This window comes from Giraffa tippelskirchi, chromosome 11 (genome assembly GCF_054371585.1).
Source record: "Giraffa tippelskirchi isolate mGirTip1 chromosome 11, T2T-mGirTip1v1.2.pri, whole genome shotgun sequence".
Lineage (NCBI taxonomy): Eukaryota > Metazoa > Chordata > Mammalia > Artiodactyla > Giraffidae > Giraffa > Giraffa tippelskirchi.
The window spans coordinates 135,674,296-135,962,653 of NC_137285.1; the positions used below are offsets into that span (position 1 = coordinate 135,674,296).

Here is a 288,358-nt window from a genome sequence, read left to right on the forward strand (position 1 = left end):
TCCCCTACTTATAATAAAATTGCCTTGTGTATTTCCTCCAGATACATTTAGGACCACATCAGATAATGTTATAATTTTTGCTTCCACCAGCAAGCACAATTTTAAACACGGAAGGGCAGAAGGACTGTTGTATTTAGCCCCCAGTTTTGCTCTCCCTATGTTCTTTCTTCCTTCCTATTGTCTCAGGATTCCTTCTTCTGTCATTTTCTTTCTGTTTAGAGAACTTCTTCCAGCCATTAGCTTTGGATAGGTCTGCCAGTGACAGATTCTCTCCATGTCCTTTTCATCTGAGAATGTCTTGATTTCTCATTCACTCATGAAGGATATTTCTGCTGGATTCCGACTGGACAGATCTTTCCTTTCCACACTTGAATAATATGGTGCCACTCCCTTCTGGTGTCTACAGTTTCTGATGAGAAATCCACTGTGATATAAATTGTTTTTCCTTTTACTGGCAGGATGTTGTTTCTTTTAGCTGCTTTAAATATTTTTAAATTTGCCTTTAGTTTTCAGAAGTTGGACTATGATGTGCCTGGAATGTCATTTTTGGGGTTTATTCTGGTTGGGGCTTGCTGCTCAGCTTCTTGAATCTGAGGTTTATGTCTTTTGCCAAATTTGGGAGACTTTCAGCCATTATCTCTTTGAACGCTTTTCCATTCCTGCCCTTTTCTCCTCTGCTTCTGGGACTCTGAAGACAGGAATGTTAGATTTTTGTTCCACGGGCCCCTGGGGCTCTATTTATTTTCTCATTCTCATCTATTTCTTTCTCTTTTTCATGCTGGGTTATTGCTATCATTCTATCTTCAAGTTTACTGGTTCTTTTCTTTATGCCCTCCATTCCACTGTTGAGCTTATCCACTGAGCTTTTAACTTCAGTTACTATATTTTTCAGTTCTGAAATTCCACTTGGTTCTTTTTAGTATCTTCTATTTATTTGCTGAAACTTTACAATTCTTTGATGAAACTTCCTTTTTCCCAGTTATTTCAGGCATGTCCACAATTTTACGTTGAATTGTGTGTATGATATCTGCTTGAAGACCCTTGTCAGCTAATTCTAATGTCTCTTATCATTTTGGTGCTGGCCTTTATTGATTGTACATTCAAGTTGAAATTTTCTTGGTTCTTAGGATGAAGAGTTATAGTCTTTTGAAACTGGTCATTTTTGTTATAATGTTATGATACTCTGGATCCTATTCACATCTTCTGTTATACTGACATTTTTGGACTCTTCTCTGTTAGAAGAAGGGGGAGGCGCTGCCCTGCTCCTGCCAGTGGGGAGTAGAAATGCAAGCCCCCGCTTGGCCTCTGTTGACAGCTGAGTGGGGTAGGGATTTCTCATTACTAGGGTGGAGGTGGGAGTTCTGGTTCCCCACTGGGCCTTTTCTGATACCACCCTGGCTGGGAGGGGTAGGAATGCCTTGTTACTTCTTACCACCCATCCTCCACTGATGTCACAGTGAAGGGAGGTGACCTGATTATCTCTGGGTAGTGACAAAGTCCTGACTCTTCCCTAGGCTTCCAATACCACCCCGGTGGGGAGGTGACAGGGTGGGTTGATAATTGTAGGTGGAGGTGGAGGTTCATGCTCACCGTGATGGCTCCACTGACACCTACCTAGTGAGTCAGGTGCTTTTTACCATTTGGTAGGATGAAGACTTCAAATCCTTACTTGGACTTCTCTGACACCACGTGGGCAGAAGTGTTGGGGACCCTCATTACAGCCCGGTGAAGGTGTAGGTGTAGGTTCCTCATTTTTGCCTTTGCTGGCCTGGGTATGAGTAGGCACCATTTTTCTTTTTTCTTTTTGGTTATGTTTGGCTGGAATAGAGCAGTTAGTGTCTAAAAGTTTTCTCTCTTGCCATCCTTTCCTGGTTCTTGGCTACAAAGAAGAGGTTTTCATTATGGCTTATTTATGTCCCTGCTTATTTACATTTCTTGGTTACAGGTCTCTTCAGCTCCCATTCTTGGATATATGAGACAAAAAGAAAACTCAGAAAACTTACCACCATGTCATTCCTTAGTTCCCAGACTGTCTGCCTTCCTTTCCCCAACTTTCAGAATTTTCTTATGATTCTTATATACATGATGTCTATGAGTTTTATTTGTACTTAGTGGGAGGAATAAGAATAAGTGCTTCAACTCTACTTTCCTAAAAGTGGAAGTCCCACTATCGTTTCACAAACCCTCTTTTTGCTGACATTGGCTCCAGTGGTCTCCGTTGTTTGCAGTGAAGAGCCAGACTGGTGCCTTTTGAGAAGGGCAGGACCACAGAAGAGCTGTCCTCCGAAGGGAGCACTCTGAACTTGTCAACAATTTTTCAGAACTGGCAACTCTTTGTTTTGCCCGCAAGTAATTTTCCCTGTTTCCTTTAAACACACAGCTTATCTTCTGAATACAACCATTTTTCCCCATTATTTTCTTTTATTAAGTAATACTTGTTCTTCATAGAAAATAAAGATAAGTAAAACAGAGAGCATCTTCAACCGGAATATATATAATATATTAAAAATGAGATTATGCTGTCAATTTTGATGGTAATCTGTTTTTTTCACTTAACCAGGTATCTCAATATCTTTCTACTCCAAAACATATAGCCTAGATCATCGTTCTTTGCATCCACGGTGTCACTAAAAGCCAGACATGACTTAGCAATTGAACAACAACATCAGTTTTTCGTGGTTACATAATATTTCTTTGTAAGAACATAGTTGTTTACATATCTATTGCCTATTGTTGAACATGTAGATGATTTCCAATTTCTTTTCAGTGTAAACAGTTCTACATGGAACATCTTTGTAGATAATCATTGTGTACTTGCCTAGTTACCTTAAGATAACCCCTGAGAAATCAAATTACTGAGCTGTAAGGGACACATTTTTTTTCTTAAAGGAACTTTTGATAAATATCTTTACATTGCCTTCCCATCCTGCTTGTTGTCCTGGTTCCATTGCTTGGCTCTCATTCTGGTCTAGAATTTTCTCATTCATAGAGCACCAGTGCTGTCCTAGCTTGAGCTCCCTGCCGACCCCCCACCTAGCTTGTGGCAGGATAACATCTGACACGTTAATGCATGTGTTGTGCATACTTCCATACTCAACTTGTTCACATCCTGAAGGCTGTTTCACATTCAAGCCAAGGTGGAACTTCCAAACTAAGGTGGTGCGTACTTAGTTTTAAGTCCATGTGCTGAGGGTTCAGATGGAAGATTTCGGAAGTGGATGTAATCAGTCGGTTCCTTCCCTCACCACTGACCTCTGATATTTGGAGAAGAGAGGTAGAAGTGAAGTCAGAGGGTTGGACGTGAGTGTGAGTGGCCCCCCCGTGCCTCTCTCCACTCTGAGAGATGAGTCTTGGCCAGGGGACATAAGAGGATCTGCCTTGAAGTGAAGATGGCCTGTATCCACTTCTCAATGAGCAGTCTAAGGAGTCTTCAAGCTTCAGATAAGTTTTCTGTTCATCACAAAAAGACGGCCATAGAATAGAAATGGTGGTATATCTAGTGGAGAGAAAAAAGTGTAGACATAACCTTCTGATTTTCACAAAGCCTTGGAGTTCTGAGGGTTGGGCATCTGAATGTCTCAATGGCATCAGATTGGTGTATAGAGGAGGAGGAGAAAGAGGAGGAGGAAAGAGAGGTGGGAAGGGAGGGAAGGGAAGGATATGGAGGGAAGGGGAGGAGAAAGAAAGAAAGGGGAGAGGAAGACAGAGAAAATAAGAAATGAGAGTTGGGAGGCCTATAAGAGCTCCTTGCCTGAATATGTGTGGACCCCAGGGCTGAGGATGGAGGCTGATCTGATACTTCAGATATCTGATGAGGAGACAGTTGCATCTCAGAGAATTTGCAAGCCTTGGGTATAAGGACCAGATGACATGAGTTATATTTGAAACCAGAAGCCAGCATGAGACCAAGCAGAAGCAGACTTAACTAAGCAGAGGTAACTTCCTTCTTACACTGTACACTGGGTGACATTCCTATCACACACACACACCCACACTCTGAGCTGCAAGTGTGGTTAAAAACACTGATTTTGACTTAGTTTACTTTAAAGTAACTAGACTAATAATTTTACATTGATCAGAATAAGGATCCCAGGCAGAAAGCACATTCAATTAGAGAAAAAGGGGGAAGAAAGAAATTTCTGCAGTTTCGAGTTCATGTTGACTGAAAATTTCTTGTCAACTATACATACTTCCTAAACTACCATGACATAATAAAATATGTTTTCCAGATCTGAGCCTTTGCATATCTCCAAAAGTGAATCTTGATGTAAGTAAAAGAGGAGAGTGAAAAAGCTGGCTTAAAACTCAACATTCAAAAAATGAAGATCATGGCATCCGGTCCCATCACTTCATGGCAAATAGATGGGGAAACAATGGAAACAGTGACAGACTATTTTCTTAGGCTCCAAAATCACTGCAGATGGTGACTGTAGCCATGAAATTAAAAGACGCTTGCTCTGTGGAAGAAAAGCTATGACCAACCTAGACAGCATATTAAAAAGCAGAGACATTACTTTGCTGACAAAAGTCTAGTCAAAACTATGGTTTTTCCAGTCGTCATGTATGGATATGAGAGTTGTACCATAAAGAAAGCTGAGCATCAAAGAACAGATGCTTTTGAACTATGGTGTTGGAGAAGACTCTTGAGAGTCCCTTGGACTGCAAGGAGATCAAGCCAGTCCATCCTAAAGGAAATCAGTCCTGAATATTCATTGGAAGGACTGATGCTAAAGCTGAAACTCCAATGCTTTGGCCATCTGATGCGAAAAACTGACTCATTGGAAAAGAACCTGATGCTGGGAAAGATTGAGGGCAAGAGGAGAAGGGAATGACAGAGGATGAGATGGTTGGATGGCATCACCAACTCCATGGACTTGAGTTTGAGCATGCTCTGGGTTGGTATGAACAGGGAAGCCTGGCAGGCTCTAGTCCGTGGGGTTGCAGAGTCAGACATGACTGAGCGACTAAACTGAACTGACTGATATCTCCAAAAAAAAAAATCTCCTTTTATTTATTTCTATGTTACATATACACAATGATTATCAAGCTTTTTAAGGTACCATTTTTTTAACATGAAAAGTTTCAAGGATGGCCAATATCATATAAAGTAAGTATCAGTTGGTGGAATGGGGAGGATGCTTTCCATTAACTCTCTGCAGTTAGTGAAAGGCCTCAATGGAATCCTGAGGCATCAACAGATCCAGGATTGCCATGTATAGTTGTGTAGTGTGTACACTGCACAAAAGTGTTGGCCAAGGCTCTTGGGAGCTGACATTCATCCCAAGTTCCACTTATCATGGGATCTGGTATAGGGCTCCTTAGCTGACTGTGTGATGACAGGACCATATAACCCAAGAAATGATGGGGTCTTCCTTACTTGTTTCCTTCTCCAAAGACAAGTATTTACCTCTGGGAAATGCTGTAGGTGTGGTCCTACTTTGAGGGCCACATGGGGTTACTGTTTGGGGAGCCTTAGGAATGTGCTATCATGAGATGTCAATGAAATGGCTGTTCTGTCAATGGCTTCAGCAAAAACTAAAATGCATCCTCATTCTGCCCTTGTGCTGAATCAGCCTGAGAGTCATGACTGCTTCCTGGGCTGCAACATGGCCACCCCAAACAATAACAATAAGAACAACACTAATGATAGTAAGCACTGTCATCACCTTGTTTGGTCCAGGCAGAGACCCTTTGATCTGGAGATCTCCAAACATGTTGCCAACATGATCCAGCAGCTAGTGTCATTATCTCCCTTTTACAGAGAGAAAATGAGGCACAAGATGTTTAAGCTTAGAGGCCCAAGGTCACATGGGGCGTCGTTACTGGAGACATGTGAGGAAATCTGGTTGTTAGGTCTGAAATAAAATCTGTAGGCACTTAACAAGCTTTTGGTTGGCAATGGCTGCTCTTTATGAGGACTGTATATCTTTATAAATCCTGCCATAAAAGCAAATACCACTCATTAGATTTCATTTCCAACATGTCTTTCACAATCTTAAATGCTCTCAGCATGTGGCAGAACTTCCTCTGCTCCAAGCAGCTGTCAGTTGCACACCTGTCCTCTAGAACACTCAGGTGGGTCCCCAGTGGTTCAGAACTCAGAGGTGGCCTGATGTGATGGAAGGAACTATGGTCAGAGTCTCAGAAGACCTCAGATTTTTTTCAGCTTTATTGAGGTATAACTGACAAATAAAATTGTATGTATTTAAAGTGTACGATGCGATGATTTGACATATGTATGTATAGTTTGTGAAAGAGTTATCATCTATCATCTCATACGGTAATTTTTTCTGTGGTGATCTACAAGATCTTAAGACCTACTTTCTTAGCAGCTTATCATAATATTGTTAGGTAATACATCCATCATCTCATATGGTAATTTTTTTGTGGTGAGCTACAAGATCTTAAGATCTATTTTCTTAGCGACTTCAAATACACAGCACAGTCTTACTAACTATAGTTACCCTGCTATAGTTATTAGAGTCATAGTATATTAGATCCCCAGGGCTTATTCATTGTATAACTGAAGGCTTGTAACCTCCAACCAACCTCTTCCCATCCCTGCCACATCCCCCTGCAACCAGGCCCCTGGTAACCATCATTTTTCTAAGTTTCTATGTCTGACTTCTTTTTTTTTAAAGTGAGATCATACATTATTTTTCTCTGTATGACTAATCTCACTTAACATAATGTTCTCTAGGTAAATCCATGTTGTTGCAAATGGGTAGGATTTCCTTCTTTCTCATGGTTGAATAATATTCCATTGTATATGCATATTATATTTTTTTAATCCATTCATCCATTGATTAAACACTTAACATTGTTTCCTTATCTTGGCTATTGTGAGTAATGCTACAATGAATAGGGGAGTGCAGATATTTTTTGAGATTCTGATTTCATTTCCTTTATATATATCCCCAGAAGTAGGAATGCTGGATCATATGATAGTTCTATTTTTAATTTTTTGAGGAATCTTTATATTTTTTTCATAATTGCTATAGCAGTTAACATCTTCAACCACAGTGCACAAGGGTTTCCTTTTCCTCACATCCTTTCCAACACATCTTTTGTCTTCTTGATAAAAGCCATTCTAACTGTTGTGAGGTGATATATATCTTTGTGGTTTTGATTTGCATTATCCTGATAATTAGCAATGTCATGCACTGGTTTATATACCTGTTGGCCACGTCTTCTTTGGAAAAATGTCTATTCAGGCCCTTTGTGCATTTTTTTTTGTTTACTTATCTATTTTTTAACTTTACAATATTGTATTTGTTTTGCAATACATTGACATGAATCCACCATGGGTGTACATGTGTTCCCCTTCCAGAACCTCCCTCCCACTTCCCTCCCCATCCCATCCCTCCGGGTCATCCCAGTGCACCCGCCCCGAGTACCCTGTATCATGCATTGAACCTGGGCTGGCGATTTGTTTCACATATGATAATTTACATGCTTCAATGCCATTTTCCCATATCATCCCGCCCTCGCCCTCTTCCATAGAGTCCATAATACTGTTCTATACATCTGTGTCTCTTTTGCTGTCTCACATACAGGGTTATCTTTGTGCATTTTTAAAATCAGTGTATCTGTGTATATGTGTGTGTGTGTGTATGTGTGTGTACATATGTATGTGATTTGTTGTTTTGTTCTGTTCCTTTTCCCCCTATTAAGTGATAGGAGTTTCTTATATATTTTGGATATCAACCCTATTAGATATATGATTTGCAAGTATTTCCTCCAATTCCATATGTTGCCATTTCACTTTGCTGATTGTTTCCTTTACTATGCAGAAGCTTTTTACTTTGCTGTAGTCTCACTTGTTTGTTTTTGCTTTTGTTGCCTGAACATTTGGTATCCTATCCAGGAAATCATTGCCAATGCCAATGTTGAGGAGTTTTCCTCTATGAGCTCATCTAGGGGTTTTATGGTTTCAGGTCTTACATTCAAGCTTTTAATCTATTTTGAATTAATTTTTGTGAGTGGTATATAATAGGAGTTTATTTGCATTCTTCTTCATGTGGATATATAGTTTTCTCAATACCATTTCCTGAAGAGTCCATCCTATTCCAACTGTGTGTTTTTGGTGCCCTGGTCAAAGATTAGTTGACTATATATGTGTGGGTATATATTTGGACTCTCTGTTGTGTTCTGCTGGTGTATGTATCTGTTTTTATGCCAGTACCATACTGTTTTGATTACTGCAGCTTATAATTTGAAATCAGAAAGTGTGATGCTTTAGGCTTTGTTTTTTCTCAAGATTACATTGGCTCTTTGGGGTCTTTGGTAGTTCTATGAAAATTTTAGAATTGTTCCTTCTCTTTCTGTGGAAAATATCAATGGAATTTTCATAAGGATTGCATTGACTCTGTATATTGCTTTGGGTAGTAGGGACATATCAACACCATCAATCCTTCCAATCCATGAACATAAAAGATATTTCCACTTACTTCTGTCTTTCTCAGTTTCTTTTATCAGTGTCTTGCCGTTTCTAGTGTACAGGTGTTTTACCTCCTTGGTTAAATTTATTCCTATTCCTTGGTTAAATTTGTTGTTTAGGAAAAGGAGTACATCAAGGCTGTATATTGTCACTCTGCTTGTTTAACTTATATGCAGAGTACATCATGAGAAACGCTGGGCTGGAGGAAGCACGAGCTGGAATCAAGATTGCCGGGAGAAATATCAATAACCTCAGATATGCAGATGACACCACCCTTATGGCAGAAAGTGAAGAATTAAAGAGCCTCTTGATGAAAGTGAAAGAGGAGAGTGAAAAAGTTGGCTTAAAGGTCAACATCCAGAAAACTAAGATTATGGCATCCAGTCCCATCACTTCATGGCAAATAGATGGGGAAACAGTGGCTGATTTTATTTTTTGGGCTCCAAAATCACTGCAGATGGTGATTGCAGCCATGAAATTAAAAGACGCTTACTCCTTGGAAGGAAAGTTATGACCAACGTAGACAGCATATTAAAAAGCAGAGACATTACTTTGCCAACAAAGGTCTGTCTAGTCAAAGCTATGGTTTTTCCAGTAGTCATGTATGGATGTGAGAGTTGGACTCTAGAGAAAGCTGAGCGCCAAAGAATTGATGCTTTTGAACTGTGGTGTTGGAGAAGACTCTTGAGAGTCCCTTGGACTGCAAGGAGATCCAACCAGACCATCCTAAAGGAGAACAGTCCTGGATGTGCATTGGAAGGACTGATGCTGAAGCTGAAACTTTAGTATTTTGGTCACCTGATGCGAAGAGCTGACTCATTTGAAAAGACCCTGAGGCTGGGAAAGATTGACGGCAGGAGGAGAAGGGGACAACAGAGGATGAGATGGTTGGATGGCATCACTGACTCAATGGACATGAGTTTGGGTAGGCTCCGGGAGTTGGTGATGGACAGGGAGGCCTGGTGTGCTGCGGTTCATGGGGTTGCAAAGAGTCGGATGCGACTGAGTGACTGAACTGAACTGTGTTATTGTGAATGGGATTATTTCCTTAATTTCTCTTTCTGGTAGTTCATTTTTGGTGTACAGAAATGCAATTGACTTTGTAAAATTGCTTTTTTTGGGATAGATGTGCCATGTAGCTTGTAGAATCTCCATTCCCTGACCAGGAACTGAATCGGGATTATGGCAGTGGAAGTGCCAAATCCTAACCACTAGACCACCAGGCAACTTCCTGTATATTGCTTTTGTATACTTCAATTTTACTGAATTTATTAATTCTAACAGGTTTTTTTTTTTTGGTGGAGTCATTAGGGTTTTCTTTTTAAAATTTGTTTTTTAATTGAAGGATAATTGCTTTACAGAATTTTGTTTTCTGTCAAACCTCAACATGAATCAGCCATAGGTATACATATATTGTATGTATAAGATCATGCCATCTGCAAACAGAGAAAATTTTGCTTCTTCCTTTCTGATTTGGATACATTTTATTCTTTTTTTTGCCTCATTGCTCTGGTTAGGACTTCCAGGGCTATGTTGAATGGAAGTGGCAAGAGTGGTCATCTGTAATTTGTTCTGGATCTTAGGGGAAAAACTTTCATCTTTTCACTGTTTAGTATGATGTTAACTGTGGGCTTGCTACATATGGCCTTTATTATGTTGAGGTATATTTCTTCTTTATCTAATTTGTTAGGAATTTTTTTAGTCATGAGATTTTGAATTTGTCAAATGCTTTTCCTGTGTCTATTGACATGATTGTATTATTTTATTCTTCATTCTGTTAGTGTGAGGTATCATATTTACTGATTTGCATTTGTTGAATCATTCTTGCATCCCAGGTATAAATCCAACTTGATTATAGTGCTGTTTGATTTCTGTGTGCTGGTATTTTGTTGATAATTTTTGCATTTATATTCATAGTGATATTAGACTCTTAATTTTCATTTCTTACAAAGTCTGTGTCTGGTTTTGGCATCAGGGCAATCTGGTCTTGTAAAACAAATCAAAAAATGAAAGTGTTTCCTCCTCTTTAGTTTTCTGGAATGGTTTGAGAAGGACTACTACTAATTCTTTAAATGTTTGATAGAATTCACCAGTAAATTCATCAGGTTCTGGCTTTCATTTGATGGGACTTTTTGATAACTAATATAATCTTCTTACTCACTATTGGTTAACTCAGATTTTCTATATATCATTCAGTTTTGGTAGATTGTATCCTTTGCATTTTCAATTACAATGTGAAGGATTTGCATTAAATCATTTGCTGAAATATTTTTAAAATGAAGTCATGGTTTTGTGAAAACTCATCCTACCACAAACTCCAAACTTCTGAGATCTTGGAGAATCTACTTTTCCCTGGTCTAAGCCTTTGGGATGCTCTACATCATTTTCCTTGCTGCTCTGTTATCTTTTTTTTTTGATGGGATTCAAGCTGTTTAAAGTAACATAAATTCAGTCAGAGTTCAGTGAAGGAAATAGACTGAGAATTTTAAGCAGAAATGGATTCAATTCAGGGGATTAAGAGCTTATAGAACTGTTGTAAAGGCTAGAGGAGTGGAAGTCTGGTGGGTACCACTACATTATTTCAAAGTCATCCTGCAATAGCTATGATCCAGAGTTTAGAAAGCTGATGCCCCAGCTACTTTTACCACAAGTGGTTCTGGCATCCATGCGGCTGGTGATTGGACACTGGAATGAGGAAGCCAGTGGCTGAAATGCCTCTAATCACTCATGTTTCAGTCATATTGCTGCTTCACATAAAGGCATTATTGGGGGAATCTAATTTGCTTCTAGAACCATATCTTCAAGAGTTTCTGGGAAATGCTGATTTCTCTTTTCCAGCTCCTGAGTTACAGGGAGTGGGGAGTTAGCGGCAACAATTCTATTCAGCAAAAACAGTGTTCAAATGTCATTTTACTTGGTGTATTAGTCAAAATAGGCTTTGCTGTGCTGCAATAATAAATAATGCTAAGTTTTTTAAAGAAATATTTTAATTTTATTCTATTTGTTAATACAAAAAATATTTTGTATTGGAGTATAGCTAGCTGAGTGCTGTGGTTAACTCTTAACATTCTGATGGCTTAATATATTAAACATTAATTTCTAGTTTGCATTCCCACCAACAGTGTAAGAGGGTTCCCTTTTCTCCACACCCTCTCCAGCATTTATTGCTTGTAGACTTTTGGATAGCAGCCATTCTGACTGGTGTGAAATGGTACCTCATTGTGGTTTTGATTTGCATTTCTCTAATAATGAGTGATGTTGAGCATCTTTTCATGTGTTTGTTAGCCATCTGTATGTCTTCTTTGGAGAAATGTCTGTTTAGTTCTTTGGCCCATTTTTTGATTGGGTCATTTATTTTTCTGGAATTCAGCTGCAAGAGTTGCTTGTATATTTTTGAGATTAATTGTTTGTCTGTTGCTTCGTTTGCTATTATTTTCTCCCATTGTGAAGGCTGTCTTTTCACCTTGCTTATAGTTTCCTTTGTTGTGCAAAAGCTTTTAATTTTAATTAGGTCCTATTTGTTTATTTTTGCTTTTATTTCCAATATTCTGGGAGGTGGGTCATGGAGGATCCTGCTTTGATTTATGTCAGAGAGTGTTTTGCCTATGTTTTCCTCTAGGAGTTTTATTACACTGTTGGTGGGAATGCAAGCTAGTACAGCCACTATGGAGAACAGTGTGGAGATTCCTTAAAAAACTGGGAATAGAACTGCCGTATGACCCAACAATCCCACTGCTGGGCATACACACCGAGGAAACCAGAATTGAAAGAGACGCGTGTACCCCAATGTTCATCACAGCACTGTTTACAATAGCCAGGACATGGAAGCAACCTAGATGTCCATCAGCAGACGAATGGATAAGGAAGCTGTGGTACATATACACAATGGAATATTACTCAGCCATTAAAAAAAATACATTTGAATCGGTTCTATTGAGATGGATGAAACTGGAGCCCATTATACAGAGTGAAGTAAGCCAGAAAGAAAAACACCAATGCAGTATACTAATGCATATATATGGAATTTGAAAGATGGTAATGATAACCCTATATGCAAGACAGAATAAGAGACACAAATGCATAGAACAGTCTTATGGACTCTGAGGGAGAAGGTGAGGGTGGGACGTTCTGGGACAATAGCTTTGAAACATGTATGTTGTCATGTGTGGGGCAGAACACCATTCCATGTTCGATGCATGGGGCGGATGCTTGGGGCTGGGGCGGTGGGATGACCCAGAGGGATGGGATGGGGAGGGGGGTGGAGGGGGGTTCAGGATGGGGGGCACGTGTGGACCCATGGCTGGTTCATGTCAATGTGGGGCAAAAACCGCTACAATATTGTAAAGTGGTTGGCCCCCAACTAAAATAAATAAAAATAAATAAATAAACATTAATTTCTCACTCACTAAGTATCTGATGCAGGCTGGTTAGTCCTCCTCTTTCTTCTAGATATACTACCTAGAACAAATGACCTTTAAGACATTGAGACAGGAGAGAAATGGAGGCCACATATCATCCACTATCAGCTTCAGCTCAGGAGTGGCACATGTCAATTAGGCCCATGATCAGTGGCCAGAGCTAGTCCCGTGGCCCCAGCCTAGCTGCAAAGTAGGCTAAGGAATATACAGTAGGAGGACATGGAAATTTAATGAATGCTTGCTATCATTAGGGTGGTAAAAAAAGGAAGTGCTTGACTTCAAAATCAGGGTGAGCCTGCCTTTCAATATTCCTTTTCCTCTTTGAAAGGGCTTAAAGACAAAGATTCCAGGGCTCCTCAAATACCAAGATAAATACATTGCATATGAAAGGATTTGGAACTATACTCTAGTTATCTGTGTGACATTCTTGGGGAATCAGATGATTTCCTTCTCCATGAGTATCTCTCTCACTGACCTAACCTGGCACCTAAAATTTCCACCATTAATATTATTTTTCATGTGCTACCTCAAGAATATGCATGTTTTAAATAAGTTAAGGCAATAAATAATCTTGGACACTAGAGTTCTTTCAGGGAGCAGGGTTCAAGGTGTGGGAGAATTGGACTGATGCCATGCACAGGGGAAAGAGAGAGGAAAACTGGTATCAGTGAATCCCACAGATCAGCAAGAGGGTCTTGGGGATATAGGGCAGGGGGCTGGGAGGAAGTGGACTGGGCTCCCCAAGGAAGGATAGAAGGGGGTTTTTGGCAGATTATTCATATCACACCTTTTCCAAGGGCCTGGCCTGTTTTGGCCTTCAGGGTGGTCACATCTTTATCCAGCTGCATCCAATAAGGTCACAAAAATGTCTTTGGACCAAACCAATTTTTGCAAGGTAAACTCAGAAGGATTTGTCCAGCTAGACTGTAGTGAAGACAAGTGAGGCTGCAATGGGGTGTTTGACTCCAAATCTAGAGCTGCTGGGCGTGGCATCCCAAGATTGACTTTAAATCTAAATTCTCTTAACTTATTTAAAAGTCCAGTCTTGTGGACTTTCAAAATGCACCTAAAAAAAAAAAAAGCAACTATATGGTCTTCGGCTAGTTATGTTTTTTGCACCTCTGCTGGCAGGATTAAATGAGGAATGCATGTTAGGCATATAGCAGAGAACCAGTGGGTGCTATTCCCCCTCGTGGGTCACGTTGGTCTCTCTATCTGTAAAATAAAGTGTGTATACAGGACCTCTCCTGGAGCTCTAGGTCTCCACAGTCATGTCAAGGATCTGAGGAGGTGAGGAGAAGGCTGAGTTGGGGGAAATCTTCTGGACTTTCTAGCCTCATTTTATTTGTTTATTAAAAATTTTTTTTTGATGTGGACCATTTTTAAAGTCTGTATTGATTTGTTGCACTATTGCTTCTGTTTTACGTTTTAGTTTTGCCCTGAGACATGTGGGATCCTAGCTTCCTGATTGAACCTGTATCCCCTGCATTGGAAGGCAAAAAGTCTTAACCACTGAACCACCAGGAAAGTTCGTCCACTCTCATTTTAAGCTAGAGGCATTCAAGGTAAGATTTAGTTTGGAAAAAATGTATTCTACTGGTAAACTGAACTCTGAAACTCTGTGGACTGGGGGATTCCTGCAATCTCTTCCTTCTAACATGTTATAATCCCGAGAGTAATGTTTCTGAAAATACCTAAAAAATGACAACACACTTTACTAATGTAATGCTGTATGATTATCAGTCTCTCTTTTCAATTTGATCTTAGTTTGGATTTTGGCTAGAATAGATTGCAGTATCAGCTTCCATAACCCCTGTCAGTTCAGTTCAGTCGCTCAGTCAGGTCCGACACTGCGACCCCATGGACTGCAACACACCAGGCTTCCCTGTCCATTACCAACTACCAGAGCTTACTCAAACTCATGTCCATTGAGTTGGTGATGCCATCCAACCATCTCATCCTCTGTTGTCCCCTACTCCTCCTGCATTCAATGTTTCCCAGCATCAGGGTCTTTTCAGATGAGTCAGCTCTTCCCATCAGATGGCCAAAGTATTGGAGTTTCAGCTTTAGCATCAGCCCTTCCAATGAATATTCAGGACTGGTTGGATCTCCTTGCAGTCCAAGGGACTCTCAAGAATCTTCTCCAATACCACAGTTCAAAAGCATCAATTCTTCTACACTCAGCTTTATAGTCCAACTCTCACACCCATACGTGACTACTGGAAAAACCATAGCTTTGACTAGATGGACCTTTGTTGGCAGAGTAATGTCTCTGCTTTTTAATATGCTGTCTAGGTTGGTCATAGCTTTTCTTCCAAGGAGCAAGTGTCCTTTAACTTCATGGCTTCAGTCACCATCTGCAGTGATTTTGGAGCCCCCCAAAATAAAGTCTGCCACTGTTCCATTGTTTTCCCATCTATTTGCCACGAAGTGATAGGACCAGATGCCATGATCTTAGTTTTCTGAATGTTGAGTTTTAAGCCAACTTTTTCACTCTCCTCTTTCACTTTCATCAAGAGGCTCTTTAGTTCTTCTTCACTTTCTGCCATAAGGGTGGTGTCATATGCATATCTCAGGTTATTGTTATTTCTCCCAGCAATCTTGATTCCAGCTTGTGCTTTACCCAGCCCAGCATTTCGCATGATGTACTCTGTATATAAGTTAAATAAACAGAGTGACAATATACAGCCTTGACACACTCTTTCCCCGATTTGGAACCAGTCTGTTGTTCCATGTCCAGTTCTAACTGTTGCTTCCTGACCTGCATACAGATTTCTCAAGAGGCAGGTCAGGTGGTCTGGTATTCCCATCTCTTTAAGAATTTTCCATAGTTTGTTGTGATCCACACAGTCAAAGTCTTTGGCATAGTCAATAAAGGAGAATTAGATGTTTTCCTGGAACTCCCTTGCTTTTATGATGATCCAATGGATGTTGGCAATCTGATCTCTGGTTCCTCTGCATTTTCTAAATCCAGCTTGAACATCTGGAAGTTCATGGTTCATGTACTGTTGAAACCTTGCTTGGAGGATTTTGAGCATTACTTTGCTAGTAAGTGAGATGAATGCAATTGTGTGGTAGTTTGAACATTCTTTGGCATTGCTTTTCTTTGGGATTGGAATGAAAACTGACCTTTTCCAGTCCTGTGGCCACTGCTGAGTTTTCCAAATTTTCTGGCATATTGAGTGCAGCACTTTCATAGCATCATCTTTGAGGATTTGAAATAGCTCAACTGGAATTCCATCACCTCCACTAGTTTTGTTCATAGTGATGCTTCCTAAGGCCCACTTGACTTCACATTCCAGGATGTCTGGCTCTAGGTGAGTGATCACACCATTGTGGTTATCTGGGTCATGAAGATCTTTTTTGTATAGTTCTTCTGTGTATTCTTGCCACCTTTTCTTAATATCTTCTGCTTCTGTTAGGTCCATACCATTTCTGTCCTTTATTGAGCCCATCTTTGCATGAAATATTCCCTTGGTATCTCTAATTTTCTTGAAGAGATCTCTAATCTTTCCCATTCTATTATTTTCCTTTATTTCTTTGCATTGATCACTGAGGAAGGCTTTCTTATCTCTCCTTGCTATTCTTTGGAACTCTGCATTCAAATGGATATATCTTTCCTTTTCTCCTTTGCCTTTAGCTTCTCTTCTTTTCTCAGCTATTTGTAAGGCCTCCTCAGACAACCATTTTGCCTTTTTGCATTTCTTTTTCTTGAAGATGGTCTTGAGTCATTTGAAGTGAGATTATTCAAGATAAAGTGAGATGCTCCTATTTTTTCTTTTCTTAAGAAGGAGTGTATTTTTCCCCTTCAACTTAATGTATTTATTGTTACTGCTATGATGTGTATGATTAATATATTGGATGCTCCCTCTCTGTTTCTGTCTCTTTCTTTCATCTCAAAAAGTTGGATGGCATCACGGATTAAATGGACATGAGTTTGAGTAAACTCCGAGTTAGTGATAGACAGGGAGGCCTGGAGTGTTGCAGACCATGGGGTTGCAAAGAGTTGGACACAACTGAGCAACTGAACTGAACTCATATCTCTGCAAGATTTAGAAATGCTTTACTATTTATACAAAGTTTCAAACCATGAAACAAATATCAAATATTGCTAATGGTAACCGAATTGAGCTTCCCGGGTAGCTCAAACAGTAAAGAATCTGTCTGCTATGCAGGAGACCTGGGTTTGATCCCTGGTTTGGGAAGATCCCCTGGAGAAGGGCATGGCAACACACTCCAGTATTCTTGCCTGGAGAATTCCATGGACAGAGGAGCCTGGCAGGCTATAGTCCATGGGGTTGCAAAGAGTCAGACACGACTGAGTGACTAGCGCACACACACACACACACACACACATACCTGAATTATGGTAAAAGTATAGAACAGGGATAGAAATGATGAATTCCTAATTCAGGAAAATGCTGAAAACAATTCAACATCTAGAAGCCAGTCATGGCATGGAGTGAGTAGTTAATAAACACTGCTGGATAAATGAATGACTCATTCTCTCTGGGAAGGGTGAGGAGGTAAAGGATTAGGGATATGTACAGAGACTTCAATTTTAACATTTTATGTCTTAGCCTGAGTGTTTGCTACCCAAGCATTTGTAATATTAAACTACTTATCTCTTTTGGCAATATTTCACAGTTTAAAAAACTAAATCAAAGTTTTGATGTCTGCATTCAAGGATCTCATAGGCTAGAGTTAGAATTGTTGCAACTAGCTGACATTCATCATCCCAGCCCCAGCACTTTTTGTCTGTGTGTCTTGGGCAAATTATTCACCTTCTCTGAGACACTGTACTCATCATAAAATAGGGATAGAAGAGTTTCCACCTCGCAGAGCCCTTAAGACGAAAGGTGCAATCAATACCTAGTACTGAGTACCTGGAATATAGTAAGTGCTCAGAGCTATGTCCACATACAGCATCTCAGGTCTGCCCAGCAACCCTATGAAGATTTGGAGACAGACTCAGGTAAGAACTGGAAAATGATGTTGCTGGGGTTTGAACCCAAACGCCACCCTTCATATTAACCAGTCTGAGTGCTAAAGGAGTTGTAAAGTGGAATTTACCTGTCGCCTCTATTTCCCTGTCTTTTCCTGTCCCTATGTCCTCTGGACATATAGCACAAATGGGACTCTACAGTATTGGTCACCACACTGTAAGCTCCTTGAGTTAGCATAGTTGCCCCAACTCTGTCCTGTGGCCAGTCCGTGTGCCTTGAAGCTTTCTGTTGTCAGAAGGGAGCCCTGCTCTCCTCCCAGACCCTGCCACCAAAGCCTGCCTGCCATTCCCAGGATGCCCCTGGGCCCCAGAGGCATAGAACAACCTCCTGTGTCTTAAGCTTGGCAGCCATCTTGGCTGGTGTTAAAGAGTAATTAAGTCATCCACGGAACTCAGTGGTGGAGGCTGAGGTTGTGGTTTGGAGCAGGCTGGGTCAATGCCAAGGCTACTTTGGCTTCATATAATTCACATCCCTCACATTCCTTTCTACAAGGATAGGGGCAGGGAGAGGTGAACTAATCCTGGTACGAGAAGGCTTGGCCTGGAGCTTGTTTCCTCCTTTTACTAGCTGTGGAAATTTGGACAAGTAACAACCTCCCTGCGCTGATATTTCCTCATCTTAAAATGGTGATAGTAATCTTTTCTTACCTCAGGGTTTTTGAGCAGTGCAAATGATATAATGAATTGAAAACCTCTAATATGCTCTGCTAGGATGAGTCCAGATAGTATTCTACAGTGGGACGAAGAAATGGGAAAAGGAGGCTACTGAGGGCTAGACTTTGCTAACAGCCCCCTGGACACCAGCTCCTCTGTTGGCTCAAAGCCATTTCTCAGAGCAAACCAGACAGATTGTCTTGAACCCTCCACTTGGTCAATATCCTCACCTCTCCCCTGAAGGAGAAAATGGCAACCCATTCCAGTATTCTTGCTCGAAAAATCCCATGAACGGAGGAGCCTGTCGGGCTACAGTTCAAACAGTTGCAAAGAGTCAGACGCGACTAAGGACACATGAAAAACACCTTTCCCTGAATTTCAGTTTTGGAACTGGATTGTAATGAATAAGGGAAAGGGGTAGTCAGGTGATGTTATGAACTGGTGTTTTAAGAAAATCCAGGGTTCTCTTGGGAGAAACATCATAATCAAGAGGGATGGACGCAGACATGGAAGTGATGTGATTTTTGGTAAGTGGCTTAACCTCTCTGAATCTGATTTCCTCAGCTAAAAACCAAGGAGCATCATACTTTACTTGTAGGACAGTTATAAGGATCAATTGAGAGGATGTATGGAGATGCAAAATGGCAACCCCCTCCAGTATTTTTGCCTGGAGAATCCCATGGACAGAGGAACCTGGTGGGCTACAGTCCACAGGGTCACAAAGAGTCGGACATGACTGAGCAGCTGAGCATGTGTACACACACACACACACTTGGAGATGAAAATTGGGCCTGGTAGGTATTAAACACTCAATAATGGGAGCTGCTAATAGCTAGCAGTCACTGAACAGTGGGTTGCCTTCTGTGAAAACAGACCCACTATGCTCTTTGAAGCCATCTCTTTCCATTTATTTCTTTCCACGTCTTCTCTGGATGTTCATTTGGCCCAGATTTCTCCTGTGCACAAATATTAAGAGTGAGGGCCCCAATCATGGAATTTGCATGAGGATGGCCTTGAGGGGCTGCTATAAGGGGCTGGTGACTCTCAATGGTCTCTTCATCAGTGCTCACTCATGAGGGCTGGGGGTAGTGAGTGTGTTTGAGAACATCTGATGCCTGGAAGTGCAGAGATCTGCACACAGAATGTTCATGCATTCAAGTTGGTATTAATATTCTAGACACAGAAGTAGGGACTGCAGGTAAGACAGTGAACGTGGCTTGGCTCCCTCCTCATTGAGCTTTCAGTCTTTTAAGTGGAACAGACATGTAAATTCAGTTGGGTGAGGACTCTGATTGGGTCATAGAGCTCACAGTCTTGTAGGGGAAACAATTAAGTCAATTCAATAGTCTAATAGCTCTGATTCAGTAGGTGGGCTGCCCACATATGTGGACTAGTAGGAAGTCTACTGATCCTTGGCATCAGGAATCTTAGGGTTTTGGCCCAGGCTCTGCCACTGATGTACCCTTGGGCAGATCCCTTCCAACTTTTGGAAATGAGATGAACTTTATGGGCCCCTACAGCACTTACAAAACCTTTTTTTTTTTTGGTCATGTGGAGATTTTAGAACTGGGGAACAACCAACATTTCTGGTTTCAAGTATGAATTGGACAATTTCAATAAAGAAAGAGGTTAAAGAGGACAAACCTACATCTGTGTAATGTTTTGTTTTTCTTTGAGAAATGTAACATCTTTGATTGACGACTCCTTGGCTCAGCCAACATGGAGACTTTTAGGAAAAATTACCACTAACCAAAAAAGTGATGAAAATGACTGTGAGAAACCAAAAGGAAAAGAAATCTTTCTTAAAATCCCTGCCCCAGATGGAGGAAGTGTTACTGCTGATGGAGAAAGTGAATCTGGGCATCCAGTGTGAGCCCAGGGGTCTTGGGAATGGACTGGCTGAGCAGTAGGTTGGTTTTTTATCTTAATCTACATGTCTACATGCCTTCTCCAAAAGGGGAGCTTCTTCTCTTGGGCATGTCATCTTTCAGCAAGTACTGGTGAAGAAACTGCATCTGGATTCCCATGTGGTCCTTTCAGCAATCCTGGTGGATGGGAAGTAAAGGGATGATGGCCAGTAAGAGATGGCAGTGCACCCAGGGACCAACAAAAGCCAGCAATCTTTTCCACTCTTGGGTAGATGATCCCCGTGGGCACTGCAACCACGTAAGAGGGGCTGCCTCATGGGATCTATGACCGTAGCTTGAGGGTTCAGCTATTGCCACAACCCTGGCCAGCAGGGAGGGAGTGGGAGAAATTAATCGCTTGTGTCCCTCTCCTCATGCTTCCCAATCTCCTCTGGCACCTCCCATTGGCCAACTAACTTGAAGGCAGAGGGCAAAGGAAGGTGGCAATGCAGTCCTTGGAACTCAGCCTCTTGAGGCCCAGCAGGGCCTGGTCTACAGGAGAGAATTCACAGAGCTGAGAAGGACAACAGAATCAATACCAAGCAAGCGGCTCTTCCAACTCTCACAGTCTTGGGACCAAGAAACCAGGTCCCCATTGAGCAGTTCACCTACTCAAGGGACATGAGTTTGAGTAAACTCCGGGAGTTGGTGATGGACAGGGATGCCTGGCATGCTGCAGTCCATGGGGTCGCAGAGAGTCGGACACAACTGAGCCACTGAACTGAACTGAACAAACACCTATACTCAACCCCCTCTCTCTCCCACAATAGCAGTGAAATATCCATGGACCAGATGGGTTGGTGGGGCAGAGGAAGGCCCTCGTTCTAATAAGGAGTAGAGGGGAAACCTGATTTCTTTGACCTGTCTTTCTCAGAAGATGAGGGGCAGGCATGGACCAACCCTCTCTTCCCAAGGCAAATATATCTTTCCATTCATGGTAAGGATAGGACAGACCCACATGTGTTGAATACTAGTTACATGTAGGGATACAGAGTTAGTCCCTTGTGTATGTTGTCTCTTTGAATCCTTTGGTGAGCAGCTCATGAAAATCAACAGCTCCAGGGCTAGCTGACTTGGTGGAGCAGGCAGGCCTGCTCCAGGACACCTGGTGATGAGAACAAAGTTTGACTGCAAAACCTTCCCTCTTCTCTGATTCCTATAAGACCCATCCCAACCCCATGGGCCCAGCACCTCCATATCTCTCCTATCAGGAGGATATTAGTCCTGATAGGAGCATGATGAAGTTATTCACTCCAGCTGTTAGGAACTTAATGTGTTACCTCTCCCAGGAGAATTTGTGTTTTCCAGCACAGGCAGACAGTGGGTGTGCTCAACCCAAAGGAGTGAATCATTAATGGTGGAATTCCAGTCATCCAGGGAGGTCATATTTCTGGGGTGGATTCCTTCCTGACATTGTTCATATTATACAAAGGTGGCAGCCACCTATTGTCCCTTGAAAAAAGATTATCCCTGTGGGTGTGGTGATAGTGATATGGAGAGGCACATCTAGGGTGAAGCCAGAGTCATCTGACTTACAAAACCAAAATGGCCCTTTGAATGAGAGGCACTTAAACATCCATCACCCCCACCCCCACCCCTCCACCACCACTAAGATTAGGGGAGAATGCATACCCTCCTCTCTAAAACTGGGTTCCCTTCACCTGGAACATGGCGCTGGTGTTGTGCAATGTCCCTCTTGGCAGAGATGTTTGGGCCCCTTGTTTTCAGCTCTGTGCTGTTTCCAAGAAGGAGTCGTGGCCTTTGAGCAGCACTGGCTACTGAATAGTGGTCCTGATGCCAAATGAAAGAGCCAAGAAGAGCCATAGGAGAGGAAAGTCCTGACTTTTACCCGAAGGTGAGATAGCAATCCTCGTGGCAGCCAGATGGCAGGTCTGGTGTCCTGCAGTGGTTTAGGGGTCAGGCTTGGGCCAGTGCTGGGCTGGGAGTAGGAAGAGGACAGACCAGGCCAAGCAGGAGAGCAGGGAAAAGTCTCCAGCAACCATGTGGAAGGATGTAAGAAAAGCAACTTTCATCAGGAGCTGAGGGCTTGATGGAGAATGGCCCTCCACATTTATACCCAGCACCCCATGAATTTGTAAAAGCCAGGCCTGGAGGCTTTTACTTTTTTTTTTATACTCAGTAACATCATCAAGAACAGTAATCACTACTTCCATTTACTGAGCATCTATTCCAAAACCAGGCTCTTCACATAAATCATTTATTGGAGTCCTTTGTTGTTCAGTTGCTCAGTCATGTCCGACTCTTTGAGACCGCATGGACTACAGAACACCAGGCTTCCCTGTTCTTCACAATCTCCCAGAGTTTGCTCAATCTCATGTCCACTGAATCAGTGATGGAGTCCTTACAAAGGTCTTATTCATACACTTACCAAGTTCCTACTTTAAGTCAGGCGCTATTCTGGGCACTTACGGCAGATTAAGGGATAGGACAGATTTGACCCCTGTCTCCGCTGCAGGGCTGCTACATGCAGTTAACCAAGCACAACTCCAGGGGGTGCCATATGCATAGGCCACTTTGCAAACAGAGTGCCCTGGCATTGAGCATCCTGGCAGTCTTGTCATTAGTGGAGTTAATAGAATACCATCCTTCTATTACAGTTTGAGACACAGAGGGGTTAAGTAACTTGGTGAGTTTTTCAGCCAAAAATGACTGAGCTATGATTTATACTAGAGTTGACCTGACCTAAAGTCCTTGCGATTCACCCATGCTGAGTATGTGCCAGGGGGTATAGGGATAAAGGGGTAACCAGGCTGGGAAGGGCAGAGCTGGGTTTGATGGCCCAGTAGAGGAAACATGTCCTGACTGGGTGGACTAGGATCGGCTCAGGGGTTACAGAGCGTCCCTAGGTGAGGCTGACTTAGCTATAAGGCTTGCTAAGATCAGCTACCTTCACGGAACTGTTGAGGGGAACAGCCTTTTATCCTCACCAGCTGGGGACTTAGAAAGGTCTAACCCTGGGTGGACCACACAGCCCGAAAAACCCAGAGTCAACTATTGGTTCACCCATTTATTTATCACTTACTAGATGTCTTAGCTTATCTTGGAGAGCAGAGAGGTAGGTCCAGGGACCTAGAGGTTTGTAAGGGCAGCCTCTAAACTCCTTTGGTTCAGAATGGGAGGTGTAAAGTACCATCCAGGACCCTTGACTCAGTTTCCTGAGTAAAGTGAGCATGCATGGCAAGACCAGAGATGGTGCTCTCCCTCCATGAGTTCACTGTGCTACCTGGATCTAGTTTTCATAGCTATGAGCTTGAGTCTCACCTGGGACCTGACTTGGTGCTACCCTAGACATGAAAAGGAGAAAATCTTGTCTAAATTCTTCTGCCTTTTGTCCAATATTTCACCCTGATGAAGGAAGAAAAATGGCCTCTGGCTGCATCTCCCTTCTTCCATTCCCAGTGGCTTCTGAGACCTGAACTGGGCTGCCAGAGACCCAGTGCCAGCTGCTCTGAAATAACAATCCTTGGCACTTTGAGGAAGAAGAGAGGTTTTGAGGGGTATCTCTCTATGTGGGATGAAGTCAACTGAAACATAAGTGGAAAACCTTTGGATGGCTGTTATCTATGTTTTGGCTACAGAGTTTATTCTTATTCCATTCTTTGAGTCTCCTCTGTCTTTCCATCTTTATAGACACCAGGAACCCAGGTCCAGTGGAGGGGAGAAAAAGGACTATTTACATGAATTAGCTGTAACTTCTAGGAGGAAGGCAATAAACCCAGAAAAAAAGACTGCTTGTGAGAGTTGGACTGTAAAGAAAGCTGAGCACTGAAGAATTGATGCTTCTAACTGTGGTGTTGGAGAAGGCTCTTGAGAGTTCTTTGGACTGCAAGGAGATCCAACCAATCCATCCTAAAGAAAATCAGTCCTAAATATTCATTGGAAGGACTGATGTTGAAGCTGAAACTCCAATACTTTGGCCACCTGATGTGAAGAACTGACTCATTTGAAAAGACCCTGATGAAGGGAAAGATTGAAGGTGGGAGGAGAAGGGGAGGACAGAGGATGAGATGGTTGGATGGCATCACTGACTCAATGGACATGAGTTTGAGTAAACTCCTGGGGTTGGTGATGGACAGGGAGGCCTGGTGTGCTGCAGTCCATGGGGTCGCAAAGAGTTGGACACAACTGAGTGACTGAACTGAACTGAACTGACTTCTATGTAGCTTCCCAGGTGATGCTAGTGGTAAAGAACCCTCCTGCCAATGCAGAATACATAAGAGATGCGGGTTTGATCCCTGGGTTGGGAAGATCCCTTAGAGGAGGGCACGGCAACCCACTCCAGTATTTTTTCCTGGAGAATCCCATGGACAGAGGAGCCTGATGGGCTACAGTCCATAGGGTTGCAAAGAATCAGACACGACTGACTTCTCTCTGGGTCCAGTGTGATGCTTCTACTTAGGCTTCTCTGGATTATGGGATTCTCCACTCAGTGCCTCCAGATTTTGTGAGAGAGATCTTTGTGTTTTTGGTTGTAACAGAGGAAAAAAGTCAGAGTTAGGGCTGGTAGGATCAGGCAGTGGAAACATGAATTCCTCCTTTCTTCAGATTGAGGGATTTCCTTCTATTGGAGCCATCATCACCGACAGGAGTAAGCAGAATTCTTCCTCCCGCCTCCTCCTGCTGACGTGGTCCCAATTCCCTCTCATCAGCTGCTTTGAAGGACATTTTGATTTCTTTTGAAATGTGAGTCCTTTAAACTGTTTGCCATGAGCTCCCTGAAGAAAATGGAGAGTCTGACATATTAGTGAAAGAACAGAAAGTTATCTGGGTGCTTGGAGACTGGGAGAAGGGAAATGTCAGAGGGAAGCTTGGTTTGTTAAAAGCAAATTTCATCTTCCTCTTGATTTTGCCAGGGGCTGGTGTTGCCTGGGCAGCTTCTTTTTTTTTTCAGAAAAGTAATTTTCACAAGAGTTGGGGCTACAGCTGGCAGATGCCTGGCACAGTCACTGACGTTTCCTCCTCCCTACACCTTAGCACAGACACCACTTTACCTGTTCACTGGGACAGGAGCCCCAGATCCTTCTTGGTGCCGTGTTCTGTGCAGCCTCTGTCAATCAAAGCTGACATTTGAGATGCAGCCCACTCCCTATGCCTGTTTAAAACTTCGGCTATGGATTCTTGATCGTGTCTTGTCTTCCAGGCATCCTCTTACATTGTTGTGACTTCCACAGCACTTGGAGATTCAGAGGACAATTTGGTGTTGATTCACAGAATACCCTCTGGATCAATGGTGTTCAGTGTACGCTAAACTTGACTGACTCACTGGTATCTGTTTGTCTCCTCCACCAACCAAGCTGGTTCTCTAGGCTCGGCAGGAGTTCTGGCTGAGACCTCTCATTGCCCCATATTCTCTCTATTACTAATGAGGCGTTGTTCCTTAATTACTGGTTGCTGGATACCAGAATTGGCTTTCCTTTGTTTCAGTGGATTTAGCAAAGGGCTCATGAATATTTCTTGTGCTTGACATGAACTGCCAGAATTTTCATTTCCAGGATTGCAAAGGTCATGGAGCTGGCTATAAGGGGAAATTAAAGTTAGCTGTGAACTGGAGTGAATGGGAATCAGAGTGAAGTGAGACTAAGTAAAGAGATGCCTAGAACATAGAATGAAATTCACCTTCTTCGTTGAAGCTTTCAGACCCTTTGGTGTAAGTCCACTGGATAGTCTATTACCTTTTTTTTTAAAACGAAAAACAACCAGAATGTGGGAGAAATAGCTGCTCCAGGTAACTCAATATTCTAATTGATGAAAATGATTGAAATTATAATATTAAATCGCTAATAGACCTTGTTGTAAAAAACGGTTCCAACATAGATGAGTCTAAATTTCCTACCTCAGGGTGTCCCTCCTCCTGAGCATAACTAAGTCCTTAATGATTCAGTTTTAAGGCCTCAGGGTCCTAATCCTGAGAAGCAGAGGGTGGAGGAAGTTTACTGAAATTTGTTAGCTAGCTATGGGATCCATCAAGAGGTTGTCTGTTTTGGATTAAATCCAAGAGTTTTTTTTTTTTTTTTTTCCAAACCAATTGTTTTTTTCTCATGAAAGCTGAAAAGTTAAGGTAGGTGGAGGCTAGCTGGAATTCCAAAACAATGGATGGGTTTTTTTCTCTATGGCTTAGAGGAGCTTAGGTCTGAGGACAAAACGAGTGCCTAGACCTAGTGACCATGTGTTGGTCACATTCACTGTCAATGGCTTGAGGTTGCAAAGGTCATTACCATCAAAACCATTTTCGCCAACACACTCGGTGATCTGAGAAGTTACCCACCTTGACGAGCCTCAGTTTCCTCCTCTGTAAAATGAGCACATTAAACCTGAGGAAAGTGTATTATTATTACTGCCTTGAAAAGCTCTGTAGAAAGATGTTAGGTACATCTTTTTTAAAATAAGATATATTGGATTTTTCCATGGTCAGCTAGATATATTCCTCATATGCATTTAAAGAATAGAAAAAACTCTAAATGAGGGGAAAAAAACCATGCAAAGTTCTCCCACTCAAATACAGCTTCTCTTAATTTTTTGCTTCCTTCTAGGCATATTTTGTGTCTTTAAAAATTGTGGTAAAATACGCATGTAAAATTTACCTTTCTAATCATTTTTAAGTGTACAGTTCAGTGGCGTTAAGTATATTCACCTTATTATGCAACTACCACCACCATCCATCTTCAGAACTTTTCTTTAACCCAAGTTGAAACTTTGTACCCCCTAACCCCCAACTCCCTATTATCCCCTTCCTCAGCCCCTGATAACCACTAGTTCTATATCTATGAATTAGACTATTCCAGGTGCCTCATATAAGTGGGATCGTTTCTAGTCATTTTTGTGAATAAATCTTCTTAAAAATAAATAGATTGACCCCGATGAGTATGGAATTCAGCATCCTGATTTCTTAACGCTTGTACCTTGTAGGCATCCTTTCATATTGCTCCATTCTCTATATGAACATATTTTAATGGCTGAATATTATCCAATTGAGTGGATGTAATGTCTATTATTATCCCTCCATAGTTTCCAGTCATTTGTTGTCTTAAAGAATGCTATGCAGAACTTTTATCATATTGAGGATAGCTTCCTTTGTGCAGATCTGAGAAATTAATGACTGGGTTAAGAGAAACGAGAACAGTTTTAGGTTCATGATATCTATTACCAAATGGCCAGGAAATCTTTTCAGATGGTGCCATTCAGACCCAAGGCAGGCTTTCTCAGGGACTGTGAGGTCCTGTTTTCTAAGGATGTTGACCATTTGTAGGGTCCGTTCAAGCATTAACTGTCTGGGAGGGTGGGATGGGCAAGGGTGCTTGCAAAATTCCTTGATGGGAGGTGCTTCGGGATGTTGATCTCTTCAGAAGGGGCGAAAGGTGTTCCCTGAAGCAGCATGTGCAGAACAAGCCCTGTTTTCTCTTTGGATTGTGTATTTACTCCTGGGCAACCTGAAGGTTTGCTGATAGAGATTATGAAGAGTCTAAAGCTCCCCTCCACTCCATATCATCCCTAGCTTCTTCACCTGGGCGGAGGTGACACTAGTGACATTTTCATCCTCTCCCATCTCTGAATTTTTGTGACTCTGGGGCTCAGCCACTGTACAGTCCACCGTTTGGGCCCAACAACCTCACCTTTCTCACGTCATCCTGGCTCCTCCATAGCCTCTTTGGTTCTGTCTCAAATGTCCTGGGGAGGTGGACCGGATGGGTCCACCTTTTCTCTCTTCCCAGGAAAGCCTGTGTCACAACAAGCATGTCTGTGCTTCTCCCCCCCAGCTTTCTCGGTAGCACAATCTGATGACAGGGCCCCAGATGCCCTCAGAGGCTCTCCAATAAGACGTCACAGCCGCGAGAGATCCCAATCAGGCCGTTCTCTCCCTGCAGCACTATGTGCTTTGGCTACCGGGCCAGAAAGCCAAGCCTATTTTTACCTATCACTCTGATACTATCTTGGGGTGTAATTGGAATGAGCCCTCCGTGTGGAAACTCTTACTCAGAACACGAAGGATCGAAGAGGGCTTGGAGTCTGAACTCTGGAAGGACTCTTGCCTGAGGCCTCTTGGCAGGGATGGCTCTGGTTTCTTGGAGCCGTGGTGAGGCCAACAGGTGGGTGTTCCCTTCTGGAGTGACTTCCCGCTCTTTCAGTAGCTATGGGCCGCAGGGAACACTGCCATTTCCTGCCTTCTCTGCGTTATTTGATGACCATGTAGGTGAGCTGCTCTGTGGCTTAATACCAATGGCAGAGTGGTCACCATTTGTTGGTTCTTCTTGTCCCTCTGGGAACTGCAGCTTGCATCTCACTGTATGTCCCTTGATATGTCACCTGGGATCCTTCAAACTGTTTGCTGTGCCTCTGAGTGATGATTTCCAGATTCCAACCAGATTCTGAGTCAACTGTCTGTGTGTGAAATGTCCTAACATTGTTACCCACACCAACAGCGTCAGCTGATAAGTGTTTTGCAAGGACTCATTTTTTTTTTCAAACTTCAATCTTTTTATTTTGTATTGGGGTATAGCAGATTAACAATATTGTGGTAGTTTCAGGTGAACAGTGAAGGGACTCAGCCATATGTATGTGGACTGTGTTAGTTGCTCAGTTGTGTCTGACTCTTTGTGACCCCATGGACTGTAGCCCCCAGGCTTCTCTGTCCATGGAATTCATATACGTGTATCCATTTTCCCCCAAACTCCCCTCCCATCCAGGCTGGCACATAACATTGGGTAGAGTTCCATGTGCTATACAATATGTGCTTGTTGGTTATCCATTTTGAATGTAGCAGTGTGTATATGACCTTCCCAAACTCCCTAACTATCCCGTACTCCTGGCAATCGTAAATTCATTATACTAAGTCTGTGAGTCTCTTTCTGTTTCCAAGGACTCTTTTCAATGATAATGAAGTTTGTTTCTTTTCTGACTTTTTCTCCACACAGCTAATGAATGATTTTTTTTTTTAGCCACTTTTCCCCCTCTTACTTGTATCCTCCTGTGAGGTTGATTCTAGCACAATAGCAAACAGTGAATGCACATTTACTAGAAAAAAATCATGATTTCATGAAGACATGAAAGGAGGGCATAAAATAATTTCTGTGAAATCCAACACTTGATCATTCTTCTCCTTTCTCAACTGAGATGTTGACTCTGCCAGTGGTCAATAGAAAAAAATCAAGTTGTAACTCTTTTTAAAGTGGGCTTTCCTGATAGCACAGTTGGTAAAGAATCTACCTGCTATGCAGGAGACCTGGGTTTGATCCCTGGGTGGGGAAGATTCCCCTGGAGAAGGGAAAGGCTACTCACTCCAGTATTCTGGCCTGGAGAATTTCATGGACTGTATAGAGATGTTAAATCTGACAGTGCTCAATAGAAAAAAATCAAATTGTAACTTAAAAAAAACATTTAAACTATTTATTATGAAACTAAAACATACACAGAAGTTGGCGGATCTCATACACCCTAGATATCTATCTCCAAGTTTCAATAGTGATCAGCTCTTGGCCAATTCTGTCTCTTCTGATTCCCATTCACCCCCTGACTCCAGATTATTTTGAAGCATGTGTCATTTTACGTCCAAGAATTGTACTATCTATCTCTGAAAGATAAACATTCCTTTTAAAAGTATACATCTACTTTTTAAGTGAAGAAAAATTTGGGACATTTTCAAAAAAGACTTAGAAAGGTGTGAAATGACATCTGTAATTAAAATATTTATTAGACAACTAATCCTATATCTCTTTAATTAAAGCATTTATTAGACAACTAATCCATGTTTATTGTTTCTAAAACAGGTACATTAGTAATAGAAACTCAGTTTGTACGATAAACAAAGAGGAGCCATTAAAGAGGATATGTCCTCATTTTTAGTCACTTGTTGAAATCAAACTTAATTCTGCAGGATACAATTATTATCATCATTCAGAATTGTACACACTGGATACATTTCCTCAGAGGTACGCTCAGGTCCAGTTGATGTAATTTTCTATTTACCTAGCTATGTAATTAGCCCATGATAGTTTTGTTCAAATGGGTGATCTCTAAGCTTTTTTGACTACATACTTCTATCAGTAAAAAATTCAGCATGTATCCAGAGATGAATTATTTATTTATAAACTGTACAGATACTCTATTATGGTGGTAAATTAAGTATGTTATGGAACACATATAAAATAGAAACTAAATGATGAAATGACAACTAAAATTGAATAGCAGTTCTAATGTTTTTCTGCCACTCTAAGTGAGTCTTTTTTGTATGTTCCCCAATTTGAAGACCACCGGGAAGGCTGTAGGAGGCAATATACAGCATAGGGTGGTAAAGCTGGAAACCCTGGGTTCAAATTCAGGGCCAAATTCAGTGGCTCCACCACTCCTTAGACATGGGATCTTGGACACATCACTTAACCTCTCTAAATCTATCTTCTCAGTAGGATGAGGCATTAATACCTCATAGGGTTTTGTAAGGTTTAATCCTTACACAGTGTCTGCTACATGGAAAACATCAGATTCATTTTAGCTAATAGTAACAATAGTGATAATGCAGTCCTAGAGAACTGGCCTGGGTCTAGTTTTTTCTTGCTCTTTTTACAGAGTACCACAGCACGATGCGTATAACTACATTTTTTATCCAAGGGTTCTGGTGCTGATGATGGTGCCGATGGGGATGCTGTGATAATCCTGACATGGATGATCATGTCGGGTGTGATCAGCACAGTGTACAGGCCGTCACTCATTCAGTTATTATTTATTGATTGATTTTTGGCTGTGCTGGGTTTTCGTTGTTCACATTTTTCTATAGTTGTGTCGAGTGGGGGCTACTCTTTAGTTGCGGCACGCTCATTGTGACAGCTTCTCTTGTTGTGGAGTGCAGGCTCTAGGGCGTGTGGGCTTCAGTAATTGCGGTATGTAAACTTAGTAGTTGTGGCCCATGGGCTTAATTGCTCCACAGCATGTGGGATTTTCCCAGAGTTGGGGATCGAACTCATGTCTCCTGCATTGGCAGGTGAGTTCTTTACCACTAAGCCACCAGAAAAGCCCCATTCATTGTTTATTTGTATTAATGATGATGGTGATGACGGGATAATGGTGATGGGATGATGATGGTTACAGGGATAGTCACATTGGGGGTGATGAATTGGACCAGAGAGGAAGCATTTTTTTGCAATTTCTTCTGGAATAACATCATCAATACTTGCATTTGTCTTTCCTAAGAACTCTTCCTTTATCCACCTGACAAATATGCTGACTAACTTGTTTTGCTGTGTCTCCCTTCCCCGCCTCTCTGCCTTGTTGATGTTTTGCTGCTATGTCCTACTCTTGTGTACCTGTCGATGTTTCTGTCAAGCCTTGCTGTGCTTGCCTGCACAGGAGATGGACCAGAGCTCTGCCATACCTCCTCCAGTGGCTACTTGGTACTCATCTCAAGGAATCTGCCTCTCAACCTGTGAAGAGGGTGATTGGAGAACTAGAAATCTCCAGTGTGGCCCTTTCTGGACTTGAGTAAGCTGTGTCCATGACTTTCCTGTCCTGAGAGAGGGCAGATGTGATAGGAAGCAAACTCGTGTACTGGTGCAAATCTAGGTCTAATGCCCTCATCTGGTCAGGCAGGGGTGCGGGGAATCCGCTTGCTCAGGGAATCTGCCTCCAGCCCTGCGGCCTCTGTTTCTCATGTGATCTGAGAAGTCTCCCAGGAAGGGCTGAAATCCTCCCTGGCACAGAATCCTGAGAAAGCTGGCAGAGGAAATCAGAACAAAGGAAGGTCAGTGTTGCCCAGTGGTGCCAAAGTATAAGGCCAAGTTGAAATAAGAATTTGCCTTGAACTCTTTTTTCTGGGTGCTTGTGGTTTTTTTTTTTTCATTACCTGATCAACTGGGCATTAGGGAAGTATGCCCCACTTTTTCCAGGAGTGGTTCTGACTTTATATTTTTAAGAAATTCAAGAGTCTGAGGTTGACACTTCAATGTAAGCACACTGAATGCTGTTGTTCTAGATATTGACTTGGGAATTAATCTCTTTGGCAAATTACATTATAGTAGCAACTCGTAACCTTTTATTTTAATTTTCTTTCTCTATAGGCTATTTTATATCCACCTAAGATATGCTGAAAATGAGCCATGACACCTAAGAATATACATTTATCACTTTGCATTAATTCTCCAACTGGGGTGTTGCCCATGTTTTAGAATTACCTGGCTCCAGTTCTAGGAAATGGAGTATATGATTCTGTAGAATGAGAGTATATGTTCTTATGTGATCCCCTGGAGAAAGAGACGGCAACCCACGCCAGTATTCTTGCCTGGGAAATCCCATGGACAGAGGAGACTGGCGGGCTACAGTCGATGGAATCTCAAAAGAGTCGGATATGACTTAGTGACTAAACAACAAACAAAATGTTAACTCTCTATGCATTCTTGTATGCAGAAATATTATTCTATGGATCTGAAATACTCTATCAGTCTTATATTTACTTCTAAAAATTCTTGGAGTTAAGACACCCTGATCTAATCATCAAACAGCCATGCAACCCCAAACAATTTGGGACTGCCTTCCCAAACACCTTTTTGGGAATTTCCTCAGTTGGCTGAGAGATCCTAGGGCAGGGAAGAGGAAAGCATTTCTACCTGTGGCTCTGATGGGATGGACTACAACCTTTTGATGGTCGTTCTAACAAAGACTGGTCACAGAGCTTAGTTTTTAAACAAGAGGTGAAAATGAAAGCCAAGCTTATGTCTGGTTGATAGAATGGAACTTGCATCATGCTTAGGAGCATTCTTTTGTCTAAACACAGCACCGCTCACACTTATCATCTACCTTTCCCAATTCTCATCCCCCTCTGATGGGAAATAAATAAAATAGTAGAAATATATCCATCAATTGTTGAATATGTACAATGGGATATTATTAAAAGGAATATAAAAAAGACAAAAGGAATGAAGGAATAAAAAGGAATATAATGCTCTTATAAGCTACAACATGGAGCCTTGAAAATGTTATGCTAAGTGAAAAAGACCAGTCACAAAATACCACATACTGTTTGATTCTGTTTGTTTAAAAAAATTCCGAACAAGTGAATCCATAGAGATAGAAAGCAGGTTGGTCATGGCTAGGAGGAAGGAGGAGTAGGGAGTGACTACTTAATGGGCACAAGCTTTCCTCTAGGGGTGATGAAATGTTTTGGAACTAGAGAGAGCTGATGGCTGCACACCAGTGTGAATGTACTAGTTGCCATCAGACTGTACACTTTACAGCGGTTTAAGTGAATTTTTTATTATATGAATTTTACTTCAACTTAAAAAGAACATAAAACAAAGAGAAAGGGGGAAGAGGAGATATCATTGGGGAAGATGATTCAACAAATTTTAGAATATGGAAAACCTTTGGAGAAATGGAAATTGACTTACCAGAGCAGAGGAAGCAAAAATCTAAGTGGTTTCAAGGGGATGAGGAATGCAGGTGGGGTAACCCATGGAGAAAGAAGCTACTTTACTGGTCAGACACCATAGAGAGGCTGAGGCTTAGAGATAACAGGTGCTATGATAAGTAGCAATAAATAAATAACTTCTGGTTGAAAATCAGAATATAGAGAATGTGGATGTCAAGGTCTTTTTTTCTCCCCATGCCAAATAGTCAGGAGACTTTACAGCCTGTCCCCTTGCTCTGCACTGGGAGAACTAGAGATGGTGGAGTTCAGGGTGAAATCCCATCCTGAAAATGAGGAAGAAAGGTAAGACTATTCCCCAGATCTTGGCTTCTTCTAGGATGCTCACAGCCAGGCTTAGATCAGCAGCTGCAGCCTGCCCCCAGGTAGAAGACTGGGAGATTTCTTTCCAGAGAAACTGAGTCATCCAAGAGAACACCCAGATCCTTATTTTTGAGAGCGCCCCCAGTAAAAGAGCAGCTCACTATTGAATCAGTTTTCAGGGTGGCCACCAGTTAGGCCTGACCTTTAATACAGAACTTCTAATCAATTGTCACAGTAACTTGGTCTTAATTATGGTGTGAGAGGATTACTTTTGATGGAACTTTCAACATCAGTGACAGAATAAAATAACTGAAAAGGAAAAAGAACCTGATAATGTAAAGAGCAGAGAAATGCCAAGGAAAAGAAAATAAGTTTTAAAATAAAAGCCTTCGTATAATCATTGTCCTTTGGAAAGATATATTGGGTTGGCCAAAAAGTTCATTCGGGGTTTTCTGTACCATCATACAGATGAAATTTTGGCCAACCCAAATATCTCCGAAAGAAGTACAAGTTGCCATGGAAACATTAATCAGAGAAGAGGAAAGAATTCCTAGAAATCTAAAACATAAATTACAAAATAAAAACAAAAACTTAAACAGAAGGTTAGAAGATCATGTTTAAGCAATAAAACTTTAGATTTCAAAAACAACAATGGAGAATCAACCCAGGAGGTTGTGAATGACAAAAAGAAGTTTTAGAAGGAGAATAGAGAAAAAGAAAGGAGAAACATTTTAAGAAAAGAGTCTAGAACAAAAGGCTGTGGGATTCCAGATTGAAAAGACTCACCCTATGCCCAGGAAAATGGATAAAAATTTTGGAAAAAAACCACATTGAAACCCATTCTTAGGAAATTTTAGGACAAGAGGGTCCTAAAGACTTCCAGAGTTAGAAATAGATCACATACAATAAACTTAGAATGGCATCAGCTTTCTCTATAGAAATATCTGATACTGGGAGGGAGCAATTCCTTAAATTTCTAAGAGAAAAATTATTTTTACCTGGAATTCTATATCCAGTTCAACCAACAGCCTGATGTGAGGGAAGAATTAGAATACTATCAGACAAATAATGATGAAAATTTTGCCTCCTATGTACACAGTCTCACAAAGTGTTAGAAAACATACTCCATCAGAACAAGGACATGAATCAAAAAAGAGGAAGAAATGGGTTCTGAGAAACAGGACTTCCCTGTATTCACAGCACACCGTACAGGGAACAGCCAAAGGGTCCTGATTACATGTGAAGCTGGCAAGGATGGACAGCTCCAGAAGGACAGCACCAGGGGAGGGAACAAAAGGAATATCTGATCAGCTTAAGCATTCAGAACTAGTATTTAAAATGTGTGTAACAAATATGTTGGAACATTTGTGAAAAAGAATGAAAAGTACAAAGAAAATCAAGCAAATGAAAAGTAAAGAAGGCAATGCTTAATTCTTGGAAAATAACAACAAAAAACCTTTCAAGAGAGGAAATGCAATCCTGATGTATACTTGACTAATGGGTGAAAAATAAATACATGTATAGTCATTAAAATGCAGATGATGGTTGTTGGTTTAACCTGAAGTTTGGAGGAAGGGGCAGGGACAATAAGGTATAAGAGAGCTAACTGTTTATTGACCATTATTTTAAAATTGACATGTCAAAGAATACCGGCACAAGAACATTATTTAGGAAAATGGACACAAATATCAAAAGAAAAACTAATAAAGGCAAAAGTGTCTGCTTCTGGGAATAGGACTTGGGAGATGAACAGGAAGGAGCTTGCTGTTTTTTGTTGTTGCGGTTGCTGTTTTTATAAGCCTGTTATGTTAGTACCATTAACTAAAATGCTGAAAATAAAAAATAATTATTAGTTAAAAATATTTGCCAATGTGGAGTGTATCAATGGCATGCATGACAAGACCAATCAGTTGTGGGGACTTCCCTATATTCATACCACAAATAGTGCAGATAATTAAAATTGTTGGCATTTATTGGACATTTACAACATCAGTCACTCAGCATCATCTCAATTAATCTACACAACATCCCTGTAATGGAGGCTCTTTTACTCTCCTCTTTATGGATAAGTTAACCCAGAGAAGGCAGTCCTTGCCCAGGGTCCTGCAGCCAGCAGCTCGTAGGTGTGGAACTAGAATTCAGCCTGGGTCTGGGAGACTTGGCAGCTCACTGATTTAACTTTTCAGGTTTATAACCTTTCCTCGGCATCTTCATTAGGTATTCTTAGTACCTAATTCTCCATGCCCTGTACCAGGTGCTGTAAAGGAGAATTACACGGGCACCAAGTCTCTGTGACTCCTATTGGCAACATGTCAAATGAAGGAACCACACACACACACATTACCCACTGACTCAGTGCTGGGATGGTGAGGGGTGGCATGGAGAGGACTCTAGGCCCTGTAATTTGGGGGACCTGAATGCTAGAAGGATGCCAGGTTGGGATGTTGGTAGACGGAAATGTGGGAGAAAGGAAGAGGCTCTTCTGGACCAAACATACCCTCATGCACTAACCCATCACCATGTGGAAATTCATCACCAAAAGGCAATCTCCTTTCCCTTCTACAGATTCTCTCCAGGCCATGCTTTCCAATTCCTCTTCCTGTTCAAGTCTGATGTTCTGTTTTAGGTTTTGGAAAGTTGATTTTAATCATGAGATTGGGACTAACATATATGCACTACTATATATAAAATAGATAACTAATAAGAACCTGCTGTATAGCATGGGGAACTCTACTCAATGCTCTGTAATGGACTGTCTAGGAAAAGAGTCTAAAAAGGAGTGGATATATGTCTATGTGTAACTGATCCACTTTGCTGTACAGCAGAAACTAAGACAACATTGTAAATCAACTCTACTCCAATAAAAAATTTTTTAAAGTTGATTTTATTTTCCTGCAATATAAAATGCAAAGATGGACAAGTTTTTTTTTTTTTTTTTCCAGTTGGGAAAGACAGAAAAATAGAAATAAATCCATCAAGCACTGTTTTCCACATTGCCTCCTTTTTTCCACAGTTGAGCTACATTATGTGTTAGGAGCACATATTTGCTAGTCCTCATGCACCGCCCTCACCCTGGAGTTCACAATTACCTCATTTTTCCTTTGATTGTCTTTCTAACCACCAACTTTCCCCCCAGTTCTTTTCTCCTATTCGTCTGTCAACAAGATCCTCCCACCAGAGAGTCTGTCAGCTCTACATTTTCCTCTGCAGACCCTTCTCGCAGTCCCCTCCACCCAGCTCCAGAGTCCATTCCTGCTGGCTCTCCCAGCCTCCCCTCCTTCCATCTTCCCGATATACCAATGTTCCATTTCCAGTGTAGGATCACCTGTGTCCTGAACTTCCTGTCTTTCTGTTTCTTGGGTTTACTCATTTGCTTTGTTTGAACTCACAACCTATGAATTTCCCAAGAAAGAGTGAAAGACACATTTTTTGAGTCCTGGGCTGAATTTTAACAAATTAACCTTTTTTTTTCTTTTAGTATTTGTTGCTATTGTTTAATTGCTAAGTCATGTCCGACTCTTTGTGACCCCACGGACTGTCGCCCACCAGGCTCCTCTGTCCGTGGAATTCTCTAGGCAAGATTACTGGAGTGGGTTGCCAAGTCCTGGGCTGAATTTTGAAGTCACCAGCCTGGAAGCATCCTCGTGCCTCTATGCGTACACCAGGATTCTCCTTGCACTTCCCAACCATTAAACAGCCCCCTTTCTGTCTATCTCCTAGCTCTTGGTGAGCCCGTCACCTAGGACAATATTACAAGTGTCCTTGTCTGGCATGGAGCCACGGGCCATGCCCAGCAAGTGCCAATCAACAACACTTGTCTTAATAACAGCTTAGCCTCAATAACCAAGGTTTAAGTTGTATTAATCACCTAATAAAGAAATCTTCACAAGTGCTAATTACTAGCCTAGTCTGCTTCCTGGGCCCACTTAAAGAAGTGCTATTTTAGAAGCTGTAGTGCTTATAGTCACTCAACAAACATTTATTAAGTGTCTATTATATACAGGACACCTTGGGAGAGCTTTATCATGAATTATCTAACTTCATACACGTGACAGTCCTATGAAATGGGCATTATTGCCATTTGTAAATGAGGAAACAATTTCAAAGAATAAAGCTCCTCCAGCTGTTCATTCAAGACGTCTACTGAGAACCCACTGTTGGCTAGCTGATGAGGATAGTGGGGAGTGGTGATGGGGCAGGACACACCCACATGTCCCTGACTGCTTCAAGCTTCTAGTCTGTCTGAGGAAGACAGACAACAAACATATACTTTTACAAGTAGTTCATTCAATGCGTTTGAGATAAGGGCCGTGAAGAAGACACGTGAGATGGTGTGTCCGGAGAACCAGAGCTGGTTTTCCGGAGGCAGTGCATGAGTTTTATAAGCTGGTAAGAGTGAACTGGATGAAATGAGGTGTGAGAATGGGAGACGGGGAGGGAAGAGCCCAGGCAAGACTTGGAGACTAGAATGGGCTTGAGTAAGTAAAGAGCAGGGGCTTCCCTGGTAGCTCAGCTGGTAAAGAATCCGCCTGCAACGCAGGAGATCCTGGTTCGATTCCAGGGTCGAGAAGATCCACTGGAGAAGGGATAGGCTACTGAGAGGCCAGTGTGCCCAGAGCAAAGAATGGAATGGTGTGAATGGTGTGGCCAAAAGCACTCTGGGGACCAGTGCAGGGAACAGATGGTGAAGGGTGCGTGTGTTCTGAAAAGGAATCTACACATTATCTTTGAGGACACAGGCAGACAATGAAGAGCCATGGAATGAGTTGAGATTTGTTGTGTCAAAACCCCTTCTGGTTATTGTGAGAATACTGCACTGGAGGGGATGGGAGTGGACTTGGGGAGAGCCAAGAGAAGGCTGAACCAGACATCACAGCCTAGGGGATGGTTGCTTGTATTAACCGTCCTGGTGGAGAGGTGGAGGTATTTGGGAAGAAGTTTTTCCAGGGTCACACAGAGCAGAGCCAGGCTCTGAATCCAGCTCTTCTGTGGACAAGGCCCGTGTTCTTTCTGATGCATGAAAGCTATTTTTCCCTCTGTACAAATGTGAGCTGGGACCCCGCATCCTCTCTGTCCCAGTGCAGTGGTTGAGGATGCTAAGTTATCACCAGCAGTTACAAGGAGTCCCTGTCTCCATCATGCAGTGTTAGAGCTCCTACACTATGCTGTGCAATCTGTCATTTGGGGGATAAGAGGAAAACATAGTCACTGCCTTTAAGAGCACACACATTCTGAGACAGGCCATAGGAATGTAGACAGAGTCCCCAAACAAAATTATAAGGCAGTTATAGAAGCTCTAGAATCTCCACAGTTCTTAGGGTCATAATTCCAGAGCTACATCTCCTGACTGTTTGACTACACTATACTCAGAAATAGCTTTAATGATCCTGGAACTGGGATGTACTCTTTCTAAATAGACTTACCACTTCTCTTAGACTGGCCTGATCCTCTGTCCTGGCCAGAAATTGTCTTCCTCAGGAACAACAGTAATACATTTGAAATTATTTTATTTTTTTTGAAGTCCAAGTATTCTCTTAAATAATTGATCTGCATGGATTGATTGGTCAATGTTTTAAAACTATCTCAAGAGTGAACACCTTTGTCATAGGGCCAGAAGCTATGCAGCCCAAGAACATGACCATAAGACCTAACTTTCCTATAATATTCTTAGTTTTCATGTGTAACAGACATTTTCAGAACACGTATTCAATTTTGGTTGGAAAATAAGATTTTCCCAGGAGTGTGTAGGAACTTGAGAATGTATGTTTCCATTGGAATGTTTGGGGTTCAACTAAGAGAGTACAGGACCCTACAGAGCTCATGGCTTCTAGATTAGCCAGTTCCTTATGGATGCCTTGGGCAGATGGGCTGTGTACCTCAGGGACCTTCTCTGAGCTGCCATATGGTACATGACTTACTCTCAAAAGTTGTAAAACTGTATGTTACGAGGCCCAGGTTTTAACAAAATAGTTTAAAGTACAGGAAGAACTGGTGTTCAGTGGTGTGTTGATAAATGCTTATTGACGTAAAAAATGAGCAAACACAATTTACAAACTGCAAATGATATAATACTCTTTATTGTAAATTTCTTATGAGTGTGTGTTAGTTACTTAGTTGGGTCCAACTCTTTTGTGACCCCATCAACTGTAGCCTGCCAGGCTCCTCTGTCCTTGGGATTTTCCAGGCAAGATTACTGGAGCGGGTTGCCATTCCCTTCTCCAGGGGATCTTCCTGACCCAGGGATTGAACCTGGGTCTTCTGCATGACAGGCAGATTCTTTGCCATCTGAGCCACCAGGGAAGCCAAATTTCTTACAGCCAATGAATTTCCCTAAAATGCCTTTGTTGATTTTTTCCTCTGGGCTCTTGTACCCAGAATGTAGCTGATCTATTGTTTCAGTTGATGAACAAGTGTGGTTCCTACATTAATGTGTGTTGATTTTTCCTTTATGTAACAAGTAAATAGAAAGGGAAACAGCATGGCTGTTATGTTGGGCCATCAATCATTAGTCAATGACATAGGTAAACTTTACTGAATTGGATGACAGTTTTTAAACATTGCAAGAATATTTCCTCAATTTTTTGTTATTCATAATGTATTGGTTATGGACACAATTAAAAATTTAATCTGCATGCTTAACATTTCTCTATCCATTTTTTATGGGTATACTATTGTATTAACATTTAAATTTTGCCAGGAGTTCAAGGATATGCTAGCCTTGGTTCAGATTTTTTTGAAACAAAGATAAAATGTGCAAACAGATTTAAGGGAGCAGTGTATTGAACGCTACACAATGTATTAATCAAGTAGACAAGCTAGGGTTGGTATAAGTATGCACTTAGTACATGTTTAGGGACAAGTTCTGGAAGTGGAAGAAAAACCTGCCTTTCAGGACTGAAGAGAGGTCCTTGATTACTGACAGAATCTCCCCTTGACTGCAGACTTGAGACAAACCAAGAGAGTCTGTCAGTGCACAAAACCCACTGAATTCAGGACAAACTGTAACAGGAGAGACTGTGCTCTGCTGTGCTTAGTCTCTCAGTCCTGAACTCTTTGTGACCCCATCATCTGTAGCCCACCAAGGCTCCTCTGTCCATTGGGATTCCCCAGGCAAGAATACTGGAATGGGTTGCCATGCCCTCCTCCAGGGGACCTTTCCAACCCAGGGATCAAACCCAGGTCTCCCGCATTGCAGGTGGATTCTTTGCCATCTGAGCCACCAGGGAAGCCCAACAGGATAGATTGGCCAGAACTGATTCAGATTGTGGGGGGCAGTCTGAAGTGAGCATGGAGGGGGTGGCTGGAGACTGGGAAATACTGCAGCTGAAGTCGACAGAATCTGTAAACATGAGCAGCCATCTTCTAAAAATCGCTGATTTCCAAACAAGTTCTTTAGATTCTTTCCCCAACCAAGGTCTCCATCCCTTTTTAAAAAGTGTTTAAAAAATCTTTTTACTTTATAAATAACAGACAATTGACCATATCATGGTAGTTTCAAGAGGACAGCAAAGGGACTCAGCCATACATATACATTTTCCCCCAAACTCCTCTCCCATCCAGGTTGCCACATAACACTGAGCAGAGTTCCCTGTGCTGTATAGTGGGACCTTATTTGTTATCCATTTCAAATACAATGGTGTGTACCTGTTGATCCCAAACTACCTAACTATCCTTTTCCCCCATTCTTCTCCTCTGTGAATATGTTTCTGCTTTGTAAGTTCATTTGTATCATTTCTTTTTAGATTCTGCATATAAGGGATGTCATACAGTATTTCTCCTCTGTTTGGCTTGGTTCACTCAGCATGACAATCTCTAGGTTCATCCATGTTGTTTCAAAAGGCATTATTTCACTCTTTTTAGTGGCTGAGTAATATTCCATTGCATTTTCTTGATCAGGGATCAGTAAACCATGGTCTGTGGGCCACATCTGGCCCGGTAACCTAATTTTTAATTGAAATTTATCTATTTATGGTTGCCTCGGGTCTTTTTTGCAGTATATGGGCTCTTTGTTGCTGTGTGTGGGCTTTCTCTAGCTGCGGTGAGCAGGGGGTACTCTTCGCTGTGGTCAGGCTCTGGACTGATGGTGTTAATGAATGAACCAGACAGAGGGAAAAGGCATTTGTGTTTCTACCTCTATTTACTTAGTATTTTGTATGTTCTAGATTTTGTCTAGGCACTGGGCTACATGCTTCATGGGATAAAATGAAGCCCCTGTTCCTATTTCCCTACATTTCTAGCAGATGGTGGCAGCAAGGGAGCGGTGGTTGGAGGGCAGGTTAGAGAGAAAACTAGATTATGTAGCAACCACAAGAGAAAGGTGGAAATACCTTGGAAGGTTTAGAGCAATGTTAGTTCTGATGCACATTTTAAAAGGACAACTCTAGTTGCTGTGTAGGGAGACCAGGTACAAAGCCATTGCAATAATCCAGGTGAAGGTGGCTGCATAGCAGTGAAGGTGGTGAGAAGTAGCAGATTTTCGATGTTCTGTGAAGACAGATGAGCCATGGGTTCTGAGAGGAAGAGGGGAATCCAGGGAAGACTCCAGAGGTTTCAGATTGAGAGACTGAGAAACATGGGATTTCCATTTGCTGCAATGGAAAAGATTGTGAAAGGAGAGTGGAGGGGTTGAAGGCAACTGAAAGTTTGGATGGGGACCTGCTGGTTTTGATCCCTTAGACGTTGCAGTGTTGAGTAGACAGCTGCATACCTGAGTCTGGAATATAGCGGGAGAGGCTGGGCTTATGGGTATAAATTTAGAGATTATCAGTGTATAGGTGGCGTTTAAAGGCATGTGATGAGATTATCCCACTTAGAGAGGGAGACTAGACACAGGACACAAGTGCTTTGAGGACTGGGCTTTGGGTCCCAACGTTTAGAGAAGGCAACACAGTCGAGGAGAGACTGTATTTATAAGGCATAAAGAACCCTCAATGTCAGGGACTTACAACAGGGTTACTTGAAATGGTTTAGGTGGCGAATGGGCAAAAAGCCTTCCTGACAGTCCCATGGACCCCAGTTGGCAGCCTAAGGGATGGTGAGTGGTTCTGCTATGTCACTCATTCAGAGGAGAGACTGTGACATTTGGCAAAATTTCTCAAAGTTCTTTTAAATGTTTGTTTATTTGGCTACACTGGGTCCTAGTTGTGGCACACAGGATCTTTTATTGTGGCATGTGAACTCTTAGTTGCGGCATGTGGGATCTAGTTGCATGACCAGGGATCGAACCCTGTATTGGGACTATGAAATCTTAGCCACCAGACCTCCAGGGAAGTCCCTCAAAGTCAGTTTTAAATGAAAACATAGGTCCTAGGATTTTGCAGTGTGCTCCACAGTCAAGTAAATAACAATAGGATGTGGTGGTAGCCATACGAAGACTGGGTGCCCCTGCAGTGGTCAGGCCAGACGAATGCTGTCTTGACACTTGCCAAGTGGAGGAGCCATGGACAGCAGTGTTGGAAGGACGTGTACCTCTCCTGCCCCACTGTAGGTTAAATATTGTTTCCTCCTTTCTTTCAAGTCCTAGTGCTGCCATTGGTAGCTGTGTGGCCACTGGAAAATCACTTAACTTCTCTGAACCTCTATTTTCTCCTCAGGAATGACTAATCATGCCAACCATAGGGTGCTTGTGAAGATTCAGTTCAGTTCAGTTGCTCACTTGTGTCTGACTCTTTGTGCCCCCATGGACGCCAGGCCTCCCTGTCCATCACCAACTCCCAGAGTCCACCCAAACTCATATCCATTGAGCTGGTGATGCCATCCAACCATCTCATCCTCTGTTGTTCCCTTCTCCTCCCGCCTTCGATCTTTCCCAGCATCAGGGTCTTTTCAAATGAGTCAGCTCTTCGCATGAGGTGGCCAAAGTATTGGAGTTTCAGCTTCAACATCAGTCCTTCCAATGAACACCCAGGACTGATCTTCTTTAGGATGGACTGGTTGGATCTCCTTGCAGTCCAAGGGACTCTCAAGAGTCTTCTCCAACACCACAGTTCAAAAGCGACAATTCTTTGGTGCTCAGCTTTCTTTATAGTCCAACTCTCACATCCATACGTGACTACTGGAAAAACCATAGCCTTGACTAGACAGACCTTTGTTGGCAAAATAATGTCTCTGCTTTTTAATATGCTGTCTAGGTTGGTCATAACTTTCCTTCCAAGGAGTAAGCGTCTTTTAATTTCATGGCTGCAATCACCATCTGCAGTGATTTTGGAGCCTCCCAAAATAAAATCAGCCACTGTTTCCACTGTTACCCCATCTATTTGCCATGAAGTGATGGCTCTGGATGCCATGATCTTAGTTTTCTGAATGTTGAGCTTTAAGTCAACTTTTTCACTCTCCTCTTTCACTTTCATCAAGAGGCTCTTTAGTTCTTCTTCACTTTCTGCCATAACGGTGGTGTCATCTCCGTATCTGAGGTTATTGATATTTCTTCTGGCAATCTTGATTCTAGTTTGTGCTTCCTCCAGCCCAGTGTTTCTCATGATGTACTCTGCATATAAGTTAAATAAGCAGGGTGACAATATATAGCCTTGATGGACTTCTTTCCCGATTTGGAACCAGTCTGTTGTTCCATGTCCAGTTCTAACTGTTGCTTCCTGACCTGCATACAGATTTCTCAAGAGGCAGATCAGGTGGTCTGGTATGCCCATCTCTTTCAGAATTTTTCACAATTTATTGTGATCCACACAGTCAAAGGCTTTGGCATAGTCAATAAAGCGGAAATAGATGGGTTTTTTTGGAACTCTCTTGCTTTTTTGGTATCCAACGGATGTTGGCAATTTGATCTCTGTTTCCTCTGCCTTTTCTAAATCCAACTTGAACATCTGGAAGTTCACAGTTCACGTATTGTTGAAGACTGGCTTGGAGAATTTTGAGCATTACTTTACTAGAGTGTGAAATGAGTGCAACTGTGCGGTAGTTTGAACATTCTTTGGCAATGACTTTCTTTGGGATTGGAATGAAAACTTTTTGTGAATATTAAATCATTTAAACAGATTGAATGATGTGTATGTGCCCGTAGTGAACTGCAAGGTGATGGGGAAATATAAGAGAAGGAAATAGTTGTGCCTATAATGTTGTTGTTGTTATGCTCAGTCCCTAAGTTGTGTCCAACTCTTTTGTGACCCTATGGACTGTAACCCGCCAGGTTCCTCTGTCCATGGGATTTCCCAGGCAAGAATACTGGGGTGAGTTGCCGTTTCCTACTCCAGGGGATCTTCCCGACCCAGGGATCAAATCCCCATCTCCTGCATTGGCAGATGAATTTCTTTAACCGCTGAGTCACCAGGGAAGCCTCTTACCTATAGTAAGATGGTTCAACTTGCACAATGATGGGTTTTCACACTTTGTATAAATAATGAGGTTTTCTATACTCACCTCACTGAACATACTGTCTTCAGGAAGCAAATATTCCAAGCAGACATGAAAACATCCCCCACTGTTATGGCTTATATTTGTTCCTGGCCCACTTAAGAGAATGAGCTGATTAATCTAGCCCCATTACAATCAATAACTTCTGTGTCAGAAACATAAAGCTGAGTTCTCAGATCCCAAACTTCCCTGTGATGCCTGAGCTGCCTTCTCTTCATACCAGGTGCAACTCCTCTGGTTTTCCTCTTCTGCCTCCATAAAGTTGATAAGAAGTAAGAGGGGACATGAAGGATGGATAAGGAAGCTGTGGTACATATACACAAAGGAATATTACTCAGCCATTAAAAAAAAAAAGTACATTTGAATCGGTTCTATTGAGATGGATGAAACTGGAGCCCATAATACAGAGTGAAGTAAGCCAGAAAGAAAAACACCAATACAGTATACTAATGCATATATATGGAATTTGAAAGATGGTAACGATAACCCTATATGCGAGACAGAATAAGAGACACAGATGCATAGAACAGTCTTGTGGACTCTGAGGGAGAAGGTGAGGGTGGGACGTTCTGGGAGAATAGCATTGAAACATGTATATTATCATATGTGAAACAGAACACCATTCCATGTTCGATGCATGAGACAAATGCTCGGGGCCGGGGCAATGGGATGACCCAGAGGGATGGGATGGGGAGGGAGGTGGGAGGGGGGTCCAGGAAGGGGAACACATGTAAACCCATGGCTGATTCATGTCAATGTATGGCAAAAACTATTACAATATTGTAAAGTAATTAGCCCCCAACTAAAATAAACAAATTTATTAAAAAAAGAAAGAAAGAAAGAAAATGATCCTGACTGTGTTAGTCTCAGTTGGCAAGTCGTTTTGGGTGGGCTACAGTCCATGGGATCGCAAAGAGTCGGATACAATTGGGTGACTAACAGGACACGTGGGGTAAATTGTGGCTTCCCAGGGGGCGCTAGTGGAATCTGCCTGTAATGGAGGAGACGTAAGAGACCTGGGTTTGATCCCTGGGTTGGAAAGATCCCCTGGGGGAGAGCACGGCAACCCACTCCAGTATTCTTGCCTGGAGAGTCCCCATGGACAGAGGAGTCTGGTGGGCTACAGTCCATGGGGTCACAAAGAGTCGGACATGACTAAGCACAGCATACAGCAGCTGATCTGTCTTTGTCTGGTTATTTTAATATCATTCCACCAGGTGGCGATGTTTCCTTAATCCCAGAGCAAATTTTCACTCTGGAGAAGAAGCCAAGTTACAATATGTTGATAGCTTTTTCTGCCCTGAACATATAAAAAAAGAATGATTCTCTAAAGCTGTGGAGGAAAGAAGGACATTTTCTTCTGAACACCTTAGGCAGTTTATGCTGGAAACAGACAAGCCCTTTGTTCAGAGATTTCTCCTCTTTGCAAGTTCTGGGAACTCTGGTTGGAATTTTGTCTTCTGAGGATGCATATGGTGGGAACTGGGAGATGTTGGAATTGGGTGGCTCCTAGGGAGGCTTTATTTTTGAAAGTCGTTCAGTCGTGTCTGATTCTTTGTGACCCCATAGGCTATACAGTCCATGGAATTCTCCAGGCCAGAATACTGGAGTGGGTACCTTTCCCTTCTCCGGGGGATCTTCCCAATCCAGGGGTCGAATGCAGGTCTCCAGGCTTAGTGGGGAGTGAAGCTACACCCTAGCAGTGGGCTGGGCTTGTGTGAGCCCTTCTCCCAGAGAAGAGCATCAGATGCCAAGTTTTCCTGTGCCATGAGGGACTAGAAGTTGCCAAGTGCACCCACCGGCAGCTAGGATGATCTTTGCAGAATCAGGCTGCTTTATTTAGGAATGTCAGAGATGCAAGACAGCAGCATACAGTCCAGACCCCTTCTCGTGCCATTAGGGAAACAGGCCTCAAGTTCTCCTGGTCTACCTGCTTGCCAAATTACTTTTTATTTTAACCTTTCAAATAGACTTTTCAAATGTCCCTTCTTGTACACTTAGCTAAAATTGCTGTTTAAGTCTGCTGTCCTCCCACCTGCCAAGCCCCTGCACTTCTGCATGCCAGGCACACAGCATTAACAAGATTCCAGCCACAGACTGACTTGTTCAAAGACATCAAAGAGCAGACTGACTGATCCAGGAGGGGAGATAAGTCGTTTAAGATCGTTATTTATGGACCTGAAAAACAAATCTCATAGTAGGACTTTGGGTTTTTTTGTGTTTTTTTTTTTTTGCATTTAACAGTAATAAAATAATAATGAGCAATTATTTGTTCATTCCTTCCTATGTACCAGGCTCTGTGTTAAGCACTTGACGTCATTATATTGTATAGTGATCCCCTTAACAAAACTGTGGGGTAGTTATTACTATCTACTTGTTATAGAGGCTCAGAGGAGAAGTTGAGTAACAGCCCCAGGTTAGACACCTGGAAGGAGCAAACCAACGTTCCCACTCTGCTTGTCTCCTGGGTTTGATCTCTAAGCCTCCATGTTTTGCTTCATGATATTGTCTTTTATAGGATCTGATACAGAAACTATTGGAGTTTCTTACGTGAGCACCAGTCAGTATCTCATCATTCTCCTGTTGTGACATGGAGGTTCAGTGATAGTGAGCCGGCTCAGGGCTTAGGGACTTGGTGATGAAACATCACGCCTCTGGGACCCTCAGAATGTGGATGCCTGGGTTGATGAGGGATGCTCCTGAAGATAGTTGTTGGCACCAAAATCCAAGAAATAACTAGAATCTGTGTGTTTGGAAGTTTTTCCCACTATATGCAAAGGCAAGGCTAGCTGGCAGTCCTGGGGCCTGAGGAATCAACATAATGATGAAGGCCACTGAGGGCCTCCTCTGTGCATGCTCTGATCCAAGCGTGTTGCACGCGTGATCTCATTTGGGTCTCTTGACAGCCTGTTGACACCAAGACTGCTCTGTCCCCACCTCCCAGGGGACAATGTCTCAAATACAGGATGCTGTCCTAAAGAAACTGATGCCAGATACAAAAGGCCTTCAGAAGTCAAGGTTCCTCTTTTCCCTCAAAGAGTGTGAAACTAAAATATCTTATTAAAATGTAGATGAATAACAGTGCCCAGAGCTAGAGTTACTGTCAGAAAAAGAGTTTGATGGATGTGGATTCCTGGCTCAATACCACCGCCTTGGAACTATGGGACCGTGGGCAAATTACCTAACCTCTTCTGAGGCTCAACTTCCTCATCTTCACAAAGAAGATAATGTACTATTCATCCCAATTGTTGTTGTTGTTTAGTCGCTATGTGACCCCATGGCCTGTAGCCCTCCAGGCTCCTCTGTCCATGGTATTTCCTAGGCAAGAAGAATACTCGAGTGGGTAGCAGTTTCCTTCTCCAGGGGATCTTCCAGACCCAGGGATTAAACCTATGTCTCCTGCATTGGCAGGCTGATCCTTTACTGCTGAGTCACCAGGTAAGCCCTATATGTCTCAGGGTTGCCATGAATTTTAAATGAGATGATGTATGTAAAGTATGTGGCATAGTTTCTGCAGCACAGTAGGTGTTCCATAAATACCAGTGATGCTGATAAAGGTGGTTGCTATTAATGCCCTTCCAACGAGCTGCTGCCCTTATTCCAGAAACTTCTTCATGAGCATTGTGAGGCACTTTAGAATCTCTGAACCCAGGTAAAGCCCATTTATCCCGAGGGCCCTGCCATTTCCGCATGTCGGTGGCTCTTTGTCTCTGAAATGACCTTCATCCTCCACATCCCCATTTTGTGTTTTGCCAGGCTGCGGAATTTAGGAAGTGAAATCCCAGGGCTTCAGGGGCTGTGGTCTGTGATGAATTTACTGCCCATGCCCAATAAATGTTCAATGAATAAATGAGAGCCAATAAAACTATAAAAAGCAAGAGTAAAAATAAGTATCCTTACCTATGTTTTAGATCTTAAAAGGCCTTTGTGTCCAGGCTGGTCAGAGTCAAACGTATGTCTAATAAAGATTTTACAAAGAGCCTGGAGTGGCATGACTGAAAGAAGAGAGAGGTTCCAGTGCCTGGCACTGGGAGGCCAGATGGGCAACCACCTGGGGTGAGGCCAGAGATTTTGCATCCTCAGGGCTGATAAAGTCCATGAAAGATGCTCAGGTCAAAACATATTTCCTATCAGAGAAAGGAAAACAGAAATGGAAGCATAAGAAAGAAGAAGGCTTCTCAAGGGAGCTCCCTTCAGGAATAGAGATTGTGAATCTGCAACGGAAAGGCTTTTAAACAGTGATAACAGAATACTGAGTAGAATTCCCTGTGCTCTACAGTAGGTCCTTATTGGTTGTTTTATATGTAGTGTATATATATATATGGGTTTCCCAGGAGGCTCAGTGGTAAAGAATCTGTCTGCCAGTGGAGAGACACAGGAGACCCAGGTTTGATCTTTGGGTCAGGAAGATCCCCTGGAGAAAGAAATGAAAACCCACTCCTTGGAAATCCCATGGACAGAGGAACCTGGCAGGCTATTGTCCTTGGGGTCTCAGAAGAATCGGACATGACTTAGTGACTAAGGAACAACAACAGCAAAGTGTTAAACTCCTAATTTATCCTTCCCACCCACATTCTCCTTTGGTAACCATAAATGGGAAAAGAATCTGAAAAAGAATAGATACATGTATATGTATAACCTAATCACTTTGCTATACACCTGAATCGAACAGAACATTGTATATCAACTATACTCCAATATAAAATAAAAACATAAACTAAAAAAATGTGATATCAGGTGCCTTGATAATGTTCTAGTAGCTAAACAGAGCCATAAGAAAGGCCACAGTGACCCACCTGCACCCACCTGCCACGTTGCCTGATATGCCACCATTAGGATTTCTTCCCTTTTGGTTAACAAACAAGTAAGGGTAAGGTCTGGAAAGTTTTTATTTTATATCCTCAAATTTTGGATTGCCTCTTCTTGATTTTAAACATATGCAAAAACCTAATAACTTCTTATGGGTTTTTTACTCTTTTATTACAGAAGAGATTTATATTCATCATAGGATATTTGAAAAAAAGAGGCAAGGAAAACCGGAAAACAAATTCAGCCCATAATGTAGTCATGCTATTATTAGCATTTAGGCATTCCCTTTGGTTATTTGCTTTTTAAACAAAACTTTTTTTTTCTTGTGAAATTGAATAGAACACAATTTAACTATCTTTTCATTCATAATTGGTTGTTTCGTACTTAGAAAATCTATTCTTGAGTTATGAAAAAATCCACCCATATTTTCTTCTAAAAGCTTTATACAGTATAGCCTTTCAAAAAAGTTTGGGAATTCACCTGAAATTGATTTCTGTGTATAGTGTGAGGTAAGGACAAGTTCTCTTTTTTCCCCAAATGGATATCCAGTTGTTCCAAGGACATTCTTTCTTTCAGTTCAGTTCAGTCGCTCAGTCGTGTCCGACTCTTTGCGACCCCATGAATTGCAGCATGCCAGGCCTCTCTGTCCATCACCAACTCCCGGAGTCTACCCAAACCCATGTCCATCGAGTCGATGATGCCATCCAACCATCTCATCCTCTGTCGTCCCCTTCTCCTCCCGCCCCCAATCCTACCCAGCATTAGGGTCTTTTCCAATGAGTCAACCCTTCGCATGAGGTGGCCAAAGTATTGGAGTTTCAGCTTCAACATCAGACCTTCCAATGAACACCCAGGATTGATCTCTTTTAGGATGGATTGATTGGATCTCCTTGCAGTCCAAGGGACTCTCAAGAGTCTTCTCCAACACCACAGTTCAAAAGCGTCAATTCTTTGGCACTCAGCGTTCTTCACCGTCCAACTCTCACATCCATACATGACCACTGGAAAAACCATAGCCTTGACTAGACGGACTTTTGTTGGCAAAGTAATGTCTCTGCTTTTAAATATGCTATCTAGGTTGGCCATAACCTTCCTTCCAAGGAGTAAGCGTCTTTTAATTTCATGGCTGCAATCACCATCAGCAGTGATTTTGGAGCCCAAAAAAATCAAGTTTGACACTGTTTCCCCATCTATTTCCCATGAAGTGATGGGACCAGATGCCATGATCTTAGTTTTCTGAACGTTGAGCTTTAAGCCAACTTTTTCACTCTCCTCTTTCACCTTCATCAAGAGGCTCTTTATTTCCTCTTCACTTTCTGCCATAAGGGTGGTGTCATCCTCATATCTGAGGTTATTGATATTTCTCCCGGCAATCTTGATTCCAGCTTGTGTTTCTTCCAGCCCAGCGTTTCTCATGATGTACTCTGCATATAAGTTAAATAAGCAGGGTGACAATATACAGCCTTGACGTACTCCTTTTCCTATTTGGAACCAGTCTGTTGTTCCATGTCCAGTTCTAACTGTTGCTTCCTGACCTGCATACAGGTTTCTCAAGAGACAGGTCAGATGGTCTGGTATTCCCATGTCTTTCAGAATTTTCCACAGTTTATTGTGATCCACACAGTCAAAGGCTTTGGCATAGTCAATAAAGCAGAAATAGATGTTTTTCTGGAACTCTCTTGCTTTTTCGATGATCCAGCGGATATTGGCAATTTGATCTCTGGTTCCTCTGCCTTTTCTAAAACCAGCTTGAACATCTGGAAGTTCATGGTTCACATATTGCTGAAGCCTGGCTTGGAGAATTTTGAGCATTACGTTACTAGCATGTGAGATGAGTGCAATTGTGCGGTAGTTTGAGCATTCTTTGGCATTGCCTTTCTTTGGCAACTTCTTTCTTTACTACTCTGCAATTTCACTTTATGTTGAAAAATCACTTGTCTACATGTAGATAGTTTCTGGGTGCTCTTGTGTTCCACTGGTCTGTCTGTATGTTGGATGAGATAAGAAGGGCTGTGCTCTGTTTTGGCAACAGACAAGCCCAACATCTCATGGCTTAACATACTGAAGTTATGACTCCTTCACTAGCAGGTCACAGGTGATGCAGGAGGTGCATCAGGGCAGCCATCTGCATGACGTGAAGTGGCTGCTTCACTGAGAGCACTCTCCACCCAGAGAAGAGACACTGAGGTTTCCTGTTGAGTTTTTCACTGACTCAGCATGAAAACATCATCCATCATTCACTTCCTCTTGCAGCTCATTTGCCAGAACCAGAGAGTTTTACCTGTAAGGGGCCCTGAAGTGCTGTCTGCAAGGTGCCTGGAAAGGGGGAACACCTAGATATTAAAAAAACACTAGTGGTGTCTTCCTCCCTCCATATCGTAGAATGAAAATGACAGTCTGAATTACTCCGCTGTGGCAGTAAGACTCAATACCTGGTGGAGCAAGTCCTTCAACCCTGGGCTTCCTCTTCCAGGAGGTCTTGACTAGTCTTGGACTTTGGCAATTCCATATAAGTTTAGGAAGTATTTGTTAAGCTCTTTAAAATCCTGTTGGGATTTTTTATTGAAGCCATAGGTCAATATAGGAAGAACTGACATTTAAAATTTTGATTGTTCCAATTCAGTAACAAAATTTCTCTCCTTTAACCCAGGTCTTCTTTAACTTCTCTCAATAATGGACATTTTGCACAGAGGTCTTGCACATGCTTTGTTAGATTTTTGATATTCTTTTAATGCTAACATAAATGTTATATTTAAAAATTTTTCCAATTTACAAAAAATTGTGGTCAGTGAATAGAAATTTAATTCATTTTTCTGGGTTGACTTTATATCCAGTGACCTTAAGGAACAAAATTTCTTAAAGTCTAAAACTGATGTGCAGATTTCCATGAATTTTCAATATAGGTGATAATATAATCCACAAATAATAACAATTTTATTTCTTCTTTATGTCTTTTATTTCTTTTTCTTGCTTTGCTGGGTAAGACTCCAGGAAATGTCATGATAATAAGCATCCTTGCTTCTTCACAACCTTCAGAAGATTATTTTCCAAGTTTCATTGCTTTTTCATTTTTAAATATATTAGTTGATATAGTTTTCATATCAAAGAGTTTTGTAGATACTCTTTACCAGATTAGTTCAGTGGCCCCCTTTTTCTAGTTTCTAAGATTTTTAATAATGAATGGATGCTCAATTTTAGTGAATGCCTTTATCTGCATATATTGAGATGACTATATGATTCCCCTCTCCCTTTTTTTTAAACTGAAGTATAGTTGATTTACAATATTGTGTTAGCTTCAGGTGTACAGAAAAGTGATTCAGTTATATATATTTCAGATTATATTTCATTATAGATTATTCCAAGATACTGAATATAGTTCCCTATGTCATACTGTAAATCCTTGTTGCTTATGTATTTCATGTTTAGTAGTTTGTATTTGTTAATCTTGTACTCTTAACTTGTCTCTCCTTCCCTCCCTTCCCACTTTGGTGACCATAAGTTTCTTTTCTATGTCTGAGTCTGTTTCTGTTTTGTATATTGATTCATTTGTATTATTTTTTTTAGAGTCCACATATAAATGATAGCATAAAGTATTTGTCTTTCTCTGTCTGACTTACTTCGCTAAGTGTAATATTCTCTAGGTCCATCCATGTTGCTGCAAATGCAATATTTCATTCCTTTTTTATGGCTAAGTAGAATTCCATTGTATATACATACCACATCTTCTGCTGACCAGAACTTGGGTTGTTCCCATTCCTCTTTCATCTGTTAAGGTGGCAAATTATATTGGTTTTCTGATACTAAAGCAACATTTACTCTAGCACCCAAGAATAAGCAAAAGGTGGGCAGGATTTGTTTCCTTTTTACATATACATTGCTGGCTTCAGCTTGTTAATATTTCGTTTAGGATTTTTTCGCATGCTCATGAGTAAAACCGGCCAGTAATTTTCTTTCTCATACTATTCTTATTGTTGTTGTTTTTTTTTAATCAAGATTAACCTCACGAAGTAAAATGGAGAGTGTTCTCACTATTTTTTATTTTCTGGAAGAGTTTGTATATAATTTGCACTAGACCTTCTTTAAATAGTTCATCAAGTTTGCTTGAAACCAGCAGAGACATTTTATTCATAAGTTTATCTTTAATTAAAAACCAATCATTTTAATAGTTCTACAATTATTCAGATTTTTAAATTTCTTCTTTCATTAGTTTTGGTAAGTAGTGTTTTCCTAGGATTTTGTCTAGCTCATTTCAAATTTATTCACATAGAGTTGTTCATTATCTCCTCTTAATGTCTTGCTAATGTCTCCAGCATAGATAATGGTGCTCTCTTTTTCAACACTGATGCTATTGATTTGTGCCTTTTCCCTTTTTTGTCTTGATCTGTCCCAGCAAAATTTTATCAATTTTATCGGTCATTTCAAAGAACCAACTTTTGACCTTTTTCTTTCAATTTATTCTAATTTTTCCATTTCATTAATTTTTACTCTTTTTTCCCCTTCCTTCCATATTTTTAGGCCATTATTCTGCTATTCTTTTTCTAACTTCTCCTAATATTCCTAAAAACGTTTTCTGCTCACTATATTCTTCTCATGTTTGTACTTTCTATCATTTTGTCTCTTTCTGCTTCCTTCTGGGTAATTTCTTCTGATCTACCTTTCAGTTCACTAATTCTCTCTATATCTACCTGTATTGAATTTGCTATTAATCCCATCTGTTGAGTTTTTTTTTATTTTGGTTATTGAGTTTTTAAATATTAGCATTCTGAGATTTCTATTTGATTCTTTTCTCAAATTTATAGTGATTTTATTCTAGTTAATGCCGAAATGTCTTAGGTTCATTTTTTATCTCTTTGGGAACAGTGAACACCATTGTTTTATGTCTTTATGTAACTGTCTTTTCTTTCATTAATTGCTCCAAGTTTCTGGTGGTGAGAGAGACTATGGGAGACAAAGACTCTCCCTTTCAGGCTCCTATACTTCTTACCACACTTCTTTTATGACAGCTATTATTTCCTTTTCTCATTATTTAGATATTTTATCCCCTACTAGACTAATGGTTCAAGGATCATCAGTGATAAACTCTCTGTCTTGTTCATCTTTATGTCTATCTTAGTACCTAGCATTATTTCACCCAAGATAGGATGATACTATGAAAAGTGAATGAATTAAGTCTTATCTACCTACCTAGCTGCTTAGCTACCTATGTATCAGTTATTTTTTGCTTTTTGGCTTCTTCTCACCTTCCCCGTGGTTCACAAGCCACACTTGCCTCTGGGCTGATCCTAAATAAGGAAACATGCTCCAGCTTCAGTATCTTTGCACTTGCTCTTCAGTCTGTCTGGGATGCTCTTGCCCCAGATGTCCATTTGTCTGTTCTCTCATCTCATTCACACGTCCTATCAGACGTCAGTTCTGCAGAGAGAGCTGCTCTGACCGCCTCATCAGTAACAGCATTGGCTCTCCCCTCCACCACTCTCTTACCGCTTCCTCCTGCTTTATTTTCCTTCACAGCCCTTATTGCCAAGCTCTGTGCTGTGCCTAGTCACTCAGTCGTGTCCGACTCTTTGTGACCCCAAGGACTATGGCCCGCCAGGTTCCTCTGTTCATGGGATTCTCCAGGCAAGAGTACTGGAGCGGATTGCCATGCCCTCCTCCAGGGGATCTTTCTGACCCAGGAATCAAATCGGGGTCTCATACGTTGCAGGCAGATTCTTTACCAGCTGAGCTACCAGGGAAGCCAATTGTCAAGCTATAGTATATTGTAAATATATCTGCTTGTTTATTTTCTGTCTCTGCCACTAGTTTATAAGTGCTATGAGGGCAGGAACTATGTTTTTTGTTTACTATAATTGTTTCTAGGGCCTTGAACAGTGTCTGACATGTAGAAGGTACTCAAGAAATATTTGTTGAATTAGGTGCTGTGATAACTGCTTCATAAACAGTTTTAAAAAATGTTTTTCCTTCAGTAGTTGTAAAAGTTTAATATGCTTTTATTGTCTTCATTGTACTGATGAGTAAACTGAGTCTCAGAGAATTTATTGAACATGTCCAAGAGGATATGGTTAGCAAGTAATTGGACTTGGATTTGAACTCAGACCTTTGCTTTCCAAAGCTAAGCTGTCCTGTTTCCAGAACAGCCTCACATACATAAAAAATGTCTACTGATATGTATATGTAAAATTGAGGAGGTAGGCTGGGGTACAACAGCTCTTGGAAGGATAAAAAGAGAACACTGAAGCTGTGGGGGAGCATGAGACATTTTCTTATGGGTCGGAAGCCCTCTTTGCACTCTTTGCATGATCATCCTGATCTGGGAATCCCCCAGCCCTGCTCTGCCTCACTCAGTCTCCATCTGGCAGTTTTGTTAGCCTGTCTGATCCAAATAGCTATGTCAACAGAATGGTGACCAGACATGTAAAACAATGTATTAGGAAAGAAAAAAAAAGCAGCTCAGATGATGTAAGATTATCCAGATGTCAAGTATCCTGTGCTTGTACACTTGCCCATTCATGTTATTAATTTTTTAAACATTTGTGATAAGAACAACAGTTGGGCTGCTTCCCCAGAGGCCTCTGTGGATAGATTAATGCAGACATCTGCTGCTTTAGGCTTTCTGCTTGGTTTCCTACTGATTTGGGGCAAAATCAGAAGCTTCTGAGCCAAGTTCAGGGGGTAGAAGAGCCTCTGGGAAAACTTGAGAAGGAAAATCAAGAGACCACTGGGCATGTCAACTGCCAGAGTCCCTTCCTATAACTTGGTGGTTTAGAAGGGCAGGTGTGAAAGGGGGGGTTGGATGCCATCCATCTGCCTTCTTTGCAGCAGCACTGATGCCTCATTCAGGAACAAGCAGTAAGAAACCCAGTCCCCATGGAGAGTATCCTATGCCCCCTACAGAGCCAGTTCATTGTATAATTATTCCCATGATCATTTGGAGATGAAGCAGGCTCCATTCTGGGAAGGGTGACATGGACAGACAAGGGCCCAACTTGGGAATTGGGCAGAACTTGATTGGAATTTGCGTCATAGTTGGGTGACCAGTGGCAGTTATTTAATCCATGTTCAGATTTCTCATGTGGAAAGTAGGAACCAGGACAGCTACTTCATAGGGTTGCTGTGAAGAGTAATTGGAACCATACCCAGGCAGTGTCTGAGACTAAGTCGGACACACTGTAGGGTGTCATAAGTGGTGTCTCTTAGCCAGGATGGAAGCTTGAGGGGCTGGGTCTTTATTAGATGGGCCACAAATCAGTCCTGTCCTTGCCTTACTGATCCCTCCTTCTTCTCTGTGGACAATGACAACATTTTTTCTGTCTCATGGAACAGCAGCCCCTTGAAACTTACTTTTCATCAGCATCACCTGGAATATTAGATGAAAATACACTTTCCCAGTACCTTTCCCCCGATTTTCTATTTCAGTGGAGGGCAGGAATCTGAGCTTTTATGAGAAACACCCCACTTCCCCATGTAATTCTGACTTTGAGAAACACTGTTCTAGGATTTACAGAATGCTGACAGAGCCTGGATGACATAAATGCAAAATATTCTTATAAAGACCAAAATAGAAATGAATACTCCCTTGAACTCCTTTGGGTGTGCAGTTTGCATAGTTACAGCACCTTTTCATCAAGTGCAAATGAGACCCAAATGAATCCTTATTTTGACTCCTAAAGAATGTCTTCTGGTGGTAAGAGTTGGAGAGAGAGACAAGGGCCTGAGAGCCATAGGGAAATTAACACCAGCTCATAAGATACCTGGATTCTAGCTTCTTCTCTGTAGTTCACTAGCTGTGCAACTTTGACATATCACCATAGCATCTCTAGGTCTGTTCTCTATTCTGTAAAATGAGTCCCTGCCCTGTCCACATCTCAGGGATTCTGTGGACTTAAGAGAGATGAACAGGCTGTGAAAAGGACAAACTCCTCGATGCATGTGGAAGACAAAGAATTATAAAATTGACTGGGTGGAAAGGAGAGGCTAGTTATCTCCTGTATTAGTTGGGATCTAACCAGGAAAATAGAAACTCAGGTGTTCAATGGAGAGAATATAGTGTAGGGAATGGGTCACCCCAATGTTGGAAGATCTTTGAAGCCAAATAGAAGATGGTAAGGTGAATATACGTCAGTAAGAGCAGAAGTTGACTGGTACATATAGGCTGAAGAAAGAAAGGGAGGAGGCAGTGTTACCAGAACCCCTGATGGGCTGGTCTGCAGGGAGCTGGAGCCATGGAGGAAATGAGGTGGCCTCTGGAAACATGCCCAGGGCAGAGAGCAGGGAAGAAATATCCTGGCTTCTCACTTCCTCCCTATCTCCTGCTGGCGCCCCCTCTGGCTGATCCAAGCGAAGCTGGCTGACATAGGAGCCTGCGAAACTCCTGCACCCTCAGGTATTAGACCCAGGAAAGAGAGCAGAAAGGGAGGGGTGCTGAGAGGGCAAAGGATCTGAGGGCAATCAGGCCAGGACAAGTACATCTTCTGATCTTCCACCTGGACCCAGGTCTACCCACATATATGTGTTAACGGAGTTTTTCTTGGAGCTACAAAAGCCACCTTGCTCCAGCCTGTATCTTGTCTGCTCAGTCGCTTCAGTCATGTCTGACTCTGCAACCTCATGGACTATAGCCCGCCAGGCTCCTCTGTCCATGGGATTTTCCTGGCAAGAATACTGGAGTGGATTGTCATTTCCTCCTCTAGGGGATCTTTCCAACCCAGGGATCAAACTCAGGTCTTCTGCATTGCAGGCAGATTCTTTACCACTGAATCAGCTGGGAAGCCCTATCCTGTACCTCATCAGCACTTAATAATGCAATTCAAAAGTTAGAAAAGACCCAAAGGCAAAGATTTTAGGTCAGATCAGGGCCTCCACAATGACCAAAATTCACGAGAAAAGAGCATGGAATCAAGGTTTTATTTGAACCTTTAGTCAATATTATTTTTCCTTGTCCACAGAGGCAGGGAAGTACGTGTAGGAAATTTGGCCAACCTTTGCTTGAACCCTATCCAGTTTAACAACTGTCAAATAATTAATCAGATATTCTGTGTTTTACAGTTTTGATATCTGCCATGTACGTATTGACTTTTCAAGCCGCTAGAATCCAACTGTCTGCATTTCAACCGGGAAATAGTCTCTAAACATAACTCAATGCTTCTTTGATGAAGATGCTTTGGGAGTGCATGGGGACCACATGGGGATTTAAGGAGCCAGAAGTGGCAATAACAGAATTCTGGTTAAGGAATGCTGTTGAATGTAGAGGTAGTGCTGTGGGCTCCTCTGGAAAACTGTGCTTACTTACTCAGCAATGCGCCCCTCTAGAGACAGAATCACTGAAGTGAAGAATGGAAGGGGAAATGGAGCCATCCTCTGGTTTGGCTTTCTTCTTTCACAGGAGAGGACTGAATTCTATAGAGGAAAAATTCCGCCTAAACCCTTTCCTTCTGATCCTCCCAGCCCAGGCAATGCAGGACTCTTTACCTAGTATGTGATGAACAACCAGGGTCCACATGTAGCCCACCTAGTTTTGTAATTCAGCTTTAAATCTAACCTCAGGATGAATGATCAGATACACAAGGACTCAAAGACCGCATGCATTAGCATCACACATAGTACTTGCAAAAAATCTCTCCTCCTTGAACCTCTCCCAGATCTAAGACTCAGACTCTGAGGATGAGGCCAGGAATTCTGCCTTTTAAACAAGCTTCTCAGGTGATTTTTATGCATTTAATAAAAACTCTTGCAAATTTGTGAAATGCAAAATGAATGAAAGAATAAATGAAACAATGAATGTGGATGCTGTTGCAATTTATTCATCCATTTCCCCACTGAAGCACATCTAGGGTTTTCCAGTCATTCATTTTACAAATAGTGATGCAACGAATCTCTTTGTCCTATCATCTTGTGACTATGTGCTAAAGTTTCCCAGCAATCATGTCTGGACGTGGATTTACCAGATCACGGGCATGTGTATCTTCTTCTTGACTAGAATTGGGAAATAGCTCTCTGAAGTGTTTACAACAATCCCCAGCCCTGAACTAGCAATGGCTTAGAACTCCTTCCTTGTTACCTCCTGGCCAACATTTGTTATCATCAGACATTTAAGCTTTGCCAGTTCGAAGGATGTGAGTGGCCTCTTCTGTGTTGGTTTATGCTTCTCTGATGATCAGTGAGGTTGAACCTCCTCTCCTGCCTTTAAGGATGCTCCTTCCCTTTTTTTTTTTTTTAAGTTAAGCTTTTGGCTTTACATTTCTGGTCAAGGACACACACAATTTTTATTTATTTATTTAGGCTGTACTGCACAGCTTGTGAGATCTTAGTTCCCTGACCAGAGATTGGACCCGGGCCTTTAGCAGTGAGAGCATGGAGTCATAACCACTGACCATCAGGGAATCCTCTAATGATGCTCATTTTAAAATTAGCTTCCTTATATGTTTTGGGGGCTTCCCATGTGTAAAGAATCCGCCTGCAATGCGGGAGACCTGGGTTCAATCCCTGGATTAGGAAGATGCCCTGGAGAAGGGAAAGTCTACCTACTCCAGTATTCTGGCCTGGAGAATTCCATGGACTGTATAGTCCATGGGGTCACAAAGAGTTGGACACGACTGAGTGACTTTCACTTTCACTTTCTATGTTTTTTAGCAGTGAATTAAGTTGTATGAATATATATTTCTTTCAACCCTGGACTCGCCTCAATAAAGTCACTTTTATTTAAATGAAAAAGACAGTAAGCTGTATTTTGCTGGTGCAAAAATGGCCACTCACCCTGGAAAAGACAATGGCCCTTGGCAAACTGAAGGTGCAGGTGGGGAAATTCTTAGAGAGGTTCTTGCTCTACCTTAGAAATGGTGGGTCACATCTGAAAGTCAGAGCAATCCACTCAGTCCAACTTTTTTCTACTATGGTTTTTCAGGATTGATCTACCTTATTCTTTTCTTTAGCTGCCGTTTGGTTTTCTTCCTCTAGTTCTTGCTGTTGCCTGAGAAGAGGGACTTTGTGACCCAGGGTCTTTGCACAACTTCCAATCTTGGGATTCCCCAAGGAATTATTGGTAGCTACCCCCAGAAGCCAAATACAGCAAGACCTGTGGAGGAGACACAAGGAAATGGAGAGCCTTAGGCTGATGGTGTCATCAAAAACCCATGGAATACGTTAGCCTGCAGTGCACACATCTCTCCTGGCTGGCATCACTAATGTATCAGTCATACTTCTTCTGAAATTATTCTCTCCCTGTCTCCTGACCCTCCCCTTCTCTCTTTGAATTCCCAGAGTTAGTGCTCATGAATTTTCTTCTCTTTTACAAGGAGACTTGTCTTCTTTCACAAACCAGCCACCAAAGCGAGAGTCATCACCTCTCACAGGAAATACTAGATAGATGTGTTGTCATCTCTTATCACATGGGGAGGTCACCTGGGATTGGTTTCTGATGGAACCTCCTGGCTGGTTCCTTCTACTCCTGTGTTGATGCAAACACAGGGGAAGGGCAATTTCCAAATATAATCCACTCCCACTTCTCCTGTCACTTGTCCATTCTAGCCAACTTTCATCCTATGACTTGTTTTCCCCTGGATCAGCCAAGAGCCTAGAACAGTGATAGGACAAGCAGAATGGACGGGAGGGCCTTTGAGGACTAGAGGTGGGCAGCTGCACAGTAAGAGCAGTAGGGCAGGAAGGAGGGGGAGCAGGCTGCAAGCCCTCAGGTGTCTATGGAGTGGTCTTTGGTGGGCTGTAACACAACAACATTGTCAGGAAGGATCTGTCTGTTGCCGACCATCTGCCTCTCAGAAGAGCCCCACACTGGGGTCCTCTGCTCTAGGGCATGGTGGTTAATTGAACTCAGGCTCTGTGTGGTTGATTGTGTAATTTAGTCACTTAGCAAATATTTACTAAATTCCTACTATGTGCCATCTACCACGTTAGACAGCACGGATGAGAGTATAAGTAATACACAGAAAAAATTCCATGTCTGCTATCACTTAGCAGACTGCAGGACTTAAAGACAATAAGAGGGCAAGCAAGTTTTGATCTCTGCAGAGAGAAATGTCTGGAACATGAAATGTTATGAGGAAGGGGCAGGACTGGGTGTCTTCATGACAAAGAGAGGGCTGGGCGGTCAGGCAATAGGTGCTCAGAAGAAGCATAGAGTTTGAAGATGAAGGCTTTCTGACCAAAGATTATGCCTCTACTTGAAGTTTTGTTTGGAGCTAAGAAATAAAGTAGGGCTTCCTAGGTGGCGCTAGTGGTAAAGAACCCGCCTGCCAATGCAGGAGACATAAGAGACATGGGTTTGATCCCTGAGTCGGAAAGATTCCCTGGAGGAGGGTGTGGCAATCCACTCCAGTATTCTTGTCTGGAGAATCCAAAGGACAGTGGAGCCTGGCGGGCTACAGTCCATGGGGTAGCAAAGAGTCAGACACAACTGAAGTGACTTAGTACACATGTATGTAGCTCAGTTGGTAAAGAATCTGCCTGCAATGCAGGAGACCCAGGTTCAATCCCTGGGTCAGGAAGATCCGCTGGAGAAGGGACAGGCTACCCACTCCAGTATTCTTGGGCTTCCCTTGTGGCTCAGCTGGTAAAGAATCTACCTGCAATGCGGAAGACCTGGGTTTGATCCCTGGGATGGGAAGCTCTCCTGGAGAAGGGAAAGGCTACCCACTCCAGTATTCTGGCCTGGAGAATTCCATGGATTTTATAGTCCATGGTGTCACAAAGAGTTGGACACGGCTGAACAAATTTCACTTTCACTTTCATGCAAGAAATAAAGTAAGTAAAGCACTAAACACAGTGCATGGTACGTAGTAGGTGCTCAATAAAATGCTTTGCTTTTCTCCTTGCTGCTGCTGCTGCTAAGTTGTGTCAGTTGTGTCCGACTCTGTGTGACCCCATAGACGGCAGCCCACCAGGCTCCCCCGTCCCTGGGATTCTCCAAGCAAGAACACTGGAGTGGGTTGCCATTTCCTTCTCCAATGCATGAAAGTGAAAAGTGAAAGTGAAGTCGCTCAGTTGTGTCTGACTCTTAGCGACCCCATGGACTGAAGCCTACCAGGCTCCTCTGTCCATGGGATTTTCCAGGCAAGGGTACTGGAGTGGGTTGCCAGTGCCTTCTCCAGTTTTTCTCTTTACTGTTTCTCTTTTTATTTCTCTCTATTTTTATTTTTTTCCCCTTCCTTCACTCTTTCCCATATGTAACTGGATTCCACCTCTACCTCTAACAGGGGTTGGCAAACTTCTTCTGTAAAGGCCCAGGCAGTAAATATTTTGGACTTAGCCGGCCAGACCATCTCTGTTACAACTACTCAGCTTTGCTGTTACAACGTGAGGGCAGTCTCAGAGAATATATAAATGTATAACTGCAGCTGTGTCCCAGTATGATTTCAGTGATGGGCACTGAAATTTGAACTGTATATGTTTTTCACATGCTATTGAATCTTATTCTCCTTTTTATTTTTTTTTGATCATTTAAAAATGTAAAGAACATTTTATGTTGAAGACAGTACAATGATAGTGGACGGAATGTGGCTCAAGGGCTATATTCTGTTGAGTTCTGATTTAGAGCCCTAGTTTTATATATATATATATATATTTATTTATTGGGATATTGTTGCTTTACAGCATTGTGCTATTTTCTGCTATACAACGAAGTGAATCAGCTATATGTATACATATATCCAGTCAATCCTAAAGGAAATCAACCCTGACTATTCATTGGAAGGACTGATACTGAAGCTGAAGCTCCAATACTTTGGCCATCTGATGTGAAGAACTGACTTATTGGAAAAGACCCTGATGCTGGGAAAGATTGAAGGCAAGAGGAGAAGGGGAGGATGGAGGATGAGATGGTTGATTGGCATCACCCACTCGATGGACATGAGTTTGAGCAAGGTCCGGGAGTTGGTGGTGGACAGGGAAGCCTCACGTGCTGCAGTCCATAGGGTCACAAAGAGTTGGACACAACTGAGCAACTGAACTGAACTAATACATATATCCCCTCCTTTTTGGATCTCCCTCCCATCACTCCCCCATCCCACCCCTCCAGGTTATCACAGAGTACAGAGTTGAGTTCCCTGTGCTATACAGCAGCTTCCCATAGCTATCTATTTTCATACATGGTAGTGTATATATGTCAATCCCAATTTCCTAATCCATACTCTTCGCTTTCACCCTCCACCCTACCCCTTGTTCCACAAGTCCGTTCTCTGGATTTGCGTCTTAGTTTTTAAACTTGGGAGTTTAAAACCAACCCCTCTGAGAACCAAACAGAGCTCCACACACATTCATTCTTCCTATAAATGTTTTGAATCCTAACTGCTCTGCCAGCCACTGGAGCTATGGCAGGAGCCCCACAAAATTCTGCCCTTGGAGAGCTTACATTCTAGACAATAAATTAAGACTAAATAAACAAGCAAAGCAAGACCTAGCTCATGCAGTGAAAATATAAACAGGGTGCTGTGGGGAAACTGGGGGAGCATTGGGGGTGATGTGGATTCAGCTCTGAGGGTGAAACATTGGAGCTGAACTTGAACTATGAGAAGGGGCAGCTGTAGAAGTGTTGGAGGAAATCTCAAGGCAGAGAGAGGAAACAGCAAGGGCAAAGGCCAGGGGCCTGGGCAGAGAAGGAGCTAGAGGAGCCCAAATGCCATGATCCCTGCCCGGAGCCAAAGAAGAGGGTGACATAGGGCAGAAAGGGCCATCTATGTCATAAGGGTTTGCTGGCATCTGGTCCCATCACTTCATGGGAAATAGATGGGGAAACAGTGGAAACAGTGTCAGACTTTATTTTTTTGGGCTCCAAAATCACTGCTGATGGTGATTGCAGCCATGAAAGTAAAAGAAGCTTACTCCTTGGAAGGAAGGTTATGGCCAACCTAGATAGCATATTTAAAAGCAGAGACATTACTTTGCCAACAGAAGTCCGTCTAGTCAAGGCTATGGTTTTTCCAGTGGTCATGTATGGATGTGAGAGTTGGACGGTGAAGAAAGCTGAGCACCGCAGAATTGATGCTTTTGAACTGTGGTGTTGGAGAAGACTCTTGAGAGTCCCTTGGACTGCAAGGAGATCCAGTCACTCCATCCTAAAGGAGATCAATCCTGGGTGTTCATTGGAAGGACTGATGCTGAAGCTGAAACTCCAATACTTTGGCCACCTCATGCGAAGAGTTGACTCATTGGAAAAGACCCTAATGCTGGGAAGGATTGGGGGCAGGAGGAGAAGGGGACGACAGAGGATGAGATGGTTGGATGGCATCACTGACTCGATGGACATGGGTTTGGGTAGACTCCAGGAGTTGGTGATGGACAGGGAGGCCTGGCGTGCTGCAGTTCATGGGGTCACAAAGAGTCGGACACGCTGAGTGACTGAACTGAACTGACCCTCTCCTCTCCTGTAAAAGCAATGGAATGAACAGGAAGTAACTCAGGGGTTTCAGGGTGAGACATGGTTATATCACTTTGGCTGAATATAGAAGTCTATTCCCAGAAAACTGTACTTCAATGCCTACTCCCCCAATTGTTTGCTGATTGTGTGTATTGGGGGTAGGCATTCGTAGGTCTCCTGAAAGTCTCTCTAAGTCCAAACCTTAAATCAAAAATCATGGTGTTAAAGAAAAGAAAAGATGGAGGAGAGACTGACATTCTGAATGGAAAGGTCTTTGTGTCTCCTGGAGAGTTCTAGACGATACTCCTCCGGCTTGGAGGAGTATCCAAGCCTGCTTCGACCTAGTCTCCTTGGTGGCCCACCTCAGGGAGGGGTTGCTGAAGAAAGGTAGGAGGTGTTTGTTCCAGCTTAGGGGAAAGTGAAAGTGTTAGTCGCTCAGTCGTATCTGACTCTTTGCAACCCCATAGACTGTAGCCTGCCAGGCTCTTCTGTCCATGGAATTTTCCAGGCAAGAATACTGGAGTGGGTTACCATGCCCTTCTCCAGGGGATCTTCCCAACCCAGAAATCTAATCCAGGTCTCCCGCATTGCAGGCAGATTCTTTACCGTCTTAGCCACCAAGGAAGCCCTCCAGCCCTCTCTGGCTTATGCGGGCTGTCTGTTAATGTAGCTTTTATCTGATGAAGCTGCATGGATCAGGGTTTGTACAGAAAGGTCCTAGGGGTGGGCGGAGGTGGGGGTGGTGAGAGTGAACCCTCTCTCTCCCAGGTCCTGGTTGTCTCCCTCCAGACACCTCCCCCGTGCACACCTCTTCTCCTCCACACCCGCGTGCGTGCACACACACACGCACACACACACACTCTTCTCTCCTCTCTCTCTCTTCCAAGGAACCAGCACTTGTGGACACGCCTCCAGTGCCCTTCCCACCAAACCCTGACAGCACAGCGCCAACCCCAGCACCCCCACAAGGCTGTGCCTCTGGGTTCTCTCCGTCTAGCAGAGAGAACTGGGCCCTGAGTCAGGCTCTCCTGCTCCAACCCAGCAGCCACCTGTGCTCCTGGGGGAGCTTTGGAGGCTGGGAAACCTTCAAAGAGCAGTTAATCACTAACTAACGAGATAAGAGAGAGAGAATGAAACAATGGAGCCAATGCCCAACCCAGAGCTTAGAGCTTCCCTGCCTGCACACGCCAGGACCTCTCCCATGCCAGGGAGCCGGGATCAAACCAAGATTGTTCACTAGAGAGAAACCACATGCCAGTTCTGGAGGGGTGGTAGAGCCCAGGGACTGAGGGTCTGGGGGTGGCCACGGTGCCTCTCCACTAGACCCTGTTCCTTCAGCCAAGCCTCAGCCCCAAGGACGAATGAGGGCAGGCACTCAGGAGAGCTCCCTTTATCTCTAAGGTCAGGGTCTGGAATTCAGATGGGCCCCTTTATGATGCCAGCCCTGTGCAGGACACAAAGATCCGAGATAAACCAGACAAAGTCCCTGCCCTCAATGAGCTCACCGTGGAGAGCAGGGGAGGGATACACACAGAGGAATGAATGCCTCCAGTAGTCTAGCTGCTGAATGCAAGTGGAGGAGCAGACAGGCTGGGACCGAGGGGGTAGGCTCAGCCCCGCCTGGGGAGGTCAGGGAGGGTGCTCCAAGGTGGTCAGAAGCACAGCCACCAACTAAGGGGTTGCCAGTGTCTGGGATTACCCTTGGTGCATCCTATACACTATCTTTAATCCCATGTTGCTTTGCACGGGAGGTGCCGGCCCTATTTTACAGACGAGGAACTCAATGACTCGTCCAAGCTGGTAAATATTAGGACCAGGATTTTAACTTAGGGTTTCCTGACCTTGAAACCACATCAGTTTCTACCCAACTGCCCTTTTCCCATGACTGATGTCTAAGATGTTTTTAGTGGGGTGTTTTCCCCTTAGCTAAAGATGTGGATCTCGGGGAAAACAAAAGTTTCAGACTTCATTCGAGCTGCTGACAGCCATTCATGCCTCAGTATGAATAATACGGTGGGAGGCACACGTTACAGGGGGGCAGGAATGTTGCAGTTTGTAGGGCAGGGGGGCATGGGGTGGGTTGCTGAGAGTAGAGAAAAACAATCTTCCAACCAGGAAGAAAAAGAAGCCAAACTTTGGGCACCGGGTTCTGAGTTTTTTCTAGTTATTTCTTAAGACCTTGCTGACCTGCCAGCCCCAAAGGACTATTAATTTATGTCTTCTGAAAACTCCCTGATAGGCATGCCTGCCTTCTTTCTGATGATATCAGCGGGATTCAGCAGTGACTGCATGGATCTTTATTACCTCCTGGCTCTTCAGGATCTTGCAGATAAAAGCTCTTTGCCTCCTGAAAGATCTGAGAGGCTTTTAGAGAAAACAGACCTAAATGCCTGCCAGCTGGAACTCGAGTTCTGCAAGGCAGAATTCTGTTCCTTCTGCCTGTGGCACCTTCTCATCCATCCCACTCACACAGCTGTGTGACAGCCAGGTTGGGGGTGGCAGGTGGGGTGGGGAAGAGGCCCTGCGCTGCTCGGACCATCATCTCGGTGAGATGGATTCAGCCTTTTTGGAATCAGGGCTGTTCAAGAGTGGTTTGGACCAAGGCTGGTTGGACGCTGCAGAGGAATATGCTGAGTCCCCTGGGGGTGGGGCCAGGAGAAGTAGGGAGGGGGGGTTGCCCTACTATAAAGAAGGTTCTCCTTGTACCTTGTGATAACAACCAACGTTTTTTGAGCACCTAATATGTGCCAGGCTCTGGGCAAAGTGCTTAACACATATTAACTCATTAACCTTCCCGCTGACTCTATAAAGCAAGTCCTCTTATTGTCACCCATCCGCCTTGGCAGGTGAGAAAACCCAGGCACAGTAACTGGCTCAAGCCTGCGCAGCTGGTAAGTAGCAGAGTTGGGCTTCAAATCCAGGCAGTCTGGCTCCAGAGGGTGCTCTATACAGTTAGTTATGGTCTGGGGAGGGCAGCCTGCTAGGAACACCGAACCCCCAGCTCATCCCAAACTCCCGGATCAGTGTCTGGCACCTGCATTTGAACATGATCCCCAGGTGATTCACGTGCACACTGGAGTTTGAGAAGCGCTGCCCTCACTGTGTTATACTCTCTACTCCCAGTAGGAGATTAGCCTTCAAACTGTTCATTCATTCCACTGGTGTAGAATTTCCATGCTCTGGACATTATGCCAGAGATGGAGACTGAGAGAAAAGCATCCTCAGGACACTGTTGGCCTGCGCTTCATGCGGGCAGAAAGCAGAGTGGGAAGAAGTGGTACAAGCCAGGGTGCCAGGGCTGCCACTCGCTGGCGGTGATGGTGGCTACATCACTTCACCTTCCAGGGTTCCAGGTTTCTCATCTGCAAAACAAGGCAGGTGAAGCAGAAGACACTTGTCCTGTGGTGGATTCTCTATGCCAAGGGTGGACACCCTGCAGACCCTCAGTGAGGATCTGCTGAAAGAGGGGAGGAAGGAAGGAATGAGAGTGCTGATCTCCATGTGGATTTCCTGTTTGTACCTCAAACAAGTGAAGAAAAGAAGTAGAGGCAACAGGAGCATCCACTCTGTCGGTGAAGAGGCAGAGCCTTCCTGAACCCCTCATCCATAATACGGGGGTCCTAGGTTGCCCTTCTTGGTTGTCCACCATCCACTCAGTTCATTGCTCCTGGGGAAGTTCTGCCTTGCGTCTGTGGATCTCTTGGTAACTTCGGCCCCACGTCCAGGGGGATGGCTGAGAATCCTGGCCTCTGGCTTCAGGGATGCCAGGGATTTGAAGGGAAAGGGGTGGATAATATCTGGATGGTGTGGGTTGTTTGGGCTCTGCTTCTTCCTCTCACTCCTCTCCTTCCTTCTCCCCTCTTGCCGACCACTCTGAGTCCCTTTAGGTGGCCAAGGTTACAAACAATCCTAGCAATGCTGGCCAGTACTCCGTTAGCTCCTACTCTGAGTCAGTCCCTGAATCATGCACTTTATATACACCAGGTCACAGAACGCTCCAACAGCCAGAGGATGCATAGGAGCCAGTTACCCCCGTTTCTAGCCAAGGTGACTGAGGCTCAGAGCGGTTAAGCCACTTGCCTGAGGCAGCTCAGCCATTTCCTTGTGGTGACTTGAATCCAGGTTTGCTCAACTCCAAAGTCCAAGCACCTGCACTTGTTGCCTTGATAACGCAACCTTGGGTCATTCTTTGGCCACAGAGGAAGCCTACTGAGCAGGCCTTTCACACCAAGAACTTCCTGACCCGCAGATCCAAATGAAACAGGAGGAAAAGGGGCAGGGCACAGCTTTGAAAGAATGACATGGCCATAGGACACGACATAAACTGGGTCCGAGATGGGTCCAGATGGATCCAAGATGGCAGAAGAGTCGAATTCCACTAGACCTTGGGCCCTCAGTATATGCTCATGGTAACACATTAGCAAGCTAAATGACACACCCGTTAGTGCCAAGACAGTTCCAAGGCCAACCATAAAGACCAAAAAGTGGGCAGTGGCCCAATTCCTGGAAATCCCAGCCCCTTCCCCCAAATAGTTGAAAAACTCCTCCCACAGATTAGCCTATGAAATTACTCAGCCTATAAAAACTAACCACACCATATTTCAAGGCCACTCTTGCCTTCTGGCATGGCCCGTACTCTGTCTGTGGAGTCTGTCTCTCCCAAGGCCTCTATCCTTCTGAGATCACCTTCACTCTGTCTGTGGAGTCTGTTTCTCTCTAAATAAATCCTTTTCTTACCTATCACTTTGTCTCTCGATGAACTGTTTCTGTGATGAGACATTAAGAACCCGAGCTTCCTTGAGTCCTGAAACCAGGTGTGTGAACTCAGTTAAAAGCATGTGGGCTCAAGTCCCAATCTGAGTTACATGGTTTCACAAACACGGTTGGCAGGGTCACAGAATGCAGTCTTCCAGGCCCCATCTTGCAATGGCTCTGACTCAGCGAGTCTGCGCAGGGCCCAAGGCCCTTACATTCTGGTAAGTCTCCTCGGGTGCCTCTGACACTGAGTCAGCATGGAGCCGTGGATCAAGAGATAAACGGGATTCGGTGGGGGCTGCAGGCAGTTCTCTCTCATTCAGAGCAGGAGGAGCCCAGCTCCTGGGAAGAAGGCCCATTGATGAGGAGGGAGCTTCCTGAGAGTGACCTTTGCCCTCAGTGAAAGTGTGGGGATTGAGATAAGGCAGAGAGATTACTGGTGGCAGAGGGCGGGCGGGCAGGGTGTTTGCTGTCTGGCTCCAGACTCAGCTGCTGTGGCCTCTCTGCTGGAGACAGCGTGGGGCCAGCCCAGTGGAGACCGGAGTGTGCAGGAGTGAGGGAGACGGGTGTGGGATTCGTTTAAGCATGAAGCAGTGAAGCTACCCCGACTGGTTCTTTGAAACCCCCCCAAAAGGCAACATGAGCGTGTCTCAGTCTCGAGATGCAGAAGTGCTTTCAGTCACAGCGCCTAGTTCAAGGCTTCCCAAACCCAATGCTTTGCTATGGCTGCTGGTCAGCTGTCCTATGGGTAGCCTCTTACAGCCTTCTTTAAAATGACTCCCTGATCAGAGAACTTACATTTATTTAGAAAGCGACTCTATCTACCTTCAATGGAAAATTAACATCACTGGCCACAGATATACGTTAACTCTTACTGAAGTGTTAGTCCCTCAGTTGTGTCCGACTCTTTGCGACCCCATGCACTGTAGCCCACCAGGCTCCTCTGTCCATGAAATTCTTTAGGCAAGAATACTGGAGTGGGTTGCCATTGCCTTCTCCAGGGGATCTTCCTGACCCAGGGATTGAACCTGAGTTTCCTACATTGCAGGCAAATTCTTTACCTTCTGAGCCATCAGGGAAGCCCTTTACTAAATAGGGTGAAAACCCAACAATGGGGTAAACTTCTCACTAGCTCCTGCCACCTTTTTGTTAAAAGGGGCTAGCAGCAGACTGAGACCTCCTTTAAAGTGTGTGAAAAGAAAAAAGAATTTAAAAGGTACACTTTTCTCATGATGTGACCCAGTGCTGTTGAATTCCAGACCCTCATATCATCTAAAATCATGTCATATGTCCATTTGCTATGTCTGCATCTCTATTCCTGCCCTGGAAATAGGTTCATCTGTACCATTTTTTAAGATTCTACATATGTGCATTAATATACATTTGTTTTTCTCTTTCTGACATACTTCACTCTGTATAACAGATTCTTGGACCATCCATGTCTCTACAAATGACTCTATTTCATTCCATTTAGTGGCTTAGTAATATTCCACTGCATTCACATACCACATCATAATCTATTATCCATCCATGGACGTTTAGGTTGCTTCCATGTCCTGGCTGTTGTAAATAGTGCTGCAATGAACACTGGGGTACATGTGTGCTTTTGAATTATGGATTGACATTTATACACTACCATATGTGACATAGATAGGTAGCAGAAACCCACTATAAAGCACAGGAAACTAAGCTTGGTGCTTTATGATGACCTGGTGGGGTGGGATGGTGTGGGGTGGGAGGGAGGAGATATATGTATACATAGAGCTGATTTACTTCATTGTACAGCAGAAACTAACATGACATTGTAAGGCAATTATACTCCAATAAAAAATAAAATCATGTCACTTGTAGCCACTAATAAATGCTACAGTATGAGAATGTAAGCTCCATGAGGGCAGGGTTTACATTTTAAAAATCTGCTTTAGTTGTTTTTCTATTCTTAGTTTTCTGACAGCGTGGAACAGTGCCTGGAACATAGTAGGTGCCCAGATAGTTACTGAAAGTGTGGACAGTGGGGCCCGTGGACAGTGGGGCACGTGGGCTGGGCTGTTCCATCTCTCTCTTCTTTCGGGACTGAGAAGCGGAATGTCAAATGCAGAGGGCTTCAGACTGGCAACCAAATGTCTTGGTTCCTTAATTCCCAGCTCTTTGCTTAGGACTGAGACCTCTGGGAGCCAGAGCCAAAGCCTGCTCAGCCCAGCTCCTTCCCAAGCCTGGAGAGGTTGTGAGGAGTCAGTGAGATGCTGGGTGTCCAGGACCTTGTGTGCCCAGGGCAGGGCTGGGTTGATTGTAAACGGCAGGTGACTGATTGTGACCCCAAAGATTCTGTGCACCCAAGGTCTGATCCTAGAGCGTTTTCTTTGTCCTCTCTTGAGAGAGCCTGCTTGCTTTCCTTCTTCTCGCCCTGGGAACTCACGCTGGCCTGAGGGATGCACCCAGACCTCACAAGGTGGAGACCTGCGTCCGTGTCTCGAGTGCTAGGAGGTTGTGACGCCATCCTCCCTGTGAGTGCTTATCTTTCGTGGAACCATTACTACACAGCTAAGAATATTAATAAAATACCCTCCTACTGGTAATCCAAGGAGGCACCCTCTTGTCTGCTACTGAGCCAATCTGGCCAGGAGGCAGGGGAATGGACTCCGGACCTCCTGAGCCTGGTCACAGCCCTCTGCTTCTATTAGCGCTTTGCACACCTGAGGGTGTCCTGTTTCCCCCACTAAGGAATGGTGGTTAGAACCTGCCAGAAATTTCTCACAGCACATCTCCCAGTAGTTACTGCCCTTTGTAACATACCTTATTCAAAGCTTCAGATTTGCCAGACAAAGGCAGAGAGGAACTGGCCCTGTGGATGAAGGCAGCAAGATTCCTGTGACACCTGTCAGGGCTGCAAGGCAAAGTTCCATCGCTGAGGTCTGATACCTGTCACCTATAGTGGGTATCAGACTGGCAACCACCATACCATGTCATCCCTCATTCATTAACTATGTTCTCAGGGATTCCTATAGCACACCTGCCTCTGTGCTCGTCTAGCCAAGGAGAGAGACAAGTGACAAAGCCGTTGCAAAGCAGTGTAGTCCTAGAGGGAGGAAGACCCAAGAAGAGAGAGGCAACTACTCAGGGGTGATGGGGGGAGGGGATGATGTCAGGGGCATCTATCAGCAAATCTCCCCAGACGATGCTCTGTTTGGGCTGAGATCTGAAGCTTACGTAGCAGTTGGCCTGGAGAAACAGGAGCAGTGAGTATTCCCTGGCAGATGGTTCAGCATATGAGATAGATCAGAGAAGACAGGGACGGAGAGTGCAGAGGAGTGTGGCCAGCCAGTTTGGGGGGCTGACTGGAACCAGTATATATAATCAGTTCAGTTCAGTCACTCAGTCGTGTCCGACTCTGTGACCCCATGGACTGCAGCACGCCAGTCCTCCCTGTCCATCACCAACTTCCGGAGCTTACTCAAACTCATGTCCATCGAGTTGGTGATGTCATCCAACCATCTCATCCTCTGTCCTTCCCTTCTCCTCCTGCCTTCAATCTTTCCCAGCATCAGGGTCTTTTCAAATGAGGCAGTTCTTCGCATCTGGTGACGAAAGTATTGGAGTTTCAGCTTCAGCATCAGTCCTTCCAATGAATATTCAGGGTTGATTTCCTTTAGGATTGACTGGTATGATCTCCTTGCTGTCCAAGGGACTCTCAAGAGTCTTCTCCAACACCACAGTTCAAAAGCATCAATTCTGCGGCGCTCAGCTTTCTTTATAGTCCAACTCTCACATCCATACATGACTACTAGAAAAACCATAGCTTTGACTAGATGGACCTTTGTTGGCAAAGTAATGTCTCTGCTTTTTAATATGCTATCTAGGTTGGTCATAAGAATGTCCAGTGGGAATTAACTGGAGATGAGCTTGAAGAAGTAGGAGCCAGATCACAAAAGACCTGATGAATCAAATGATGGAAGTTAAGCTTTACTCCAAAGGGCATGGGAGCCACAGGAGCGTGTTAAACCAGCAGATGAGCATTATAGAAAGGCCTCTGAGATGGCTTCTTCCACCGGAGGCTCTGAGGACAGATCCCTAAGGGCCTTCTGGGCCTAAGTTCCTGTGACATATCTTAGGTAGGAGCCATCCCACTACCGTATGGAGGATGAGGCTCTGCTCTCATGCAGCTGAGAGCAGGATGGCGACAAATGATTCAGCCCCCAGCCAATGGAGCAGTTATGGGAAGGAGGCACATGTTAGGGTCTTGCTGGCTTCCTGATGCATGCATGCTTGCGTGCTAAGTCGCTTCAGTTGTGTTTGACTCTTTGCAACCCTATGGACTGTAGCCCACCAGGCTCCCCTGTCCATGGGGATTCTCCAGATAAGGATACTGGAGTGGGTTACCGTGCCCTCCTCCAGGGGATCTTCCCGACCCAGGGATCAAACCCATGTCTCTTATGTCTCCTGCTTTGGCAGGTGGATTCTTTACCACTAGCACCATCTGGGAAGCCCTGATGGCCTACACATTGAATTACTAAACATTCTGACATGCTCTTGTCCTTCTCAACCTCTTTTGAATCTCTGTTCTCCATCAAGCTCCTCACCTTTCCCCACTCTGCTCTTCTTTCCTCTCCCCTCAGCTTTCTTAGCCATGCCTGGGTATCCTGGTTTTTACTTTGGACCAGAGAAGATCTGAGGCAGCATCATTTGATCCTGGCCTTGGAAGGAGCACTGCCGGCAGTGGCTGGGAGAGCTGGGAGGGTGCGGGAGGGTGCCTGGCACTGGAACAGGAAAACCTGGGCTTCTCCTCCTGCTCTACCAACCACCAGCCCTTAGATATGGGGCAGAACCACTTTTCCTCTCTGCATTTCTGTGTTCTCACCTGTAAAATGGGGACAGTCTCACAGGGATGGTATAAGATTTCGGTGTGTTATTTTATCTGTGAAAGTGCTTTGTAAACAGCAAAGCTCTGGATAAATGTTTATTTTGGGTTATTATGCACTGCTGGAGGATTCTGCAAAAAAGATGTCAAAATGGAGGGATCCACTGCTTTGGGATATTTTCATCATATAGATATAAATAGATAAATATATACCTGTCACAAAATGTAAACAAGGAACAATGGGAAATTTCCTCCCCATCCCACCCCCACCCCCAACAGCAACTATTAACATGGTCATTGTACTCTCTCCCAGTCATACACAAAGTACAAATATTTAAACCAAAAAAACACAACAGGTTTGTAAGTCTTGTTTTTTAGCTTTTTTCACTGTATGTGGACATTTTTTAATGTCATAGTATACAGTCCACAGGGTTGCAAAGAGTCAGACATGACTTAGTGACCAAAGAACAACAACAACATACAGACCTAACACTATCTTCCTAATAAGACTTCATAGTATAGACGGGCCACAGTTTATTTTGTTTTTACAATATTTTTATTTATTTATTTGGCTGTATGCGGGATCTAGTTCCCTGACCAGGGATCAAACCTGGGCCCCTCGCATGAGGAGCACCGAGCCCTAGCCACTAGACCATCCAGGAAATTGCCATGGTTTGTTTTAGCTTTCTCTTGTTGGTGAACATTAATATCATTTCCAAATTTTCATCATGTAGTTCTGTGGTCTTTTGTGCATATACCAATGCAAGAAATTCTGAGGAATGGGGTTGCCGGGTCAGAGGATATAAGCGTTCACATTTTGGTAGATAATACCAAATTGCCCTCTATAAAGATTATACAAACATACCCTCCCACAAACAGTGTTCCTCCCTCCACATGCTTGAACCAATAGTGGGTGTTAACAGTAACAGTTCGACTGACGCTTTTAAAACTCTTGGACCCTTCCCCTGCCACCTTGCACTGGCCATGTGAGCCACCGACCAGCTTTATTCCACTGCTCCTCTGCCTGACAAACCAAGTGCCACATGACAGCAGTGGACAGGGGCCATCTGAGAAATGGTTACCCAAGGAAATGGTAGGAACCAGGCCCATGACTATCTGGAAAGCTTGCTTTGAGGGTTCAATGGAGTCTTAACATTTCCAAACATAAAATCTTGAAGTAACAGAGTCATCTACTTTAAGCACTGTTCTTGACACAAAATAATATTATTTTTATTGGTTTTGTTATTCTAGAAAGTTCTGACACATAGATCTTTGTTGTGTTTGCAGAGATGGTAGTGAGAGAGAGGAGGAAGATGTGGACAGGTTGAGGTGTGAGTTTAAAAAAAAAAGTGTGACTTTGTCATTGTCAGGCTGTGACTGGTCACGTGTCCTGGTTGCATTCCAGGCTTTTGGTGTTACAAGATGCAAATCAGCAGGTAACCAAAGAACATTTCCATGGAAAGAGCCCATGACCTCCTGGTGCTGTGTGCAGGTGACATAGTCAGTGTTATGGAAAGAAGATAAGGGTGAGAGTGGGGAGGGGTAGACGGAGGCCTTGCCAGCCTTTAAAACCTAAGCAAGGAGCCACTGGAAAGTTCCAGACCCAGACCCAGTTACTGACAACATGGTGCCCACTTGTGTTAACCAAATACTTACAGCCAGCTTGGGCTGGGTTACCCATTCAACTGGCCCCATTCTAAAATTCCCTTAAGCAGGGACAGGGAGTTAAGTCCAGTGGACTATGGGGAGGTGGTAATCAGTGAAAACTGTGTGAGACAGGAGCTTGAGGACTGGAGGAAGAAGAGGCAGGATTCAGAATGACAGGAATAACGAATCAAGTAACTGACAAAAGTAGCCCTTTACATGAATTGCCTAATTGAATTCCTTTAATTATCCTACAGAGTTAGTACTGTGATGGTGCACATCTAATAAATGAGGAAGTAGAGGCTCAGAGAGGTCAAGTCACTTGGGCCAAGGTCACACAGCCACAAGTGACAGATCTGGAACACAAACAGAGGTCTCTCTGACTGTAAACACCAGTGCTGAGGAAAACTTCTATCATGACCTGGCAGGATTCACCCATATCTCTGGATATGGTAGTGGGAGGTTTTTGGGTTTTTTTTTTTTATATATTGATGGAAAATGATCTTTTTTTACTCTTTTGTAGGACAACATGAAGAGCCTACCTGGCTTCTATTTTTTAACCAGGTGGCCGATTTTTGTATATTTGACAGTTCTACCACACTCCAATGGTACACTCTCCCCCAACTCTTTTTGAGAATTTTGGGCTGGACGGAGCCATCCTGGGAGGCTTAGGCATGGGCTTATGAAGGCCGGCAAGGCATGAGGGTACGAGGTGTGGTAGTTAGGATGAGGGGTAGGATGTCTGGGCTTCTGTTTTAGAAATTCTAGTTGGGTCCCCAGTGGCCTGGGGCTTCTAGACCTCAAAGGCTCTGAGGCTGTGATTCATCAGTGTGTAAACCAGCCAGTCCTTGGTCTTCGTGCCGCCTCTCCAGCCTGTAATTAGCCTCGGCCCAGGTTGTTGCCTGGCTTTATTCTGCATTGAGAGGCTCTTTCCTTGGTCCTCTCCATTCCTGAGTCACTGTCAGGCTCACAGGTGCCGAGGCAGGCTGGCCCATTGCTCGCTACCATCTTGGAGGGCAGTCCAGTTAGGAAGGATGAGGTGCCCCCGTGAAGAGGGTACTTCCACCGTGAGCCCCTCTCTTGACTCTCCAGGCACTGGTAAGGAGTGCAGGCTGAGATTTGTGGACCAGAGGATGCTATCACAGAGTGACCTTTGAGGTGGGCATGTTCACTTGTCCCATCTCATTGAAATCTTTACAGTACTTACTACAAGAGGCAGTACATGGGGGGATGAGGCAGAGGGGAAGAGGGCAAAAATCTTGTGTCGAGCCATCTGGGTTTCAGACCCTGCTCTGCCTCTTACTAGATCTATGACTTTGGTCAAATTTCCTCACTTCCCTGAGTCTCTATTTCCTCAACTGTAAAACAGAGATAAAAATAGTAACTGCATCAAAGAGCTTTTGAGAGGATTTAATGCAAAGATACAAGTAAGTGTTTAGCATATCTGTAAATTCTCCATGAGGGGGTGATGATGATGATACTGGGATAAACTTTATGCCCATTTTACAGAGGGGAATACTGAGCCTCAAGTTGTCCAAAGTGGCATAGCTCATCAGCGGTGAAGTTGGGATGAAAACCTCAGTCTGTTTCCAAGTCAAGAGCCCTGTCCTCTGTACTGGACAGTCTATAGGAATGAGTCTACCTATAAGACTGTCATGGCCTGAAAAACAATACATCCAAACAACAAAGGTCTGCCAACATAAGTTGGTTCTATGTTTTCTGCAGTCTCAAGCTGGGGATCAATGTAAGGAGATTATGTAAATATTTACTCAGGGTTCTGGGAAACCCAGCAGGGTTGCAGGATAAACCATCACCTTCCAGCAAGCAAGGGCTCACCTGCTAAATCCCCTTCTCCAGGAGGCTGATTGGATTGCCCAGTTTCTTCTATTGTAGGGGAGGAAAGTGATCAGCTCCCACCGAGAGGATGTTTTTCACATAAGGTTAGAGGTGGGTAGGGATGGTGGCTCTGAGGTCAGGCAGTCCTGGTTTCTCTCTGTCCTTCCCAGCAGTGTGACCTCAGGCAAATTACTAAATCCCCCTCAGCCTCAGGTTCCCCACCGTTAAAATGGGGGATTATAATATTACCTTGAGGGGCTGTTGTAAGGATTAAATAAGAAATTGTATGTAAATAAAGTACTTAGTTTCTGGTATACAATACGTACTTAATAAGAATAATAAGGCCAGAAGTGGGTGGATTGGGGCATTGATTTATAGCACTTTGCTAGCAAATCTCTTGTTTCTTGCCAGTCAGAGGCCCTGGTGAGACTATGTCCTTGTGGCCAAATGATCCTTGGCACAGCCACCTCTAAAAGAACCACTTGGCAAGCATTAACCAGCTCATCAGTTCAGTTCAGTCACTCAGTAGTGTCCGACTCTTTGTGACTCCATGGACTACAGCACGCCAGGCCTCCCTGTCCATCACCAACTCCCGGAGTTTACTCAAACTCATGTCCATTGAGTCGGTGATGCCATCCAACCATCTCATCCTCTGTCATCCCCTTCTTTTCCCACCTTCAATCTTTCCCACCATCAGAGTCTTTTCAAATGAGTCAGCTCTTCACATCAGGTGGCCAAAGTATTGGAGTTTCAGCTTCAGCATCAGTCCTTCCAATGAATATTCAGGACTGATTTCCTTTAGGATGGACTGGTTGGATCTCCTTGTAGTCCAAGAGACCAGCTCACAGGACCTTGGGTTCAACTCCAGGTCTCAGTCCAGCCTCCAAATGTATTAATACCAGCCACCATTTATGGTGTACTGGTGTGCTCCCTAAACAGATCAGTTCAGTTCAGTTCAGTTCAGTCGCTCAGTCGTGTCCGACTCTCCGCAACCCCATGAACTGCAGCACGCCAGGCCTCTCTGTCCATCACCAACTCCCGGAGTCTACCCAAACCCATGTCCATCGAGTCGGTGATGCCATCCAACCATCTCATCCTCTGTCGTCCCCTTCTCCTCCCGCCCCCAATCCTACCCAGCATTAGGGTCTTTTCCAATGAGTCAACCCTTCGCATGAGGTGGCCAAAGTATTGGAGTTTCAGCTTCAACATCAGACCTTCCAATGAACACCCAGGATTGATCTCTTTTAGGATGCATTGATTGGATCTCCTTGCAGTCCAAGGGACTCGCAAGAGTCTTCTCCAACACCACAGTTCAAAAGCATCAATTCTGCGGCGCTCAGCTTTCTTCACCGTCCAACTCTCACATCCATACATGACCACTGGAAAAACCATAGCCTTGACTAGACGGACTTTTGTTGGCAAAGTAATGTCTCTGCTTTTAAAAATGCCACCTAGGTTGGCCATAACCTTCCTTCCAAGGAGTAAGCGTCTTTTAATTTCATGGCTGCAATCACCATCTGCAGTGATTCTGGAGCCCAAAAAAGTAAAGTCTGACACTGTTTCCACTGTTTCCCCATCTATTTCCCATGGAGTGATGGGACCAGATGCCATGATCTTAGTTTTCTGAACGTTGAGCTTTAAGCCAACTTTTTCACTCTCCTCCTTCACCTTCATCAAGAGGCTCTTTAGTTCCTCTTCACTTTCTGCCATAAGGGTGGTGTCATCCGCATATCTGAGGTTATTGATATTTCTCCCGGCAATCTTGATTCCAGCTTGTGTTTCTTCCAGCCCAGCGTTTCTCATGATGTACTCTGCATATAAGTTAAATAAGCCGGGTGACAATATACAGCCTTGACGTACTCCTTTTCCTATTTGGAACCAGTCTGTTGTTCCATGTCCAGTTCTAACTGTTGCTTCCCGACCTGCCTAAACAGATAATAACTCTTTAATCCTCTCCAGTGCTGGGGGATGGTATATCTCCATTTGCCAAAGACAGCATGGGGACTCAGAGATGGTAGGGAAGTGCCCAAAGACCCACAGCTGTTAGAGGAGATCAGACTGGAGCACAGTCTTTGTGACACACAGGTGGATTGACCAACCTTCTTGGTTTACCAGAAGTTTCCTGGACCATGGTGTTCCCTGGGAGGTGGGGCATTCATTGCTAAAATCAGGGAAGTCTGGCATGAGTTGAGTTCTCTATATGCTGCCTCCTTGACAAGATCGGGCAGTGATTCTGAAAAAGAGTCGGACTGAGAGAGAGGAGAGGAGGGTGATGCAGAGAGAGAGCAGCAGGAGTAACCTTGCACTGCTTCTTTCTGGGAAGACAGCTGTGGCTACTTTCTCTCCCGACAGTGTTCTTGGACACCTCCTCTTTCCTGAGGTCACTACAGAGTCTTGATCCGGGAGGGTGCTGCTTCTGTGGATTTGATTCCCATAGGGAATTAGAGCTGTCTGTGCCTGGAGGTGCCTCCCCTGAGGCTGGAGGAGAGTGTGCAGGACCCAGAGGACCTGCTGGGAACCATGCATGTGACCTCAGACCCCTGTTCACCATGCAGTCACTGAATGACCTAGGGATAGAGGCCAAGCCAAGTGGGGAGGTGTATCATTTCAACCATCTTGTATGCATCATGCGTCCCAGGGATACTGGGAGCATCTTAAGGAGATACACAAAGGAAACAGTTTCTAAAGCACCATCGACACACAGGGTGTGCGAGTTATGCCACTGCTTCTAGACACCCGAGCCCCAGCTCTGGAGTTTCACCAACTCAGCGCCCTGATACTTCAGAGAAGTATGTTAAGCCTTTCTGGGGATAGGCAACGTAGACCCTGTCTGCGTGGGTTACCCATGCTGGCTGGGGAAATGCAGAACCCCAAATGACGCCACATGGCAGACTTGGAAATGTAATGAAGTCTTGCTTCATTAGAATCTGTGTTCCATGATAGCGGGAATTTTTATCTTTTTTTTTCTCCTCTGGCTAAATCCTCATTTCCTGGTACAGTGCCTGGCCCATGGCAGAGACTCGGTAAACATTTGTTGACTACTGAATGGTTCCAAGTACAAACAAACCATTTGGGAACACAGATTCTAATGAAGCAATTGGGGAAGACTGAGTGGAGACAATGGGTTGGGTTCCACTGGGCAAAGATGCAGACAGGACCACGTGGTGGGTTGGCAGGAAACAGAGAAGCATGTGGCACATGTGAAGAAGCCATGTGGGTTCATCATGTCTGGGATGTATATCAGAGGTGCAGCTGGAGACTATGGAACTGAGGACATAGGTGGCCAAGTGATGGGGACTGGTAACGGTGTGCCCTCAGAAAGTTGGGACTGTCTGCCTTTGAGCCTTTATTTTCCAAATTTTAATCACTCAACTTTTATTATCTCTATTTTTTGCTGTGTCTATGTACCTGTTTATATTATTTGCTTAATAACTTTCATTTTGACTTGCACTGACTCTCTTTTGCTTTACTAAGTTAGTTTTCACATGAAAATATATAATTGTTAAAATAGAAATTATTGTTTGTGCTTAAAAATCATCTTGCCATCCTTTGAGGGACACAGCTTCAGGGAATGGGGAAACTGGTAAAGACTTTTTTTTGTCTGCCCTGGGTCTTCTCTGCTGTACGGGGGCTTTGTCTAGCTGTGGTGAGCAGGGTCTGTCCTCTAGCTGGGGAGCATAAGCTTCTCATTGTGAATCATGGGATCCAGGTGGGTGAACTCAGTAGTTGGGGTGCCTAGGTTTAGTTGCTCGGTAGAATATGGGATCTTCCCGGGACTGAACCTGTGTCCCCTGTATTGGCAGGCAGATTCTTAACAACTGGATCACCAGGGGAATCCTGGTAAAGATTTTTGAGCAGGAGAATGATCTAGTTACTTTTTGAGAAGGCGGCAAATATGAAGAATGGTGGTGTGTAAATACGATTCTGGGTCAGTTGTGACTAGAATGGTAAGGAAAATTGCCAAGGTGAGTTTTGGGGGGGCAAGTCAGTTTCTCTAAGGGCTTCAGAATGAAGTGCACAGTAACTGCTCTCTGTCTGTCTCTTTCCTTTTTGGTCTCAGTTTACCCTCTTTCCCAGCAACTCTGCCCTACCACCTACTGCTTGCTGCCAACAGGTCTGCCAACAGTGGCATAGTGCTATGGCTTCCCAGGCTCATCTTACCTGGTTGTTTAAAGAATGTTACCCCCCAGCCAAGGCTCATGTTAACAGAGCCATGACCCATCCTCTAACAAGCCTATTTTTCCCAGCTGTGCATTCAGCATCCAAGTTAAGGTGACCTGCCAACTGAAAAGAAAATGAATTGGCAAAAATCAGAAATTTGCCAAAGGCTCCCTTCCTCTACCACCACATACGATTGTGAGAGCTAAGGTTGGACTCCCTGAGGTTTTCTGCTCTAGTGAGTCTGGCGATCCTGGAGAACCACGAACAGGTGAACTTGAGGAGGATAAACCTTGGTCAGACTTTGAAGTCTTTTGGTGCTGATGGAGAATGTCTATGGCAAGCTGACCATGCTCTTTTTGGATGCTCACCTGGTCAGGTTGCTCTGTCCCCTGCCCTCCATCTCCCATTCTTTCCAGCAGAACAGAGTTCGAGGGCCTCCATGCTTTCCACTGTAAGGAAATGGGCAGACTGTGGCCGGTCTCTTTCACTTGGGGCTGTCCTCCTGAGAGAAGTTTTCAGATGAACCGACTCTGCAGATTTTTGGTTCAATTTACAGAGGAGTTCCTTGTTTCAGTTTTACTGTATACCCACCTACACAATTATCTTTTGGTTCTCAGAATTTCAGAGCTATTAACCTCCAACCTTAAATCAGAATTCTCATAAAACTTTCCTGGCGCACAGTCATAAAAGAAACCAGGTCTCAAAATAGGCACTTGGTATACTGTCCTTCTCCAGGAAGACAAATTGACTAATTCCAAGCCCTGTACTCAACATGTGGTTACTAAGAATGGAGTTGCGGGGCGGGTGGGGTGAAAAAGGGGAGAAAAATCATAGACATGCCATGATACATGTGGGGAGATTTCATTTGGATTTCCCCCGAATATGGAATTATTCATAAATAATTCCAAGGGCTTCTTTCTTGATATTCCACCAACGTGCAGGTGCATATGTTTTGAATGGATTAAATGAATAATTTATATATGCAAACGAGGTTATTTGTATAGTCTCAGCGGTTGTGCTTGTCAATGATCAGATATCATTTCCAGGCGGTTTCTAGGTGCATTCTTTCCAGAAGCATGAGCAAGTCCAGAATTTCTAGTTTCTATCTGGAAGACATTCAGGAGCAGAATCTGGTTGATTAGTATTTTACATTTTCTTGAGACACTCTCAGTTGCTTATGAAGAATGAAACTGAGAAACTGATGACAACCCCCACCTCTAATGAGGTTCCACTGCTTCCCTCAACTGTCATTAGTAATACATTGGTCATCACTCCAACTCTTGACTGTTCTTCTGCCATTTTTGGATCTAGAGACTGTGGGACTTAGCCTGCCTAGGGCTATTAGGCCAGGTGGGTGGCAGGGTGACCTTTGTGTCAAGAGACTCATGAATTCCCAGGCAAGACCAAGTCACAGCTTTTTCCCGTGGGTTTCCCCTCAATTATTATTCTGGGCATTTGGCTTTTTAAATATTTGGTATGGAAAGACAGGGGATGAAGACTGTCCTAGAAGATCCAAATCTGTTTCAACTTTACAATCTCACTCTTCCAAGAAATATTCACATCTCCAATTGCCTTCCAGAATTGAGCTTGGCTTTCCCTGTCCCTGTAAGATATTATGGGCTTCCCTAGTAGCTCAGATGGTAAAGAACCCCCCTGCAATGCGGGAGACCTGGGCTTGATCCTTGGGTTGGGAAGATCCTCTGGAGAAGGGAACGGCTACCCACTCCAGTATTCTGGCCTGGAGAATTCCATGGACTGTATAATCCATGGGGTCGCAAAGAGTTGGACACGAGTGAGCGGCTTTCTATAATCCAAAATTCAACACACTGTTAAGCTTCTCTTTTTTGAAGATGGTTGTGGTTGACTTGTTTTGGAATAACACTGGCTTCGCCTGAGCTCCAGCAACTTGCTTTATTGTACAGCCTTGGCCAAGTTACTTCTCAGGCTTAGGAGGCTCAGTTCCCTCCTCTGCAATGCAAGAAGAGTGTTAGTACCTTTCTGATGGAGTTTTGTGAGGATTAAATGAGGTTATGCAAGTTAAATTCTTAGTCTAGTGAGTGGGACGTGGTTAAAAATGAATAAATGTGAAGAGTCACTATTATGCTTCTGTTTTCCTATAACTTGTCCAGCGTCACTCCTCCCCTTCCCTACTTTGTCTTTTGAAACGTGGAGAATTAGTTCTCTCATCACCCTTATGTTCACTCTTGCCATTTCCTGCTTGACCACGTCCAATTACCTTGATTCATGAACCTAACATTCCAGGTTCCTATGCACTATAGTTCTTTACAACATTGGGCTTTACTTTCACCACCAGACACATCTACAGCAGAGCATTGTTTCCACTTTGGCCCAGCAGCTTCGTTCTTTCTGGAGCTATTAGTAATTGCTCTCTGTTCTTTCCCAGTAGCATATTGGGCGCCTTTCAACCTGAGGGGTTCATCCTTCAGTGTCATATCTTTCTGTCATTTAACACTGTTGATGGGGTTCTTGTAGTGAGAATACAAGAGTGGTTTGCCATTCCTTCCTCCAGTGGACCACGTTTCGTCAGAACTCTTCACTATGACCCGTCTGTCTTGGGTGGCCCTGCATGGCATGGCTTTTAGCTTCAGTGAGTTACACACACCCCTTCATCACGACAAGGCAGTGATCCATGAAGGGTGGCAGAGGATGAGATGGTTGGATAGCGTCACCGATTCAATGGGTATGAACTTGGGCAAACTCCGGGAGATGGCGGCAGGTGGTGAGGGACAGAGAGGACCGGCGTGTTGCAGTCCATGGGATCGCAGAGTCAGACACAACTTAGCGACTGAACAACAACAGCACCCTTCTGTAATTTCATACATTCCTAAGGGGATCTATTAAGATTTAAGCTCCATACTTCGAGGAGAGAGTAAGCATTTCCTGAGATTCCACCGAATGCCAGACACTCTGCTAGTTCTCTGTACATTTCTAATTTAAACATCTAAATAACTCACTGAAAGTATTTATGGACCCAATAAACAGATGGGAAAGTTGAGAGCTAAAGTGTAAATAACTATGACAAGGTCATCCTGGTCTGTCTGACTCCAACATCTCTGTTGTTTTCACTGGACTGGCTGCTTCTGAGAAAGCTGAGTTGTCTTTTTTTTTTTTTTTTTTGAGGATGAGGGAATAGGTTCCGAGCACCCTCATCTTGCAACACCACAGGTTCTACCGAGTCATTAGACATTTAGATTGTGATTTTACATATTTTCTACTTGGGTCTGAGAGTTTGCTGTCTCTCATGGCCCCTGGCTGAAAGAGATAAGGGACTGAGAACTTCCCTCAAGTTCAATCCCATTACAATGAACCTCTTGGACAGTAGGAACCTAGTCTTCTGATTTATCATTAGTGGAATAATATGGGAGCCCACAAAATATCAATAGATGGTGATGAATGCAATATTAATTATTGTCTCAGCTGTCACTCACCTTTGGAGGTGTCGATTTGGTCGGTGTGGGCAGGAGCCCCTGAGTTGTATGGGCGATCCTGATGCTGCATTAGTTTAGAGCAAGGACACATGGGTCAGAAAAGGCTGAGTGCCTGCGGGGGCAGGGAAGGGTGACCGATCTGGGCAGGCTGCCGTGCCTCACCTCTGATGCATCTGCAGCAGCATCTCCTTATTCTGTTTTAAAGTTGGGGGTTCCATGATAGTGGAAGAAATTCTCACACTTAAATAATACATTAAAATAACCTCTATAATTGTAAGAAGCTCTTGTCCACACGAAAAAGGAAATATAGGCTGCAAGAAGGTGGCCTGGAAGTGGCCAACTTTTGCCTCATCTGTTCTCCTGTTGTGAGACAGAGAAACGAGCCTTCCTGAAGACCCTGATGGAAATGTTGTTTAGATGCTCAAAGCAGTTTGATTCAAGAAGCAAAGTGCTTATGCCAACAGTGGAGTTGGCGTTAAGTCAGGGCACCATGTAAAGTTGTCTGGGAGGAGAGATAAGGTCAGAAAGAGAGTAATAAGATATAGGTGAAGCACAAGGAACGGGTCAGGGGTGCGTTTAACAAGGTAAGAATCACGATTCTCCAAGAATCTTGGAGAATAATTAAAATATGAGAGGAGAGTTCGGAACACTTATTTTTGGTGCATTGGTGATGCGTCCAGATGCCTGAGGTGTATTTGTGGATGCAATGGGTCATTTCTTTTCCAGAAATGGTGAACCACCCACCCCTACTACAGCACGAAGTTTATCCCCACCTCAGCAGGCAAGCAGGATGTTCCATTGGCAGAGAATATTCTCAGTGTGTAGGCACAAGTGTGACTGCAAAATACATGGTCAAAAAGTGCTTGCATAGCTGTTAAGACAGCTGTCAGTGTCAGACGTTCCAAATGGAACTCAAGTGCTACCTTCAGAGCCCAGGAAGCTGCTCCCCAGAGGATTTGTAGACCCTTGGGAATCGGATCTAAGAAAGATGGAAAGATTTTGGAAGCACAGCTCTTAGGAGGGAGTAAGGTGTGAGGCAAGATGATATTTATAAATCCTAGTTCCTTATTTAATTCTAGTCAGCCCCCTAGCCAGATAATTCGTTACATCAGCCCCCTCCTCTCACCAGAGTTTCTTGTTCCTGTCAATTCTAGAGCAATATTCTTGTGTGGCTCTCACTAAATAATTGCCACATTCTGCCCTGAAGGTAATTCCATGTCATCAAGAGGGAATGATAGACAGATACATATATAAACACACATTTGCTTTCAAAAATAAACATAGGGCCTCTAGTTAAAAGGTGCTGTGTAAAGTAAGCCAGCATCCTTTTTTTTTCACAGCAAGCACAGTGCTCTCATTAACCTTGTAACCGCAGCCTGTGTTGGTATTAAGACTCGACCCCTTAGGGCTTGATACTTGGCTCAGAGAGATTCTTTGTCTTGGCCTTGGTGTAGAAATTAAGATCCCTGGGGTTCATTGATTCTGAGATGTGGATCTCCTGGTAGACATTTCAACTGAACTCAGGGTCCCCAGGTCATTGCACACAATCTGGCTTGGTTGCTCTGCCCCACTCTTTCGTTTTTGGGAACTAGCATTGCAACTTAACCCAAGGCCTCTGTGTCCTTGCACAGGTCTGAGACAGTGTTACAGTCTTGAAACTAGGAAGATTTCTCTTCAGAGTAATTGAGTTTGCAGAGTTGGTTCCAGTTCTTGGTATTATCTCAATCTTGACCTGAGGGCAGGCTGCTTTGCCTCTCTGTTTTATGTCTTCACATCCTTCAAACCTAGGCAGTCAGCTTTGTCTCATCACCTCATTGCCTCCCTTTGTCTTTATCAGTCTCCAGGAGATCCTGGGAGCATAGAGCAAATGGAACCTATACTGGGGTTAGAACTCTGACGGAATAATGAGACTCTTGCCTGATTTCTCCTCGAGAAGGTTATGACTTTTGAGAAATTAACAATGTGTTCATAAACAGGCTCTGGTATGTTTGATGGTTTTGTGGTTACACTTTTAAACTTAACCATGAACGACATGCTTGATATGTTTAATGCTCTTGCAGTTGAAGGTCTCATCATCAAATCCAACTTCTGGCATTTTCAGTTAAAATCAAGTAAGTAAGTAAGTGTTAGTCACTCAATCATGCCCAATTCTTTGTGACCCCATGGACTGCAGCCCACCAGGCTCCCTCTGTCCATGAGATTTTCCAGGCAAGGATACTGGAGTGGGTTGCCATTTTCTTCTCCAGGGGATCTTCCCAACCCAGGGATCGAACTCAGGTCTTCTGCACTGCAGGCAGATTCTTTATTGACTGAGCTACAAGGGATAGCTTTCCTGGCCTCAGCCTGCCAAGTTGGCCCCTCCCTGGACGAGTTCTCCCTCTTCTCCCCATCAACCCAGCTGGTTCTCTTCCCTTCACATGGGGCCTGAGAAAGTTGGCCTTCTTCTCTGGTCCCTTTTTGCTCTCAGTTCCTGCTGAGCCTCCAAGGCCGTGAGCAGGGTTCAGGTCCCCTGGCACTTTCCCTTTCCCTCCCTTCTCTCCCAGCCATGGCTCTGGGTGTCTCCCCTGTCCTGTCCATGCCTGGCAGCCATGGCCTTACTGTTAGTCGCTAAGAGGAACTTTCACACTTCTGCCTGGAGCACCCCTGGCTCCAGGCTCTAAGCTGGGTCTCCACAGAGGCTCACGGAGATAGCTGTGTGGAGGGGGCGTGCTGAGCTGTGCCTCTCAACACCGTTCCCTGGTCTGCAATGCTCACCCGGCTCCTGCGAGGCCTTCTCATGACTCAGGGCTCAGTTCACGTTTATCTCCTCTGACAGGTCTTCTCTGCCTCCTGTCTCCTCCCCTGTCTGAGGTTCACCAGCCTTAGAGGATCCCTCTCCAGGGCCCATGGGTCTCAAAGCATCAACCCGGCTACAGTGTACAACCCAGGCCTGTCTTCCTCCTCCCTCCCCTCGCACTGTGTGTGCTCAGTCGCTCAGTCATGTCTGACTCTTTGCAGCCCTGTGGACTGCAGCCCGCCAGGTTCCTCTGTCCATGGGATTCTCCAGGCAAGGATACTGGAGTGGGTTGCCATCCCCTCCTCCAGGGGATCTTCCTGACCTAGAGATCGAACCCGGGTCTCCTGCACTGCAGGCAGATTCTTTACCGACTGAGATACAAGGGAAGCCCTTGTAGCCTGATTGTAAAAATCAAGCTTGTCTTGATGTAAAAATCAAGACTTCCATCCATTCTGTTATCTCTATCTATCTACCCATCAATCTAATTTGATATAAGTGCTGTCTCTTTTACCACAGAGTAAAAGACCTCATACTTTGAAGGAATTTCTCTATGGATATGATATCCATTGATCCATCTGTCTGTCTATCTTTGTAACCATCCATCTGTCGAATTTGATGTAAGTGGTGTCATATTGAAGTTAACCACAGGATAAAACACCTCATACTCTGAAGGAATTTCTCTATGAATGTAGCAGACCTAAAAATCTAGCTTTTTTTGGGGGGGGTTGGTTGATGGAGAAGGAAGGTTTTTGCTTTTAAGGGAGGTTTAGCTAAGTCTCAAGTAAAGAAAAGAAACAATACTTAATAAGAACCCATTAAGGACCAGACACATTGTTAGGTACTTTGTATATGTACATAGAGACTCCACAAACAAAGTGGTTTATGAGAACGGGGTGGCATCTTTCCTTCCCCTTTCCATCATTTCCATCCTCAAATGACTCTTCTCAGAAGTGCCTTAATGGAGTAGTCCTCTGATAGAAAATGAGCAGGGTAAGAGTAGGTGAAGACATTGGAGGTGTAACTGGAACTCTTCAACTAGAAATATTAATAAAAGAGCCTGCAATTAAAGGTGGCTGGGACTGGACCTGAGAATCACATTCTTTTGGAGTTGTTGTTGAAGTTAACCACTTCTTGAGCACACACCCCCTACCTCCCACATATGCCCCTGCTGTCTCAGGTTAATCTCAGGCAAAACTGTAAAGAAGATCAAGTTTGCTTCCCGGAGTTACACTGGTACTCATAACACCCCACCACCCCTTCCCACACACACACACACAGAGCACCCCCCTGAAGTGGGTGGAGCTGCTAGTTCAGATTGTTCCTGATTCATCTTTAAGCAAAACCCAGTCTGTTCCCTGAGGGCCCTGCTCTCAGATCTGGAGCTGATAGACTAATTAGGGCTAATGTGATAATAGGCACTAATGACATTTACTGTGTTTATCAGATATTTGTGTTTTAACAAGGCCTTTGGGAAACAGCAGGTTGAAGGTTGGGAATGGTGGTAATGTTAAGTGAAAGCCAGGGAGATAGAAGAGTTTTTCAGAGCCCCCTTAAATTGTACTTCCAAAACCTTCAAAACCTTCAGGACCTGCCTGAGTACTGAGATCTTCCTGGACCTACCCTCCCACCAAGTCTTTTACACCTTCCAGAACCTCAGCAAACACGGTGCCCACATAGGACAACCAGCAAAAAAGGAGTGCTACCGTCTACTCACTAGTCCACCTCCTGTTGGGCAACAGCTTACTTTTTGTTCTATTCAGTCATTGCCCATATACAGACTTTCCTTTTTTGCACAAGGAACTTCTTGGTTTTGATCAGAAAATCTTTGTCTCTTTGCCAAAACTCAAATTCCCTTTCCCCTCTCATAGAGGGGAGGCCTGGTGAGTTAAAGAAATCCGCTTAGACACTTAGCTCATGCCAGGCCAGTGTCCAAGGAGACCCAAGGGAGAAAGTTCATAGTATTTTTCCTTGCCAAGGAGCTGACATTCACCTGTATTGGAGGAAGGGTGTCTGTGAGCCAGTGAAGCAGGCCCTTGGCCAGGGGGATGGGAATTGTGTGGATATTTGAAATCCATGGATCCTCCCTCAAATTCCATCTTCTTGCCCAAAGTGTGTTGTTGTATTTCTAGTTTCAGTATCTTGGTTTTTCTCTCTCGAGCTCCTATAGGGAAGGTTGATATATAGTTAAAAAACAAAAGACCATGGAAGTGTCAAGAGGAAGAATCTGGCTAAACAGACATCCAGATAGTCAGGCCTTTGCGTTGTTGACAGCTAACTCTTCTACTTTTTCAACTCAGGGTAGACTCTCCCTCCCAGGACCCTTCCTTCAAATTTTCCAAAGCTCATACCTGGGGCCAGGGGGATGGGCTTTTCAAAGTCCACTGAAATTACCAAGGGTCCATGTCAAGGAGGTAATCATGGTGCCTGGAGAGAGAATTTATGTTTCTGGCAACCTGGCCAGGAGCCCCATAAAAACCTGGTGTCTGTGCAGCCAGGAAAAAGATCTTGATGTTGAAGCAGAGTGGACTGAACACAACTTAGTATATGAAGACAGAGGTTTAAGAGAGCCCCTGAATCCCCTATACCACCATCTCCTCCAGATTTGAGCTTCTGCTCACATTGCTTTTACATTCTTCCCTCCTGGTGGTGCCTTTGGGGAGCAAGCCTGGTGTTTTTCACCTGAAACAGCCTCTAAGCTGAAAAGAACAGTCACCACCAAATCAATTCCTCATCCATTAACAGGTTGTCTCTCTGTTCTTGAGACACAGGCATAACCTGGTTAGACCTGTTTTGTTTGAACACTAACGTGTGAGTTGGCCAAATGCAAATGAGCAAATGTTTGTAATCCTTTATTTTATTTTTTTAAAGGGCCCGGCAGCCAATCAGAAGAGGGGGAAGTGACTTAGGGAATTCCCGGTTGGTGGCTTATTGCTTAACATCTTACAAAATGATTTAAAATTATTGTCATGTGCATTGATCTTCACTCTGATGAAGGCTCAGACGTGATAACACTCCTGGTTCCCTGTCCCCGTACAAGCTGGCGTGAGTGCTTCTAGCAGTCTTCCCTCCATTCGCCACAGCTATTGGATTTCCCACCCAGAATCTTTAGGTAGATGAGGTAAGTCCTTATTTTTAAACCTTCTTTGGAGTCTGGAATTCAAATACCTGAGTGGAAAGAGAAACCTGCCTTGAATCAGACAGAGGAAAATAAAAGAGACTCCCGGAGGCAGCTGGCAGGAAGTGAATGCGCCTCAGCTGTGTTCACCTCACTGGGTCGTCTTAGAATTTGATTTTGGAGGGCGGCAGGCTGACTTTGAATGCTATCTGAACTCCCTGTGTGGAGTTTGGGCTTCCAATCACTGAATTTAAAAGTCCCCTGGTTTCCCTCTCTTTTTGTGACAAAGCCATTTCCCTGGATTGAATTGTGAAATTCTGAAAGCTGGGGACAGGTTCTTCTCAGTGAAGAACTGGTTGTCTAAATTGCTGTTGGGGCTCATAACACGCATTCTCATTTTCTAGAGATGTCTTCTGTTGGTGATTTTCCTGATTCATTCCATTAGTTGTAGGGAAGGGCAGATTCGTCTTCAGTATATTCTGGTGTTGGAAAATGGCTGGAAACAGACAAAGGTGTATGCACCCAAATTAGAAAAAGTGTTCAGGCAGTGTGAGTAGGCAAGGGTATTGGGGAGCGTTGCACATCTCTGTCCAGAAAACAAAAACAATTTTGGCAAAGAGTTTTGCCATATCTCAAGGGGACAGACTAGCCCTTTGTTCCATGATGGAATACTGTGACAAGACAGGCAGACATGAGTCAGCAGCACCAAATGTCTTCTAAGACAGGGGTTCTTTTGATTTTGTTTGGACACAATGGAGAAGTATTGGCCTCCATGTGCACAGAACTGGGAACAGTGGGGGGATAATCTTCTTGTTGGTAAATGACGATGCGGAGTCAGGAAAGTGACATTTTCACCATCCATCTTTGCCGAGATTTAGGACACTGCTAGGATTGTGGGAGCACAATCTTGTTAAGATGAAGTGTAAGCTTCTGGGTCTAAGTTCACAGGTGTCTCGCCACACTGACCTTAGTAACAGGGATAAAGTGAGTGAGTGTTTGGACCGGAGAATTTTTCAATGGAAGGTCTAATTCAGGAGTTTGTTCTATAGGCATGGCTGTGAGGATGTGTTTAGGTAGAGCTTTTCACTACGTAAAAGTGTAGTTGGGGCTCATGAGTGGTCATGCACTAATTCCACTGAGGTCAAGGGAAGAGTTGATTTCCAACAGGAGAGATGAAGTTGTGTTACTAGGAAGAATTTTAGGGGTAAGGAGTGCTACCAGGAAAGGCTCTTAAGAGATTTTAAGAATGACTTTATGTAGCCCTATAAAAGTGAATAATCTTTAATTCTAAAAAAAGGAGAAAGACTTTAATAGCTGCGTTTGGATTTTGTAGAAGGCTCCATTTATCTTCTTTTTGAGAACTTGAGTCCCGAGACTATGAAATAACTCATCAATTTCATCTTTTTATAATCTGAAATCGTGTAGGATTACATTATTTCTGCACCATCACTAATGGCTTATGTGGACAGACTTTAAAAGACAGTGGAACGTGAAATGAAGGTCGTTTGAAAATGTGTGATCACATTTGAAAAAATAATAAATATAATGGAGATAATCCTCCATATTTCCAAACTATTTTAGAGAGGCACTTTAGAAGAAAGTAACTTTGAGAGAACAACTGCGCTTTCAGTTGTCTTGCGTTACTGTTCAAGATGGCGGCATTATTTGGAAACTTTTTAGGGTGATTGTGGGGAGTGTGATGCGTTAGATCCAGGCCTCGTATGTATGAAAAATCTCAAATTCAATTATATTTTTTCTTTTGAGTTAAGAAGTATCTATTTGTTAAATTCAAACAATGCCCTTTTGAATTTTTTTTTGTTTGTTTTTTAAAAAAATATACTGTGACTGCCCCCAGATGGAAATGCCTTGGGCCTTTCTGGACCTCTGAGAAGTCCTATGTTCATACTCATGATTCCACATTGTACTCCCTTTAGTTTACTAACTTTATTCAGATCCTCTTTCAGTACCTTTTTGATGATTTCTAAGGCCGAGACAAAATGGAAACTGAGAGGCTAAAATATTTACTCAATATTTACTCATTTGCTGCATTCAGTTAGCTAACCAGAAACTGGAAGGAACTCCTATCAGGTCCTAGGCCAGAATGTGAGTGCTGTGGGTCAAAGTTCACTTCTAGAAAGTAGAATTTAGTGTGGTGGATTCTTGTAATGTTTTATTTCTTCCTCATCCCCACCTACTCCCCACCCCTAAATTAAGGTTAGCCCTGAATTGTGTTCTTTAGACCATCTTGCTTTTTGAAAACTCAGTGTAGGAACCCTGTTTAATGTTCAAGCATCAGGCACAGTCGTAGAGGTTTACACAAATCATTCAAAAGTGATTCAGTCTTTGCCTCGCTTCCTCCAGTTAGAGTCCTCCCTAAGTCCTTTGGAACAGATGGGATTTTCAAAGACCTCTGGGAGATGGGGTGGGGTGGATACCGAGAACGCCGTGGTAGAAACTGCTAACACACTTGAGAAGCAATGCCATGGTTTGAAGGAATCAAATACAAAGTCGGAACCTGATTTTCGGTGATACCTTTTTCTGCCGTTTCAGACCATTTCTCTTGTTAAGATCCCTCTCTGGTAGAACTGAAGTGACAATCATTTCTGTTGTGGGAGAGGCCCCAGTTGGGAGGCTTCGGCTCCATGCAGCTTTGGTGTTGGAGACCTGGCTTCTCGCCCTGGTTGTGTTACTGGGTAACCAACCGTGCTAAGCTCGTAGCCGGGGAGAGGCACCCAGCAGTGCGCGGGGGATGTTCTCTGAAGACGGAGGCAGGAAGGCAGCCATGTCATGGTGGGGTTCTCTTAAATCTGTTGCACAATAACTGAAGTGACAGGGAAGATAATAAACTTTATTTATTATTTTCTTATCTAATTTTTCATAATAGGATTTTAAATCATATGATTTGTTTTGAGGAGCAGCAATTGTGCTCTTATTAGATATATGTGACTATTATGTTTATTTAAATCAGACAGGGCTTTAAAGGTCCAGGCTATTAAGCTGTACAGCAAACAAAGATTGCAATGAGGGAGAATGGGTCCCCACAGCAGCTCATGTTAAGATGGAACATATATTCAAGCCAAGTGGCTTTGATGTCAGGAAGCTAAGATGTGCCAGAGTAGACGTTTTCATGGATCCTTCAGAGTTATTTGGTTAAAGAATTATTGGACTTCAGAGGGGGAAAAAAAATGTTCTTTACGAATTCTCCTTGAAGAATTCCAGACTCATGTTTTTGAGTGATGGGAGCACAGTGTAGACAAGGCAGGGTGCAGGACAGTCCTGGATTGGCTATCAGGGGACCTGGCTTTGTAGTCCCAGCAAAGCTGTGTGCCCACAGCAACACACTCCACCTGTCTGAGCTTTGGATTCCTCATTTTGAACCGGATCATCCTTAAGATACACTTCAGTCCTCAGAATCTGATGACTGGGGAAAGCTAGCTACGTCTAGAGGACAGCAGGTTTAACTTGAGGCTGTGAAAGCTGAGAATGGGATGGGAGATGCCCTCCTAAGGATGAGACAGGAAAGAAGACCAGTGGGAGCCCTTAAATGGCTTCCTTGGAGTCTTCAGAATTTTGACCTAGGGATATGCCTGGTGGAGGTACTGCAGACTGGATACCGGGAGACTTTCCTAGGGGTGCTTGAGTCAGTTCCCATGACAATATCCTATCTTTATCAATTGTCTCATTTATCCGAAGTCAGTGTGAGTATAGAAGCAGATGAAGCTGACTGTTTTGTGACCATTGGAAGCCTCTGGTGTACCCGAGTAGGCACTCTAATGCCCTCTGCTGTAAAACCCCAAAGCAGCTGGCTGAAAAGTGGATGTTTAGGGCCCCATGGAGGCCACTCAGATTGTGTGGTGCTGGTCAGCTCACTTGACTGATTGTCCATGAATTACTGGGTAGACTGGATGGGTGTAGACTCACCTCCTATAGAGGAAGACCTGAGGGGTCATCAGAAGACGAACATGCTGGCCCAGCCACTGGGCAGCCCGCCTGGAGATGCCAGTCTTTCCAGAGGCCCTCGGCCTGAGTCTGGAAAAATCAGAGCTTGTGATAGAGTCAAGCAGGATGGACCATTTAAAGAGGCTCCCAGAGCTTTAATTGGCCTTGTTTTAAAAGAGATACCCTGTAAAATACTTAAAATACTCCTTTGAAAATTGATTTCACTAGCACCTAACCACACTCTGTCTTTGGTGTGTTTTACAGGGCTGAGCCCCTTGTTCTGGTTCATTGGATTCATATTATGTCTTCTCTTCCAATTTTCCCCCACACCCTGACCCTAGGAGTTTCCTTCCTGTCCTTTTTCAGCAGCATCTTCATTATCATTAAGGGTATCCTTCTATTTATTTTAAATATGACCAGCATTTTAAACATGCTTCATACATTCCAAACGTGCCTCTGATGAAAACCAAGTCCCAAATCAAAAGGAGCCAAAAGGCCTACTATTATATTTTGATTACTGGACTATTAGACTACCTCACGAACCCCACTATTATAATAACTACTTATTTTTACTTTTGTGGGTCCTTGTCCAGATGCACACTTTTTTTTTTGCTGTTGTGATTGTGGTGAATTTAAAAGTTCCTAATTAGCCACGTACCCCTTACCCTGTATCATAGACACCACATAAACGGCCTTGGGGGCTAGGCTTTTATTGGCGTGATTGTGGTGAATTTAAAAGTTCCTATTCAGCCACATACCCCTCACTCTATATCATAGACACCACATAAATGGTCTTTGGGGCTAGACCTTTATTGGTGCAATTGTGGATTTGAGAAATTTTAGCTCACCTGCCATCCCTTTCTTGACCTGATGCAGACTTCTTCCAAAAGTCTATCAAGTCTTTGTTGGACTATGAAAGAGGCCTACTTTTATATATGAAAATGGAGCTTGGAGCATATGACTGTCTCAAAGAGGTTTTTGGGGGGTCCCTCTGAGGAACCTTTAAAAAAATTCTCTCATAAGGACTAATTATATATTCTATTAGAGGAGGTAAGTGGGGCCTGAAAGGTGAAGATTATTTCAGCCTTGTCTCCATGGTAACTACTGACAAAGCTTGTTTTCTTCACAACTGGACTTTAGATTTGCCCTCAATTCAGCCTTTGTCTCAATTATGTCCATTGAGAAAATCAGAGGACACCTCGCTTACCTTTCTAACTCCCTTGACTGGAGGCTATGGCTTGAGGAACATGGGTGAAGTGTAGACTTTGGCAGCTTGTGTATCTTAAGAGGCAGGAGGCTATGGGTTTTTGGTGCCTGGAAGCAGTTGGAATGTGGTAGAAAGAATATGAGGTTAAAGTCAGAACACCTGGGTTCACATTCAACTCTGTCACTGAGCAGCTGAGTGACACTGGGTGAATTATCTAAGTTCCAGAATATAAGTTTCCTCATCTGGAAAATGGGGGTAATAACATCTGCACAGGCTGTTATAAGGATTAAATTAGACAAAGAATCTGAAAGCATATGGACCCATGCTTATGAGTAAACAATTAGTAATTGTGGAATGGAATTGGAGGATCCGTCCTCAACTTGGGTGTTTTCAGTGAGTCTCTCTTGAGGAGGAGTGGCTGGATAATTCTGGGATTTTGATTGTCAAAATGATTGACGTTGGTTCTGCACTGTGACCTTGGGTAAGAAAGGCAACGAGGTTTTCAGTGGGGAGGGTGGGCAGCAGGGAGGCAGGATGAGCCATGTGAAGGGGGAATCTCTTAGTGGAGCCTTGTGTTAAGCTGGCTGCAAACCACCACCCATGGGAGCCTCAAGGAAGACCTGGGATCGGTACATAGCACGTTTTTTTTTATCCTGTCTTGATGCCTGACATGTAGAGGTCTCCAGAAGAAACTGGTCTCCTTCCCGGCAGGCCGCATGACTAATCACAACTTTGTATACCTTGCCCACCCCTTAAATTCTTGAGTGTCTCCAGATACTTAACTGGCCATGGCAGCTAAGGCATTGATTACCTAGAGGCTTTGGAAAAAATCCCTACTTATTTTGTCAAGGCACTATGGGGTCTACCTCCTGTAAATTGTTCAAATGAGGTTTCTGGCCATGTAGAATTGGTAGCTAGAGGCTCTTTGAATTAAACAAGCAGTCCTTGCTACAAAACAGGAAAGGTTTCTAACCTGGGATCCAAGGATCTGTTAGTATCCATGGGGAGAAATCAGAGGCTTTGTGGACTTGGATGTGAAAACAAATAACATTTTTATTTTCAGTAATTTAAAATTCAATATTCAATGTGAATTCAATTCAATTTCAGTACAAGTGTAGCATACTGAACTCCTCAGTAGCAATAGCTGTAACTGATTGTCATGCAGAGAAATTACAGATATTTTTATATCACATTGCACTTGTTACAGATGTCTTAAAATATCAATATTCATCACTATTCTGATATCATGGAAGTTATTGAATCTGCACTAGCTATTCTTGTTTGATGTACTAATAAAGAAGCACATGGCATCACCGACTCAATGGACATGAGTTTTGGCAAACTCCGATGGTAAAGGACAGGGAAGCCTGGCGTGCTGCAGTGCATGGGGTTGCAAAGAGTTGGATACGACTGAGCAGCTAAACAACAACTAAGAAGCACATATATTTTTATGTTATCACACATTTATTTCTAAAAGTATTTTGAAAATTGTATTTCAATATAAACTTCCTTTCTGATCTTAGTATTTTACTTTGTCATTTCAAAAGTGTTATTTTGAGGAGTCCATAATCCTCAGTGGATTGCGAGATGGGTTCACAGTATAAAGAGCAGGCTTAGAGTCCCTAACTTATAGCACTCTCTCACACATGGCTAATGAAATGAACAGCAGCAGCTAATAAATAGTTTCTATCAGAGTGGGGTGTGTTTACTTCCCACCCATTGTTCTTGCCTATGGGTAACTTTGGAGTTGTCAAGGGACCTTGGCATCAGGAAGATAATAACAATAATAATAATCATGCTAATAACAGATAACCTCTGTTGAGTGCTGCCATAAGCCAGTTGCTATTACAGGCATGTTCCATGTCATATTTTGTTTGATTCTCCTAACTACTTTAGGAGCTTTAGACAGCAAAGTCCATGACGATAGAGCAAGGGCATAGGTAAAGGCAAGAGTTGGGACTGACTCCCGGGACAGGGCTGGGGTCAGCGGAATACAGCCACCACGGTCGTACGGGTCAAACACTTAGAAAGCACCTGTGCTTGGTTTAACGCTCTGTTGTTGCTGTCTTGAAGTTCTTAATACATTTGGGACAAGGGGCTCTGGATTTTCCTTTTGCACTGAGTCCTGCCAGTCTTGTAGCTGGGCTCCCTTGGATATGATGAAATTATTCAAATGTGTGACAACTCCTGATGCTGGGAAGCTGCAGGGAGAGCCCTGGCTCCTTCTTATCACGCTCATCTAGCTGACCTTGGCTGTTTTGATTTGATCATTTTGAGTGTCAAAGATGTCCAGTGAAGCAAGGGGAGGAATACCTGAATAATCAGCTGGAAGGGATTCGGTCCCTGGGAAAACCTTTCTGATTGGAAGTCGCTTGCCTTGCCGAGGAGTATTTTCATGTGTTATTTTCCAGAGGGCTTACTCTACAGGTTAGGGAGCTAGAGGAGGCAGAATGAAGTGTGTTCTGGAAGGGAAAATGAGACCCGGTATGCCTAGAGTCTATAGGTCTTGCAGCAAGGCTCTAGAAAAGAACACAACTTTCTTGTCTATGGTTGTTTAATGATTGTACAAAGAGAAAACCCTGCTTCTTCTAAAGAGGCAATGCTCTAATGCATGAGAAAATTCATGTATTATTTGTTTCTTAAGTTGCAAAGATGATGCTGGAATGAGTCTAGTGAAGTCCTGTCTGTTTTATGGCTATGTTTTTACAAACATTTGCAGGGTCATGGGTATGACGGAGGTCGGGGAGAACTTTCCTAGACTTCTCAGAGGGATGGAATGCAGGCTCCCAGAGCCCTCCCCTCATCGGTGTGAGGTCCACGACACTGTGGGTCTGACATCAGACAGAACCTGTGTATGATGGCTTAGTCGTCAGATGCTTTTCCAAAGGAGGCATAATTTCCCCTTAATTTTTCAATTTCCTTGTGATTATTACCACTCTTTTATCATGGGTAATAAGTCTGAGGTGACTTCAAGAAGCCAAGCCCAATCGCTGAGTCAATCTGGGGCTTTCAACTGGAAGCCAGGCTGAAGTTTTGACAGATGGGTTTGGATGGACATGAACGGGTGTTTCGGTAGCATCCACCCAGATGGACACTAAGATAACTTCCAACTTAGGGCACAAGGATGCTTAGTATGCTTCATGCTCACATTTGGGGAAAAAAATTATACAGCTGTACTTAAAGAAGCTCAGCTTCAAAAATGAAAGTGTGCAATCCTAAAAGACATCCACCTTGTCTTTGGAAATACAAGGGTCCATTTTCAAAGCTAAGAAAAGTTATATGGCACTTTCCCTCCACACCCCAATACATTTATTATAATACATCCAACCATTTGTTAGCTTTCTGTCTTTGAGTAAGTTACTCAGGTTCTCTGTGCCTCCTTTTCTGTAAAAATGGAGATAATATTAGTATCCATGTCTGGGGCTATTGCAAGGAGTGAATGAGATGATTCCTGTAAAGCCTAGCTCAATGCCTAGCACATCATAAACACTCAATAAATATAAACTGTCTTCCTCATCATAATTTTCACTGCTGTTTTGTAATTATACCATCTGTGAGATCCCAAATTGGCAGCTGTTGATCTTTCCCTGGCTGGGGCATCTAGTCTTTCTCTGGGAAGAAACTTTAATCTCGACCTGGTCAAATCCATTGTCCCAGTCCATCCCAACCCTCCCTGGCTCCGAGTCCAGCCTCTTAACCTGCCTCCACCCTTCCCACATTCCTGCATCCTGGGTCTTATTTATTTTTCAGTCAACTGAGGGTGTTGTTAAATCTTTTATTTTTCTGGCTGCCCAATTTGGTTCCGAGGCAGTCCACTCCCTGCCCTGCTCATGACAAGAATGCTTGGGAATGCTCAGCCAGCCATATCCCTCTTCTGTCAGAACACCCTGTTCTTAATGCTCCTTGAGAAGAGGTGTTTCAGAGGCTTCCCCCCACTGCTGTGACCTCCCCTCCCCATTAAGCCAGTGGTCTGGTGATAATGAAAGCCCAATGGCTGAGAGAAAGCTGTGGGGAGGTGGTAATCTCAGGGAATATCATGCATTGCCTGCACGTCCCAGGTTTTCCGCTCAAGGCTTAAAAAAGAGATATTAAGAGGCTTCGCCTGACAGTGTGTGTTGAAGGCTGGGTGATGATGCCACCGCTTAATTAGTGTTGTCATGATCTCCATTTGAGTGATTTGTTTAGCTCTTTGTAGCCCTTTCTGGTTTGAGCACATCATGTGATATTGACAAACTGTTGGGAAATGAGAGCGTGGTGATGCTTGAATTAATGCGGGCATCATACAGTGAACATCTTAGGTCCTTTTGACAGGAGACCTGGGATCTCAAGTCACTTGGCAGGACATGAGTGAGTCTACACAGCTTGCCTTGGAGGTAGGTATGGCTAACCTCCTTTCCCCATTGGGAAAGCTATGGTCCAGGGGCTGGGAGTTTTCAAATTATGCTCATCGCCCAGGACTGGATGAAAGAAGCCTTTGGGAGAGCGACGCTGAGTCTCTGCCTGGGGAGGTAACACAGAGACCACATCTACTCCCCGAACTTACTGACTTTTGGAAGTCAACCATTTGGAAAAGTGTGGTTTGGGTTATGATCATACCCTGGCAGCCCCTTCTCTGGCCTTGTTAATCTGATTCAGGATCTTAACCTGGGCTGGCTGGAGGCTGGCCATGTCATTCTGCAGATCTCAGATACCCCTCAGCGCCCTCGTAGAGCCAGCCAATGGAAAAGTACAGTGTCTTCTGGCTCCTGGGCCCTGCCAGCTCTGGCTGGTCTCTTCGATACCACCTTTTCTTCTCAGGGAGTGGGAGGGTAGCATTCAAACTGAAAGCACAGGTTTTTCTTTGGTTTTTATAGGAAAAACAAATTGGCATGGACGCGCCGTCAAACCAGCTCAGGCTGTTTGGGCAGATGCCTTTCTTTGCTTTTTTCTGTTTATTTTCCAACAAATCAATGCTTAACTGCATTGTTATTGGAGCAGAGAAACAGGTGCAAAAAAATAACTCTGCTGCCAACTCAAATGAAAAGGTAGGGCTTATACCCTCTGGGAGGTATTCAGAAGATAACAGAAGCCCCTGCCAGCAACTGAATTAACAGCTCTGTTTACGGTGGGTTTTATGTTAACCTGCCCCTAACCCTCTGACACATAAACACGCTATTGTCTCAAGAGAGACATGCAGCCATCCAGACAACCAGCTGCTTTATTCTGTCCTGTGTGGAGATTGGTTTTGGCTGAGGCTGCTTTGTGAAACTCAATGGCTGCCAACTCCAGGTCTTGGTGAGGGTTTCCTGTGAAGGCAAGGGCTTGGGGTTGCTGGAGAAAGGAGGACCAGTCCTGTTTTGTTTTTGTTTTTTAAATTAATTAATTAATTTATTTTTAATTGGAGGATAATTGCTTTACAATGTTGTGTTGGTTTCTGCTGTACAATGAAGTGAACCAGTTATATGTAGATAGATATATATTCCCACCCTCTTGAGCCTCCCTCCCAATCCCCCATCCCTCCCATCTAGGTCATCACAGAGCACCGAACTGAGCTCCTGGTGCTATACAGCTGGTTCCTACTAGCTATTTATTTTACACACAGTAGCGTATATATATATATATATATATCAATGCTACTCTCTCAATTTGTCCTATCCTCTCCTTCCTCCACTGTGTTCACAAGTCTATTCTCTACATCTGCATCTCTATTCCTGCCCTAACACTGTTTTTGAAGGGAGTTGAAGTTCTTTTCAAGCTTGGTCATTTCCAAATGCCAAAGCAAGTCGCTTGGCTCTCTCTGCTCTTGTTCTACTGTAACCCCGGCAGGAGATGGCCAATGAGGCCAGATGACCTTGGAAAAGCTATTACATCATTTTCAGAAGTGGTACCCTTGCTGGACAGTCCAATTGAGCAGGGCAGCTTCTGTGTTTTGTTCACTCTTATGCCCCCAGCATCTAGCACAGTGCCAACATCTAGTAGCTAGCCAATGAATATCTATTCATTGGAAGGGATCAAAATCTATACTAGTAGGACAAACATTTCTTGATGATTGTTTCTCTCCATTGAAGGCTAAGATACCAGTTTTCTTTGGTAGGAGGTCTAAAAGCCAGGGTGGTTAGGTAATCTTTGGAAGAGCTGTGGTGGGGGTGGGATAGAATAAGGGGTGACTCAGCCAGCTATGAAATCCCCTTGATGGAAATAATCATTACAAAAATCTTCTACAAATGCTGTGTTCTGAGGACTTTGTTTGGCCTTCACAGACTCATACTTGTTAAGTTGCTGAGCACTGCTGCACTGAACAGTTTGGTGGTACTGGATGTTAGGAACTGCTTTACTTCAAGTTAGGCAATAAGACAAGGAGAGAATCTCCGCAGATGAACAGAAGCTTGAGTTCTTCTGGTTGAAATGTGTTGCCTCTGACTTTATGAGGACGTCCTGGTGTTTATGGATGTTTATTTTAGGGCCAATATATGCTGGAGTTCGTTATCTTGTTCTGGGAACTTGTGGGAGCTCAAGTAGATGAGTCTTTAACCAGAAGTTCTTAATGGCAAGAGTGCTTAAGGATTGGTGAGGATGGGGTCTTAAAAGCATAGATTCTGATTCACAGGTCTGGGTGAGACCTCAGGAAACTCCAAGTTTAACTTCCTCTTGGATGCTGATGATACAAGTGGCCTGTAGACCAACCATGTGGCCTCTTCAGCCAAGTAGGAAAATAAGCATTGTAAAAGTAATCTCCCAGTTCCCATACCTATGCCTTTCCAAACACCTATGGAGACCTTGGTTGTAAAAGTAGGCTGGGTTTTTTGTTTGTTTGTTTTTGCTTTTATTTTTTGCTATATGTTCTTTATGGTTACTTTGTTTTAGAAGAGAGATCAAGGATTGGTCAGGAGAGAGATAACGAGGTTCGGGATGGTGGGGTAGATGGTGAATTTTTTACTACATTGCCGAACAGAGGTCCAGAATGACTGTCCTGGATGCAGCATGGTTCCTACTTCAGCTGCTGATAGAGAGGGACAGGGAGGCCCTTCCTGCTGCCATTGTAGGAAAACTGTGCAACACTCATGTCAAGTAAGAGTAGGAATAAAAACTCTCAGGGCTTCTCTCAGAGGTCAGGGTAGACTTTCTTCTGACCCTGATTCCACCACAAGTTTTCTTTTCATTTCAATCCTACATGAGTGCAACAGAGATTTTGTTTTAAAGATCTACGGTGTCAATAGATTTGTAGGGGTCAGTGGATGGTCTTTGGAGGGCCTGGGACCCACAAAATATGTGCAAAACCTGGTGAGTGTGCAGTTTGGGGAGGAGAAAACCATAGTTTTTCTTGAGGTCTGAAAAGACTCTGTGACAGTCAGGTTTCAAAGCTTGCCCTATTCTTGGTTTGTCATAGCTGAACACGATTGATAAAGGCCCCTTAGGTCATGTAAGGGAATCTTGCTTCTTGATCAATTTTGGTTCCTGTCAGTGTCTGTTTCTTGTCTGAATCTGGCGCTGAGACTGATAAAAATCAGCATAAGATATATATTTTCAACTGGCTTATAGTCAGTAAAGTGTATCTATAATGAATCGACTCTTGGGTTCCCACTATGGCATCATTGCTCATGAAAGCACTTGAAAGCCCAGGAATGATGCTTCCGATGTTGCCCCTGGGAGTGTAAAATGTCTGTCTTGAAACACATTATGAGGGTATAAAACTACCTGTGATGTAATCCCGAGAGGATCAAATACATTCCCCAAGCTTGATTCACGTTTTGATTCATTTGGAAAACATGAATTATCATCTTTGTTACATTCAGTTAGATTTCACATGTACTTGAATTTTCTTTTCTCCTCATTGGGAGTAGTTCTTTTGAAATGACAGTCATATTGAAACAGGAAGTCAGTAAGCTGTTGCAACATCCTTCGGGCAAATGCTGTGAATTCACCTGCTGGTAACTTCGATTAAGGACCGAGAATGGTCTGGATAGTGCTGTCATTACAAAAGCGATAATTTAAAATGCCTAATTGCTCCTTGGGCTTGAGGAGTAAAAATACCACATGAGGCAGTATTCTGAGGCAGTTTGGGGATGATATGGTTGATTGAATCAAGGATCTGGGAAGAAGGCAGACTGTGGCTTTGACTCTCAGTCCCCTAGGGCTGGGAACAGGGAATGCAAGCAAAGCCCTGCTTATGATCTGCTCTATGGCCCTGGTGGCTTCCAGTGTATCTTCACCCTCCCAACAGAAGAAAACCCTACTTTTTGAACTAATTCAGTTCTAATTCAGATGAAGCACAAAGCATTGTGGGTTGGTTTATTTCTAAAATATAAACTAAAAGTCATTTTATTGAATCATAGAAGGAATATTCATATGTGTATGCAAATATATTCGTGTATCTACATGTATATATTAATATATATTTGCATGAATATATAAATACTCCTTTTATGATACCCGAGTTTGATCCCTTGGTTGGGAAGATCCCCTGGAGGAGGGCACAGCAACCCACTCCAGTATACTTGCCTGGCGAATCCTAGGGACAGAGGAGCCTGGCGGGCTACAGTCCGTAGGATCACAAAGAGTTGGACAAAACTGAAGCGACTTAGCACACATGAATCTATTTTAATGGCTAAAAGAATATCATAGATAAAACTGGTCCTAAACATTCCTACCTGAGTATATTGTAGGCATGGAAAAATGATGACGGATTTCTCCCCTTTCATTCTAAAAAGAACTCTTGAATATATTGAGAAGAGAGATGACTTCAGGTTGCTCTGGCACAGAAGAAACATGTTTCAATCAAGGTCCCTGCATGATTGAATGAAGCAGAGAACTTTGGAATCTAAGAGAAACCAGGTAAAGGTGTGAGGCCCCAGGTGGTACAGGGAGAATGCTGTGACCATGTGTAGGATGGGGCTGGGGCTGAGGATGGGCTGAGGGCATCTTTCTTCTTTGGCAAAGCACCCCCATCTTAGCAGAAAGTACCCAGGGTTTGTTGCTAGACACTTGGAGTTTGAATTCTCTGCTAGTTTCAGTTCTTTCAAAACTTTGTGAGCTTGAACAAGTGACATAACCTCTTGGAGCCGCAGATGAACCATCTGCTAAATGACATAATGCCTTACAGGGCAATTGTGAGTATTGACTGAGATAATGGATTTAAAACTATGAGCAAAGAGGCAGCACATTTTAAATGTTCAATAAGCTCTAGCTACTATAGTATAGAGCCACTATTATTATTATTAATACAGCACTTAGTCTTATCTCTCAATAGCCCCACCACAGACCAAAAGACACACCTTACTCTAGATGAGCGAGCCCAAGCTGGGCTGTTTTTCTCTGCTGGCAGGTCCTCTCTGAGTGTTTAAGAGAGACCAGTAAGCAGGGCTTGGCCTTGTTAGGAGTCCCGAGACTGGGCAGAGCCTCCTGGGCTCCGGAAGGCATGGCTCTGGTCCTTTGCCAAAGTCCCAAGGGAACCTCTTTCCGCTCACTTTTCTGTCCTTATGAGCTCAAATCCCAGACACCTTTCTTCTAGTAATTGAGCAATTCGTGTGCTAAGAGACCCTGTCGGATAGAGATCCGCAGGCTGTCTTCCACCAGGAGCTCCCATCTTAGACGAGCTGCTCTCCTGTGCACCTGCAAACCAGCCATGGTGTGTGGGAGCAAAACGTTGGGGCGGTAACCCAGGGCCTGCAGAGGTGTGCCCTCCTACTGCTGCCGGCAGCCTCAGGCAGCATGCGTCTGGTGGGACGAAGGGGAGCAGGAAGTGGGTGGAGAGGCAGAGCACAGCTTCTGTGAGCAGGGGCTCAGAGATGCTGTCCGTCACTCAGCCTAATGGTGTGTCACCCAGCAGAGCAGGATGGGGCTGGGGAGGCCCCAGTCCAGCCCTAGGCTAAGTGTGACAGCTCACTGGGACCGCTGAACATTATGTAGATGGTAGAAGTTAGAAGCCTTGCTTGAAATGAACTTAACCCTCAATTTCCACCTTGGAGACTCAATGAAATGATAAGTCACAACACAATAAATAAAAGATAATAATAATTAGGGACTTCCCTGGTGGCTCAGATGGTCAAGAATCTACCTGCAATGCAGGAGACCTGGGTTCAATCCCTGGGTCAGGGAGATCCCCTGGAGAAGGGAATGGCAATCCACTCCAGTATTCTTGCCTGGAGAATTCCATGGACAGAGGAGCCTGGAGGGCTACAGTCCATGGAGTTGCAAAGAGTCGGACACGACTGAGCGATAAACACTTACTAGCTTGTATTCACCAAGTACTTAATAGGTATATTGTGATATGTATAATATGTACCAAGCATTCTACTGGTATCACCTCATTGTGTCTTTCAACAACCGTTTTCATATCATCCCCATTCTATCAATGAGGAAACTGAGACCCAAAGAAGTTGAATCACTTGTCCAAGTGATTAGTCAGTTGGCAAAACCAGGCATTGAACCATGACCATTTGACTCCACAGCCTGGTGCTTCCCACCATTGCACCATTCTGCTTCTGAAGAGTCTACCTCAACCCTAAGAATATTGCCCAAGCCAACCAACACAGTTCAGAGAGAGACTTCTGGGCAGACCCCACGGTGACGGCTAGCATTTCCTGGGTACTTGCCGAATGTGACATACTATGTGAGAATTTTACAAACATTCTCACTTGATCCACACATCAACTCCATTTCTCCCAATTTTGTCATGGGGAAAGTGAAACTTTAAACAGGATGGTACTTCCCTGGAGTCAACACAGCCTTCCAAGGAGCAGAATCAAGATTTCAATCCTCACCATCTGAGTCACCATGAGAACAGCCCTCCAGAAGCATAGCAACGTTGGGCTGGGTTTGAAGCTCCTCACACCTTGAGTATGTCCTTTCAACCCAGATGTGAGTGAGATTCTGTCTCTGTGGTTGGTCTCACCCACTCCCAATTGAGCTGCTGAGCAACAGTTAAAATGTGAGATTCTTAAACTTTAGGGTCAAGCTAGGTGTTCTGCTGGTCCCCTCCCCGATCTATTGATTTTCCCTGTGCATGGTGGTCTAGCTGGTGCTAGAAGGGAATCCACCCTTGATGAAGGTCTGGTAGGGTGGGTACAGAGTTGGTGGGTCATCTCTATATGTGAGTGGCCCAGAAGTAGTCTGAGTCCATAGCAACTTAGGGCACTATGGGTGCTTGTGTTTAATCCCAAGGGGCCCCTTAACCAAGTGGGGAATAAAGAGTGGTTCTGGCCACCCCAGCAGAGCACAGTGCTGTCTCTCTGCCAAATTGAGTTCAGATTGGCCAAACCCTAGTGGCCCAGGGAGTTGCTGCCTATGGTAAAGGAGTGTCCGACTGAAAGGCTGGCATGAGGGGCCATCTACTGTAATCAATTGAATCCCACCCATGGCTCCTCCTCTTGAAATAAAGAGCAGACTTCTGTCATCCAAAGTGTCAGTCTTAGAATTGTGGTGCAAAGGGTGACGTCTTGGGTGAATGTGGAGAAATCAGTGAAGAGAATGCAGGTGGAAAAACCTTGTGTATCTTACAGTGCATTTCAATCTTTCGGTTTGAATTAAAATTTACTTTTTTCTTTTTTTGATGTGCATTTTTCAACACCCCAAGTCACAATTTATGCTGTGTTCCCAGAATACATACTATGTGAGAATAGACAAAGGGGGTCCAATAGTCAGTGCATTTTCATAAACTTCCACCTAGGAGGCAGTTACCGGGTATGAGTATGATGAGGCATTGTGCCAGGGGCCCCATAGTCCTGAATCTCCTTCAGTTCTCCAGCAAGCCTAGGTGGCAGTTTCCCAGGAGAGGATATAGCAGCTCAGAAAGGCTAGTCCAAAGTCACTATACCAGCAAGAACAAAATCTGAGCTGTTGTTTCTACAGGCTCTGATTTGACTGGTGCTCATGACTAGGCGTGATCTGGCTCCGGGACTTTTTTTCCAGGGGTGGTGCATGACTGCTGCTATAATCTAGTGGGAAGAGGCTAGAGATGCAGCTAGGCATCCTGCAGTGTACAAGATAGCCCTCCCAACAAGTACCATCCTGGACCAAAATGCCAGTCACACCAAGGCTGAGAAACTCTAGAATTCTCTCTCTAGCTGGAAATGAGGTGAAGCAGATCCTTCTCCAGCTTGCTTTTAGCTCAAAGGGTGGAACTGTTTTTCCTTAGGCTCTGAATTTACTGCTTCCAATCTTGGAAGAAGTAAACTGTGTTAGAGAAATACCTTGAGAACTGATGTTTATGAAAAGGAAAAGAAACATATTAAAAGAGCATGTGTGCTGGTGCTGTACTGTGTGCTGTGCTTAGTAGTTCAGTTATGTTGGACTCTTTGTGACCCCATGGACTGTAGCCCACCAGGCTCCTCTGTCCATGTGGTTCTCCAGGCAAGAATACTGGAGTGGGTTGCCATGCCCTCCTCCAGGGGATCTTCCCAACCCAGGGATTGAAGCCAGGTCTCCCACATTGCAGGTGGATTCTTTACCATCTGAGCTACCAGGGAAGCCCAGGGACCTTTAACTTCATGACATTACTTATCCTTCCAAATAGCCCTTAAGCTTGGAGGACATCCATGGTCCCCTGACTCCCTCTTTGGAATCAGTGAAGATGTTGAGCTTGGAAGGAGTAACACACTCAAGGTCACGTAGCTCAAAGACAAAGATGGGGAGTCTGGGTTCCAACACAGCCCTCAAAGTCTCAACCTCCCATAATTGATACTTTTTTTAAAGAAAATAATAAAAGTTATGCTGAAGGTAAAGTAAAAAGATTAAAGAGAAGCATTAAATACTTCTAAATTAAAAGGATTTCTTTTCATACCCCATCAGGTAATCACCTGGGCTTCCCTGGTAGCTCAGCTGTTAAAGAATCTGCCTGCAATGAAGAAGAACCCAGTTCGATTCCTGGGTCAGAAAGTTCCCCTGGAGAAGGGATAAGCTACCCACTCCAGTATTCTTGGGTTTCCCTGGTGGGGAAAGATGGTAAAGATGGTAAAGAATCCACCTGCACGGTGGGAGACCTAGGTTTGATCTCTGGGTTGGGAAGATCCCCTGGAGGAGGGCATGGCAACCCAATCCAGTATTCTTACCTGGAGAATCCCATGGACAGAGGAGCCTGGTGGGCTGCAATCCACAGGGTCCCAAAGTGTCTGACACGACTGAGTGGCTAAGCACAGCACAAGGTAATCACCATGTACCATAGAAAGTCTACATTCGTATATGGGAGTGTGGGTGAGTTGGGTATAATAATGCTTTTTCTTACCACTCTCAAGCCACATTTATTATCTATTGTCTCATTTGATCTTCTCAACAGTCTTGTGAGACTGTTGGGGGGCAAATGTCCTCATTTTACACCTGAAAAGCTGGGCCTCCAAGAGGGGTAGAACTTGGTGAAAGGCCTTCAGCCATGCTGGCCCCAGGGGCCTTCTGTGCTCACCCTGAAGGCATGGTCCCTGCCGCCCCAAGCTGGGTTGAGAACACTGACCTTCTCTCCTCAGCAGCCTGGGTGAGCTCAGTGAACTCTGACTCACTAAGGAGTAAGTCACATGAATTCTTTTATGGGTGCTAACCATTTACTGGGACCTGTAAAAAAGGGCCCCTCGTGCTGGCTGCTTTTCCTTGGAAAGGGGGTGCCAGCAGGGAGTGTGCTAAGCCTCCTGGGGGCCCAGATGGCAACGAGGCAGCTGTGATCTTGTAGTCCTCAGGACTTCTCTCTGATTGACAGTAGTTCTGGATGCTTCCTGGCGAGAAATGATGTCTGCCTGGGGGAGAGGGGCTCGTGGGGCTTTTGGTCATAAGAGGAAGTCTGGCCCACGTGTTCCTGCACAAGCTCATTTGATGCCCACAGCCCTTTGAGTATGGGTTGTTCCCATTTTGCAAGTGGGGAAAGTGAAGATCAGAAGGATTCAGGTCGGACAGACTTGAACTTGTTCAAGGTCACCCACGGGGAGCAGGAGAACTAGGATCTGAGCCTACCTCTCCCCAGCTCCAAAGCTGGGTGCTCGGTCCTCACCCCACTCTGCCTTCTAGGTTTTGGGGAATTGGTGAAGAGAAGCCCTGAGCCAGCTGGCTGAGGAAGTAGGTCATAGTTGGCCCCAGCAGATCTGGCTTCCAGTGAAATAACCACTTTGAAACAGCCCTGCAGGCAAACCCTTGTGAAAGAATTTCAGGGAAGCCTCCCCTGCACATCTCCCCATCCCCCCCAGCCTGGAGGGCACATGGACTGGGCTCTGAGCTTCAGCCCTTTCAGGGTTAAAGAGTAACCTTTCTACTGCTTGTAGCTGAGCAAATGCTGGCAAGGAACAAGCCTAGCCTTGAGCAAACAGTAGCTGGTGCCATGCCCTCTCCCTCTCCCAGCCACCCCTCTGGGAACCTGGAAGATTTCTTTTGCCTTCAAGTCCCCCATCTGATTTCTTAGCTTAGGGCTATTGCTCTAGAAACCTTGATGGGAAAAGAAAAGAAGGTTTGACTTGGGTTGGTTTTCTCTGAGAGTGAGAATCCAAGACATTTCTGGAAATGAACTTCAAAAGCAATTTAGTAGCCCTTCAATTTCCACCCAGGGAAACTGAGGCCCACGGTTACTTCTGGTTCGGGTTGTCCAGAGGCATAGTGCCCCTCCTCATCATAACATACCTGTTATGCAGTCATGTCCTATTTGGTGCCAAGTGCTCGAGGTGTGGAGACTCAGTTAAGCCCCAGCCAATACATACAGTGGGTATAATGGTCTGTATTTTACATAAAAGGAAACTAGGGTTCAGAGAGGCTAATAACTTGTTTGACTTAGTACAAACCTTAGTTGCTATTAAGTGGTGGAACTTGGGATAAACCCCAGCTCTTTCTGACGTCAAAACTCATCTCTATGGCACCAACACGTATAACTCAGCTCTGCTACCTCCCCTCCCTGAGGTCTGTTACAGAGCTCATCATTTCCACTCCATCTTGCCTTCTCCCACCTTCTACTCAGGCTGGCTTCAAGCCTAATTATTTGTCAAACAACCAGGATGATGATGTTAATAATCATCATAAATGTTCCTGTTTAGCCTAATTCAACTCTTAATCACTGCTCTACTCCCTGTTCCTAGAACTGTGCCCAACCCATTGCAAGGCTAATAAATATCTGTTGAGTGAATGAATACATGAATGAATTTGTATTCCTTTTCCAGACCCCTTTTCTCCACTCTTAAGCCCTACATTGACCCAAAGCACAGTAGTTAAATTAGAGGAAGGGGTTTTGACGGAGTGGAATGGCTCTAGTTGGGCAGTTTCCATCCTGGGGATATTGGTGACACATGAAGATGCAAGTTTTCCCCTAAACAGGCAGAGAATTTTCCATGATCTCCTACTGTAATGTTAGCTTCTCCCCACTCCAACATTTAGAAAGAGCAGGTTACCCTTAGAGGTCCTGGGTAAGTCTCAGTCACCTTCTGGAAACAGGCTGCTCATCCTTTGAATGACTGAACATACTTCTGAGGGTTTGAGTCTGGCATGAGGGTAAGAACATTGTAAGTGCTGGAGGACTGAGGTGAATATTTCTAAAGCGTAAAATTTTCATATGGTTCAAAAAACTCCAAAAACAGGCTCATGGAAGAAAGGCTCTTTTCCTTGATCCTTTACTGAGAAAATGAGCCTCATACTGAGGAAGTCCCGTTCAGGTCAGCTGTGAAGCTTGCAGTATCCTCCAGGCGGATGGCATCATCGACTCAATGGACATGAGTTTGAGCAAACTCCGGGAGATGGTGAAGGACAAGGAGGCCTGGCGTGCTGAAGTCCATGGGGCTGCAAAGAGTCAGATATTGACTAAGCGACTGAATGGTGACAACCAAAAGGAAAGGGAATGTGAGACTGAACTTTTTACGAAGAAGGAAGGGAAGGGTCAGTGTCTTGTTGGAGAAACCATTGATTTATAGCATTATCACAGAACCAAGTACTTGAAAAGCTCTAGGTCAAATATGGCTGAGGTCCCCCGAGACCAGCCCATCTGTTGGCAGATATCCTTGCTGAGGAAACTTACTGGATGCCGAGATGTGGGCTGCTCAGGTGTGTCAGAACTCGTACACGTCTGATTTCAAGTCAGGGTTCCCACACAGGTGCTGGGTCTGTTCTGCTACCCATTTGGGATTTTACCGAATGGCAATTCCAATTCAAACAAAATCTCTCTGACATTTTCACTTTTGTAGAAAAAAAGAAAAAGTTGGCTGCTAGCCAGACTCACCCGGTGAGTGGGTATTACATTTTCCTCCTGTTTCATTCCTGATCAGAGATTATTCATTTATGAATGGGTGGCTGTAAAAACTTGCCTCATGCATATGAAAATTGAACCTGGAAATTTTTAATTGCCAGTCAGTTTTGCTTTTACTGAAAGGGCTGTGGCAACATGCTTGGCAGCCAGTGGACAGGAGGACACGTTCTTTCTTTTCTTCCTAAATTTGCTCTGTGATCCATACTCTGAAATGATACTTGTCCCAGAGGCACTGACTGAACGGCCTGTTTGATCCCCTTACAGATCATGATTCTGGAAGCAAGTGGTGTAATGAATCTCAACCCCAGCAACAATCTTCTCCACCAGCAGCCGGCCTGGACAGACAGCTACCCCACGTGCAATGGTAAGGGGGCTGTGCATGTCCCTCCCCATGCAGCTTCTTCCAGCTTCTTCCTTTGCTCTGATTAGACTTCATTCCCCACCTTCATGAAGCATACAGGGGGTGTGGGAGCCAGGAGGCCTGTAGGAAATACAGGGGATGTGGGAGCTAGGGGGACTGGAGAAAACTCTCCAGGCAGGAGATCCCCACAGGTCCCCAGGGCCCCAGCCAGAAGCCCACTCGAGATAGTCCATGGTTTCCTCTCAATATTCAAAGTTCCAGGTTGGCAAGCTGACAGAGAGGGTGAGAGAAGAGATACCCCAAAGTAAGGCCATTTTAATAGTGTTGGCTGGGATATGAAGATGGGATAGGAGAGAAAACTCGTGTGTGTGTGTCTGTGTGTGTGTGTGTGTCTGTCTGTCTGTCTGTCTGTCACATGGAAGCATGGACGTTAAGAAGAAGAGAGTTAGAGCAGCTTCATTCTTGTTTCATTTTCCGGTGACTTCCCTCTGTACAGGGTGGGTAGATTTGTTAGGAGACCATGTGCTTGCCGGGGGTGCTTTAATCTAGGATTGGTGGATTAGAAGAGGGAGGGCTTAACTCTGGGGCCTACAGAGGGTTTGTTTGGTGGATCCAGCCCATGGCTTACTGTAGAAGCCAGACTGAATACAGTCGTTGCCAATCAGGGCCGTGCACCTCGTTGTGAAGGCAGTCAGTTGGGGCAGACTGCTATGCACTGGACCGCAGCAGGAGAAAGGAGATCTGGGCCTTCTCCCACCCTCTGCCTGCTGCTAATTTCCTCCCCAGAGACTCTGCTGCTCTTTCTTCCCTTGAACAACATAGAAGTGGCTCTTGGTGAACAGTGTCTGGGAGGCAGAAGTGGGATGCTAATGGAAGGGTGGCATTCTCCAAGAAGCCGCCGATTCCTGGGCAGCTCCATCTTTCAGTTTGGAATCCCCAGCCGCACAAGCGTGGAAAACAGGAAGGGGAGACCTTCTCTTATTTTATCGCTTGTCCTCCTGAACTGCTGTCTTTTCTGGGCATGAGCTTTCCTGTGGGGACCTTGAAGGATAATTCTAAACAGGGAAAAGCTCTTCAGGCTGGAAAGTCTTTTGCATCCCAAGCCCTAGGACCCTCCATTACAGCAGCATTCCTCTTGTTTGCTCTGCAGGGAGTGGAATCCACACACCACTGTTATATTCTCACTTTCAGAAGCTCCTGGTCTTGATTGATGGGGTTGGGGAGACCAGTTGAATGCCAGAGAGGAGCTGAACTCAGGCTTTTCGATGCTTCTCCCCAAACTTCTGGAGGCCAGTGGGGAGTCTGCCCTGTTCAACTCCAGACAAAATTCTCTGATTCTGCCAAGTTCTAATAGGCTGCACTATCAGGAACCCTCCTCTCATGTGAATCATGTGACACTGAGAGAAGAAAGTGCTGTAGGCCTGGTGTGGGGTTATTGAGAGTTGTTGTCTCTTGTTTGCAAACTCAGAGTTGCACAATGAGCTAAACAATTAATTTAAAAATAAAAGAACAGAGACTTGGGGAGCTGTAAAAAATATAGCCCACCCTTCAACAGCTGCATTGGTGAGACACCAAAAAAAGTGGGAGGAATGAGAGACATCCCATCTAGGCTCAGTGTGTTAATATATTTGGGAATATTTCTATGTATTTAAACTTGGGGACTAGATTCTTCCAATCCTTATCCCTTTCCCCTTCACTGTTGGCTTCCCCTTTAGGACCCCAGCTGAGGGTTTAGGCCTGCTTTTGTGTGGTTATGAGGTATGAGGAGTAAGGCACCTAATGTGAGTGGCAGGTATGACCCAGGACAGTACCTTCGTGCCCACGGTGATCTTGACCTCCTGCTCTTAGCAATCCTTACATCTGGGAGCAGTGGATGCAGTCCAAGAGGGTGAGCAAAAACGGGACTGGGTTGGAAGCATTCCCCTTTCAGCTTCTCCTCTGGGAGTGTTGAGGGCCAGGCTATGGGTATTATGGGGATCAGACCTTTTGGAGTTCTGTGTCTCCTTGCCACGCAAACTGTGTCCACCAACAATCATCATCATCATCCCCATCCCTGGGACACTCACCAGGAATGCAGAATCTCAGGCCTCACCCCAAGTCTATGGAATCAGAATCTGCATTTGAACAACATTCTCTGGTGATTCATAATCTCCTTAGAGTTTAGAGAAGTACTGATCTAGCAGGACCTTGGAGAAAAAGTTAGGGACTGTTTTCTCGCGCTACATTTTTCTTTATTGGTCCATCCTTGAGTTTGTGGGAATATCTGTGTGTCATGCTCAGTTAGATTTCCCCTTCTTCAGCTTGGGGGGCTATAATAGGGTCTTCCCCTTGTACCTACCCCTCGCCTTCTCCAAGAGAGCCCTCTCTCCCTTGGTCCCTGCTTTAGAAGGGATTGTAAGAGCTCACAGCCTGGTCACATGCCAACAGAAGCTGGCTCTCTCTTCTGCATCCCTCCAGGACCCTGGGTTGATTTAGTGATGTTCTGTTAAGTGAGTATGAAAGTCACATACATAGATGGTTAGTCCATAGTGAGCTCAGTAATATTTATTGGCTTAAAGGAACTCTTCTTCACTGGTACTTGAATTAGCCATCTTGTCAATGAATCTTACTGGCTCTTCCAAGTTCCAATGTTATTTCTTCTTCAGCAACAAATTTACTGAAGAAATAGAGAGAAAGTACCTATAATGGCAAAATCTCTGAGTAGTTTTTATGGGAGATACAAGGATGGGTAACACGGATACAAGGATGGGTAAATTGAGCATACAATTTATAAAGAGGAATAGGACCATAGTTAAAGGCCCATCAAAAAAGCCCAAACAGGACAGAAGTCATGAGGAGAAATGGGAAGTATGTCTCCTGGAGATTTAGAGATGACAGCCCTCAGCAGTCGGTCAGGGGGGTCTGTGATGACTTTTTGGATGGTCGGAGTCAGTGAGTTGGGGAGGAATTCAACAGGGAGCCATAGGTAGACCTCAAACTGGCCTAAAGGACAATATAGAAAAAAGACAAAAGGTCACTTGAGGAACAGTGAAGAGCCTCAGTACCTGGCTTGGAAGTTTTGGACCTAATTTCAGTAGATAAAGGAAAGTTGCTGAAGGTAACTGGGTAGGGAAGTGATGTCATAGTGGTTGTAATAACCAGTACTGGGCAGGGGGGCATCAGCACATCGAGCAGATGAATCATCTGGACCACTCTGGGGAAAACAAAGGCATCATAAAGAAGAGAACCCGAGTCTCAGGCTTCTGGTTGAAAATGGTCTGAATTGGGGGTATGTGTGTATATATGGCGTGTGTGAGAGAGAGAGGGAACAAAGCCACGTGAACTATGTGGGTGTGGACAGGAAGCCAATACGTTGCTGAAACTGTAGCAGTGCATTAGCTTTCATGGTATTCTGTGGGAGATGGGGAAGAAGCTCATGATCTCTAAGCTTTTCATGTCTTGTGTCCTTATCCAGAGCCCAGGGGTAAGTATACGAGTAACAACAGGAAGATGTAGGGAGGCTGAATGACTGGCTCCCACCACAACTAGGGAAGGAATTGCATTTCCCAGAGCCTCCTCTCCAAAGCCCATCCAACCTCTGCTGATGCATGCAAACGTCGGCTGCGATCCCTGTAACTTCTGGCGGTGCACCTTCCTGTCTGGAATCATGCTCGGAAACAAACACAGGTCACTCACAGGGCTGCCTCCTCTTTTGCAGTTTCCAGTGGGTTTTTTGGAGGCCAGTGGCATGAAATCCATCCTCAGTACTGGACCAAGTACCAGGTGTGGGAGTGGCTCCAGCACCTCCTGGACACCAACCAGCTGGACGCCAGCTGCATCCCTTTCCAGGAGTTTGATATCAATGGCGAGCACCTCTGCAGCATGAGTCTGCAGGAGTTCACCCGGGCAGCGGGGACGGCGGGGCAGCTTCTTTACAGCAACCTGCAGCATCTCAAGTGGAATGGTGACTCTCTTTCACTCTCTCTTCCCTGCTGGGAGTCAGCTGGGAAGGGCAGAGACTCCACGACTGGCAGGGTTCCTGTTTAGGGACATCTGAAGATGGTCTCGCCTCCAAATTATTGTTTCCCGAGAAAGAGAAGTAGAAGGGAGGTGAGATGGGACAGGCTTGAAGCCTAGGGTACAACATGTGCCAAATCCCATACAAATCTAGGGTAATGTAATTCTCTCCTTATGGTTAATTCCCAAGGAGATAAGGGTTAGCTGGGTATTCACATAATGTTTGGTACTCTCAGAAAACCACTTCTTTCTCTTACAAACGGGGTTTGATTGTTTCATTCCCAGTCAATTGGTGGTTAAGATCGCCATGGCTATTTTAAAAAATATTTCTATACTTAGGTTCTTACAATGGGACACAAGTATGGTAAAAAAAAATAGGTGAAATTAGATCTAGTTTATTTTGGGGGAGGAGAGAAAGCTTATGTTATTACAATAGATTCTTAAAAGGTCCTAAGTCAAAAAAATGGTTAGAACTAATGGTCTGGACGGGTTTGGGATGTTTCTGCAGTGACTTCTGGGATTGGGGCTATCCTAGAGCCCCAGATGGCTCTTCTGATGCCTCACCCAGCACATAGACAGGAAGCATTCAAAGGCTATCCATCAGTGATAGTTGGTTCACACACGCATGCATGCTACACTGGCTTGGAAGGCTTGGTAGGGGAGACAACTATCTTGCAGAATGCCCTTGACATGGGCCTAAAGTTCTTCTGATAATGGTTATTTTAAAAACTAGCTCCTCTGAGAACCCTTTTGGGAAGCAGTGATACATATGAATAGTGGGCTGGCCTGTCTACTTTGGTATGGGCACGTCTATCCAAGCAGAACCTGTATTTGGACGTGGAGGTGGGGCTGTGGGAAGCATGAGCTCCAGGGCTATGAACCAGATTCAGATCCCGACAGCTGCCATCAACACTGAAGAGACCCAATGTCTGGCTGCTGAGCTGGCAGCAGTGGTGGCCGTTCGAGATGACCTCATTCAGCTCTGGGGCACTCCCTGCTTCCCGCCCACCTCAGAGGTGGTTGCTCATTTTTCTTTCACTAGAACCAAACTAAACAAGGCTCTAAAAATAACGCCCAGGAGTCTTCAGAAAGAGCAGACTTATACTTGAAGAATTAAAAATATTTACCTCCCCACCTCCAATTAAATCCACTCCTTTAAAGCTTTGCTCTGATTGAAGCTTAAGACAGGGAGGCATGGGAGGGGATGTGGTCACCCTTGACTTCCCAGCTCTGGCCTTCCATCTGTGGCCTCCCATAACTTGTCTGGTCCCACTGCATACTGCCGGTGCCTCTGACTGCCTCCTGGCCAGATTTCTCACCTTTGTTTTTGTCGTTTGCCTTATTGTAGACATTCTACTAACTTACATTTATTGAGTATTTATTTATACAAGGACTCCAAGTAAATGGATTCATTTGGTGACCTTATGAGAAAATAAACATCTCTCCCATTTGATAGGGGAAGTTTTCATCTGGGAAAACTGAAGGTCAGAGACGTTAAAGCGTGACCTCTGCTCCTGAGATATTTGTAATCTGGCTGGGGAGGACAAACATACAAAATGAATTTGCATGTATATATGTGCTTTAATGGGGCTTTCCAAGTGGCGCTAGTGGTAAAGAACCCACCTGCCAATGCAGGAGACATTAGAGACACGGGTTCGATCCCTGCATCAGGAAGATCCCCTGGAGGAGGAAATGGCAACCCACTCCAGTATTCTTGCCTGGAGAATCCCATGGACAGAGGAGCCTGGTGGGCTACAATCCATAGGGCTGTGTCAGGATACATTTAATAGGAGGCTTCCTGTGTGCTGTTTTCAGTCTTGCATGAATTCTATGTTCCTTAACAGCACCTGAATACAGGTGCCAGAGAGCTGGCAAGCCGGCTTTCGGGGATAATAGAAATTCATGTATCTCATTCATATGGAAATTCCATATGGTGAACAGCAGCCATTTACAAGTCTCCTCCTTTCTGATATAGCTGAAGCTACTTTTGCACACATGCATGCATGTGCTTTTATATATGATACATCTGAAGAGAAGTTGTAAGGCACACATAAGAGAAGAATCACTGCACATACCCAGATGCATCTCACAGATTGGATGTAACCAAAAGGGGTTACATTTAAGATCAAAAAAGAATTAAGATGGCTTTGTGTTTTTGTTTGCATGTTGTGTCAAATCTTAGTATGGGAAAGTACCTTAGAGGCCATCTAATGACTTTATCTAGTTTAATCCCCTAAATTTACAGTTGAGGAAACCAAGACCAAGAAAGCTGAAGTGACTTGCAGCTGTTAGTGGAGAAACTGGTCTTCTAACATCTAAAGTTCTAGTTCCCTTATACTGGATGTCTTCTCTTTGCAAGGCCAAATAAGAGGTGGGTGCCCCAGCTACTGATTTTCTGGGCCAAGGACCCCAGGCTTGAGATTACAGATGCAGAGAGAGAAGCCCCCTCTCAGAAGCAAAGGATAATGATCAGGCAGTGGGCTTGGCAGAAACTCTTCCATGAAGCCAGCTTCATCCTTAGCCAAGCAACACATTTTGGCTCCGTGTGGACCCGCTCTGACTTTCCCAATCTGTCCTTCACAGGCCAGTGCAGCAGTGACCTGTTCCAGTCCACGCACAATGTCATTGTCAAAACTGAACAAACCGGTGAGTTGTGGTAGATGAAGGGAGCCAACATGGGAAGCAAAGGCCTGGGGAACACAAGTTGGGAGGGAGTGTGAGGGAGGGTGTGGGAGCAGGATGGAGCCGGTATTTTGGCAGGAAATTCAGGGATGCCTCTTCCCTGGCTGTCTCCAACGGGCCACCCACCCTGCCATGAATCTCATTCCTTGTCCTTGGGACCATGACTGCCAACTGTTTCTGACTTCTAGACTGGTGGTGAGTCTAAATCCTCCCACACGTCTCCGCTTCCCGTGGTTGGTCAGGGGGAGCATCCAGGCTCTGATCCAGGAGCCCAGGAAAATGCAGAGTCAAAGCGGGCATCCTCCTCACTGCAGAGAGTCAGGGGGTTGGACTTGGCCGAGTCAGGAGAAGCAAGAGGAGAGAAGAGGAAGCATCAGTATCTCCTCTCCCCCTTCTCCTTTGGAAGGGAGTGTGTTTCATAAAGAGGAGGAAGCTCCGGACTGGTGTTGTAGTTACTCTACGACAGAACAACAGGTGTACGAGGTGACCCAGCGAGGAGAGAAGGTGTTACCCCAAGAGACTGGACTTGGGGAGAGACTGGGGGCCTTGGAGTTTCTGTAGGGATATCCAAAGCAGCTGTGGAACTGACTCCTGCCTTAAGAGCGCTTTCAGACAAAGGCTGCTGTTCTGAGCTCCAAGTAGAGTCTGTGGTCCCAAAGCTGTTACATTCATTTTGTTCTCTTTCTGCCTCATCATCCCTCCTCTCTCTGTCCTGAATTCTCTCTCCTGGGGACTTTCTGTCTCCTCATCTCCCTCCCAGGGGACCTGCAGAGAACAGTAACTGCCTCTAGAAGTTGTGCCCCAGAGCCTCGTATCAATCAGAGTTTCCTGGCATATTGCCCTTTTATGACCTCTTAGTCAAGGGAGAACTCTGCAAGTCCCCCCAAGTCCACAGGAGCTGCCCCTGCTCCAGGGTCTCTCCCCATGCCCACATCAGCAAGAATGCAGGCCACATGGGCCAACCACAGAGTCTGCCGCAGGCCTCCCTGAGGCTTGCGTGCCAGTCACCAAGGACAGAATTTGACCTGGGGTGATTTGTGAGTCACTAGGGGCAGAAACTGGCCCCATGCAGTTATTTACTCTTGTATAAGGGGGCTGGTCTACCATTATTAAAGAAAAAACAATAGCTGCTAAGCATGTTAATTAGGTTTACCAGCCCTGCCCTTCCCCCTGAGAGACTAGGGATTGAGTTACCCAGATGGTTTGTGCTTTATGGGCCTGACTGCCTTAGAGGCAGGAATAGAACTTAACCAAGAGAATGGTGCCCCCTCACCTCTAACCCCCACTATTGACCAGACAGATAGCCCCAGTGGAAGAGCCAGGCGGTGGTACCGGAGAGGTCCCAGGTACTTGACAATTCCTCCTCGACCATCCAGACATTCTTGTGTTGCCAGTTCAGGAAAGCTGAGCTGAAGGGTGGGGAAGAAGGTCCACCCCGGGAGGAGGGGAGAGGAGGCTCATATAGGGGCCAACACCCCCAAACCTCTTTTGGTTCAGTTTGTTTTCAGAGACAACAACAGATGTACGAGGTAACCCAACGAGGAGACAGGGTGTAACCCCGAGAGATTGGGCTTGGGGTGCCCAAGCACGTAGCTATTAGTTCAAATACCAGCTAAATCCCCATGTCGTAAACAAGAGGACTTAGCCAGTGAGTCAGGTTTTATACCGTTTATGCTATAAAAACAAAATGAAACTCGGCCAGTGGCTTACCACCCCAGCCCTGAAATTCAGACACTGGGCAGGAGGGAGCTGAGGGCATCTCCATCTGTGAGGAGGGGAGAGCAGGAAGTTCCTGGTGGGGATGAAGTGACGGCTCCTGCCAGATCGCTCAGCTCTTGGCCAGCCAGGAAAAAAGAGATCTTCTGTTGGAGATCAGCCCAGATGTGGGGGTGGTGTAGGAGTTGGGCTACTTCTGGGGTAGGTGGAGGGGAGTTTCCTTTGAGTCTGAAATCTAAAGAGTCAAGAGATGTGCTTACCCAGCACTCTGAAGAAAGAAAGAACTTCTTTTCCAAGATGAGACAATGAGGCCCTACTCTTTTTTTTTTAACTTTTTATTTGGTATTGGGATACAGCTGATGAACAATGTGATAGTTTCAGGTGGACAGTTAAGGGACTCAGCCATACATACACATGAGTCCCTTCTCTCCCAGACCCTACTCCCATCCAGGCTGCAAAGTAACATTGAGCAGAGTTCCATGTGCTATACAATAAGCCCTTGTTAACTATCCATTTTAAATATAGCAGTGTGTACATGACCATCCCAAACTCTCTAACTATCCCATCCACTCTTGGCAACCATAAGTTCATTTTCTAAGTTTGTGAGTCTCTGTTTTGTAAGTTCATTTCAAATTCTACATATAAGGGATATCATACAATATTTCTCCTTCTCTGTCTGACTTGCTTCACTCAGTATGACACTCTCTAGGACCATCTCTGTTGCTGCAAGTGGCACTGTTTCATTCTTTTTAATGGCTGAGTAATATTCCATTGTATATATGTACTGCATCTTCTTTATCCATTCTAATGAGGTTCTACTCTTAAAAGCTGTTTATCTGATTCAGTTACAATCTCCTCTTCTTCTCTTCAGCTTTATTTTGAAAATTTTATGTCCACCCCTTAAGACTATTGGAGATGTCCTGGAGGGAGGGAGCTGTTACCCAACTTAAGAAGAGTTTCACTCTGGATTTTAGCAATAAAGATTCTATGATAAGACTGAGAAGACTTTTTATGAAAGAAACATAATTAATTCTCCCAGGAAGATATTACTAGGAAAAGATGCTCATTCATCATGAAACTATTTGTCCTTACCATTTTTTTAAACTAGTATAAAAGTATTCTGGTGACGGTACAGTAGAATGTATGACAATGCCAGGCCCCTGAACTCCCCCACCCCCAAGTGCAGACTGGAAACATCCCCAGGAAAGCACTGGTCTAGGATAGGATCCCACTGTTGCAACTGCTCTCATGTCCCTCAAAATGCAACAGGTGTAGAACACCTGGATGAGGCTGTAACAAAGTCCATCTCCCCCAGGGCGCTGGAAGAAAAACTGGGCTAACATTATCGTAAATCAACATGTGACTGAAGTAGAATCTGATCTCTTTTCTCTGAAAACCACCTTCTTGTCCCACACCTTTTTGATAATGAACAGTGAGTAAGAAAAGGCAAACTCCCCACCTGGGGAAGGTGACTGCTGACATTTCCATTTTCTGTCCTTTGTAGACCCTTCCATCATGAACACCTGGAAAGAAGAAAACTATTTATACGACACCAACTATGGTAGCACAGTAGGTAACTAACTCCCCAACACTTAAGACCCCCTTTACATTCTGATTCTGTTTTTCTAAAAGCCAAAATTTTATGTTGTAAGGAGGGGGATCTTAATGTCCCTTATGTTTTCACTGCCACAGATTTGCTGGACAGCAAAACTTTCTGCCGGGCCCAGATCTCCATGACAAACACTGGTCACCTTCCCATTGGTAAGTTGTCCTGACACCCAAGGGTGAGTATACCTCATACAAGTGCTTACTGAGAATTAACGAGAATTACCAATGCTCTACATTTCCAGCTTTGCTGGAGTCCTTCCCAGTGAAGGTCTGGGAAAGGTTTATAAAAGAACTGCTTTTGAGTCCATATTTATCTACTGAAAATGATCAGCAAAGATGACTCTAGGATAAGTATTTTCCTCCTGTGTCACTCTCTTGTGACAAGAAAAACTCTTTTCAATAAAAACTTGCTTTTGTGAAATTATCTGATAAAATTATTAATAAGTGGGTATATTAGGGGAGAAGTCTCTATTTAATTTTCAACAAGCTGTCTTTGGCTTTAGGAAAAGAATGTCTCACACTGGAATCCAGAGGTCAGTGAACTTAGGAAGATGGTCTCTGGGTTGAAGGTACAGCTGCTGAAAACTTCTAGAACCTTGGGAATCATGGGTCAGTTTTAAAGTCTGTGCTTGAAGGCTCATCAGGACTCTAATTAGTCAGACCACCTGCACGTTATGAGTTATGTTCATATTAGCTGTGTTCAAGATTGGATGTGTCTAGAGGCTATCCATGACTCAGTCAAAGTCACACTGAGTGAGAGGTTGGCCTGTTGGGAGTCTGGGAGAGGGGCTTTCAGATTATTCCTCTTCACCCACTTACAAATAGGTCCATTGGTAGGAATGAGCACGCTGGGAAGGTGAAGAGATGGTTTCATGCCAACTCTTGATCTCATTGCGAACTTGGGGCTCTGGCTCTGTAAGATAGAGCTTAGACCTATTACAAGTGACTCTATCTTTTCCTGGAACTTAATTTGGGGCAGCTTCAGAACTGAGATTTAAAAAGAGTGTTTGTGAAAGGCAAGAGTCAAACAACAACCCCTTCTCTCTCTCTCTCTCCTGTTTTTTTTTTTTGGCTTTTGTTGAGTGTGTTTTTGAGAACTGAAAAAACGAAAGCTTTCGGTTTGAGGTTTTGTTCAGTTAAAGCCCCTTGAATGAGACAGGGCTGGGAGCCAGGGTAAATGCTTCTGGAATTGAGGTGAAGAGCGAAGGCCAATTCATTTTTTGACCTTCCCCTCCCCCCGCATTATGTGTCACTCTAAATATTTGCTGAAATTAGGGAACTAGATCAAACACTGGAAACGTTCTGCAGTGGATTTGCCATTCTGGGGGAATTGAGCCAGTCAGGGTAAAATTTTGTTGCCACTCAGTGAAGACTAAGGTTTTCAGAGCTGAAGAAACCACCCCTGTCACCCTCTGACTTCCTGCCACACTTCCTAAGGTATCGCCTCCCTTGTCCTGAGTGTTTGGTTAGGGCAGAAGATTCCAACTGAGAATGAAGTTGAAACAACCACTTCCTGAGCCTCAGGGGTGGTTAGATCTCAAGGCACCTGGGAAACCAAAAGCAGTAATCACAGCTCTGCTGCCCTCACAGCCAGGCTACCCTGCTCTCTTCTGCATCCTGACTTACCTGCTAGAATCTCAGAATCAATAGGGATCAATGTCTGTTTTCATGTTTGTGGGCTTCCCTGGTGGCTCAGGGATAAAGAATTCACCTGCAACGCAGGAGACAGGGGAGACATGAATTTGATCCCTGGGTGGGGTAGATCCTCTGAAGGTAACAGGGAACTCACTGCCTTCTGAGTTCACTTATTCTACTTTTGAATAGTCCTTCTTAAAATGAGCTTTATAAATCCACTCTCCTTCACGCCCCTTGATTCTTTTATTTTAATTTTTTTAAAAAAGTTGATACGTTGTATTTTCACTTTTATTCAGTTCAAGAAATTTCCTTTCTTTTTTTTCTGGTATCGGGCATGTGGGGATCTTAGTTCCCTGCCCAGGGATTGAACCCACGCTCCCTGCAGTGGAAACACCGAGTCATAACCACTGAACCGCCAGGGAAGTCCCTTCATTGATTCTTAATCTCTTTACCCTAGATTCCTATCCTGAAATTGTAACACAGACTGAAAAAAGAGATAAGCCATTCAGGAGCTCTATCAGAATGATCACTTAATCAATTCAGTGTCTGGGTTGGTAAATTCTTTGGGGTGACAAGCCCTCCGGGTAGAATAGTTAATTACAGCCTTGTAAGGATCAATCCCTTTCAGAATAGTTTAGTCTCTACTGAATGGGACCAGGACCGCCCAATCCCCTCCCCACCTGGCGCAACCCCCTAGCCCTGCCACAAAGACCTGTCATACCTCTGCGTCTTCAGATTTCCAGCTCCCATGAAATGGAGGGCACTTAAATATCTTTATGTGTTTTAATGCAAGTTACAAGCCACACTGAGGTGAGGCCACACATAAACTGATGCCCTTGCTGATAAACAGGTGGGGAAGCGGGCCGTGTTTTGATTTCTCTGTCATCTGCTCATTTCGTAAAATGGCTGCCGCCAGTGTTCCTGATCTGCCCGATAGTCCTCAAGCCAATCATGCCAACTCAGGCTTGATGTGTTTATTCACTGACTCGCTGAGCCTAGAGCGAGGGTGGCATGGTCTATTATAACACTGAAATTTGTATATCCCGTAAAGAAATGGCTCACAGCTGAATCATATGCAAATGATTCTAATCTTTGCTTCTTGCGAAGCAGCTTAGCTGAAGTCATGCTCTGGAACTCTTCATAAGCTTGTGCCTTGGTGCTGCCCCAGTCTGGACTGGACCTTGGCCTGAGGTGCCTGGAAGCAGATCAGGAGAAAGCCAAGCTGGACAACTTCCTCAGAGCAAGCTATTATTTTATAAGGATGAGTCACTTAACCACACGGCTAACTTCAAAGGTTCTGACTTTTATTTGAGGGCCAGGGGAAGAGCCAGGAGGAGAGGCCATCATATTAAGGTGAAGTTTCAGATCAAAAGATTTTAGTGCTGAGGCAGGTCGGTGATTCTACAGCTTGCTCCCCACGCACTGGTGACTGGAAGAAGAGGCTGGAAGAAATTCGAGTTTTTTTTGCCTTTGGCTGCATATTCTTCCATACGGTGATGGACACATTTTTACTGAGGGCTTTTTTTTGGCTGAGGTTCTTCTCTAAGATGGATGGAAGTCTAGATTGACATCTCAAAGAGAACATTTCCTCTTGGTGTAGCTCTGGGGATTCTTAATACGGAATCCATGGACAGCTAAATGACCCACAAACTCCTGAAATTGTTACAGAATTTCTTGAGTGTACACACACATATGTGCAGGAGAGGGTCCAAGGTTTCCAGTTTATTCATAAAGGTACTTTAATCTCCCAAAGTAATTGATTCTTGCATTACATGTGCTTGCAACCCCTAAGTAAGGATTGAGGCCAATAAGCTGAGAGACGCTTACACTTGGGTTTTTCTGACTTCAACCCTGGCTCTGAAATAATGGCCCTGCACCACTCCTGGATGCCATTTGAAAATAAGCTTTGCTTGTGGCCTGCTGGGTAAATGCCACTCTTTGTCTGCAGAACAACGTGGCCCTGTCAGAGTGATGCATCACTTGGAAACCGGGGTGGGTGCCAACCTGTCGCAATATTGTCACATCCTGATGGGATGTTGCAACCTCACTGCGAAACCTACAGAGAAGGAGAGTGGAGTCTCCTTGCATTTTCTGTGAATTTGTTTTTCCAGGTTTCAGAGAAATCTGAGTCAGGTGCAAACCCTCCTGCTGACATTGTTGTAGTGGGGAGGGAGTGGAGGGGGTAGTGGAGGGTGGCGGTGCATTTAACCACCAGAAAAAGAGGCTTCTCTTCTAACCAGATCTTATTAAAACTCTTTCATCCATCCCACCACGACTTTCAAGCTGCTGGGAGCTCTGAGTTGTGACAGTCTGGGTGCTCAGATAGGTGAATGCGTCTATGCATGTTGGGAAATACAGAATCATCAAATTGAAATGACTTCTCCCCACTGACTAGAGTGTTGCAGAACTGAACCTGATTCTTGTCAGGGAAGGCATTTATGAAATGTTATGTGGCACCATCTTTGTAAATGGCATAGAATAGTGGTTATGAGTAAAACTTCTGGATCCTGCTAGTACTTTCCTCATAGCGTTATTGTGTCAATCACATAAGGTGCTTCATGTAAAGTACTGACCACAGTGCCTGGTACATAGTAAATGCTAAAGAAACAAGAGCTAGTCTTTACCATTTTCATTAGGAGCTAATGGTGTTCAAACCTTATTAAATAATGGACCATTCTTGACAATCTCGAATGCTTGGATCCTTTTCCTTTGCCAGCAGTGTCGGTCTGATTAAAACGCTCTTCAAAGCCACACGTGGGTCAGCAAACCCTAAGTTAGGGAACTCTGATGTAATGCCCACAGAAGAGATGTGATATACTGGCCCAATTTCTTATCGGGATTGGCTACCACTTAGGATCAGCTCTGTATTCAAGTCGGCAGATTTTTGATGGTGGGATTCTTTTTTCTTTTTGGTAAGATCTGCTTTAGTTCTCCTGATACTGGACATGCCCACTGACATAAATACACACACACACAGAGGCACACAGAAAGAAACACAGGCACACACACAGAAACACACACTGCTAAGTCATTTAGTTTTCTTTTTAACAAGTTTTATTTCACAAATTTGCCTCTGTCATTTTCTCATGTTGATAATCTCAAGGGTCACCATAATGAGTCATTTGTTAAACTAATTTGTGTTTCCACAGTCCACTGTGGCCCTCTGTGCTGAGCTCAAGCCACTCAATGGCACCTTTGTCAGGCTGATTAAAATGTAACTTTGCATGCCAAAAAAGGCACTCCTTTGGCTTAAAAGTCATCTTTCTTTGTTTTAAATGTTTACATTTTGGTATTTCATTAAAAAAAAAAACCTGATGACCTAAATCCTTCAATGACTTCTTATCTCTCACAGAATAAAAGCTAAAATCCTCAGAATATCCTATAAGGCCTTAGTGATCTGAACATCACTGGCTCCCCTCTGCCCCTTGCTCACAGCCACACTGGCTTCCTTCTGTTCTGTGCACATCAACCTCAGGGTCTTTGAACTTACTATTCTCAGGCATAGAAGGCTCTTCCACAAGTTCTCTGTGTGACTGTCTCCCTCACACCCTTCTGGTCCCCTTATCAGTTCTTCTGTGACCACCTTATATTTAACTGCAAATTATTCCCATTCCCACACATCTACTCTTTTTTTCTTACCCTGAAATTTTTTCTCTGGAGCACTTCTCATCTCTGCTCTGTTTTGGTCATGACCAACTACCTGAACAGTGCCAGGCATGTAGTAGGTGCTCAATAAATACTGGTGAAATGAATGGATGAATAAAGATGATAATTGTAGGAAATAGAGAAATGAAGCAGTTCTCATTTTTTTGCTCTTTAGCAGAGTCACCTGATATGAAAAAGGAGCAAGACCACCCAACAAAGCCCCACACCAAAAAACACAGTAAGTTGGCTGGATTTCAGTTGCCTCCTGGCCCTTCCTTTCATTCAAGCGGAGGGTTACTGGAGGCCACCAGTTTTAAGGCAAACACTGCCTCTGCCTGCTGCCTGCATTTCTTCACCCCAGACTGGGAAGGGTGTGAAAAGAGAGGCATCACTTGCTGGCCAAGCAGCCCCCTCTGCAGTGGTTTCTCAAAGTAGAGTTTCAATGGATAGTTCCTCCTCACTCTGTTCTATTTGTTCTAGCACTGAGACCTCTGTGAATGAGAACTTCTTACAGGCATGGGGTGGGCTATTTCCCTTTCTCCAGGAAAAAAAAAAAAAAAAAAAGGGTGGGATGAAGAGGAAGGTGGGAAGAAACAGCTGAGGTGTATTCTTTTTTCTTTTGCTGAATGTTGGCTTCTTTCTTTTGTTGAGTTACTGTTCCAAGAAATATTGTTTATTCTTAAGCGTCAGCAGTGCTTTTGTGGAGCTGTATTTCCCCCAATAATAAAATCTTATGAAAGTGTATGAAATACCAGAGATGTGATGAGTTGGTGGGGAAAGAGATCAAAGTGGTATAATCTGGAAATTGTAGGGGTTGAACATCTTTGCTATCTGCTATTCCAGGTCATCCCGGAGGACTGAATGAACACAGCCTCTCTAACTGGGGCTTGGGGAGGGAGTTGTGTGTTACAAGTCCAATGGGGATAGAATTGAATTTGGTTGCTAATGACATTACAGTTGCTGTTTTATTTTCAGATTGACTCCCTCAACCCCTGTGAGACCCCACCGCAATATATTCTAGGCCTAAGAGTTCTAGAACCCTGTGCATTTGGCTGACACACAACTGTTGGGTTGCAGCTGACTAATTGGTTGAGGTTCTATTAATAAATAAAAGTGGTTGAGCATTGCTCTCCTGGGAAGTAACAAACTGAAATGAATCCCCAGCAATCTGTCAACCATATTTTGAAGATACTCCCACTAGCCTAGGTCATCTAGGACTGATTTTTTAATTTTTTTTATTGAAGTTTATTTACAATGTTGTGTTAATTTCTGCTGTACAGCAAGGTGATTCAGTTATACATATACATATATTCACACACACACATTCTTTTTTATTATTTTATTTATTTTTTACTGGAGCATATTGCTTTATAATATGGTGGTGGTTTCTGCTGTACATCAATGGGAATCAGTCATACATACATACATACATACATATATATATATATATCCCCTCCCTCTGCATCCTTTTGAAAAATACTTTTTCCATTATGGTTTATTTATAGGATATTGAATATATAGTTCCCTGTGCCATAGAGTAGGACCTTGTTGTTTATTCATTTTATCTATAATAGCTTACATCTGCTAACCCCAACCTCCCACTCCATCCATCCCCCAACCCCTTCCCCTTGACAATCACAAATCTGTTCTCTAGGTAAGACCTATTCTTTTGTCTTGGCTTTGCCACTAATTTGCTGTGTGACCTTGGTCAAGTCAGTTAATTTCTCCATGCTTCAGCTTTCTGATTTGTAAAATTAAAAAATTGTGTTAGTTCATTCTTAAATACTCAAGACTGGGGATGCTGTGATGTGGTGTCATAGGTGGGTAGCAAGATATTGAGTATCTCTTACTTGATGGAAGAGGTTTCAGCTCTAGGCTTCCTCCAGCTGTTCTTTGCTGTGACTTAAGCTGCGAATTTGGAGAAGGCAATGGCACCCCACTCCAGTACTCTTGCCTGGAAAATCCCATGGACAGAGGAGCCTGGTAGGCTGCAGTCCATGGAGTGGCTAAGAGTCGGACACGACTGAGCGACTTCACTTTCACTTTTCACTTTCATGCATTGGAGAAGGAAATGGCAACTCACTCTAGTGTTCTTGCCTGGAGAATCCCAGGGACGGGGGAGCCTGGTGGGCTGCCGTCTATGGGGTCGCATAGAGTCAGACACGACTGAAGTGATTTAGCAGCAGCGGCAGCAGCAAGCTGCGAATTAACTCTTTCTTTTCCACTTGGCCTCAGATCCGCGAGGGACTCACTTATGGGAATTCATCCGCGACATCCTGCTGAACCCAGACAAGAATCCAGGGTTAATCAAGTGGGAAGACCGGTCTGAGGGCATCTTCAGGTTCTTGAAATCAGAGGCTGTGGCCCAGCTATGGGGGAAAAAGAAAAACAACAGCAGCATGACCTACGAAAAACTCAGCCGAGCCATGAGGTTAGGAGTTCCACGTCTCCAAACATGATAAGGCCACATGACTCTTTAATTAAGACAGCCCCCAGCTGTCTTAATTAGACCAGCCCCCTTACCCAATGTCTTTTGTTACAGATATTACTACAAAAGAGAAATTCTGGAACGTGTGGATGGACGAAGACTGGTATATAAATTTGGCAAGAATGCACGTGGATGGAGGGAAAATGAAAACTGAAGCTGCTGACACCTTGAACACAAAGCTAAACACCCCCCCCCAAATGATAACCAACCATGAAGTTCCCGGACGTAAATATTTCAAAGACTACTTTTTTCTGATATTTATGTACCACGAGGGGGAAAAAAGTACATCTACTTCTAACAGGAAGAAGGAACATGACGGTTGATAAAATTATTTTGGTACTTTTGAAGTATGTCCTATATGGGGAACAAACGTACACAGTTTTCTGTGAAATATGACGCTGTGTCTGGTTGTGATTTGTTTTTGACTCTATTGTGAAGCTCTTTTCTGCTGCAAGAAGGACAGAGTCTTGTGCTTCTTGCTATGAGAAAGAAAAATAATCAGAGGGCATTAAATGTTTTTATATGCAAAATGATTTAGGAAAAGGTGACGTGTCTTCCACATGTAAGCATTCACGTGGCCTCTAGTGAGGTGGATGTGGTCGCCGGGATGAACTTCAGGGTCTCAGATTGATGGGATGAACCAGAAGGATGCTGGGATGTTTACCTTGACCTTCAGGAGTGAGTGAGTGGAGACTGAGGACTTCCGCAGTCCAGGCTGGACTGTAACCACTGCATAATCACATAACTTTCCTGTTTAAATCAAAGAAGAATAATGGTGCAGGGGGCTTTATACTCATTCAGGAATGATTTACCTGGTGTGAAGTCTATCTTCTCTCCTCCTTCTTGACTCATTGGTGAAAAACTTCAATTGCCGCCTCTACTCACTTTTGATTATTTAAGAGAAGGTCTGGCCTTGGTTATTTTTATATTAATTGATTAAAACATAAGTGGGAAAAGGAGATGATGAGTTTTCTCTTGTATTTCCATTGTCTGTGGTTTCAAAATTGGCAATTGACATTTTTGGCTGAAATTTTTCTTCGTTGTGTATTATTTTGGTTGTCATGTGTGTTTTGAGATATTTAGCATATCTATGACCTCTACCTACTATATGCTAATAGCACTGTGGTCGTCAAAGTTGTGACAACCAAAAATGTCTCTAGACATTGCCAAATGTCCCCCAGGTTGGGCAGGTGGGGGGATTGCCCTTGACTGAGAACCACTGGTTTAGCCAGTCAAGATGAAGATGGTGATTTACTCTCAGAACAACAACAACAAAATCCCTGGAGTGAACACTTTAGAGTCAACCTATTTTTCATTCTTAAAATGTTGGAACAGTGGGTTGAAATCTCTAGAGGGACTTCTTTTTAGAACCCCAGACATGATATAGAATCAGATAACTTAAACAAGAGCTAACAACACAACACATTTTCAGTAGAATGACAAAAAGAGAAAAAATTATATTGTAGAAGGAAACATGTTCCAGGGAGATATATTTGCAGATATTGCTTCTTATAATCTTTCCTCTTTTGGATAACCTTCCTGTCTCATTTTAACTCATTCCAAAGTGAGTGATGTCTTGCCTAGATTTGGATCTAGAGGAATGTTAAAACAAACAAACAAAAAAGACTAAAGAAAGGAAGGATGGAAGAGAAAAACAGAAAACTCAGTTCAGGAGCTATGGTCAGGAAGGAGTTAGAGACTCTCCTCAGTATGTGTAATTTGACAATGCTGAGTAGCACCTCTGGAGGTGACCAAGCCAGGCAGAAAGAAAAACAACTCAGTTGTACCTTCAGAAGGTCATTCATCTCACTAAGCTGTGCTCCAAGGTCACTGGCCATAATGGCTCTCATTATAAGGATGATGAGCAGCACAAATCTGAGACATTCCCACAAGAAAGACAAACCTTGCTCTCCAAGCAAAGCTGTAGAACTGAGGCTTTCCCAGCAGTTGACCATACTTCCCACAGAACAGATTAAACTTCCAGATATTTGAATTAATGTAAACATGTGAATGTTTGCATGTCTGTGTGTAGTTATTAAGAGACATCTGCTAATTTGCTCTCTGCTGTCTTCTGGCTTGGCCTGTTCATCATCTAAGCTGCCTGGATCGTTCTCTGAGCTCTCCCTTCCTCAAAACTGTAAGTTTCTCATGTTCTTCCAAATTGGTTTTGGCTCTTTCTTCACCTTCTCTGTTGAACAGCAACCCCTGCTAGGTAGTGAGTCTGGGGCGTACTGACTGGAATACTGCAGATAATTAGCAGATTGTGTTATTTGTTGAAAGTGACAGTTTCTTGGCACCTGGTTCCTACTTAAATAGGTTGGCGTATTAAGTTCTCAGCATATCTCTCTATTGTCTTGGCTTGAGTTTGATGCATTTTCTATGTGCTATTCGTGACTTGGAGAACTCAAGGTAATTAAGCCATGCCAAGTGGGGGTGTGAACAGAATCTTTCCCACCCCAGTATTGTAAGGGAGAGCAAAATCTCAGCGAGAAGCCAGCAGCAGGTGAAGCCCCCTTCTTTTGACAACTCACAGCTTCTCACTTGAGAAGCTCTCATCTGAGCCAACACTCCAATGGTCACTACACGTGGCCTCCTTCTTACACCATAGGCTTGGGCTCTTCTTTTATTTTTTCATGGGAACCTGAGGAAGAAAATATATTGCTAAGACTTTACTAGATTCAGATCATCTGGGGCCTCTAGATAATTGACTTGATGAAATGAGCAAAGCCCTGACTCCCAGTGACATGCCTACAACTTCTGGAAGTTGCTTTCTGAGCTGTGCAGACCAGGGCAGTGAGTTTTCTTTGAAATGTGTTTGTTCTTTTTCAGACTCTTCTCTTGCTAAACTGTAAGCTCTGTGAGGGCAGGGATGATATCTTAGCAATACTGTTTTTTCAGTACCTGCATGAGATAGGTCCTTAGTAACTATATGATGAGTTAATGAATAGATGTCTTCTGGAAGACGTCTCAGATTGGGAGCCCATATCCATAATCGTGATGTAAATTGTTTCTTTACTGGAAGAAGAGCACAACAGCCAAAACTTCAAGGACTTACTATCTGTCAGATGAACATTTTACTGTGAGATTCTTTACTTTGCCTTCCTACCTGCGCTGAAATAAAACCAAAACAGGTTATTGGTTCTGAAAATCAACCTATGTTGTGTGAGAATTCTGTCACCTCACTGGCAACTGTGAGAATTACCTGGTATATAAGAAGCCAGTCATGAACCTTGAACCTGTCTTAAACGATGAAGATTATGAGTGTTTATATGATGTAAATTTCTATTTAAGTGTAAAGCAGTTCTAAGTTTTAGTATTTTGGGGTTGGTTTATATTTTTTTTCTTTTTGAAAAATATTGAGGGATCTTTTGATAAGGTTAGTCATGCATGTTAGATTTTAGTTTTGCAAGTGTGTTGTTTTTCAAATGTATAAAATATAGGAGAAGTTAAAATAGTAAGAGGGAAAGGCAATTATATTATTCTTCTATAGTTAAAAAAAAAAGTTTGTTGAGTGACTACCTGCGTGCACAGCATGGAAGAACCATCTTTGGGAGGAGTTTATCTAACTATATGGGGTATAAGAAATACTCCATAGGAGCCCATGGAATGGCTAACTCCTGTGTGAAAGAAAGTATGTGAGCTGAATTAGCCTCAGCATTGCTTCTCAGGATTCCATTTCTGGAATAAGAGAGAGAACACTGAATAAATCGTGTTGAGACTGGGTGTCGCAAACCACTGAAATGTGTAAGCCTTCACAAATTTAGCTTAATTGGGATTAGTCTTTCTGTAAGTGTCTGCCTAATTCTTGCTTTTCTTCCCATCTGGCTTCTGGGTTGACATTTTTTAGGGAAGCAACCCTACTGCCACTATTTTTTTTAACAATCAGAAACCTTGCCCTTGAAACTGTGTTAAATTCAAACTGAGTATTTCTGTTTTATGAAAGAATTATCTTTTTTCAAAATACAGGGGTTTTTTTGTTTGTTTGTTTGATGGGTCTCAGAAAACACTAATAAAAACTACAGAGACCAGCCTGTAACTGTGTGTTTCCTGCTTCAACAAGCCATCCCAAACGGGGTTTAGAGGAATGTACTTAGTCTGTAGCAACACAGCTTAGGCAGTTTCTGCATGTGTTTACTCAATAATCATTTACTGAGCATCTACTCCTACGTGCCAGACATTGTCCTAGGCGCTGAATTATGGCAGAGAATGAAAGAGACAAAAAAATTCTGCTCTCGTGACATTTATGTTCTATTGGATGGAAACAGACAAGAAACAAAATATTGACAAACACAGCATGGCATATCAGATGTGTAGTCAAGAGATGGTAGAGCAGGGAAGAGGAGTAGAGTATGCTGGAGTATGTGGGGTGATTGCAAGTTTTGGCAGGGTTAAGAAAGATGGAAGGAAAGGAACTGTGTAGATAGCTGGTGGCGGGGGCGGGGGGGGATGGTACCCTATTGGAGGTACCAGCAAATGCAAAGTTCCTGAGGTTCTTGACACCTGTTCCTGAGGTTCTTGACACCTGTTCCTGAGATGTCCAAAGAAAAGGAGGGTAGTCTGTTTGCAAGATAAACTCAGCAATAGTAGGAGATAATGTTAGAGAGCTAGGAGGCTATGCTGAAGGCTCTAGTTTGAGTGAGATGGGGAGCCAGAGAGGAATGCCATGCTCCATTGCTGGTTTGAAAGGGTCCTTCTAGCTGTTCTGTTAAGAGTAAATTGCAGGAAGCCATTCAATGCTGAGTGTACATTCTTAGTGAAGGATAAACAAAGGGAGACAGAAAAGATCACCGTCACATCCAGCTTTCCAATACCTCACTTAAAAATATTTCCAGGAAGGACATGCATTCTACTAGTTCATAGCATATTTCTCCTGGGGGCGTGAAGACTTCAGTCCTTCAGTCACTTAAGTTCATAAGTCACAATGAAAATAACTTGGGGAAGAACCAGTTGATCCCAGGAAATGGGATGTGTTCTTTGTATACATGATTGCATTTAATCTAAATGCATCCTGTTATATATAAATATTGTCTCCAATTTTCAAATGAAGGAAATGAAGGTCAGAAAGGTTAAATGACTTTCTTAAGGTCACACAGTTAGTAGTAACTGGTAGAACTGGCATTGTTTCACCCAGCTCTCTTTTTCCAAAAGTCCACATTCTTTTTTTTTTTTGGCTGTACCAGGCAACTTGCAGGATCTTAGTTCCCTGACCAGGGACTTAACAGGGGCTGTGGCAGTGAAAGCACTGAGTCTTTACCACTGGACCACCAGGGAATTCCCCCAAAGTCCGTACTCAAAACCCTAACATTTCTCTAGTGTGTCAGAACACTAATGTTTTACACACACACACACACACACACACACACACACAGAGTTTCATGGTTAAAGACATTGAAGAAATAGTACTGAGTCAAATGATGTATTATAGAGTTATTTACTGTAGGCTTTTCCAGAGCCTTTGTGTTATGACATGCATTGTGAATCTGTAAGAGAGGTAAAAAAGTGTTCCCAATTCTCCAAGCCTATTTGACAATGGAACTTTTTCATCAAAGAAGACATCATGAAATCAGCACCCTTTGGAACACTGTTAGGGAAATGATGATTTGAGATTACCTCTCTGAGCTACAAGAAGCAGTATTTTCATTTTCAGGCAAAATTAGTATGCTGATAATACTCAAGCATATCAAACTCGGCCCACCTAATATAAATTCCATTTTTTTTCATAGAGGAGAAATTCCCTCATTGCCTTGGGAATTATTTGCACTGACACATTTCTCAGTAATCATGAAGAGCTTGCATAGTGTCTCCTCTTTGGGAAACAGCAACTCTCCTGAATTTTAACTCTTCAGAAATATCAGTCTGTCCAAAACTATAGGTTCTAGCCACATGTGGTGATTAACATTTAAGTTAGTTAAAATTATATAAATGAAAATGTAGCTTGTTAATTGCACTACCATATGTGTAGTCACATACGGTTAAAGGTTTCTCTATTAGATAAACAGATATAGAACATTTCCATAATCAAAGAAAGTCCCAATGGACAGCACTGCTCTAGAATCTGACTTGGGAGGATGGGGTAAGGGTGGAAAGGGGAAAGGGTAGTGAGCAAAACTAATCAACAGTGAAATAAGATCCACTAAGCCTTAGAAACCAGAGGTGACCCTGAATTCTAGAGAACAAAAAATTAATAAAGATCCAAAGCAAATATCTCTGTGTTTGCTGGAATGGTGACAGTTATCTACGAGTGCAAACAAGTTCCATGCTGTCAGTGGAGCCTTGGAGTGGGAGGAATTGAGTATGCTTATCTCCAAACCCCACAAATACTTTATAGTTATTAATGTGAATGTTCCAAAAATGTGGTTCTCTGGTTGAAAATTTTGGTATTGAGGAGATATCACTGAAATGGGAAGGGAAACAAAATGTCCAAAATAGGAATAGCTGGTATTGCCCACCATCAGCTATAAATGCCATGAATACCATTTTCTTCCTACTTTTCAAGACCAACTTCTTGATTGAGTAATTGACTGATGTTGGTGGTGGTTTAGTCACTAAACTGCGACCCCACACACTGTAGCCTGCGAGGCTCCTCTGTCCACAGGATTTCCCAGGCAAGAATACTGGAGTGGGTTGCCATTTCCTTCTCCAGGGGCTCTTCGTGATCCAGGGATTGAACCTGTGTTTCTTGCCTTAGCAGGCAGATTCTTAACTGTTGAGCCACTAGGGAAGCCCAGTTGACCTATAGACTCTCTATTTCCATATGCCTCAATTCTCTTCTGTTAACCCATAATCTGGTCTCTGTTCATATTAAGTCGCTGAAAATGCACCCTGAAGATCATAGTCAAACTCATCCATACCTTGGGGACTTGGTTTCAGTTGTTCCCTTCACCTAAAATACACTTTTGACGGCCTTGTGGTTGGCAGATTCCTAAAGCCACCTTTGTTAATCACTTGAGCTTCAGTTGCTCACCAACCTTCTCCATGACTTGCTACTGTACTATCCTCATTTTATCTTCTTTTTAGAACTATCACTGCTTGAAATTACATTTTTAGGTCATTAGGTTACTCTTAGAGTATTTATATTCCTTGCTAGAATGGAAGCTTCAAGAGAGCAGGTATCTTGTCCACCATGTTCACCAACATATTCCTAGCATTCAGTTCAGTTCAGTCGCTCAGTCGTGTCCAACTCTCTGTGACTCCATGGATCGCAGCACGCCAGGCCTCCCTGTCCATCACCAGCTCCCGGAGTTTACCCAAACCCATGTCCATCGAGTCGGTGATGCCATCCAGCCATCTCATCCTCTGTCGGCCCCTTCTCCTCCTGCTCCCAATCTCTCCCAGCATCAAGGTCTTTTCCAATGAGTCAACTCTTCACATGAGGTGGCCAAAGTATTGGAGTTTCAGCTTCAACATCAGTCCTTCCAATGAACACCCAGGACTGATCTCCTTTAGGATGGACTGGTTGGATCTCCTTGCAGTCCAAGGGACTCTCAAGAGTCTTCTCCAACACCACAGTTCAAAAGCATCAATTCTTCAGTGTTCAGCTTTCTTCACAGTCCAACTCTCACATCCATGCATGATTACTGGAAAAACCATAGCCTTGACTAGACGGACCTTTGTTGACAAAGTAATGTCTCTGCTTTTTAATATACTATCTAGATTGGTCATAACCTTCCTTCCAAGGAGTAAGCGTCTTTTAATTTCATGTCTGCAATCACCATCTGCAATGATTTTGGAGCCCCCCAAAATAAAGTGTGACACTGTTTCCACTGTTTCCCCATCTATTTCCCATGATGTGCCTAACATATGTGTCTGGCTCAATGAATATTTGTTGAATAAATGAAGGACTTTTTTTTGTTTGTTTTCAAATTCCAAGACCTTTCTTTTGACTTCATAATTTTTGATATTGCTGACCTCCCTCTCTACTTTGGAAAAGATCCATTTCCTTTGCTGCAACAGTTTTCTTCTCCTGCTTTCCTCATTCTTCAGTTCTTACTCTTCCCATCCTTCTAACAACATGTGTTCCCCAAGATAAAATCCTTAGCCCTTACCCTCCTCTCTTTACCTTCTCACCCTCAAAGCTTAGGCTCTTGAAAGCTCAGTTTAGAGACTTTGTGATGATATGAGGGATGAACAGGTTATTTTCTTTCTGGTCCTGGCTTCAACTCTAACTGGCTGGAGACTGTGGTCATGTCATTTAACTTGTCTATTCTTTAGTTTCTTACTCTCCTAAATGGAAATACACACTTAATTCCCAGCAGTGTTGTGGGAATGGAGTGGACAGAATCTAATATTTATGGAGGGTTTATACAGTTAGGCACTGTGCTAAACACTTTGCATTTGTTTATTTATTTGTTTCTTTAAATCTTTGCCCATGAGATAGGTTCACTGTTATTTCCATCTTGCAGTTGAGGCAACTGAGGCTTAGAGAGGCAAAGAATCTTATCTGACTTCACCCTGCTGGTGTGTGGCAGAGATGAGATTTGAACCTCTGCCTGAGTGGTAAAGAATCCACCTGCTAATACAAGTAGATGTAAGAGACACCGGTTTGACCCCTGGGTCAGAAGGATCCCCTGGAGTAGGAAATGGCAATCCACTCCAGTTTTCTTGCCTGAAGAATCCCATGGACAGAAGAACCTGGCATGCTGCAGTTCATAGGGTCGTGAAGAGTGGGACACAGCTGAAGTCACTTAGCGTGCACGCATACACTGGCTAAGTCCAGACTTGGTGTCTCAATCCTGATGCTCTATTGTCTCTCTTGGAGAGTGCTATGAAAAGAATTAACCACCAAACAATGTAAAAGAATTATTACTAAATTTGTGACAGCTCTAAGAGTTTAAGGTCTTTAGTCTGGGAACACAGTGATATCTAACCAACAAGGTTGTTTTCAAGCCATTTTACCTTGTGTTAAAGTCATACTTGATCATCCCTAGCCAGAGATGATGATTCAAAGAGTATTCAGTGTCTGGTCTGCCTTAAGATCTCAGTCCTAGAGATGCGTGGAGCTGGAAGATCATTTGGTTCAAACTGCCATCGGAAACCCCGGAGGAGGAAATGGCAACCCACTGCAGTATTCTTGCCTAGAAAATCCCATGGAAAAAGGAGCCTGGCAGGCTATAGTCCATGGGATTGCAAAGTATTGGACATGACGGAGCAACTGAGCATGCAAGCACACACACCACAATAAAAGTGCAGAGAGCTTAATGTACAGACCCAAGGTGGTCACTCAGGCTCTTAACTAAGAGCAGAAGCCAGTTTTCCAGTTTTTCTGTTCATGAATCTTTTCATGCAAACGTGAGCTTTCCTGATTGTGGATTCCACCATCCCCCGCAACATGGAGGTATCCTTTACAAAGTTTTTGTCTCCTGACCTCCATGGTGATGCCATGTGACCTTCTTATGCTGATCCTTTGAATCTTATACTGGTTTTTCAACATTACCTCCGCTCTGGGTCCCAGACAGGTCCGGTAGGAAAAATTGCACATCCTGGATGTCAGTAGAAGAGCAGATGTGGAACCAGAGGAACCAAGTCAGAGCTGCTAAAATGTGATAAATGCAGAGATCCCTAGCACTGGGAAGGAAGGAATACGAGATTATGAAATCTGGTAAAAACTCCATTAATCACCAGCCCTCTGACGTCGCACCTCAGCTTCACTGTGTGTGTGTGTGTGTGTGTGCGTGTGTGTGTGCTGACGCACATGTGGGCATGTATATGAGCCTACCCTCCTCTCTCTCACTCTCTGTATCGCTTTCAGAGCCCTTGTTTCTTTCCCATACCTTCCCTTCCTCTTGCTCACCAATCCCTTTCAGACTCCTTCCCTCTCCAAACCTGTCTTTCCAGGTTGCTGAAAGACAGAGAGCTGACAAGACGACAGTTCCAGTCCAGGGCCCGGAATGGTGCCATCTCTCTGAAAGCCTCAGTGGTGACAATAACAAATGGTATTTACCTAAGAGTTAGTAACACATCAACTGTTCTCCCCTTGACTATTTAGTCTTGTCATTCAGCACTAATGGACTTTTCCAATGGCAAACAGAGAGAGAAAAAGGAAAACAAACAGTGTATTCACACTTGATAGAGCCGGTGATCCCTGCTGAAGCTGTGAAAACAAAAGCATCTCTTCATTTTGACCTGAGGACACGCCTCACCTGAGTGGGGAGGGAGACACAGGATTCCCGGCCTGTGATAGACTCTCCACTGAGGTGTCCTGTGAGAGGGAAAATATGAAGTAAAGAATGTGGCTATGTGGTACTGGGGGAAAAGGGCTTCCCACAGTCAACAATTCTCAGCTCCATATGGATCAGAGCCCAGGTGCCATGTACTGCACTAGAGGCTGTCTTGCTGCTCAAGACACAGTACAAGACAAGGTCAAAGGACTGGCCCAAGTTCACACAGCAGGTTAGTGTATGAGCCCACTTGACTTCCTGTTCTATACCACTGTTCTGCATCCACCATTGATGTTCATTCTTTCTTGAGAAAGGAGATATCTTTAAGTCATTGAGACTGGAAAACAGGCTAGTAGAATAAAAAGTACAGGCTTCTGAATGGGAACAATTCAAGTTCCAAATCTCATTCCTTCACTGACAAGCTGGGTGACCTTGGTGACCAATGACTTAACCTCTAAACCTCAGCTTCCTCATGAGCAAGCAGGTGTTCTAAGCTGGTACTTATACTTTCTGGGGGAGACAGCCAATTAGCCAGCATATTACATGGCAAAGCAATCCATAATAGGGACATGCAGGAAGATGGGACCTGGGTTCCAGGCATGGCTCCACTACTAACTAGCCATGGGCCTTTAGGCAAGTTTCTTAAATGCTCTTGCTTTGGTTTCTTCATTTGTAAGTCAACAGGTTGGACTAGATCATGTCTGAGGTTGTCCCAAATAGAAAGTTCCAAGAATTTATGAAAGTAAGTTTGCATGTAGTCTGAAATATATTTAAATATTTATGATTCTGCCCTGGGAAGCATTGGTGAACTAAGTAAACGTGAAGTTATCTCTGATGGTTTTGTAAGGCTGTGGAAGTGGGAGGGGAGTCAAGACAAAAGCAGCACAGCCTGGATCCTTGGACATACGTGGTCAACTCCAGGGAAAGCTGCCCTGCAGGATCTAAGAACTATATCTCCACCTGGGAAAGCAGCCCCTGGGAATATGACTTAAGGGTAACAGTGAGGGCTGATACTTATGGAGTGCTTACTCTGATAGGCAGAGTACCATGCACTTTACTTATATGATCTCATTTAACTCTCTGAAGTAGGTAAATAGCATTGTTACCATCTTTCCCTTGGGAGAAGGAAGTGGAGACTTAGTATGATTAAACAATTTGCCCGGGTAGTAGAATTGGGGCTTGAACATAGCTCCCAAGCCATGAAATTTCTATTGCATGAACCCTTAAGCTGCTAGAGGAAGAACGTCCTGAAATTTAAATAGCTGAGCAAAGTCCCTTCTTTTGTTGAGTAGGCTTTCTTAGAAACAGGAAGTCAAGTTTTGCCAAAAATGCAAAAATAAACAGCTTCCTGGGGCACTGAGTGTAATTTGAAACTCAAAACTCATGATAGATATCACCTTTTCTTGAGGTTGATTGATCCCTGTGATGCTAATGGTGGAACCATAGATTGGATTTACAGGTTGCTGCTACAGCAGGAATGCATTGCATGTCTACAAATAGCATCAGTCTCAGAGAGTATGCATATGACGTGCGAGTGTTACAGAGTAAGGAGTATGGATGATGGAGAAGAAAGAAGTAATTTCTGGTTCTGATAGTCAGCAAAGTCTTCACAGAACAGTGGGATTTAAATTATATCTGATCACTATTTGAAAAAAGAAGTATGGAAAAACATGAAGAAATTAAAAAAAAAACTCAAATCCCACCACTCCAAATAATCACGTAGACATTTGGTAGACGTCATTCCAGGCTTCGAGACTAATAAAAAGATAGATGAATTAAGGGCTGGAACTTGGGAGGCTGGAGGATTTTGGTGAAAACATGATTTCACACTGTAAAATCTTACATATAATCTTTATTAATGGATGAGCTATTCAGTAAAAAAGAATAGATAGGTTACATAGATGGAATTATTTTATATTATTTTTATAATTTTAGTTATTTTTTGGCTACACCAAGCCAAATACTGAAAGGAATTCTTTGGAGACAAAACAATTATTTAAGTCTGGAAAGACCTGAAAAGTCTAGTCCTTTGCTCTGTCTCTGGGAACACAAAACTCCCTGTTTACAAGTAGTTTGGAGCCCAAAGATAGTCTGTGTAATGTCTGCATATTGCATAGAGTGAGCACTCAATAAATGCAATGAAGAGTTGAACGGTCACTATATTTTATCAAAATATTTACCTTTCTGGTCTCACTGGATGAAGAACAGTAGAAAAATGTCTTTGTTCTGGTACATAAAGTCTTGGAATTCTACTGTATCTAAATTGGGAGGGTGATGGTCTGGTTCACTGCTTTGGTGTTTTTCCTGCTCTGACAGGAACTAGAGGAGGGATTCCCAGGATTTAGGACTTCAAGCTGCTGCACTGTCATCATTTGCCACACTGGGATGAGTTTGGAAATTTTTCCTGTGTGTGTGTGTGTGTGTGTGGTTGTACATACACGGACTGTAAGATCTTCCAGGGCAGATGCTAGTCATATTCCTTGTTCCATCTTGGGACCACACAGTTCTGGGCACATGGTAAATGTTGAATGAAGGCAAGGATGTGCATTTTAAAAATATTATTTATTTATTTATTTGGCCACACTGGGTCTTAGTGGTGGCACACTGGGTCTTCGATCTTCGTTGAGGCACGCCGGATTTTTAGTTGAGGCATTCTGGATCTCTCAGTTGCAGCATGTGAACTCTTGGTGCGGCACTCAGAATCTAGTTCCCTGACAAAGGATCAAACCTGGGTGCCCCGTGTTGGGAAGTCTTGGCTACTGGACCACTAGGGAAGTCTGAGGATGTGCATTTTTTTTCAGGTTTTGTGATTATATATGCTTTTTTAAAGGTATATTTTCTTTACTCGTTTTAACCCATAAAAATCTCTTCTTCCTTTCATGAAAAATAAAAGAAGAAAACCTCAGATTGGTGATTCAAGAGCTAACAGTTGTTTCCTTTCTTCTCTGTGTCTTTTACTGTTTGAGACCATTTTCACCAATTATTCCATTTTCTCTGAACAACCTTCTCAGGTTGGGATCAGGGCTCCATTTTACATGGGACAAAACATGCTCAGAAGGATGATTTTCCCTGCTCAAATCACACATAGGTTAAAGAAGAGAGATGTGATGTGAACCTAGGTCTATCTGATTTCAAAGCCCCATGCACTTTGCTCTACCCATATTGTCTCCATCCATGTACAGATGGCATGGTCCTTTGGTCCCCAGATACACGGCCTCCTTTCTCACATTAAGAGGTGCATATGTCCGAGGTCCTTGGAGGAGGTGAGGCTCTGGCCCTCCCATTCATTTTCAACAGAGTGGTTTCACTTTTGTTGACTTCACACTTCAGACTTTCCTATAAAATTTCATTTGAGCAAAGTGTTCCAAAGCAAAATCAAACCAAATCAAACTGGAACAAACAAACCAGTCTACTGACCTTGAGATCAGGAAACCTCTAAGGTTTCTCCTATAAAAACCCAGTTCAGTTCTCTCCTTCTGAGCCAGCGGTCTTCAGTCTCAGAGAGGCTCCTGCAAGGCAGAGTAGGGAGCCAGACGGCCTGGCATTTGCTGACCTTCTGCTGTGCTGTTTAGGGCTCCGTACAATTTCCCCTGGGAAAGAGGGAATCTGGCAACATTACACTGAGACTATCCAGTGACTCACAACTTTCACTAGCTCACCTATGAGCTACTATGTCCTAATGATTAAAAGCACAGGCTTTGGACTCAAATATATCTGCTTTAAATCCTGATTTCTACTGATGGTCAACTTTTTGTCTGTGACCAAGTTCCTTTATCCACTAAGCCTCAGTATCCTCAATGGTAGTGTTAGTCACTCAGTCATGTCTGACTCTTTCCAATCACACAGACTGTAGCCCACAGGGCTCCTCTCTCTGTGGAATTTTCCAGGCAAGAATGCTGGAGTGGATTGCCATTCCCTTCTCCAGGGGATCTTCCCAACCCAGGGATCATACCTGAGTCTCCCACATTGCAACCAGATTCTTTACTGTCTGAGTCACCAGGAAAGCCCAGAGACTTTGATAATAAGCAATTTGTTAAGTCATTGCAAAGATGAAAGGGGACTGTATATAAAGTGCCCAAAGCTATCATTAATCGAACACTTACTGTAGACCACTTGCTCTGGCCAGTGTTGTAGATACATTGTCTTATTGCATCTTCACAACAACCTTGTTTGGCCTGTGACTGGTTACATGGGAAGCAGTCAGTAAGTGGGAGTTCTCATTGTATGGTTGTTGCTGTTACAGTGCCAGGGTCCTGGGTCAGCAGTGCCAGGTGACTGCAGTGGGCACCCACATGTGACGATGCTGGGCTGGACCCTCCCATGTGCTGCCTCTACCTGGGTCGCTGGCTGAGGAGGATGATAGCAGCACAGAACTAAGGGCTTTTCTCAGTGAGCTCTTCCTGTTGGATTTTCTCCTCTCTTGGCCCTAAGAACTCGTGTTCCCCTCCTCAACTTTGGTTCTGACTAGGCCCCCACCAGTTGGCATTGATTGGCAAGAAGGTAAAAAGAATTTTCAGAAAATGCATTAGATTTCGTTTTTGTAAGTAATTTTATTTTACTTTATTTTCCACATTGCATGGCATCTGGGCTCTTAGTTCCCCAACCAGGGATCAAACCCAAACCCCTGCATTAGAAACACAGAGTTTCAACCACTAGACCACCAGGGAAATCCCTTGATTTTAAAACAGGAAACTAACTAGACTCGAGTCCCAGTTCTCCCACTTTCCAGACAGAAAATGGAGGTCTGTCATTCATTCACCATTGATGTGGGAGACCTTTGGCAAATCATAGAATCTCTCCTAACCTCAATTTCCACACTTGAATAAACTGGAAAGAGAATGGATAAGGAATGAAACATTCACTGAGCACCTCCTATACGCCAGGAGATTCATGTAAACTCTGAATTATCTCAACACCCTGGAATTACTGCCACCAGCTTACAGATGACAAAACTGACACTCAGGGAAATTAAGAGACTCAAGACTTCTGAAACCAAGTCATAAGTTTTCTCTGCCACACCAACTGACCATTCCAAAGGCTGTCCAAGAACCACCTCTCTGGGCACATCAAAGACAGTATCTCTTCTTCAGTCTTTTCATAGGGAAACACCTCCCTGCCAGCTACCCAAGAACCCTGGGGACAGGTGCCTACAGCCTTTCAGTGGAATTTCAAGAGCTGTCTAATCTCCACCTGCAGGCCACCTATCATTCTGCCTTTTGCAGGTAATTTGGAATAATATGAGCCTCTGGTTTTTTCCTGAGATTTTTTTTTTCTTTCAATCTACAGGCTTGGAACGAATATAGCTTTGGTCCCTCTAAACAAACAGTGACACAGCCATATGACTCACTCACCAGTCATTTCCAGTGGCTTTCCACAGCATGGGCATGGCATGGCCCTGACCACCTGTTCTCATCTCCTGCGAAACTGGCTCCAGGACACGTCTGGGAGGACTAGTCTAGTTCACGCATCAGGCAGAGTGGCTGTGCCATCCTGGTAGAAGAGGTCGGAAGAGGTGAGGCACAAAGTCTGAGAGCGAGGGGAAATTTATGGCTTTGCTAGGAAGGGAAGAAGTCTTCTTTTTGCTAGAAGAAATTTATCACTGGGCAATCAATTGATTTAGCATCTGCCAAGAGCCAGGTGCCTGGAATATAAAAAGGGATGAGTTCACAGGATCTTAGAGCTAAAACCAAGGTTGGAGCACAGTGCCTGGCCAGCACAAGTGGTAAAACATTCAACAGTAGGACTGCTTAGGAAAATCTGGAATCCTGCCAGAGGTTTAAGGACATGAAACTCTGCTGGTAAGCCTATAGTCTTTTGGTAAAAGAAAATGAAGGTGTGGTGGTTGAAAGGTTCTTCTTTCCAAATCTCCTTTCCCCAAAATTGGCCTTCTAAAATTCCACCTTGATTTTTTCTTTTTTGTCTTTAGCCTGAAGTTTTGATCTAGTGATCAAATGTGCTAATAGTTAAGGTATAAATATCCTGGGGAGGAATAATGCATGAGACCAAAGATAGTCTTTACCAGTTTGTGCTATTTCAGTTGATTAGAAGGAAAGAGCTGGACTATTGTTATAAGGATTGTAAATATCAGCTATTAATAGAATTCAGGGCGAGAATCACAGGAGGCTTTGTTTAATTAGCAATGTCCTCGGGCTAGAATAAGAAGTGGTAGGACTGATGCTTTGTAGCCACATTGAGGGTGCATTTGTTTCCTCAATCAATGGTGGTACCCAAGTATGAAAAAAGCATCTAGGAATAAATCATAAAAGTAATCAAATACCTTTTTCCCACTAAAATTAATTTTATAGAGAAGTTAGGAAGCCAGAAAGATACAAAAAGAAAAAAAAATCCATAGTTTTACCTTCCAAATGTGTGTTATATATGTTAACACATATGTGAAAATTTTGATATATTTCTTTGCAGTATTTTTCCTATACATTACTTTTAACAAATATAGTTGAGATTATAATAATGTTATCTCTTGCTTTTTCATTACATTATACTATGAGCACATACTATATTATTACCAACTTTTGGGGATTCCCTGGTGGCTCAGATGGTAAAGAATCTGCCAGCAATGCAGGAGACTGAGTTCAATCCCTGGGTCAGGAAGATCCTCTGGAGAAGGTAACCTACTCCAGTATTCTTGCTGAAGAATTCCATGGACAGAAGAGCCTGGCTGGCTATAGTCCATGGGGTCACAAAGAATCAGACACGACTGAGCATGCTAACCCTGTGAGCATATTCTATATTCTCACAAACTTTTCATTCATCCTAAAATTTCTAATATATTTTAAGTATCAGTGGCCATTATGTACTAGTTCAGTTCAGTTCAGCTGCTCATCATGTCCTACTCTTTACAACCCCATGAACTGCAGCATGTCAGGTTTCCCTGTCCATCACCAACTCCCAGAGCTTGCTCAAATTCATGTTCATTGAGTTGGTGATGCCATCCAACCATCTCATCCTCTGTTGTCCCCTTCTCCTCCTGCCTTCAATCTTTCCCAGCATCAGGGTCAATGAGTCAGTTCTTCACATCAAGTGGTCAAAGTATCGGAGTTTCAGCTTTAGCATCAGTCCTTCCAATGAATATTCAGGGCTGATTTCCTTTATGATTGATTGGTTTGATCTCCTTGCAATCCAAGGGACTCTCAAGAGTCTTCTCCAACACCACAGTTCAAAAGCATAAATTCTTCAGTACTCAGCTTTCTTTATGCTCCAACTCTCACATCCATACATGACTGCTGGAAAAACCATAGCTTTGACTAGACGGACCTTTGTAGGCAAAGTAATGTTTCTGCTTTTTAATATGCTGTCTAGGTTTGTCGTAGCTTTTCTTCCAAGGAGCAAGCATCAATTTCATGGCTGCAGTCACCATCTGTAGTGATTTTGGAGCCCAAGAAAGTAAAGTCTGTCGCTATTTCCATTTTTTCCCCATCTATTTGCCATGAAGTGATGGGACTGGATGCCATGATCTTAGTTTTCTGAATGTTGAGTTTTAAGCCAGCTTTTTCACTCTCTTCTTTCGCTTTCATCAAGAGGCTCTTTAGTTCCTCTTTGCTTTTTTACATAAGGGTGGTCTCATCTGCATATCTGAGGTTATTGATATTTCTCCCAGCAATCTTAATTCCAGCTCGTGCTTCATCCAGCCCAGCATTTCTTATGATGTACTCTGTGTATAAGTTAAATAAGCAGGGTGACAATATTCAGCCTCGACATACTCCTTTCCCAATTTGGAACCAACCCATTGTTTCATTATGTTCTAGACACCATGCTAAACACTGTGTTTTCTTCTCGTTTAATCTCTACACAGACTTCTCAGTGGATCCTATTACTGTTTTCTTATTACAAATGCTGACACTGAGGCTTAGAGAGGTTAGTTCATGTGTTCACAGATGCATAGCTGGAAGTAGAAGGGTTGGGACATACACCCCAGCTTACTAGACTGCTGTATTGTTTTTTTAAGGACACAATTATGTTATAGTCAAATTGACAGTGTTTTTCTTACTTAATGATACATAAAATAATGGAGTATCTTACACTCAATTAACATAGATGAAATTAAGTAGTGTTATGCCAGAATTACTTATGATGCCTCTACAAATCTCTATGCCCTCATCCAATCAGTTTTGAAAAAATATTTTATTGTATATATTTTTTCCTGCACGATCTCCCACTGTCAGCAAAATCCATTCTGAATTCCTAAAGGATTGGTAGAGGTGTGGAATTTGTTAAACACTGCTTGCAATGCAGATGAGACAAATCACCAGAGATTCCAGCCAGAACAACTCATGGGGAGAAATTGAGCTCTGCTTGTGGACCTGTGTTTCCAGCCACAACGCATCATCCCCTCCTTAGTGCTCATTCTTCCTCTTCTACTTTAATATGATTTTCATGAGCCTATAATAGTCTATCAAATGGGAACCATCATTGGCTTAACTATTCCTTTATGTTGGGGGTATTTTTGTTATTTCAACCTTTTTACCATTTAAATAAAGTTGTTATTGTTGTTCAGTCACTAAGTCATGTCTAACTCTTTCGACCCCATGGACTGCAGCATGCCAGGCTTCCCTGTCCTTCTCTATCTCCTAGAGTTTGTTCACATTCATGTCCATTGAGTTGATGATGCTATCTAACCATCTTATCCTCTGCTGCCTCCCTCTCCTTTTGCCTTGAATCTTTCCTATCATCAACGTCTTTTCCAATGATTCAGCTCTTCACAGTATGTGTCCAAAGTATTGGAGCTTCAGCAACAGCCTTCCAATGAATATTCGAGGTTGATTTCCTTTAGGATTGTGAATGAAGTGAGTGAAGTGAAAATCACTCAGTTGTGTCCAACTCTTTGGGACCCCACAGATTATAGCCCACCAAGCTCCTCTGTCCAAGAAATTCTGCAGGCAAGAATACTGAAGTGGGTAGCCATTCCCTTCTCTTAGGGGATCTTCCCACTCCAGAGATTGAACCTGGGTCTCTTGTACTGCTGGCAGATTCTTTAGTGTCTGAGCTACCAGGGAAGTCCAGCAAATCTTTAGGATTATTCTTATTTAATTAAAGTAGGAAAAGTATTAAAAGATGAGGGGGAGAAATTCTAGAGATGGGAGAGAAAAGAGCGCAAAAGAAAGTTTCATTTTCTTTGTTGGTACTTTTTTCTTCTACAAAGTCATAAAATCTAAAAACTTAGACAAATGTAAGTGATAAACAGTTTATCGATACTGCAAAAGATAGATAGGCTCACATTTCTGTCACTTATTAGCCAAAGTGCTGATGAAGATGGCAATACCCTAATGCATTTCCATCAATTCCCACACATGCATCTGTGATGTGTTGCCTCAGGTAATTTGTGCTTAGATTTTTATTGAATAAACTGTTCCATTAATATACCTCCAGAAGAAGACACCTAGGATCTTTTGTCCATAAGAAAAAATAGATGTTAGTCACTCTATATTATGCTGTAATACATCCTATATGATGGCTTTTATTACAGCTTGCCTGGCTTAAATAGGAGCATCTGTATAATGAGTATGTCTTCTTTGCCAGATGGCACGTGAATTCCTTAATACATATACAATTTCTTTAATGTTTGAAGCATCTTTTTCTCTATGAGAGTATGAGCTCTTACAGGGCAAGTGTATCTTCAGTTGTAGAGTTAATCACACTCTTCAGTTTATGGGACATAATTATTAGTGACCTCTTAAGAGTTTCCTTTTTACTTGACTTATGTATTTATTGTCTTTTTTTTTTCATACCCACTTTCATGAACAACCATTCTATTGTATCTACGTGTTTGTTGTTGTGGTTCACATTTATGTTTTTTTAAAAAAATACATGTTCTTCAAATATATATTGTATGTGTACTATTTCAATTTTATGTGAATTATGTTTGATTATATAATAGGGCTTCCCTGGTGGCTCAAACGGTGAAGAATCTGCCCTCAATGCAGGACACCTGGGTTTGATCCTTGGGTTGGGAAGATCCCCTGGAGAAGGAGATGGCAACTCACTTTAGTATCCTTGCCTGGAGAAATCAATGGACAGAGGCTACAGTCAATTGGATCCATTATTGGTCTTCTAATGTGTCTTAAAACTAGTAATGTCTTAATTAGTTGTGAGCTAATGTAAATGATAAAGATCCTGAAAAACAATCCGACTGGAATTTTTATTGGGATTGCATTACTTTTACTGTCTTCACCTGAAGCCCAAGAGATTTTCTTTGGCTGTTGTGACCTCATGACTGTGGGCAATGGGCCGGATGTGGCACTAGGTGTTGGGGAAGGGTTGGTGATTCTAGCACGCCTGGTGAAGCCAGCACTTCAAGGCACTCCTCAGGCACCTGGAAATCTTCACCGATCGAGATGACTCATGGTTTCGTGAAAAGCTGCTGATCTCATTAGTTTCAGAAATGATTTCAAGGCAGGGCAGGGCCTCTCAGGTAGAAGCGGTGCTGACTGGGTGTCTCTAGAGCAACACCTCTGACCTCTCCTGAGATGGTGAAATAGCCAGAAACTGGTTCTCATCTAAACCCTGGAAACAGCATGGGTGGGGCCATTCTGCACATGCCACGACCTTTGTGAGGTTACCATCTGCATGGTCCAGAAAAATCCTTTTCCACCAAGCATTCTAGAAAACTGATGGAGAAAAAAAATGTTTCCAATTGTGTTGTCATTGTTACTATTAAGAAATATGTGCAGTATCATACATACACACACATATACATATGTTATATCACACATACACACACATATATGTGTGTATATGTATATATGTATATATATATATATACTTATATACACATCCAAAATATTCAGGTAGAAGAAAAGCTTAATTATTTAATATTCAGGAAAAAAAAGAATTTCCTTCTTTGAACAACAATGAAAAGGAGAAATCCTAAAACAACAATAAAATAAATTCATATACTCAGAGAGAAGCACTGTCAACTCCTTGACTTTACTTTTCCTTCTGATTTTTAAATCATTGTGAAATATTTCAAATATAAAGAAACATATAGGATTTTTTCTTTTTGAGAAATAAAGAATTACATTGACAGATACAAATGGAATCCCCTGGGTGCCTACCCCCTATTCTATTAGCTTCTTTCTCTTCAGAAAGATAACCACTCTCCTTAATGCTCACGGTGAATTTAATACTTTTGCTGTCTATGTATCCATCTCTAAGCTGTAAGTAGCAAATTTTGCACAATTTAAAATTTTATATAGATGTCTTTATTCTGTCTGTATCATTCTGTTATTGATATTTTACCAATATATATATATATATATGCTACTCTCTCAGCTTCATTTAAAGTGCCGAATGATATCTCATTATGTAAATGTATCACAGTTTATCCATCCTTCTGATAGATATTTAAACAATTTCCAAGGTTTTACTCCCATGTAAAAGCTGCAATAAGTATTCTTGCACATGTTTTCTTGCACTCGTGTGTTAAAATTTCTCTAGAATGTTGTATTGGAGAACACAAATATCTTCTGTGTTCCCTGCTGCTGCTGCTGCTAAGTCGCTTCAGTCGTGTCTGACTCTGTGCGACCCCATAGACGGCAGCCCACCAGGCTCCGCCGTCCCTGGGATTCTCCAGGCAAGAATACTGGAGTGGATTGCCATTTCCTTCTCCAGTGCATGAAAGGGAAAAGTGAAAGTGAAGTCGCTCAGTCGTGTCCGACTCTTAGCGACCCCATGGACTGTAGCCTACCAGGCTCCTCCGTCCATGGGATTTTCCAGGCAAGAGTACTGGAGTGGGGTGCCATTGCCTTCTCCGTCTGTGTTCCCAGATGATGCCAAAAGGTGTTTTCTCAAGCAGTGGTATCAATTTACCTTCCCACCAACAGGCATGAATGTTACCTTTGTTTCATGTTCTCATTAACACTTGGAACTGCCAGAATTTTGAATTTTCATGTATGTGAGGGATGTGAAACTATATCTCATTTTTTGTTATAATTTGCATTCCACAAATGTTAATGAGGTCGAGCACATTTTCATATGTTTCAGTTCAGTTCAGTTCAGTCGCTCAGTTGTGTCCGACTCCTTATGACCCCATGAATCACAGCACTCCAGGCCTCCCTGTCCATCACCAACTCCTGGAGTCCACCCAAACCCATGTCTATTGAGTCTGTGATGCCATCCAGCCATCTGATCCTCTGTCGTCCCCTTCTCCTCCTGCCTCCAATCCTTCCCAGCATCAGGGTCTTTTCCAATGAGTCAACTCTTCACATGAGGTGGCCAAAGTATTGGAGTTTCAGCTTCAACATCAGTCCTTCCAATGAACACTCAGGACTGATCTCCTTTAGGATGGACTGGTTGGATCTTCTTGCAGTCCAAGGGACTCTCAAGAGTCTTCTCCAACTCCACAGTTCAAAAGCATCAGTTCTTCAGCACTCAGCTTTCTTCACTGTCCAACTCTCACATCCATACATGACTAGTGGAGAAACCATATGTTTGCTATTATTCAAGTTTTCTTTCCTGTGAATTGCCAGTTCATTTACATGAACATACTTCATTGCATTGATTACTTTTCTTATTGATTTGTAAGCATTTTAAAGAACATGCTGGATAGGAACCATTTGGGGGTATAACTTTGCAAGTATCTATGTATCTATAATCAGTACATGCTTTGCTTTTTTAAAAAAAAAAAAAGACAGTATTTTTAGAGCAGTTTAGGTTCACAGCAAAATTGAGAGGGCAGTACAGAGATTTCCCGTATACTTCCTGCCCCTACACATGTACAGCTTCCCCCGTTATCAACAACCCCCTCCAGAGTGGTACCTTTGTTACACCTGATGAGCCTACATTGATGCATCATAATCACTCAAAGTCTATCACTTACCTTCAGATTCACTCTTGGTACTGTACATTCTATGGGTTTGGACAAAAGTATAATAACACATATTCATGATATTCATTATCACACAGAGAATTTTCACGACCTTAAAAATCTGTTGCTATTCGTTCCTCTCCCTCACTTTAATCTTGGCCAACGTTTTTTCAAAAATTTTTTTATTGGAGTATAATTGCTTCACAATGTTCTGTTAGTTTATGCTGTATGATAATGTAGATCAGCTATATGTATAAAAATCCCTGTTGCTCCATAGCCTCGTCAGCATCTGGTGTTGTCAGTGTTCTGGATATTGGCCTTCCAATAGATACATAATGGTATCTCATCGTTTTGATTTGCATTTCCCTAATGTCATATTATGTAGAGCATCTTTTCATATGTTTAGTTGTTATTTGTTTATCTTCTTTGGTGAGATGCTTGTTAAGATCTTTGATTCACTTTAAAATCAGGTTATTTGTTCTATTGTTAAGAGTTCTATGTATATTTTGGATAACAGTCCTTTATCAGAAATGTCTTTTGCAAAAGTTTTCTCCCAACGTGTGTCTTGTCTTTGTAGTCTCTTGACACTGTTTTGTTTTTTTCTTCAGAGCAGAAGTTTTAAATTTTAATGAAGCCCAACTTATTAATTATTTCTTTCCCAAATCAGGTCCTTGATCTTGCGTTTAAAAAGTCATTGCCACACCCAAGGTTGTCTAGGTGTTCTTCTATGTTATCTTCAAGGAGTTTTGCAGTTTTGTGTTTTACATTTAGTTCTGTGACACAATTTGAGTTAATTTTGGGGAAGGATATTTGTGTCAGTTAAATTTGAATTTCAGATAACAATGAGTAATATTTTAGTGTAAGCATGTCAGAAATATTGTATGGGACATATACTAAAACTTGTTTGTTATTTTTCCGAAAATCAAATTTAATGGGTTAGCCTGCAATTTATCTGGCAATGCCAGTTTGAAAGCAGAGGGAAAAAAAAGTCATGGAACACAATGATTCTGAAACTTTCAGAACCAGTGGTTCTGAAAGGTTCTGGAAGTAATGTATATTATTACCAAATACATTGCAATGGCCAAAGAAGTCCAATGACCAAGCCTGATGTCAGTAATTCAGAGAAGTATTATTATTTTAAAGGCAGGGAAACCTCACAAGAAGCAAAAACTTTGTTGAATAGAATTGCAACTTGCCATACATACACAACTATAATTTTTTTCTGACAGTCCAAAGTTAATCAATGAAAATATGTCTACTTTTTCATATACAAGACTCAGAACTTAGCATGCCTTAAGTTTATCCACTGCATATTCCTCATCTTGTTTGTGTTGTGTGAAGTTTTATTTTTACCTTCTAAAATAAGCAAAATACAATTTTAAACTAAAAGTTATTAGTTAATTAAATTTATTGGCATATTTTATACGTTTTGTGTTTGTCAATGCCCTTCTTTCTATGGGTTTGCTTTCTTATTGATGAAACATATCTGTTAATAGTTCTTGAGGTTGATGAGGTAGTTTCTCTTGGTACTTTTGTGTCTAAAAATGTCTTAAGTTTGCTTTCACTCAAATAATTGTTAACTGTTTATAAAATTTTAAAGTAATGGTATTTTTCCTTATTAGTGTGAAGAAATTACCCTATTGTTTCTGGAAATCAATACTGCTGAAGAGAGTATTGCTGTAGACTGTTTTTCTTTTTCAGTAGCTTTTAATATTTTTAGTTATCATTAAGGTTATACAGTTTTACCACATTTTGCCTAAAGGGTGGCTTTATCTTTATTTATCCTGCTTGACATTCAAATCTCAAATTTGAAGATTCAGTTTCTTCTCCAATCATAGAAAATTCTTAGCTCTTTTTCTTTCAAATATTGCTTCTCTACTGTTACCTATTTTGGGGCTTGACAACCTATCTTTCGTGTCTCTTATCTCCTCTCTTAATTTTTCAGATCTTTGTCTTTTTATGCTATGTTTTCGATGAGCTTCCCAGCACATTATAGTGAACTGATATTCTCTTTGTGTAGAGTTGATTCTATCTTTTGCATTTCTTTCCTTTAAGACTGTATTTATTTTTTGTATTCAATATTTCTAACTACAGTTGACCCTGAACAACTCAGGGATTAGGAGCACTGATTTCCTACACAGTAGAAAATCCACATTTAATTCTACAGTCGACTTTCTTTATCCCAACTTCTGTATCCTTGGATTCAACCATCTGTGGATTATGCAGTTCTGTGATACTTATTAGATGAAACTTTTTGCTCCTTTTACCTCCCAGGAAAAGACTCTCAGCTGTTACTCTGTGCTTCAGGATCCAGAGCCAAGTGCATCTTTGACTTTAACCACACTCATAACTTTACATTTGTTGTGTTTCTAGTACATCTTATTGTTGAGCTCAACAATGTCTTTCCAATAGTTATTTTTATATGGAAAGTCATTGTTCTGGTCTTGAATCAGATGGTTCCATCAAACGTATGGAAGTCACTGAGATTCTTTTCTGTTTGTACACTTTATATAATTTCCCCTTTAAGAGATACTCTTTATGGCCTGATATTTTCCTCCAGTCTCTTTGCCAGTGTACTTCTATGTAAATGGACACATTTCTACAGCATCGTGGGTTTTTTTTCTGGAATAAATCACATATAGCCATAATATACTATCCTTTTTATATATTGCTGAATTCAATCCGCTAGAATTTTGTTGAGGATTTTCCATCTGTGTTCACGAGAAATACTTCTCTGTTGCTTTTGCTCTCTTTTCCTCTTTGAAATATCTGTGTTTGAAATTACGGTAATGCTGGCTTCATAAAATGAATTGAGAAGTAGTTTCTCCTCATCTGTTTTCTGAAACATGTTTATGAATCAATGTGTTAGTCACTCAGTCATGTTGACTCTTTGTGACCCCATGGACTGGAGCCCACCAGGTTCCTCTGTCCATGGAATTTCTCAGGCAAGAATACTGGAGTGGGTTTCCATTTCCTTCTCCATCCAGGGAGTGAACCTGGGTCTCCCGCATCACAGGCAATTTCTTTACCCTCTGAGCCACCAGGGAAGCCCTTCTGAAACATGCTTTGTGGTTGATACACTTTCTTAGTTAAATGTTGGAATACAGCAATGAAGCCATCTGGGCCATAATTTTACATGTGGGTACATTTTAAATTATAAAGTAATTTTATTTGACAGTTACAGGACTATAAAGATTTTAAAATTTCTTCTTAAGATACTTTTGGTAGCTTTAGATTTGGTTATTATATGAACTTGTTATAATTTTAATGTCTGTAGGACTTGCAGTGATACTCATCTTGTGTTCTTGATATTGATAATCTATACTTTTTCTCTTTTGCCTTGATCAGTACAGATTTGCCAAATTTATTAATCTTTTCAAAGACTCAGATTTTGGTTTCATGATGTTCTCTATTGTTTGTCATTTTTCCATTTCATTGATTTCTCTTATCATTATTATTTCCTTCCTTCTTGCTATTTTGGGTTTAATTTACTCTTATTCTCTAGCTTCTTAATTTGAAATTTTAGACAAATAGCTTTGGATCTTTCTCCTTTTTATGTGAACATTTAATAATGTAAATTTCATTTTAGTGAAAGTGAAAGTGTTAGTTGCTCAGTCAAGTCTAACTCTTTGGAACCCCATGGACTGTAGCCCGTCAGGCTCCTCTGTCCATGGAATTTTCCAGGCAAGAATACTGGAGTGGGTTGCCATTCTCTTCTCCAGGGCTATCTTCCCCACCCAGGGATCAAACCCAGGTATCCTGCATTGCAGGCAGATTCTTTAATCTTCTGAGCCACCAAAATTTCATTTTAAGCATTACTTTAATTATATCTTACAGGTCTTAATATATTTTGTTGTCATTTTTACTCAGTTAAACATTTTCCAATTTCTTTTATGATAGCTTGTTTGGCCCATGAATTATTTAAAATATATTTTAAATTTTCCAAATGCTTTATTTCCAAACTTGGCATTATCCATATATTTTTATTATGATTTTCAATTTAAGTCTATTTTGTTCAAAAACAACCTCTGTGTGATTTCAATGCTTTAAAATAAATGAAGCAGATTTCTGACCAGGAATGTGGTCTAGTGAATGTTTCATGAATATTAGAAGAAAAGTATATTCTGCTGTTGTTCTATAAATCCCAGTTAGTTCAGGTTAGCTTGATAGCATTATTTAGGTCTTAATCAGTCCTGAATATTCACTGGAAAGACTGATGCTAAAGCTGAAACTCCAGCACTTTGGCCACCTGATACGAAGAACAACTGACTCATTGGAAAAGACCCTGATGCTGGGAAAGATTGAAGGCAGAAAGAGAAGAGGATGACAGAGGATAAGATGGTTAGATGACATCACCGACTAGATGGACATGAGTTTGAGCAAGCTCCAGGTGTTGGTGACGGACAAGTAAGCCTGACTTGCTACATACAGTGCATGGGGTCACAAAGAGTTAGACATAACTGAGTGACTGGACTGAACTGAACCGAACTCTGATGATTTAGGGCTTCTCGGCTAGCTCAGCTGGTAAAGAATCCACTTGCAATGTAGGAGACCCCGGTTCAATTCCTGGGTTGGGAAAATCCACTGGAGAAGGGATAGGCTACCCACTCCAGTATTCTTAGTCTTCCCTCGTGGCTCAGCTGGTAAAGAATCTTCCTGCAATGCTGGAGACCTGGGTTCCATCCCTGGGTTGGGAAGATCCCCTGGAGAAGGGAACAGCTACCCACTCCAGTATTCTGGCTTGGAGAATTCCATGGACTGTATAGTCCATGGGGTCGCAAAGACTCGGACACAAATGAGTGACTTTCACTTTCTGATGATTTGATCAGTTTTATAAAATAATTCCTATTTGTGCCTGGTAATATTCCTTTTCATACTGTTCATGAGGTTCTCAAGGCAAGAGTACTGAAGTGGTTTGTGGTTCCCTTCTCCAGTGGATCACGTTTTGTCAGAACTCTCTGCCATGACCCATCCAACTTGGGTGGCCCTACACAGCATGGCTCATAGTTTCATTGGGCTAGAGAAGGCTGTGGTCCATATGATCAGTTTGGTTAGTTTTCTGTGATTGTGGTTTTATTGTGCCCTTTGATGGATAGGGATAAGAGGCTTATGGAAGCTTCCTGATCACTACCATCTTGCATACTGGTTTCCTTTATGTGGTCAAAATCAGGTATATTGTGAACTGCAATTTTGTTCAGAAATGAAGGTGGGTGATTTACATCCAATTCTTTCTCTTCGTTATTACTGGTTCTTTTAAATTATCTTTTTTTTTCATTTGCATAAGCGGCACTTTTGTCTTTTATAAATTCAGGTTCCTTTTCTGACTTAGGTTGCTGAGACTTTGCAAACAGCTTTTGAGAAACATTAAGAGCCCCTTGTTGCAAGCATGCAGCTGAACCACAACTGTCTGCTTCTAGTACTGTGACTGCTACAGATGAATCAGAATCAGTTGTTGAGGTGGTAGCATGTCCTAGATTTTCTTTTTCTGTTAGAGGACTTCCTTCATTGACTCTTCTTTTTCATGAAGCTGCTCAGAGTTACTGCATTCTTGCAACTTTGCATGTATTTAAGTCCAACTATCAGTAACCTGAAGAACTTCAATTAATGGTGGCGTCAGGAGTATTGTCTGTTTGAATGGAGGGCTCAGGACCTCTTCAAGAAACTCATTAAAGTTGTCTTCATTGACAAATAACCTTTCCTCCAAACAATCATTGTTTAAGAACTCATCTCACATGCTAGCAAAGTAATGCTCAAAATTCTCCAAGCCAGGCTTCAACAGTACATGAACTGTGAAATTCCAGATGTTCAACCTGGATTTAGAAAAAGCAGAGGAACCAGAGATCAAATTGTCAACATCCTTTGGATCATCAAAAAAGCAAGAGAGTTCCAGAAAAACATCTACTTTTGCTTTATTGATGCCAAAGCCTTTGACTGTGTGGATCACAGCAAACTGTGGAAAATTCTTAAAGAGATGGGAATACCAGACAACTGACCTGCCTCCTGAGAAATCTGTATGCAGGTCAAGAAGCAACAGTTAGAACTGGACATGGAACAACAGACTGGTTCCAAATAGGGAAAGGAATACGTCAAGGCTGTATATTGTCACCCTGCTTATTTAACTTATATGCAGAGTACATCATGAGAAATGCTGGGCTGGATGAAGCACAAGCTGGAATCAAGATTACTGGGAGAAATATCAATAATCTCAGATATGGAGGTGACACCACACTTATGGCAAAAGTGAAGAACTAAACAGCCTTTTGATGAAAGTGAAAGAGGAGAGTGAAAAAGTTGGCTTAAAGCTCAACATTCAGAAAACTAAGATCATGGCATCTGGTCCCATCACTTCATGGCAAATAGATGGAGGAAACAATGAAAATGGTGAGAGACTTTAATTTTTGAGGCTCCAAAATCACTGCAGATGGTGACTGCAGCCATGAAATTGATGCTTGCTCCTTGGAAGAAAAGCTATGACCAACCTAGACAGCATATTAAAAAGCAGAGACATTACTTTGCCAACAAAGGTCCATGTGGTCAAAACTATGGTTTTTCCATTGGTCATGTACGGATGTGAGAGTTGGACTATAAAGAAAGCTGAGAGTGGAAGAATTGATGCTTTTGAACTATGGTGTTGGAGAAGACTCTTGAGAGTTCCTTGGACTGCAAGGAGAGTGAACCAGTCCATCCTAAAGGAAATCAGTCCTGATCATTCATTGGAGGGACTGATGCTGAAACTGAAACTCCAGTATTTGGCCACTTGATGCGAAGAACCAATTCATTGGAAAAGACCCTGATGCTGGGAAAGATTGAAGTGGGGAGGAGAAGGGGATGACAGAGGATGAGATGGTTGGATGGCATCACTGACACGATGGGCGTGAGTTTGAGTAGGCTCCGGGAGTTGGTGATGGACAGGGAAGCCTGGTGTGCTGCAGTCCATGGGGTCACAAAGAGTCGGACATGACTGAGCCACTGAACTGACTGAATATTCCTTATTGCAAATTCTCTTTTGTTTGATAAAAATATAGCCATTCCAGATATTTTTTGCTTGGTGCTTCATGATGTACCACTTTTTGGCATTTTGCTTTTAATTTACCTGTGACTTTTTATTTAAATTATGTTTCTTTAGACATAGTTTAATTGTGTCTTACCTTCTTATCTATTTTGAAAGACTCTGCATTTTAAGTCAAGTGATTAGACCAGTTATGTTTAATATCATTATCAATTTGATACATTTAACTCCACTATCCTGTGATTTATATTTATGTCATGTGTTCGTTGTTCCTCTTTTTCTCTTTCCCCTTGTAGTGCCTTATTTTGGGTTAAATGATTTTTTTTAGGATTTAATTTTATCACTAATACTGTTTTACTATTTATACTTCTTGGGCTTTAGTTTTAGTTTTCATTTCTCTTCATTCTTTAAAGTAGATCCAACTTTTCTTCTAGTTTCAATGGCCTTCTACTTCCTGTATCAATTCTTATACTGTAGATATGATGGCAATAACAGCTTTGGTTTGCATAGAGGTGATATTGAAATTCATAAAACTGAATGAGTTCATCTGAGGTGTTAATGTAAATATAGAAGATATTTTAAGATACACTGGTCATGGTTTTACCAGTGTATCCAAGTGTGAAGTGTTGGAAACTGCCTTCCTCTTTGTTACCACTGTTAGTACCTAGACTGTAGTCACTTTCTATGGTACTGACCCTTAGTTGCAAATAAGAGGGGTTCCTGACCCAGGCCCTACCCTCTGGAAGACTTTAGTCTGGCCCTTGTCTGGCTAGGACACCTGGTCCATGAGACCAAAGGAAGGAGCTCACCGGAAGCCCATATCCTTCCTTCAAGACCACGCTTCTAGATACGATAATTCCCTGTTCAAGAGGTCCTGCACTTGTTTCTGGAGATTGCCCAGCCTTCTTCCCTAGTACGGACTGTTCCTGAGGATAAACTCTGCCCCTGGGATAGTTAGTCAATGGGCGCCACTTTGTGAGAAGTATGGTGCAGCTTGAATGCGTGGGCTAGGATATCTACACTTATGTGTATGCAAGACACTTGGTGTAGGATGGAGTCAGGGGGAGGAGGGTTCCTGGAAAATAGTAGGGACTGGTTTTTCTAGAGCACCACGTTGCAAAGTGCTGGAGAATTCCAAATTTGAACCTCGTCTTCTATGTTGTTCTCAGGGTTTATTTGTCAAGGTAGGAAGATAGAACATATTTTAATTAACTGTGTGTGATTATAATTTATAAATTTTAAATATTTAAAAATATGGTGTGTTGGTCTTCATTTTAAATTTTGCTTTGATTTTACCTAAGTGTACACCCACCCAAGATATCTTGTCCTCCAACCCAGCATGGTTGGGGCAGATGGCACTTGGGATCTATTCCTTATGGAAGGAGCAGGGAAAAGTTAACCATTTCACACTAACTCCTTGCCTGCAGAGCTGGATAGTTGGTGTTATCCAACATGACCAAATCAAGTTACATAGTTTGGGGTTTTTTATTTCATACCATATCAGTGGGTTCATAGGGCTAAGGAAGCTTGAAAATGTCTTGGTCTTGGCTACCTGTCCAAAACGCTGTGAACTTGTGGTTTGGCATCGTTGGTTTTTAAAAAAACTCTTCTCTTGGTAAACCAGTTTGAAGTTCTTTTCTGACGTTATTGCGGTTTCTGGTCTGGCACAATCTGGTTATAACCTTGCCACAGAAGTAAACTGTGGCCAAATTGAGATTTTACCAAGCACAAACCCATCAAGCTGAATAAAACATATTGCTTGCCCTCACGTAGTTTGCATACATAGATAACTGAATCATAAGATAAACACCATAATTGGAGATACCAAGTGGGAACAAGGAGCAGTAAAATCATTTCCAGATCAAGGGAGACCTCAGGGACAAAACCTTTGGGAAAGGAGTAGGATCCTTATATGTTGACAGATAGAGGTGGAGGGGGATAAATGAGTAATAAGGACAGATCAGGCAGAGGGGAAAAGTTGAGCCCAGATATCACTGTGGAGCTGTTCAGGGAACAAGGATTGGCCCTTTGCTGTTGTTGCAGAGTTGGTGAGAGGTAGCAGTGGGTATATTCACCAGGTGCTTTCTTGTTTCAGAGCCTTCCTACCTGGGATGCTCTTCCCACATGCACATCACATTTCATTATCTTGTAGGGCTCCTAACTCTCCTTCATAACATTTATCACAATGTAATTAAGTATCATGTAATTACTTGTTAATATTTGCTCCCCTTTTCTAACATATTCCACAAAGACTGAGATCATGAAGATATTCCCACTTCTAGGCATAGAGTCTTGCCTATAATAGGCACTCAAAAAGTACTTGGATAATGAATAAATGTATGAATGAATGAGTTAATAGAGAATCGATGCACTCATTAATAATGCATTAATTGAATAATAAGGCTGGAAGCATGGGTCGCAGTTAGATTGTGGAGGTACCTGAATGATATGCTAATGAGTTTGGACTTCATTTGGTAAATAAAGATGTTTTATTTATTTCTTTATTCACACTCAAATAAATATCCATTCAAGTGTTTATTTTGTGTCCAGCATTGTGTTAAATACCAAACACAAGATCCTCTGCCAGGATCTTGCAGAACAGTAGGAGGAAGCAGATAAGCAAATCACTATCATAAAAAATGTGGGAGATCTTTATTAGACGTATGTTCCAAGTATTTGAGAACACAGACAATGGGCTCATTTATTCTGCTTTTGGAGGGAGAGAGAGAGAGAGAGACAGTGAATGTTACCCAGAAGAGAAGACATCTCAGTGAGAATTTAAGGATAAGTGAGGGTTCTCCATCTGAGAAGAAGATGGGAATATGTTATGGAGATTTCTATTTCCAGAAATATAGAGGACTGGATAGTGTAAAATCCTTCTGATGAAAAAAAAAAAAAAGGAAAAAAAAAGAGAGAGGGGAAAAATGAGAAATGCTGGATAAAAGGTAAAGTAAAAAAATTTAAAGCAATCAAGCAGATTTTTCAAGAAAAGAACCCCTCAGAAGTTAAATCCAAAGTTGCAATACAGTCCCAGACAGTTAAGCACTAAATCTGGCAGCTTCTCCAAGAACTTTTAACCTAAAGTGTTTTGTTTGTTCTTGACAACTATCCTTGTAACACATGAGGAGGAAGACAGGAATTGAGACTGCTCAGAGTAGGAGTCAGAATAGAGATTCCTATATAAAATCAGGACCCCAAGAGGACTGCTCCCTCAGAGAAACAATATCTAGGAAAACAATATCTACCCAGTAAGCAGGTTGGCAAGGAGCAAGGTGTGTTTCAGCTATGACTCTGAGTAAAGTGAAAAATTGCTTCCTCCAAGAGTTTCTATTCATAAGTAAGTCATCATATGAACTTGGATTCAAATTCATACTACCTGTGTGTTTATAAAAACACTTCAATCCAAATATCAAAAGTAGTTCCTGAGTTCATTCTCTCGAGTAACTGGCAGGAGAAAATACTAATCTTCTGTGGTGGATTGCCATTTAAACCCGAGCACAAAGAACACCCATAGGTAATGTTTTAATATCGCACAAATAAAACTTCCAATATACATGAGAAAACAAGCCACAATAAATGAAAAACAGGCCCATACTTGGCTCATACTGAGTAAAAATTAAATATTAAAAGCATGATGGATGGTAGAGACAAACTTATTTGCAAAGCAGAAATAGAGTCATAGATACAGAGAAGAAACTTATGGATACTAAGAGGGGAAAAGGGGTGTGATAAATTGGGAAACTGGGATTGACTTAAACACACTACATATATAAAATAGATAACTAATGAAAACCTGCTGTATAGCACAGTGAACTCTACTCAATGCTGTGCAGTGACCTAAATGGGAAGGCAATCTAAAAAAGAGTGGATATATATGTATGTATAACTGATTCACTTGGCTGTACAGCAGAAACTAACACAACATTGTAAAGCAACCATAAAAATTAATTAAAATATTTTTAAATGTGATGAATGAATGTGATGAGCAGGCAGATTTGGATACTTATAAAATAGAACTTCTAGAAATTAAGAAAACAGCAATGGGTCAAAATCCTTATAGAATTAAAGACAGATCTAAAGAAATTGTCTTAACACATTATTGACTGAGGGATTTTTTCAGAAACTAATGCCTTTGGTTGGCAATTTACTATGTAGGTGAATATTGAAATGCCTCTGGTCAACAAGGTTTGGGTAACAAAGGACATATTAATACATCTCTGGTCAGTAAGTTGTAAATAGCCTACAGAGATCAAGATGTGGAAAATATGAAAAAAGTATAGAGACACAAAAGAATGAAAGGGAAAACTGGGTTAGTGATACATTGGGAAAAGCTAACATATCTAACTGGAGTTGCAGTAGAAGAGAATAGAAAGATTTGTAGAGAGCAATATTAAGAAGATATTGAGAATTAAAATTTTTCCATATTTTAAGAAATAAACCAATTAGATTCAGAGAGTTCAATTTCAATAAATTATAAGCAAGATAAATATAAAGAAATTAATAGCTAAAATCGCTGTAGTAAACGTCAAAGAATCCAGGAATTAGAAAAGACAACAGGGATTAAAAAAAATAAGGAAGAAGACCTTTAAAAAAGTTAGAAATAACAAAAGTGGATCAAACTGAGATGCAGCAAAAGCTACGATGATGATAAGACAAAGTTGAAATTGTAGACAGAATGGACCAAAATTATGAATACCAAAGAATACAAATCAACAAAACCATTTATGCAGAAATTACAGATCTGAACTGCTCTGTGACCATTAATGATAACAAATCAGGAGTTAAAATTTTACCCCCAAATAAAAAGAAATTTGATACAGATGGTTTTACAAGAAATTCTATTAAACATATTCAAGGAATCCATCATTCTAATTCTTGTGTAAACTCTTTTAGAGGATAGGCTAAGAGGTAATACTCATCAACTGATTTTATGAAGCTGGTATAACCATTAATACCAAAACCAGGTACATGCAGTATGAGAAAGAGAAGTACAACTAATTTCACTCAGTGTGGAGGCAGTATTTTAGTAAATCACATGAATAAAAATGCAGCTGCTGCTGCTGCAAAGTCGCTTCAGTTGTGTCCGACTCTGTGCAACCCCATAGACGGCATCCCACCAGGCTCCTCTGTCCCTGGGATTCTCCAGGCAAGAATACTGGAGTGGGTTGCCATTTCCTTCTCCCTGAATAAAAATGACATGACTCTATACCATGAATGCAAAGCTGATTTAACATTAGGAAAACAATATAACTCACCACATTAAAAGATTAAAAAAGAACTTACATCTTTAATAGAGACTGAACAAGAACAGGTAAAATTTAACACATAGTCATGTAAAAATATCTTATTAAATCTATTCTACAAGCAAATTCTTTATCCTAAAAAATAAAGTTTATCAAATTAAATCTACAACCTAGATCCTATATAATGGTAAAATCAAGAACAAGACAAGGCAGCCCATCATCACCACTTCTAATGAACCTTCTGCTGGAGGTCCTTACAAGATGGTAGATCAGGAAAAACAAATTAAAAAAATATATATATATAAGTATTGAAAGACAGAAACACAAATATTACTACTAGTCAATGATATGATTGTCTGGGCTTCCCTGGTGACTCAGCAGTAAAGAACCTGCCTGCCAAGCAGGAGATGTGGGAGACACAGGTTCAATCTCTAGATTGCAAAGATACCCTAGAGAAGGCAATGGCAACCCACTACAGTATTCTTGCCTGAGAAACTCACAGACAGAGGAGCCTGGTGGGCTACAGTCCATGGAGTCAAAAAAGAGCTGGACACAATTTAGTGACTAAACAACAACAACAAAATCTTTGTCTCCCAGAAAACCCAAAAGCATTTACTAATAAATTACTAAAATTAATGAGAACATTAAAAAATGTTGCTGTGTTTAAGTGTTTAAAAAATTTTAAAGATAATATATAAATAAGATTATGTAATTTCAGAGTAGCAGAGAATGTCTTAAATAAGACACAAAAAGCAAAACCTTTTAAAATCTATTAATATAATATATTAAAAGTAAAATATGTTCACTGAAGGGCATAATAGAGTGAAATGCCAGCCACAAAATGAGAAAAAAATATATGCTATACATGTAATCCACAAAGAATTGGTAGCCAGATTATCTCATATATAAAAAGCTTGCACAAATCAAGAAAATAGATGATCCAACAGTAAAATCGGAAACTATGCATAGGGGTTTTTACTGAAGAGGCCAAAATCCATGAAAAGTCACTCAATCTTATCAGTCATCAGGAAAATACAGACAAAAACCACACTGAGACTCCATTTTACTCTACTAGACTGGAAAAAATAAAAACTTTCACAAAGCTAACTTTTGACTAGAAAGTAGAGCAAGCAATTTTTTTCTCTTTTTTTTTCACAGTCTCTTAGGGTAGCTATCTCAGTTGATACCACTTTACCTAGTAAAGATGAAAATGCCCTTCACTAGAGGAAACAGAAATGCTGCTTCTAGATGTATAACATAGAGAAAGTCTTGCTCATGGGCCCCACTAAAATATGGATAGAAGTATTTATAAGTAAAAGTGGCTTCTAAGGGTTTAGCTTTCATAGAAATTTGAGAATAGATAGTTAAAAAAAAAAGAAAAAATATACCAATTGATGGCTTTTGTGTACTGATGACAATGCCTCTTACATGGGCTTTAGGGACTGGCAGACTGGGCTTGAATCCTGGCCCTTCTGTTTGCTGCGTGCTCGTGTCTGACTCTTTGTGACCCCGTGGACTGCAGCCTGCCAGGCTCTTCTGTCCATGGGATTCTCCAGGCAAGAATACTGGAGTGGGTTTCCACTTTCTTCTTCAGGGGATCTTCCTGGCCTAGGGATCAAACATGCATCTCTTACACCTCCTGCATCAGCAGGTGAGTTCTTTAACATGAGTCCCACCTGGTAAGCTGTTTTGACCTTGGGCAAGCTGTTTATACTCTGGAAGCCTTGGTCTATGTCTCTATAGACTGAGGATATGAGACCTATCTTAAAGATTGTGGTGAGAATTAGATATACTACAGACAAAACAGCCAGCACATAGTAATGTTCCATGGATGTCAACTACTATTATTATTCCTCCACTGAACAGATTGGACATGACCTACTAAAAAGGAAAGGAGAAGAAAGGAGACAGCTACTTACAGAACATTCCCAATGTCCCAGTCATTCTCTAAGAGGAGGACAGATAAAATCTTTAGGGCTGGGAAAATTGAAATTAGAAAAGAGCATTCTCTCCAGGTAAAATGTGAAGTGCAGGCATGAGGATGTAGTGGAAAAGCACAGACTTGGGGTCTCAGGACCTGCATCTGAGTCCTGTCTCCACATATTGGATCTATCATTTAAGCTTCTAGATCTTAGTTTATTCTACTAAAAGGAAATAATAGAAAGGAATTCTAAAAAGGAAATAATTCTAGAAAGGAAATATTAATAATAACGTACCAGACTCCTGTGAGGATTTGGAGAGAAAATATGCACAAAAGCTCCAATCTAAAGGGTTATACAGAAGTCTTTTGCTTTGTTTTAAAATTTATTTTTAATTGTAGGACAATTGTCTTACAATGTTGTGTTGGTTTCTGCTGTATAACAATGTGAATCAACTATAAGTATATATATGTCCCCTTCCTCTTGAACCTCCTTCCCACCCCTCACCTCCATATACAAAGTCTTAATAGTATTAGCAATACATGTTTCTATTCTTCATCCTTCTCTTTATAGGATTCTCCTCTCTGAACCTTTTGGGCACCAAGCATTCTTGCTGTTCTATGGTTGCTGCTTCCTTGAACTCTTCCTCCCATTCATTAAAAGTTACAGACCCCAAGTCCCATATGTCAGGGTCGTGGTGGAAAACTGGCTCATCTAATGAACCAATTTGTATTCATCTATCAATAGATAGGGACCTCCTAGGTGGTGCTAGTGGTAAAGAACTCGCTTGCCAATTCAGGAAACATACGAGATGCAGGTTCAATCCCTGGGTTAGGAAGGTCCCCTGGAGGAGGGCATGGCAACTCACTCTAGTTTTCTTGCCTGGAGAATCGCATGGACAGAGGAGCCTGGCAGGCTGCAGTCCACAAGGTCTCAAAGAGTCGGACACGACTAAACATGAATGCATCAGTAGATAAACATGGATTCTCCCACTCCTCCTCCATCTTGTTGTCATGTTGGCTATTAAGTAGGCATTTTAAAGATGAACCTTCAAGAGGGAAAATCCTTTAATGGAAACACCGATAAGTGCTCAAAATTTTAGGTGCTCATGGCAGACAGTTGGGTGAGAGTCAATGGATCAAATACAACTTCACATAATACCCCTGAGGCATCTTCTTCTTCATTCATTCATCATGTCAAACTTAAAGACTTCTCAATCTCCAAGTAAAGTTTGATAAAGCTTCTGGAATAAATAGGTACAGTTTCAGATATTGATGTTAAAGATCAGTTACAAAGATGGTATCCTACTAACATTTTATGCTACATGAAGAACTTTTGTATCTGTTGTCTCATTTGGTCTTAATACCAGTCCTCAGAGAAGGGAAGTTAAGATGGGGCTTTCGACCCCATTTTGTAGATGAAGAAGGTGAAGCGCAGAAGTTTAACGAAATAACTTGCACAGGATCCTACATCTCTCTAGTGGCTGAGTTTAACCACACCTTTCTTGGGCTCCACCTCCCTATCTGGTCTCTGGAGTACTTGGTCACACCTACCACCCGGGCCATCCAAAAAAGGATGGTGGGTGTGAGTTGCCAGGACCAGTTCCTCCTGTTAGTGCTTGGTATTCCTAATTCCTGGGAGAACTAATTGCCAGGGAGGATGGTGGTGAAAAGACCGACAGCCAAACCAGAAGTCTAGAAAACTCATTGCAGACTGCTGGTCCTCATACATCCTAACACATACCAGCATGGTACCACAAGTTGGTTACTCTGGATGCAGAAAGACCAGTTTTCCATCATAGGCTGAGAGCAAGTGGTGAGGGCTACACCTGTATCCCTTCCATCTTCCCATCCCATAGCCTTCTCAAAGTTTTTCCCATGGAGTGCAACAGGTGGTTGCCCCTTCCACCAGCAACTTTTGAAATAATAATTAGCCAGTCCTCCTAATGACTTAATAATCATGCCTCGCATGTCAAAGAACCTGGTGTTTTCAGGTCCCTTTCATGGTCATTAATTAATTCTTCACCCAGCTGCCTGGAGCTGTAGGTCACCTCAATCACCTTCACGGTGTGGCTTAGTCACCAAGTCAGGCCACGGATCTGCCGAAGGTCACCCAGCAGTGTCTGCAGCTCAGTCACCCCACCAGCCAGTGGAAATCAAGTTTATGAAGTCAGCCCTACTCTCATACCTTCCTCCCCAGGGTCCAATGCTCTCTAACTCCTCATTCCAGTTATCCTGGTAAAGCCTCCCATTCAAACTTCTGTGTCCTGATGCCCCAAGGGCCATGTTAAATAATGAGGCCATCCAATGCAATAATTTACATGAATGCATTACTGGTTAATAAGCCTTACATTATTCCCCCACAGGTATGTGCATCTTATTTTATTTATTTATTTAGGCCACACCGCAGGGGCATGTGGGGATCTTAGTTCCCCTGCCAGGGATTGAACCTGTGCTCCCTGCATTGGGAGTGTGAAGTCTTAACCACTGGACTGCCAGGGAAGTCCCAGTATGTGCATTTTAACAGATGATATTCTGCTACTCCGAAGCTTTCATCCACAGGGATGAAGTTCTAATGGTAGAACTCCAGGCATCTGTCAGCATCAGTAGACAAACCGCGTTAGCAATGGAGCTCTCTGGGCAGAAGTTCCTCACACAGCCCCACAGGCCATGTAAACATGAATTTCGTCCCAGTGCAGCCTCATGCCCCTTGTCTTGCTTGGACTTGGTCTTGGTCTAAGAGGAGCAACACACTTGGATGCAGACGCAACGTATTAATTAGGAGCTGGAAACCAGGTCTCCCTTAACCTTAATTAATTCCACCTGAATCTACATCCCTCGGACAGCCAAACTGTGTGTCAAGCCAACCTCTACCTGGCATGATCTGGACCAGCCCAGCATGCTGCTGCTGCTGTTAAGTCGCTTCAGTCGTGTCCGACTCTGTGTGACCCCATAGACGGCAGCCCACTAGCCTCCCCCATCCCTGGGATTCTCCAGGCAAGAACACTGGAGTGGGTTGCCATTTCCTTCTCCAATGCATGAAAGTGAAAAGTGAAAGTGAAATCGCTTAGTCGTGTCTGACTCTTCGCGACCCCATGGACTGCAGCCTACCAGGCTCCTCCGTCCATGGGATTTTCCAGGCAAGAGTACTGGAGTGGGTTGCCATTGCCTTCTCCAGCCCAGCTTGAGGTGCCAGATTTTGGGAGACTCCGGCACATGACTCACAGTGGCTCAGTGGGTGCATTTGTGTGTGTGTCTTTGTGTGTGCTCATGCACACATGCACGTGTATCTGTGTGTGAAGCAGGGCAGCAAGGGTGACACCTGCCCAAGTCTTTCTAGCCAGGAGGGCTGTGGGAACCCAACAAATGAAATCAAATGAACTGCAGATGGATGACAATGATAGTTGAGTTTCATTTAAATCTGTTCTCAACTTTGTGCTCCAATGAGGAGCTCGGGAGGTGCAAGGGCTCAATTGTTAATTCCACAGCATTTATAAGGGGTTGAGGAGGAACTGAGTGGTTGTGGGAAGATCTCTTATTTGTGCTGAAGTTATTAATATCAAAAAGGAATTGACCAAAGCTAGAAGTCAAGAGAACCAGGCAAAAGTGGAGGTGACTACAGTTTGGAAAAGCCGTCTTGAATAGTGATTTTCTTGCAGATCCTTCTCCAAATGGAAGATTTGGAGCAATTAATCTGGGTGGAAAAAATTGGCTATGAATTAATGTGGCTGATGAAAGAAGATTCTGAAGCAAACTGTCTTATCCTAGACTAAAAAATATCTCCTTTGGAATATTTGCTCTCTCTTCTTTTTCATCTTTTAGGGAAGCACTGACTTTGGGTTGTGGATCAAATAAATTTGGGTTTTTGTAAATTCACTCCTTCCAAGTTATGTAGGTTGATTACAGAACAATTTTCCAAGCCTCTGTTTTTTCTGTAATAATTTGGCAGAGTTTCTGTAATGATTAAGCAAGACAATAATAGTTATGATTCTTGTTTATGATATGATCATTGTTAACATGTGTTGACTATGTTTATATTTGTAGTACTAGTTTACAAATACCTTTGAGTTACAGAGCAGGAAACTAGGGTTCAGGAGGTGACATACAGGTGCTTAATAAATATTCATGTTCTCAAGATAGCATATGCAAAGTCATTCTATTTTGGTAAAATTGAAAAGTATTTGTGTGGAAATAAAATGGAAAGGATGTTGTAAAATATTGTGATTTATCTAGGAGGTAGGTCAGTACATAAATTTTTTCTTGTTTAGTAACCTGTACCTTCTAAAATGATTACTTATTACATTGTTAGGATGAAAAAAGTCATCCTTCACCATGGGGCAGAGGGTGTGGCTTTGCTCTCACCTGCCACCTGCGTCATCTGGGGCGGTTTGGGCTCAAAACCCTGTTCTGTTCCTTTCACAAACCACCACCACAACCACAGATGAGCTATAGCCTTGCAGAAAAAATTCAGAATTGGGCACTCACTGTTAATTCTGCTACATGTGTTTTCCCTCTTTCACTTGCTTTTCAGCTTAGAATTACAAAGTGTATCAAAATCAATAATTCTGCAAAGCACATTTGCTCTCTTTATGTACACATACATACATACACAAAAGCCTATTTATTCCTTCCCCACTTCTCTGAAGATGGGTTCTGAACATTTGACCAGAGTTCAATTATCTGTGACGTCCACATCTATATTTAGGGCCCAGAATTTTTAGACTGAGAAAGGAAGATCTGGACACATCAAGCTCACTGCCTTGGATCATAGAAGAATGAATTGGTAAAAGCATCTGGGCATTGAAGAGGTGCCTAAGACCCCTTTGAGGACATGGGAACATAATTTTCTTTGAGGTCTGGTCTTGGTACCACCTTTTTGTTCATCATGGTTAACCACAGTATCAGGGCAAGTTCAGAGCATACAGAGAGAGAGTTTTTGTAGAAGCAGGCTCTCTCTTAAGGTACAGTAAGGGCATCTGGTGAGTGGGAAAGTCATCCATGCAATCCATGGGGTTGGCTTTAGAGGTAGGAGAGGAGGCTGGGAAGAATTCTCCTGCAGCCCACCTGTCTGGTTCCCCCAGACTCTGCCCTTCAGGGCAGGTGACCCAACCACAGCCAGGAAAGACATGGCTGGTAATATTAATAATGGTACCCTTCATTAAATTTTAAACACCTTAAATGTTATCATAAATAAGCCTCTGAACAACCCTATGAAATAGGCATTATTGTTAGCAGCTTCTTTTCACAGTTTAGGAGTTGAGGTTCACAGAGGTTAAGTCACTTTGCTCATTATCAAACAGCTAAGTGGTAGAGTTGAGCCTCAAACCCAGGTCTGTCTGATTTCACAGCCCCCATGCGCTTTTTCTAGCATGTCAGCCAGTCAAGTCTGCTTCACCCTCCTGTCCTGCCTTGTGTCTCCCGAGGCTTCACTCCTTTAGTACAGGCACCCACTTTTGGTTCCTTGAACACAACAGGCACAGACTCACTGTTCTCCTTGTGTGTGCTTGACCCTCAGCCTGGAATCCACCACCACAAAATATATTAAGGTATAATTAAATATATATACATGTACATATGCATATATATACAATTTAATTTATGTATATATAGTTTTTAAAACTCCCTGTGGGAAGAAGAAAAATAGTCCTCCAAAGACATCCATGCCCTGTTCCTGGGAACCACTGAAAAAGACACTTTGCATGGCAAAAGGGACTCTGCAGATACAGTTATGATTAAAGACATTGAGATGTGGTGATTGTCCTGAGTTATCTGGGTCGTCTCCATCTGATCACTGTATCTTTAAAAGCGTAAGAGAGAGAAGAGTGAGTGTAAGGGATAGTTAGGGAGTTTGGGTTGGACATGTACATACTGCTCTATTTAAAATGGATGACCAACAAGGACCTACTGTAGAGCACAGAGAACACTGCTCAATATTATGTAACAACCTAAATGGGAAAAGAATCTGAGAAAGAATAGATGTATGTACAGGTATAACTGGGGGCTATCCAGGTGGCTCGGTGGGTAAAGAATCCACCTGTGATGCAGGAGACACTGGTTTGATCTCTGGAAGATCGGGAAGATCCCCTGGAGGAGGGCTGGCAACCCACTCCAGTATTCTTGCCTGGAGAATCCCACTGAAGGAGGAGCCTGGCAGGCTACAGTCCATGGGGTCACACAGAGTTAGACATGACTGAAGCGACTGAGCATGCACACACACAGGTATAACTGAATCACTCTGCTGTACATCTGAAACTATCATAACATTGTTAATCAACTATACTCCAATGTAAGACAAAAAGTTTAAAAAAAAGGTAGAAGAAAAAATCAGGAAAGTGGGATGTAGAGACGTGAAACAAGAAGGTCTAGACCCACCACTTTGCTGGCTTTGAAGATGGAGGAAGGGGCCCATGAGCCAAAGAATGTAGTAGCCACTAGAAACTGACAAGAGTCCTCAGCTGACAGCCAACAAAAGATGGTATGGCAGTCCTGCAACCCCAAGGAACTAAATTCTGTCAGCAAACTGAATAAGCAGGAAATGAATTCAAGGTGGTCCAGAAAGGAATGCATCCTGCCAACACCTTGGTTTTAGTTTAGTGAGACCTGTGTCAGAAGTCTGACCTACAGAACTGTAAACTAACATATTTGTGCTATTTTAAGCTGCTAAAGGTATTGTTATAGCAGCCATGGAAAACTAATATACTTTCATAAGGTGTTATAATGTTATTATATATTATATTATAATATATAAATTATATATTATATATTACATATGGCATATATATAATATATTATTATATATAATATATTATATATAATATTTTATATTATCATGTTATATATTATATTGTAATATATATTATATATGTAATATAATATATATTATATATTATATATTGTTGTTAATATTAATATATATTATATATAATAATATAATATATATATTAGTTATATATAATATATAATAATAATTATAATTGTAATATAATATATATTATATATATAAATATATAATATACATAATAATATATATTATATATATTATATAAAATAATATATATAATATATAATTAATAATATATATTATATTATATTATAATTATATTATATATTATATATAGCATATAATATATAATATATTATATAGCATATATAGCATATAATATATTATATATAACGTATAATATATTATATATTATATATTATATATATCATATATATAATTTTATAATATTATATATATAATATATAATTATAATTACAGTATTAATATTATATATTATAATATATTATTATACTTATAATATATTATAATATATATATTATATTATAATAATATTATAATATATTATATATAATATAAATTATATTATATATTATTATCGTGTATATAATATATAATATAATTTATATTATATATAATATATTATATTATATATATAATATATTATATATCGGAGAAGGCAATGGCACCCCCCTCCAGTACTCTTGCCTGGAAAATCCCATGGACGGAGGAGCCTGGTAGGCTACAGTCCATGGGGTCGCTAAGAGTCAGACACGACTAAGCGACTTCACTTTCACTTTTCCTTTTCATGCACTGGAGAGGGAAATGGCAACCCACTCCAGTGTTCTTGCCTGGAGAATCCTAGGGACGGCGGAGCCTGGTGGGCTGCCGTCTATGGGGTCGCACAGAGTCGGACACGACTGAAGCGACTTAGCAGCAGCAGCAGCATATTATATATAATATAGTATATATAATATTATACTATTATATACAATATATAATATATAATAATAATATATAATATAATATATTATTATATTATATTATATATATAATATTATATATAATATATTATATAATGTATTATTATATCCTATTATATATTATAATATTATATAATATATTATATATATGATATATAATATGTATTATATATATAATAATATATAACAGATATATAATATCTATATAATAATATAGATATAGATATCTGTAGATATCTATATAATAATATAGATATTATATATATGTTTTATATTATTATATATTATATATAATATAATTATATATATTATATATATAATATGTATTATATAACATATATAATATCTATATTATATATATTATATATATAATATATAATATATATAATATATAATAGAATATATATTATATATTATATATAATTATAAATGTAATATTATAATATATATTATATATATATTATTATATATTATTATATTATGTGTTATTATATATGATATAATATATAATATATATTATTATATATTATTAATCATATATATCATATAATATATAATGTATATATTATATATTACATATTATATTATAATATTATATATGTTATATATAATATATTATTATATATATTATATATTATATACATAATATATATAACAATATATATAATATATAATAATATTATATTATATATTATATATAATAATATATATACTGTATTATAATATATATATAATATATTAATATTATAATATTAGTGTAATATATAGTATATAATATATATTATTATATATGTTATATATATTATATATAACATATATAATAATATAATGTGTAATAATATATTATTATATATAATATATAATAATATAATATATAGATAATATATATAATTGCTATATAAAACAATAGAATATTATAATATTATACTATTATAACATATATAATATATATAATATAATATATATGATAATATATGATATGTGATAATATAATATATATTATTATGTGTGTCAGCATACCCACTGTAATTACTTGAGCATGTATATTTTGTCACTAATCTTTTATTAAATTGGCTGTCTAATCCATTTTTATATTTTTCCCCAGAGCCTCAAAGAGCACCTGAATTCTACTGCATTGCATTATCTTCTGTACTACCTGAGTGACCACAGTGTACCAAGCATCATCCCAGGTTTAGACACAGGAAGCTGTCAGCAGGTGAATCAGCTGGGTACTCCTCAGATATTCTGGGTGCTAGCTGCTTCCAGACACATGGGAAGATTACATCTTTCTGCCTCCTTAAGTTCAGAGTAGACAAGAAGTCTGAGCAAACACTTTGTCTCTCTCTCTTTTCCCTTCATGTGCTACCTGGTAATGTTCAAGATGGCACTGGTCTGGCAGCTTTCATCCCTTAGAGATTTTGATGTTTAGAACCAGCCAAGCCCACAGTGGACATGCAACAGAAGCAAAAAACTAACCTTGCTGTTTCAACATCTGAGATTTTGAGGTGGTTACCACTGCATAATTTAGCATCCTAATGGGTAAAATCAATTTCTGCCTTTCAGATTGTTCCTATTTGTTGGGAGGGATATAAATATTTGCACAAATAACTATTATACTATATTACATAGCATGAACAAATACTATTATGCCATTCGGTCATGATGGGATTAACTGTATGTGTTAGTAGTTCAGTGTGTGTTCTTTCAGACTTTACACATACATTCTCTCACAAGACACTTGCAAGTAAGTCTACAAAAAGAAATGCCTACTTTTAAGAGAGTGAGATCATACTCTACATATTATTTTGTCATTTGACTCTTTGGCATTGGCATTTTGAGAAAGGGCACTTCTTAGTTTCCCTTTCATGACAACTTAGAAGGTGGGCATTGTCCCTTTTTAATAGATTAAGAAACTGAGCCTGAGAGATTAAGCCAAGTTTTCCGGGTCACACAGGTGGAACTGAAACTGGAAGCCAGGTCTCTCTGGCTCCAAAATCATTGAATAGCACCATATATTCACTAAAGCAGGACGCGGACGCACAAACACCTCGTATGTATGAGACAACACATGCTGAGTCACACCAGCGCTGTGATTACACCTGTTCCAAGTATTCTGAGTGAAGCGTTCGTTCTGAGGCCCAGGGCAACGGAGGAAAGGCTTCACAGAGATGGTGGGACTGGAGCCCAACCTTGGAGGAAGGGCAGGACTTAACTGAATGAAGGGGAAGGCATTCATTCATCCACTCATGATGCATTCACTTACTCAACAACTCTTTATTATCTCCTCAGTGTCAGGCAATCCAGGTGGCAGACACAGTGGGGACACAGCCTGAGATGTGGGAATGATGAAGAACAAAAGACAGCTTGGGCTTGAAGACTGAGGTGGAGAAACCTGGGTGATAAGGCAGAACAGGTGGATTAGGAAACAGCCACAGGAGATCTTGGTGCCCTCCTCCGCCGCTGCCCAAGAATGACCTCAAGCTTTGGAAGAATGTTTAATATGACCACAGGCATTTAGGAGCACAACTCCTACTTCAGGATTGCTGAGAGATGATGGAGCAGAGAACGGAGCAAGGCGGAAGATTAGAAGTTACGATTTTCCCTAAATCTGATTTCACTAGCCTGAAACTTCAGTTTCTCTCATCCACGATGCTCTAGTCCATTGCTGGGCACTCTGTGGGATCCAAAGGAAGGGACACGTAGCTCCTGACATGGCTAAAAACAATAGGGTCACCCACAAGGCAGTATATGGTTGCTGCCAGAATGAGGGCTCCCAACCAAAAGCCAGAATGGTGGAAAAGCAGCTTTTTGTATGAGAAGTCCACAGACCTAATTCAAATCCTGGCTCTGTTGCTTCATGGGAAGGGCAGACACATCACAGAGTTCAGTTTCCACTGTTGAGAAGACAGATATAATAACATCTGGCATGCAGAACCATAACGAGTGGGAAACAATGTGTATAGAGAGTTTCGCAAGGTGTCTGGTGCATAGTAAGTGATCTATAGCTGAGAGTGATGGTCAATGTCCTGCTCTGAGAATGAGCAGTTAATTTTGGGCAGATAGTGCCACGTTTCAAGGATGTGAACACGGCTGTACCTAAGCCATAAGCTAATTGGAAGGCATGTGAAATGCAGCTGGGGACTGTGGGGTGGTTTCCAGAATCTGCCCTAAGGAAAGGCTTTGTCTACAAGATCAGCACCTCTGTATGGGCTCCTGATGGGAGACGACCTCTCTGTGACCTCCCGGCTTGATGCTTGGATGCTTCTTGCAACAGCGCAAAACAAGCCCTGACTCACCAACTTACGTGGGTGGCTGGGACCCTTGCGGCCACAGCCAAGAGTTAACCTCTGGGCCACCTGCAGCCCAGCCAGGTGTGCTCAAGCCTGTGCTACAGAAACTATAGACTGCAGGCGTGAGGGACGCAGAGAGGAGGCTGCTGGGAAATTGTGCCTCTGGGGAAAGCGTCTCTCAAGGTTTACTTTTGGCTTGCTGAAGCCCTTTCTTTCTTTTTTATCCTAGATACTCAAAATGCCTTTTGGTGGATTTTTTTTTAATTGCAGAGCAAAGCATTGTGGAAAATAGAGATAAGCCAAAAAAAAAAAAAGAAAGAAGAAAAAAAAGCCCAACCAACCTTTACTCCACCAACCTAGAGATAACTGCTCTTAACTCCTGATATATTCTTTGTCAATATTTTTGAAATACATGTAGTTATATACACACACATAGGTATTCATGCACATATACATATATAAACACAGTATATATCATAAATATCTTTCTACATCAAGGGACACGTTTCTCTTACATAATTTTTAATGGCTGAATGAAGGCACTGCCCCAATTTTTAATTGGGGAAATATGTAGGCTATTTTGAACAGTATTAATTTTCTAGCAGTATTTCAGTAAATATCTTTAAGATTTTATCTTTTCTCACATCTTTCATTGTATCATAGTTTCTAACAGTGATACTTCATCTCATTTATTATTTCCTAGGGATAAATTCTAGAGTAATGTTGTTGGGTCAGAAAGGAATGTGTTTTTTAAGCACAATGGCTCTTATTTTGGTTGGATCCCTTTCTTGTAGTTTTACTTACTGATAATGAAAAATACCTCTGGGAAGCAAAGCAGAAGTGAGCATTCTATCTTAATGTTACAGAGTCCCTAGCACAGGGTGAGTGTCCCAAATAGCTACATGAAAGCAGTGTTTCCTTCTGGCTTTATTAGCAAAATAAAAACAATTATTATCATAGTTGTCATTGTTGCTATTGCTGTAATACTATCTTCTGTACTGTTTTCCTGCTCTGAGGTCCCCTCCAGTCGGTCTCACGAGGGGGGAGTGGGCCGTTTTCTGGGAGCTCCACTGACTTCCCTTGGAGCACAGAGGTTCTGGTACATTCTTTGCGTGACAGGTGAGGTAAGCTTTTCCTGAGCCCTCAGAGCCCCTCAACTCTAGACAATAGGTCTTCTATGCCGTTTGCCCAGTGACACCTGCAAGAGTCCAGTGTTCGTTGCTGTGCCCTTCTCTTGGCAGACGCATCTATTGAGTTTGGCGTCTGCTGACTAAAGTAAGGGAAGCTGACCTAGTTGAGGAGAATAGCTTGAAAGAAAAGTCTTAGTGTTGCTATATGGCCTGAGGCCTCCATGTGAACCTGTCAAAATAAATACACATGAATTAATCATCCCAAACCAAAACAAGTCCCAGCATTGAGCACAGTACACGGCACACAGTGTAGGCACTTTTCCACAAGTGTTTGCGAAGTGAAAATGGATGAAGGACAGGGTTAATTATCTCTTGCCTTGTCTTGCGACAGATGGAGTGTCATGTACGCAGAGTCAGATATTTATGTCTCCAGGAATCCTTTCACAAGAAAGGTGGAGGATCATGCCTCATATGTGGAGTTATATACACACCTATTCTTCAGCTTTTGTGCAAAGAGCAAAATACATGGATTTAACAAGTGCCATTAAATTTACAGCAAGGAAAACGATTGATCTGCCAACTATAGATTGTGTAAGCATATAATAAAAATATTTTCAGGTATACATGTTCTCAAAAAAGTCACTTCCCAAGCATATTTCTTTGGGAAGCTACAGGAGGATGTGTTTCACTGAAAAGGGGGAGTAAATCAAGACATAGAATCTGGGATCCAGGGATCCCGTCGAGAAGGGAGGTTCAGAGGATTCTTGTAGTGATAGTGTTAGTTGCTTAGTCATGTCTGGTCCCACAGACTGCGGCCCACCAGGCTCCTCTGTCCATGGGGTTCTCCAGGCAAGAATACTGGAGTAGATTGCCAGTCCCTTCTCCAGAGGATTTCTCCAGGCAAGAATACTGGAGTAGATTGCCATTCCCTTCTCCAGAGGATCTTCCTGACCCAGGGATCGAACCCAGGTCTCCTGTGTTGCACTCAGATTCTTTACCATTTGAGCTACAGGAAAGACCCAGAGGATTCTTGGGATGATGATAAAAGAAAGACTGAAATACTAGCAGCACAGCAGACTGAAAAAACCAATCCAGAAGGGAGGAGGACCAAGGGTCTCGGTAAGATATGTATTCCCAACAAAAGAAAATTGAATCTTTTAGATGATTTTGATTTCATTGAGAGAAGTTTCAAATTCTATGTGAGAATTTGTGAGATTAATTAATGTTAGGTACACAAAACCACAAAGGAAAAATAAGTCAATAGGTAACTATGGGAAGAAATATACAAGAGAAAAAATATAATTGTGGTACATTATGTGACTCATCTGTGAACAATATTTTTATAGATGTAATCAAGTAAATAGTTGATATTAGATTAAGGGAAAACTGGTGCAGTTCTATGTGAATGAATAGGGGAGGGCAAGTGTGCGTGTTGTGGAGGGATATGGGAGGAGCTAAAGAAAAGTGTTGGATGCTTATCTTTCATCATAGAAAGTCAAAAGATAAATGTCTGAGATTGAAAAGTCATGAATCAGCAGTATAAGCATGTAATTTCAAGATAAAGAGGTAAATTCCAAAGAAACAGCTAAAAAGGTTAAAAGTCATTGCCTTTGGGGAGAACAACTCAAGGGTAAGAAGAAGTAGAGTGGAAATTGCTGTTTTCCATTTTAAGACTGACTTTTAAAAAACTAGGTACACAAATGATTTTTAAAAATTAAATTAAGATAAAAGTGCCCGAGGATGAGTAACTGAGGGAGTTAATGCAAACTTCTTTTCTTTGAGGCTTTTGACAGCTAAGCCTGTACTTTTTTTTTTTTTTTTACACATAATATTCCAACAGTTGCTTCAGGGACAGTCACATATGGAAAGGAGGAGCTGAGAAGGTACACCTCTTCAACACTTTTTTTTGGTTTAATGTGTTGGGGTTCCTGGTGAGATTTCACTTATATTAAAAGGTCAATTATTTTTAAAATATTTTTTTTTTTTGAAGTTTGAAAACACAGACCTAGACACACCTTTCCAGGGACTAGATTTTTTGATTGTCCAGTGAGTCCTTGTGTCAAGCCCAGGGGCTCCCTGACCAGGTGCAGGAGAAGGACCTCTCTCTCACACTATGACCCTGAGTTTTGTGTTTTGTTTTTTGTTTTTTTCCAGCAGAAGAATGGATTCATGATGCCCTGTTTACATTTTTTTATTTATTTATTCCCTTCTGGGACCAAAGACCTTTGTCTGTAGATGAATGCTTTGGGATTGAGAATGTGGTATGATTCCAAAAAGAGACAGAACTAACAGACAGACATAAGGCCCTGAGCTTACGGTCAGCCTCGGTGTCCCACTGCCATATCTGGCTGACTCAAGCCACTGAGAATTCAGACCTGGGAGCACAGTGATGTTGCTCTTATAGCGAAAAAGCAAGCAATCATTGCCTCTTTGTAACTTGCTAGGCACTGTTCTAAGCCCTTCACCTTACTGATGCCTTTAATCATCCACAACTAAAGGTACTATCACTCTTCACATTTTACAGATGAGGAAACCGAGGCCCAAAGATGATAAGTTACAAGGGCCAGGGAGAGGATTTAAACCCAGAGCTCATGCTGTCAGTAGCTTCACTCTTCTGACCCTCTAATTCACACACTTTAATATTCTTTTCCTCACAAGCACCGATATATCCTTTCATGGAGACTTTCAATGACTCTCTCAATCATCTAGCTTGTTTTTAATTAAGCTGGAGTTTTGGCAGACATCAGACTCACACAAAACCAAATCCGGGAGAGAAATCCTTCATTGACAAAAAATGCCTGGCACTCACAAGCAAACCATTTGAAGTCATCAGCAGCAATCAGATACCCATGTTGTAATGGTTTGGAATTAAGAGTTTAAGTCTCACACCCAAGGGCTGACACTCGGAGAAATCGTTCATTAATCTCTGTGTTTGGTGCTGCAGTGGGGAGGAGGAGAGCTGGCTTTCTCCTGGGGAGGCCATGTGGAGCTCTCAAAAGGTCCCCCTCACAGCAGGAATCACTTTCCAATCCAGCCCCAGATAGTCTTGAATTAGATGTACCCAGGCACTTAGTAAGGGCGAGGGGCACTGTGGATGGGCTTGGTAGCTGGGGGAGGGAGACAGCAGGAAGCAGGCTGGAGGTGGGCCCTGCCTCCATGACCTCTTGGTGCACCCTCCATATCCCTGTCTCTCATTCCAGACTCAATGAGACTTCTTTGTATTTTTCCAACCTGCCAGACCTGCACCTACCTCTGAGCCTTTGCACCTGCTATTTTCTATGGCTGAGATGCTCTTCCCCTGCCTCTTTCTCCCTACTTGGGTCTCATTTCAATGTTACCTCTGAGAAGCCAACCTGTCCACCTAAATTTAAAGTGGCCACCTATTTCCTATGCTCATTGATTTCCCATATCTTGTTTTTGAGAGAAAAAAAGGACTTCATAGCACTTATCACTAGCTGAATTCATGTTTTTATCTTACTTATATATTTATTTTATGCCTTTTCCTCTGTGTGAAAACAAGGACTTTGTCTTGTGTAAATTTCATTACCCCCAGAGCCTTAGAACACTGCTAATATACAGTAGAAATCTAATGACTATTTCTGACATAAATGAGTGAGTGAATGAATGAATGATGTCCACAAACTAGATAGGGAGAAAGCTCAGTCTTGAGTCTACGTTGTAGGAGGGAGAGTGAGGACTTTTCAGCTGAGGAATTATTCTTCTCAGTGGCTTTAGCAAGTCACCTCTGTTCCCATCCTCTCTCCTACCTACCCAGCATTGAAGGTCTTGCTTCCATGCTCAGGGAGAGAGCATAACGCCTTCCTGTTGGGGACCCTACGACTCTTAATCCTGATTAAGGTTAGGATTGTGTCAAGACAAAGAGAGGTCTCAGTCCTTTTTAGCCCTATTGTTAGAAAGTATTTTGTAGGGGGTCATGAAGGGGAAAGGGCATCCTTCACCCTGCCTCCCTAATCCCAAGCCTGTGACATGTCTACACCATTGATTTTGGGCTGTCCAGTCAGTGTCTTCCTGATGCCTGTTCCTCTCGTCTGAGTTTTCTGGCTAAGGACATCTCTAAGCTGACAAGCAAGGCCAGGCATCTCTTGAACTAGCAGCTGTAACTTACTTACATCTGGGGATGTTCCTCTCTCTTCATTCTGATCTCCACAGTGAGAATACTCACCCCTAAGACCTTCCTGTCCAGCCAGGATTATGGGGACCATGGTAGTCGGGGAGTAAAACCCAGCTTCAGTGGGACTTTCAGCTTAAGCCTTTTCCCTCCCTCCCCTCCAGCCCCACCCCAGGATGGTGCAACCTCATCCTAATAGGTCACCAGACTGGTGAAACCTGAACAGTTGGAGGCCAAAAGAAGCACTTGATGACAAGAGGGTGGGGAGGAGAGAGAATGAAGGAGCAGCGGGGCTTCTGAGGGGGGCCTGGGAGAGGCACCAGGGCTATTTCTTTTCAAACAGAGATGGATTTTCTATTTCAGCCTCATTGTTTTTATCATAGTGAAATCTTATGAGGTTGATGTGAACGGAGCCCTGTATGCATTGTTATGCTATTTGGTTTTGATAAAAAGTGGCATTGTACAAGATGTTCCTTGGCCACGTAAAATCTCGCTGCATAGGTGATGGTGGCACAAAGCCACGCCACAAGTTATGCAACGCGGTGGCAGGGAAAACAGAGTCGCTTCTCAGGGATTAACTCTGGTATTTCAATTTGAACTTTAAAAAAGAGACTGACAGAAGCAAGAGCAAGAGATAAAAAAAAAAAGAGAGAGAGGCATGAAGGGCAGGCATAATGGAAGAAAGGATCACAAGGAGGAATGAAAGAGCAAAGGCAAGAAAAAGAAAGCAATACAGACACTGAATGCGGGAAGAATTTTTTGTAATATGGGAGAGAACTGATAGGTTCTAAAAGAGATGACATTTTTTCGCTCTTTTTGCTAGTTTCCTTCCTGTCTACCTTTGTTCCAGCACATTGCTGTATCTGTAAGTTTATTTTTTTTCCCCTCCTTCTTTCTGCTAAAGAATAGGAGTCAAAACATCTAAGGTGCTTCTCTTGCTGCTGCTACTGCCAAGTCGCTTCAGTCGTGTCCGACTCTGTGCGACCCTATAGACGGCAGCCTACCAGGCTCCGCCGTCCCTAGGATTCCCCAGGCAAGAATACTGGAGTGGGTTGCCATTTCCTTCTCCAGTGCATGAAAGGGAAAAGTGAAAGTGAAGTCGCTCAGTCGTTTCCGACTCTAGCAACCCCATGGACTATAGCCTACCAGGCTCCTCCGTCCATGGGATTTTCCAGGCAAGAGTACTGGAGTGGGGTGCCATTGCCTTCTCTTAGTTTTATATATTTAGGATAGTCTAGCACTGCTCTTTTATTAGCACCAAAGCCCAGACTTTATTCCTCACTTAAATCTCAACATGGAGCCGTGGGTATTTGTTAGTGGCCTCAATATATAAGAAGAGAAGGAGACCACTTTCTTCTCATTAGCTTCCTTTTATTTTTGCTCCTTAGAAGTCAAATGCTAAGACCTACCCAAGGTTCTACGAGAAGACCCTTCAGAGGCAACGTAGTCAAGTGGGATGAGTATGTTTTGGAGTATGCAGAGTGTTGACAAAGTTAGAAAGCAGCTAGTACAATTTAGGTGTTAGACAACTTTTGGTTTCCTTATTGACAATTCACCTCATCTCACCAGCACATTGTGGATCATTGCCTTGTTAAAAAAATCTATTTTTTAATCTGTAACTCCTGTCCTTCCACTTGAGCAACTAACTTGCAGAGAGTAAAAACTCAGACCCCATTTCTAAGAAAAACTCCACTACAGTGTTGGAATTCGAACAAATGGCTTCCACCTATTGCTGTCTCTAACGACGATGATCTGTCGTAGAAAGAAATCAATCCAATTGGTATTGAGTGCCTGGAAAACCACGTCCAGATTCATCACATGCAACAGAGCTATGACCTGTCAAGGTCAGGGGTTGGCAGTTGAGTTGGGCCATAGTTGAGTTGCTCTTCTGTTGTCACCAACAATTGTGCAGCATCTGATGTCCTCCCTTTCTGAGCAGATCTGCGTTGGCTTAAAGAAAACATGTCTAGGACTTCCAGCTCCTTCTCTCACTGGATCCTCCACACTGTACCCTCCACTCTTACCAGCCTGACCCACTTGCGTTTCCAGATTATGCAGGACTACTCTACACACCCAGGTCTTTGCACACACTGCTCCTTCTGCATGCAGTTCCCTTCTTTACTGCTTCTATCTGGTGAATACCTTCTCATCTTTTATGATTCAAGTCCAGCCTCCACTCCTCTGTGCAGCTTTCCTGACCACCCCCTGGAAGAATCCATCACATCCTTCTTTGGACCTATAATGTACCCTGAATGGACTTCTCTCATAACCCCTGTGCCTCCTTCCAATTACCTGGATGATTTTTGAGCTTAATGACAACATCTGATTCATTTTGTATCTGTGTGACCTAGCACTATGCTTAGCACATAGAGTGGATCAAAATTTGACTGTCGAATGAATCAATGAATGAGTGAAGTAAATGATAATTTTACCCATTGAAGAAAATTTCGATCTATTGATATATCTGAAAAAGCAAGAGGTCAGTTTTACCATTCTGAGCTATTTTACCTTTGTAATAATTACAAATTTATTTAAACTTTCTTCTAATGAATAGCCAATACTTTTACCATACATCAGTACTTGTGACAGACAAATATACAGGTTCAAGACTACATGTGCTTTCTAAATAAAGGGAGCAAGAATGTGAGTTCTTAAAATTCTATAGAAATCTGTTATGCTAATATGTGTGAAAATCATTCAGTTGTGTCTGACTCTTTGCAATCCCATGGACTATAGCCTGCCAGGCTCCTCTGTCCATGGAATTCTCCAGGCCAGAATATTGGAGTGGGTAGCCATTCCTTTCTCCAGGGGATCTTCCCAACCAAGGGATCGAACTGGGGTCTCTTGCATTGCAGGTGGATTCTTTTCCAGTTGAACTACCAGGGAAGCCCCATTATGCTAATAGAGAGGGAGGGAAAAAGAAAGAATAGAAGAAGAGAGGAAAGAAGATTAAATCTTTGGACCAGAAACTATAAGGAGCTTTTTTACACAAAGTTTCATTCACTCAACAAAAGCCTGTTGAAGTGGATATTATTATCCCATTTTATGCATAAGAAATTCTGGCCCAGAGAATGTTTATACCTGGTAGATATTGAAAGTTGATCAAAACATGTCTGCCTCTTCATCCCAAGGGTTGTAGAATTCTAGAAGTTGGGATGTGAAAGATTTAGCTTATCATCTAGTCTTACGTTTTGAATTGACAGATGAGAAAACTAAAGCTTGGGGACATAGGAATCTTGCCTCAGGTCAGCAGTTGGTGGAAGTGGTAGGATTCAACCCCGTGTCCCTAAAGCTCAAACATATGAGGCTGTAGAACAATTGTTGCTGAATAGGGCAACAGTCCAAGCCCATTCCACTATGGTGTCTGGGTCAGATTTATGCACCTGGAATAGCTAACATCAGAGTTTGGAGACAAAAACAATCTCAGAAATGTCAGAAATCAAGCAACTTTAGGTTGATTCTAGGAAAAGGGAGAGAATAGCCTGCGTATTTGAGTGGCCCAAGTTGTTTTTTTCCCACCCTCTTAAAATGAGTATCTATTTATGCACAGCCAGAAGATATTATGGGCTTCCCTGGTGGCTCAGACAGTAAAGAATCTGCCTGCAGTGCAGGAAACCTGGGTTTGATCCCTGGGTGGGAAAGATCCTCTGGACAAAGGAATGGCAATGTACTCTTGGCAATGTATTCTTGCTTGGAGAATCCCATGGACAGAGGAAGAGGAGCCTGATGGGCTACAGGCCATGGGGTCACAAAGAGTTGGACATGAAGATACCATAGGTTAAATTGCCATTTTAACCCATTACCTGTCTCTATCTTTCACTTTGATATGAGCTGGTCTTGTCATGGTACATTAGAAGATTTGCAATTATTTCAGTGAATTTAACATTTCCTGCATCATCTTCCATTGAATGATAAATATCAAAATTTAGGAATGCATGAAGAAATTTCCTTTTTTTTATCCAGAGTTTTGCAGAATCCTTTTTGGTTTTCAGAGATGTGCACACTTGAATGAGCTGACTTGGCAAGAAGAGCAAACGCTCACCTGGGCTAACTGTCTCCTAGGTGATGTTCCAAGTGCCTTATTAGTTAATTGAATGGTAATAAGAACCCATGAGGGTTTCCCAGGTGGCCCTGGTGGTAAAGAACCTGCCTGCCAATGCAGGAGACATAGAGATGCAGGTTTGATCCTTGGGTCGGGAAGATCCCCTGGAGGAGAGCAAGGCAACCGAATTCAGTATTCTTGCCTAGAGAATCTCATGGACAGAGGAGCCAGGGCTATGGTCCATAGGGTTGCAAAAAGTGGGGCACAACTGAAGTGACTTAGCACGCATGCACACACAAGAACCCATGAACTATTTATTTTTCTTAAGTCAGTTTTATAGAGCTACAATTCAAATACAGTAGGGGGTCACAGTTTAGGTGTATAATTTGATGAATTTCCACAAATATATACATAGACATAGCCACATCATAGCCAAAATATCAAGTATTTCCATTACTCCAAAGAGTGAGTCTATGTCCCTTAATGGTCAATCCTGTCCCCTCACCCCCGCAAGCATCTACTGATCTGTTTTTTGTTGTTTTCCAAAATGTTGTATAAATGGAATCATATATGTAGCTTTTTGTTCTGACTTCTTTCACTTACCATAATGCTTGTAAGATTCATCCAGGCTGTGAATTACTTACTTTTATTATCCCACTTTACATATGAGGAAACTAAATATCAGGCTTTAGTGACTCACTCAAGCTTCTAAGCGGAGGCAGAACTCAAACCCAGCCAGCCTGATCCCAGTGCCTGTGTTCTTACTCACCTCTCTATTCCTCTGCGCTGAGAGTCAGGGCCCCTTGCCTTACCCTTGATCGTGTCACAACACACTGAGTGGTCTGGGCTGAAATGCCTCACTTGTTTGGGGTTTCCTCCACTGTGTAATCATGATACTGGTTTTACTCATGGACCCCCCAATGTTGTGCAAAGAGCACGAGCTGTTGCTGCTGCTGCTTCTTTTTTTTTTCTCATTTTCAGGTTTGAGCAGAAAATGTTTCCATATAAAGTTATATCAGAACAACTTGATAAAGAAAAATGAACTGTTTGCCTGCACCCTAAGGAGATGTCTGTTCTCTGCCCTCTGAACCCCAGTCCTTAGCTCTGGCTGGATGCAGTTAGAATTGAATGAATGTTTACTGAATGGTGAATACTATGCCTATTCCATGACAAGCTAGTTCACCCACTTGTTCGCTGGGGGATCTTAAGCAAGTAACAGCCTCTTGGGGCCTCAGTCTTACCCGTAATATGGGGCTCAAAGGCTGTACTGAATGTTACGTGATACCATGCTTACAAAGCACAGGGCCAAAGTCTAGCAATACCTCCATCAGCATTAGGTTCTTCTTGTTTTCTCTCTGTTGCAATTACCTCTAGATCTGAATTCAAGTCCAGGTGTGATGAAATGTGTAAACAACTATGAAAACAGAAGATATGATAAATTCACTCAACAAACATTATCCACCACCTATTACATGCTTGACCCTGGGCTAGCCTATGGATGCAGCAGTGAACAGACAGGCTCATTCTATCAAAGGAGATGATTATACTGCTGTCTTGAATTACTTACGATCACGAAAGACCCCCAGCACATTTATTTTGTCAAATATATATCAATCATGAGGATCATAATTGCTAACATTTATCAAGTCCTTTCTGGGTGCCAACTATGGTGCTTAGAACTCCTTGCATACATGTTATTTTATTTAATCTTCCCAATAATCCTCAGAGGCTCCAAGAGTCCTGTTTTCCAAGTGAGAATAAAGAAGCTGAAAGCCCTGAATGGCACTACAGGCAACTAGCTGAGCTGGATTTGGAACCAAAGTCTAAGTTTTAAATTGATGTATTCAATGGTTTTTAATTATCTCTTATTCACTAGAAATTGAAGAGTAAGAGCTGCCAGCATGGCTGCTGTGATGCACAACGCCCAGGACATACAATTGCCTTCACTGTCTGCGTGACTCATATTTCTGGAGTGATGCAGGGCATGGGTGAGCCTATGGGAAGCCCTGGCTGCCAAGAAGAAGGCAAGGGCTACTCTTGGCAAACTAGTCGGGAAGGAGATGCTCGACACCTGGTAGGTCCCTAATAAATAGTTGTTGAATTTTAAAAAACAAACTTGGCTTTCTGCTGGTTTAAGCGCTCACACGAAAGTTTACAGTCTGAAATAAAGACACCAATGCTAGAGAGTTAGAAGAGCATACAATTACTGAAGAGTGGAGGTCACCAATACCACCTGAGTTCACCAGCTCTCAATCATGCCAAGGCACAGAGCTCTTGTTCCCGGAGTTTGAGAAGCTAAGGAGAAAGATACAAAATGATGTGGAAAATTCTTAAAAAGATGGGAATACCAAATCACTTCACCTGTCTCCTGAGAAACCTGTATGCCCCAGCTCAAGAAGTAACAATAAGAGCCAGACATGGAACAACAGACTGGTTCCAAATCAGGAAAGGAGTACATGAAGGCTATGTATTGTCACCCTGCTTATTTAACATATGCAGAGCACATCATGAGAAATGTCAGGCTAGATGAAGCACAAGCTGGAATCAAGATTGCTGGGAGAAATATCAGATATGCAGATGGCACCACCCTAATGGCAGAAAGCAAAAAGGAACTAAAGAGTCTCTTGATGAGGACAAAAGTGGAGAGAGAAAAAGTTGGCTTAAAACTCAACATTCAAAAAATTAAGACCATGGCATCCAGTCCCATCACTTCATGACAAATAGATGGGGAAACAATGGAAACAGTGACAGACTTTATTTTCTTGGGCTCCAAAATTACTGCAGATGGTGAATGCAGCCATGAAATTAAAAACCCTTGTTCCTTAGAAGAAAAGCTATGAAAAACCTAGACAGTGTATTAAAAAGCAAAGGTATCACTTTTCCCGACAAAGGTCAATATAGTCAAAGTTATGGTTTTTCCAATAGTCGTGTACAGATGTGAGAGTTGGATCATAAAGAAGACTGACCACCGAAGAATTGATGCTTTCGAACTGTGGTGCTGGAGAAGAGTCTTGAGAATTCCTTGGACAGTAAGGAGATCAAACCACTCAATCCTGAAGGAAATCAGCCCTGAATATTCATTGGAAGGACTGATGTTGAAGCTGAAGCTCCAGTACTTTGGCCACCTGATGGGAAGAGCCAACTCTTTGGAAAAGACCTTGATGCTAGGAAACATTGAAGGCAAAAGGAGAAGGCAGTGACAGAGGATGAGGTGGTTAAACAGCATCAGTGACTCAATGGACATGAATTTCAATAAACTCCAGGAGACAGTGGAGGACAGGTAGGGCATGCTGCAGTCCATGGGGTCATAAAGAGTTAGACACAACTTAACGACTAAACAACAACAGCTTTCTATTTTCTGCCCATGCAGGAACTGATATGGATGCTGAATGACGGACTCCATCCTAAGGAAGACATAAACTTGGGGCTACCAGTAGCGTATTTCCTTTTTTCAGAGACAGCTTACCTGAAGAGTGGGGTAGGGTAGAGAGATGGGGGGAAGAGGGGTGGGAGGGGAAGAGGGGAGAGAAAGACTGATGAAATAATTCTAACATTCTGGATCCGACTCTATTAAATCTATCCAGGGGTTACTTAAGCTAATAACATTTCTGTTTTTATTCAGCCCAGTTTAAGCTAGTCCTTACTAAGCTGGTTTGAGTTGGGGTCCTGTCATTTGCAATTGGAAGGGTCTTGACAAATGGGCTACAACTTGGAAGCAGAAAAACTCATCAGGAGATTCTCTTCACATTCTCTCCTCATATCTGGCTACAGGCTGGGCCTTCATGGGCTTCAAGGCTACCTGCCCTGGCTGCTGGGGAGAGAAATATCACTTTTCTGGAGATTTCCATCATCCCCACCTTAATCTTCATGTGCAATCTGAGAGAGGCATTGACTCTCACCCAGCTGGCTGGATGGCACCCACTTCCTGTCCTGTGAGTGTCGGCTGCCTTCCCAGGCTGTTATCTGACTCCACTATCAGCCAGTGGCATCCAGGAACACATTGGACTTCTAGGAAAAGTGATGTTCTACAAGAGCAAATGCATGCGGCCAGACCTGATGGTAACTCTAGCAGATGTGCACACAGTGATGTTGTTCATGGCCTGTTGCGTTTGGGAGCCTGGCATGAGCTCCAGCAGGCAAGATAACCAGTCCATTGACGGGCACTTTTGAGCTGATAACGCAAATTTTTGGAGGCTGTAGGTGCTGATCAAGGTAGGACATAACACTGCTTGCAAAGAGTTTCACCTGAAGATTTTAGCACGTGTTATGTCCCAAACCAGCCACCTCTCAAGAATGTCTGCTTCTTTAGTTTTAAGTATGCATGATAACAGTAGTTGTTAACATATATTTTGCACCTACTGTGTACCAGGCATGCTAAACACCGTGCACGTAGTCACCTCTCTCTGCAAGGGCTGGCACATTTTGAGATTTTTTTTTTCCCCAAACTTTAACATTTTGAGATTTTAATCTGGATTGGTCATTGTTATTGCTATCTGTGATAAGCATAGGGACCATCAACTTCAATTCGATCTTTTAATAAATAAGGAAATTGGCACCAGGGAGCAGTGGAATGGCTTGCCTAAACTCATAGAGCATAATCAGTGGCAGAGTAACATTAGAACCCAAGACTCAACCGAATTGTTACATGCTCCAAGGCAACAAAGATTATAGGGTATCTATAAATGAACCTGGAATACATGTGATTTCCATGGAGAAACATTTTAAATTTTCTAGAAAAACATAAAACCTGACCTGAATATGTGGTGATTTGAGATATTTTACACTCTTCAGTGGGTGTTTTGAGATTATAATGGTAACAATTATTCCCAGATTAATCCACACATTTAACGTGATCAGATACCAGTCGGGCTTTTGGAGGATGTTGAAAACAGGTGTTTTGTTCATTTGCTTCGGTCGCACAGTGTGGCATGCAGGATCTTAGTTCCCCAACCAGGATTGAACCTGAGCCCCTTCCCTGAAAGAGTAAAGTCTTTACCACTAGACCAGAAGGAAGTCTCAAAAAATGGTTTTTAAAATGTCTTTGGAGGAAGAGAGATCCACTAAGTCAACTTTAGAAAAGAATATAAGGGAAGGATTGCCTTACCAGTCATTGAGACGCATCACAGGGTGATAGTAATAAAATACAGTTTGGAATTGTTAAAAAATGGGCAAATAGATCTATGAGACATCCAGAGAGGCAAGAGTCAGACCCATGTATGTATGGAGCATCATATATGGCATAGAAAGATATCGAAGTTCTATGGAAGAAAGGCCAGATTGTTTAGTAGAAGGAGTATAGGAACGTGCTTCACCATTTGGAGAAAAATAAAACAGGATCGCTACCTAAAGAGGTTTCAGATGAATAAAGCATTTAAATGTGAAAGATAAAATACCAAATGTCAGGGAACAAAGCGAAACATCTTTGTGATCTAAGGATAGGAAAAGATTTCATGAGCAAAAATAAAGATCTTTTTTCAATGAAGGACATTATGGACAAATTTACTTGACAAATGACAGGAAAAATAAAGATTTTCACAATATCTAAAGTTGAAAAGGTATTTATACATGGCATATCTCAGAGATATTGCAGGTTTGGCCCCAGATCACTGCAATAAAGTGAATATATCAGGAAAGTGAATCACATGAATTTTTTTGGTTTCCCAGTACATATAAAAGTTATGTTTACACTGAACTGTAGTATATTAAGTGTGCAACAGCATTATGTCTAAAAACATGTATACCTTAATTAAAAAATAAGGTATTGCTAAAAAATGCTAACCATCATCTAACAGTACCACAGAGTCCATCACTGATAAAACATGGCACACACCATAGGATATTAAGAAATCACAGTATGCAAAAGATCACACATTCACATGAAAACATGGCTGAACCTCAAGAATAGTGTTTAGTGAAAATACTAAGAAATAAATCCATATATATAGCCAATTAGCATAAAAACACAAAACTACAACTATTTATTTTGCAATAATACATACCTATAAAAAGATTAAGACAGTGGCAGGATTGTCTAGGGGATGAGAGAGGTACGAGAGTGAGATATGGAGATGAACTCAATTTTTAAATGTCCAGTCTTTTAAAAATTTAAAGAGTAATTTGAAAAAAAGAAAAGAAAAACGGAGCTATAGCTCTGATGACGTTTGGTGCTTTTTCTTCATACTTCATTGACTCTTGTATTAGTCATATTCCCAGAATAACAATAATGCTTTAAATCATAAATTGCTTAATATGTTTTTATCACAGTATTCCCTCTGATCTCCAGAAAACTCTGTAAAATGAGGAGGCCAGATGTCATAATTCTCATTTAACACATTTTTAAACGGGGCTGGGTGCCCACTGGTTTTGCTAGTAAGAGATTAATAATAGCTGACCCTGACTGACATGGCACACAGTATGTGACAGGTGCTACTATGAGCATTTTATAAGTATTAACACATTGAAATCTCACAATCCCAAGGGTTGGTCCTTTTATTATCATTATCTCCTTTTTACAGTGGAGGAAACTGAGGCACAATGGAGTGACTTGCTATAAAAATGGTATGTAGTCAGTATGGGATTTGAGTCTAGACAGTCTTGACTCTAGAGTTACGGTGACTACATATGTAGTCCCCAATTGGGACAGTTTTGAGAATTAAAAAAGGTGCTAATAAGAATCACTCTGGGGATACATCCATACAGTAAGATGTCTTGGGAAAAATAGAACACATGGCATAAGGCCAAATCCAAGCTTCTAGACACTCCGCTATGCTGCCTCTCAGAAGGAAACTCGGGCTCCCGAGTTTTTCAGCCATTGTCCTTTTCATCACAGCAGAATTGTTTAAATTCAGATCTTGCCAATTCCCTGCAAAGATAACAACAGAAATTGTCTCCATGGATATTTAAAAAATGGAAATGGGAAATGTGATCTGATTTCAGAGCTGAAAAGCAGTTGAGTTGGGCCCTTGGGGACTTGGGAGGGGGCTGTCATTAGCAGGAGGATAAAGCCTCATTCAAGTTTTGGCTCCAAGCCAAAGAAAAAAGGCTAAAGAATCTGGAGATGTGAGCTCTTGCTCCTGATCTGGAACTAAATTGGCTGGTTGAAGGAAATCACTTATCTCTAACATGTGCACTCCACTCCTGTAAAATGGAGCTATTAATACTTCTACTCCTTCCCCACCTGATCACCTCAGGAAGAATGAGTGATTACACTGTGATAGCTACTTTCCCTCACTGCTTTATATCCATGATCTCCACTTATCATCTCATTTATGCTATGTGTGTGTGCATGCTAAGTCACTTCAGTTGTGTCCAACTCTTTGCGACCCCATGAACAGTAGCCTGCCAGGCTCCTCTGTCCATGGGATTCTCCAGCAAGAATACTGGAGTGGGTTGCCATGCCCTCCTTCAGGGGATCTTCCCAACCAGGGATTGAATCCATGTCTCCTGGGTTCCTGCATTGCAGGTGGATTCTTTACCCCTGAGTCACTGGGGAAGCCCCATTTATCCTCTGAAGCAGGTATTATTATTATTGTTATTATGATATCCATTTTACAGATGAGGAAACTGAGGCCAAAAGACACTCAATTGCTTGCTGAAAGCTATACATTTTGTAATAAATCCAGGTCTATCTGTGAAATAGCCCATGCTCTAGGACACATATTGGCTTTCCATGAGAATTCAGTTTAGCAATTCTTACCCGTTTCTCAGAATGATACCTGGTAGGCAAAATGCGGATAACAATTTCTCACTGTAACTCATCTATGGATAGTGGTGGTTCCAAAGATTAGCTTAATTTCCCACTCAGTTTTAGGAAAATCAATGTACTCTCAGACTTGAAAACGAGTATGTGTTGATTTGGAATGGAAACAAATATCAAGAGAACCTCTTGGACAATTTTTTAGTACAGAAAGAATTGGGGATGAATAAGTTACAGAAAAGGGAAGTCTCTTCTCAGAAGGGAAGAAAGGAAGGTACCATGATGTAGAGAAATTGAGTCACCTTAATTGGCATAACATTAATGCTCCATGCTGGTGAGAAAACTTCTGCACAACGCTTGAAGCTATTGACTGCAGCATCTCAGAGCCCCTTGGTCATACTTATCTAATCATTCAAATTAAGAACAGCTTCTCATTGGCAGGTCCAAGGAATCTCACACAACTCCAGTTTACTTCTGAAGCTCAACAGTCTTTATTATTTTGTTTTAGTGGTTCAGATGGTAAAGAATCTGCCTGCAATGCAGAAGACCCAGGTTTGATTCTTACGTTGTGAAGATTCCATGGAGAAGGTCATGGCAACCCACTCTAGTATTCTTGCCTGGAGAATTTCATGGACAGACAAGCCTGGCAGACTACAGTTCATGGGGTTGCAAAGGGTGGGACACAACCAAGTGACAACACAACACACTTAGCTTCTGAAGATGGATAAATATTAAAGGACTTGGTGTTGGTGTTTAAAGCACCTCAGGCAAATAATCCTAATAATTCATGTGGAACCACAAAAGACCTTGAGTTGCCAAAGTAGTCTTAAGAAAAGAGATTGGAAAGTGTAAAGCTGGAAGTATAACCCTATCAGACTTCAGACTATAGTTATTCAGACTATAGTTATCAAAATAACATGATGTTGGTGGTTTAGTAGCTAAATCGTGTTCGACTCTTGCAACCCCATGGACTATAGCCTGCCAGGCTCCTCTGTCCATGGGATTCTCCAGGCAAGAATATTGGAGTGGGTTGCCATTTCCTTCTCCAAAATAACATGATACTGGCACAAAAATAGACACGTAGATCAACAGAACGAAATAGAGAGCCCAGAAATAAATCCTCACATCTATGGCCAATTAATCTATGACAAAAGAGGCAAGAATATACAATGGAGAAAAGCAATCTCTTCAGTAAGAGGTGCTAGGAAAGCTGGACAGCTATGTGTAAAAAAAAAAAAAGTGAGGTTAGAACATTTACTCACACCATATATAAAAATAAACTCATAGGAGGATAGAGACCTAAAAGTAAGACCTGAATCCTTAAAACTCTTGGAAAATAACATAAGCAGAACACTCTTTGACATAAATTGTAGTAATATTTTTTGGGGGAATCAGTCCTTGAAGGCAAAAGAAATCAAAGCAAAAATAAGCAAATAGAACCTACTTAAAACCTTTTGCTTAACAAAGGAAACCATGTACAATATGAAAAGACAATCTACAGAATGGGGGAAAATATTTGTAAATGATGTTACAGACAAGGAATTAATATCTAGAATGTACAAACAGCTCAAACAACTCAATAACAACAACAAAAAGTAACCCAATCAAAATATGAGCAGAAGACCTGAATAGACATTTTTCTAAGTAAGATATATAGATGGTTAACAGGCATGTGAAAAGATGCTCCATATCACTAATTATCAGAGAAATGCAAATGAAAACAATGATATATAACCTCATACATTTCAGACTGGCCATCATAAAAAGTACAAATAACAAACATTGGAGAGGATATGAAGAAAGGGATACCCTTGCACATTATTGGTGGGAATACAAATTGGGGCAGCCACTATGGAAAACAGTACGGAAGTTCCTCAAAAAACTAAAAATAGAACTACAATATGATCCAGAAATGCCACTCCTGGGTATATATCTGGAAAAAATGAAAACACTAATTCAAAAAGATACATAGCCAAGTAGCCAAGACACAGAAGCAACTCAAGTGCTCATCAACAAACAATATGGTTAAGATGATGTGATATATACATATTTTCTTAACTATGAAGATATGATATATATAAAGATAGGATAGATATGATATATACATATCATAACTATTGCTCAGTTTTAAAAAAGAATGAAATCTTGCCACTTGCAGCAATGTGGATGAACCTAGAAAGTATTATGCTTAGTGAAGTCAGTCAAAGACAAATACTATATAACTTATATGTGGAATCCAAAAAAATAAAACCACCAAATGAATGTATACATAAAGCAAAAACAAACTCACAGATATAGAAAACAAATTTGTGGCTAACAAAGGGGAGAAGAAAGGGAGAGAGGGACAAATTAGGGGTATGGGATTAACAGATATATATTTTAATGTATCAAATGGATAAGCAATATGAATATACTTCAAAACACAGGGAATGTCATTATTTTGTAATAACCTATATTTTGTTTTTAGTTGCTAAGTCGTGTCCAATTCTTTGCAACCACGTGGACTGTAAAGACTGCCAGGCTCCTCTGTCCATCGGATTTCCCAGGCAAGAATAATGGAGTGGGTTGCCATTTCCTCCTCCAGGATATAGATATTTCCGACCTAGGCATTTCCTGCTTGGCAGGCAGATTCTCTACCACTGAGCCACCAGGGAAGCCCATAATAACCTATCAGTTCAGTTCAGTTCAGTCGCTCAGTCATGTCTGAATCTTTGCAACCCCACGAACCGCAGCACGCCAGGCCTCCCTGTCCATCACCAACTCCTGGAGTCCACACAAACACATGTCCATCGAATTGATGATGCCATCCAACCATCTCATCCTCTGTCATCCCCTTTTCCTCCTGCCCTCAATCTTTCCTAGCATTAGGGTCTTTTCCAAAGGTGGCCAAAGTATTGGAGTTTCAGCTTCAACATCAGTCCTTCCAATGAACACCCAGGGCTGATCTCCTTTAGGATGGACTGGTTGGATCTCCTCGCAGTCCAAGGGACTCTCAAGAGTCTTCTCCAACACCACAGTTCAAAAGCATCAATTCTTTGGTGCTCAGCTTTCTTTATAGTCCAACTCTCACATCCACACATGACTACTGGGAAAACCATAGCCTTGACTTGATGGACCTTTGTTGGCAAAGTAATGTCTCTGCTTTTTAATATGCTAAGTTGGTCATAACTTTCCTTCCAAGGAGTAAGCGTCTTTTAATTTCATGGCTGTAATCACCATCTGCAGTGATTTTGGAGCCCAGAAAAATAAAGTCAGCCACTGTTTCCCCATCTATCTGCCATGAAGTAATGGGACCAGATGCCACGATCTTAGTTTTCTGAATGTTGAGCTTTAAGCCAACTTTTTCACTCTCCTCTTTCACTTTCATTAAGAGGCTCTTTAGTTCTTCTTCACCTTCTGCCATAAGGGTGGTGTCATCTGCATATCTGAGGTTATTGATATTTCTCCCGGCAATCTTGACTCCAGTTTGTGCTTCCTCCAGCCCAGCGTTTCTCATGATGTATTCTGCATATAAGTTAAATAAGCAGGGTGACAATATACAGGCTTGACGTACTCCTTTTCCTATTTGGAACCAGCCTGTTTTTCCATGTCCAGTTCTAACTGTTGCTTCCTGACCTGCATACAGGTTTCTCAAGAGGCAGGTCAGGTGGTCTGGTAGTCCCATCTCTTTCAGAATTTTCCACAGTTTATTGTCATCCACACAGTCAAAGGCTTTAATTTGCAAAAAATACTGAATCTCTATGTTGTACATCGGAAACTAATAAGGTATATCAACTATACTTCAATAAATTTTAAAAGCACATTAGGGTCAATTTTTCCAGTGTCAGACTGTGATGATCTCCTTCCCTCACAGAGGGTGCATCTAGGATAATACAAAGGGACCCCATGTTCCCTTGCTTGTATATGTCATATTGCAGCATCAGAAAATGACATTTACTCCTGTCTGCTTTGCAACCAGGATAGACCTTACAGACCTTCCAATCTCAACTCTTCATTTGTCTCATTATTTTTTTTTACCTTAAATTCAGATCTTAAAATCTGAGAAATGGAGAGAGCTACAGTCAACTCAGTTCTGCCTCCCTCATCAACTATAGCTGAATGACATAACCTCTTTGTAACTTGTTTCTTTGTCTTGCTTCAATAGGAGGAAAAAATGAGATTTTTTAAAGTTTGAAACAATTTAATTAAAAAAAAAATCAGAGAAAATCACTTTGAGAATCCTTTAGCTGCTTTGGGGTGAATCAGATTAGCTTCCTAATAGCAATTTTTGGCACAATTCCCTCAGCCAAATTAGCTAAACTGAATAAAAGGCTAACTGATGTGGTAATGTGAGGGTAAAGTCCCGGTAGCTAGGAAAACTATTTGGCAGCTGCCCAAGAAAACCACACAAATTTACAAAGGCAGTGCTGACCCTAAACCTTATATTAATAGGTAGAACAAAATTATTATTCCTTTTCATGCAGTTTAACTTCCATAACACTCTTCAGTGTTGGGAAATTAGCTTGGCAAATGTCCAAGAAGACAGAAGACCAGAGCTAGCTTTTAAGATATTAGAATTTCCAAGAGGCAGAAAAGACGAAGTGTTAGATCCCAGGGGCAGAAATACCCCAGCAGAAATGCTGCATCATTGATGCGTATACACCAAGACAAGAGGGTTTCTTCTCTCTAAATTATTTACTTAATGTCATGTTTCTGAAGAAGAGACCACTGGAAACAATTGGTATTCAATTGGTTAGGACTTTACTGATTGGAGGAAATTCCCCCAAGGCACAAGCATCCTACCTTCTGTTTTCTTCTCCTTTTGAATATTAATACATCCAGAGCACAAGAGGAATCTAAATATCAAGCCTCAAATTCTATAGAAGTAGCAAGATGATATTTTAAAATGTACTGTGATTTCTTATTTCTACTTGCTCAAGCAAAATGATCCCTTGTCTGAAGAGGATTGGGCAAAAATGGCAGAAAAAGCAAAAACTTATTATATATATTCAATCAGTGCTTTTTAAAAATTATTTATTTGGCTGCACTGGGTCTTAGTTGCAGTACTTGGGATTTTCAGTTGAGGCAGGTGGGATCTAGTTTCCTGACCAGGTATTGAACCTGGGCTCCCAGCATTGGGAGTATGAAATCTTAGCCCCTAGACCACAAGGGAAGAGTCTTTCTTAAGCCCCTGGCAATATTCTGACCACTTTATACCTTTATTGTTTAGTTGCTAAGTTGTGTCCAATTTTTGTGACCCCATGGAATGTAGCCACCAGGCTTGTCTGTCTATGGGATTCCCTGAAAAGTATACTGGAGTGGGTTGCCATTTCCTTCTCCAGGGGATCTTCCTGACCCAGGGATTGAGCCCACATCTCCCAAGAAACCTTATGAGGTGAGCACTATTATCTCCATTTTATTGATGAGAGAATTGAGACACTGAAAATTTAAATAAATTATCCAAGATCAAAGACCTAGGTGATTCATTGTTCAGTTTTAGAAACTAGTCAGACATGACTTAGTGACTAAACAGCAGCAGCAGTTCACTTAGGAAATGCAGAGAACATGAGTAGAGAGGTGAGGAGATGACAAAGGGAAGGGTAGGTAGCCAACACGGAGCTACTCAGGTGATATGCAAACACATTCTATTCCTTTTGGATTTCCCCACAGTGATGAACATGCTGCTTTGCACTCATCAGGGATCCACAAAATGGGGAGACAGACATTAGCACAGGGGAAATCTTCTGATGCCTTAAGAGTGTCAGTTGATCTAGCAAACAAATGAATCTCCTCAAGGAGCTGGAGAGGACTTGAGAGTCCCTTGGACAGCAAGGAGATCAAAGCAATCAATCCTAAAGGAAATCAATCCTGAATATTCATTGGAAGGACTGATGCTGAAGCTGAAGCTCCAGTATTTTGGTGACCTGATGCGAAGAGCCAACTCTTTGGAAAAGACCCTGGGGAAGGATAGTCCAGAGAAAACCCCTCTAGATGCCCATGATACCAATGTACCCTCAGAAGCACACCACTCGTTCCCCTAAGTAGCATGAAAAATCAACAGCACTTGGATCCACCACAAAATGAGACCAGTGAATACATGGGTGACTTCAGTCTTAGCTCACTTGTACCTGACCATGGTTCAGTCATTTACAAAATGTAGAGTTTCATATAGATTTACTGGTGGCTTAGGAGGTTGGTACAAGTTTTAGTAAAAATGAAACAAAACACTCAATAGCAACCCTTTCGTATTAAATGTGAGCTTTCCTTCAAGCTTTTGGCCAAATGACAGATTCTCAGTGAGACATTCACTAAATGCCTGATTGAAAATTGCAGCACCCTATACCCAACTCTCTCTACCCCATTGCCCAGCTTTACTTCAGCTGTGTAATGTACTATATAGTAATAGTGTTAGTTGCTCAGTTGTGTCCAACTCTTTGCAACCCCATGGACTGTAGCCTGGCAGGCTCCTCTGTCCATGGGATCCTCCAGGCAAGAATACTGGAGTGGATTGCTATTCCCTACTCCAGGGGATCTTCCTGACCCAGGGATTGAACCCAGGCCTCCTGCATTGCAGGCAGATTCTTTACCATCTGAGCTACAGGGAAGTCCTAATATACTATATAATCTGCATATTTATTTGCTTATTGACTTCCCCAAGGAGTGTAAGGTCCATAAAGGCAAGGATATTTGAGGGCTTTATTTGTTGCTCTATGCCCAGAACTTAGAACAATGCCTGGCCAAGGATTACATGGTTAAGAAGGATTTCTTAAATGAGTGAATGAATTGACACATAAAGGATTTAGAAAAATATCCAGCACACAGTCAGCATTCACGAATGTTAGCTTTTATGATCTTCTTTGTAATGTTTGAATTTCAACAAAGTAAGGATATTTATTATAAGTCCCTAATATTAAAATAAAAGAAAATGAAAAGTCTGTTTCATGATTTTTAAAAAATAAGGTCAATACTCTGTCCCTAATGCTTTCTGATGTTTGTACCTGTATTTCTTCTGGGTCCAAATCACTTTGATCTTACATTGCCTTGACGTCTGTTGTATACTGTCATCAGGGAGGGGATGTGTTTATGTAACCATATAAAGAAACTCCATAAAGCCAATAATTACTTTTTTTTTTGAGGATTAAGGGCATCAATCAATGAATGAATAATACATTTCAATAAGGAGAATGGTTCCAGATTTTGTTTGTACCCTGAGATGCATGCCAACCCGAGGCATATTAGGAACCAGAGAGTAAAATGGAGCCATGCACTCTATGTCAAATGAATGTGACCTCTTTCTGCTTCTAAGCTGCGTCTTTCTGGTTGGTTAGCGGTTCCCAGGCACCATATGAATCCTGCTTCAGATACCAAGGGGCTCTTTAGAGGCTTGAAGTGATCCTTTCTTTCATTGTGAACTCCTCCCTCAAAAGCAAACATGGTGAGAAATCAGGTTGTCAAAGCTTTGCTCACACCCACCCTTTTTAAGAGTTATCAAACTGATTCACGGATGTGGTCTTTGCCAGGTCACTTAGAAGTAGATGGGGACAGGAGGTGAGGTACATAGGGAGGGGTCCAAAGGCCTTTAAAACTGATCAAAAGAAATTGCCTAATAGGTAATGAGACTGTCTGGGAGAGGTTCCTAGTGTGGAGGAAGTGCCTAAGACTCAGGATGGGTGGAGAGTGTTGTGGCAGGTGACAGCCGTTAAGAAGAAGGAACTGCTTCTCTGAACAGAACTGGGGAAGATGATCCAGAGTAGGGCATGGTGAATAGCATCATGGGCTCCTTGTGGCAGGACCCTCGCTGACTCCCCTCATGATCACTTCATATCAGGTTAGTAGGAGTCTCAAGGGTGTAATTGAGGTCAGCCTCTATTTTTCTTGCACTTATTTGTGCTGTTTGGACTTCTGTCTATTTCTTGTAGACACAGGAGACCTCCTCTATGGAAGCTATGCCTTGGTCCAGGAATAAGAAGGGACAGTTCTCATCCCAATGAGGATTACTTCATAGAGCCAGTGCTCCATTGTGGAGGTAAAGAAGGTGAGAAATGACTCAATTACTCATTCATTTGTTTGCACATATTTACAGGGCACTGGGCTAGGTGCTGCAGATAACAATAACAATAATAAAATGATGACTACATGTGCTAAGACTATATCAACTGGCTTCCTTGATTCGTTTATTTGTCACAACAATCCTATGAGATAGGTACATTGTTCATATTACACAACAGAGAAAATTGAAGTGTGGGGAGGTCAAGTAAACTAGCCCAAAGTCACTTGTCTAGTGAAGGTAGAAATAGGGTTGAAATCCAAGTCTGTCTGACTCCAGCTGCTCTGCTTTTAACCACCATAAAGACTTGGGTGGATCTCACACTCATGAGGTTCACATCCCAGGGAGAAAGACAGACAAACAAACATGCCAGAGATGTGGTAACTGCTAAAGTGTTGATTAATTTCAGCCACAGTGCAGTAATTCCCATAGCACAGAAATTACCATCTGAAGCTTTTCATTATAGCTAAATACCACTTATATCCTCTACAACACGGGTTCTAAACCTCAGCACTTTCGGCATTTTGGGCCACATAATTCTTTGTCGTAGAGGTTGTCGTGTACACTGTAAAGTGTTTAGCAGAATCCCTAGCCTCTTCCCACTAGATGCCAGTAGCACAGACCCCCTAGTTGTGACAACCAAAAATGTCTACAGACATTGCCAAATGTCCCCTTGGGGACAAAATTGCCCAAAGTTGAGAACTACTGTTCAGCTAGATTTAAGCATTTAGAGGGCAAAATTACACCTTATTCATCATTTTATTCCACTCATTACTTTGCCGACAAAGGTCATCTAGTCAAAGCTATGGTTTTTCTAGTAGTCATGTATGGATGTGAGAGTTGGACTATAAAGAAAGCTGAGGGCCGAAGAATTGATGCTTTTGAACTGTGGTGTTGGAGAAGACTCTTGAGAGTCCCTTGGACTGCAAGGAGATCCAACCAGTCCATCCTAAAGGAAATCAATCCTGAATATTCATTGGAGGGACTGATGCTGAAGCTGAATCTCCAATACTTGGCCACCTGATGTGAAGAACTGACTCATTTGAAAAGACCCTGATGCTGGGAATGATTGAAGGCAGGAGGAAAAGGGGATGACAGAGGATGAGATGGTTGGATGGCATCACCAACTCAATGGACATGAGTTTGGGTAAACTCTGGGAGTTGGTGATAGACAGGGAAGCCTGGTGTGCTGTATTCCATGGGGTCGCAAAGATTTGGACATGACTAAGCTACTGAAGGTTATGACCAACCTAGATAGCATATTTAAAAGCAGAGACATTACTTTGCCAACAAAAGTCTGTCTAGTCAAGTCTATGGTTTTTTCAGTGGTCATGTATGGATGTGAGAGTTGGAAGGTGAAGAACCTGTGTGTGTGTGAGATGAAAGCACTTGAAATCTACTCTCTCATAAAATTTCCGGTATTTAAACAGTATTCTTAACCATAGTCATCATGTACATTAGATCTCTAGACTTATTCATTGAACACAACTGCTAATTTTGTACCCTTTGACCAATATCTCCCCATTTCCCCTAACTCCCCAACCTTGATAACCACTATTCTACTCTCTGCTTCCGTGCTTTCTCCTTTTTTAGATCCCACACACAAGTGAGATCAAGCAGCATTTTTTTGTAATAGCAAAAAAAAAAAAAATTCAGTGCTCATCAATTGGTGCATTGATAAATAGTGTTGTAGTCATACAATAGAATCCTACTAGTGATGAAAAAAAGTACAGCACAGGAAACATCGTGGATGTATCTCAAAAATATTATGCTAAGTGAAAGGAGCCAGATACAAGGACTACATATTATGAGTCCATTAATAGGAAATTTCTACAAAAGGAAAAGTTATAGAGACACAAGGGTCAGTGGTTACTTGCAGCTGTGGTTGGGAGCAAGGATTGAATGCAAATAAGTACAAGAGAACTTTTGGCTGATTGAAATATTTTAAATTGGATCATGGTAGACAATTCTGTGAATTTACGGAAATACATTGCATCATTCACTTACGAAAATACATTTTATGGTATATAAATTGTACCTCAGTAAACGTGTTACACACAATTGAAAATGGTTCAATTAAGTCCTGAGTGAGTGTAAATCGCTTAGTCGTGTCCAACTCTTTGCGACCCCATGGACTATACAATCCATGGAATTCTCCAGGCCAGAATACTGGAGTGGGTAGCCTTTCCCTTCTCCAAGGGATCTTCCTAACCCAGGGATCGAACCCAGGCCTCCCACATTGCAGGCAGATTCTTTCCCAATTGAGTTATCAGGGAAGCCCAATTAAGTCCTAAAAGCAAATTATAATACTTGAGTTCGGGGCTATTATTTTCTGTTTGCCCCACTTTTGAAAATAAATGTTTTCTCTATCATACTAATTCTATGAGAGAAGAAATAGGTCAGAGAACAAGTCTTTAAGATGTGTGTTAATGATTTCTATCTCACCTTTTTACTGCTTATCATTAAGAGGCAAAAAAAAAGGAAGTTTCCTTGAAGTTCAATATCTTATGTTTTGAGCTTACTTTTAAATCATAAATAGGGAAAAAAGTATTAAATAATAATATGCTAACCAAATTATACATAATATAGATGATGTTCAAGACTACTGAAATGACTTTGGATCTGTAAAAAGTGTTTAAAAGATAACTTGTTATATAGACTACTTTGCAAAGTTGCAGTGACCTGCCACTGAGTAGATATGAGGCTTGAATGAAGTCCTTCATCTCTTGGTTGGTCTGCTTCTAGGTGTATTTCAAAGTGTGATCCCTGGACCACTTGCATCTGAGTCATCTAAAGACCAACTCCTGTCTTTAAATCTGCCAGCAAAAGACAGATTACAGAACTTCATGCCAGAATTCATGAATCATGTAACTAATTTGTGATCTCTGGTAGGGGTTTAGGAATAATATCCAGTATTTACATTTTTAACAAGCTCCTTGGGCATTTTTAATGAACATTAAATTTGAACAACTCTTGATCTAGGTCTTTCATCATTTGTGAAATGGAGGGATCAAACTAGAATTATTTCTTTTTTTCTTTTTAAAATTTATTTATTTATCTATTTTTTTACTTTACAATATTGTATTGGTTTTGCCATACATTGACATGAATCCACCATGGGTGTACATGTGTTCCCCTTCCAGAACCCCCTTCCCACCTCCCTCCCCATCCCATCCCTCTGGGTCATCCCGGTGCACCAGCCCCGATAGAATTATTCCTAAAATTGTTTTTTAACTTCATGAAGTTGTGTCTTTTCCTTTTACCCACATATTTTACCTGTTTTTTTAAGCTCCTAATTTTCCTCTGATCAGATTTTTAAAATTTCATACATTTACTTGTAAAGAAAGGACTGGGACTTCCTTTCAATGCATTCATCCTTTACTCTGAGAAGCCCACACTTTAATCATTGTCAGTTCACTGTTGATCAGTATGTGCTTTCAGCCTTTCTAGGTGTCTCTCCTGTTTTCCACCATTTAGGCAGAAGGATGAGCTTAGTACTTAGCAATCAGTACTTCACCATCTAGCTTCCTCAAAGGGGCCTAGTGAAGGGGTAGAGGATGGCTGATAGGGATTGGGGACTTTTGCTCCCCTTATCCTGGCTTGGACAAGTTCCTTGATCTTTCTGTTGCCGTTCTTCCTCTCTGAAATGAAGAGAAGAGTATCCTTACCTCAAAGGATCTTTATGAGGATTGGATTAATACTTGTAAAACGCTTGCAATTGTACCTGGCCTACAGTAAGGGTTATGTAATTGTTTGTTAAATAAATGTACTAGTTTGAGTTGGTTTCAGGTATACACTTCCTGTGGGACAGTGTTGAGGTGTCAGGGCGGTGCTCTGGCACACGTGTCAGGTACAGAGGTTTGCTTTTGGGTTTCAGTATTTGGGGGAGTCTTAACCCAGCCAGATAGGCATCTCCAAAGCTACATTCCAAGGAGACCCAGAATGCCATAGTGTGTGTTCACACGTGTGTGCGTGTGTGCGAGTGTGTATATTTGGAGAGGACAGGGAGTAAACAAGTAATGTGTGATGAACAAGATGACCTCAGATAATAGTGGCAAGAAGTGAACAAAACGGAGTAATGTGATGACCAGCATAATTCTGGTCTTGCTGAATTTTTCCTTTGTTTCTACCTCTGTCCCCTCCTCCCCTGAGCCTACTTAACCCCAACCTCCCACCTTACCCATCCCAAGATTGGCCAGCCAGGGCCAATCTTGGGCCTGACACGTGGAGTCCACATTGGCACACTCGGTTTGGTCTGCTCCTAAGGGCCAAATGGGCCAATTTCCCACATCCTGTGCTTCTCTTTATTTAAAAGCCCCAAATGACTATTCCAGTGACAACCTTGTGAAAAATTTTCCTTGAACTTTGGGCTAAAACCTTCCTTTATTTAATTTCACCTTAATTGCATCAATTAGGCTGCTTTCATGTTTGCTCAACAAACTCTTTTGTTTATTTCACTCAGCTCTGAGCAACAGCTGCCAAATGGAGCCTTTGTTCTAAGGACCTTTTCTAATAGTTTTCACACCAATTCTGTTTGTTTTCCTCAGTGGCAGCTCGTACCCAACCTGAAAAAAGTGTGACCATTAAGCCTCTCAGGACAAGCTCAGTTGCCAGCTGCCATTTACCCCCCATTCAGTTCCTGGAATGGAAAACGATGCCTTTCTCCTCTCATTTTGAAAGGAGATATTTTTGGTTGTGTGGGGAAGGGTGTCAGCAGCCCTCAGAGAACTTGAAGTTTCCTCAAAGTCTCACTATATGACACCCGTGTCCAATGCCCAGCCTTTATCCCTCCACGCCCAGATCACTTTCGCTCTTTAAGGCTAGAGTTCTGATCATAGTTTTCCTCGCCTCCCTGCCTCCCATCCCATCCCGCTCCACCCTGTTCTTCATAACTGTCAGAGGTGGATGATTCTGAAATGAAATCCATCATTCCATAGTCTTACCTCCATGCCACTGCTTCAGCCTTCCCATGGCTTCTCACAGAGCTCAGGGTAATTACTGTGTAGCTTGCTTCTCCAAGTCCTTCAGGTTCATTTCTCTCAGTTCCAATTTCTTCAACCCCTGGGACCCACTGAGGAAGCTTTTCTTCAAGATGGTGCCTGTAAAATTTCTTTCCTCCTATAGCCAAGCCACTCCCCCACTAAGGAAGGGGGCTATTTCTCCCCTTCCCTTGAATCTGGGCTGGCTATAGTGATTTGCTTGCTCATTAAAATACAGTGAAAGTATGTTTTGGAACCTCCAAAGCCAGATTGTAAGAAGATTTGCAGCTTTCACTTGGGCCTCTTGAAATATTCACTCTTGGAATTTTGCTCTGGGGAAAGCTGACTGCCATGGTAGAAGTCCAAGTATCCTGAACTTGCCATATCATGAGCAGCCCAGACCATATGGAATGGCTGTGGAAAATGAGATGCCATGTGAAGAGGGAGAGAAGCTGAGAAATACAAGGCACCAAGATGTCGATGAAGAAGCCATCTTGGAGAGGGACCATCAGCCCCAGATGGCCCAGCTGATGCCAAATGAATGAGAGACTTACCATCCAGCCAAGCCATTCCATACCCTTTACTGATAAAATTACAGTGAAAGCAAGATGATTGTCTTAAGCCTCTAAATTTGGGGGTAATTTGTTATGTAGCAATGGACATCTGGAAAATTACTTCTTCAGACAATTCATTCAGACCTTCGTGAAGTCCACTCAAGACTTCGATTCATACTCCCATTCACTGTCCTTGAACCTGCTACATTCTCTGTCTGAAAGACCTTTCCCTCTCCTCTCTGCATGGCTTACTCTTGCTTTTTCCTTGAAAACCTAAGTAGCACTTTCTTCAACTAGACTTACTTTTTAGCCTTCCTAGTCTGTGTAAAATGATTCCTCTCTAAGGTCATTCAACAAATATTTATTAAGCCCCTCCTATGTGTCAGACACTGAGGATTCAACAGTGAAGCAGGCTGTCAGGATGCTGTGTGCGTCCCTCTGACGTCAAGAACTCCGCGTTCTGTTTGAAATGGCTTCTACTTTTGTCCAACAATGAGCTCCCTCCAGGCAGAGGTGCTATGTTTCTCTCTCCACATTCTGAGGATCTAGCACTAGCACAATGTTGGTATATAGCAGGTGCTCAATAGAACTCAACCTAAGGAGCCAACAAATTATGACTTTAGTTTGCGTTTGTATGAGCTGTTGACTTTAGTTTTGGCTGAGTCAGTTCAAGCTGATTTTGGCCAAGTCCAGCTTCCTCAAGTGGAAACATTATCAAAACTCTGAAATGACAGTGGTGGGAATAAAGCCTATAGCAAATTCCCTGATTTGGGTATCCTTCAAATGCAAGTCACCAATACAACAATATTAAGAATCCAATGGTAGAAACCCTGTAGAAAGAATTGGGAAATGCTTGCCCAGAAATGCATGAGGAAATCTTCTGTTTTGAAGGTGAGAGGGACATTTAGGAAGATTAGTCCCATTCTTGTCTCTCTGAATGGTAAGTATATCACGGAACCTCTGAACCCAGTCCCTCTGTCTCTTCTGCTCTAGGGTAACAAACAAATAAGAGGATGAGAAGAGCCTAAATCTGAAGGTGTTTTGTCTTGAATACACCAAGCAGCTGAGCAAGAGAACTAGCTCAGAAAGTCAGTCACATGCTCTTGCCTGAGGGTGGATTCAAAGGAAAGATTTATCAGGACTGAAAAGCAAGATCTGCTCTTAGGTGGTTCTATCTTGTGGGGCTCATCATGGCGGTGTGTTAATAGCCTCCCAGACAAGGCTGCAGCTGTTTGTCAATACAGTGCAGAGAAACAGCAAGCAGTTTGCCTGTCATCTCAACCAGGGGTGATATTACCTCTTTGACCCTAGAACACTTGGCAAAGACTAGAGATGTTGTTGGTTGTCCCAACAATTGTTGGGTGAAGATGGAAGCTGCTGGAATCTAGTGGTTGGAAGCCAGGAGTGCTGTTAAACATCCTACCACACACTGGACAGCCCCCCCACCCCCATAGAATCATTGAGCCCAAATTGTCAACAATGTCGAGGCTGCAAATGCTAGCACTGGCTTCACAGTTTAGCGTACATCAGAATCACAAACACTTGTGAAAATACAGTTTCCTAATTTGGTAGCTCTGGAGTAGGATATGAGAATTTCCATTCTGACATTCCTAGAGGTGACCGATGCTGCCCTTGGGACCCCACTTTGAGATCCATTGGTCTAAAACTTCCCTTCCCTGTGTGGCAGAAGCTCAGAGAGAGTGCGTGATGGGAAAATCCAGGAAGGAAGTCTCCATGCAGGCCTTTTTGGGAATCTCTCTGATCTCACCATGGGTCAGTGAACTTCCTTCTAGTTCAGTCCAAACACCTACTCTGGGTTGGAACTGAACAAACAATACATAACACAACGAAAACAAACAACAACAACATCAACAACAACATTCTTGAAAAAAAAAAAAAGAAGCAACCTGAACAGAAGAGGGCAAATCAGCCATCACTCGGGTGAAGTTTTTGACACATTCCATGGAAGGACTCTTGGAGCAGATAACAAAAGCTCCAGTTCTCTGGAAGGGCAGCCAGACCAACAAAAGTTCAATTAGTAAGTCTTGGCAAATAGACACAACAAACAGTTTGGCAATAATAAATTAAGGCCATGCTTGGCTGACACCCAGGCTCGATACTGTATCCCTGCCAGGCTTTGTGAAAGGGTGGCTTTGAAAGCTTCTGAAAAGTGTCCATTTTTCAAACAATTCCAGCTTTTGTTTGTGGCCACCTTGTTCTTCTCTTCACTCCTTTCTTCATTTATGGTGAAGGGCACAGACATGAGAGGTAGGTTCTGCCATCCAAGACTTTGTCAGGTCCCTTCCTTGCTTCCCAAGATGGTACCAGGTGTCCATTGCCCACCTCCACTGTTGCCATGGAAGACACCAATGGATGGGACCTAGGGGATGGGAGACTCAAAGAAATGAGCTTTCCAGTTTAAAAAAATCCCATTTCCAAGAAAAAGAGAACAAAGGCTGCTTGCACTTAGAAACACTGTTTCCATTTTGAATCTGTGTTTAAGGGGGAGAAAAGGAAATAATTTAGTGAACTTGGTAAACACCTTAAGCCTTGAAGACTGTAGTGTGGAATCCACATTCCTTAAGGCTATCTGCAACCTGTAAGATGCTGCTAATGACATTAATGATGATAATGACATTATCTAATATTTACTGAGATTTTGCTATTCCTTGACATAATTCTAAGTGTTTTACATCTTTTAATTTATTTTTTGAAAACCTTTTCAAGATAGACATTTCATTATTCTCATTTTACAGATGAGCAAATAGAGGCAGAGAAAAATTAAGTCATAGAGCTAGAAAGTGAATAGTATCTCCAAGATGGGGATAAAGATTTTATTTCCATGTGGAAAAGTGCAGTCTGAGTCTTGTCAGTTTTGTAACTATTTGTGTTAGGTGGCTATTCTATACTCCATGGAGGGCCCTATAGCAACAGATATCCTTGCTTCAGGCAAATATGTAGCTGGACACCAACTCTTAATACCATCGGGTGAGGTCTTGCTGGCAGGAAATTGGCATTACAACTGTGCCCTGGATGCTGGCATTGATAGTTTAGGACAAGGAGCAATGTTGGGTTGTCCTTAGGATGAACTGAATGCACAGGGAAGAGAACAGAAAGAGGAAAGAGGGCCTGCCGCCAAAAGGAAACGGCAAAACTAGTTTGTTACTTAAAATTGAACATAGCGACTTTTAAGTTTGATGTTAGTGATCATCAAGGTCACCTCTCACCCCTCATCCCAGTGTACCTACGGGGCAAGGGAAGCTCAGGTGATGAACCTATGCAAGGATACACAGTGAATGGTAGAAGGGAGACTAGAGCCTGAGACAACCAACTCTGATTCCTGATCTCCTGCCATTGCCCCACTCAGCCTCCTACTGGTGGTAGATCAGTGGCATGAGCCACGTGGAATTTCTGTACCTGGCAGGTTTGGTAAAATTCCCTTAATCTTAGTATCCAGAGAAATTTCACCTGGTTTGATGTCCTACCTTCTATGAAGCTGAAGTGAGAGTGGCAGCGACATTGAAAGCATGCTCCTGGGTCTGCAGTTAGAGGTATGAGCTCCATCTGGCAAACATGCTCCAGGCCACTGACATCCAGGACCGCCGTGAGTTAAGTAAGGTGATGCTGTTGAGGCAGCCGTCCTACAGGACCCTAAGATCAATGAGACTAGGTTGTCAGCTCCCAGAGAGCATCAGGAAGACACAGGAAACAAACATGGGGAAAGAAACCTGAGACTGAGTTGCGAGAGGTCTCAAATGTCTAACCAGGCAGGCTTGACTTCACTCTGAAGACAATGGGAGACTTCCTGAGTAGATTTTGACAATGCAGAGTTCCACTTTGGGAAAACATATATATATATGGCTTGATGCTGGAAAGTGAGGCTGACAGCAGGTGGCAGGCATGGTAGCTAGGAGGATTCTGCAGCCATTCAGAGAAAAACTAATGTGAAGACTCAGAAATTTTACATTTAGGATTATCAAATAGAAATGAAAACATAGGTCCACCAAAAGGTTGTACAAAATGTTCATAGTAGTTTTATTCACAGTGGCCTAAAATAGACGCAACCCAAATAAATATCCACAATAGTAGAATGGATAAGCACATTTATTCATCCAATGGACTGCTACTCATTGCTATTTAAAAATGAACTACTGATGAATGAAACTAAGTGGAAGAATCTTACAGACATTATCCTCAGTGGAAAAAGCTGCCACAGATGAGTACAGAGTGTATGATTCCATTTATATACATTTCCAAAACAGCCAAACTAATTTAAGAACAATAAATTACAGCAGTGGTGACTTTGGGAGAGGGGAGAGATTGAGTAGAGACAAATAAGCTGGGAGATAAAAATATTCTGGATCATAATAGAAGCCTGTGTTAAATGGATGTCTTCATTTGACAAATTTGTACAGCAAAGATTTGGACTGTGTAAATTTTGCTTTTCTTGGAAAATAATTATAAAATAATAATAATAATTGATCAGGGAATGGAAGATAGCATAATATTGGTAACTGTGGAAACTGAGTGATAGTTACATAGACTTTCATTCTGTTTATTTTGTATGTATTTGAGACTTTCCTTAATGAAGTACTGAAAGTAAATAATGGGCTTAGATAAACGCAGTGGAGAGAAGCCAGGAGGATGAAAGACATCGTAGAGGTGGATTCAAAGCATCTTGGCAACTACCTGGATGCACGGGGCAGTTTTCAAAGGTGAGTGTTGAAAATGATGGTTCAGTGGCAGTATCTTTAACGAAGTGAGGAACAGGTTTCAGAGGGAGCGTGGTAGGTAGGTTCAGTGTGAGATATGTGCACGCTCAGTAGTGTCCAACTCTTTGCAACCCCATGGACTGTAGCCCGCCATGCTCCTCTGTCAATGGGATTCTCCAGGCAAGAATACTAGAGTGGGTTGCCATTTTCTCCTCCATGGGATCTTCCCAGCAAAACGATTGAACCTGTATTTCCTGCATCCCCTGCATTGCAGGCAGGTTCTTTATCTGCTGAGCCATCGGGGAAGTCCATTTTGAGATATATTGGTTCTGAAATGCTGATGAGCAGATGGAGATGGAAGATGGAAAGGAGGGAGGATGGTGTCCTGCCATGAGCATCCTGGTTATTATGTAAAAAAAAAAAAAAAAAGTGGTAACTTACTACACACATTTTAAAATAAAGCAAAAGAGAGAAAAATAACTTATGACTAGGAGATCACAGAAGAGCCCATGTACTTTTAACAGAGAAAGAAAGCAAGTTTGGGAAAACTCTTATCACCTCTTTAAGACTGCATAGCTTTTAAACAATTTCAGTTGATTTCTTAGAATTCTGAGCTATTTGATTCCAACTCAAGCGTCATGAGCTAGGCTTCTTTGTCTTTAATTCAGTGCTATTTATGTGACAGTCCTCCAACTCTTCCATATTTACTGTGGTTGGAAACACTTGCTCATTCCCTGAGACTGCTTTTCTGCCCCCTTTTCATGTAATGAACTCTGACTACAAGGTCCTCAGAGTGGACAGAGGCCATTGCAGCCCTTAGCGTGAGTCCAATGCAATACATATGAAAGTCAACCTTAGAAAAATGGCACCAGTAACTTGCCATAGGAAGGCAATCTCCACATCAATTAGGCCCTTTATATAATCTCTGATTTGTGATTACACACATTTTAAAAACACAATTAGTTATGGGCCAGAGCTGTAGAAGTCTTTGATTCATAATTTGCTCTTTGCTTCCAGAAAATTAAGCAAGGAAACAGTAATACTCAGTTGGCTCTACAAGCCCCGTTGCAAACACACACCCTAATCTCTGCAGCTATCAATCTGGAATCAAGATTGCTGGGAGAAATATCAATAACCTCAGATATGCAGATGACACTGCCCTTATGGCAGAAAGCGAAGAACTAAAGAGCCTCTTGATGAAAGTGAAAGAGGAGAGTGAAAAAGTTGGCTTAAAACTCAACATTCAGAAAACTAAGATCATGGCATATGGTCCCATCACTTCATGGCAAATAGATGGGGAAACAATGGAAACAGTGACAGACTTTATTTTGGGGGGCTGCCAAATCACTGCAGATGGTGACTGAACCATGAAAATAAAAGATGCTTGCTCCTTGGAAGAAAAGCTATGACCAATCTAGACAGCATATTAAACAGCAGAGACATTACTTTGCCAACAAAGGTCTGTATAGTCAAAGCTATGGTTTTTCCCAGTAGTTATGTATGGATGTGAGAGTTGGACTATAAAGAAAGCTGAGAGCATAAGAATTGATGCTTTTGAACTGTGGTGTTGGAGAAGACTCTTGAGAGTCCCATAGATTTCAAAGGGATCCAACCCGTCCATCCTAAAGGAAATCAGTCCTGAATATTCTTTGGAAGGACTGATGCTGAAGCTGAAACTCCAATACTTTGGCCACCTGATGTGAAAGAACTGACTCATCTGAAAAGACTCTGATGCTTGGAAAGACAGAAGGCAGGATGAGAAGGGGATGACAGAGGATGAGATGGTTGGATGGCATCACCGATTCAATGAACATGAGTCTGAGTAAGCTCTGGGAGTTGGTGATGGACAGGGAAGCCTGGCGTGCTGCAGTCCATGGGGTTGCACAGAGTCGGACATGACTGAGCAACTGAACTGCTCCAAGATTAAAGGGCTTTGTGTTGAGTGGTCCCCTACTCACCTGTCCAACCCTGGGTTTTTCTAAATGTGTATGGGATTATGTCATTGCCTGGCTCAAAAGCCCTCAGAAATTCCTCCACTGTACTTGGGACAATGTCCCAACTCCTTGGCACAAACTATGAACCTCTTCATGCTCTGGCCTCTGTTTCCAAACTTATCATGTCCTGGCAAACCTGGCCTTTCAGATCATGGAATCTCAGTAGCACAGCCCATTAACAAACCTATATTCATTCATCTATTCTTTGGTTCATTCACTAATTCATTCTGTGAATATTCTGCGTGACTTTATTAGGTGTCAGCCTCGGTGCTAGGTACTGAGGATTAAGTTAGGAACTGGGGAGTCAAGGATCTTTCATTCTCAGAGGAAGACATTAATCAAATCATCACACATCTATCTACATAATGACAAATTGTTGACACACAGAGAGTTGGAGAAAGGACATTCCAGGCAAAGGAAACAGCTGGGGAGCAGAAGAGTTTGGCATAATTGAGGAAATGACAGCAACATGACAGTGAAGGAGGAAGAGGTTGGAGAAATAGCAAAGGACCAAATCATTCAGTGTTCTGTAAGTCAAGGTAAGGAGTTTGAATTTTCTTCAGAAGGTAGATCTTTAAGTAGAGAGGATGACACAGTAACACGGGATGTCAAGGGATTGCTGCTGGCTACTGGGTGGAGAAAGAATTACAGACCAGCAAACTAGGGACATGGGAGACTTGTTAGGAGACTCCTAGAGAAGACTGGGTTAGTAGAGAGATCAACCATCTTGGTTAGACTCTAGCAGAGGGATTCGATGGGGGTGGAACTTGCAGCACTAAAACCTGAAAAGTCTCAGGCAAACCAGGAAAAATTAGTCACCCTCCAGGTAAGACATGATGATGTCCTGAACTATAGGATGACACTAAGTGGAAGGACATGAATGGTCTAGAGACAGAAGACTTTTGTTGAGGAACAGGACATAAGGGATGGGGGGAAAATAGACACATTCTGGCTTTTGTAACCAGTTAGCAGGAACTGCTATTGAGAAAGAAAAGAGGAATCCCATGGGGATTCTTCAGGCAATGATACCGGATTAGGTTGTCATTTCCTTCTAAAGGGGTTCTTCCCAACTCAGGGATCAAACCCAGGTCACCCACACTGCAGGCAGATTCTTTACCATCTGAACCACCAGGGAAGCCCAAGAATACTGGAGTGGGTAGCCTATCCCTTCTCCAGGGAAACTTCCCATTCCCAGGAATTGAACCAGGCTCTTCTGCATCTCTGGTGGATTCTTTACCAGCTAATCTACCTGGGAAGCCCTTTCTCTGTCTGCCTCAGGGCTTTTTGAGCAGAAAGCAAGCTAACCTAGAAGAATAGCGAAATACAAACCACCTCCTCATTGTGTACTAACTTCCAGAACTTCAGGCAAATAAACAATGTCTTGCACTAGGGTCAAAGCCATGGTCAATGAGGAGTTCACTTCGTGTCTTCTTTTCAAAGAGGTCAAAGCAATCTACAAACTTTTACAATTATCTTAAAATCCCACATGACACCAACAAAGAGACAGGCAAGGAGACAAAGTGAAGGAGATCAAGTTATCATCATTATTGCTGGTAAAGCCAGTGTTGCGCTGTGCTCCCCAGATAACTGATAGCAGATGAGGAGGCATCTTCTCCCAGAGAGCTGCTTCCTCCCTGGGGAGCACTCTGCGGTGCAATGAGCACAAGCTTTGGGCTCCAATCCGCCCTCAGTCACTTACCAGCTGTGTGATCTTGGGCAATTTACCTAACCCCATGAGCCTCTATTTTTTTTGCCTATAAAAGGAGGATAATTACCGAGGTTGAAAGGTTATGATGAAAATTAGAGATAAGGCATGCTGTGTAATAGGCTTTCCATAATGGTGCCTTTCATTACCTCTGTACCTCATCTGTCAAAGAAGGATGATCTGACTTGTATCTACCTTATAGGATCTTGGTGAGCATTGAATGAGATTATCCATGTTCAGTGCTTAACACAGGTCCTGGCACACAGAGAGAACTAAATGTTATCAACGACTTACTGCTGTTACTAGAGGGAAGAGCTGCTGCTGGTCTCCTCATTCTCCATTCACTTCTACTCATGATTGATACCAGGCATGTGTGGATTAAGAGAATCCTCACTCTCCACAGAAGTCATTTTCCAAAGGTAATATGCAAGTTGAAAGTCACAAGTATTCAAAATTCCCCTTGAAAATACTTTCCAATTCCCCCGAAGTACCATGTACTTGATTTTGTACTTATGATTCTGTAATTAGTATTTACATATAAATGTATAATGCATTCAGTATCTTACAGTACATAATAAAAATTTTATGTGCAAAATTTCCTTCTGCAATGTCACTCAGTATTTTAATATTTTTGCCAGTATGAATAGTTGAATTCTTATGGGTTAAATCACACATAATGTGATTCTACCATAATCATTAAGAGTGAAGGGGTTTTTTTGTTTTGTTTTGTAAAACAAGTGCTTTTCTCTCCAAAACTAGAGATAAAGTATGCTCAGTCACTTCAGTAGTGTCTGACTCTTTGTGACCCTATGGACTGTAGCCCAAGAGGCTCCTCTGTCCATGGGATTTTCCAGGTAAGAAAACTTGAATGGGTTGTCATGCCCTCCTCCAGGAGATCTTCCCAACCCAAGGATCGAACCACATCCTCTGTGTCTCCTGCACTGCGGGTGGGTTCTTTACCCCTGAGCCACGGGGGCAGCCCCAGAGACAATAGCTATAGTATTTCCTGATGCTACCATTGTGTCTCAGATGCTTAGTCATGTCTGACCCTTTGCAACCCCATGGACTGTAGCTCCCCAGGCTCTTCTGTCAGTGGGATTCTCCTGGAAATAATACTGGAGTGAAGTGCCATTTCCTCCTCCAGGGGATCTTCCTGACCCAAGAATCAAAAGGGATCGAACTCGTCTCTTCTGTCTCCTGCATTAGCAGGCAGATTCGTTTACCAGTAGCGCCACCTGGGAAGTTCAATGCTGCCATAGTCATACCGTTTTACAATTAAAATGCAAATAAGCACATTAAGTCATTCAGTTAACTACAAAAAAAAAAGAGCTATATCCATCAGCATTTATTCAGCAACATTTATTGAGATGTAATAAATCAGCATATACTATAATAAATGCTAGACACTGCTAAACGCTTTACCTGTGTTTGTGAGAAGCAGCAGAGCTCTATGATTGATACTCTTTTTTTTTTTTTTTTTACAGGAAATCATCAAATTTTTTTATTGCAGTTGTATTTTCACACACACACAAATGCAGAAGAATGTGGCTTTTCTCAAATTGCCTCTTGATGTATTACTTTGGTCCTTTAGAATATTCTCTGACCTTCTATAGCAATGTTATGATACCTATTTTCTTAAACATTTAATAAGCTGTAGTTAAGAGACTGAGATATACAGAATCAGTTGTTAGAAGGAAAAGATCTGTTTTTTCAGTCTTTAAGCAAATCCACCCTCAATTACCACATCATGATTACTAAGTCCCTGCTGCTAAGTCGCTTCAGTCGTGTCCGACTCTGCGTGACCCCATAGACGGCAGCCCAACAGGCTCCCCCGTCCCTGGGATTCTCCAGGCAAGAACACTGGAGTGGGTTGCCATTTCCTTCTCCAATGCATGAAAGTGAAAAGTGAAAGTGAAGTCGCTCAGTCGTCTCCGACTCCTAGCGACCCCATGGACTGCAGCCCACCAGGCTCCTCCATCCATGGGGTTTTCCAGGCAAGAGTACTGGAGTGGGGTGCCATTGCCTTCTCCGTATGATTGATATTCTTGAGTTAATTACTTGGGATCCAGTCCTGGCTCCACTATTATCTAGCTGTGTTTGAGCAAGTGCTTATCTCACCTGAACTTCAATTTTCTAATCTGCAGAATGAGGATAATAACAGCATATGATTCATCAGGTTGTTATAATGAACTAGTAATTAATGAAAGTGCCTTAAATAATGTTTATAGAAGGCATTCAAATATTAGCTTCTGTTTTCAGTACTTTGTACATTAAAACTATGAGGTAGGAACTATTCCTAGTTTATACACAAGATTGTTAGGACAGAAAGTTTATATAATAATGTTTAGTTAGTATTTGCTATAAACCCAAGATAGTCAGAGTGCTTTATATAGATTCCCCTACTGAATTCTTACAGCAACCCCAGGAGGTAGGTGCTGTATCAATCTCTCTTTTCAGACGAAGACACCAAGACTCAGAGGGATCATCAATGAAATCTAAGGAAGGACTTAGAGGAAAGCCAACTTGAATTTCTAAACAAGGGGCTAGAATCTCTGCTTATTCGGTAAGTAGCCCTTTTCAGTGTCCCTTCATTCTGAATCAGAAGAGATTATTTTTTTTTGTAAAGTGTTCTGTCCCCTCACCTCTATCATTCTTTGCCTGACTGCTATATGTGTAGAGTGTGGTGAAATCAGTGGCTTATTCATTCTTCCAACAAGTTTACTGCAAGCCTGCTGTGCCAACTGCTGGGGACTCTGCAATCAAAGATCTATTCCCTGTCTACGCTTGCACCAGCACATTAGGAAACTGAAAGAGATTAACAATTTCCCATAAAGGATTTGTCCACACATAATCTCTTGAGATGCCTGCTGAGAGAGGTTTCCGGGGTATGCATAACCCAGCCCCCGAGATGTTGACTACATGAGCTCTTCCTAACTGCTCACTGCTCAACAGGCTTTGATTAGCTCTCCAACCAAGAGAAAGCAGTCTTTGGTGATAGGACATTTCAACCAGGGAAAACACAGATAAGCTGACGTGTTAGAACTTGTGGTGGAAGCTCAATCATTTGATTTGTCTCTACTTCTGCAGAATGATTTTTTTAAGGTCTTCAGATTAAATTGGTTCACCTGAGTTGCCCTGATCTGCATCAGTGCTTCCAGGTTATTGACTAACAAAGAAGTTGGGAGAGCAATATAGAGTTCTGGTCAACCCGGAAGTGTCAGCAAAATATTTGAGTTTTTACAGAAATGGTATTTGTATTCTCCCCAAATCTATACACGGTGATTATAGCATGAAACAAGAACCATGAAAAGTCTAGCTGAAGTCTTGCTTTGCCTTGAAAAATCATGTGACCTTAAGTGGGCCATTTATCTCAGCAGCCTCAGTTTGGTTTTTTCCCATTAGAGTCAGTCAACTGTTGGGTCCCTCTCAAGACTTCTATATCAATATGATTCTTGGATTTGATTTCTAAGTATGGTCTAGTCCCCTGGAAACTCCCACCCATGGAGTTTAACTTTGTATATTACTGACAGAACTAGACTTCTCCGCCCCAGTAGCTAGGAAGAAAAACGTGGAAAGTACTCTAAAGTTAGAAAAACTGCACATAAACTCTTCATTGGGTGGTAAGAAAGAAGTTTTTTTTTTTCTATACTGGGTTACAATGGTGGCTATTTTTATTTGCCTCATCATAAGATGTTCTAGGAATCCCTGTGAGTCAAAACAAGTAGAAAGGTGAAAGCATTTTCTTAACATTGGCAACCCAACATGCCACTTGGTGCCAGAGAAGGTGGGCACTTTGACCAAGAGGTGTGAGACTAGTCAGGTAGCCAAGGCTTTTCCCATCAGGTTCTTCTTCCTGACCTGCTTTACTTTTAAACCTAATCAATAACCACAAGAGCATGGCAAAGGTGTTAAATAGGTATTTTAGAGCCCAGGATTCCAAGAACTATACCAAGCCTCTACCAGGACTGTTTTCAGAGCCAAACCAAGAGGAAATGACTTTTTCTGTTTCCACTCCACCAAAAAAACTAGAAAGAAAGAAAGAAAAGAAAAATTTCCAAACCTGGTAATGCCAAAGAAAAGACACATGGCTGAAAGGAGAAAGCAATAAAACTGAAACCACTACCCTTACCCCTATAACATACACACACACACACACACACACACACTCCCTCTCTCTCTCTCTGCTGCCCCTGTTCCATTTCTTTCCTAAGTTTAGCCAATGGACAGTTATATCAGTATCAAGCTCAGAAAAGTAAAAATTGAAAACTCTTAGAATTTCCCTCAGATGAGGCTCTAAAGCGTAGCAAATAATTCCATTCATTACCACTGAACTCTGGAAAAGGACACTCTTAAATTCCGCCAAAGAAAACAACAAATCTCTTCTCCCCAGCTCTCTTAATCTCATGCCAAATAAAACAGTCACTGTTTTTCCCAAACTCTAAACACAAACCTGTTTGTGATGATGAGGTTAACAGTTTGTAAATTTGAATTTCAAGTGGAATTTGAATTCATGAATCAGTGGAAACAAAAATTGACAAGCTGATTGTTCTGCTTCTAGATGATATTGAGTACCTTGGTCCATGGGATGTTATGATCTAAACAACATAGGGAATTGAATATATTAAGTGAAATTCATATTACAGCCATTAATTTTCCACCACTCCCCCCCACACACAGACTATATGTTTTTTAAAGTAAAACAGCAATTATTGGCTATAAATAAATGTCAACAGAAAAATAATTAAAAATTATACCTGTGATGCCAATCTTTTTATAAGAAATATTAACTTTAGGATAGAAGGCAGTGCTAAATGTCTAAAAGACTGGAATATTCAAAATCTCAGTACCAGAGCCAGCTCTGCAAAAATCAGTTGCATGACTTCAGCTAAAATATAACTTATCTGCATTTTCTTCAACCTTTCAGTCAGTTCAGTTCAGTCGCTCAGTTGTGTCTGACTCTGCGACCCAATGGACTGCAGCGCGCCAGGCTTCCCTGTCCATCACCAGCTCCCAGAGCTTGCTCAAACTCATGTCCAGCGAGTCAGTGATCCCATCCAACCATCTCATCCTCTGTCATCCCCTTCTCCTCCTGTCTTCAATCTTTCCCAGCATCAGGGTCTTTTCCAATGAGTCAGTTCTTCACATCAGGTGACCAAAGTACAGTCCTTCCAATGAATATTCAGGACTGATTTCCTTTACGATTGACTGATTTGATCTCCTTGTGTTCCAAGGGAATTTGACTTTATTCATCTGTAAATGAAAGATTTGGGATGGAAGGTTTCTAAGTTTATTTTAAAAGTCTAGGTTTCAGTGACTATATTAATTATAATTAGGGCTTCTCTTGCTTCCTTTTACCATCAATAACTGTCACTTAGACCAATCCTGAACTTATACCAGACATTGATTACACAATTTGCTAACACATCTTTTATTATGTAATAACAATGGGATAAAATTTTGGGACTTCAGGTCAGCTTAATGTCAAAAGTCCTTCCCCATGACACCCCCTCCAGGTCTGACAGTTTCTAACAATTTCTGGGTAAGGTCGTTTTGTGTAAGCAATCATTACTGTATCTGCTCTCACTCACGGACTATTACTGAAATGTGTGCAGAGGAGTTTCAAGGACCTTGCCGGCTCCTCCTTACCCCCAACTGCAGGGCTATAGGAGAGACAGAAAGAGACAGAGAAAGAGGAAAAATCAATAGACACACAGGAGAGACTGTTCTGCACTGCAAAACTCTGTGACAACATTTCTAATCAGAAGTGGTAACTTCTACTCCTTTTTAATAAATATCTACTATCAGCTTTTCAGTATGTCTTAAACTGGGAGCTATTGGTCAGGTGTTAAATGAAATGAGTTTATTGGGTGTCTCATAGAATATGCTTTTAATCTACCAATTAAAAAACCTTACGAATAAGAGAATATTTCTTAGGAGCTACTCTTAAAAGGAAATTGCCCCTTTCCTTTGCAATATATTTAAATATACTAAACACATTTTTTAATGTTAAAAGTAATTTGTACTCATCATAGAAAAGTCATAAAATACAAAACAGTCTGAAGAAGGAAAACGAAAATTACACGTACCCAGTATGGGATTCGGAGAAGGCAATGGCACCCCACTCCAGTACTCTTGCCTGGAAAATCCCATGGACGGAGAAGCCTGGTAGGCCACAGTCCATGGGGTCGCTAACAGTCGGACACGACTGAGCGACTTCACTTTCACTTTTCCCTTTCATGCACTGGAGAAGGAAATGGCAACCCACTCCAGTATTCTTGCCTGGAGAATCCCAGGGACGGCGGAGCCTGGTGGGCTGCCGTCTATGGGGTCACACAGAGTCGGACACAACTGAAGTGACTTAGCAGCAGTATGGGATTAATAGGTACATACCACTATATATAGAATAGATAAACAATAAGGATTTACTGTATAGAACAGGGAGCTATATTAATGTCTTGTAATAACCTATAATGGAAAAGAATCTGAAAAGAATATATATGTATTACGTATGCTAGAATTCTGGGATTTTTTTTCTTAATTTGATATGTGTATGCAAATACCTGTATATGCAATGTATTTACCTGTATTTTCATAGTTGAGATCATGCTGAGACTATAGTTCTCAGTGATTCAATGATGACACATCCACCCATTTCTTCAAAACATCATATAAAGCAAGGCTTGCTACAGATGCATTAAGGCTAAGAGAATGAGGACCATTGTCCAGAGTTAGCTGTCCCTGGGGAATTTTCTTGTACCAGGTGCTTGGCATTCCATTGATTATACTTATCACACATCATAATTTTCCATGCTTCCAGGAGAGGTATGATGTAACCCGGACTCCTTCAAAGAAACGTCCCTAAACAAAGACTACATTTATATCTGCTTAAACCAGTACTACTTTTGCGTGCATGCATGCTCAGTGGCTTCAGTCATGTTCAACTCTTTGTGACCTTGTGGACCATAGCCTGCCAGGCTCCTCTGTCCATGGGATTCTCCAGGCAAGAATATTGGAGTGAGTTGCCATGCCTTCCTCCAGGAAGATCTTCCTGACCCAGGGATCGAACCCACATCTCTTGCATCTCCTACATTGCAGGTGGGTTTTTTTTACCCACTGAGCCACCTGGAAAATGCAAATGTTTTCAGATCTTTTCTCAAATAGGTTCTTGACAATTTTGTAGGTATAGTAGTATTATAACACCTCGTGTCTAGCCAGTCAAAAAGATCTTTCCTATTCTTCTACTCAATTTACATTTGAAATTAAACATAAATCTGTATCATATGAAATAGCAATTCATTCCAACTTTGATGTAGCAGGTGGAGGAAGGTCTATGAACTCATTGAATTGAATTCCATGTTTCCTTATCACAAACTGCTGGAAGGCACGGGCAGTTTGCCTGCTTGCTGACAGCATTCTCCTTAGCATCCAGCACCATTCCTCAGAAAGGATGGTTGAATTGATCTTAACGTGTTCACCAAGGAAAGAATGGTTAATGCTATCACCAAATATCCTACAGTCACTGTTTGGTTCCATCTTGGGAAACAGTTTCAAGGGAGGTGGAAGTGCCAACGTAGTATGAGATGGGTGAAGAAACCCTGGAGAAGAAAGAACTTGTCTTAGAATCACAGCAGGAGGCTAGGGTTAGAATGCAAGACGTGGGGTCACTACTTCATCTCATCCAGTCACCATGACCTTTGCTGCATTTAACCTTTTGGACATTCAAAAGAGTTTTGTTCCCTTTTCTATTTTGTTTATGAAACTTTTCCATTTGGTTATTTCATCAATTTCAGAAACATTTATTGAGGACCTAGTATGTGTACAGTATGTGGAAAGTAGTTCATATAGTACATAGCTCTGACATATATTCAGTATAATTTAGGCAGAACTGAATTCAAACCTCAGCTCTACATTTTACTAATTTATTAGTTTAGGCAAGAGAATCTCTGTGCCTCAGTTTCCTCATATGTAAAATGAGGATAGTAGCAGTATATAACCCTCAGCATTATTACAAGATTAAACTGTTATTATCATTATTTTTTGTATTATGGCTTGTGCTAGATACCATGAATGGTACCAGAAAATTCAACTATCAATCTCAGAAGAATAGACATCTTCTGAACTAAAAGAAATTAAAAGCCAAATGGGCTGGTTTAATTCAGAGAAGGGAGAGTAAGCAAAGGCTTGGGTAATCAAAAAAAAAAAGATTTCATGGAGAAGAAAAAACTTCACTTGTGTTATAGAAAAGAATGTATGTGATTTGGTTGAGAAATTAAGCTTGGAGGATATAAGAGTGGATATGGCAAGGAGTAAGTTTGAAGCCAGAATGGGGAAAGATTGACTATCCAGCTAATGATTTTAGATTTCCACTTGTTAATTCATTCACTTATTCACCAAGTATTTATTGAGTAGACATGTTCCCTTGATGATACAATCATAAGCAAGGCACAGTCCATTTCTTTTTATAGATCAAATGAAAAAAGCAAAGGCTATTTATTCTGAGCTTGCTATGGCAAGGGAGTCAGCTGCATTTTGGGCTTTGCAGGCGGCCCTGGTGGCTCAGCTGGTAAAGAATCCGCCTGCAATGTGGGAGACCTAGGTTGGAATCCTGGGTTGGGAAGATCCCCTGGAGAAGGGAAAGGTTACCCACTCCAGTTCAACTAAATGAGGAGAATTCTGGCCTGGAGAGTTCCATGAACTGTACAGTCCTTGGGGTCGCAAAGAGTTGGATACGATTGAATGAGTTTCACTTCAAACCTGCCTGTCAATTCAGGAGATACAAGAGATGCAGGTTCAATCCCTGGGTCAGGAAGATCCTCTGGAGGAGGGCAGGGCAACCCACCCCAGTATTCTTACCTGGAGAATCCCATGGACAGAGGAGCCTGGCGGCTATGGTCTATAGTGTAGCACAGAGTTGGACACGACTGAAACAGCTTAGCAGGCAGGTAGGGAGGCAGGCAGATGTATTTTGGCAGAAACTCAAAGGCTGATAGGGGAGTGGGAAAGCTTTAGAGTGAAAAGAAAGGACGACTTCATGTATGGCCTGATTGGAGGCTGTTAGCATAGGGAAGCTATAGGCACCGAAACTAGAAGCTGCTGCTGCTGCTGCTAAGTCGCTTCAGTCGTGTCCAACTCTGTGCGACCCCATAGACACAGGGCATCCTATATAATCAATTAGGGATGCATATTTGACTTCCTTTGATTTAATCCTAAGTTGGAAGGAACCTACAAATTAGAGTTATTAATCAACTCTTGGGGGCCGATTTTTGGGGCCAATTGTCACAGAAATATTTTTTAGCTCTCTACATTGTCATTGGAGATAGAAATCTGGCTTCCTGAAAGTCTGATTTAAAGCAGGCTGGCTTCCTGGGTTGTTTATTACAGATAAGTGGACTGGTTTACTGGGCAGTTTGCTGTAGGTTGTGAGTCAAAGTTCTATTTTTACATGTGGTGTGGCTATTGTCCATTTGTACATTCAGTCTAGTGGAGAAATAAACTAAAAAAGATTTTAGGAACAGAAGAAAAACAAAAGAGATTAGACTTATAAAATCAATGACTTTTATAAGGGATTAGGGAATAACTTTTAAATAAAGTAGTCAGGGAAGGCATTACTGAGGTGGTGGCAACTATACAGAGATCTTAAAGGTGAGAGAGAGCCAGGTGTTTGAGAAGCAAATGGAGGAGCTTCTAGGCAAAGGGGCAGAGAAAATAGTCTGAGCCAGAAAGAGTATGTGATATTCAAAGAAATGAAAGATCAGTGCAGCCAGACAAGAGTAAGCAAGTGGAGAGTGCATGAAATGAGGTTTGAGAAACAGGCAAGATTCAGGTCAGATAAAAATTTGTATGCCATAACGAATAATAGATTCCCTGCATGCAGGGGCTTAAGTAGAGAAAATTAAGGAAATCATTTCAGTAGTCCAAGTAAAAGATGTTAGTCATGGTCTAGATTGAGGAAATAGAGATGAAAAGAAGCAGTCAGTTCCTTAAGATTGAAGAAAGGACAAAAAGAACTTGCTGATAGCCCAAAGATGGAAGCAACAGGAGATGGAGATAAAGGGAAAAAATAAAGAGAATTCCAACGATTGTGGCACTTACTGAGGTGGGAATACTGGATAAAGAGGAAAAAAAGGTTTTTAGAGGAGAGGGAAATCAAGGTTAATTTAGATACTGAGATACTGAGAAAGGCATTAGTGTAATAAACGGCATCTAAAGAGACAGGATGCTGGATGGATTCAAGGGCCAGAGATCTCTGGGTTGGACTTCTGTTGACAGTTTGTACTTCATTTAGTTGAGCAAACGATGCCCAAATAAAAGACAGATGGACAAGAGCTATAAAACTGAAGCTGAAGATGAACTCCAGCTGGGAATATCTGTCCCCAAAGTTTCTGGTCAGTTCAAATAAAAAACAAATCAACAACAACAAAAAAAATGGAATTGCTCAACACTATGTGGTCCAATCGCAGAAGGCAATGGCACCCCACTCCAGTACTCTTGCCTGGAAAATCCCATGGACGGAGGAGCCTGGTAGGCTGCAGTCCATGGACCGCTAGGAGTCGGACATGACTGAGCGACTTCACTTTCACTTTTCACTTTCATGCATTGGAGAAGGAAATGGCAACCCACTCCAGTATTCTTGCCTGGAGAATCCCAGGGACAGGGGAGCCTGGTGGGCTGCCGTCTATGGGGTCGCACAGAGTCGGACACGACTGAAGCGACTTAGCAACAGCAGCATGTGGTCCAATTAGCTGATCTGTTGGCTACACTTGGAGTATCACTTGGCGATAGTCAAATGCAAGGCACGGTGCATTGCTGCTTGTAGTTTAGTGAAGATCAGAAGAAATAGTCAGATTTAGGTGAGCTGGTAGTCATTAGTAGTGAAAGCTCTCTCAGCTGTTGACTTTGATTTCTACTCACAGAGAAAACAAAAGCAATCAGAAGAAAATGCCCAGATGCCCACCACAGCATCTACCAACTGCTGGCATTGAGACCCACATATTGGGCTCTCCTTCCTGTTATAAGGGCTTCCCTGGTGGCACAGAGGGTAAAGAATCTGCCTGCAATGCAGGAGACCCAAGTTCCACCCCTGGGTGGGGAAGATCCCCTGGAGAAGGGAATGGCTACCCACTCCTGTATTCTTGCCTGGAGAATTCTATGGACAGAGGAGCCTGGCCGGCTACAGTCCATAGGGTCACAAAGAGTCGGACACAACAAGTGACTAATACTTTCACTTTTACTTTCCCATTGTAAAGAATATTGCCCATGCTCCTTTCTGAAACCAGCATGTCCACCTGGGCTCAACAATTCAGGGATTCTGTTCCTTTAATTCTCTTCTTTCACTATTGGACTATTCTCATCAATGAACAAACTCAGTGCTCTTGTTCCATTGTCAAAAAATGATTGTAAAATAAAATTTTAAAGCTTCACTTCACATTGACTTTACTTCCCCTGCCAGCAAATGTCCCATTTCATCTCTCATTTTCAGTGAAACTCCTTGAGAGACTTGCCTCTTTTTTAATGTCTACAATTCCTCTCTTACCTCTCTTTATTTTTCCTTTGCTCAAATATATTGAAATATAATTTACATACTGTGAAATTCACCCTTTTGAAGTACACATTTCCATGAGTTTCAACAAATGTAATAAATAATCAAGTAGCCACCATTACAATCTAAAATACCATTACAATCTAAAATACATAAAATATCCATTGCTTCAAAAAGTTCCCTTGTTCTCCTTCACATTCAACACCTTCTCCCCATCCTCATCCTTAGTGACCACTGTTCTAATATTTGTCCCTACATTTTCACCTTTTTCCAGCATGTCAAATAAATGGATTCCTACAGTCCTACAATCTTATGTATGTGGTACATTTCTCTTGCGTGCTAAGTTGCTTCAGACTTGCCCAACTATTTGTGACCCTATGGACTCTAGCCTGCCAGGCTTCTCTGTTCATGGGATTCTCCAGGCAAGAATACTGGAGTGGGTTGCAATGTCCTCCTCCAAGGGATCTTCCCAACCCAGGGATCAAAGCCTTGTCTCTTACGTCTCCTGCATTAGCTGGTGGGTTCTTTACCAAGTACCACCTGGGAAGCCCCCTACCTGGGACATTTCTCCTAGCACAATGTTTTTTAGACTTATCACACTTGTCTTTAGCATGCTCATTTACATTGCTGAGTAGTATTTAAGTGTGTGCATGTACCAAAATTTGTTTATCCATTAACCAGTAAATAGATATTTGAATTGTTTCTTATTTTTGATGATTTTGAAGAAAGCCTACACAAACATTTACACTTGCAGTTCTTTGCAAATATTTCCTCTAGTCTATGGCCTGCATTTTTATTAGCATTCTCTTTCAAAGAGAAAAAAACTTTTAATTAAATTAAATTTGATTATAAAAAATTAGTTTTTGTTTTTCATATCATATCTAAGAAATCTTTGTGTAACTCAGTATCTCCAAGATCTTTTACATTTTATTCTAAAATTTTTATTGTTTCAACTGAAATTTATGTCTCTAATTCACTCAAAATTAATTTTGTGTATATGACCAAAAAAAGTTCAATGTTTTTGCATATGGATGGCCAATAGTTTCTGTACCATTGACTGAAAAGGCTATTCTTCCCCCACAAAATACTTCGGCATCTTTGTCAAAAATTAATTTTCCTTAGATACGTAAGTCTATTTCTGTACTTTTATCCATACGTTTACCTTTATGCCCAGAAGAAATTCCTTTAATTATTATAGTTTAATAGTTAAGTCTTGAAATGTGAGTCCTCCAATTTTGCTCTTCATTCTAAAACACAGCTGAGCGGCTGAGCATGCATGCTTGGTAAGTTATAGAGACAACAGGACCACTTCATGGAGAATGGAGAACGGCAAAATCACTCATACCTAACAAGCTTAGCATAATTGCTGTGAGATTTTAATATAATTCCTTCCAGTCTTCCCTCCACCCCATCAAGTCCTCTGTATAACCTTTTAAGATTCTTGCAGGTGAGTACAAAGATCTACTTGTTTTGCAGCCCCCTCAAACCAAGCCATGTACTTAAGTCTCCTTGCTTATGAAGCCCTCCACCTGCCCATCTGAAGCAGTCTGCCTCCCTCTTCCTTCTCTCCTTGTGTTTCATGTATGGGGCCAGTTTCAAATTTCATTCAGGAAACTCCTGAGGTTGTGAACCAACAATCACAAATACTCAGACTATGACAAAGTCAAAATATTTTTCATGTAGAAACATATTCCTAAGTTTAATGTCCATCAAGTGACCATATCAGTTTCCTTAATCATTTCTCCTACTTTAGAACATGTCTCTTGTTTTTGAATTTGCACGTTTATAAGCAAGGCATGATAAATATCTTTGTACGCAAAGTTTTTCTGTGGTTGGGATTATTTCCCAGAAGCGTAGATACAAGGTCAAAGATTAGAACGTGTACTTGGTGCTGGATCCCATTACCCAGCGGTTTCCCAAACTGGCCCACTTTCTCTCAGGAGCCAGCAACATTCTGCACGCTTGTGTGCTAAGTCACTTCAATTGTCTGATTCTTTGCGACCCTGTGGACTGTAGCCCGCCAGGCTCCTCTGTCCATGGGATTCTCCAGGCAAGAATACTGGAGTGGATTGCCATGCCCTCTTTCAGGGGATCTTCCTGACCAAAGATCAAACTCCTGCATTGGCAGGTGAGTTCTTTACCACTAGTGCCACCTGGGAAGCCCAGCTACTTCCTGACTCAGCCCTGGATGCTGAATGGCTCCAAACAAGCTCTATTTTTACCAGCCCTTCTGGCGATTCTGATGTTGTTTTGGAAATGTTTGGCTTATCTGAGTGTCTTCCCTTTCTCCATAAACACTCTAGGGTTTTGGATGAGTTAATTCTTTGTCACCACCTTCAGGAACAAATCCGTGAAAGTAACTCCAATTAAATAGAAGTGGTTGCAAGTACTAATTCATTCAACAAATTCAATGAACATATATGGATGTTGATTGAGGTGCCAGACATACAGTGATATAAGACAGTTCTCACTCTCATGGGAGTTACATCAGGGTATGATTTGGCAGATAGTATACCAGAAAACAAATCAGTTTTTTTTTTAAGATAATTTGAGAGAGTGATTTATGTTGCGAAGGTAGCAAATGTGATAGAGTATGCTGTGGAAGTGCAGGAGAAGTTACTTCACACAGGATGGTCAGAGGTGAGACTATGTGAAATGATGGATGAATAGATATGCAGAAAGTATTCCAGGCAGAAGAAACTACAAACCTGAAGTATTTGAGCAACAGAAGAAAGAGGCCAGCAGGGGTAGAAAGTGGCTGGTGAAAGGAAGAGTGATGAGGAGAGGAGAGGGAGGCAAGGACCAGAGGATGCAGGGCTCAGAGGCCTAGATAAGGAGTGACTGGTTACATCTGGGACATCACTGAGGGGATTGAAGCAGAGGAATGACATGTTGTGATGCATACGTTAAAAACAAAAAAATCACTGAAGTTCCTGTGTGTTGAGGGAGTGAATAGGGGAGGGGAGAAATTGAGAGACTTCTTGGGAAGCTCCTGAAATTCCTGGCAAGAGATGATGGTGGGTTTACCTAGAGTATGGTCATAGGGATGCAGAGAAGTGAACAGATGACAGCTGTATTTGGAGCAGAGGGATGGGAACACTCCACAGAAGAGCTTTCGTTAGGAGCAGACATGAAAAGTCACCCCCTCAAGGAGTGAACTGAAGCAGAGAGTCTTGGATTCTATTTTAGCGCTCTCATCACCCAGCCCTGTGACCTTGACAAGTCACTTTTCAGCCCTAGTCTCCCTTTCCAGGATTGAAATAAACATGTAAGATCATTTCTAGTTCCAATATTTTCTGATCGATTTTTGATGTAATATCCTCTACCTCCTTTATTCGACAAATATTTAATGAATGCTTACTAAGTGCCAGCACTGAACAGGCATACCTTGTTTTATTATACTTCACTTTATTGTACTTTGCAGATACTGTGTTTTATTACAGATTGAAGGTTTATGGCAACTCTGAATTGAGCAAGTCTATTAGTACCATTTTTCCAACACCATTTGCTCACTTCATGTCCCTGGGTCACATTTGGGTAATTCTTTCAGAATTTAAAACTTTTTCATTATTATCATATTTATTATGGTGATCTGTGATCAGTGATCTTTAATGTTACTACTACAATTTGCTGAAGGCTCAGATGGTTAGCAGTTTGGGGCAATAAATTATTTTTAAATTAAGGTAGGTACAGTGCTTTTCTTAGACATAAGGCTATATTGCACACTTAATAGACTGTAATATAGTATAAACAGAATTTCTATTTGCACTGGGAAACCAAAACTTTCATGTGGCTAGCTTTGTTGTGATGCCTGCTTTATTGCGGTGGTCTGGACCTGAACACGCACTATCTCTGAGTACTGATGGATCCATCAGACGCTCATCTTCTCTGTGAAGCTGACAGCTTTGGAGAAGGGACTTGTATTAAATGTATAATTATACAGGGAATTATAAAGGCTACAGTGGAGAATCACAGGGGATGTAACCCAGACTGAGGATGATGGAAGAACTTCCCTGGAGAAGGGGCATTTCAGGGACTTCCCTGGTAGTTCAGTGATTAAGACTCCACGCTTCCAACACAAGGGGTGGGGGTTCAATCTCTGGGTGGGGAACTAAGATCCCAAATGCTGTGTGACGTGGCCAAGAAAAACAAAAGAAGAAGGGGCAGTTGACTGTGGTGCCTGGTGAGGACAGAATCTGCCTGCTAGGCTCCTCTGTCCATGGAATTTTATAGGCAAGAACACTGGAGCGGATTTCCTACTTCACCCTGTAGGGATTCCCAGGTGGCACTAGTGATTAAAAAAAAAAAAAAAAACAAACTTCCCACTGATGCAAGAGACATAAGAGACTCGGGTTTGATCACTGGATTGGGAAGATCCCCTGGAGGCGGGCATGGCAACCCACACTAGTGAAGCAGCTTAGCACACATGCACTCCACCCTGTGAACTGTAGCCCAATAGGCTTCTCTGTCCATGGGATTTTCCAGGCAAGAATACTGGAACAGGTTGCCATTCCTACTCCAGGACCCAGGGATTGAACCCACATCTCTTGTGTCTCCCGCACTGACAGGCGGATACTTTACCACTGTGCCACCGGGGAATCCACAGTCTAAGACAAGTTGGAACCCTCATAGGCTGTGTTTTGGGAACTTTGACCCCACAAGCCCAGTCACCTTGAGAGTCAGCTGCTTGTGAGACTGAAGTGAGTCCAGCTCAGGCCTGCAGCAAGGGCCAAGGGGTCCCAGGGACATTCCTGAGGTCAGCCAGTTCTAGTTTGATAAAGCCAAACATTTTTCCTAGAACTGAATGTCACCAGGAGGCATATTCTGTGACCTGATGTCATGATACCCCAGAGTGAAGGAGGCCTCTGGCAACACACTGGGTACCTCGGTCTCTCTCTGCCTCCCCTCAGGGGTCTGGGACAGAATGCCAATTGCTCTTCAGGCCAGATTTGGCCTGTCCATTTGGGAAAAAGGCACACTGCCCATTTTCAATTTCAAGGATTGTATCAGAAATGAATTTTTCCAGGCCAGGACAAGATAAGAGAAAAGCATGGCAAGAGGCTCTGTTCATTTTGAAAGTGACTGATTACTCCAGTTGCTCCATCCAACCCCCTCTCCCCACCCAACCATCACATGAAGACACTGAAACACGATCTTTATGGGGCTAGAGGTTCCAGGGCCTTGGGACTGATGTTGGCTTTAGTAGCAGGAGAAAGAGAATGATTACAATGTTTTCTTCCTTTTTGGACTGACTCCGTGTGAGATCACCCACTGGCCAGGTCCAGGGTGTTAGCAAGCCTGGCAACACTGTACATGGAGAAGAAACCCCTTTTCAGGAGCTGGAGAGCCTAAGAGGAGAACAACCGGGGCTCTGTCCCCAGGCCCTTGTCCCAGTGTACCAAGGAAGGCACACAGCCCATAAAGAGAGTGCCCAATTCACCAACTAGTTTTCTAATTGGGAATGCTGAGAGCACTTTAAATCCATCTTTATGGAATATTTCCATAACTCTGAATAAAAGTTCATATCAAGGCAACATGGTGCCATGACTAGGTAAGCAGTTTCAGCAGCCAAACTGCTTGGGTTTCAATTTTAAACCTTGTGACTTGAGACAAATCATCCTCTAAGCTTTACTTTCCATATCTTTATATGAAACTGGTAAAAGAACACCTATCATAGGTTGCTGATTTTTTAATTGAGATATACTTGACATATACCATTATATTAGGTTCAAGTATACTTATAGTAGGTTTTTAAAAAAGTTTTTAGTTTTTAAAAAGTTTTTAAATTATGAAAGTATGATAACACATTTACAGGAGACTTGGAAAATACAGAACAAAGTTACATATGGTTCTACTATATATTACAATTATTTTTTAAGTCAATAAATTAAGATTTTTAGTTGGATTTTTCGGTATCAAAATCTCAAAAATTAATAGAATAAATAGAAAGGTAGAAGGATACAGTAGACCTGAAAAACACTGTGAACCAATTCAACATAATTAAGATTTATACAATTTTCACCCCACCAGCAGGGTACAAATTCTATTCAAGTTCCTATAGACTATAAATCAGGAGACACTGGAACATATCCAGGGATGTAAAACAAAGTACAAAAATTTCATGGTCTAAAGGTGTTGAAATCATACAAAGTCTGTTCTCTTATAACTGTGTAATTATGTTAGAAATCAATATCAAAAGAAACTTGAAAATAACCCTCATATTTTCAAGTGCAATGTGACATTTACCCAAAGAAATCTTGGACTTAGACTCAAGAAGGTTAAAAGACTGAAAAAGCACAGAGAATGATTGCAAAGAACATTTAAATGAGACAAAGGTTTGTTTGTTTTAGGTTTTTAATTTAAAGAAAGGAATGAACCGATGTAGGTAATGTGTATAGCACAGGGTCTGAGCTCCATCACTGATGTCGTGTTGCCTGCTGTTGCCACAGTTGCCGAGGGATGGTCTAGTCGCTAGCTACTGAAACCAGGCGGTCACATGGTCACAGGAAAGCTTTCCAGACCAGAAGTGGGAGATCTGTTACCAATTCTCCCTGTAACCTTGGCCAAGACACTACATTTGACAAGGAAAAGAATGAAAGAAAAAGGACTCTAAATTTTTTTTTTTTTTTTTTTTTTGATTTATAAGGTTGCCCTGGATCTTAGTTGCAGTAAGTGGAATCTTCAGTCTTGATTGCAGCACGTGGGACCTGTAGTTGTGGCATGCAAGCTCTAGCTGCTAAAGTATGCATGAGTGCTCTGTTGCGTCTGACTCTTTGCGACCCCATGGACTGTTGCCCACCAGGCTCCTCTGTGCATGGACTTTTCCAGGCAAGAATACTAGAGTGGGTTGCCATTTCCTACTCCAGGGGATCTTTCCCACCTAGGGATCGAACCCATGTCTCTTTTGTCTCCTGCATTGCAGGTGGATTTGGGATCTAATTCCCTGACCAGGGATTGAACACAGGCCCCCTGCATTAGGAGCTTGGAGTGTTAGCCACTGGATCACCAGAGAAGTCCCAGGACTCTAAGACTCTAATTAGCACTTCATCATTTTCTAAGAGGACTTGAGTGAATCAATGATAGGAAGGTAAAAGTTTCAAATTGATGTCATTTTTAAGTTCTCCTTTTCCCTTTCAGCAACTTCATCCCACAGGACCATTCCCATCACCCGAGGCTTCCCCAGGCCTGTGGCTGAATGCTCTCTACTGAACATTAGTGCTCTGGATGACTCTGGAGGTCATCTCTCCTGGCTTTCTCTTTGCAGGTGGGGAAACGGAGGTTCAAAGACATGAAGGGATGGACCTACCATCATACAACTACTGGGCCCAGAACCCAGACTGGAACCTGCCTGCTCTGAGTTTGCCACACCCCTACTTCTCTTCTTCCACCCAAACAAAATAAGTAGCAAGGGCCCGAGGAAAGAGTGACGCCTGGCTCCTTGTCTGAGGAGCCTTGGCGGGAACAGAATCTCCCTCAAAGGGGCCAAAGCAAGAATTGGGAGGCTTGTGTGTGTGTTGCCTCCAGGTCTGGGCCAAGCTGGCTGTGTGTTTTGAGTCAACTACCTAACTCCTCTGGTTAGGTAGTTGACTAACTTGACAGTTTTGTAGGTCCAGTGAAACCGGATGGATGATTTGGCGGGATAAAACTCCTCTGGGTCTTTTTCCCCACGTCAACCTCAGCTGCTCTTCAAGCATGGCTTTCCCTCCCTTTACCAATCATTACATGAAAAGGCCCTGAGGTGATCGAACCTTGTATCAGATCTGAAGCAGCTCAAAGGGACCATTCAGCCCCTGACTCCTGAGGGAATCTGTTTGAAGCTTCAAGCCCCGTTCCCAGGGTATCGAGCTTGGCTTTGGAGCTTCCTCTTCCAGGGAGTGAACAAAGCCCATGTAGAAACCTAAACCTGCCCTCCAGCCCCTGGGGTCCAGGCCTAGCTCCTGGATTTGTGCGGCCCAGAGAGGAAAGCTCCTGCCGCCAGCTTGAATGGGCCCATTATGCACGGCTAATTCCATCGCAGAACACGGTGTCTCCCAGGGCCTAGCAGCAACTGGTCCTACCTGTTTAGAGTCAGTACATTCTGTTTGCTGGAGGGATGAAGGGAGCGCAGCACACACCACCTCTCACCGTCATAAATGCCATTTTGGGTTAATGATTACCAGGTACAGTGGTACTGTAGTCAGACTCTGCACACTCGGAGCACCCTTCCCATGGAAGCTGGCAGGCAGCGCATAAAGGGGGTCATTGTGTGTGCCGCGTGCAGGAGGGAGGGGTGCCTGCAGGTGCCAAGTGTGGTCTCATAGCTCACATAGGCGGGAGGGGGAGGCTGGGACACTGTGCACGTATGTTCTCACTTTATAAGACAATCTATTTACATCCACTGTTGACAGTGGGGTACTGTTACTGAAACTGGAATTTGTGTCATTCAATAAAATGCCCGATCAGACTAACCTAACATTACAGGACATCAACTCGATCCTACACACACACAAAAATAACAAAAAGTTCTCATCTTTGGCCAGAACTGGCTCTTTTGTAGCCAGAGCCATCATCCTCCTGCTGGGGAGCCGTGTGGACCTGCCTGCAGACTGACAGTTGAGGGGTGTTTCTCACCACTTGAATGACTGAAGTTGATGACTGCCAGGCCCCAACCAGCCTCTTCTGCCTGGCAGAGAGAAAGCAAGAATGTTCCCCTCCTGAGGTCTCAATTTACAGGCTTTTCACACTGTCAATAGGCAAGGTTTGCCACCTGCACTCCTATTTGAGTTCTTCCCAAGAGAGTCCTGACATTGCCTTGAATCAGCCCAGCCTTGACTCTACCTGTTTCTATTGCCACCTCCAGAAAGAGGGGATTACTTTAGGGCTCGAAGGCTGTGACCTTGGCCAATTTTGTAGGTCAGTAAAACCAGACGGATGATTTGGCAGGACAAAGGAGATCCTTCGGTCCTGGGGTATAGAATCCCCCACAGCCTGAAATTCCACCTTTAGTATACAGTTATTTTCTATCAAGTATTGTCCTCTCTTGCAATTCTCACTTCGACTCCAAGGAACTCTGAGATAATAGGAATACAAATGTTTAGCCTTGAAATACATTTGTCAGACTGGAAAAGACAGCATGAAAATCTTGGGTGTTGGAGGTTGGGGGCTGCAGTGAAATTGGAGAAAGGGAGTCCAAGGAGCTTGAAACAGACTGAGTGCCAAGGAAGAGCTGAGGGATTTAAGACACATGAGAAGGTTTCCTGAGTGGCCAGAGTTACAGATTCTTGTTTCCTCTTCCCCCTTCAAAATCAAAACCAAAAACATGGGTTTTCACATATATGAATTCATAATGACAGTAGCAGACACTGTTGTTTGCCCATTAAGCAAACAATATTACCCTTTATTTTGGGAAATTTCTTTCTGGACTTTAAGTCTATGGGGTTCAGGTGAAGCTGACTTCATCCCCAGGCTATAAGCATCATTTAGGCCTGGTCCATCAGATCACAGCATCCCACAGGCTCATTGGTCACAGTCATTATTACATAGATAGGCAGGCCCGTGGCTTGAGCTAAGCCAGTGAAGTTCAAATGTAAAATTTTTGATAAAACTGTTGGAAAAGGGGACTTGCCTTTCTGCTTGTGGTTCTCAGCTGATCAAATGTGGGCCTAGACCAGCCAGTGATCTTCTTATCATGGTATGTGAAGAGCCTGCCTGGGAGTGAAACCAATTCAGAGGAGCACAGAACTGAAATTTTCAGAGCCATTATTTGTATGATAGCATTCAAACCTCTAGATCCAACTGTATCTGCAGCCAGCATAACCTCAGATATTTTAGTTACATGGGCCAAAAAACGTCCCCCTCTTTGTTAAGCCAGCTTGAGTTTCTGATAAAACAGAACAAATTCTCAGTATTACACTCAGTCTGCTATACAGTTCATGATGGTGCATGTCCCCAGCTGCTGGCAGCATTCTTCTCTACTAATCCTGCCACATTCCAGAGAACTTGGCTCAAACCTGGGCCTCGGTGTACCCATCAGCTAACTGGGGGTAATAATGGGGTACATAGGAGAAAAAGAGAATTATTGAAGTGGAAAAATTATTCTCTCTTTGGAAGAAATCCACCGCAGAAATTCAAAGTCTTATATTGACAAAAGTAGACTTCACATTTTGTCCTTGAGAGAACTCTGGAGCTTTGCCACTCAAAGTGAGGTCCCTGGACCAGCATCAGCCATCCCCTGCAGTTTGTTAGAACTACAGAGCCTCATCTTTATTCCAGACCTACAAATCAGCTTTTTCATTTGCAGAAGGGCATTGAGTGGTTTGTGTACATGTGAAAGGTAGGAAACATGGCTTATAAGACCCCAGGAAGACAAGACCCCAAGAACACTTCTATTTTATATGCTGGGGTACCATATATGATCTCAGTTAAAAGTGGGTTCCCCTTGCTGTCTAATAGTTGGAAAAATACTATTCTTTCAGTCTCCACATTTCACAGAGTGATAAACTAAGGCTGAGAAAGAATGAGTGACCCATCTAAGATGAGAATCAGCTGCTCAGTCAACATGAAAAGCTGGTATTCTGAACTTTGTGACCTTAGGTAAAGATTTCTTAAATATGATATCAAAAGCATGATCCATTAAATTTTTTGATAAATTGGACTACATCCAAACTTAAAGTTGCTGCTCTATGAAAGATACTGTTAAGAAAATAAAAAGGTCATAGTCTGGAAGAAAATATTTGCAAAGCACATATTTATTTGATGAAGGATTTTTATCCTCTCAAATTCAAATATTAAAAAAACAATTAAAAATGGGGAAAATATTTGATTAGCTACTTCACAGAAAAAAGTTATATAGATGGCAAATGACCACAAAAAAGATGCTGAACATCTTTAGTCATTAGGAAAATGGAAGTAAAACCACAATGAAATATCTATACATAGATGCTATCGGCAAAAACGAAAACAGACCGAGTGCAGTGGGGAAGATGCGAAACACCACTTAAAACATTCATATATTGCTGGCAAGAATACAAGGATAGAACAGCCACTTTGAAAACAAATTGGGTAACTTCATACAAACGTAAACCTGTGCTTATCATGTGACTCAGGAATCCCACCATTAGGTATTTATCCAAGAGAAATGGTCCACATGCAAAAAAAGTGTTGTATGTGAATATTAATGGACAATTTAGTCACAATACCTAAAACCTTGAAATAAACTAAATATCCTTCAGCTGGTAAATGGATAAATAAAACTGTGGTACATCCAGAAAATGGAATCTTCCTCAGCAATTAAAAAAAAGAGATCACCGGTCCAGGTGACGCATGAGACAGGGTGCTCAGGGCTGGTGCACTGGGATGACCCAGAGGGATGGGATGGGGAGGGAGGTGGGAGGGGAGTTCAGGATGGGGAACACATGTACACTCATGGCTGATTCATGTCAATGTATGGCAAAAATCGCTACAATATTGTAAAGTAATTAGCCTCCAATTAAAATGAATAAAAATTAAAAAGAAGAATGAAAAAGAAAAAGGAATGTGGATAAATCTTAAAAGCACTGTACTGAATGAAAATAGACTCAAAAGGCTACACACTATATAATCTCACTTACACAACATTCTGAAAAAAAGCAAAACTATGGACACAAAAATCAGATCGGTGCCTGCCAGGGGCCGAGGTAGGGGCAGGTGATGGACTGTAAAGGGGCTGTATTAGTTTACTGATAACAAACTAATACAAAGGGTTGCCATAACAAAGTGCTTCAAATTGGATGGTTTAAGTGATAAAAATTCTCTAATGGTTCTCAAAGTCCGAAATCAAACTGTTGGCAATGTGGGCTCCTGCTGAGGGCTCCGAGGAAAGGACCTGTTCCAGGCCTGTCTCCTTGATCTGTAGGTGGACACCTTCATGTTCACATGGCATCCTGTGCATGCATACATGTGTGTCCAAATATCTCCTTTTTACACCAGTCATATTGGATTAGGGCCCACTCTAATGGACCTCATTTTAACTTGATTTCCTCTGTAAAGACTCTATCTCTGAATAAGGCCATATCCTGAGGTACTGAGAGTTATGAGTTCACCATATGAATTTTGCAGGAATACAATTCAACCGCAAAAAAGGGCACAAGGAAACTTTCTGGGTCTATAGAACTCTTTTATCTGTATATATATATTTTTAATGTGGACTATTTTTAAAGCTTTTGTTGCAGTTGTTACAATATTTTGAGTTTTAAACTCAAAAACAAGGTATATCTCCTCAATTTTTCTTCAAATGATTATTACTCTTCCCAATCTACTGTGCTGTCCTGACTACACTGTGTATTCCAGCCATCTCTAAAGGTAAGGGATTACTTGTTTTTCTGCCATGTGGGTATATCTAAAGCAACATGCCTCCAAAGCATGAAAGTCCCATCTCATCAAATGTCACATTTAATAAATTGCCTGTCTTGAGTAGGATGAAGAAATACAAAGGGAGGGCCAGCTGGGACGATCTGGTTTGGGACCTGCCGAGGTTAGCTGGAGCTGGGCTCTCCTCCCAACAGGTAGGAGCTGTACATTTTACCCACAGGCGTGTGGCATCTCACCTGGGGCCACGCAGAGGACACCTGCAGGAGAGGGAGACAGGAGATCAAACCGCCTGCCAGCTACACTCAGACACACAGGAAAGAACTCAGGAGGTGACTTCATCTTCGTGGGAGGAGAATGGGTGGATGGACCTGCTCCACCCACTTCATTTGAGCTGGGGTGGGGGTGGGGGTTAGATAATACAGACGCTGCTTCATAACCGAGGGAAAATGTTCAAAGGCGCCAGAGATAACAAACCCTGGAGCCCTCCGCCAGTCCACCCCTCTGCTTTCTTATCTGTCTTATTCTGCCACCATCTGACTCCGAGCCATCCTGCAGGTCCCTGAGTGAACTTGGTCAGTTCAGATGGAATCGCTTGACGAATACTGGAGGCTGGAAGTCTTTGTTCCTTCCTCTTTTGCTGTGCGCAAGCATGTGTGTGTGTGTGTGTGTGTGTGTGCAGGCACCTGCGTGTGTGTAACCTAAGTCAAGGTGTACAGGGATGACTGGAGAAGAGGAGCCATGTTTCTGGAAGGATCCAGGATGTGCTACAGCATACGCTGATTGCCCAGCCCTCAGCTTTCAGGAAAGGGGCTCACTTTGTAGACAGCGCCTTCTGAACACTTCATCCCTCTGCAGGAGAGGCTGTGGCCGAGGCCAACTGCAGCAACAGGGAGCCAACTGGAAAAAAGGGAGCACAAAGCGAATCTTCCCAAGGGGCTTGATGGGAACAGCCCCCAGACATGGCTGAGCAGGGTTAGGAGCCTGGAGCCTCACAGCAGTGCTCAGGGAGCTGGAAAAAAGGGAGCACAAAACGAATCTTCCCAAGGGGCTTGATGGGAACAGCCCCCAGACATGGCTGAGCAGGGTTAGAGCCTAGAGCCTCACAGCAGTGCTCAGGGAGGAGCAATACGGGGGGCTGCTGTTGGCATGCTGGCAGCTGCCCGGCCAGCCTCTGAGGAGTATGACAGCGCGGCTTGTTCTTTCCGGTTACCTGTCAGAGATGAGTTCACTGTTTCGTTAACCTTCTCAGCCTTCCCATTTTCATGGGTGCTCTGTCTAGCTTCTATTTAGCCTGGCCCTGCTGTTTTGTCTCTGTGTTTTTATTTCAGATACTTTCCTTTGACCTCTTAAATTTTATTTTTCCTAATTTAATTTCCTAAACTGAAACCAAAAAACCTTCCATTTCCATGGCCTTAGTTTTCTTATCTGTAAAATGGGGCTAGAGGAAAGGTGCTTCTTTCAGTCAGTTCTTGCCCAAAAAGCCAGAGATTCAGACTCAGAGAGTCTGTATTTCTAAGGTTTTATCTCCCACATATTTATAAAGACTACAAGGGACTATGTGCTCCCTCCCCTTTAGTCTTTATAATATCACAGTAAGGTACTATTATTATCCTCATATAGGAGGTAACTGAGATGCAGAATTTAACAGACTCCTCCCACATCACATAACTACTTCAAGGTGGAGGCAGGCAGGATTTGAACACCAGGTAACATTTTTTTTTCAGCTTTGTTGAGACATAATCGATAGTTAACAATGTACCTGGTCTAAGGTATATGAGGTGATGATTTGGTATATGTATATATTGTGAAATGATCTCCACAATAAGGTTGGTTAACACATACATCACCTCACATAGTTACAATTTTGTGTGTAACTAAAAGTTTAATAGTTCAAATACACAATATAGCATTGTTAGCTGTAGTCACCATGCTGTACACTGAAGAGTTATCTGCACTCCTCATGTTTATTGAAGCACTATTCACAAGAGTCAAGATATGGAAGCGACCTAAGTGTCCCCTGATGAATGAATGGATAAGCAAATGAGGTATGTATATGCAATGGAATATTGTTCAGCCATAAAAAGAAGGAACTCTTGCCATATGGGACAACATGGATGATTCTTGAGGGCATTATGCTAAAATGAAATAAGTCAGGCAGAGAAAGACAAATACTGTATGATCTCACTTATATGTGGAATCTCAAATGAATGAACTCATAGAAAATAGAGAACAAATTGGTTGTTGCCAGAGGTAGGATTTGCAGGGGTGAGAAAATGGGCAAAGATGGTCAAAATGTGCACACTTTCAGGGTTCATGCTCTTAACCACTCCATTCCATGATTTCAAGGCCAGTTTTACATCTTTATTTTTTTTTTTCTGCTGTGTCATAGCTGGTGCATCTTTTGGACTCTCTGAGCTAAACTTTCCACTGTTCTCATTTGGCAAGGGGAGAAAATTATGATTCTTGTCTGAAATAACAAGCAGGTGGTTGTTAAAGTTGACTAAAGTGCCCACGGTGTCAGCCTTCCATAAGAGTGGTCTTTTAAGTTTTTTATTTATTATTTGTTTATTTATTCATATATTTTTGGCTGCACTGGGTCTTCATTGTGGCACATGGGTTCTTCATTGCTGCACACGGACTTTCTCTAGTTGCAGGGAGAAGGGGCTACTTTCTAGATGTGATGCATGGCTTCTCACTGTGGTGGCTTCTCTTGTTGCAGAGTACAGACTCTGGCTGCTCGGGCTCAGTAGTTGTGACACATGGGCTTAGTTGTTCTGCAGCATGTGGAATCTCCCTGGAGAAGGGATCGAACCTGTGTCCCCTGCATTGACTGGAGGATTCTTAACCACTAGACCACCAGGGAAGTCCCTATATGAAATTTTGTATATGCACATTCAGATATGTAAAAATGTGAGGAAGAAAATAAGCTGGTTGATTGCTCATAGCCTCTGGTCTATTTTTGAGTAAAAAATAAGTTGAAAATACTGCTTCTGCTGTGTTTAAATGTCAGCTCTTCACTTTCAAATACCAATTTAGCACTTTGCATTGCTCTGGGCAGAGAAGCTCCTCAGTAAATTAGTGGCAGAGATTCTTCCAGCCTCTGTTTCCCATCAGGTTCCCACCAGGGACCTGATTACCCACATTCTGGAAAGGAACGAGGTAGAGCCAGGAGAATGGCCCAAGTCAGCAACATAATGGGTTCTAGGAGGCTCACAGACCCACACTGCCAGGGAGCCGAGAGGTGGTGGACAGGAGCTGTCAAATAACTGACAGTAAGAATCAGGGCCTATCTCAGGCAGGGCCCATCCCATGACATAAGATGGATGAATCCAGTGTCAAAGCCTGGCCAGCCTTCCCATAGAGGTGCCTGCCTATCTCCCTACCACCTTCTCATCTCCTGGCACTTTTTTACTAACAATAAACCAGTAAGGCTTTCCTCCCTATCAATTAACTTCTAAGATACTTAACTGTGAATAGGTTTCATAGCTGACAGTATTTGAATTTTAATAGAGGATTTCTGCAGACCCCAAAGAATTAGTCACTGAATTAAGGCTTCTTAGAGGGGGAAGGATTAACCTGACACCTAAGCAAAGGTTTACAGATTCACATGTCTCCAGGGACAGGCAGTAATTGCAGATATCTGAAGCTGGCACTAGACAATAGGGAGTAGTGAAAGATACTGGCAGAATGTAGAATCGTTCCTATCTAAAGGCTTCCAAATTTCCCTCTTAAAAACATTCTTCAGGCAAAACAGCAGAAATGCAAACAAAGAAAAACAGCTATACCCTAAATGTAACATGGTATCCTTGGTCCTTAGAGTCAAAGCTATGGTTTTTCCAGTAGTCATGTATGGATGTGAGAGTTGGACTATAAAGAAAGCTGAGAGCAGAAGAATTGATGCTTTTGAACTGTGGTGTTGGAGAAGGCTCTTGAGAGTTCCTTGGACTTCAGGGAGATCAAAGCAGTCAATCTTAAAGGAGATCAGTCCCGAATATTCATTGGAAGGACTGATGTTGAAGCTGAAGCTCCAATACTTTGGCCACCTGATGAGAAGAACTGACTGTTTAGAAAAGACCCTGATGCTGGGAAATATTGAAGGCAGGAGGAGTAGGGGACAACAGAGGATGAGATGGTTGGATGGCATCAACGACTAGATGGACAAGAGTTTGAGCAAGCTCCAGGGGTTGGTGATGGACAGGGAAGCCTGGTGGGCTACAGTCCATGGGGTCACAAAGAGTTGGACATGACTGAAGTGACTTAGCATGCCTGCATGAACCACCTCACACCCACCTCAAATCATTAGGATAGCTACTACCAAAAGAAAAGGAAAGGAAAGGAAAAAGGAAAGGGAAAGGGAAGGAGCAGAATGAAACAAAATGAAGAGAAGAGAAAGAAAATTGTTGGCAAGGATGAGAAATTGGAACCCTTGTGCTCTGTTGATAGGAACGTAAAATGGTGTAGGCACTATGGAAAACAATATGACATTTCCTCAAGAAACTAAAAATAAAATTATCAAGGATTCAGCAATTCCACTTCTAGGTGCTGAAAAGAATGGAAAGAAGGATCTCAAACAGATACTTTCACACCCATGTTTATAGTAGTCAATCCTAAAGGAAATCAGCCCTGAATATCTGTTGGAAGGACTGATGCAGAAGCTGAAGCTCCAATACTTTGGCCACCTGGAGCTAGCTCACTGGAAAAGACCCTGATGGGAAAGACTGAAGGCAAAAGGAAAAGGGGATGGCAGAGGATGAAATGGTTAGATAGCATCACCGACTCAATGAACATGAATTTGAGCAAACTCCAGGAGACAGTGAAGGACAGGAAAGCCTGGCGTGCTGCAGTCCATGGGGTTGCAAAGAGGCGGACACAACTTAGTGACTGAATAACAACATTCCCAATAACTAAAAGATGGAAGAAACTCAAGTATCCATGGATGGAAGAATGGATAAGCAAAATGTGGTATATACATACAATGAAATATTACTCAATCTTAAAAAGGATGGCAATTCTTACACATGCCACAATATAGATGAAGCTTGAGGACATTGTGTTAAGTGAAATAAGCTAGTCACCAAAAGGTGAATGTTGTAAGCTTCTACTTATATGAAGCATCTAGAGTTGCAAATTTATAGAGAAGGAAAGTATATTGGTGGTGGCCAGGGGCTGGGGGAGGAGGGAATGGGGAGTTACTGTTTAGTGGCTATAGTGTTTCAGTTTGGGAAGATGAATGGTGGTGATGGTTCCACAACAAAGTGAAGGTACTTAATACCACTGTACTGCCCACTAAAATATAGTTAGGATCATTAATTTTATGTTAGATGTGTTTTACTACAATTAAATATAAAATAAAATTAAAAAAATTTAAGACGCCCTAAAGTTTTCAGTCATCAAGATTAAATAATATTCGAATGCAATATTTTTTCTTTTCTAGTATCTTTTCTTTTTAAATGTTTAATTTAATTTAATTTGGGAGGAGGGCATGTGTGTGACATGTGGGCTCTTAGTTCCCTGACCAGGGATCGAACCCATGACACCTGCATGGGAAGTACAGAGCCCTAACCACTGGACATTCAGGGACATCTCCTAATGCAGTATTTAAAAAAAAAAAAATAATAATAATAATGCAAAAAAATTCACAAGGAAAAAAATTCCAAAATTTAAAAAGAAAACAGGATCAGGGACAATGTCATATCAAATTATATTGGAGTTTGAGGCAAGAGGAAAAATGGCAACACTGATCCTGAAGGACACACCTCCCTGAGTGCATACGGGAGTCTTAGGGCAAATGGAGCATGGGATACACGTTGAAAAAAACTCCTTACATGACCCTGATATTCAGCCTCCCATGTCCAACCCTCCATTCCCAAAAAAACAGAGAAAAGAAAATTTTCAGCATTGACTAGAAGAAACGCAGATCCCAAGTGGTTAACTTTCAGTTATTGGAGGTCCTCGCTGGTTAGCAAATGAATTCATGGTGGAATGCCTGGGAGCTCAGTAGCCCGAGAAGGGGCATCTGATGCCTCATTCCATGGAAATTCTGCCTCAGGGACCCTGTGACCCCAGCTTTGAGGTGCTCAATTGGACACCATGCCTACACGCGTGGGGCCAGATCTTTTGGACATGTTGTCCACCAGCTCCAGGCTGATTTTAAAATGTGTTTCAGATCGCACCACCCAAAACCCTGTACCCCTTGCCAACTCCCTTGGGAGTTACAGGTGGGGAGGCAACATCGGACAAGTTTCTGCAGCAACACCTGGGGTTTAGGAACCACCATTAGCAATGCAAATGTCGGGGAGTGTCAGCTGATTTATTAAATGGAGACCTTGGCACGTCCTCTTGCCCCACTCTGTTCATCAGTCATCCCCTCGTCAACATGTGTGAGGGCTCATGGGCTACATGTGCTAACCCAGCTCAATTAACATTGTCTCAGGGCTCTGGATTTACAGAGGCTTATTTCTTAATATTTGGATCCCAGTGATTAGAGTCATGAGATCCTGTCAGTAGCCTGGTAGGCTCCCACCTTCTCTTTCTCTGCAATTTTCTGTTTTCTTTACCAAGGGGTTGCTGCTGCTACTGCTGCTAAGTCGCTTCAGTCGTGTCCGACTCTGTGCGACCCCGTAGACGGCAGCCCACTAGGCTCCCCCATCCCTGGGATTCTCCAGGCAAGAACACTGGAGTGGGTTGCCATTTCCTTCTCCAATGCATGAAAGGGAAAAGTGAAAGTGAGGTCGCTCAGTCGTGTCCGACTCTTAGCGACCCCATGGACTATAGCCTACCAGGCTCCTCCGTCCATGGGATTTTCCAGGCAAGAGTACTGGAGTGGGGTGCCATTGCCTTCTCCATACCAAGGGGTAGACAACTCATTTCCTTCTTTCTCAGGTTTCAGGGTCTGGCCCCATCTGCCAGTCCCTCCAACCACAGTGCTTTCTCACCCTGGGGTCTTTGGAGGTGTGGCTCCTTCCACCTGACTTGCCTTTCCCCTTTCTGCCCTCTCCCTTCCCCAAACACCTGGACTATTCCCGTTGTTCAGTGGTTCTCAGCTGGAAGTGATTTTGTCCTCCTGAGGACATTTGGCAATGTCCAGAGATATTGAGATTATCACAACAAATATGTTGGGGCTGGTGCTATTAACGTCTAGTGAGTAGAGGTCATTACTACTAAAGGTTGTGAGGTGCACAGGACAGCCAGCCCCCACCCCCAGAAAGAAAGAATTATCTGGCTCCTATGTCAATAGTCCCGAGGTCGAGAAACACTGTTCCAGCTAACCAGACTGATCAGCTGTAGGTCAAGCATCACCTCCTCCAACGGGAAAGCCATATCTGACCAAACTTCCCTGCCATCTTCACCCCAACCCCAACCCCACCCCCCGAAATGTACACCAGATGGCTCCATATTTAGGGCATACCTCTTCTTTCTTCTAGAGTACTTACTCTAATTTGTCAGTGAATTTCTGTGCTTTTGTTAGACTAATGTCTGCTCCCAGGCTCCAAGCTGCACAAGCTCAGACACCTTGTCTAGGCTCACTTACTTTTACATCCCCAAAGCAGAGCAGGTGGCTTGATACACAGTAGGTTCTAATGAGATCTATTGGATGAACTAATGGATACATACTCCTTCCATATTCCCAGTGAAGGGCCCCCCAAGTTCAAGGCAGTCCTTAGGACCTGTGGACTGAAACAGCTGGGAAAGCCTGTGCGTAGCACTGATCACTGAGAATGAGAGGTGAACAGGTCCTGATTAAGCTTCTCCCTGTTCCTGACCCCCTCTCTTTTTCTGTCTCTCCCTTTTTCTCTCATCTTTTCCCTCCCAATAGACAAATATTTGTTGAGCATCTACTGAATATCTACTGAACTATTGGGTATTATGTATACAGCAATAAACAAGACATACACAGAACGTGACCTCGTGGATCATTAGTCTTCTGAGAAGACAATTGTTAAACAAATTTCCACAAGTGTGATGAATGTCCCAAAGGAGCAGAAAATGGGGCTATGAGTGTCCGTGCCAGGAGAATCTGAACTGGGTGGGAAGAATCAAGGAAGGATTCCTTTCTCTTCCTCCATCTTCTCCCAGTCTTCCTATCAGACCTCTATTCCTATCCCTGGGCTGGGATTAATGTGAATAATACGTTAAATTATAAACTTTGGAAATTTTCTCTAAAGTGTGTAGACATAGCACAAGACAACTGCTGGAGGTAAATAGATGTTACAGCTTTTTGTATTTATTTTCACTTCACCCTTGATTGAGTTTTAATTTGGAAGTCTATCTGATGATGCAGTTAATTGTCTTTGATTGAGTCTCTGGAAACAGACTATGAAATATAAAGCTGTGTGTGAGTTTGTTGGGGAGTGGTCTCAGGTGATACACCCGGGGGAGCTGACTTGAATGCACATGTGACAGAGGCTGCAGCCCTGGTACAGGGAGCTTTGGAGCTGGGGTGACCCTCAGAGGAGTTCTGAATTAAGGCAAAGGAGTTGGGTCTTTGCACCCCCCTCAGTCACTGGCTGCCAGCTGCACCCTAGAAGGGCATGACCTTGGATGAGCAGTTTCCTTCAGCCAAGGGCTGTTTCCAGAGAGGAATGCAGCTGTGAGCCTTCAGCAACTGACCTGCCTTCTTCTAGGAACTTCTAGAAGCTAGAGAAATCAGCTCTAAAGAGGGGCTCTGGGCAGATCACCCCAGTACCCACTATAGGAATCTGATCATACGGCAGGGCATGTGAATTTCACGCAGACACACATAAGGGATTCTGTGTCCCCAGACTGTGTGTTACACTGATAGGGTTATGCCACTCAGAAAGTTTGAACACCACCACTTTAGAGTAGGGGTACCCAATTGATAAGATGACCCATTTTTATCAGTTTACCTCTACACTGTCATTTCTATTATGGGTCCTATGTTTCAAGAAAGCGCCTCCCAAACTACTTTGTTAGGTAATGCGTTTATTTCTCCATTTTGAAAGTAATGAAAGACAGAAAGAACTCTGGGCGATAGAAACCAAGAAAGGGAACACCAAAAGCATTCTGATTTGGACTCTGATATAATTAAATTTTAGCTACTACAAGGTTTAAGAGTTTGCATTTGAGCCCAGTATCTGGGTTCAGATACCAGTTCTGCTACTTGCTCTGTGAACTTGAATAAGTCAGTTAACCTGCCTCATTCCTGTTTCCTCATCTACAAAGCAAGAATAACATAGCACTCATTTCATGGGATTATTGTGAGGATTAAATGAACTAAGGCACTCAAAGTGCTTAGGATAAAGTCTAAACATAGTAAACCCTCAACAGATGTTACTCAATATCATTAACCTGCATGGTATTTTTCCCAGGGAAATGGAAGATTTTGGCTTTTGAAACTATCAAGGAGGCCCTCGTATCAGTTAAAATTAAGCTCAACTGTGACAAAAAACCCAAAGAGATAGAAGTTTTTTTTATTTCCCCCTTAAGGTATGCATTGTCACCTAGTATGGCAATTACACAGTTTTCAGACCTAGAATTCTTCTAGCTGCTGCTTGTTTATCGTCAACATGAAGATCTTACCTCATAGTCCATATGGCTGCTCCAGCCCCAAACATCATATCTACATTCCAAGCCAATTGGAAGGCGAAGGGCACACCCCCTACTTTTAAGAACCTTTCATGGAAGTTGTACATTGGCTTTTGCACCTATCCTATGGGCCAGAACTTAACCTCACAGCCAGTCTTAGCTGCAAGGGAGTCTGGGAAACAGTCTTGTTCTGGGTAGCTGCATGTTCAGCTAAAATATGGAGAGTGGTCTTCTGCTTAGGAAGAAGGAGAGAATAGATATCGGAGTCTCTGCCAAATGTCCCAACTTTGTTCTTAACATCAGAAGGGGAGAAAGGCACAGACCATTAACTTCAACATTTCACTGATAATTAATGATAAGTCCAGGACACAGAGAAGTACTCTTTCCTTTGATCTCAGGTTGACCACTGTGATGCCTCAGAGCCCAGGAATAGATTCTGACTGAGTCACCAGTTGAAGGGTATTTCCCCTCCTTGCCCTGCAGGGAACCTCTCTCTTTTGGGGCCCTCTCTAATCACACAGAAGCTCCACACCCATGGGCCCCTGGATCCCTAGATCCTTCCACGGTCCTCCGCATTCCACCTTTTCCTTTCCTTGGCCTATAAGCTGACTTTCACTGTTGTGTTGCTCTCCCAGGCTGGAGATGGAACGGACTTAGGATAGTGGTGAGGTAAACCTGACCCCGGGGACTGCCTTCTACAGCCACTCCTGTTGTTATTCAGGGTTGTCTCAGTCCCTTATCCACCTTTAGGTTCTTTTGACAGAAGTCCCCTCTCATTAGCCTCCCTGCTGTGTGCCCACCTCAGAAGGAGAAATGCCCACCTCAGCTCTGTCCTGGAACAGGTCCCCCACACCCCACTTCAGCGACCACTGAGGACTCCAGCTGAGAGTTGAGCATATGGCCCGTGGCCCAAGTTACTCAAGACACCCCCAGAGGGCAGTAGACTTTATTCCTTATCAAGGCCCAGGCAGGTCCTTGGTCCTGCCAATCTTTGCCTGACTTTTCCCAATAATTTATTACTACAGGGAACTAATAGGCTTCCCTGGTGGGTCAGATGGTGAAGAATCTGCCTGCAATGCAGGGGGCCCAGGTTCAATCCCTGGGTCAGGAAGATCCTCTGGAGAAGGGAATGGCTTCGACTCCAGTATTCTTGCCTGGAAGAACCTAGTGGGGCTACAGTCCGTGGGGTGGTAAAGAGTCAGACATGACTGAGCAACTAATACAGGGAGCTAATAGTTACTAGATATCCATTATGTGCCAGGAACTGTGCCAGGGACTTGTGCATTGAATCCTTTCAACAGTTCTTTGAGATGGAAGATTTTAACTCCACTCAGAAGTGAGGAAACTAAAGCTCTGAGAGGCTGAGAAACTTGCCTAAGGCTATAGGTCTTGAAAGTGGTGAGGCCAGGATCAGAACTCAGATCTGATTCCCAGACTATGTTTTTAGTCCAGTAAGAGTTGTCTGTTACTTAAATTTATTTAATTAGTCAGTGGTGTGGGGTGTGGAGAATCAAATTAATGCAACATATACTTATTGAGCTATTACTAAGTGCCAGGCATTGGAGAGATAAATAAAAATAAGACACAGCAGGAATTTCATGGGGATCCAGTGGTTAGGACTCTGTCTTTCACTGCTGAGTGCCCAGGTTCAATCCCTAGTCACAGAACTAAGATCCCACAAGCTGTGCAACACAGCCCCCCCCCCCCCAAAAAAAATCACACAGCCCCTCAAAGAATGTCAGTTTAGCCAGGGAGACAGTCATAGATACAGATTATTTGGATCAACATAACCCATACTTGGCTGTAGATTTAAGGGGTGTTAGGAATCATAGGAGGCTGTCTGGAGGGCATCGTCTCTGAGTTGAGTCTTAAAGGGTGAATTTGATGTAGCCATGTGAAAAGTGGAAAGACTTTCCAGGCAGAGGGCATTGGACATGCAAAGATCAGGCTGTAGGGCCAACATAACATTCCAGGCATATGCCCTATACGTATTGGCTCTAGTGTAGCAATCTAATATACACTCAGTAAATGCTGTGCACCAGATAAACCCATTTTCGTCCTGCAGTACCTGAAAAAATCCTTTCCAATCTCTCTGTTGATTTGTTGGTCAGGTTCTTCTTATCTTTTTCAGCTGTTGTCCTGGCTCATATTTCCACTTCCTCCCCACCTCCCTAGTTCTTTATGGAAAATGTTCCTTTTCACCAGCAGACATTTTTTGTCGTGTTCCTGAGACTCTGCCTTGCTTTCATTCAATGGAAGCTGAATGGATGTTGTACAACGGGGGCTTCTGCTGAGATGTTGGGTGAATGAGAGCAGCCATCTTGAGTGAGCAGGGTTTTGCAGGGACTTTGACCGATTTTAGGAAGACTGAGCCCATCTGCTTCCTCCATCCTTCTCAGACATGGTTTCCAGGGAGCTCTGGTATCAGCTTAGCTCATTAAGAGAGATTTTCCTTCTATCGGTCCCCCAATTTCAGTTGCCAGGACACCTGGGAGGGAGAGATAGTTATTTGTGTCTTCAATTCCTCCAGCTTCGTGTTGCTATGGCTGCTCCACACCTCCGAACTTCTCTAGTTCCCCTTCTCAACTTACTCCAGTCTCCTCCTTCCCTCCTCCTGCCTCCTTCATCCCCACACACCTTGTAACCTATACTCAGAAAATTAAGTGTTATAGGCTTCAGTAGAAGCAGGAATTTCTAAGGGTGGGATTTTACTATCAGGGTTCCAGGTGATCTTTCCAAGCATTTTCTAGGCCAGTGGTCTTCTCAGAGGACTTCCCTGGTGGCTCAGATGGTAAAGAATCTGCCTGCAGTGCAGGAGACCCGGGTTTGATGGTTCGATCCCTGGGTTGGGAAGATGCCCTGGAGAAAGTAATGGCTACTCACTCCAGTATTCTTGCCTGAAGAGTTGCATGGACAGAAGAGCCTGGTGGGCTACAGTCCTCAGAAACCCCAGAAATCATAGCAGCCTGTTTAAAAGGTGGTACTCTATAAAGTCAGGAACATGGGCTCTGCCCTCAGACAAACCTGAGTTCCAATCTGGGCTCTGCTGTTTCCTGGCTGGGTGTCCTTGAGCAAGTGACTAAAACTCTCTAAGCTTCTGTATTCTTGTCTGGAAATCAGGGATGATAAAAGTTCCACATCAGTGAGATATAGGTGATTGCGATGAGAACATATATACAAAGTGCGTGGCATGGAAAACATTATTATAGCACCTCTTGCCAGTTTCTTGGCAGCTTTTGCTCATTTAACAAATGTTGAATGCCTGCTGTGCATCAGATGCTGTCCTAGGCCCTGAGAACACAGGAGTGAACACGATGAAGTATCACAATGCATGAAGATGCTGGGAACAGGCATCTTTGCCTCTGTGGCTAAATTGCTCATAAGGGGTAGTACCCCTATTCTGTGCATAAGCAGAAAGTTTGCCATCAGTCACTCTCCTGGTCTGACCTGGCTTCCTCCTGAGAGTTTCAAAGTTTTATTAAATAGATTTTGGATATAAGAAAAGCATCCTAAATAAGTTCAATTAGGTAGAACCATTGGTTCCTGTGTTCTTGGATGTCTTGCAAAATTGAGGAACATGCTTCCTGGAATTCAGGAAAATGCAGGATGATCATTTAGGCAGAAGAATCTCTGATCTAACTGAATGTGTATTCACTTGGCATAACTATAACTAAATACATTTAAAAATTATTCTTACATTTTGTGATTATAATACCATATATGCTCATGGTAGAAAGGTTGAAAAATACAGAAGACAAAGAAAAATGTATAAAATGATTTATACTAACATTGATTTAATGCAATGTTCTCAAAGCATGGTCCAAAGACCCTTTGGGGCCCCCTGAGATTCTTTTAGGAGGTCCACAGAGCCAGAATTCTTTTACTACTAATACCAAGCCATTGTTTGTTTGGTTTACTCTTATTCTCTCTTGGGTGTACAGTGGAGCTTTCCTGAAGTTACAGGACATGTGAGTGTATCATCACTCTAAAAGCTTATATGCAGCTGCATACCTATGTTTTTAAATTTTCAAATTTTAATTTTTGAATATAGCAACTATCCATAGCTATAACTCACACAAGCAAAAGTTCTCTGTGATAATTTTCAAAAGGATAAAAGAGTCCTGAGAGCAAAATGTTTGTGGTTTAATGGTTTATTTTTTTCCAGGCTTTGACCTATGAATATCGAATCATAAAAAACCTGGCACCATATTATATGTACTTTGTATCCCACTTTTTCACTTATCTAATACATAAATATTTACACAAGACATTAATATACCTTTATGTTGTACCTCCTAGACAATAATAATAGCTCTTCTATGAGCCAGGCACTGTTTTAAGCACTTCACATAGCAACACTTTGAGATAGGACCTGTTATAATCTCCCTTTTAAGAAAAGTAATTAATGTTAATTAACTCTCCCAGGGTTATAGAGCTAGGGAAAGAAAGAATTGGAATTTAAACTCAGGCCATCCTGATGTGCAATAGTTCATCATCTAAATGTTCCAGAATTTGTGTACTCATTCCATAATTTTTGGACATTTAAGTTTTCAACTGTTTTCAATTTTTCACTAACATAAAACAATACCATCTGAATGTCTTTGAACGTAGTTTTTTTTGGTTCACTGATTATTTCCTTGTAATCAGTTCTTAGTCGTGGAATTATTAGGTTGGGGGAGGGAGATATCAATTTTTTTCCCAGAATTTCGATACATATTGTCAAATTATCTCTCAAAAAGCCTGTGCCCATTCACACTTCCACCCTAGATACTTGAAGAGTATTTATCTCACTTCATCCTCACATGATAGGCAAAGGAACGATAACTTTTTGATTTACCAAATGTGTTTTTAATCTCTAGGGAAGCCGAATGGCATTTAAAATCTTTTTTTGGCCATGTGTATTTCTAGTGTAAATTGTCCATTTTATAATCTATTTCTATATAATGAGAGTAACCTGATTTTCATTTACACATTCTTCTGTTTATGCCTCCAAGTAAGTGCTGCCAACATCAGAGTGATCACTTAGACACTTACTCTAATGATAATACCATTTGATAGAAAGTATTTGGAGTCCTTTATGGACCTTGGATGCAGAGTAGTTTATAAACCACAAAGGAGAACAGGAAATTTTTTGTATAGAGCGTTATTATCATCTTTAAAAAATGTTATTTGTATTTAAAAAAAAAACAACAATACTATATTGTGTATTAAGCTGATTTACCAGGTTGGATCCAAATAACTTTTTGGCTGTCTGCTACTATCAACTCTTAATCCTCAGGACTAGGAGTGATTACAGAAGTTATCTGGAATGGTCACCATCAGTGCCTTGTCTATTTCCCCATCATCTGGCTGGTGGGCCCATCCCCCAGGTGCTGTGGGTAAAGCTACCCCAGCCTCAGAGCATTTTCTGCTGACCAAGAGTGGCCAACTCCATAGGTGAGACACCCCTTCACACCCCGACAGCAGCCAGTAGCCAATGACAAAGAGAGAGATACAAAAGGCTGACATCCCTGCCTCGAGGGAAAACCAACTATGTGGTGGAATTCCTGCTTCAGAGTTTTCTGTGGGGCCAGACTGATGGTAGTTTTCATCTGAGAACATATCCTTACTTCTCTTTTTCCCTCTTGCCCCACTCTGCTTCCCTCACTTCTCTTCTCCTGTGAGCACTTTTTCAATGAAAAATCCTACCTTAGGCTCTGCTTTTAGGGAATTCTACCTAAGATGGTACCAATCACAGCTGTGGGAAATAGACTCTAAGAATTTCAGAGGTGTATCAGTCACAGACCGCATGACAGTGAGGATCCCTCCTGTCAGTAGATAGGGTATTGGTAGCTTCTGGCTTGCTACAGCAGTGCAGTGGCTAAGAATTGCACTTTTGGTGAGCAGGGGGATATAGGAAATAATGGCCCAGGCATCTGAGAAGTATGGAGCTAAATCAAACACTGCACAGTTGGGAGGCTGCTGCTAAGTGCTATTGATTCAGTGACGAGAGAAAATGCAAGGCTCACATGCATTAATCAGTGACTTAAAGCTGAGGTCCTCTTCGATGGCACTTAGAGACAGTGCTTCTTTGCAGCCAGAGGACAAAAAGAGCTGAAGGGCAAGCACAGAACCTAATGGCAAGGACAGCAGGACTTTATAGACGCAGGGCTATGTCCATGGCCCTCCTCTCTGTTCAGAGTGTAGTCCAAAGAGATTGAAACAATCTGACAGTTGTACAGAATAATATTGGGACTTGATCCACAATATGATATCATTTTGTCAGTGATGAAAGTGAAACTGTTAGTCGCTCAGTCATGTCCAGCACTTTTGTGACCCCATGGACTGTAGCCTGCCAGGCTCCTCTGTCCATGGGATTCTCCAGGCAAGAATATTGGAATGGGTTGCTGTTTCCTCCTCCAAAGGATCTCCGTGATCCAGGGATTGAACCTGAGTCTCCTGCATTGGCAGGCAGATTCTTTACCACTGTGACACCTGGGAAGCCTGTATGAGTGATGAGAGGTGGCATATTCTCTGGATGCCTTGGCAACATTCATGTGCTTCAAGGAGTAGGAGGTAGGAGAAAAACACTACAAACATTCAGTGACTTGCTAGTATGGTGAAGTTTTTAGGGATCCAGTGATCTGGGCATGCTGGATTATCCTATCTAAAATCAAAGTCAAATGTTTGTACTTTGTGTTTTATACAATTAAGAATAGGCCTCTTTGGGTTTAGGAGAAAGCATATTCTACCCCAAAATTGATCTGTTTATTGGTTGACACAGAAGGATACTCGATCGAGTGGGGTCTATAATATTCTTCCAATGAATCTCTTTACTAGAATTCCCATCTCAGGCTCTGCCTCCAGGGAACATGACATGAGACATGCTTCAAATAAGGCCACGCTGTTCAGAGCCAGAAAACAAGACACTTGGGTCTTAGTTCTACTGAGTTTTCTTCTAGCTGAGTGATCCAGGCATGTTATTTGCCCCTTCAGGCCTCCATGTTCTCATATATAAAATATGGGATTTATGTTGGTTCAGCATTTCTTTACCTTATTTCATCAGATAACAGACATGACAGAAAATATTTACATGCATGACACACTCCCAAGGGTGTGCCCCTCAGCACCCATAAAAGAAGCTGCAGGTTATGTTCAATTCCCAGCAAGCTGGCTATAACTCCATCCCTCCCTCTCATTCAAGAATCCAAATTGGAACACAGGGTAAGATTACTTTCTACCCCCAAACTTTTAGATTCTGAAAATGAGTCCAAAAAAACCTAGAGTTCCAAATATATTGGTGCCTCTCTGATACTTGAAGCAAAAGCACTCATTTGTACATAAAAATTTGACTATAAGTTGAACGTACATTTGATAGCAGCTTCACCTGTTGTGACACCTATACGGAGTCACACTCCATATTTACCAATTATTTACTCCTGTGCCATTTCTAAGATTCTGGAAGTCTGAGTTGTGATGAGCTGATTAAAATTTAGCCTTTGTAGTAACATTTCAAAAAGTGCAGATTGATGAGTATTGGTGGTTTAGTCACTAAGTCATGTCAGACTCTTGCGACACCATGGACTGTAGCCCACCAGTCTCCTCTGCCCATGGGATTCTCCAGGCAAGAATACTGGAGTGAGTTGCTATTGCCTACTCCAGGGGACCTTCCCAGCCCAGAAATCAAACCCAGGTCTCCTGCATTGCAGGCAGATTCTTTACTAACTGAGCTATGAGGGAAGTCCAAGTGAAAGTTGCTCAGTCATGTCTGACTCTTTGTGACCCCATGGGCTATACAGTCCATGGAATTCTCCAGGCCAGAATACTGGAGTGGGTAGCTGTTCCCTTCTCCAGGGGATCTCCCCAACCCAGGGATGGAACCCAGGTCTCCTGCATTATAGGCAAATTCTTTACCAGTTGAGCCACCAAGGAGTGAGTAGCCTATCCCTCCTTCTCCAGTGGATCTTTCCAACCCAGGAATCGAACTGGGGTCTCCTGCATTGCAGGTGGATTCTTTACCAACTGAGCTATCAGGAAAGCCCAAAATAAGTATTAAAAAGTACAAATTAATAAGCATTGAGAAAGAGGTTCTGTGATCAGAGAATTTTGGGTCAATTAGGGATAATAAAATTTCTTTACTGAAGAACCCTCAAGACCTTTAATCTAATCTGTTAATAAGTCTTGTGAATCTCCAGGAGCAAAATTTAGCTTGCAGTGTTTCCCAAAGATTTTGAACATGAAACTCCATAGAACAGATGTTTCCAGAAACACATTTTGAAAAAGTCTGTTCTGCAGCCAAACCAGGTTTCAATGGCTTTCAAGTAGTCTGAGATGATTCTTCAGTGATACCACTCATGCTGGCTTACACACCATCAATAGAATGATACTCCTGAGTGATGTACAGTGTTGTCTACTAAATGTGCTTCACTCCCTTTCCATACCGGAGAAGGCAATGGCACCCCACTCCAGTACTCTTGCCTGGAAAATCCCATGGACAGAGGAGTCTGGTAGGCTGCAGTCCATGGGGTCGCGAAGAGTCGGACACGACTGAGCAACTTCACTTTCACTTTTCACTTTCATGCATTGGAGAAGGAAATGGCAACCCAGTCCAGTGTTCTTGCCTGGGGAATCCCAGGGATGGGGGAGCCTGGTGGGCTGCCGTCTATGGGTTCGCACAGAGTCGGACACTACTGAAGGGACTTAGCAGCAGCAGCAGCCCCTTCCATACTTCCTTCCTCATCTGTAGTCCAGATTCTATAAGAGCTAATAGTGGATCCATTCTAGAAAGTGTATTGCTACTCCTCTCAAGTACTGACAGACATTCACAAGGTAATGTGCATGAGTGCTCAGTTGCTCAGTCATATCTGACTCTTTGTAACCCCATGGACTGTAGCCCACCAGGCTCCTCTGTCCATGAATTTTCCAGGCAAGAATACTGGAGTGGGTTGCCATTTCCTGATCCACGGCATCTTCCTGACCCAGAGATCTCCTGCATTGACAGGTGGATTATTTACCATTGTGCCACCTGGGAAGCCCTGAGGGCTAATGTACCAGTGGTCAAAGCACTCAGTTCTGGTACCCAGTAGAAAGGTAACCAGGGATGAGAGACTGAGAATGAATGAGATACAATAATTAAAATGTGTGGTTTTGTTTGTGAAATGAGTTGGGTTTTTTTTGAATGTTGTTGCATAGATGTATTTTTTTTAATAAAATGAAGTATCTATACTGCATTTTCAGGCATATATTCTATGAGGATCTTGAAGATAAGAACCTGGAAAGTAATATTATTAAGGGTTCCATTTATGGAACACTCTATGCTTGAATTATGCTAAATATTTTATAATTAGGTCTTCACTCATATGCCACCTTCTCAAAGAAGCCTTTCCTGACTGTCCTATATCAAATAGTTTCCCTGTCACTGTCCATACCTTAATCAGGCTTTATGCTTTATAGAATTTATCTCTGTCCAGCATTATATTATTTGTGCTTATTGTTTATTTCCCGGATGGAATTTAAGCTCCATGAGAATAAAGGATTGGATATTTTGTTCTCTGCTGTATCTCCAACATCTAAAACTGCTTCAAACATTATAGTCCCTCAATAAAGTATTTATACAAGGAAGATATAAATGAATGATCTCGTGGAATTCTAACCGCAGCCCTATGAGCTAAGTCTTATTATTATCTCCATTTAGTAATTGAGGAGACTGGGCCGTAAAGACATTAAGCCACTTGCTTAAGGACATAGTAAGTGGTAGAGCCTGTATTCAGATCTAAGTGTGACTCATGGCTTCAGCCACCAGGCTATGCAGCCTTTTAATAAACACAGTGTTGCTTCTCAGAAGGTGGTATCTGGCCTCCTTGGGGACTCATTAAAATGTAGATTATTGGGGTTCATTATGATACACCAAAATAGAGTGAGTGAGGGAGGGCTGGGGGAGGATAAAGTGTAGGAAAAGGGAGAAGGTGGAGAGAAAAAAAGTACACCAGTTTCAGGTATCAGTTCCCAGATGAACCAGTCTGATCCCTTGGGTCTCTTATCTGAACCCTCCCAGAAAGAGGCAAGAAGGAGCTGTTTTCACAAGGACTATGTGACACCTCAGATGCTTTGCTGCCCAGGTAAAAAGATACTAACAATTTGGCCCCTTGTAGGTTAGGAACTCTGGCAGTGCCATGAGACATGGCCTTGGCCAAGATGTCAGGTTTGCATGGAGCCTATGCAGGGAATCTTAGGAACAGGACATCAACAGAGAGACTGGATGGAAAACAACAGAACTGTGTGCAGATGCCTATGGAACATCCCCTGGGGGCTCCCAGAAGAGCTTAAAAGGTGGGCAGAATTTGCTGGAATCTGGATTTCCGTGTTTAAATAAGTGTAGACAAGTGCTAGCTGTTGATGATTGAATTTTAATTGCTACAGTGATTCCATCAGTACTTACAAATACTATTTTTCCTCTTCCATGGTCCCTGTTTTCCTTTGTTTGGCTGGGCCTGGGGGCTTCTACTCCTTTGGGATCATGCTGGTCTATAGGGCTTTCACTCTGATGTGAACCACAGGACATGACAGAAGTTTATCATTGGTCCCAGGGAATAGAAACAACAGACGATTCAGAATTAGCTCTGGAGCCCACCTCCTGGTGTCTCATCTCTATGGACACGGGTGAACCCCAGAGAGAGAAAGGGGCCTTTTATCCTCTCCTTGGTCTGGGCCCACTGAACTCGCTGAGCCTGAATTCCACAGGGTCACAGGATCTGAGTCAAGTTGCCCTTGATTTCTAGTAGCTGAGCTTTCCTGAGAAGTCCCTCCAGTATTGAGCTGTTAACTCGCCACTCCTTTATTTACATATTAGGTAGATGAAGTACACCCACTCAGATTGTGAAACACCATTCATTGTTTTGGAGAGTTGCTCTTAGGTGTTGTCAAGAAGTCTTATTCTGAGGGTTTCAAAAGTGTTTCATAGCAATGTCAACTCTATAGTTATGGCCCTAAGTAAAAACCTTGACCTGAGAAATGAGAAAAACTCCCAATAGGTGAGGTAAGTAATTAAGCAAGGGACTGCATTTTACTGTGTAAATTATAGTACATTTAGTGTAAAGCTAAACTTCCAATAACACTTATAAAGTCCTCACAGGTAATGACTTAACCATGAATAGTAAGCTCCAGGGCTGCGGAACAGAACACATTTGTCCTTTAAATACTATTGGGAAAGGGAAACTAGATTAAAATTGAAAAGAGCAGTTTTCCCAGGTTCCAGTCATTGACTGTTTGGCTTGGGTTCAGTGGTGGAATCCTGGTTTTCCCCCCAAACCTCCCCAGTACCGTATGCAAATCTTAGGTGTAGCAAGAGTTGGGCATGAAATCAACTGCAGCTCTGGAATGTTTGAAACCTACATGCAACTTGGTAGAATATTCTCTCTTCTCCTGGGCCATTTTGCTTCTTGTTTCCCTGGAAATTAAAGGCCTATGACCCATTGCTTTCAGACCCACAAAGTTGCCCAACTCCAGGGGGGCACTGTGACCTTACGTGCAAGCTGCCCCTAGAGTTGTGCAAAATGCCAACCCTGATTCCTTTATAGTGGAGTCATTCATACCACCACCTGTAAAAATGATGTTCATTCCAGCTGGATATTCCATCCCAGTGTTCTTTCCCCACAGCCTGGTTAAGGCTCAAGGAAGTTTTTAGCCTCAGTCTATTTTTTTACCTTTTTTTGTGCATCGTTCAAAGACGGGACCACTCTTCCATACCAAGGGTTGTGATAAACAACATCTGCCACAAGGGGGATGAAAAAGAGAAAAGGGTCTAAATTGCTCCAAAGAACCTGGAAAAGCTATGGGAATTTGTCCCGGAAAAGGCATAAGAATCGACTCTGTGATGGAAGATAATAATTTCAATTCCAGATCTTGTATCTAGTACTGAGTGTTAATAGACTTTGACGTGAAATGAGGGCATGGTGTTCCTGGCAGATGATGAGAAAAGCAATGTGTCCCGCTTACCCCCAACTCCCAGCCAAAAGAGGTTTTTTGTTCTTTTTGCAACAGGCCTTTACTTACAAAAACAGCTAGTTCCCTTAGGAAGTATGTATCCAACTAATCCTCCACATAAATACTTGGCTTCAACAGAGAAAATAAGTTTGTCGTATTCAGCATAAAACTTGATTGCACTTGCCTCCAGGCCTTTGAACAAGCTGGGCTGTTTTGCCCATTGGGCATCATAGGCATAGTGCCTAGGCTGGGGCCCAGGAACATTTCAAGAGCTGATTAAAATACCTAAGACTAGGAAAAAAAAAAGAAAGAAAGAAATGTTTTGCTTCCAAAATATGGAAATTGTGAAATCAAACTTTTAAAATGTTTAGTGACATTACTGCAAATTATATCATATATCAACTTTAATAATTAAATTTGATATCATAAATATCTCATTACAATGAAAAATAATTTGTATATTAGATTTTACTACTTAAAATTTCTCATGGGTACCCAATGATGACTCAGAAATCATAACCAAGTGGGACTCAAAGGAGCTACTCACAGCAAATTTCAAAAGCCAAATTGGAAAATGTCTTTCAATTTTTTTCCCCCAAGTTATGGTAGACATAGGTCTCTTTGAAGGTTTGATAAGATATGTGTGGAGCTGCCTAGGACTTAAGAGGATCCTAAAGTGGCCCTGTATATGGGTCATTTCCCCTGCGTGGGATACCTTCAATTGTCTCAACAATCCTTGTTCTTTCTCGAATTTAAATCTTTAAAAAGAATATCCTCAAGAAGTTTTGTTTGCTGTTCAGCTCCACTGGTCTCCTTGACTATTTCTTTAACAATTACAGGTATAAGGACTTTGTACTTGCTTGTGTTATGGGCAACTTCTATATCTTTATTTTTATTTTGAGGGTTTTCTTAAATTTATTTTATATATTGATGTTATATTTCAACTAAAGTGAGAAACTTGGACAGGAAAATATGTATTCATTCATTTGTTCATTCAATGAAGCCACCACATATTGGGTGCTTGGGAGTCAAAGTCGTGTAAAGAACAATAGCTGGCCCTTTCCTTCAAGGCGTTCAGTCTAGGAAAGAAGACAGGGAAGCAGATAAATGATAGCACAATGGCTTCCTGGAGGTTTTCTCTCTGTTTCTTAGACTGGGACTGGGTTCAGTGTGCTTTCATTTATATAATAATCATTTTCTTTGTGTCAGATACTGTTCTCAGCACAGGTCTATTTAACACTTTAGCAAATGCTGTACTATTTAATTCTTAAAGCAATTCTATGATGCATTTTTGTTATCCCCACTTTACAGATGAAGACATTAGAGCACAGAGAAGTGAAATAATTTGCTCAAGGTCAGCTGCAAAAAGAAAATAAGTAGCCAAACCAGGATGCCAACCCAGTTAGCCTGGTTCCAGAGCCCGCGCTAACTATCTAGGATATGAAATGAACCATATGATCAGTACCAGAGTGGTTTGTAGAAAATGCTACATAACTAATCGCATACAGGAAAGATGAAACAGGCAGGGAATTCTTCACAAAGCAGATGATATCTGAATTGCTTTGTATGAAACCGGAATTTGCCCATCAGATAAATTTGGAATACAGGATTGAGAAACGCTTTCCAAATAGAAAGAAGAGCCTATTCATCATCTCTTTGTATATATATATATAAAAAATGAAACAGATATGAAGACTTGTTTTGGGAAATGCAATTAGCTTATTTGGCTGGAACTTTATGTGTGTGGGGAAAGTCTACAGAGATGGGGCTTGAGAAGGAAGCAAAGATAACACAGACATGTAGGGTATTTGAAGGAGTTTGACTTTTGGTCAGTTTTGACTTTGGTCAGTTAAATATTGATGGCCTCTCCCCACTTCCACCCATTCAAAATGAAAGAAAAACTTGATAAATTCGATTACACAAAAGAAGAAAAAATTAATATGCTTGGGAAAAAGATGACACAAACTAAAAAAATCAAACAACAAACTAGGATAAAATATTTGCACTGCATAGCCCAATTTTCCTTAATGTACTAAGCGTGTTTACAAATCAGAGAACTATGTGTGGTGACACATGTTAACTAGACTTATTGTGGTGATCATTTTGTCGCATACACAAATATCGAGTCATGATGTTGTACGCCTGAAACTAATACAATGTTATGTGTCAATTATACCTCGATGGAAAAAAATAAGGAAGAAAAGAGACCAACGCCCCATGAGACAAAGGACATGAATAGACAGTTTCAGGAAAAGACATCTAAACATCTGTAAAGGTGCTCTGTCCAGTAATAAGAAAAAGGCACATGAAATCGAGTAAGATATAATCGTCATTTTGGTTTGGCAAAAATCAAAAAATTTGGTAACACACTGGCCCTTCCAGGGTTTGGGGAAATAGCCTGTTTCATTCATTGTTGGTAGGAGGATGAATTGGCACAACTTCTCAACTTCTATGATGATAATTGGTCAGCATCTACCCAAATTACACGTGTATATTTTTTCAGCTGACTGTTCCACTCCAAGGAATTTCTTCTGCAGGTATATTTACAAATGGATATGATGTTGTGCATACAAGGTACATATCTTACCATATTGTGTATAAAAGCAAAAGATTGGGAGAAAAAAACCTAAATATCCTTCACTAAGGAACTGGTTAAGTCCATTATGATGCATCCATATCATAAAATTCTTTGATGTCTTTGAAAAGAGCAAGGCTGTCCTGTATGTATTGATGTGAATCTCCAACATACAGTATAAAACAAAAACAAAACAAAATAAGGTACAGAGCAGCGAGTTAGGTTTGTTACCATTTGTATGTGCATGTGTGTTGAAGGTTATATATATATATATAGTCATATATATAGTATATATATGTATTATATATATATGTATATATAGTATATATGTATATACTATATATATGACTTGAATATGTATTAAATACTTACAGAAGAATTGAAAGCAATTCTAAAACAGCAGAGGAAAGTAGGTAGCTGGGGAGAGAAGAAAGATGAAAACTGCTTTTTTTGTATAATTGTGGTGTCTTTGGCATTTTTTTGGTTATATGTTTCTTGTTTTTAGTGGGGCTTTTTGCATATATTATCTGGTTTTTAAAATGAAAGTTTTAAATTTTTGGTTGATCAACTCCCACTCTTCGTCATTACATTGTTTTGCATAATGTAGGACAATCAATTGAGATATATGTTTCATAGTTTAATTTTCATTAAAACTCCAAACTAAGTTATCTCCTTGCGGGAGGGAACAGAGGGGAGAACTTGGCTGCATGAGCTGGAGCTGCAGGTTGCAGACAGCGTGGGGAGATGGCTGTTTTCTGTCCACTTGGTGTGAGGACAGAGCTGCCCTGCAGGTGGGGCCCCTGGGAGAGCCCGGGTGTTTAGAGGTGTTGAGGGGGATGCTGTGCGCCAGAGTTCACTAGGAGTCTTCGGTTTAAACACCTTTCCAAACCCTGGCTTTCTGGTTACTTAAACCCAGAGACAAAGGTTATGAAACTCCTGTCTGGCTTTGGTTTTCGTTACAACCCTTGATATGTGTTCACTGACACATTCGGCATGGATATAATCTTCACTGACTTTAATTGGAGCAAAGCTTAATTTTGCTGAAAGGGATGAGTTTATTCGTCTATTTTTAGTGAAGTATCTGATATCAGTCTGCTTTGTTTCACTTATGTAACCTCACCAAAGGACTGATTTCCTCAGCCAACTAGAATGAGTACACAAGACCTAAGTCCCCAGAGACTGTGTTCAGACATCTCAAGGTATAATTAATAAAGAGAATAAAGGATCAGAGAGGTTTTTCAACTGACAAGGCCAGGCCCTTCTAATTAGTGAAGACTGCCCAACTGCCTTGCAATATTTTCTTTGCCAGGAGACAACTGCTCTCCTAAATGTTTAAGCGACTTATTGTTGATCTGGTTTCGGAGGATTAAGCTCAGTGTAATTTCATCTTTTCCAGGTGTGAGACACTTGTATGTGCAGTAATCTGATTCTGTACTGTCAGGGAAAACAGCGAGTCTTTGTCAGCACCGTCTGACAGAGTCAAACCCCTGAATTACGACCTCACTCTCGACAGGTCTAAATCCTGTGTGGTTACCACTTGCCCAGTGCTGAGCGCCGCGAGGCTTGGGCTTCCGACTCTTGGTCACGCTGGTCAGCGGGGCGGAGATGGTGTGCCAGCAGCCAACCTGGACTTCAGAAAGCATTTCCTTTCTGATTCCTTTGGATTCAGTGTCTAAGGGCTAAGCCATACTACCTCTATTTTCATCGAGGGTTAAAACAAAATGCACAGTAATTAATTTGTGTTTGGGTTAACTAGTAGAGATGTCAATTATTTTTCTGATTCTTTGGGTAATGCCCTCAATGATGATTTCCTGCTGGATGTTTGCATTTTTGATATATAGTAGGCACTCTAGTAGAAAAACTATTAGCTACCACTTAATAATAATAATTGCTAACTTGTATTGAGTTCTAAGAGTCATGTACTGTTCCATGTGCATACTTGGATTATTGGTTTGATGCTCACTACTGTAATTACTAAATCCATTTTACAGATTGGAAAGTGAAATGCAGGGAAAGTTAAGTAACCTGACCAATTGCTCAAGGCTGGCAAGTGGCGGACATGTGATTTGAACCCAGGAGTCTTGAGTTTAGCATTTTAGCACATAACCACAAAGTTATCTTCATTTATTTCATGCCAGGTACATGACAACTCTGAGAGGGGATGATTGTCATTCCCATTTTACAGATGGACAAATAGAGTCTCACAAAGTTGAAATAAGTTATCCAGGTCACAGGGGTAGTAACTGGTAAATGCTAATTAACTGAGATCCAGATCTGCGCTCTTAACTCACAAATCATGTGACCAACACAGGTAAATCTATTCCGGTCTGGGTCCACGTGGAACCTAACACATGCAATGGAAAGACAGGGATCAGAAATGGGAGACAATTGTATGCTGAGCTGGGGAATATAGAAATTTGTTATTCTGAGTTTGGCCATCTTACAGGAGCAAGGAATAAGAAGAGCCTTGAAGGGATGGGACCTTAAATATCACAGGTCAAAGCCCACACTTTCACAAATGAGGAACTATTGCTTCAGAGACAGAAAGCAATGTATACCAAGTCACAGAGGAAATGTTAATGGCCTTGCTGGTGTTAAAATCAAAGTCTGATGACACTCAGCCTAGAGATCTTTCTTTCACATTTTTTTGTTTTCACAGAGGTTTCATGACTCTTGTCCTACAAAAATAATGTATGGGCATGGTTCCTCATTATGTGGTTTAAAGTCAGTGTGTGCCTCAATATTGCACATTGAAGTTCCTTATCTGAAGTCTCTATATAGTTAGCCCAATTCACATGAATTTCCTGCTTTTATAGTTAGAAAAGATTGAATTTAGTCAACTTCTAAGATTCTACTAAATGGCTTTTTGTTTAGGAAGTAGCAACTAGCCTAGTCTGCCTTGAACTTAGTACATCAAGAAATCATGTTCTCTTATTGAATAACTTCTTTATCCAACGGCATCACCTAAACCTATGTGGATATTTTCTAGTTTTTCTTTTCCATCCAGAAAGAAACATGAAACAACTTGAAAGGAAGAGAGGAGAGTCCTCATACCTAAGACTTGGCCATGGCTACCACATATGATGAGCTATTAGTGGTCTCTTTGTTCTTGGCCTTTAGACTTTAAGATATTCCTTCCCTCTACCATCATGGCCACCAAACCAGATCAAGCTTCTTTATCATATATTCTCACAGACCAGAGCCCTCTTTAGAAGCATTGTACTCTTCTGTTTCCTTGTGCTGTGATCTAACTAATTCCTTCCAGCTCCATGAGGGTAGGAACCTGAGTGGTTTTGCTCATTCCGCACGTCCAGCATTTAGCACAGTGCCCAGCACATAGCAGGTTCTCAACAAATACACGTTGAACAAATGAGTCAACAAAAATAAAGCCATAATGCTTTGTTTTAATTCCTGTCCTCATCATCCAGCAACCTAATGTTAGAATGTTTTTACTTAAATTTAATCCAACAAGTTGTGGTATATGTATACAATGTTACACTACTCAACCATAAAAATGAATGAGGTTGAGTCAGTTGTAGTGAGGTGGATGAACCTAGAGACTGTTACACAGAGTGAAGTAAGTCAGAAAGAGAAAAACACATATAATACATTAAAGCATATGTATGGAATCTAGAAAAATGGAAAACAATACAGATGAACCTATTTGTAGGAAAGGAATGGAGACACAGACATAGAGAACAGACTTGTGGACACAGAGGGGAAAGAGTCGGTGGGATGAATTGAGAAAGTAGCATTGACGTATATACACCACCATGTGTGAAATAGAGAGCTGGTAGGAAGGTGGTATATAACACGGGGAGCTCAGCCTGGCACTCTGGGATGACCTAGAGAGTCAGGATGGGGGGTAGTGAGTGGGAGGGAGGGTCAAGAGGAAGGGGATATATATATATATATATATATATATATATATATATGTATTATATATATATATATATATATACACACACACACACATATATATACTATGGCTGATTTGCAATGCTGTATGGCAGAAATCAACACAACATTGTAAAGCAATTATCCTCCAGTTAAAAATAAAAAAAAAGCAAACAAAAAAAACCAAAACTGGTGAATTCTGGAAGACATACTTTTCCTACATGTTTGTATACAGAGCAGAAAATACTATCCATAAAATAGAACATTATCTTAATAATCTGCAAAATAATTAAATCCAATAGTGGAAATCTGTAGGAAGGTCCCATCTTATACCTTTGAGAGGCTCCTTTTTCCCATGGCAGCCAATGACCTATGTCAGGTACAATTGTACTCAGAAGGCAGCCCTGGAAAGGACACCCCTTGAAGTTTCTTTGTATGGCCGTGAGGCTAGTGTGTAGATTAAAATTTGTATCTCAAGCCTTAAAGGGTTTTAAAACCCATCAGCCAGACATCATCATAAACATTTGGTCACCTTGCTTTCTGAGCACTGGGGCGAATATTCTGGCAACCCCTGTCACCACCCTGACTGGCACATATGCACACACAGCAGGTCAAAGGCAGACCCTCTGGTAAATCCAGCCATGGAGACATGGGCTGGTAGCCACTCCAGCAAAAAAAGGACAGGAGTTGAAAGTGAGAGGAGCAGAAATGGAACTTCCATTCTCCGCCAGTTCATTAAAGTCAGAGTTAGGACAAATTGCAGGGTAGTGGAAGATGCTCTAGAATAGATATGGGATGGGAGCCAAACCACAGTGTTCATCCTACATTACTGACTCTCCCTTCTTCAAGAAAATGATCTTATCCTAGAGTTAGTCCATGGCCTGTCCGTGATTTAGGAGCCAAATCCACACTGATGACCCAGATGCTGTTATACCTGCATCCCAGAGTAGGACCTGACATGAAATCTGCTGTCACCACAGAGACTTTTAGTGACTGTTTATTTGCCTAAGCTAACGCATCGAAAGAATGATCTTTCCCCAGTTGAAATGAGGACACTCTGACCTGGCACCTTAACTACTTTTAACTGCCTTGTAATCTTCTAGTCAAGATCATTATCTGCAGGCTGGATATACTAGAAAGTAGAGTTTTTCCACTGACATCTCAGCAGAGATTATGATCCTCTCTGTTTCTGGAACATGAGAAAGCCAAGCCCTGGGAAACACACAGATTGCTTGCTTGAGAAGCCAACTCATCAAACAGAACTTGGTGTAATTGACCTAAGTTCAGGTTACATTTGACAGCAGCACAGCCAGAATTCTCCGTCTCTGTCTTTTCACTACCAAACTTCTCCAATTAATGGTCTATGCCTGCTGTTTAAGGTCTTCTCCTTGATCCTCTGATATCTGCCTTCTATTTCTCAGTCTTCCCCAAGCTTGGCTATCTCTTCTTTTGGATCCCAGTTTGTTGGTTCTTTCTACACTTGCCTCTGATATTTCTCTTTTTGGTTCCCTGCTACTATCCCTACCTCCAATGTCCAAGTAAGGGCAAAAAAAAAAAAAAATGTCTTGTAGCCTTCTAAATTGAGGTGAGTCTGATGCTTGGTTTATTCATATGCTACACTGACTATGAGAGTCCAATTTAGCCACAAGTTCTGAGTTGTGAGATATTCTTTGCTTAAATTTCCAGTTGTGTGACTGAGCACATCCCCAAAGTTAGAAGGCTGAGGCATCTGAGCACCGAATGGGGGCCCTAAATAGTTATTACAAGTGTCCTTTTTATTGCTCTTCTTCCCATGTCTGATCAAAAGGGCCATAGTGGAAGATTCACACTCTGAAGTACATAGACACTGGAAGGGTTTATGAGGGAGAGCATACTGAATTTTGAAGTTTAAGGACTTTAGGCAAATTTCCTAGAAGGCACCAATTCTTCTTTTTGTGAAATTCAAAGATGCCCCCCAAAAGCAAAATAAAAAACCAAACTTCTGTTTGTTAAGCAGTATACTTGGCACTCATCATAACTGATCTCATACCTCCCAATCAAAGTCATATTACCAATAAATGGTGGAGGTAGGACTCAACGTTACATATTTCTGAGACTAGAGTCCATGTTTTAAATACCATCTACACTTTTTTAGCAGGAGATATTTTACCTTTTCTCTCCCTTTGCCATTCTCATGTCTTAAACAAAATGCTATGCTCTTCTGGTTTTCTATCTACTTCCTCTTTTTCGATTTCCTTTGCTAGTTGCTCTTTTCTCTTTTAAACTCTAGAATGTGCCCTGTAGCCACTCAAGCATTTCTCCACACCCTTGGAAGGATCATCTATACTCGTGGCTTCAGTGAACACTTTCACGATCCCATCAGAGTCTAAATTATAGGTATAATAGAGGCCAGATCTGTCTTATTCACTGGAAAATGTTGAGCATACTGCAGAGTGCTTGACACACAGTAAATGTTCAATAAATACTATTGAATAAATGAATGGATGAATGGATGTAAGAATTCACTGATCTGCTGGAAATTCTCAGATACTCTTTCTCCCGATGTTCAGATGCATATCTCCAGCTACCTACTGAATATTTTCGGCTGTTTCCTCCTGTTGCTATGGAATCGCAGTAAGAGTTTGGTGGAATTATTGAGGGTTTGAACAATTTTCTGGGGCAGTCACACTAGCTGGACTCTCTCCAATGGTTTACCTCCAATGGTTTACCATTGGAGGCAGCTGTATTATTGTAGTGGATTATAGACTTTCTGCAGAGGAGAATAAAAGCTTGGTTCCTTTCAATAATGTGGGTTTGGGCTCCTTTGGGAGGACCCCAATGCAGCTACTGGGTGGAGTCCTTTCTAAGTAGACATGGATGGAGAAAGATTGCTGGTAGAAGCCACTGGTAGTCATTTAAGGGTAACAATATCACCACACTCATTGGATAAATGCATCTTTGTGTTGAGTGCCCAAGGAGACTTAATGCCAGGTCAAGTCCAGGCATGGAAGAACAATGAGCTCATAGCCATGAATATTCATCCTATCAGGGCCTCCAGATCTGACTCTTGGTTGGCTCCTACTTCTGTGAGTCCTCAAATATTACCGTAAAACTTCGCTGTGAGTGCCAGAGTTGGTGGCTGTCCCTAGTTCTGATGGATGTGATCTACTGAAGGTTTGTTTAGTCTGAAATAATTAATCAGATGACTCGTGGGAGGTGCTATCAGAGAGACTTAGAGGCTGGATGACATCTACTGACTGAGTCATCCTGTCCACTTCGCTGTCTCTCACCAGTTCTACAGTACGTGCTCTGTGGTTGGCATTAACATGTGATTCAAAGATCTTCACACTTTGTGCTGCTGTCATAGATCTCTCCTCATGCTTCTACCTCAGACCAATTCAATCCCAATTTTCCAATCTTTCTGCTTTCAGACCCATGAGCAGCCAGCCTGGTCATTTGCCATTGCTAGTGAGTCAATATATATTTTAACCTTGAACCACTTCTTTGGTCCATGCAAAGTGGGTGACCAGATTCATTGCCTGACACTCACCTCCCTGGAAGCATTTTGCCTCAGTACTGTTTTTCTAGATCATCCCTGGGTGGGGATATAGTTTAGTTTGTGGCAGTTTCTGGCTTGCAAGCGCATACTAAGTTAACCATCCATAAATAAAGCCCAGGCTTTTCCTCCCCTGTCAGCTGATTAAGGAACTCACCATGTGACCATACACATGAAATGAAGAAGTGCTTGTGCAACAATGAATGGGTAAAATCCTGAGCTCTCTGCTCAGTGACCTGAGTCACTGCTTTGTGACCTCTGGCCCAACTCATGCTTCATTCCAAGTGGACCACTGCCATCTCAGAAACTGTGGATCCACCTAAGTGATGACTTGGTAGGTCTGACAAAACCTAGCTCATGATGACGTTGGATGTTCTGGATGCATGGTCACTTGGAGTATTAGTCAGGGTTCTTCAGAGACAAAGAACCAATAGAATGTGTGTGTGTGTGTGTGTATATATATATATACACACACGTTCACACACAGATGTATACATACACACACACACATATATATACACACATACATTTGGAGATAGAGAGATTTATTTAAGGAATTGGCTCACACAATTGTGGGGCTGGCAAGTCCAAAACCTACAGTGCAGGGACTTCCCTGGTGGTCTAGTGGTTAAAACTCTTTTGCTTCCACTGCAGGGGGTGTGGGTTTCATCCTTGGTCAGAGAACTAAGATCCTACATGCCGGGTGACTTGCCCAAAAACTAAAAATAAGTTAAAAAAAATTTAGAAAGCGAGATCTTTGCAGTGCAGGCCAGTCAGCTGGAGGTACCAGATAAAGTCAGTGTTGCAATCCAAAGCTGTCTGGAGGCAGAATTTCTCATTAAAGTATATCAGTCTTTTCCCCTAAGGCCTTCAACTGATTGGATGAGGCTCACTCTTATATGGAAGGTAATCTGCTTTACTCAGAGTCTACTGATTTAAATGTTAATCACATCTAAAAATACCTTTACAGCAACATTTAGACTGGCGTTTGACCAGCACCATGGCCTAATCAAGTTGACACGTAAAATTAACCGTCATCCTTGGTGTTTCATAGGCTCAGGGGTATATTGGTTTTTCAAAAGGCAAATAATCCTTCATTGCAGAAGCCTGGGACCTGCATAGTGATTCTTCCACTGGGGCTTAGTGTAAACTACACATGATAGCTTTTTCCACAACTGATTCTCAAATATCACAGGGTCTTGTGGGTCCTATGGCCCCCAAGTAGCAAAGCTGCTTCCACCACAAGCTGTAACGGCTAGAGAATTCTTTCCTGCGCTGGGTGTCACTCAGAGGTGGCAGCCTTCCAAAACCACCAGTGTATGTGCTGCAGCAGTATTCCCAAGTGTGGAATATTTTGCCTCCAGAACCCAAGGAGATCTATGAAGCATTGAGTTTCCTTCTTCCCAGTGGGATGTATAAGATGCAACAATTTGCCTTTCATTTTGGATGGAATATCCTAGCATGCCTTTGACTATCAGATATTTAGCATTTTGCTCATGTGTTAAGCTCCTGAATCTTCATAAGACTTATCTCGTACCGCTGGAGCAGATGTTAGCTAGTTCTTGCTCACCTGGCTCATTTAGCATAATGTCATCAATGTAGTGGGCCAATACAATGATCTGTGAGATATACAGAAAGTCCAAATCTCTTTGGACACTATTTTGAGACAGCACTAATACAGCCCTGGGCGCGGGGGTGGTGGAATATTGCCTGTGTCACATAAAGGTGAACTGTTTGTGATCCTCTTTTCTGATCTAGAAATTGCCGGCTCTACAACATGTGTCTGAGGCCATGTTAATCTTCTCTAGCAAAAACGCCATATCTATCACAGAGGCAGCAGTTGGGTTTATGGTAGTCTATTGCCATTCTCCAGTACATCTGACTGATTTCTACATGGGTCCCAGTGGGTAAACTAGATGGAGATGAAATGAGGATCTCTACCAACTCTTTTACATCCTTAAAGGTGGCATTAATTTCTGTCATCTCTCAGAGGATACAAATTTGTTTCTTATTTAGTATCTTGGCTGGGAGCAGGATGGAGGTATTAGCACTTTTAAAGGCTTCTCTTGGTTTCCTCTACTATGATAGACAATTTTTACTCCACAGGCCAAAAATCCAAAGTGAGGGTTGCATCACCTCCCAACCATGTCTATTCCAACCATACATTGGAAATATACAATGGGCCCACAGTCAACCAGAACCAGATCAACAATCTGTTTGTAGCCTGGCTGCTTCTGAACCCACTGTGACAGGGAGGCCATGATACTTTGGGTCTTTCAGACCCTGCGTCCAACAGTGGTTAAGCATTTAAATAGACCTCATTCCCCTCTGAAAATAAACCAAGTCTCCCATAACCAGCCTTAAATACCAGCTTTCTTTGTCAAGTCCCGTTGGAATTCATTCCCACACAACTCCCCTGGCTCCTGCGAGTATCTGTAGCTAGGTGTTGTAGCTCCTTGGGGGTCTGTTTCCTCTCTTTCCTGGCCTAACACAAACCCTGACTGGGTTATTCTGTGACTTAACCCTACTTATGTGCCTCGTGGCCAAGGGGGGAGTATGAACAGATCCTGTGGGAGGCTGCCTTGAGTGGGGAAAGGCCAAGGAGGGGTGCCAGCTCCTAATCACTCCTGCAGGCTCAGAAAATTCAGGGAATCTGGAAATTAAAGATTTTCAGGAACACGAATACTGATCACTCCATTGACTGTGTCATGGTCCCATTCTTTCCTAGCAAGACCCTTGATCTTGTCATGGCAGACTGGCCTTATTTTCACATTGAACATTCTTTGAATGTCAGATACTCTGATCATTAAAACCCAGACCTGTTCTTCAGCTTTCTTTACTTTGTTACTGCAGGAGAGGAGCATCTCCTGGCTACCAGGGAAACCCTTTGGCTTTCACCGTTGGCTTTCAATTGCCTGTTAATCACTGTCGGGCTCTTGTTATCTTTTACTGAAGCAATAATCACAGTAGCCACCCAATCCCACTGTCGCTATGGTGACCATTTCCTCCATAATTTTCAAATGCCTGATATATTGAGCGTGCCAGGGTTTTCTCTTCCTTAGTGTACAATCTTAACCATCAGTGAAAGTTCACAATTGAACTGTCCCCTTGTGTCAGAGGGTATTTTCTCCACCTATTGATCAATAGGGTCTGCAATACTAACCTGGGGGTAAGAGATTCAGCTGTAAAACTCCATCTTATACCTATTTTCTCAGATCACTCTAACTGCTGTCCCTTGCTGAGTACCCCAGGAAGCAGATTCTGAGTCCAAGTTTAGTGTACAGGATGCTCATTAGGTGGTATCTTTGCAATCAACACACATGGTTAAGGTGACCAATTCATCCTGGTTTTCCTGCAACATTTTTGGTTTTAGCCCTGAAAATACAGCATCCTAAGAACTCCCCTCAGTCCTTGGAAAACTGGGAGTGTTGGTGACTCTCTCTGTGGTAGACAGAAGGCAGAAGCAGGGTTGAATGAAGGTAGAAGCCAAGCTGTAATCCAGGCCTGATGACCTCAGCTAACCCTGAGAAAGAATTGGCCCTTCAGACGTAACCAGCACCAGGCTGAAATGGCCAGACCTTTACATTCCTGTAGCCTCAAACACTGGATGTGGGCTGCCCTGGGGAGGGCAAGGCTTTGGGTGGCAACTTCTGGATAGGCTGACAGCTAAGGACTATCTGCTGACAGCACTTCTGGGGCCACAAACCCTTCCACGAAAAGGGATCCAGGCGTTGTATCCCTGTGTCTAATACAGATGGATGTAGATATAGTCTTCCATTTGCAGGACTGCACAAGAAAAAGGTATCAGTGATTGGCTCCAAAGAGAGGATATAGGTGACTATGAGAGCAGAGAGGGAAGAGGAAATGCTCTACAGAGACAGTCCTTTGTACAGCTTGAATTTTTCTATTATGGTAAATGTATATGTACATTGCAAACAAACATGAACTTGAGTTAAAATATCAGTAAATAAATAAATATAAAAATAAGATTATAAGAAATACTGAGGTCTGAGGATCATGCGTCATGAGTACGAAAGCAGCAAAATTCAGTCTTGGAAATGGCCTGAGTTCTTCAACAGACAAATTGTAAAGATAAAGGATGGAAAAAGGAATAACCTTTGGATTCAAGGAAATTTAAAGGCTATGACAGTTTTTTTTTTGATGGGGAACACTTTAGGGTCTAGGGTGTACACTTGCTGCTGCTGCGGCTGCTGCTAAGTCGCTTCAGTCGTGTCCGACTCTGTGCGACCCTATAGATGGCAGCCCACCAGGCTCCACCATCCCTGGGATTCTCCAGGCAAGAATACTGGAGTGGGTTGCCATTTCCTTCTCCAGTGCATGAAAGGGAAAAGTGAAAGTGAAGTCACTCAGCCATGTCCAACTCTTAGCGACCCCGTGGACGGTAGCCTACCAGGCTCCTCCGTCCATGGGATTTTCCAGGCAAGAGTACTGGAGTGGGGTGTCATTGCCTTCTCTGGGGTGTACACTTGGGTAACATACTATTTTAAAATGCAGAGAAACAATTACTGTAAAAGTCATGATAATAGCTACATTTGGTGGGATGGAAATGTTGTAGCTGGGATGGGACACAGGAGAAGCTTCTGAGGTGCTTGAAAGTGAAAGTCTCTCAGTCGTGTCCAATTCTTTGCTACCCCATGGACTACACAGTCCATGGAATTCTCCAGGCCAGAATACTGGAGTGGGTAGCCATTCCCTTCTCCAGGGGATCTTCCCAACACCAGGGATCAAACCCAGGTCTCCTGCATTGCAGGTGAATTCTTTACCAGCTGAGCCACAAGGGAAGCCCAAGAATATTGAGAATATGCCTGCAATGCAGGACACTTGGGTTCGATCTCTGGGTTGGGAAGATCCCCTAGAGAAGGAAAAGGCTACCCACTCCAGTATTCTGGCCTGGTGAATTCCATGGACTGTATCTGAGATGCTTGGTAAAGTTCTGTTTCTTGACTTGGGCAGGATTTCATGAGTGTTCACCTTGTAATAATTCATTAAGCTCTATATTTTTATTTAATTTTCTATATCTAATTTTAGAATAAAGATGGTCTTGAAAGAAAAAATAAATTAAGAACTAATTCAGAACCTAAGAAAATAAAATGTTTTGTTTTTAATTACTTTCACTTGGCAGATATTTATGGAATACCCATTACACACCTAAGTCCTGGAGATCCAAGAGTGAAATACAAACAAAAATCCTGTTCTTATGGATCTAAAAATCTACCATATCCCTAGTTAATCAAGTGGGTACAAATATTTAATTCTACTAAGTTTATATTCTTATTTTTCAATCTAAACCAACATAGCCATTTGGGTTGTATGAGATGAATAGTAATAAATGGTTATGGAATTGCCACTGATTTTACACAAAATCCAAAGAGTGTATACATTAACATGGGGCCTTACAACTTCATTTTGTTTTAGCCTGAACATTGTCCTCTGATGATAATGCCTGTGTTTCTATTTCTTCCTTTCCCTTTCTGTCCCTTCAAATCATCTTATTATTTAAACTTTTGTATGGTCCTCAACCTTTTTCAGAATGAGTGTGGGTATATATAAATGAAATATAAATGTTCTAATACCATATTTATGCTCTATGCTGTGTTGAATATAATAAAGCATATAGAATCAACAAGGCTGAAGCAGACCACTAAAATTTATCATACCATGTAACCAGAACACCAATAAAAGCAATACTGCTACTAATAAAAATGCTGGCAGTTAGCTCTCTCCAGTATTTGCCCCAAGCATTACTGTTAGCTAACTATTTACTTCCTTATAATCCCACAGGGTTGGTCTTCTTTGAGATGTAGGCCTTAGAGAGCATTTGCCTCTAAAGACTCTATTTTCATCAAATTTAGAAATCTGATCCATTCTAAAGACTTCTTCATTAACCCATTTTTTATACAGGTAAGAAATACTGTTTAACAGTGTTAAACATAGTTTTTATACAGGTAGAAACACAGTTTAACAGTGTTAACAGTGTTAAACACAATTTAACAGGTAGAAACACTGAGGGCTTGTGAAGCTACTAAATCAGCTCCCCCCTGCCTTTTTTTGCAATAAAGAATGAACATGTGTCCATTTTCAGCTTTCCTCCTGAAGCTTTCATATAATTCTAAAGTTTTCTCATTAATTATGAGAGCTTTCCCTGGTTGCTTTAAACAGTATGCTGAAAAAACAAAAAAAGCTGTGTATAACCCAACACAAATTTCATGTTATAGCGATATACCAACATCATTTCCCTGTTTACGAGTTCTGTAGAAAGTAATGTGCATGAAAACCTCTGGTCCCATTCACATTAATGTGAGTTAGTCTTTTTATTTCATACAATTGCATAGCATCTATTCTTAGGTTTTGTATCAGTTAGGACTCTGTTAGGGAAGAACTCATCTCAAAATAACTCAGGTTAAAAAAATAAATAAAAAACAAATTTGCTCATTCCTTCTGACTTAAAAGTTGAGGTGAATCCAAAGGCATGGCTGAAATGAGGTATTGAAACCCACAGTTTCAGTAGATAGTTCTCCATTAGAACTTTCCATTTCTATATCTGCTTTTAGTGCTTCTCTTTGTGTGTTGGTTTCACTCTCTTCAGTCAAAGACACCTTTCTTCTGTGAGGCAGGGAAGATGCACCCTGGCAGCATTCCTTGAGTCAGGAACCTCATACTGAAACCACCACTGTGGGCTGGGGGATGGTGCCCATAACTGGCCAGACCTGGTCACGTGTTGAAGCCTATAGCCAAAGGTAGCTAGGGCTTGGTGACTGATAAGTCATTCCAAAATTTTGTGGAATGGCCAGGGTGTGGAACTGTGTCCAGTGAATCAAGGAAACTGGGCAGAAAGTTCAAGTGACAGCTTACCACTACATGAGTGCCAATACCTGAGTACTGAAGAAGTACTGAGAATAAAAGGAAGAGTAGCTGAAATTAGGAGTTAAAAGATCCCTAATAAATGTCAGCCAAGATAACAGAAGAAAGCTAAGTGATTGTTCTCAAAGTCAATGTAAAAATATTAAAAACACTAATACATATGCTGAGAATATAGATGTCAAGAAAGAAGTATAAGTCAGGACAGAAGGTTAAAAGCACAAAAGAAAAGATATATGTTCAAAGAATGAAAAGGAAGAGAAACAAGAAAAAGACAAGAAGGGGAAAAAAGTAATAAAGAATAAAATCTCCCCTATTAAGAAGGATGTTTTTCTCAGGTGGTGCTAGCGTGTAAAGACCCTGCCTGCCAATGCAGGAGATGCAAGCGAGTCGGGTTCGACCCATGGGTCGGGAAGATCCCCTGGAAGAGGGCATGGCAACCCACTCCAGTATTCTTGCCTGGAGAATCCCATGGACAGAGGAGCCTGGGAGGCTACAGTCCATAGGGTCTCAAAGAGTCGAACACAACTGAAGCAACTTAGTGTGCACACACACATTAAGAAGGATGGGCAAGAGGAATAGAAGAACAAGAAAACCAGTAGGAAAACCTCAGTCCTAGGATGTGAAACCATTAAGAAAGATTATGAGTGATAATAGATATTTTAATATGCCATGGATTTGGTTAAAGGTAAAGTTTTTATTTCATATTGGAACCATAGGTAGTGATTTGTTTCTTAAGTAAATAGGAGAAATGCCTGAAGAACATGTGAATGGCACTGCATGACTGAAGATGAACAGCTAGAGGGAGTTAAGGCCTGGGTTAAAATCATGCTTACTTGTGAGTTTGGTGAGTCAGAATCATTTTAAGTGCTAAATGGTAATTCTTACGAAGTTACCTGGGGGGAAAGTATTAACCCTCACAAGACACATCAAAGTATTAACAGGCATTCTTGGCTGGGAAGGGAAATCAGCACTTAAAGTAAGAATTCAATTTGGATTACAGATAAAAGGAGGCAGCGGAGGAAATTATGGTAGGTTCTGAAATTTAGGAAAATGGAGGAAAGAAGTCTTTTTTAGAGACTTTCTATAAAAAGCACACATGATTGCGGATGCGACATTGATAAATATAAATTGAAATGAGTTTATTCATTCTATTTTGTGATAAGATCAATCATTAGTTACAGATGCCATGCAATTAAAATTGCTAAAAAGGAAAGGAACTGAAAGGGCAGAATTCCACCTGACATTCTGTAAAATGAATGGCTCTGAAAGTGTCATTGGAAAGTGTCATTTAGCTTTAAGGCCTTAAAGGTTGAAATTTTTAAAAAATGAACACATATCTAGGTTATGTGAGACAGAGGTTATCAGGATCCTCATGTCCATGAAGAACTACTGGAAAAAAATGAAAAGAGCAGAAACATGCAGTCTGATCAACCCATCTAAGTTCATTCTTAAGAACTGCAGAGGAAGATAGGGCTGTAATTGCTGTTTTAATGATATCCTATACATGTATAAACGAATTACAGTGCTATACACTTGAACTAACACAACATTGTAAATATTAATAACTACATGCTCAGTTGCTCAGTTGTGTCCGACTCTTTGAGACCCCATGGGCTGTAGTTCACCAGGCTCCTCTGTCCATGTGATTTGCTGGGCAAGAATACTGGAGTGGGTTGCCATTTCCTTCTCCAGGGGATCTTATCAGCTCAGGAATTGAACCCACAGCTCCTGCATGGGCAGGCAGATTTTTTTTTTTTTTTTTTTTTTACCACTGCACCACCTGGGAAGCCTCCATTGTAAATAGCTATTCAGTTTTAAAAAAGATTTTTTTAAAAAAAGAAAACTGACAAGTCAATCTGAAAATGTCCCTATGTACATTATCTTGAACAATTAAAAAATTTAAAAATCAAATGTATATATCTACATTTGCTGAGAGATACTTGTTTATCAAGGTTGAGCAAATGTCACAGAATTTAGAGCCAAAAGCCTAGGACAAATTCCAAGCTCTACCACTCACAGGGCTTGGACAAGTTAACCTTTTGGAATCTGTGTTTTCATTTGCAATAGGGGGATTCTTCAAGAAACAAACATTTTTGATTGTCTTAGTACGTGTGGGCACAGGAATAGTGATCCACAGGACATGGCTGTGGTTTGCCAGAAGCTTGTATTCTTTGGCAGATGGTGAAAACGCTGCAATCACAGGATTGCTGAGATGACAAGAAGAGTGAAAGTGTTTGCTTAACTATAAGATTTTATGCAATTGTTATTAATGAATAAAATGATTCATAGTTTGCTAATGGGAAAGCTCATAAAAATTAGACATTTAATAATGAAATATTAGATAAGCTTTATTGCCTCCACAAGATTTTATAATCCTTCCGAATCTCTTCCTTTGCGATGTAATATAATACAGTCTTCCCAGGTGGCGCTAGTGGTAAAGAACCTGCTTGCCAATGTAGGAGACATAAGAGATGTGGGTTCGATCTCTGGGTCAGGAAGATTCCTCTGGAGAAGAAAATGGCAAACCACTCCAGTATTCTTGCCTAGAGAATCTCATGGACAGAGGAGCCTGGCAGGCTACAATCAATAGGGTCATAAAGAATTGGACATGAAATGAAGCTACTTAGAACACACAGCACATAATATAATACTGATTTATTTATAACTCTCCCTTTCAATTTTGTGCCAGACAGGGATTTAAGACTTTCCCAGTACCACTCCATTAATCACCATGACCAACTATGTCCATGATATAGAAGCTAACATGGTTGGACTTCCCTGGTGGCCCAATGGTTAAGAATCCACCTGCCAAGGTAGGGGACATGGGTTCGATCACTGGTCGAAGAGGATTCTACATGTGTTGAGGCAACTAAGACCGTGAGCCAAAACTACTGAGTCTGCAAGCCTAGAGCCTGTGTTCCACATCAAAAGAAGCCACTGCAATGAGAAGCCCACGTCCAGCAGCAAAGAGTAGACTCTACTCACTGCAACTAGAGAAAGCCCTCGTGCAGCAGTGAAGAACCAGCACAGCCAAAAACAATAAATAATCAATTAATTAATTAAAAAAAAAAGACTAACACGACATCCATTCTTCCCAGCCTCAATTCTTTCCTTGTGGAATTGGGAGGAGGAGATGAGACAGACATTTCATCTTACTCCTAATTCCCATCTGCTTTAATATTGCTGGGAGGCCCAGAGTCATTCATTCAATATCTCTTGACATCTACTTACTATCCTAGGTTTGCACCAATATCATTTGAGAGTCAGCAGTTTCCCATTTTGGCAGGAGCATTCAGTGCTCTGGGCAAGTCTATTGCATTCTCTTGTCCATGGTATCTTTTTGTGGCCTCTTTTAGATCATTTACATCAAACTGATAAGCTTACAGATGATCATCAGTGCTTCTACTTGTATTTGACACCAACACAACTGCCTGCTTCAAGAGCATACTTGCTACCGTAATACATTGTATTTCCTTGGGATAGGGTATTTTGGTTTTCACCCAGTTTTCATAAAATAATACATATTTGGAATATGGGAAAGAAAAGTTTATTGATTGGAAAGTTTCACCATGCGTAAGGGGAGAGAACGAATCTTAGCTAGCTAGTGAGTTCCAGTTACTGTGGTGTTCAATCATGTTAAAGTTGACTTAACAGGATCATATACCAGGGCAATCCCCCCTTTTCCTTACTTACATTAAAAGTGATGGAAGCAATGAAACCTGAAACCAAGAATGAATATTTGTGAAACCAATGGAAACACTTGTAATTTTAAGACACATTGTTCAAGTAGTAGATAAATGGTTGGTGATGGCTTGATCAATATTCTTGACAAAGGAAAAAAGTGTGATTGAGGGCCATAGATAAACACTTATTATTGAAAAAAAGGAAAGAAGCTGTGTTACATGCACAAATCACGTGTATAGGACTATACGGATGATTTAAAGGATTTTTTAGGTAATTTTGACTGTTGCAGAGTTTCACTTTACTCATTGACCTTTAAACCTAATGTGCAGCTCTGCAGTAAACCAAAAAAAAAAAAACCCAAAACACACGAAATTCTTGGCTTTCTTTGCAAAGATGTAGCTCTCATTGGAATAAAAAATAATATCAAGTATGAAAGTAAAAGATACTTAGTAAAAGTATAAGTGAAACAATAAAAGAGAGTACTTTATATTTTAAAGGATAAAACTTAATCATCAAGTTGTATAGTAAATGGAAACCCAATGCATGATTAATAAATGGTCCCCAAAGAAATTTTGGGTACTATTAGGTCAGTAAAGACAAAAATGCTTTTTTTCCTAAGTCCCTAGTGCCTATCTCAGAAACCACCTATGTTTAAACAGGAAAACTCTCTTCACACTCATAAAAGTAATTAGTATCATATCAATGAGATAAAATTGATCTCATGTGGGAAAGTGCAAAGGGCTTGCCGGGTGGTCTTGGTAATTTTTTCACTTGAGTAATTTAACCTCCGAATTTAACTCTGTTCATCTATTAAATGGGGGTAATAATACCTTCAAAGGTTATTATAAGAATTGGGCGTAGTATATTTAAAGTTCCTTAGTGTAGTGCTTGGGGCTTCCTTGGTGGCTCAGCAGCATAGAATCTGCCAGCAATGCAGGAGCCGCAGGAGACTCGAGTTCCATTCCTGGGTGGGGAAGATTCCTTGGAGGAGGTCATGGCAACCCTCTCCAGTATTCTTCCCTGGAGAATCTCATGAACAGAGGAGCCTGGCAGGCTACAGTCTATGGGGCTGCAAAGAGCTGGACACGACTGAGCAACTGAGCATGCATGCACCACAGTGCTTGAGCTCCTAGAAAATGGAGCTCTGTGACTTTTTAGAGTTCCAAAAAGACTGCTGTGATTATTACAACTGGCCTGGGCTGCACAGTGTTCTAATGACTTCAAGAAATTAATTTTATCCCCACAACGTTTACTTCTACATCATAAAGTTTCAAGAGCAATCATAGAGGAGATTAATACAGTATTTAATCACCTTGCTTATTCTCTAGCTTCTAAAATTTCAATAATTAAAAGTTACAGAGTTTTAAACAAGGAGAAAAGAAATGGAGGAAAACTATATTTTTTCTTTGCCGTAGCTTCCGTCATGTTCAACTCTTTGGGATCTTATGAAATGTACATAGCCTGCCAGGCTCCTCTGTCCATGGGATTCTCCAGGCAAGAATACTGGAGTGGGTTGCCATGCCCTCTTCCAGGGGGATCTTCCCAACCCAGGGATGGAACCTGCGTCTCTTATGTCTCCTACATCAGCAGGCAAGTTCTTTACCACTAGCGCCACCTGGGAAGCCCCCAAATTTTTCTTTAGTCAGGTTTATGTAATTTTCAGAAAATATACTTTCAAATAATAAAATTACATGATTAGAGACAACTCTGACAGATAAAGAGATGAACACTGCTTATAACTTATAACCACAAAAGGATACTTATTTCAGCAATAATCATCAGAAGTGTGATGACTCAGTGGTTACAGGTCAGTGAGATGAAAACCAAATTCTCTTTCTCTTATAGTCCTGTTTTGAAGAACTTTGGTGGGAGAATTCTTACTGCTTCTTGAAAGTGATGTCAGTGTTATAAGTCCCATATCTAACTACACTGATTGGAATTCCTGATGAAACATGGCAATTTTCTTCATCAAAAGGGAAGCATTTGAGCCAGTTGAAATATAAGATGAAACTCTTCCTAAGGTTATGACTTTACCATTATGATTGTTGGGGCATTCTCTGGGGAACTATAGTATTTTGAGTTGCTTCTTACAAAAGAGAACTGGGTGGAACCATAAGACTCTAAAATCATTTGAGAAACAAATAATATACTCTTGACTAAAATGTTAATCCCTTATTCAATCTGGGAGTGAATGGAATGTCCTGCACTTAGTGAAATAAAAGTGTTTGATCTAGATCTCTTACCAGTTTAATCTTTCATTCATAACCCACCTTTCCTCTCCTTATTTAAAGAAGTGGGGATAATTGAGAGAAAAACAGTCACAAGGGCATGTGAAGAATGCCTGTTGCTCCCCTCCACAAATAGTCACTGAGTACCCATATGCCAGGTGCTGAGAATAAGCTCTTCCTTCACTGTATGTGTATCACCTTTGGACTTCAGCCCCTGCAATCACTTTGCAGGGATCATATTCTTCTTTAGAAACAATACTAAAAACAACTAACTAGGAGATACAGACTTCCACCAGCTACCCGTGCCCCTCCACCCCGCCCCCCGACCTCCGAATGAGGTTTCATGCATCTTTTCTGCATGTCTGGAGGTGGGGGGTGTGGAGGGGAACATGATCAGAGACGTGCCATACTTCAGTAGAGTTTAAATGACTTACTTCATTACAATTGCCTTGAGGGTAACTAAGTGAGGGGTGTTTAGAGAAAGATCTTTATAGTTTGAATGCATTCGTAGTATATGACAGGCATTGCCGTAAGAAGTTTATATTTTTTCTCTTAAATTCTACGTATTTATTTTTCCTATCTGAGCTCAATTTTGCCATGTAAAAAAAAATGGGATAATACTTCAAAATCCTCTAAGGAGAATTAAATGAGACTTATAGTTGTTGTAAGTGGCTCATATCTGACTCTTTGAGATTCCATGGACTGCAGCATGCCAGACTTCCTTGTCCTTCACTGTTTCCCAGAGTTTGCTCAAACTCATGTCCACTGAGTTGGTGATGCCATCCAACTGCCTCATCCTCTTGCCCTTTTCTCCTCCTGCCCTCAATCTTTCACAGCAATAGAGTCTTTCCCAATGAGTCAGCTCTTCGCATTAGGTGGCGAAAGTATTGGAGCTTCAGCTTCAGCATTAGTCCTTCCAATGAATATTCAGGGTTGATTTCCTTTAGGATTGACTAGTTTGACTTCCTTTCTGTCCAAGGGACTCTCCAGTCTTCTCCAGTACCACAGTTCAAAAGCATCAATTCTTTGGTGCTCAGCCTTCTATATGGTCCAACTCTCACATCTGTACATGGCTACTGGAAAAACCATAGCTTTGACTATATGGACATTTGTCGACAAACTGATGTCTCTGCTTTCTAATACGCTGTCTAGGTTTGTCATAGCTTTCCTTCCAAGGATGAAGCATCTTATAGAAAGGAGGGTAATTTGGGACTTCCCTGGTGTTCCCAATGCAGGGGCCTGGGTTTGATCACTGGTCAGGAAACTAGATCCCACATGCCA

At 42.1% G+C, this 288,358-nt stretch overlaps 1 protein-coding gene, 1 long non-coding RNA gene and 1 pseudogene across 8 annotated transcripts; 1 reads left to right on the plus strand and 2 right to left on the minus strand.

The window, feature by feature from the left end:
* Nucleotides 1-1,582: 1,582 nt before the first annotated feature.
* On the plus strand, nucleotides 1,583-132,131 carry EHF (ETS homologous factor). 7 transcript variants are annotated; one of them, XM_081546005.1, is made up of 13 exons: nucleotides 1,583-1,739; nucleotides 14,291-14,423; nucleotides 48,843-48,958; nucleotides 63,932-64,124; nucleotides 106,118-106,241; nucleotides 113,869-113,968; nucleotides 117,663-117,908; nucleotides 120,545-120,607; nucleotides 123,864-123,932; nucleotides 124,052-124,120; nucleotides 129,423-129,485; nucleotides 131,483-131,678; nucleotides 131,790-132,131. In XM_081546005.1, the coding sequence occupies exons 5-13, from the start codon at nucleotides 106,206-106,208 to the stop codon at nucleotides 131,887-131,889; spliced, it is 942 nt and encodes a 313-aa protein (XP_081402131.1). In that variant the 5' UTR covers nucleotides 1,583-1,739; nucleotides 14,291-14,423; nucleotides 48,843-48,958; nucleotides 63,932-64,124; nucleotides 106,118-106,205; the 3' UTR covers nucleotides 131,890-132,131. The 7 variants fall into 7 exon arrangements, with proteins under 7 accessions (XP_081402131.1, XP_081402133.1, XP_081402132.1 ...); XM_081546006.1 differs by lacking the exons at nucleotides 1,583-1,739; nucleotides 14,291-14,423; nucleotides 48,843-48,958; nucleotides 63,932-64,124 and adding an exon at nucleotides 92,152-92,287; XM_081546007.1 differs by lacking the exons at nucleotides 1,583-1,739; nucleotides 48,843-48,958; nucleotides 63,932-64,124; nucleotides 106,118-106,241 and having other exon boundaries at nucleotides 14,324-14,423.
* On the minus strand, nucleotides 112,963-116,028 carry LOC145527824 (uncharacterized). The gene is made up of 2 exons (XR_014069903.1): nucleotides 115,777-116,028; nucleotides 112,963-113,141 (listed from the first exon to the last, which is right to left on the minus strand). It is a non-coding gene; the product is annotated as an uncharacterized LOC145527824 (long non-coding RNA).
* Nucleotides 132,132-159,763: 27,632 nt separating the features above from the next.
* LOC145525287 (protein kintoun pseudogene) lies at nucleotides 159,764-209,930 on the minus strand (annotated as a pseudogene).
* Nucleotides 209,931-288,358: the final 78,428 nt, after the last annotated feature.

What these genes read in the sequence shown, in the direction of transcription:
- EHF (XM_081546005.1), top strand. Translation starts at nt 106,206, where the DNA reads ATGAAGCAGAGAACTTTGGAATCTAAGAGAAACCAG. An exon ending in TGGAATCTAAGAGAAACCAG is followed by an intron (nt 106,242 to 113,868) that starts GTAAAGGTGTGA and finishes ATCCCCTTACAG; the next exon opens with ATCATGATTCTGGAAGCAAG. An exon ending in CAGCTACCCCACGTGCAATG is followed by an intron (nt 113,969 to 117,662) that starts GTAAGGGGGCTG and finishes CCTCTTTTGCAG; the next exon opens with TTTCCAGTGGGTTTTTTGGA.